Source organism: Pinus tabuliformis, chromosome Q, assembly GCF_031772625.1.
Source record: "Pinus tabuliformis cultivar Carrire ecotype Pingquan chromosome Q, CPIR1, whole genome shotgun sequence".
NCBI lineage: Eukaryota > Viridiplantae > Streptophyta > Pinopsida > Pinales > Pinaceae > Pinus > Pinus tabuliformis.
Window position 1 is genome coordinate 217,726,825 of NC_142296.1, and position 288,358 is coordinate 218,015,182.

A 288,358-nucleotide genomic window follows, 5' to 3' on the forward strand; every position below is an offset into this window, starting at 1 on the left:
GTATCATTCATTAATCTCATGAATATAGATGGTGCATTGCATAAAACAAATGGCATGACTAACCACTTATATAAACCTCATCTCATTTTGAAGGTGGTTTTCTAGGTATATTCTTCTTTTACTTGAACCTAATGATAAGTTGACCTTAAGTCCAACTTGGTGAAGTATTTTTCTTGTTACAACTAGTCAACATATCATTTATCATTGCCAGGGGGTACCTATTCTTGAGCATAATTTTTTTAATGCCCTATAATCAATTCACATTCATAAGTCCTATCCTTATTTGACACAATTACAATGGGTGAACCACATGTTAAGGTACTTAGTCCAACAACAACCTACTCCAACAGTTGTTGTGATTGCTTCTTCACTTCATTGTACAACCTAATGTTTGATAATGGAGAGTCCAACTACAGTGGGTGTAACATATCCCCTATTATCCCTAGCCCCTACCAAGGGTAGACGGAGGCGGTTACTCTAATTACCCGACCTCCAAACTCTTGTTATGGAAATGGGGTCTAAATTTTTTGACCTTTTCGACTCTATCAAAACTCATAACCGATGACATCGTCGTGTTCATCTCATCAATACATTTCCACCAATTTAAAATTTTCTCCAATTTGACTCTCAAATCAAAAGATATGGCTATTCAAATATTGGCCTATCAAATAGTGCCACTCATCTAACCTACCACGTGGCACTCACGTGGTCCCCACATGGTTGTTCAAGTCATGCCCCATGTCACACTAGATGGCAACTGTCGACCCGCTCATACTAGGTTAGGAATTAATCCCATTTCTATTTTCCACATGGACTATATTATACACGTAAATTGGACAAGGTGTGTGGGTGCATCCTACCTGCCCACGTCACCCCACTGAATAAAATCCTGATAGGTTTCAATGTTGTTCCCCACTAAAACTGATGGGAACAACCTTTTAGGCTATGTGGCGATCCACACCTCGCTGCTCAAACTTAGCCTCCCCTGGCCTGCAAATGAATACATTTGTGCCACATGACACTTGTACCCATGTCTAAATGGACCCCACATGTCAAATCATCCGAGGCTTAAATCCAAAGTGTTTAAATATGTTCTCCATCCAAATTATATGGGGTCTAAGGTCCAAGGTGACATCACAGGTCCTAAATGTCGTGACGACATCATCCCTTGTCACATCCTCCACATCGTGTGCCACATAACTGTGGATCCCACTGTAGAGGTTTCCCATATTAATTAACTAGGGGTCTTCCTTCATCATTTTGCATTGGCCATTCAACCGACCCCATTGTGCGACATCATCCCAGGGGTTTGATCCTAGGAGTTTCCCTTAATGATCCCCTTGAGACTTCTCGGGATGAAGTGTTGGGGTCATCTGATGACCATAAACTCTTTCCATCAACGGATCAACTCTCTCCTTGATTAAGTGCTTGTTCATCGCACTTGGTCATAGGGTCGAAGAGGGTTAACGCCATTTCACTGACTTAAGTGCTCCGAACTTGAGGATTTGTAGCCTCGTGCTTAATAATTATTAATGTATGTATAAGGGCCTTCGTCCAAGCCTCCAACACATACTACTTAAACATGCAATGGTCTATGTGGGCCCATCGAGCTACTCCTCCTGAGCTTTCCCAAAGCTTAGCCGTGGCTATTAGACCATTAAACACATATTCTCATATATTTATATTTATATAACATTACACCATCTCTTCTGAGCTTGCAAGAACTCGACCCAGCCAATGAGTGTATAATTATTTACACACACATATATGTATATGCACAAGTTGTGGTATCTCGAACAGGGCTCATCCCAATCCATTCAACAAATATATTTATATATATCACTCATATAAGTAACATTGTCCTGCTTGAACTTATAAACAAACATTGGCCAGATATATAGGTCAATTATGCAGATCGTTAAAACATAGAGAGCATTCTAACAACAAGCATTTGCCCATCCTTCATGCTCAAATAATTAGATTAAATTTGATCTCATAATAAACATGAGAATGGAACATTCCTTCAACAATGCAACATGACCATTTTTTTAGAAAGATCTACCCATCTCCCAACAATCAGAAAACTTAAGAAATATCCCATACTCAAGAAATAAAAAAATTCTCATATGCATACACACCATTAAACTAGAATTTATGCTTAGAATAACACAACAAATCTTACTATTCCAAACCATGCAAGAACTCAACATTTCCCATCATTATCAAGACATTGTTAACTAGCGCATAATAAAGCAGTAAGCACCATACATTCACACACGAATCAACATTCTTCAACACTATTGTAGGCATTGAACGAACACATCAGACATGAGCATAATATCTAAAGTGAATTTAAAATTTACCATAAGTATTTAGCGTGTAAGAGAATGTCCCTCCAAAATAATGTGTGCCTCTTTTTTCTTTTTCTTTTTTTCTCAACCACAATGGTTATCCACCTTCGTGATTGGTCTGCAAGGTCCAACCACCCTTATTAGTGCAACCCATACTTTGCATTAAACATCTACCCTTTTCTTACTTGTAGCATTTTCCCAACAGGAACATGGGCATGTCATTTTTTTGCAGCGAAGTTAATACATAGTCAGCTTATTAAAATCCACTCAATCAACCCATGATTGATATTTAAAATAACCGACTTCCTCAAGCAATCTCCCTTCTTAAGAAATGGAATCTTTGTCCCTCTCTCAACCATTTTTTATTTTTATTTTATGGTTACATAATTACAAAGGAATTATTTACAATGGTTACAAAGGGAATTAACCCAAAAGGGATGTCACAGTGGGATCTTGTGCTCCACTTCCCTCTTGGGTGGATCCCCTTTTGTACCCTGGAACTCTCCCCTATATGCATGTAGTAATTCATCCAGTTGTCTCCGTTTCTTAGTGCACCCCTCCACGGATGCCTTTGATCTCATTGAATCTTCTACAAAATTAGTTTCTCTTAAAAATAGTAAAGCATTCTTCTTGTTGGAATTGATTAGTTTCTTGGCTTGGTTGGTACTTTCTAGAGAAATTTTTAGACTTTCCCTTGTGCATGTTGATGGTGAATGATTTTTCATCCTCAATGAGGTGGTACTACTTGGCTCTTCACATGAAGGTTGATTTTTGCATGTACATATAGGGACTCCCAAACACTACTCTACATACATCAAGTGGAACCACATTTGATTCTACTTCATTAATAAAATCAAAACTAATAACAAATTTCATTTTACATTATTTTGTTACCTTGATTTTTGCATCTTTATTTACCATCCCAATAGATATGGTCTTGCATGAATTTCAACCTCCAATTCTAGTTTGTTGACCAGCTTTACTGCAGTGAGATTCACATATGATCTTGAGTCAAACAAAGCATTGGTTTTTGTCTTATTGACTTGTATCTTTATATGGAATAGTTCGGTCATCTCCTTCTCTTATAGAATACTTGGATTCACCCCCTTCTATAATAATATGTATAAAATATTCTCATCCACATTCTAGTTGATTTCCACTTGATTGCTCGAATATATGGGCATGGGATTGTTCTTCCGATACTCCTTTATGTTCTTTGAGTTGAGTTATGGATGTAATTTCAAACACTTCTCTTTTATGTGACCATTAATGTTACAATGGTTGTAGTGGTTGTTGGGACCTTTGCACTGGTGTGTTGTTGTTGTTTTCTTGTCCTTACCCCTTCCATTTCTTCTTCCCTTCTTTAGAAGCTCCCTAATGTTCCTTTTGCTTTGAACCACTGGATTTCCCTTTTTTTTGCATATGCTTTTGAAGTAACGTGCTTGTACACAACCCCCCTTCACTATAATGGGTTTGAATGATCCAAATTTGTGCAGGAACAAAATGAAATACAAATTTAAACAGAAACACAAAGCTACAATGAAAAATGTACTTCAGTTCATTGATAACAAAAAACTGAAGCAAAATGAAAATAAGTTAGCTCGGGCGATGGTAGCTCATCTTTTAGAAGGATATGGTGGCTACATGTCTTTGAACTATGTTAAAATTAGGTTCTAAGGCTTATTTATTATTGAAAAACAATGGAAAACCCTAAACATCCAAAACCTAACCTTAGGAGATGAAGCGTCAAAAGTCTGTGGGCCTCGTCGGGGTAAATTGGTACATCAACTTCCCAGGGTCGTAACTTTGGAATACGATCTCAGTTTTATGTGTATGATACCTCATTAGAAATATCTATCAGAGGACTACAACTTTCAATTGTAAACCCTTATTGTAGGAAATTTCTTTGCCTCTTTTCCCAAAAAAACGTCGTTTAGGGCCTCAAAACGGCTCCGAAAGTTCATGACCCGGAAAACTGTCAAAAATAGTAACTTGTGCGATAATTAAGAAAACTGAAAGAAAAAATAGTGGGGGTCCAATTAGAACAGGTAGGTGCCCACCATATCCACTTCGATCAGTACTCCCTCCTTAGGAATCAATGATCCCCATTGTGTTGAGTGCCTCCTTGAGATGAGGAAACTTCTATTGAACTTGGTCCCTAGTGAGCCACCTGCTCTGGTGAAAGAGTTGGCCAACTTTGACAACTCAATACAGTTGGATCCTCTATTTGTGAGTTCTCATGATATGTGTGTCCATGATCCGGTCAATGGTGGCATGTTCAATGCAGTCTGAGTTAAACTCTGTCGGTGTCAACTTCTCAACAATGTTTGATGTGTCCAACAATGGTGGAAAGTGTGGTTGAAGGCGGTCCACATTGAATACGAGGTGCAAACCAAGGAATGGGGGGATACTAAGCTTGAAAACATTGCCTCCCACAACCTTGGTGATGGTGCAAGGCCCATATTAGAGTGTTCGAAGTTTACGATAGGCTCTAGTGAGGCGCTCTTTCTACAAATGTAACCAAACTTTGTCGCCCACCTGAAACTTATGGGGTGCTTGATGTTGATCATGTCGTTGTTTGTATTTGGCATTGCCTTTCTCCAAGATGTCATGAAACTACTGGAAGATGTACTGAATGCACTCAATAAAATTGGTGGTTTTATCAACTTCGCACTGAACATGGGTAGATTCCTCTTGTGTAGTTACAAAAGGTAGCGCAATATCAAGGGGACATAATGGTTGAAATCCTAGGCTCACTTCAAAGGGGTTGTGGTCATTCGAGCTATGGAGAGATCTGTTATAACTATGTTGTACATAAGGAAGACTATCATCCCATGTATGCATATGCGTAGAGTTGTACATGCGTAGTATGTGCATAATCATCATGTTGATGACCTCTGTCTGGCCATCAGTCTAAGGGTGGAATGCAGTCGACTTGGTGAGATTGGTATCCAACAATGATCAAAGGATCGACCAAAACACGCTTAGGAACCTGCTATATCGATCCGATATAATGGTTTGTGGTACCCTAAAATGTACCCATGCTCGTTCAAAGAAGAGTCTGACTGTGGACTCTGCTGTGATACTCTTCTTGTAGATAGCCAATATGCCCATCTTAGAAAATATATCGATGACCATGAATACAAAGTAGTTTCCATGCTTGGTAGAAGGAAGGATAGACATATAGTCCATGGAGATGGATTCTTGGGGCTAGATAAGAGTAGGCAAAGGAGTATACAAACCTTGCTTCTTAACAGTTAGCTTGGCGATGACACATGCAGTGCAGGGTTTGATGTATTTTCCAACATCCTGTCGGAGATTTGGCCAATAAATAATTCCGTGGTACGACCATAGTTTTCTCGCACCAAAGTGTCCTGCGACCCGACTGTAGTGCGCCTCCCAGATCAACTTGGCACATTCGCTTGAAGGAACAGAAAGTTGGCATAGGTAGCATAATAATGCATCTTGGAGGTTGAAATATGGAACTTGCTTGCCATCCACTAGCATTTGGTGTGTGGTGGTGAACTCGATCATTTTTATATAATTGCAATCATCCAGAGCTCTTGTGGCCACAAGAGTTGGGAGAAATGGTCAGTGCTGCAACTGGTGGATGACTGAGGCAATCTGCAACATGATTGGTGTTTCCCTTCTTGTATTTGATATTCAAATGGAATTGTTGCAAATATGTGGACCACTTTTGATGGCGATCATTTTGCAACTTCCCTTGGGTCTGTATAAACTACAGGGGTCAGTGATATGTGTGGATGATTGTCTCCTTCCCCAAAATGTAATGTTTCCATTTTCGGCAAGCCTGCATGATGGAATACATCTCCTTATCGTAGGTGGGGTATTTCTGAATTGTGTCAGAAAGTGTCTCACTGTGATAGGCCACCGGATGCCCTTGCTAGGTGAGAACTGCACTAATAGCATAGTCAGAGGTGTCTGTTTCAATTTCAAACGGTTGTTGCAATTCTGCCAATGTAAGTACATGTGCAGAGTAGAGGCAATGCTTCAAATCAACAAACTCCTTCTGTTGGGACTCAAACCAAAAAAACTTTGCTTTTACTCTTCCCTTGGTAACTTAACTAAAAGGCCAAGTGATATGAGAGAATCCCAACACGAACCTCCAATATATAACCACGAACGAGTTGGTAAAGGGCCGCAAGATGTCATCCATCAACCTCATAAAAATTGCAGGGGCATTTGTCAACCCAAAAGGCATGACCAACCACTCAAAAAGGCTCTCCTTAGATTTGAAGGCAGTCTTCCATACATCCGTGGGTTCTATTGGAACCTGGTGATAACCATACTTTAAATTGATCTTGTTGAAATACTTGGCCCCTTTGATCTGGTCAAGAAGGTCATCAATCTGTGGGATTGGATACCTATTCCTGACAGTGATTTTATTTAGTGCCCGATAATCAATGCAAAGCCTCCAGGTCCCATCCTTCTTCTGTACAAGTACAATTGGGCTCCCACAAGGTGAGGAACTTGGTCGGATGTGCCCTTTTTGCAGCAACTCCTGGATATGCCACTTGATTTCTTCATTTTCCATAATAGAGCAGTGGTATATCATCCCATTAAGTAGAGGTGCCATGGGATTCAAATAGATCAAATGCTTGACCTGACAGTGTGAAAGTACCCTTGTGGGCGAGGAGAATATGTCCTTGTATTCTTCCATGACCTTATCCACATGCTTCTACTGCGTGTGGAAACCTTCACGGGGGCCATGGATGTGGCCACGATCTTCCCCCTTACGTTGAGAACAAATAAAAAAGAAAACAAATTTCCCGGTTTGGGAGATGACCTTACTGCATTACTTAGTAGAGATCAAAGAGATGGTGGTAGACAGGGCTACCTCTGGTATTCTGTATAAGTATTTCCCAAAGTAATAATAACAATGTCAGGCCTCGAATCATATACAACGTGACACTTCTATAAGTATGGTTCGCCTAATAATACATCACAAACTCTGAGAGGAGCATTGTCACACAATACGTCATCCGTGAAGGGTTTGATGTTGTAAGAAAGACGACACTATTGGTTGACGCAAATATCTCATCCTTGGTGGACCCACGCGATGGTGTATGGATGCAGATGTGGTGTGGTCAGTAGGTCCAGCCCCTTAATGACCCCTACTGAGATGAGGTTCTTTTGGCTCCCGTTGTCGATAATGAACTACAACAGAGGCCCCTTCACCCACATCTGCGAGTGGAAGAGACACTGCGCTTCTTATGGATCTTTGGGCTCAACCTTCTGGATCTTGGTGGTGACAACGATGGTGATAGGCTCCGCATCAATAATATGCTTCCATTTGTCATTCCTCTTGTTGGGTTTTAGAATTAGAGTTAGAACATGACTCTGACTCTTAAGCCTTCAACTCAGCCACCAGTGACTGCTTGGATTGACACTCACTTGTGTTGTGAGTGGGGATTTTATGGAAATCACACCACTTTCTCGTGTCCTTTTTTTATCTTCATATGTTTTTATTTGCTTGCGGATTCGACGGGTCGTCCTGGGTCACCCCGCTTTGGCTTTGTTCTTTGTTCTGCAATTTGGGGTGCCTTTCTCGTGCTTCAGATTCGCAAATCCAAAGTCTCATTTTTCCTGTTTAAATTTATGCTTGATATTGAAGAAACTAACATCCAAAAACCTAACCCTAGGAGATGAAGTGTCAAAAGTATGTGGGCCCCATTGGGGTAAATTGGTACATCTATTTCCTAGGGTCGTAACTTTGGCATACAATCTTCGTTTGAGGTATATGATACCTTGTTAGAAATATTTATACGAGGACTACAACTTTGATTTCAAACTCATGCCATAGGCTTCAAGTTTTCCCTTTTTCCAAAAAATCTCATTTAGGGTCTCAAAATGGCTCCAGAAGTTCACGACCCAAAAATATACAAAAACTAGTATATTGTGCTATAATTAAGGAAACTGAAAAAAACAATAGTGGAGGTCCAAGTGGAATAGGAGGGTGGCCACCAATATCCATCTTGATCATTGAATAACATCAATTGCTTTTGTAAATGGTTGTGGAGACCCTTTAGATACTTAAGGAATACGTTTGGGTTCTTGGGAGAGACTGTAATGTCCCCTAATAATAATAAAATAATAAAAAGTAAATAAACTAATATAATATTAAAATATAAGTAAATAAATAATAAATAATAAAGAAAAGATAATAATGATAAATAAATAGTAAAAATAAATAAAGAAAAGATAATAATGGTAAATAAATAATAAATAATAAAGAAAATATAATAATAGTAAATAAATAATAAATAATGAGGCAAATATTATAATAATAAATAAATAAAATAGTAAATATAAAAATAAATTATTAAAATAGTAAAACTAAGTAAAGTTTACAAAAAAGTAAAAATAAATAATATAAGAAAGAATTAAATTAAGAGAAATATTAAATTAAGTAAAACTTAAAATAAAGAAATAAAAATTGCATGTTGACACATGGAATGTGTGCATGTAGTCTCCTTCCCATTTTTTGGTCTATTTAATGGACGATGAGGAAGATGAAATTCATCATTTGTTCATCCATTCTCTTGGGAGAAAAGTGTTGTGAGACAAAGGATTCCCTAATGGTAGTACATTGATTGAGGGCTCGGGGGTGGCTAGTTTTAGAAAGATTATGTGCAACTAGCCTACGGTTGGGTGGAGAGTCGTCCCCAAAAACTTTGTTGCGAATAGCGGAATTCAAAGAGCATTCAACTCTAAAGGCACAAGTAAGAAATAACGTCAGTACATGTAAGTTGTCTCTACTCGTGTTTTAAAAATTCTATGCTAAATAGTTGAATAGTTGTGCGTTGATAAATAATTACATAAATTGATGTAATTACTTGTATATTTTAAATCATGGTTGTTACATATGGTATCAGAGCCAGGTTCAACTCTACGTGACCTCATGGTAAAAGTTTGAAAAAAATACTTAATTAAATTCATCAATAATTTTGCTTAAGATGACAGGGAGAAATTTAATGAAAATAAGTTCGAGAAATAAATACATTTATTTATTTATTTTTTCTCTACAATAATCATTATGAAAATTACTAAATAAATATAATTATTTTTACAATAATTATTATGAAAATTATTAAATAAATATCATTGCTTTTATGAAAGTAGATTTTTTTTTTTTTATAAATAATCTTTGGACGTATATACATACTCTACAATATAGTAACATGAATACTCTAAATACATTATTATAATTTTTTTTTTTTGTTAAGCTTGGCAAGTCCATTCCATTTTCTATTATATAGTAAACAAGTTTACACCACACAGATTAACCAGGTGGCCTCAACTTGCCCTGAGGGGAAACCAAGTCTATTGACCACCAGTCAGCGTTATAAGCCAACCAAAAACAAAATTGTTTTGGTCTTTCTAGCCAAGCTAGATATGTCTCTATCTCATGTCCAGATATTACATAACTATAAAAACTAACATATGCAGCATGAAAATTAAAAGCTAACCGCATTAACCAAAATTATGCATGGGGGAGTCTAGTCCTTTTGTTCCTCAGACACAGATGCGACGAGAGTAGGGTCTTCAGCAGTAGTCCCTGACATGCCATACAACTCCAAAATGCAAGGGATGTAGCTATCAATCCTGTCCATCCTGATGTCCTATTTGTGTAGCTGGAAAAGAATTTTCTCCATATCTTTCTTGTAATTCGGCAGTCCCTGGACTGTCACCGCCATCCCCACAGAAATTTTCTCCATTGCCTTACCAATTAGACTCTTCATTAGGTAGTACAGGTAGAGTGTTCATTTAAGCTGTGTGATTCTCCCTCTAGTATTCCCTGGATCTAGAACAAGTGTTCTCTAATTGTCCAGCTTTTCCTTAGTCTCGATTTCTTGCTTTACCTCCTCTTCCCAATCTTCTAGAAATTTGTGAATTCCCACATCTGTCCCATCGCGGTATGCCGTTGCTGCCTCAGCGAGGAGGTTATTTATAGATTTACGACCCCTGTGAGATTTCGATGTACTCGGCCCCTTATCTGTCTAGGGGAACGAGCCTCTCTTACCGCGTTCGCATCCTCTCGCTGCTTGGGTCATGACCTGTTTAATAGAGACCTGATGACAGCCATAATAAGTTAGATTCGTCAAACTTTTCTTAATAGAACATCTTATCCAAACATGAATTTCCTCTCCTCTATACTTGTCTGTGTGTGTGTAGGGGAATCTCAGAGCTCGTAAATACTAGGGGGGGGTCTCGAACTCTTACCCCGGGGCCCGTCATTATACCCATCCCCCTTACTATGGTTTATATGTCGGTCATCCTGCTGTGTCTCAAGCTGAACCTGCAGGCCCTTACTGAATCTGGAAGGATGCTTGCATTGATTCTATCTTCTTATCCCCTCGGCCCACAGGGAGAAGTCATGGCCTCGCTTGTCCCTCTAGTAAGTTTGCCACACAGGGTTTCTGGCATTGCTTGCAGTGCCATACGAGTTCCTGCTCTCTTAGTGGTTTCTCTGTGAGCCACTGCTACGGTTATAGTCCCATCCCCCTGCCCTCAACTCTTCTTCGCCTCTCTCTACGACTCACAACCCCCCTAGAATTCAAATTCCTCTATCCCGTGTCCCCTTGGCCTTAAAAACTAAGCTTTGACCCACATATCCCTGCAACCCGCTTTCCCCCCCCCCCCCCCGCAGCCATGGTTCTGGTCCAATTAGGAGAGAATATATATGCAAAACCAGTCCATGGCCTGCAATTGCCACTCCCATTGCCACCCATAACATTCAATTCCCCATTGCGTCGGATGCTTGCCCCAGCAAAACCCCAACCAGAACATAGATTCAATACTGAGGCAGGGCCAAATTACATACCCGGATTCACACATTTGTCCGCGACCAAGGTTCCGCTCTTGTCGTCGACCTTCCCCGTCTCTATATTGCCACCCTTCTCCACATCCTTTCTCACCTACCCTGCACGTCGAATAACCTTGCGTACTCCACCACCCTACCTTAATCCCTTCCCCGCCACCTTGCCCACTTACCAACCATGCATTCATTCTAAAGGACACTGCACCCCCTGCCTTGAGCATGTGGGGGGTGGCAGTGATTATGGCCCGAGTCCTACACATCTACACCGAACTTGGCTTGACTAACATGACCCGCATCCCGATTGGGGGAATTTTTTTTAATTTACAAAAAAAAAAAAACCATATTAATAATATATATGCATATGTTATTAATCTCAAATTATAATTTTTGCATATTAAATATAAAAGTGAATTACCTGTCTTTTGAACTAAAATTTTACTTTGAATTTTTTATTTATTTAAATTAAAAATTATTTTAAGGTAATTGTTTATATAATTTTTTTTCCAAGGAAAAAGGTGAAATTATAATCTTCACGTGTCTGTCAGCGACCAAGGTTCCGCTCTTTTCATCGACCTTCCCTGTCTCTGTATCGCCACCCTTCTCCACAACCTTTCTCACCTGCCCTGCACGTTGAATAACCTTGCCTACTCCACCACCCTACCTTAATCCCTTCCCTGCCACCTTGCCCACTTACCAACCATGCATTCATTATGAAGGACACCACACCCCCTGCCTTGAGCATGTGGGGGGTGGCGGTGATTATGGCCCGAGTACTACACATCTACACCCAACATGGCTTGACTAACATGACCCGTATCCCGATCGAGGGAATTTTTTTTAATTTAAAAATAAAATAAAAAAGCATAATTAATAATATATATGCATATGTTATTAATCTCAAATTATAATTTTGGCATATTAAATATAAAAGTGAATTACTTGTCTTTTGAACTAAAATTTTATTTTGAATTTTTTATTTATTTAAATTAAAAATTATTTTAAGGTAATTGTTTATATAATTTTTTTTTTCCAAGTAAAAAGGTGCAATTATAATCTTCAACATGTATGAGATGCATTTACTTGTGAAACAGAACAATTAGTGTTCAAAACTATATATACAGATTACAACATAGTTGTAGAAAGTAAAATTAACAACAGTGATAACTTAAACCAAATCATTGTCCAAAAACCGATAATGACAAAAAGAAAAATACCATCGAACGATTAGGGTGATCATTTCAAGAGATTTCCATTCATCTTGATGAATGGACGATGGAAAAACTGAAAGAAAGCACCATCTCTGAATTCCTGAATTAACCATTGACCCCTGCTCAGCTGTGTGGCCTGTTTGGATAAATGATCAGCGATTTCATTCGTTTCCCTGTATATATGAGAGCATACAATAAAATCAAATTGTGATTTTAGAGATATGGCATCATCCAGTGAGTCTCTGAGTGTGTGCAAGTGACAATGGTATACATTGTTTATCCAATTTATAACAATCTGTGAATCCCCAAAGATCTGAATCTTTTGAAAATTTTGTTCCCTCGCAAAAAGGAGAAGGTGTTTTAAGCTGTGAAGCTCAACAAGGTTATTTATTCCCCTGCCAAGACCCATTTTGATTCTGAATAACATGTGCTCATTAATGTGTAGGACATCTCCCCCCCACAACCCTCGGCTTGGGCAGAGCCATCAAAATAACCCCACGGAAACAGTTCAGGAATGATGACTCGAGGAGGTTTGTTGTCAGGGATGTTTGGAATCAGATTGAAAATGCCAACAGTGTTGGTACTAGTGGCTAACCAGTTGATCGGAGCCTCCTAGAAGATCAATGGGTTCCTATTTAACCAAATGCCGCAACATGCAATCAGGAGAAGATTCCTAGCCTTTTGGGAAGGAGCCTCAGTCCACCAACGAAACCATGCATCCTCTATTTTTTGTCCAAACCAATTGTTCTTTATGTTGATGGAAGAAATGATAGAGGACCAAAATTGTACTGTGACCGGGCATAGGAAAAAGAGATGGTTTGAGTCTTCAGCATAGGATTTGCAGAAGCAGCATGAGGAGGGACCGTGAAAGGCGCGTTTCATGTGATTTGTTTTAGTTGGGGCTATGTTTGTGAGAATACACCACATGAACAACTTCAATTTCTTGGGCGGGGGGGTTTACGTTTCTAAAGGTGTCACCACCACCAACTGTTTATGCCATTTCCTTGGCTTGTCATAAGAGCCGCATAGCCTACTTTTGGGGAGTATCGCCCGTGAGAGACAGTAGCCCAAATGAGATCGTCCTATTTCTATGTTAACCTGATATTGGATTCCTCAAGTGCCCCATTGAAATGAATCCAGACCCTGCTCCATCAATCTGGGATGTTCAAAGCCCTGTGATCTAGCCATCGCTGTGGCACCCAAAGATCGATACCCACAACAACTATTTGGCTGATTTTTGAGATACTAGCCCCTGAGAGATACTGTCAAATATCCATCGGCAGGATGTGGCCATTGCCGCAACTAGTCCAGGCATCTGTGCCTAAACGCACCTGCGCACCGTTCCCAATTTTCCATGCAAGCCCATTCTTGATAACACTGAAGGATTGAGAAATAGCCTTCCATATGATGGAGGCACCAACAAAGGATATATTGAGTTTGCGTATCCAATTCATAATTGTGAGGGGGTGGATGTATTTATAATACATTACCTCTTTCCATAGACATTCTGATTTGATTAAATGCCAACCCATCTTTGTTGCGAGTGCCATTGCAAAGGACTCTAGGTCTTTTAATCCCTAGCCTCCTAGTTTTTTTGGCTTCCCAATCATGTCCCAATGGACACAGGAAAATGTCCTCCCCACATTCTAACCCCTCCAAAGGAATCTACAATAGATTTGTTGTATCTTGTTGAGAATTCCTTTTGGGATCCAAGCTAGAGTCATCTAGTAAACCATAATGGCCTCAAGCACCGCTTTTATTAAAGTGAGTCTACCAGCCCTGGAGAGCAAACGTTGTTGCCAGATGTTTATTCTGCTTTCAATTTTTGCAATAAGCCAGGTCCAATCGGTAATGCGATATCCATTTGGTTTCAGTCTGAACCCCAGGTATTTTAGACCATCATCCAGCTCTTATCTGACAAAAGAAAATTGCTGGGGCGTGTATCTTTTCTCGTTTTGGAGACAGGTCACACAAATGATTATGGATTTTCCATAGTTTGGTTCCATACCTGTTGCTTTGCAAAAGAGAGATAGTATGTTCTTGAAAACGTACGAGTCACGAAAGGAACCATTTAGAAATATAAGTACATCATCAACAAAGAAAAGACGTGAGAGAATAGTCATATCTGATATCCAAACTCCCCCAAATCACTAGCCTCACGAACATATTTTATCAATTTTCTTAGACCTTCCATGATTAGAAGAAAAAGGAGGGGAGAGAGAGGGCATCCCTGTCTCAGACCTCTCTCAACATGAAAAAAACAAGAGGCCGCCACATTGATAGGGATACTAAAGGAGGCAGAAGAGAAACAACACTTAGTCCAGGAGATAAAGGAGTGTGGGAAGTCGATATGAGTGAGGATGAGCTGCAAGTATGACCAACTAGCCCGATAAAAGGCTTTAGAGAGATCATCTGTAGAATGTTGAACTTTTTGTTCGATTTTTTGATCGAGTGGAGGCCTTCCTGGGCAGTCCCTATAGCTTCGTGAATCTGTCGATGAATGAGGAAAGCAAACTATTTCTTGGAGATCATCCTGGAGAGAATAGGTTTAACACGAAGGGCAGTGGTTTTGAAGATGATTTTGTAGATGTTGTAGTAGAGGGAGATTGGTCGATAATCATCAAAAGTGAGGGGTTTATTAATTTTTGGGATGAGTGCCAGGAAAGTCGCGTTAAAACCCTCATACATTCTACCCGTGGTTTTGCATTCCTCAACTGCCAAGAGGAGATCTGGCCCAATAAGTTCAATGAAGGAACTGTAGAATTCCACCGGCCACCCATCCGACCCCAGAATTTTATCTTTTTTGAAACATTTCAACACTACTTCAAGTTCCCCCCGCGATACCGATGCTATTAAGGCCTCCTCATCTTCTGGCACGACAAATCTAGGGAGAGCCTCAACAATGTGAATAATGTCTGGGAGGGTGACACCCCGATGGGCCTTATATGTATTTGAAAAGTGACGAACACCCATATCGGCCAGCTGATTGAATGTGTTAGCCTCCCTGCCTTCTTGATCATGTAGCTTCCAAATGGTGTTGATATATTTTCTCCGGCAAGCATATTGTTGAAAAAACTTGGAGGTTTCATCTCCAGCTTTTGGCCATAACGCTCTGATCTTTAAATGCCATGACTCCTCTTTCATTCTCAAGAGTCTAATCTTCTCCGATTCGATATGAATTAAATGTTCCTTTGTTTCTATCAAGGCAAAACTAGTAAGCTTAGAGGCTTCCAATACTTTAAGGTCTTCTTCAATCCTTTGAAGATCGGCCTCATGTTTTCATTGTTTTTTCTGTGCCCTATCAATGGTTTTTGTTTTTAGGCGGGCCAAATTATTTGCAATTACCTCGGCCAGGGAGGATCGGTCGCCCGACCTACAATGAATCCGAGAGTCACTGACTAATTTGTGGAATTCAGCTTCAGAGAGCCATGTCGAGTTGAATTTGAACGGCACCTGGGGTTTGTGATTATCATCTCGGATCTCCAAAAAAATTGAAGAATGATCTGATAGCCCACCCAAACCCACCCACTGGCGAAAACGATACAATATGGAAAGTAGAGGGGCCTTTATTAGAAAACAGTCAAACCGTCTAGCCAAAGCATCCTCCCCCGTCCTTTTGTTTCTCTAGGTTGGCATGAGCTTAGCCGAATAAATGTTCAGAAGGTCATGGGAATCCATCAAGATTTCAAAAAAGGCCGAAAGAGGATCACTTTGTGCTCTGTTGCCCCAAGATTCTGCCAGCCCAAGGGAGAAATTTAGATCTCCCCCGATGATCAAGTTTTCTGATTGCATAAAATCGGCCTCGAGTAGTCTACCCCAAAAAAATTCCCTTTTATGACAGGGCCTGTAGATGTTGACTAATGTGAGAGGTTGATTGAAATCCGAGGAGGTGATATCAGCACCTAGGAAACCCTCAGCCCCCCATACATTGTGCAATTTTATTGATCTTTTATTAAAGGCCATGGTGTAGCCACCCGAGTGTCCTCGAACATCCAAGAGGTGGAAAACCCAGTCTGGGAGGAAATTCATGAGCATATTTTTTACCAGGTTCCCTTCCCCCAGAGTTTCTTGCAAAAAAATGGCATCTAATCTCTTTGAATTACATAACCTCTTTAGAGCTATTTTTTTGTCTAGTCTGGCTAAGCCCCTGTAGTTGAAGGAGAGACACTTCACGGGGAAACTTTTTGAGGGTTGCCCTATGCTCTAAGGACCCAGTCAATGGGGGTTTGTATGCCCGAAGCCACTTCGATGCCAGCCCTCTTAATGGCTTTAGATAGATGGGATTGTTTGCCTTTGGGGGGTTTCAAGGGGATGGAAGGGAGGGGATCCTCATCCAGTCCGAAGGCCGGGGTCTGTGAGGCAATGAGGGAGCAGAGGAAATAGCGGTGAGAACCACTAGAGGTCGGGCTACCTCTAGGTGTTGGAGAGGGTGGAATCAGAATAATAGAGGGGTTTGTACTAAGGCAAGGGGGAGGAACTGTTAACACAGGGAAAATAGGGGAACACAACTTGCTAACCCCAGTAACCGAACCAAACAATAACACAGACACAGAAGAAATATCAGATATTAGACATTCATTAGAAAACAAAGGAGGAGGAGTGGGAGTACTCGAGAAAGTTGATTCTCTAGCCTGAGCTTTCATGAGAGGTGTCGTTGAGGTCACAAAGTCTGACCGCTAATATGGCACCCCAAAATCGTGCTGTGTCGACCCCAAAACCTCAGGAGGATCTGCCTGCAGGGGAAAATCCTCCTCCATCGTTTGTGTACTTGCTGAAACCAGTGACCTCGGAGGTTCCTACTGCTTCTGTGATAGCATAGGGTAATGTTTGTACATATGTCCTACCTCATGACACCACCTACAATGAAACGAGATGCCCTTGTAATCGAGAATCTATCTCCTAGTGATCTCGCCCATTTGAAGAAGATAACTCTCCACCAAGACCTCTCTGGTGTCAAGGTAAACTAGGATTCTAGCTAAGGCCATGCATTCGGTATCCTGGTATGCCCTGTCTTGATCTAGATACACCCATAACATCACCAATACACGGGAATATGTCCTGACCAAAACTGGAGTGGAAGGTCGGGAAGGCGAACCCAAATCGGACCAACTCCCATGTTTTCCTTCTCCGGATCAAAGAGCGGTGACCACCGCTTTAGAAGAACATGAGTCATTTCAATATGTTAGTACCTCGTTAAGACCCAATCCACCAGTTTCGGCTTTGAGAATATGAGCACGAACTGACCCCTAGATAGAGTGATGACTCCAGGGAGTTGCACCATTAGGTTCCCCCAAACTTTCGTGGTCCATTTTCTCAGGCGAGCAAGGGTGTAGTTTCTGCCATGAACTCGACCAACTAGGACAGTGCTCTCTATTAGAGCCGCTTGTGCCATAGTAATACCAACCCCAAACACTAGTCGACGATATCTTTCCCGAACTTTGGAGTGCTTTGATTTTTTCCTTTTCCCTGATGCTTTTTGCTGGTCTGAGGGGGCTCCTTCAACTTGTGGGTTCTCGTCTGAATCCAAGGAGCGGTTTTCTTCTAGAACTCTATCCTGTCTGTAGATACCATCAAAGAAGCCTGAGGGAAGAGCTGCAGTAGTGCCCAGGAGGGAGGATCCTTCCGGCACAGAACCGTGAATACTGATGTGGGGAGGCGAAGAGCCCGACTCTACAAGGATCGAACCACTAACAACCACCGTAGAAGCGCCGACACCACCTTTAGAAAAGGCAAAACTTGACTGAGCCTGTGACCAGGATTGAAGTTCTGATGGAGACGAGATGGAAAGGAATGGTGAGTCGGAGCCCTCACCTAGACAAAACAACCCATCAGAAACAACGGTAGCTAGTCGTGAATTACCCAAAACCTGGAGAGAGACCTCGATATCATCCATTAGAGAGGTGAGGTCTGCAACCTGCTGGCCTAGTAGACTGGTGTTCTCTAGTTCTTCCCCAGCTTTTGACGTGTGTTTGTCTTCAACCCAAATTTCTGCTGGGGTCAAGGAGTCAGAGGAATAGTCTAGCAGGTACTCTTTCATTCAATAATCAAAGTCGTTGGTAGCAAAAACCGTTCCAAGGAAATCGGGCAAACCCCTGCCTGTCCGTTGACCTTGTTTGAAACCTCCCAAGTACCCGGAGACCGGATGGTAAAAACCTTTTCACCGCAACTATAACACCCTCGAAACCGTCATGGTAAGTAACCTCAGGCAAAATCAATGCCGTTCCCACCTCTGACAGCGAGCCTAAGTGAAAACCCATGGAAACAATATTTGGATATAGAAAATAAAATTTGTCAAGCTTAAGACAAGCTATGAACGCTGGGCCTTGAAACTGTGAGCAGGATAATGCAAGTAGGCATCGAATGATGGGTCAAAAACTTTGTGATGGGTAGCAATGACCCTGGAGACTGTGTCTCTGCAAACCCTAGCCCTACCATCGAAACCTCGAAGTGTTACCGCCATCGCCTTCTCCTAAGCAACAAGCATTCTTTCAGCAGATGTTTTATTTTGAGCAAGATCAATTGTTTATATAACTGTTATTATAAACTTTGCGATTTACTTGTGAAGTAAAAAGTTATTTAAAAAAATAAAAAATTGTTATATTTCAAATTGAAAACTAGTTATTGATAATTAAAAGTTATATTTCAAACTGAAAACTAGTTATTAACTAAAATTATTTTAAATTTTATTATTATTATTTATTTAAATTAAAAGTTATCTTAAGTTAGCTATATATAACTGGTCATAAATAACTAAAGGTTATTTAATTGTTATCTTAAACTTTATGATTTATTTTTAAATTAAAAATTATTTTGGAAATAGCTAAAATAAAAGATAACTATAAATAATTAAAATTTATATTCTAAATTGTAAATTAATTATAGATAATTAAACTTATATCTCAAACTAGAAACCAAAACCCAAAACTTAAAGAGAAGTTCTAGTTAATTTGTTATGACATACTTTATTAATAATATAAAAGTTATAAAGTTATGTATTTGTAAAAATAGAATAATGATAATATAATAACGTTCTAAGAGAGGGTTATATTATGGTCAAGTTTATATCTATAATGAGATAAATATATGTGTTAAAAAAAGAGTTTAAATAAGGTTAGGGATAATAAAGCTTTGTGCCTAAAATTTTGTTTTTGAAGAAGTTTGTTATTTAGAAAGGTAAATCTAGTTATATAATAAATAAAAAAGAATTAGTTTAAATATTAATAATGAGTGTTATGTAGAATATATATTAATATATAGTATAAAAATGAATAGAAGTTTTAAAGATTGAGAATAAATTTATATGATGTGGTTTCATCTGTTTAATAAATTGGATGAAAGAGCTTGAATTTGTTTAATTATTATTAAAGTACTATGTTGAAATAGGTAATGAAGGTTGAATTTTTTTAGTTAATATTAAAATATTATCTTAGGATTGATAAGTTATTATTATATTTTATTATTTATTAGAAGTATGTTGTAATATTTCATTGTATGAAGGTTTATAAAATTATTATTTATAATATTTATGGTGTGGTATTTGAATTAACAAGAAATTTGAGTGTAAATTAATAATTGGAAAAGAATTTATTTGAATATTAAATAAATAAATAAATAAATAAAAGATGAAATAAAAGAAGAAAAGATGCAAGAATTGAGATCATATTTGATTACTTACATTGGAGGAGAAGTGAATAAACAAAAACCTAGTAATAATGATGTGGATTAGTTGGTTAAATAAAATGGAGTGATTGAAAGCTTGGATTCATGGTGAATAATGATAGTTTGTTGGTTGACTTTTATCTAAGGATGTAGCCTCTTGAAGAAGGAAAAAATGGTAATGAAATCCTAACTATGAACATTAAGAAGAGGCCATACAATATGAAGTAACATTCGAGACTAATAATAGGCTAAATTTTCCAAGTTACATGTGCAAACTAGGCATGGAAAATCATATTTGAGTGAATTAAGGTGGATTATGTACAAATTGACTATTTTTAAATTAATGCAAGTCATGTGTATCTTAAAGAGGTTGTATTAAAAAATAACTATAGGAATTGCATTGTCACTATGATATTTATGTTTGTACTTCTTAAGAGGCACACCTTTTAGAGTGATGCATTGTGGAAACTTAATGAAATATTGGAACGCTGAAGTGTTTTAAGTTTTTTTGTTTTTATATCCCAATGAGATGAGGACCAATCCACAACAAAATTTTCAAACTTATTTATGATGAAACTATGGGGTATATGTGGTGCTTAATGATATGTGGTATATGAGGTTAATGATGTATATGTGGTGCTTATTTATTTATTTGTTATGATAATGATGTTGAATGCTCATGATGGATATGATATGTATAGAGATCATGAATTTATGATATGATGTATATTGACATGTGGTTCATTTATTATGTGATGTCATAATATATCCTTGATGCAAATATGTTGATGTTATAACTTATGAGGATATTTTATGATGTGAAGCATGTGGTAATCACATGCAAAGTTTAAGACATGCAAGAGCATGTAGTTATTTACTATTTAGAATGTTGTGATAACAATGATGTTATGTTATCAGGATGACATGCAAGAATGGGCATATGGATTATTTTCTTTGATACTATGATTATAACTAATGCATTGGTTGCATGTTGAGGTGTGGTGACTGATAGGAACTCCACAAATGGGTCGAGAGGGCTGGTTTATTTGATGATCTCGTGGGAGCCCATACTTGTGAGGGAGAATATGTAACACCATATGGGTTGGGGACGTACTCAATCAACGCTACATATGCTAATGGTTCCTTTGTCTTGTATAGCTCTTGATGGATAACTCTTGAGGGGCTGTGGGACCATCTTGAGGAGGCCAAGTGCCTAATATTGTAAGCCAAGTGCCTGATATTGGATTGGGATGCTGAAGTCTAGTGGGGGTGTAAGGACTTCGATGCCTAGGGCTATGCACTCTAGTGAGTGTGGAGAGAGTGGGCCAACTTTGCAAGATGCCCAGAGTCATTGAGTTCTGGGATTGGATGTCTGCCTTTGGGCAAATGAGGTCTGAGCCGGGCGCGAGCCTTGGGGCCAGTCTTGGGCTATGGTACAGACCGACGAGGCTTATGCCTGGTTACGAAAGTGGGAAAAGGATAAATATTCCTTGGGATTCTCGGGCGATATGGATACTTTCGATGCCTGATGCTTATACTAGTTTAACAAAGGGTGTAGGGCAAATGTGAAGTAATAAATAACTAAATAAATAAACTGTTAAATGATTCAACTTAACTTCGGGACGAAGTTCCTTAAAGAGGGGGGAGTATGTAATGTCCCCTAATAATAAAAATAATAAAAAGTAAATAAAATAATATAATATTAAAATATAAGTAAATAAATAATAAATAATAAATAAAATATAATAATGATAAATAAATAGTAAAAATAAGTAAAGTTAACAAAAAGTAAAAATGAATAATATAAGAAAGAGAAATTAAGTAAAATTTAAAATAAAGAAATAAAAGTTGTATTTTGACACATGGCATGTGTGTATGCAATCCCCTTTCCATTTTTTGGTCTATTTAATGGACGACGATGAAGATGAGATTCATCATTCCTTCATCCATTCTCTTAGGAGAAAAGTGTTGTGAGGCAAAGGATTCCGTGACAATAGTACGTTGATTGAGGGCTCAGGGGTGTCTAGTTGTAGAAATATTATGTGCAACTGAGCCTACGGTTGGGTGGAGAGTCGTTCCCAAAAACTTTGTTGTGGATAGCGGAATTCAAAGAGCATTCAACTCTAAAGGCACAAGTAAAGAATATCGTCAGTATAAGTAAGTTGTCTCTATTCGTGTTTTAGAAATTCTATGTTAGATACATAACTTTTCTTTATTCTTTATTCTTTATTTACTTATATTTTAATATTATATTATTTTGTTTACTTTTTATTATTTTCATTATTAACAAGGGACATTACAGAGACGCTTAGCATTATATCCATCTATTATTTGGTGTGCTCTTATACACATTATCCCTATCTGTTGGAACTTTATGAGACTTTCAAAATCCTTCCACTTAGTAATTGGAGGATCCCCTCTAGCCTCAAGGTTTTTGTTTGGCTTTCCCACTAGGTTAGGCCATGGCCCTCTAGTTTCAAATAAGCAAATGAAGTTTTTTGTTCCTCCTCTATATGGTGAACACTAAAATAAACTTCTAATTGTTGTAATCATTGATTTAATTTCAAAGTGTCAATCTCACCTTGATACAAATTGATGTCGAACTTTTAATTCATCTTAAACAAGGATTATGAATGGTTCAGTTGATGGTAAAAAATGACCTCATCAACATGTAAGGGAGACCACCTGGTCAAAGCCCTAATTAAGCTCTTATCCATTTGATTTAGTGGTTCCAACTGGTTCAATTGGGCCCAGTTACCCTCTGTGTCTCTTCTAGCTTATAGTATGTCTATTACTTTCCAATAGAAAGAGAGAAATCATATATGACCTCTTGTAGAGCTCATGCAAGAAAGTGATCCTTAAGCTTACTCTATGGTTCAACCAAGCCACAACTAAGTTTTGTCTCTGTGTAAGGGGGCTTCTAGAAATGCAAAATTAAATCTAAATACAAATTTACTCTAATATGCAAATAAAACTAATCCTATCTCGAATTGGGAAATGATAGCCTTCTCTCAATTTGAAAGTAGATGGACTAACTAACTAAGAGAAAATGATTGTTTATATGATCAAATTCATTATATAATTTTCATTAATTAAAGTAGTTCATTCAATTAATGAAAGAGAAAACAAAATAGAAATGTATTTAAAAATAAACAATTATTGCTCAATACATTCCTATCTCAATGAATTCATATTAATTCTAATTTTGTTTTGTTCTTCAAAAATAGCTCTTACAAAACCTCAATAGCATAAAACAATCAATATGACAGTGATGATCAATATGAGAATGCAATACACTATTTAGAACATAAATTAAAATCAACTAAAGAAATTATGACAATGACATAGTTAACTTACAATCCAAACAATAGTGCATTAGAATGGAATTTTATTAAACTCATACCATAACTTCACTACAAAAATCTGCAGCCAATGAGCAGCTTCAACTCCTTGGAGAATTTTTTTTTTTCTCTGCAAATACTAAATTCTATTAACTGAAAAGGAGAATATTTTTACATAGAGTTGAGGCCTCAGAGATCAGAGCTCGAGGGCACTCAACATAGCAGAACTGCCCCCTGACAAAAAGAAGCTGGGGAGACCAGTTACATATAACAAAAAACCAGATATAAAACCCAGAGGATGACATGTTTAGCTGAGAAAGATACATATGCAGTAGAAGCATAAAATCATTGTAAACTAGCCTGTACGTGAATCGCCATTTCCCCAACGGGATGCCAAAACAACAAGCCATAAGTGCTGAACCTTGACTGTGAGCGAAGATGCCTGTAGGTGGTCATCTGAGCAGTAGCAAAAACAAAAAGGAAAAAAAGCGGTCCCAGGTGGCGCTAGACTTCCTTAACCTTACCAGGAGTCTTCTCCTCAACCAGACATGCACTGCCAGTCCTCAGACTCTCATTGCCATCCGTTTCGCTGATAGGGATCGCCATGGAGTGACTTGTGGTGCCAAGAGTCCCTTCCTCAACAACTGGGCTTACGTCTTCAAGGGGCAGAATACTTTTAGGAATTTCCTCCTGACCAGACTTATCACTTTTCCAATTCTCCGGGCTATCTTTATCCATGGAATGCTCACTACTTTGGGAAGGATCAGGAGCGATGCATGCTAGAGGGGAGACTTGATTTTCTTCTTCCGACAGGATGATGGTGATGTGAGCAGTAATCAGAGGCCTGTTTAAATTGCTTTGAAATTTAAAATGCGTGGTTTGGAAAGCACTGTTAGGAATTGGCTTGCGCCCAGAGCTCAAAGGTGGCACAACCTCATGAGAGGGGGGAAGATTGATGGGCGCCTGCTGAGGTTCCACAGAGTGACCGACAGTTGAGTGTAAGCCACTGTCACGACGCCCCTCGGAGCGACGTCTTTTACCCTGTCGAACCATTATGAATGACGAAGGGTAGGGCGCAGAGAGACAAGAGAGACCAGAGACTAGAGAGACCAGACACAGATACCGAATTGAATGCACAGAGAACGCCCAAGACGGAGGCACAATACAACTAATGCTGAAGTCAAGAACTGAGGAGAGCTTACCCCTGAAAGAGTCAGCCTGAAGCTTGCTTCTGTGTGCAAGAATCAGCCCGTCACCATCGATCACAGCTAACCAGGTTCCGTCGCCGTAAGACTGAGCGCAAGGTGTGAGGAAAACATACAGGGTCGACATGATTATAACAGAGATTATGTTGCGTTGAACAGCGCAATTCATTAATGCAAATATCCCACCAAATCCAGCCTTAATAACTCCCTCCTGCTTGCGCAAGGTGAAGTCCTGGGAAGCCACGCTGCTCTGCAGCTGGCAGTACCAGGCTTTATTGTTCTGCATGATGAGCATTTAAAGCCAAAGTGCCACCCGCATCCGGGGAACTCCTTGGAGAAATTGCCAACAATAGTGCAAATGCATAGCAAGAAAAATCACAGAGTTTCCCCAAGCCTCAGATCTCAAGTTTTCCCCTCACCTATAGCTATAATCTCCTAATACAATAGTGCTTTCAGAGCCTCTAGTTGCAGAGAAGAGGAACCCCTTCCTCATTCTCAAGGCCGCTATTTAATAATTACAATAATCTCTAAAATGGAGAACTGCTGAGAGTAGTTTTCCAGATCCACAATTAGAGTTGTAAATTCTCCCTTCTTCTCTTTGTTGGTCTCTTTCATTGCTCCAAAATGCCTCAGATATGAAATTCTTTAACTGATCTCCTGTTAGAAACGAGTCAAAACAAAAAATTAAATTAAATTAAATTTCAAATTAGAAATGAGAAAAGCAAACTCTCTTGAAATTGCTAAATTAAAATAAATAAAATCCAAACAAATTATATGATGTGATTGCTTCTAATGGATCTGATTAGTCTTTGAATCAATACTGGAGAATGAATTAGTGACAACAATTTTCCCAAGCCAATGAAATTTGCCCAAATCAAATTTGAAAAACCAATTGTTGTTGCAAATTCGTCACTTTGTCTTCTACTAAATTTTTGGGTGATTAAATGATTAAATATGTTAAAATTAACATTCTCAAATTATTTCCCTTAGTCTTAACTTTTCAACGAGCTATTATGAGCTACCTTTAGTCAATTAAATCTTGAGATATACCTCTCCAAAGATGAAGTGTTATTAGAATTATGAAAAAATGTCACCTTGGCCAAAATTAAGAAATTTTAAATAAAAATTTTAGTCTAAATTAATAATTGTTAGCTAACTAAATGTTGGCTTATTGGGGCCTGACCCAGGTTCAAAAGTGATTTAGCCAAACAAATCCCGAACTACTGGCCCTTTTGGCAACAGTCCGCGGAGCGCGGACTGAGGTCTCACCCGAGGTAGTATGGGAAGGTGCTGGAACTAGGTTTCTACACCCTAGGGATGTTTTAATGAGGTCTAGGAAGTTCGCGACTCGATCCTGCGTGCTCGTGCTGCCTCGTGCAGTTGTCTGACCTTCACGTAGTTTTGGTACAGAGCGCGAAGAGGTGCTGTCTAGATCCTTTACCCTTATTGTGTTATTATTATAGATTTGACTTAATTTTGTGGGCCCAATAGTCTTAACAATCATTCACATTCATAACAAGTGCGCGCAATCATAGAATGTAAAGAGATGCATAAAAATATAATAGAAGCATAAACATATAGATCTACAAGTAGATGCACAATATTTCAGAATCAACTTAGCTTTTATTAAACTTTTGTTTTGTTACAATCCCAACTCTGCCCTGCGCACTCAGCTGCAGGGGTCCGTGCACACAGCTGCGGACTCTACCAAGCCTCTGCGCACTCAGCTGCAGAGCCTCTCTCTACTACTACGACCCAAGACTCGGACTTACAGACTCAGAGCGAATATCGCATTCAAAAACCCATATCACTTAAGATCAATCCTAAAACTTCCCTCTACCCTTAGAGCCTCGCTCTTTTTATACATTCCCATGGTCTGCGGACCATGGGTAGGCCAACACATTCTATATTAAATTACAATATTTTTAGGGCAGACTACCCTAGACTCTTGCGCTCCGCGCCCGCATTTTGCGGGGTCTTTACATTACATTGACCCAAAACTGGGCTTTAAGCCCCAAAAATCCACTATGGGGGGATCCGCTGCCCAACACTAAATAATGAAAATTAATTAATTACAATTTTTTCATTAATTAAATATACAACTTAATTATAATTATAAAATTAATTAATTATATACAAATTAATAAAAAATTAAATTAATTACAAATTAGTTAAATTACTGATTAATTAAAAATTAAATTATTTAAAAGAAATATTAATAAAATATTCAAAAATATGAGTGAGTGGCTTTTTGGTTCCAATTGAATGGACCGTAGTGGCTTTTGGGATCTCTTTAAGAGTCTCGAAATTAAACATGAGGAGGAAGGGTTTCATAGTTGTAATTTCGGAATATTTACAATTAAATATTAATACAAAATCAATATTTACAATTAATTTGCAAAAAATAAAATAATATATATTTTGTACATTTTTTGGCCAAGGCGGTAAAAATGATCGAACTTCAAATAAACACCATTTACAAATTTTGAGTCCAAATGAAATGAAACGAGAATTGATGAAAATTTAGTGAAAAATCGAACACAATGAAGCAATCAAAATAGAAATATGAAGAAAACAAAAATCTTGTAAATTGTGAGACACTTAGCCAAAATAAAATATTAAAAGGCATTTTGGCCAAAATTTACGAATATGGTCCCCATTATTATTATGAAATAATAATTTAAAAATGGGGGTGTTGTGATTTCACCACAACAATGACAACACACGTGGAATGACTAATTATCTCTGGTTAAAAGATGATGAAATTCAGTTTACCCAAAGGTTAAGAGTGAGAAATTCGATTAAACCGCCGAACAGTAAAATATTTCACATGGGTCCCACATTAGCGAGTCAAGCATTATAAGTTCAAAAAGATAAGTATTCAAAGTAGACTGAGTCTTAAGTCATGAATCCAAATTTTCGGGAATATCTAACATTTAATATTACCTTTTATGAGAAATAGAAGAAGGTATAAATAAGAGTTTTTTGATAAAGCATATATCCATCGATATGAATGGTCTCTGAAATTGCTTTGCTACTAGTGATCCTGGTCAATACCCCAACGAATTTGTTCTTAATGTCATACAAGCATGGTCTCGCTGCCAACGAGCGTCCATAGCCCCGACGAGTTTACTTGTATTTCCCATGCTTCCCCTTTTGATCACCCATTTGATAAGCACATTTGCGAGCTATGTTTGTGATGTAGCTGAGTGAAAGGAGTAGGATGGTAATAGATACTTAAGCAAACACATATAATACTTCCATAATGTCGACTCCATAATCTTTCCTCGTGACTAACATTCAGAGGTTTTTGTAAAGTGGAGGGATTGGAGGGATCCATTGAGTTAAACTAGAGGTTAGTCCTTTCATTGAAAAGATGAACTATATTACTTAGAAATGATGCATGTTCCTCCATGAAAAATATTTAAAGTAAGAAGGATTTATGATTCCATAAAAATATCCCTTTAAGGTAAAAGGAACTCATTGAAATTGACAGAGTACAAATTTTCCATCTCTGCCAACCAATGTTGGGTGAGAAGAATTTATTCTACATAAATCCTGGCGGAATAACCAAAATAAAACCATAACCAATAGCAAAAAGGAAAAGAAATCCAAACTAAAGTGAAAGAAGAAATCAACAAACTCCAAAAATGTCAAAATGAGGAAATGAAAAGCTGAAAGAAAAACCCAAATTTAAAAGACAAACCCCAACAAGACTAATTATAAAATGTCTCAATAAAAGGGTAAAATAAAACAAGCATGTGTGCGTTTGTCTCATGTTAAATTTTTTAATAAATTTTATCTTGCAGAGTTATAAGCAAGTAGGCTCTCAAACTGTAAGGGAAATATCAATGATGAGGTAAAATGAAGCCAAATGAGAAGTTTATGCCCTTTGCAAATTTTTGGGTTTCATAAGAACATCTTAACAATTTTCTAATAAAAGCAATGCTTATAAAACAAATTGAAGGTTCAGGGACCCCCCAATTTAGCTGACTTGATAAACATCATTATTGTTTCTCCCAAAAAATCAAAAGCAAACAAAACAAAGGAGAATGAGTGCCAAATCTGAGTTGCGTGGGGTATAAAACAATTCTTGAAGTCCTGCAAAACATAGTTTTATATCAACAGAAACTAAAATAAAGTTGAAACAAAATGCAAAGAAATAGAAAAGGATGAAAATGGGCATATGAAACTTACCATTTGAGGAATCTTATTAAAATTTTATCTGAAAGATGCTAATTTTCTCCAACAAAAGATAAGTTCTTCTTTAAATTGGAATTAAAAGCATAAAGTAGTTATATTCTATGAATTTTCATTGGCCCAAAATCACAATTTATTAAATCTAAATTAAAGCTAGGAAATACAATGATTCATGTTCAAGAAATTTGAAGTAAATAAAGTCTATCAGATATGAAAATGAAGATGTGCTTCTCAATTAATTGCAACAACAATTGTTCTCTTTGTCTTTTAGATTTCATATCAACTCCAAGATTTTCATAAATTCTCAAAAATCAAGACCAAGTCCCAACCTATGTAGCACTTATGTGTATATGGAGAGGTCTTGAATATTTGCATGATAAATATGGAGTGATATATCAAAAATAAGAAAACTACAAGATAATTCAACATAAATTTACCATGATCCACATGCACCCCCTGTTCATCAATAATGTATCCCAAATACTGAACCTGGGTCATGCCAAAAGTGCATTTCTCCAAATTGGCACATAGCTTGTGTTGCCGCAGTGTTTGGAGAACCTGTCGGATGTGGTGGAGGTGCTCTTCCCAACACTGGCTGAAGATCGGAATGTCATCCAAGTATACCACTACAAATGAGTTGGTGAATGGCCGCAAGATGTCATCCATTAGCCTCATGAAGGTTGCAGGAGCATTCGTCAATCCGAAAGGCATAACCAACCATTCGAAAAGGCCCTCCTTCGCTTTGAAGGCAGTCTTCCACACATCAGAGGATTCGATTGGTACTTGGTGATATCCTGACTTCATATCGATCTTGCTGAAATATTTTTCCCCCTTTAGTTGGTCCAGGAGGTCATCAATCTGCGGGATCGGGTACCTATTACGGACAGTGATCTTGTTTGGCACCCGATAGTCAATACAGAGTCTCCAAGTCCCATCCTTCTTCTGTACCAACACGATCGGGCTCCCACAAGGCGATGAACTCGGACGGATGTGACCTTTCTGCAGCAGCTCCTGAATCTGCCTCTTGATTTCATCATTCTCCAGAACGGAGTGCCAATAAATTGGTCCATTGGGTAGCGCCGCACCTGGGGTCAGATCGATGGAGTGCTTGACCTGACAGTGCAGAGGAACCCCTGCAGGGGGGGTGAAGATGTCCTTGTACTCCTCCACGACCTTGTCCATCTGTAGTTGTCATGCGGAGGGGCCATGTCTGGAGGCCGTGGCCACCGTCTTCTTCTTCCCTTGAGGGCGTATCATCAGGAAAACAAATTTCCCGGTTTTGGAAATGAGCTTATTGCATTGTTTTGCAGTAATCAAAGAGATGGCGATAGGCGGTGCTACCTCTAGTATCTTGTACAACTTATTTCCCAATGTAATAATAACAGCATGGGGCCTTGATTCATACACAACATGTCGCTTCCACAAGTATGGTTGTCCTAATAATACATCACAAACTTCAAGGGGAGCAATGTCACACAATACCTCATCTGTGAAGGGCTTGATGTTGTATGGAAGGCGACACTGCTGGCTCACGCGAAGATCCCGTCCTTGGTGAAGCCACCCGATGGTGTACGGTTGTGGATGTGTTGTGGTCAGTAAGCCTAACCACTTCACGACCTCTACCGAAATGAGGTTATTTTGGCTCCCGCTATCGACAATGAACTATAGTGGGGAGCCCTTTACCCACATCTAGGAGTGGAAGAGACGCTCCTCCTCCTCTAGATCTTCGGGTTCCTTTTTTTGGATCTTGGCGGTAGCAACAGTGGTGTTGGGATCCACATCAATGATCTGCTTCCCTTTGTCATTCCCCTTGTCGAGTTCTGACTCAGAGTTGGAACACGCATCTGATTCTGAAACCTTTAGCTCAGCCACCAGTGACTACTTGGCCTGAGACTCACTTGTGTTGTGCGTGGAGCTCTTATGGAACTCACACCATTTTCCCGTGTCCTTTTTCGGCTTCGCGGTGTTGTTCTTTGCTTGCAGCATTGGTGGGTTGTCTTGGGTTGCCCCGCCTTGGCTTTGTCCTTTATTTTGTGGTTTAAGGGCACCTTTCCCCTACTTCGGATTTGCAGATCCAAAGTCTCACTACTTTCGTTTAAACTTCTGCTCGACCTTGACGGCATATCGGTATGCTATGCCGAGTGAGGAGATGTTCAGGAATTCTATTTCTTCCTGGATGTACTTATGCAGGCAGCCGCGGTATTTGAGTATCAAATGTTGCTCTGAATCCTTGATACCCAACTTTGTGCGAAGGGTATGGAAAATATTGGTGAACTCCGGCACGTCTTGGTCCCTTCCCTGCCACAGCATGGTCCACTTTATGTATTCATCCTCATAGCTTCCGACAGGGTAGTACTGCTCCTTGATGGCATCCCGGAATGAATTCCAGGTGGGTGCAGCTGAAAATAGTGAGCCGGTATTTTCATCCTTCTGCTCACAGTAGGTTTCCCACCAGTCCTTGATGTGGGGGGCTGCTTTGAGAAGAGCGAAAACAATCTTTTCCCGACTCGAAAATTCATGAACAGAAAAATAACCCTCTAACAGATTTAACCATTTATCTATGGCATTTGCATCTATTTGACCCTCAAAGATGGGGATTTCAAAATTAACTTGTACCTTAAATGGTGTGGCATTTCCAGAGTAGCTGTTGGAAGTCGATGCGTTGCCTTTGGGTAGCCACAGAAGGATCTGCGCAAAGCTATCCATCATCGTGTTCCTTTGTCGCTCGAGGGCTTCTTCGAGCAATATTTTGATTGGATCTCCTGCTCCCTCGTCTTTATTTTCATCTGCCATGGGAGGCCGTCGGGTTTTGCGAGGCTGGTCTTGCAAAGGTTCGACCAGTTCAAGCCCTAACTCCTTATATCCTGACCTCGTCGGGGACATGCAAAGAAAAACAGAGAAAAAGCAGACCGCTCTGATACCACTGATCCAGATTTAAACAAGAACGAAACAAAATACAGAGATAACCATATACACAAAGATGCAGCGGAAATAATACTTCATTTCAATAATGGAAAATACTAAAATATGTTTACAACTAGAAATGGAAATAAACCAGCTAGGGCGATGGTAGCTTATCTCTGAGAAGAGATGTGGCGGCTACATGCCTCTGAACTGTGTTACAATGAGGCTCAAAGACCTATTTGTTGTTGAGAAACAATGGAAAACCCTTAACATCCCAAAACCTAACCCTAGAAGATGAAACGCCAAATTGTCGGCCCCATTTGGGTAAATTGGTACATCAATTTCCCGAGGTCGTAACTTTGGCATACAATCTTCGTTTGACACGTACAATAGCTCGTTAGAAGAACTATCTGAGAACTACCACTTTGGGAAGGGCAACATCGGCACATGGACCCATGTTGCCCCCAGATTTCCCAAAAAACGTCGTTTAGGGCCTCAAAACAGCTTCGGAAGTTCAGGACCCGAAAAACTGCTAAAAATAGTAAACTGTGCTACAATTTAGGAAACTGAAAAAACTGAAAGAGACAGTTGTGGAGGTACAAATGGGATAGGTGGGTGGCCACCAACATCCACCCAGATCAACCTCCCAACCTCCATTATTTTTATGCCTATTTCTGAGATTTGAACATGCAAAGAAGTACCGTAAATCCATGTTTTATTTCTTTGGATTAATGAACCAATATATTTCCTATGTACATATGTATCTATAGATCATAAGTGTTGTCTCCACTATCATGTAAATCATTTGAGACACACCATTTTAGATGTGCCCAGGCACTGGTCTTGAAGCAATCCAAAGTTGTCTCTGGGAGATACAACAACATGGCTATTCTTGTCCTGTGGTTCCATTAGTTGATGGTTGCAACACTGAAGTATCGCCTATCAACTAAAAAACAAAATCAAGGGAATCCTCTTGAAAAACAATGAGGTTCATGGGTGGAACTTGGCCTTGGAACCTTGACTCTAGCACACTGGGCGTCAACATAATGGTTGTTATTTGATGGCATTTTATTGTCATTATGTCTTGTTAACTAATGAAAGTGCCACCATAACTCAAGGAAAACATGAATTTGGAGTGTTACAGTGTTTTCCTCGATATTATATGAACTCCAAACTCATAACCTTTACAAAGTAATTTGGCTACTAATGGATAGACTCCATGTGAAACCTTTGATTTAACCTCACCATGTCAATAACTAGATTGTATGGAAGAATGCTACCAAAAGGCTTTAACCCGAGGTTGGAATTTTGTTCCTGAATCAAGACTAGTTAATACAGTCATAGCAATATTTCTCCTCCATGTATTGAAGATATCTGATTTGGCTTGATTGCTCGTCGCAACAATGGTTATTCAAGAAATAGAGCATTACACAAAACATAAGAACACATTCGATCACTTCCGAGAATAATACACACAAGCTCTGGTATTTTATCAAACCGTTTAACTAAAGGATAGATGAATATAGAAATTACATAAAAATGTCATCCTCTTGGCCTTCTCTGATCTCTTCACACACTCTTTCTCACTATCGCACTCACTTTCTCTCTCTCTCTCTCTTATCTCCCCACCTTGTTACATAGCTTGCACTGCAATTATATACAATATGAGGATTTGTTCGAGATCTTCTTATCTCCCCACCTTGTTACATAACTTGCACCACAATTATATACAATATGAAGATTTGGTTGAGATCCCAATGAAGATAAATCGAAATCATATATTTGTGGAGAATATCAAATCTAAACCTAGAATCTCTAAGTCCTTTACCAAATCACTTGAAATGGCATCTTATACATCGATGGGGAAATAAATCCCTTATTTCTATAACAATCCCTATTAGATTAACTATTACATTTTTCTTTTGAAAACAAACCCCTTCATTATAAAACTAATCCTATCTTCATAAATTAAATTAAGGTAACCCACTCCCTTTAGTAAAATTGCTAGACAACCTAGAGATCTTGTTGAATTTGAAGAGATGCTCATGCATTAATTAGTTAACTACCCCTCTATCATCCATGTGTTAAAATATATTGATAATCTAAATTCCCTATGTGGATTTTCTACCTTCCAAGTTGATTCATTTTTTCTTTCAGTGTGGATGATCTTCATATTCGTGTTTCTTGTAGGGTTTAGAAGAGATAAAGAAGAGGGTCAAGGAGATGAGAGAAAAAGTAGTCACCCTCAAATATATGCAAGGCAAGGTAGAAAAAGAAATGGGCATTGAAGGTTAAGAATTTTATCTTCATTGATCCCATTCAAATTTACCTTGGATTAAATGAAACCCCAAACCGTGTGATATTATTGTGCCTTATGATGATAATTTCGAAAGAAATTGTTGATTTTAGTAAAATATCCCATTTGGATTACTCAATATATGCTTTTCCCTAATCAAAATCTCATGGGGGAATTCAAGTGATAATTCTCCACGATTATGGGTAACATCCATAGTAAACTCATTGGCATAGAACAGTGCACCTAATCCAGATTGGAACATTATATTATTTTTCATCCATACTTATGCTTTCAAGGTGGAAAAATCGTAGACATCAACTTATAGGAGTAGTTTTAGTGGAGGGATCCAGTTTAGAAAATTAGGGTTAGAAACCTTCCAAGATATTTTGAGGCCTTTTGTAGAAGAACATTACCACATAAGTGTTATACCCCCTAGAACTACTCTACACATGAACACATTTCAAACAGTGCAAGAATCACGTGAATCAGAAAACTTATGCCTCCTAAAAGTTGACATATCGTGTTTGACGACCATAATTTGAGAGGATGCCACATCATCCCCCATTACTCTTGGAAAAGGAGCTAACCATGCAAGGATGATGAAGTTTACTCTAGAAGGTTCGAGCTGTAACTAAGTTGAGGGTTGAATGGGTTAAATTTAACCCCTAGTTGGCTATCAAGTTGTGTCATAATCAGGCTACTAAGAGGAAAAGGGGGCCCATTCTATTAAAGTGCATTTTGTTCCATGGTAGAGTATAGTAGTTGAGAGTGTATAGAGAGAGGGTGAATAGAGAGGGTTTGTGTTTTGTGGTATCTCACAGACCACATGTTTCACTCCTTTGTGTTTGCATCATTTCCATTTAGAGAAAGAACTAGTAGAGTAGCCTCACCTTCTAGCTTGGTTTTCTCTCAAAAGAGTTTTCCAAGTCATATATGTTCTTCATTGTGATTAGTGTGTGATTTTTTTTATGTTCTCTATTTTCCACATTTTCATATATTGCATGCATAAGCAAAAAATAATAACTCAATAGAACCAAATATAAGGAAAATTTAACCCTCATGGTATAGGTTTCAGATTTTAGTATATTTTTATTAGACTTGTTGTGACAATCTGTCAAGTGGAATATCTAAGACAATTTATGGATCATATTGATGTCAGAGAAGGTGTCTTTGGCTATTTTTTGGGAAGTTAGAAGGTATCCATATTGACTTAAGAAGAAAGTCATAAAACCCCAACCATGGCCAACAAATCTATTTTAAAAAAACCCTCGAGATCTAGCAGAGGAGAGATTTCCAAGGTTAGAAGAGAAGGTTGTAGACATTAGTCGTAATATGAACATCCTTATGCCGATTCTGGCAAATAAGTTTGGAATTGGAGAAGCCAAGGGTCCTATCAAAGGTAAAATTGAAAGCTTGGGAAGAACCAAAGGATTCGAAGAAACTCAAAATAAGAACAACCAAATTCAAGTGCCATGAACCTGTTGTGGTGAAATCACAACATCCCTATTTTTAACTTATTATTTCATAATAGTAATGGGGACCCTTTTCGTAAATTTTCGCTAAATCGCCTTTGATATTTTATTTTGGCTAAGTGTCCAACAATTTTGCAAAATTTTTGTTTTCTTTGGATTTCTATTCTGATCGCTTCATTGCATTCAATTTTTCACTAGCTTTCCATCGGTTCTCGTTTCATCTCCTTTGGACCCACGGTTTGTAAATGGTGTTTATCTGAAGTTCGGTGATTTTTATTGCCTGAGCTAAAAAATGTACAAAATGTATATTATTTTAATTTTTGCAAATTAATTGTAAATATTGATTTTGTAATAATATTTAATTAATTTTTATTTTTGATAACGATCCTATAAAATCACCGTAGCCAAAATTGTAGAACAATTAAAATTATATGTTTTCGAATTTTGAAATTCTATTTTAAATCTCAATTTCAAATATTAAAATGAAATCCCGAAACTGAAATGGTTGTAACTTTTTATAACATCCAAATTTTTAATCGTAAGTAGTTGGAGTTGTTTTTGGTATGTAAATATTATAACATAGTGATTGTAATTTTATGAAAAGATCCCACTCCACGTAATCCTTATACCTCTTTTGATTTCAGAAAATGTATTTCGTAACTCATTTTAAAAAAGCCCCCCAAATGAAGTTTCTGATCCCCAATAACTTCTTATCCCACCTCACTCTTATCTCCTCACACCTCATTTCAGAGTATTTATTTTTAAATTAGCTCCGAAAATCTTACTCTCTAAAACCTCATTATATCTCCTTTCACCTTAGTCCCTCACTTTCAGACCTCGGCACTTATTATTTCGTAACTTCATTTTAAAAAAACTCCGAAATTTATCACTTCTGAAATCCCTTATATCCCCTTCCTCCCTCACTTCGGAACATCGAAAACTCTATTTCAAAACTCCCTTTTAATCATCCTTCCAAAATTGCAACTTTGAAACCCTATGCCTTATGCCTCCCATTCAACATATATAATAAAGCCTTCGTCCCCATGTTTAATTTCGGAACTCTTAAAGAGCTCCCAAAAGCCACTGTAGTCCTTTCAATTGGAACCAAAAAGCCATTCACTTATTTTTTAATATTTTATTAATATTTTTTTTAAATAATATAATTTTTAATTAATTTATAATTAAAATGGTTAATTAATTGGTATATAATTAATTAATTTTGTAATTGTAATTAAATTGTATTTTTAATTAATGAGAGAATTGTAATTAATTAATTTTCATTATTTAGTTAGTTAACAATTATTAATTTAGATTAGAATTTTTAATTAAAATTTCTTAATTTTGGTCGAGGCAGTTATTTTTCCAGAGTTCTTATAATTTTAATACTTCATCTTTGGAGAGGCATACCTCAAGATTTACTTGACCAAATGTATATCACAATAACTCGTTGGAAAGCTAAGACTTAAGATAATAATTTGTGAATGCTAATTTTAGCATATTTAATCATTTCATCACCCAAAAATTCAGTAGAAGATAAAGTGATGAATTTGCAACAACAGATAATTTTTCAAATTTGATTTGGGAAATTTCATTGGCTTGGGAAAATTGTTGTCACTAATTTATTCTTCAGTATTGATTCAAAGACTAATCAAATCCATTAAAAGCAATTGCATCTTAGAATTTGTTTGAATTTTATTTATTTTAATTTAGCAATTTCATGAGAGTTGTTGTTTTTTTTTTGCAATTTAATTAATTAATTTATTTGGTTTGTAACAGAATATCAATGGGAGAAGTTCAGATCTGAGGCATTTTGGAGCAATGAAAAGAGACTAGCAAAGAGAAGAAGGGAAAATTTACAGCTCTAATTGTGGATGTCGAAAACTACTCTCAACAGTTCTCCATTTTAGAGATTCTTGTAATTATTAAATCGCAGTCTTGGAAATGAGGAAGGGGTTCCTCTTCTCTGCAACTCAAGGCTCTGGAAGCACTATTGTATTAGGGGGTTATAATTGTAGGTGAGGGGAAAACTTCAGATCTAAGGTTTGGAGAAAACTCTATGATTTTTCTTGTTGTGCATTTGCACTATTGTAATGTATTGTGAGTTGAATTAGGGGAGAAAAAAGTATTTTTAGTTCTAAAAGAGAATGTTGTTTTGCACTATTATTGGTAATTTCTCCAAGGAGCTAAAGCTACTCATTAACTGCAAATTTTTGTAATGAAGTTCTAATATGAGTTTAATAAATTTTCATTTCAATGCACTATTGTTTGGATTATAAGTAAATTATGACATTCTCAAAATTTCTTAAGTTAATCATGGCATTGTCAGAATTTTTCTAGTTGATTTTAATTTATGTTCTAAATAGTGTATTGCATTCTGATATTGAGAATTACTGTCATATCAATTGTTTTATGCTATTGAGGTTTTGTAAGAGTTATCTCTTAGGAACAGAACAAAATTAGAATTAATATGAATTCATTGAGATAGGAATGTATTGAGCAATAACTATTTATTGTTTAAATATATTTCCATTTTGTTTTCTCTTTCTTTAATTGAATGAACTACTTTTTTAATTAATGAAAATTATATAATGAATTCGATCATATAAATAGTCATTTTCTCCTGGTTAGTTAGTCCATCTGCTCTCAAATTGAGATAAGGCTATCATTTCCCAATTCGAGATAGGATTAGTTTTATTTGCATCTTAGAGTAAATTTGCATTTAGATTTAATTTTGCATTTCTAGAAGTTCCCTTGCATAGGGTCAGAACTTAGTTGTGGTTTGGCTGAGCCGTAGAGCTAGCTTAAGGATCACTTTCTTCCATGAGCTCTGCAAGAGGGCAAATCTGATTTCTCTCTTTCTATTGGCAAGTAATAGACATACTATAAGCTAGGAGAGAGAGAGAGAGAGGGTAATTGCACCCAATTGAACCAGTTGGAACCACTAAATCAAATGGATAAGAGCTTAATTGATCCGGATTTAAACAGGAACGCAATAAAATACAGAGATAACCATAAAGACAGATATGCAGCGGAAATAATACTTCATTTCATTACTGTAAAATACTGAAATATGCTTACAAATAGAAATAGAAATAACCCAGCTAGGGCGATGGTAGCTTATCTCTGAGAAGAGATGTGTTGGCTACATGCCTCTGAACTATCTTACAATGAGGCTTGAAGGCCTATTTATTGTTGAGAAACAATGGAAAACCCTTAACATTCCAAAACCTAACCCTAGAAGATGAAACGCCAAACTATGGGCCCTGTTTGGGTAAATTGGTACATCAACTTCCCGGGGTCGTAACTTTGGCATACGATCTCCGTTTTACGCGCATGATAGCCCGTTGGAAAGATCTCTATGAGGACTACAACAGAAAGGGCCTAAAAACAGCTCCGGAAGTTTAGGACCCGAAAAACTGCTAAAAATAGTAAATTGCGCTATAATTAAGGAAACTGAAAATGTTGAGAGGAACAATGGTGGGGGTCCAAGTGGACTTGGCAGATATCCACCTGGATCATTCCTCCCCCCTTAGGAAGCAATGGTCCCCATTGCGTTGAGTTCCTCCATGAGATGGGGAAACTTTTGCTGAACTTGGTCCCTAGTGAGCCACTTGCCATTGTGAAGGAGTTGGCCTGCTTTGACAACTCGATACAGTTGAATATTCTGTTGGCGAGTATTCTTGATCTGTGTGTCCATGATTCGATCAGTTGCAGCTTGTTCCATGCAATCTGGATTTAATTCTGTGGGTGTGAGCTGTTCTGCAATGTCGGATGTATCTAGCAATGGTGGAAAGTATGGCCGCAGGCGGTCCACATTGAACACTGGGTGCAGGCCAAGGAATGGGGGAATGCTGAGTTCAAATGCATTGTCTCCCACAGCCTTAGTAATGGTGTAGGGACCATATCAGAGTGGTCTCAGTTTCCGATAGGCTCCAGTAAGGCGTTCCTTTTGCAAATGCAACCAGACTTTGTCGCCCACCTGAAACTTATGTGGCACCCGATGTTGATCATGTCGTTGCTTGTACTTGGCATTTGATTTCTCCAGAATGTCATGGACCTGCTGGCGAATATGTTGGATGTGTTAAATGAAGCTGGTTGCCTTGTCTGTTTCAGACTAGACATGAGTTGAATCTGTGTGAGTAGCTGCAAGTGGCATGGCCACATCAATGGGGCATAGTGGCTGGAATCCCAAGCCCACCTGAAAAGGGCTGTGGCCAGTCGAGCTATGAAGAACTCGGTTGTAGCTGTGCTGAACATAGGGGAGGCTCTCGTCCCATGTGCGTGGATGCTTTGAGTTGTACATGCGCAGAATGTGTACAATCATCCTATTGACAACCTCTGTCTGGCCATCAGTTTGAGGATGGAAAGCTGTGGATTTAGTGAGTTTGGTGTCTAGCATTGACCAGAGGCTTGACCAAAATGTACTGAGGAACCGACTATCCCGATCTGAGATGATAGACTGTGGGATCCCAAAGTGCACCCACACTCGTTCGAAGAAGAGTTTAGCAGTGGCTTCTGCTGTGATATTCTTCTTGCAGGCTGCCATAATGGCCATCTTCGAGAACCTGTCGACGACCACAAAAACACAGTCATTTCCATGCTTAGTGGAAGGAAGGCCTGACATGTAATCCATGGAGATGGATTCCCAAGGTCGACTAGGGGTAGGCAGCGGGTTATAGAGGCCTTGCTTCTTAATGGTCGGTTTGGCAATGGCACAGGCAGTACATGATCTGATATACTTCCCGACATCTTGTCGAAGATTCGGCCAATAGAAATACGTTTGCAGTACTGCCACCGTTTTCTCGACCCCGAAATGCCCAGCAGTTCGACTATAGTGTGCTTCCCAAATCATCTTGGCACGCTCGCTTGAAGGAACACAAAGGTGACCCAGGTGGCATAACAGGGCATCCTGGAGGTGAAAATCTGGAACATGCCGACCCTCCAAGAGTGTCTGGTATGTGTGGCCAAATTCTGGGTCGCTTTTGTAGAGAAGTGGCCAATCAGAAGTCTCGTGCCCACAAGAGTTGAGCACAGTGGTTAACGCCATGATTGGTGGTCGACTGAGGCAATCTGCAACATTATTGGTGCTACCCTTCTTATATTTGATATTCAAATGGAACTGCTGCAGGTATGTAGACCACTTCTGATGGCGATCATTCTGTAATTTCCCTTGGGTCTGTATGAACTGGAGGGGTCGGTGGTCTGTGTGGATGACCGTTTCCTTCCCCAAAATGTAATGCTTCCATTGTCGGCAGGCCTGCACAATGGAATACATCTCTTTATCATAAGTGGGATACTTCCGGACTGTGTCTGAAAGTGTTTCACTGTGATATGCCACTGGATGCCCATGTTGAGTAAGGACTGCCCCAATAGCATAGTCAGAGGCATCTGTCTCGACCTCAAATGGTTGTTGTAAATCTGGTAATGCAAGCACTGGTGTCGTGCAGAGGCGATCTTTCAACTCTATGAATGCCTTCTGTTGAGATTCAGACCAAAAGAACTTTGCTTTCGCTCCTCCCTTGGTGACTTGACTCAAGGGCCAAGTGATATGAGAGAACCCCAACACGAATCTGCGGTAGAAGTTGGCAAGACCTAGAAAGTTGCGGAGCTCTGTCAGAGTGGTTGGAGATGGCCAATCCTGAATGACTTGGATCTTGGCTAGATCCACATGCACGCCATGTTCATCAATAATGTATCCCAGATACTGAACCTGGGTCATGCCAAAAGTGCATTTGTCCAAATTGGCACATAGCTTGTGTTGCCGCAGTGTTTGGAGAACCTGTCGGATGTGGTGGAGGTGCTCTTCCCAACTCTGGCTGAAGATCAGAATGTCATCCAATTATACCACTACAAATGAGTTGGTGAATGGCCGCAAGATGTCATCCATTAGCCTCATGAAGGTTGTAGGAGCATTCGTCAATCCAAAAGGCATAACCAACCATTCGAAAAGGCCCTCCTTAGCTTTGAAGGCAGTCTTCCACACATCAGAGGGTTCGATTGGTACCTGGTGATATCCTGACTTTAGATCGATCTTGCTAAAATATTTTGCCCCCTTTAGTTGGTCCAAGAGGTCATCAATCCGTGGGATCGGGTACCTATTACGGACAGTGATCTTGTTCAGCGCCTGATAGTCAATACAGAGTCTCCAAGTCCCATCCTTCTTCTGTACCAACACGATCGGGCTCCCACAAGGCGATGAACTCGGACGGATGTGACCTTTCTGCAGCAGCTCCTGAATCTGCCTCTTGATTTCATCGTTCTCCAGAACGGAGCGCCGATAAATTGGTCCATTGGGTAGCGGCGCACCTGGGGTCAGATCGATGGAGTGCTTGACCTGACAGTGCAGAGGGACCCCTGCGGGGGAGGTGAAGATGTCCTCGTATTCCTCCACGACCTTGTCCATCTGTAGTTGTCGTGCAGAAGGGCCCTGCCTGGAGGCTGTGGCCACCGTCTTCTTCTTTCCTTGAGGGCGTATCATCAGGAAAACAAATTTCCTGGTTTTGGAAATGAGCTTACTGCATTGTTTTGCAGTAATCAAAGAGATGGCGGTAGATGGTGCTACCTCTGGTATCCTGTACAACTTGTTTCCCAATGTAATAATAACAGCACGGGGCCTTGATTCATACACAACATGTCGCTTCCACAAGTATGGTTGCCCTAATAATACATCACAAACTTCAAGGGGAGCAATGTCACACAATACCTCATCCGTGAAGGGCTTGATGTTGTATGGAAGGCGACACTGCTGGCTCACACGAAGATCCCGTCCTTGGTGAAGCCACCCGATGGTGTATGGTTGTGGTTGGTAAGCCCAACCGCTTCACGACCTCTACCGAAATGAGGTTCTTTTGGCTCCCGCTATCGATAATGAACTGTAGTGGGGAGCCCTTTACCCACATCTGGGAGTGGAAGAGACGCTCCTCCTCCTCTGGATCTTCGGGTTCATTTTTCTGGACCTTGGCGGTAGCAACAGTGGCGTTGGGATCTGCATCAATGATCTGCTTCCCTTTGTCATTCCCCTTGTCAGGTTCTGACTCAGAGTCGGAACATGCATCTGATTCTGAAACCTTTAGCTCAGCCACCAGTGACTGCTTGGCCCGACACTCACTTGTGTTGTGAGTGGAGCTCTCATGGAACTCACACCATTTTCCCGTGTCCTTTTTCGGCTTCGCGGCACTGTTCTTTGCTTACAGCTTTGGCGGGTTGTCTTGGGCTGCCCCGCCTTGGCTTTGTCCTTTGTTCTGTGGTTTAGGGGCACCTTTCCCTTGCTTCTGATTCGCAGATCCAAAGTCTCGCTTCCTTTGTTTAAACTTCTGCTCGATCTTGACGGCATATCGATATGTTGTGCCAAGCGAGGAGATGTTCAGGAATTCTATTTCTTCCTGGATGTACTTATGCAGGCAGCCGCGATATTTGAGTATCAAATGTTGCTCCGTATCCTTGATTCCCAACTTTGTGCGAAGGGTATGGAAAAGATTGGTGAACTCCGGCACGTCTTGGTCCCTTCCCTGCCGCAGCGTGGTCCACTTTATGTATTCATCCTCATAGCTTCCGACAGGGTAGTACTGCTCCTTGATGGCATCTCGGAATGAATTCCAGGTGGGTGCGGCTGAAAATAGTGAGCCGGTATTTTCATCCTTCTGTTCGCAGTAGGTTTCCCACCAGTCTTTGACGTGGGGGGCTGCTTTGAGAAGGGCAAAAACAATCTTTTCCCGACTCGAAAATTCATGAATAGAAAAATAACCCTCTAGCAGATTTAACCATTTATCTACGGCATCCGCGTCTATCTGACCCTCGAATATGGGGATTTCAAAATTAACTTGTACCTTAAAGGGCGTGGCGTTTCCAGAGTAGCTGCTGGAAGCCGATGCGTCGCCTCTAGGTAGCCGCTGAAGGATCTGGACAAAACTATCCATCATCGCGTTCCGTTGTCGCTCGAGGGCTTCTTCCAGCAAGATTTTGATAGGATCTCCTACCCCCTCGTCTTTCTTCTCATCCGCCATGGGAGGTCGTCGGGATTTGCGAGGCTAGTCTCGCAAAGGTTCGACCAGTTCAAGCCCTAACTCCTTATATCCCGACCTCGTTGGGGACACGCAAAGAAAAAACAGAGAAAAAACAGACCGCTCTGATACCACTGGTCCGGATTTAAACAGGAACGCAATAAAATACAGAGATAACCATAAAGACAGATATGCAGCAGAAATAATACTTCATTTCATTACTGTAAAATACTGAAATATGCTTACAAATAGAAATAGAAATAACCCAGCTAGGGCGATGGTAGCTTATCTCTGAGAAGAGATGTGTCGGCTACATGCCTCTGAACTGTCTTACAATGAGGCTTGAAGGCCTATTTATTGTTGAGAAATAATGGAAAACCCTTAACATTCCAAAACCTAACCCTAGAAGATGAAACGCCAAACTATGGGCCCCATTTGGGTAAATTGGTACATCAACTTCCCGGGGTCGTAACTTTGGCATACGATCTCCGTTTTACGCGCATGATAGCCCGTTGGAAAGATCTCTATGAGGACTACAACAAAAAAGACGATTTTTTACCTAAAAAATTATGGAAGCAAGATTTCCCAAAAAACGTCGTTTAGGGCCTCAAAACGGCTCCGGAAGTTTAGGACCCGAAAAACTGCTAAAAATAGTAAACTGCGCTATAATTAAGGAAACTGAAAATGTTGAGAGGAACAATGGTGGGGGTCCAGGTGGACTTGGCAGGTGGCCACCAATATCCACCTGGATCATTAATTAGGGATATGACCAGGTGGTCTCCCTTACATGTTGATGATGCCATTTTTGACCATCAACCATTTTTGCGCTATGAGGGCCACAGTAAATTCTTTTTTTGAAGATTTTGTGCTTTAAGATTTTATTTTATTATTTTGGCTCCACTTAAAATACCTCATTGGAGTTTCTTTAATGGACCTCACCCAAATAATACTCCGATAAAGGAAGTTCAAACCCTGTCTAAGGTAAAGTATAATGGTACATCATCTGCTTCTAATCATCTACTTCAATCTATTTTAAGTTGCAACAATTTCAATATTGATGAAGATATTATTTGCAGGTTATTCACACTTACTTATAAGTAAAGCCAAAGACTAGTGCTTATCTCTTCCAATTGCCTCCATACATAGTTGGGATGAATTTTTGAAGATTTTTCTTCACTCATTTCAGAAATATGATTATGAAAAGGTGTGTGATCAGTTAGAAGAATTGCCTATGATGAAAGGTGAAACTTTGGATCATTTTTACATTAGATTTAAATTAACTTTAATGCAATTTCGGTCCAAATATTTGCCGCCTCAATTCTAATTAATTGGATGGTTATGACATTTAGTGCCTTCGTCCTGTGATAATTATGAAGAACCAAAAAGCATATCCATTGTTGATAAATAATTAATTACTCAAAATGACAACGTTGATACTTCACAAAATGAAATTGCAAATATTGTTAATCAACAATGGATATGCTCAAATAAATTGTTGTTGCTCAAATAAATTATGCTTATGCCAGAATTGCTCCAAATTTACATAATGTTGATGAAATAGAAATTCGACAAGATGTATAGTTCATTAGTAGTAATCAACATCAAATAAATCAGCAGTAATTAAATCATCCAGAGAATCTCAGCAACGCACAGTCTGTTGCAATTAATTTACAATCTTCTTTTCCTAACAATAAATTGCAAGCTATGGAGCAGCTTAGCAATAATTTTGTGATCGATCAACTGCACAAAAAATCTTATTTTTATGAAGAATTGATCAGCAATCTGAAGTTTGCAATGATTAAAATGTAGAAGAATCTAAATTATACATTTTAGAAAATGAGTAATCCTCTACAAAGAGAGAAACTTTCAGGTATTTATCTTCAACCTCTTATTTCTGTCTTTATCCTGATCTTTTCAGTAATGATGATTTAATTGTTGTTGAAATGGCAACAAGAATATTCCAATTTAATTTGTCCTTGAATTAAATTGTGAATTAAAATCGAATTTAGTCTTAACAGCTACTTGGAAATAATTAATTAATTTATTTTAAATTAATTAGTTGGAGAAATTCAAGTTATAAGTCTTTCTGAAGTCATGCAAGAGTTATCCCTTAAATTAAGGAGATAAGATTGAGATATATTTGAGTTGTAATTAGATAACTCAATTTACTGAGTTAAGTCCAGTTAAATTAGTTCCAAACTATTTGGGAACTAATAGAGAGTTAACAGTCAGTTGATGCATGCATGCACTCAACTAGTGCTACTCCAGTTAACTGAAGATTCCCTCATCAGAAACTCATGCATGTCAAGGATTTAATTCTTGAGGATTGCGCAGTTTTGAAGGAGATCATCCACTTGGTTGAAGGAGAATCATCCACAAGGAACAACGCAAGGAAATAGGAGCTTGGAGGGAAAAGAGGAAGGCTGGAGAGAAGCCAAGATTTCCTGTGAGCATCTGTGGGATTGTACTGAGAGCTGGCTAGCTGTGACAGCTAAGGCTTTGTATAATTCCTATGTATCTCCACCATGTATGATAATACAATAGTGTGGGGTTTTTAGCTGAGGCTCTCCCCAAAGTATTTTCATGTGTATTGTGTCATTGATTCTTCTTCTTCTGGTTATATTGTTCAGCTCGATCTTTAAGCTTCCGCAAATTGATAGTAGAAGTAGGTTATAGTATTCTGCTTTGATTTATATTGCATCATCGGGTTAACCTACCATCAAATTTTCTACATGGTATCAAAGCTAGATTTGTAGAAATCTCTTCATGGTATCAAAGCTGGATTTTGAAGAAAATTTCTACATGGTATCAAAGCTAGAATTGTAAAAATTTCTACATGGTATCAGAGCCAGGTTTTGTAGAAATTTTCTACATGGTATCGAAGTTGTGAACAATATACTGAGAAGAGAGTTCGAAGTTTGAAGTTCGAGGTTGTAGGTGCAAATCGAATTCATATCATACTTCAAGGTTGGCCAATGGCGTTCTATGGCTTGAGACTCGAGTATGCCTTCGAAGGTAGCTCGAATTACATAGCATGGAAAGATAAAATGGATGCTATATTAGAAGACAATGGCTTAAAGGAATTCATTGATCAAGAAATCCCAAAGCCAGCTTCAACTAATGCACAAGAGTTGGCTGAGTGGAAGAAGTGTGTGGCGAAGGCGAGACAGATCATCCTTGAGGGAGTTTGAGACCATATTGTCTCGAGTCTCCATGGAAAGGATACTCCATTTTCAATGTGGAAGACATTGAAGGACCTCTACCAGAACAGTAGTGACCAGAGGAAATTGGCGCTCAGGGATAAGCTTCGAAGAATCAAGATGGAGAAGGGCGAATCATGCAAAGGTTGTACCTTGGCAAAGTACACCAAGTCTTCCTTTCATGATTGAGACAGTCGAGTAGAGGCTATCTTAGAGCAAGTTCATACTGATTTGTGTGGACCATTCTCAACGGCATCCACAACAAAGCAAAGGTATTATGTGATTTCCATTTATGACTATTCTCATAAATGTTGGATTCATTTCATGCAGAAGAAGGACCAAACCTTCACAAAGTTTTATGAGTTTGAAGCTTTGGTCGAGAAAGAGTTTGGGAAGAATATCAAGGCCTTGAGAAGCAACAATGGTGGAAAATATGTCTCTCAAGAGTTTAAGGACTTCAGTGCAGCGGAAGGAATTAAACGAGAGTTGACGAAACCTCATAACCCACAACAGAATGGGGTAGCTGAGAGGAAGAACAAAACTATTGTAGGGGCAGCACGGGCAATGTTGCATGACCAAGGCCTACCACTTCACTTGTGGGCTGAGGCATGCAACACAGATGTCTATTTGCAGAATAGAAGCCTACATCGCATACTTGGGATGAAGACACCAGAGGAAGCTTTCTCTGGTAAGAGACCAGATGTGGGTCACTTCAGGATTTTTGGCTCATCGGTATATTGCCATGTGAAAAAGGGTGCACGGAAGAAGCTTGAGCCAACAACAGAGTTGGGGATACTTGTGGGATACACTGATACACCTCACAACTATCGGGTGTACTTGCCTACCATTCATAGGACACTGGTTCGCAGAGATCTCAAGTTTGATGAGCAAAAGGCCATGTGAGTTTCCCTTGAGAGGAAGCTCGAACTACAGGTTGTGGAGGAACTGTTGGTTCCTAAGGAGGAGGAGCCTCTGTCTGATCTGGAGCAGCAACATGCATAGGTTCCAGGAGTGGAGACATCCACTCAAGCAGAGTCTTTCAGAGATGGACGGAAGCGCACAAGAGAAGCTGACAGATTGTTGGAGGATGCAAGAGAAAATGTGGGAGCACCAGCTTCTCAGTGCAGACAGAGGAGGTCACCTGAGAGGTACACTAGATATATGGCCCTTGCTGGGGAATGTGTTGAGACCAAGCCATCTTCCTTTGAGGAAGTAATGCAGTAGTCGATTTGGGTTGATGTTATAGTGGAGGAGTATGACTCTGTAGTTCGTAACAGTGTTTGGGACATGGTTCTGAGACCGGAGAACAAGTTATTTGTGAGTTCTCGTTGGCTTTACAAGGTAAAGCAAGCTGTTGATGGTAGTGTGGAGAAGCATAAGGCAAGATTTGTTGCTCGTGGCTTTTCACAGGTCGAGGAGGATCATGTTGCTACAGTATATATTTCGATAGAGGAGCAAGATGCTGAAATTTTGACAAAGGCACTGTCAAAGTGTAAATTCAAGTTCCATAGAGACAGGATCGGGGTGGCAGATAATCTCTTTCTTGTTGAGAGGGAGTATTGAAATATAGCAACAAGAATATTCCAATTTAATTTGTTCTTGAATTAATTAAAATCGAATTTAGTCTTAACAGCTACTTGGAAATAATTAATTAATTTATTTTAAATTAATTAGTTGGATAAATTCAAGTTAGAAGTCTTTCTGAAGACTTGCAAGAGTTATCCCTTAAATTAAGGAGATAAGATTGAGTTATATTTGAGTTGTAATTATTTAACTCAATTTACTGAGTTAAATCCAATTAAATTAGTTCCAAACTGTTTGAGGAACTAATAGAGAGTTAACAATCAGTTGATGCATGCATGCACTCAACTAGTGCTACTCCAGATAACTGAAGATTCCCTCATCAGAAACTCATGCATGTCTATTCTGAGAAAGACCCATTTGAGATTAAAGTCAAAGATAGTGTACTATCAGTTGCATGTGTTTTCTCAAAGAGAAAACTCATGCATGCAGTAAAGGATTGTGTAGTTTTGAAGGAGATCATCCACTTGGTTGAAGGAGAATCATCCACAAGGAACAGTGCAAGGAAATAGGAGCTTGGAGGGTAGAGAGGAAGGCTGGAGAGAAGCCAAGATTGTATGTGACCATCTGTGAGGATTGTATTGAGAGCTTGCTAGCTATGAGAGCTAAGGCTTTGTATAATTCTTATGTATTTCCACCATGTATGATAATACAATAGTGTGGGGTTTTTAGCTGAGGCTTTCCCCAAAGCATTTTCATGTGTATTGTGTCATTTATTCTTCTTCTTCTGGTTATATTGTTCAACTCGATCTTTAAGCTTCCGCAAATTGATAGTAGAAGTAGGTTATATTATTCTGCTTTGATTTATATTGCATTATCGAGTTAACCTACCATCAGATTTTCTACATGGTATCAGAGCTAAATTTGTAAAAATCTCTACAATTGTTAATCAATTAACAGTCTCCCTAGACACAAATTTAATTTTAAAAAACAAAGGAGTTGTTACTAATTTATTTAATGTTGAATCATAGTCTAATTCTGATTTTGATAGAGAAAATTGAATTAATAATATTTACAATGATCCTAGAGATTCTTCTTATCTTGCATGTGATCTTCTACTTGGTTTTGATTTATTCCATTTAAATGAACAAATCACTAATGAATTCATTTATAATGAAGACTTAAATACTGAAAATGTTGATCCTCTTTTCTCTTTAGAAATGGTTTTGTCTAACTCTCATATTCCCAATTCCTTAAGCAAATCTATTTTTTGAAGATGAAAAGAACACTAATCAAGAAATTATTTCAATTCATTCTTAATCATTCAATCATCAAAGTGATTTTAGTAGTCATGAATCCATTCCAATTTATGATTCATACAACGATGAAATAGCCTTTTTAAACCATAATCTTGAAATTTTCTCATCCCCACAAGTGAATACAAACAATGATTTTAACTTCATAATTTATGTTCACACTTGTGGGAAGGAAAAATTTTCAAATGAATCCCAACCATATTGTACCATTATTTGTAATATTAATGTAAATTTTAATATGCTTTGTTTTCATTTTTCTCGGTTTTAATTTATGTTTCTTTCAAATTTCATTTTTAAATTTTTGAGCACATTGCACTAGCACTTTGAGCATTCAAACTCTCAGTGCTCATTAGGTGCATTAATAAGAATATATGAGAATCAATTCCAGAATTTCAAGCATGAACATTGGCTACTTCTTATTTTGAAATTTTATTTGTTCATGTTTGGTCAATTCATGCATTATTTTCTAATAAGTTCATCACAAATTTTGTTACATTTTGGCCAGCAATGTAACACTTCTAGAAATATTCTAAATGTCCATTCACATTTTATTGATTCATGTGGAAAATATCTGGAAGTTCTAGTTCTGGAGAAGATTTCTGACATTGCAGTTTTTAGCAAGCTTCAATATTTGAAAATATATCATTCAAGTATGGCCTCATGTTTCTTCTTCCTTTTAACATCTTCTAATCATTCACTGAAATACATCCTGATTTTACGATCCGGTAGGTAGAGTTTTGGAAGAATTTCAAGGTAAGAATTTTGTAAATAAATTTATTTTGTTGAACTTGTTAAATCTACATAGTAGGATGAATTTTTATTTTGATAATCTCACATAAATTTTATATATGCTTCTAATTTTTGACATTTTTATAAGTGCAAAAATAAAACTGAGAGAATGGCTTCATTGGATGTATGAGTATACTTAGTCATATGATTTCTCAATCATTTAGATTAGGAAAAGAATTAGTTTGGTTATATTTCTCTCTCTTGTTTTCATTTATTTCAATATTGTTGATTTTTAATAAACAGGTAATGAAGTCCAAACATTTACCTTAATATTCACTTGATTTTTGGTAAAGAGTGGTTTAGAGCATATTTACCATATAGTATTTTCAGATCATATTCATGCTTATGGTGCACTTGTTTATCTTGCTTCATTACAGTTAGGCACTTTTGAAATAATAATTTCTCAAGTAGTGTTAAGTGATCTTTTTCACCATTGTTGCTCTTCCACCACTCTTATTCTTCAATATGAAGTGGATATAAATTGATAGCTCATTACTTAATAGTTAATTTAGATTACATAAGTAGATGATGTTTGAACATATGTAAAATTGAAAATAATACAATGGGGAATGTCGAGATCTATAAGGTAAAGTTACAATCAATCTCTTCCAGGTATGCATAGACATGTTCATCTTCATCTGTTGCTAATTTCACTTTTCATAGTTTATTTATTATTCTGTTTTTCTTATTTTGCAGATCTTCATTGGCTTGATTTGGAGCCTTACTTTTTATTATCCAATTTAATTAGTTTTATAAATAAGCAAGCAGTCAGCCCTTTGCAGACACTAACATGTTTAGGGAATAATTTGTGTATTATGCATTAGTGCTTCTCTTCATTTTTCCTTTCTTTGTAAATTTGCGAGATCAGTAAATAATCATATTCTGTCTCTCGTTGATGCAACCGAAATAAAATGCTTGGATCCTTTTTGCTCAGATTTTTTGTGGGTCTACAACTTCTCGCATTCTAAATGTTAAATTAAAGAAGGTCCATAAACAAAGGAAAATCACACAAAAATCTTGCAGTAGGTTATAAAATTCTCCTATCCAGGATTTTACCTCTATCTATTTCAAATCTTGCATCAGCCAAATTCATTTCAGCCTCTGCATTATACATGTTCATCATATATCTACTTCATTCACATTGCCTTCTTCTGATATGACTCAGAGCTTCTAACCTATAAGTCTTTGAATCACAGGCCTCTCCTTTTTCCCTATCTCATTCATAAAAACTCCTGAGATCTTTCCTCAAAATTTCGAACCTTCTAGCTTATCGGACCCTTGGGTTTATGTTATATCGAAAGAATTTTAAAAAACATTTTGAAATTAGCTTCCCCAAGAACCACGTGGCCTATTTAATTTCTCCACCTGAATTCCTTGGTCTTGAAATCTCGTAAAGTTATATTAAATTGTTATTATATCTGAGTATGATATTATGTTTCTATTCAATAGTAATCTTAGGTTTCCTTTTTATCGTATCTCTTATTTAAAAACTTTACGAGAAATATTTTTTGAAGCCTCCTCTTATCTCAGAACCTCGGGATATTGGGTTGTTATGTATTCTTGTAGGCCTCTTGTTAATTCATTCACTACTAGATAGTTTGCCCTGTCATTATGTTCACATGAAGTCCTCTTTGATTATCTTTGTATATTTATGTTGATTTTCATGTTATCATTGTGTTCGAGAGCTTGGATGTATTTTCAATTACAATTTCATCAAACTCTCAAACATTCATTCTTCAAGATGACTAATTGACTTTTAGGATATCCATTATACATGGTGTGTGCACACGGATTGCTATGGTTGGACATGCATTCCATCAGCCTGGAGTTATGATTGTTCTTTAAATGTATTTCTCTTTAATCCCTGAATCTTCTTGCCATCTCAGAGTCTCAGAATCTTGGAACATTTTTACAACCCCCATTTTAAGTATTATCTGAGATGTGAGAATCCTAATCTCATGTCACTCGCTTAATTGATATATCCCATACACTCTCTCTTTATTGTAAATTCCTCATGTGGCTATATTATCTTGAAATCTTGTGAGTATGATTTAAATCTAATTCTGAAGTCCTTCCGAGAACCAAACCTCCAAGTGATGACATTTTAACCTTATATATATATGGTATTTCAGCTCCATTTATTCATTTTCGCTCTGATGTATGCATGCTTGGATGATGTTAATGTTTTCACTGATTCACATTGCTTGTCGATTTTAACTGGGTAATTGTCATTTCAAAACATTCATTATGTTAACACGACTAATTGATAGGGAAATTTGAAACACACAAAAGTGAGAAAAGGCTAGGACGGAATTGGATCAATATGAAGAAGCGATAGCTGCATTTCTTGACTGGCAAGATACTGATCAGGGACAAGTGGCGAATTTACCAAGAATTTTAGAGTCACACAAAGATATATTATTTACAGAATGGCAGTCCCAATTGATGAAAGCAGAGAGGGCAGTTTCAAGATGCAAATCAACTACAAGCAATTTGGTTGAATTAGTTAATAACACTCTCTACTTGTCAAATATGATTTCCCAATGCACGCCAGGAAAATTGACAGCAATGAAAACATTGGAGCAGTCATGTTATCCAGATCTAGAGGAAAAGGGGAGATTAATTGCTGGAATTAACAGTTTAACATGGACACCTATTGGTTCTTCTTGGTAAAACCACACACTCAAAGAGTCGACCTCAAGTGCCTTACAGATGCAATCGGATATATTATCCCCGATATTCAGGATGCCACCTATGCCGCCCAGCTTAGCTCTCGCCTCAACAGACCGCTCGAAGTGGAACTGATTCTTGCGATAAGTCAGCTTAGATTTAAAGGAAAACAACCTACTTGATGATTCATGCTGCCGATTGCCAGGTTGCTGAGGAAAATATGATCGAAATCAATTGATACCAATTAAGTAGGATTTCAGTTTCGTAGATAGTTAGATTAATTAAGTATTTATAGACCCTTTCATTGTTTTGGAAAGGGTCGTAAAGTTTTGTACTTGACTTAAAGACTGAAGTCGCACTATTGTGCCTCAGCCATATTCTTTTATAAAACTGGACCAGTTATTCTAATTTTGACAAGGAAGCTTTTATGCAAATGTGCACTACTGTCTTTGTTTGAAAGTGTTTTTGCGTTGGAAGAAGAATCTCAAATAGCGATTGATATTGGGAGTGTCTAGCAGCTCATATGGTACTATTATCTATGTCTAAATTCATTCTTTTCGTATGAATTGTTATCTGATTGCCCTTGCTATTATCGAATATATGTATGTGTTTTAACAACATTTCTTTTTTCCCTCCACTATTGGATGCTTGTGGGATGCTTTTCCTTTGATCATATATGTATCGATGATTTATAAAGTGTAGCAACATTGCGCTGATCCCTTTGTTTAATGATTTAAGCAGAGTAATTCTTGAATGAATAAAAGTCCATGTTTATTGAATAGAGTCATCTACATGCCTGTTTATAAACATAGATCATCAAGCGCTACACTTTAAAAGTACAATAGTTCCCGGGATTAGTAGTAGTTCTTTTATTTCGCCGATAGATTAAGTTATTCGCCTATCATTAGATTAGTTAACCAATCATTCATTCATCCCGGTTATCCATTTCTGGGAAACTGGTCCCATTATCCCCAGTCGGAGCCACCATTCCAAACGGAAAAGGAGTTGTACTAAGGTCCGGACCGGGTGGTTATCCCCCAATGTTGATACAATGATTTTCGGGGCATCAACAGGGTCCCAACTCCTCAAAAGGTGAGAGATGTCAGAAGTTTCCTAGGCTTAGCTAGGTATTACAGGAGATTCATTAAAGATTTCAACAAGCTAGCCTCTCCTTTGTTTGGCCTCTTAGGCAAAGATGTCGAGTTCATATGGTTGGAAAATTATCAAGAAGCCCTAGATACCTTGAAAAGCAAGCTTGTGACTGCCCCAATTCTGAGAGGCCCAAACTGGGCCCTACTTTTCCACATTCAAACAGATGCCTGGAATAAGGAAATAGGAGTAGCCTTAGGACAAATTGATGAAAAGCTACCTTATGCCATATACTTTATAAGAAAAAAACTTGTCAAAGGTAGAGTTAAACTATACAGTGACTAAGAAGGAACCCCTAGCTGTCGTGCATTCCTTAAACAAATTCAGACATTATATCACAGGCTATCAAACCTTTGTGCACACTGATCATGTTGAGATTAGATATTTAATGAACAAACCAGATGTAAATGCTCACATTATTAGATGGTTGCTCTTACTGCAGCAAGTTGATTTGACCATTATTGATAAGCCTGGTAAAGAAAATGTTGTTGCTGACTTTTTGTCTAGAGTAAATTTGCCTGCAGGTGAAGAAGGAATGGTGGATGACCAAATGCCAGATGAACACCTGTTTGCTATCTCAGTACTCTCCCCATGGTTTGCTGATATAGCAAATTACTTGGTTTCGGCACAGTTCCCACCACACCTGTCCTCAAAAGAGAAGAGCAAGATAGTCAGGAAAAGCGCTCCTTTCACTTGGATTGGGAGAAATCTTTTCAAACTTGGCCCAAATCAGATCTTGAGAAGATGTGTCAGGGAGGAGGAAGTCTTTGACATCCTCCTGACCTATCATGACAGGCCTTGTGGAGGTCACTTTGCAGCAAAAAGAATTGCCTTCAAGATATTGCAAGCAGGCTACTACTCGCTCACTCTTCATCAGGATGTGATGAGATATACTAGCCAGTGTGATTGGTGTCAGAGGATGGGGAAACCTACTCCAAAGGATGAGATGCCCATGCAACCTCAAGTGACCTTTGAGCCATTTGAGAAGTGGGGCATGGACTTTGTGGGTCCTATCAGCCCTTCTTCAAAGCAGAAACAATAGATCATTGCGTGCACCGATTACTTGACAAAATGGGCAGAGACAAAAGCAATCAAAGTAGCGACAGAGGAAAAAGTAGCTGAGTATTTGATAGAGAACATATTCTACAAGTTCAGGTATCCAAGAGAGTTGGTCACAGATCAAGGTAGTCAGTTCACTTCCAATTTGATTGAAGACCTGCTCACACATCATAGAATCAAGCACAGGACTTCGACCCCTTACCATCCACAAGCCAATGGGCAGGTGGAGGTCACTAATAGAGCATTGCAAGGGATCCTAATAAAGGTAGTGAGCAGCAACAGAAAAAACTGGGTGGACAGATTAGTTGAGTCCACTTGGGCCTACAACACAACATGGAAGACCACTACAGGGTTCACACCCTATGAGTTGGTCTATGGGAAGAAGGTTTTGTTGTCAATAGAATTTGAATTCAATACCCTGAGGATGGCGCTTAGCTGGACCCAGACCTCAGCCATGCATAGAAAGAAAGATTACTTCAACTTAATGGATTGGATGAACACAGAATGCAGGCCCTTCTCCATACAGAGGTAGTTCAGCTTCAGAGAAAGATATGGCATGAAAAAAATATCAAGGAGAAGCAATTCCAAGAGGGAGATTGGGCACTACTCTATGATTCAAGATACAAATATTTCAAGGGCAAGCTAAGGACAAGATGGTTGGGACCCTACACTGTGGAGAAATGCAATGACAATGGTTCAGTTCTGATCAGAACCATTGATGATGAAGCCATCCCCATGCTTGTTAATGGACACCGGTTGAAAGTCTACAAGAAACCCCTCTCCAAGTGAGAGTTCATTGAAGATTTGAATAAGACAGTGATGGTAGTGGAGCATGTCTTAGCCTCCACTTCACCCACTCATTGAAGAAAAGAAAAAATAAAAAATAAGGACTCAAGTGAAAACCTCCATGAGGCGCTTGAGTCCCATCATTGGGTTGAAAACCTCTTCTGAGGTGGCCCAGTGATGTCGAAAAAGAGAGAAAAATAAGATCCCTGGGTGAAAAACTCCCTTGGAGGTTCCCAGGGCAAGAAATTAGGGTGAAAACCTCCTTGAGGTGCCCTAGTTGTTTTCAACCAAAAAAAAGAGGAAAAAAAAGAGAAAAAGAAAAATGAATTTTCATTTGCATTGCAGGTTTGCAGGAGGACTACAGGAAGCAGAAGAAGGTGCCAAGGGAATCCTGACATCCACAACAGCACCTATCCTACCTTCCCACACATTTCTCCATCATTCTCGGCATTTCTTTCACCTCGCTGTGCTTCTTTTTCAAGAACTGTGTTTTCTACAGGAGGCTCTGTGTTTTCTACAGGAGGCTCCTGTAGGAATTACAGAGAGCCAGAAATGGGTATAAAAGGCAGTTTGAGGGACAGGGAAGCTTCATAAAGAACCTATAAACCCTCCTATAGTCTTCAAACCTCCTTTCCATCATTTCTGAGCTTGCATCACACCCCAAGCATCATTCTTCTTCCTGTCCAAGAAAAACACAGAAAAATAGTTTTTCAGGAAAAGAAAAAAACAAAAAATAAGAAAGGAAACAACACCATCCACCTCACTTGAAGCCTACCTATTACCTCTCCATCTCTATCTACATCTCTGGCATCATCCTCACAGCTCCAAGCACAGAAAGAAGCTGAAGTTTCAAGGGGAGAAGTAGCTACAGGAGCTCCTGTAGGAATTCCTGTAGCAACTGATCCCATTAAAATCCAGCATCAACAACAAGAGAGTGCAAACATGAAGGTTGAAGAAGACACCTGAAGCTCAGATCCAGCCAGAGAAGAACCTGCACAAGACATAGCCACACATCAGCAAGCAGACAACATGCATCAAAAGAAACAAAGGCATGCAACAGAGAGAGAGAGCCACAACACCTCATAGCAAATACATTCGGATCTCAAGTAAGTAACTAACTCTATCCTCTGTTTGCATTTGTGTAATTAGAAGGCATGAAAAATAAATGAGATGGTTGAGGTTGAATGAGGGAAAGGTGGCCAATTAACTTGGCCACCTTCATCTAGTTGACTCCACTCATCCAAAGATGTCACCCACATGTGCGCACAGTCAACTCAAGAAAGATGTCAAGGACAGGTAGTGGAGGAAGTGTGAACTTTGATGTAATCATGAGGGATGATTACGAGGAGGGGCCATGATGACAAGGCAGGTGGGGACCAACAGTCCGAATATGGCCAACGTATACTTTGCCAACTCACCTTCCATCACCAGAAATATCCATAAATGGTAATAAGTACTCCTCCCCGAGCACTCTCACCACCTTTTCCTTCATTCTCTCCTCGTAACTCAGCTACAACAATCTCCTTGTTCCCCCACAGCCTCGTAACGATCATCCTCCATCGATCTCTCCCATATTCCTGCTTCGGCGTTCTCTACAGGAGCACTTATAGGTTCTACAAGAGCACCTATAGGAATTCTACAAGAGGGACAACAGGCTTCTATAGGAGGGGCAGTGAGTTGTTTCGAAGGGAGAAAACACAGGTTTTAGCACGACTTTCGGTCTGAGAAGGTAGGTTCCCTGCATTCCCCCATTGAATATCAATATATGCAAGTAGTGGTTTCAATTTGAGGAGGGAATAAAGCCTTTAGGAGGAGGAAATACATAAAAAATTTCTGCTTATTTTTTTTTTAAAGAAAAAACACAGTCTCCTCTGTTTCTTTGTTTTTCTCGAAAATTGTTGTCTCCATCTCCACATTTGGTTTCCCAAAAGAGCATAAACAAAATGACAGGAGGATTTATGGGAAAGGATCCCACCAACTCCACCAGGCTCCATGCACATCCACAAGTGGTGGACATCTTCACAAGGGCAAATTAGATGAACTTTTTTGAGAAATTCTGAGGGTTTGATGAGGAGATTGCCCAAGAATTTGCCCACTCTTTGGTCTCTCACTCAAGAAAACATGCCACTGTCACCTTTAGAGGTCTTTCCATGGAGATAACCCCTGAATTTATCAGCAGAGTCACTACCCTTCCTTTTGGGCTGCCTTGGAGTAAGGATGAGAAACCAATTGGCCAGGATGCTAAGAAAAACTTTTTCCAAAACAATGAAACCCATGTAGAGGATAAAAATGGCATTAGAAGGGCTAGCATACCATATCCTTGGGATAAGGTTAGCTACCAAATAATCAAATATACTTCCTGTGAGGGGAGGTACAACATTGTCTATGGTTACCACTTTAGAATCCTTCATGAATTAAGGTATGGCATGGACACTCTAGCCCCTCAGAAGCTCAGCATCCCCTACTTCCTCCTGCAATCCCTCATTAACTCCAACACTAAGGTTCAAGCAGGAAATTCAAAGCATCTAGCTCACCATGGGTTAATCAAAATCCTAGTGGAGGAAGCTCTCCATACATTTACACTTCCTATAGCATGGGAAGTTTTCCGAAACATGACAGCTGAGGATGACATAAAGGCCCTAACCTATGATGTCAGTCCTACTGGTAGTGAGGAGGAAGAGCAGCAAGGGGGAGAAGGTGAAGCCACTGGTGACTTAGCAGAACAAGGAAGGAAGGAGGAAGGAATTGAAATAGAGGAGGAGAAAGCTGAAGAAACAGAGCAAGAAGAAACAGAGCAAAAAGAGACAGAAAAAGAGACAGAAGGAGGAGAAAAAGAGGCAGAAAAGGCATAACAAGGAGAAGGGTCCCATGAGACTCTAGAAAGGGAGGGAGCAGTTGCCCTCACTGCCCTCAGTACACTAATCAAGCCAAAGCAAAAGAGAAAAAGACAGGCCTCCAAGTATTTTAGGGCTAGGAAGAGCACAAGAATCAAAACAGGCAAACCTCAGCCCTCTTCAAAAATTCCAATTACAATTGAAGATTCACCCTCTGCCAAGGGGAAAGAATCCCCTTCCAAGACACCTATCACATATGAAAGGGGGACTCCTAGATCTTCCACATGGAAGGAAAAGGTAGTACTACAGGACCCAAAAATAGTCCTACGGGAGGCTCAGACAGTTCTATAGGAGACACTGTCAAAACTACAGGAGACCCAAAAGCTTGAGAAAAGGATGGAAGGACAACCACAGGTGAGGGAGGCATTGAAAAGAGTGCCAATGTACAAGCACTCCATGCAAGGGCTGAAGGTCAACTGGATTGGCCTCAGACTGAGTCCTCCATTGCTGTTAGGCATGCTGGAAGGCAGAAGAGAAGAAGAAGAGGAGGAGAAGTGGAAGGAAACAGACAGGAAGGCAAGATTCTATGGCAAAGAAGAGCATACCACATCAGAAGCTTGGGATGCTAGGGATTCCACCAGAGCCATAAAAGATGAGGAGATTGACTAAGTTGCTCAGAGGATGAGCAACACTTTCAGTAGGGGGTGATGATGAGCCTCATAAATGGGTAATTATATGGGCTCATTTTACCTCCTAACCTAGTTAAATCAACCATTCTCTTAGCTTATTATATGATTTTATGATTATATTTATGCTTATGGAGTGAGTTCAGTTAGTTATGGTGGTCTAACATGTGTTTAATGCAGATTATTGATGAATTTCGAGGTCAAAGTGTTATGAAACCAGCTCACAAAAATATAGAAAAGAGAGATCAACGCCTTAGAATTCAGCCTCTTCGAGGGGGCAACCTCCTTTACATTACACAAATGAACAATTCTTGGATGATTCAAATGAATAAACCGCCTTTCTATATATAGGAGTCTAAGGGGTCACAATATAACCCAGCCGACCTAACAATAATGATATAAAGCCACAAAAATAACAATAGAGGGATTCTATGGGGCACAGTAATAACAATATGGGTACAATAGGGGCACAACAATATTAATAAGGGATACAAATACAATAGTAATGGGGTAATCACTAGTATTATAGGGACCCAACATGCCCCTTCCTTCAAAAAAGTGTTGTCCTCAACGCTTGAGTAGTTCTGGATGCTTCTGTATAAAATTCTCATCCTCCCATGTGGAATCTTCAGCAGATAAGTTCTTCCACTTGATAAGATACTCCGAAATTGATCGATTTCGTAACTGTCGAGTTCTTGTTTCTATGACTACTTCTGGTTCCAATATAATTTTTCCTTCGTCGTCAAGTTCTGGCAATATTGTTTGAACTGGGAGCTTGTCACCTATAACCTTCTTTAAACATGAAACATGGAAAATTGGGTGCAATCGAGAAGCTGCAGGAAGCTCCAATTTGTATGCCATAATACCAATCTTTTGCAACACCTTGTATGGACCATAATACTTTGGTGATAATTTATTATCCTTCTTAGCTTGCTTGAGGGACATTTGCTTATATGGTTGTAGCCATAGGAATACCCAATCACCTACATCAAAACTTCTTTCGCTACGATGTTGATCTGCCTATTGTTTCATTCTATTCTGTGCCAACACGAGGTTATCCTTTAAGAGTTGGAAAAGTTGTTGTTGATGTTCGATGTGATGTTCCATTGCTTGAACCTTAGAATTTTCTCTTAAATATGATGTGATGGATGGTGGCTGATATCCATAAAGTGCCATAAATGGGGTCATTTTTGTTACTGTATGGAAGGAAGTGTTATACCACCATTCAACGAGAGGCAACCATTTGACCCATTGTGTCTATTTATCAGATACAAAGCAACGAAGATATCCTTCCAAACATTTGTTTACTATCTCAGTTTGCCCATCAGATTGAGGATGATAAGATGAGCTATGAGCTAACTGAGTACCAAGACAAGAAAATTATTCTGTCCAAAAATTTCCAGTGAAAATGGGATCTCTGTCACTTACAATAATCTTTGGGTTTCCATGTAGCTTTTGAATTGTTTCCATAAATGCAGTAGAAACTGTACTGGCTTTAAATGGATGTGATAATGCACAAAAGTGTGCATACTTGGTAAGTCTGTCAACTACCACCATGATGACACTCTTTCCCTTAGACTTGGGTAAACCTGTGATAAAATCCATTGAAACCTCCTCCCAACGTTGGCTTGGAATGGATAAAGGTTGTAATAGACCCGGTGTCTTAATTGTTTCAACTTTATTTTGTTGGCAAACTAAACATTCTGCCACAAACTTTTGAATATCTGATTTAAGGCCCTCCCAAAAAAATTCCTTCTTAACCCTGTGGTAAGTTTTTAAAAATCCCGAGTTCACTCCTAAGGGAGAAGTGTGCAATTCCATAAGAATCTTTTATTTTAGCTGGGAATTCTTACAGAGGTATAAGCGATCTTTGTACCATAACGAATCATTTTGCCAGCTAAATGTATCAAACGTACTGGAGTCTTGTTGTAACTTTCGAATAAGTGCCGACACTTCTTCGTCGTTCTTCCATTCCTCCCTTGCTTCGTTTATCCAATCTGGTTCGATAATAGAAATGGCGCACAACAATGCTTCCACATCCTCATCCTTTCTTGAGAGTGCATCTGCCACCACATTTCGCTTCGCTTTTTTGCAGATGATTTCAAAGTCATAACCCAACATCTTTGTGACCCACTTTTGTTACTCTTCAGAGGATAATCTTTGTTCTAAAAAGTATTTAAGGCTATCATGATCTGTTTTTACCTTGAAGTGTCAATTCTTCCATAAAAATTGCCCAAGTGATAATTTGTTTACAAGAGCAAAGCCATTGATACCATACAAACTGATTTGGTTCCAAATATAAAGTTGCAATACGTACCTTTTGTGTGTTTTGCACATTATTGAGATTGAAAAATTGCTTCATCTGTAATATCCATGTTGCGGGATCCTTGCCATCAAACTTCCTCATATTGATTTTTGGAATATGGTGGGTCTTCGATCCAACATTAGAGTCTATGAAATCATGATTAACATTTCTTTTGTTCTCATCATGAGTTTCCTTTACTACCCTTTCACCATTAGTGACCATTTCTTGTAGCAACTTATTCATATTTATCTTCAATTCTTCCATCTTATCATCCATGCCATCAATTTTAGCATCCATGCCATTCATCTTAGCTTCCATGCCATTCATCTTAGCTTCTACGCCTTTCTTTAAACAATCCATCTTAGCTTCTACACCTTTCTTTAAACCATCCATCTTAGCTTCTACATCTTTCCTTAAACCATCCATCTTAGATTCTGTTGCTTTTTGTGCAAGTGACACTTGTTGCACTTGGTCTCGTAATTTTGATATATCATGTTGCATTTCTTCCTCTTATTCACGAGTCATGCTAGAGCTTTTAGGTTTCTTAATAGGTGTTTGCATTTTCTTTCCTTGGGGCATCAATTACCGATTCAAACTAATTTTTCAAACCAAGCTTATACAAAAATAAAAAAAAAACTACGCACCTTTTTTCACTTTGTAGAAGCTTGATATTGAATCTGATGTATCTCTGCAATTTCGGATCATCCAGTTTTGAAATTGAGATGTGTAGTAGCCCTCTGTGTTCTTTTTCCAATGCCACCAGTCTGATCCAAATTGGATTCTCCAAGGAAGAGTTATGCACAATCTCCCAAGATTACCTGATTATAGACTAGTTCAGTAGAGTGAAATTGTACGACGTTCCACGAGTCACTGTTTTGACCTTTGGCTCTAAAAAATATCTAAAAGAAACTACAGTCCGTCCTCTTTCTGTACCTTCTTATGAAATTTCAATCCGATTCTCAGAGAGAAATTTATGACGATTTTCCCCAGGTCACCTGTTTGGAATGTAATTCAGGAGTCTGCAAAAAGGCCAACTTCCTCAGATCATATCTCCGCAAATATAGCACGAAAAGCTCTGAAATTTGGACCCAAGATTCAACACAATTTCTTCTCAAATGGGTTTTTTTTTTAGCATCTGAAACGTTGCAGAAAAAAATTTATAGCGAAAATGCCACGATGACCTGTTTGGAGCAGTGAAACCCTAGAATCCAAAGCTCTGATTCCAAATGTTATGAAACCAGCTCACAAAAAGATAGAAAAGAGAGATGAACGCCTTAGAATTTAGCCTCTTCAAGGGGGAAACCTCCTTTACATTACACAAATGAACAATTCTTGGATGATTCAAATGACAAAACCTCCTTTCTATATATAGGAGTCTAAGGAGTCACAATATAACCTAGCCGACCTAACAATAATGATATAAAGCCACAAAAATAACAATAGAAGGATTCTATGGGGCACAATAATAACAATATGGGGACAATAGGGGCACAACAATATTAATAAGGGATACAACTACAATATTAATGGGGTAATCACTAGTATTATAGGGACCCAACACAAAGTCAAGGATCCAGTGGACAAATAGCAGCAATAACTCGAAGTGGACAAAGGAGAGGACTTATAGGAGGGAATTCCCCTAATTTATTACTCCTCACTTTTAATTCCTCTTCGTTCATATCAGAGTACAAGTAGCCAAATCATGCACTAGAAGGCAACCAAGCAAGTGGAGGATGACTGATGATTATCTCGAGTTTTGGGAGCCAAGCCTCCCTAATTTTAAGGAAGTTGTTGGTAGCTTCATTTGTATAAGTAGAGAGGTCTAGGGCCTCACTAGGGCGGATTTTTGTTGAATTTTTGCTTATGTAAACTCTGCTCCAACTTCGAGCTCATTATTTTGAGATAGTTTCATGTAATCTTGTTATTGTTATGATAATAAAGATGGAACCCTTTTTGAGCTAGCACTGAGTTACCTTAGATGGCTGAAGCTCTTGGGTTAGGGCCGAATCCAAGCAGCCAAACTCCTATTTACTTGTATTTGTATGTTTTATTTCAGTTTGTAGATTAGGTTGTTGTTAAATGTATTTCTTTGATGGTTAAGAATAGGTTGCTTTCGATGAGTCAGTAGTTTGCTTCCATTTGTGCTTTCTATAGCAAGTTAGGCAGTGATAAAGAGAAGATTCAAAAGGCTAGAAATAGTGCCTTGGCCTCTCTTCCTCCCTTTGGGACCATGATTTGAGGCAAAGACCCTCTTGCTTCCCCAAAAACACAGATTTTCCTCATTCATAGGACTTCTAGTGTTTGCAGCTTTTTAGTGGTTAATAGTCTAGTTTTGCTTTGCTTCAGAACTTCTTCATCATGTTCACTTCTTTATTTTCAATAGTCTTCTTTCATGCTTTCCTTTCTTGCAACATTCCTCAGCATTTCCTTTCATAGATCATAGTTTAGACTAGTTTGATGCAAAATTCAGTTTTTCTAGATGCACTCATTTCATTGCTTGTTTAATCTTATTGGTTGACTGTCAGTTCCTTTGCAGCAGATCTCTTCTAGCAGCAGGTCAACCTATCAGCCATCCCATCCTCCATCTGATCCATGCCATACAGGTTGCCTAAGTCTCAACGCAATTCTGCCTTAGTTTCCTGCATTTTCCGTAGAACTTCTTCTCTCCTTGAGAAAATCGAATCATCTTTCTCTCTCCTGGTGGTTCATGGTAGATCATAGGCACCCTAACACCTCATTCCAACCTTCATCCACCTCTTTCACCCACTCTCACACCCTCAAAACAGTGAAAACTGCTCTCGGCCTCCTCCTGTAGGCCTCCTATAGAACACTGTTATTCCTCTTGTAGATTTCCTATGTTCTCCTGTAGCTTTTCCTGTAGGATTTCTATTGAAGGCTGAGTGTGGGAAAAGCCTCTAGAAGGCCACCTGAGACCTCCTAGGACCCATCCACACCATCCTACATCCTCTCAAGTCCCAAAACCGCCCTTCAACACCACCTATTCGCTGCCACATTCACACAATAAATTACATGCATGTCAAATTCACATAAAAATACATAAAAATACAAAAAGATGTTTTTTGCTCATTTACTTCTAGAAATAGCTTAGTTAGATGTTTTTTACTTCCTTGAGTAGATAATGGCATTTATTTCATGGTTTTCATAGCGCTTTCTGCAAAAGTAGAATTAGTTGGTTAATTAGGGTTCACTAGATTTGCTTTACATTTCAATCTTTCTCCTTTTTGCAGTTAGAGTAGCATCTATAGAGTAGTCTTTCTCTCCTTTCATCACATATAGAGCTTCTTTTGGAATCCATAGAAGTTGGCTTGAGATCCTAGTGATCTTGCGCTGGCTGACCAAGTGACAACCTGTAGTAAGAACTAGTACTTGTGCATACAGCACCATCGCTTCCAAGTTTGTTACGAACTACCAGGTTGACAAGAGTAAAGTAGACAGCCTAGGAGTTGCAACATATTGCTGCAATACTGCTGCTCACTAATAGGTATTCTCTACGATGATCCATTTACCCCTTTTTTGTTCATCCGAGCAACCTAAATTTTAGGAAAATCTTCAAAGGTTGATATCATAGATGGTAGAATTAAAGGCTTATGACTATTTCAGAATGAGATTCTAGTCTCCCATTAATAACTCATTGATGACACCATGTTAATGGGGGTTTTCTATAGTAAATAGTCTCTATCTTTCTCCTAGGTATTGGATGATTTTATGGAGGCCTTAGGTACCTCCCTTAACCATTATAAATCTGTTGACGGTGCTGGACCCACCAACATCAGGGGATCTCCCCGGTATGAAGTCACAACTAGACCTCACACCGTTTGGCGTAGGAGTCCCATCCGGTATGATGGATCGGTTGCCATTATCTTAAATATTTTCCTCAACTCTTACTTGTCAGCACATGAGAGTGGTTTCTTTGTCTTCCGAGAAGTGAAGTTCGCATGCCTAGTGAGTGTAAGTGTCACCTGTGTCAATGGTTCTTTCACAGAGAGGGAGATGGTGGGAGTGAGTCCCAAGTCAGTTGGGAGAAGTACCAACTCTATTAGGAACACGCAACACAACAGGACATGTGCAACTTCTGGCATAATAGTCCACACGGATGTGGCAGTGACAACACACAAGGGAAGATAACACATATAACACTCAGCAGATGAGTTCGTGTGAGTACAACGGTTGTTATAGCAAGTTCCATGTGAAAGGTTTGTCTGATGTCTGGGAGAGTAGTCTACATGGATGAGACAACATTAGCATCATATACAACACATTTTCATTAACATATGTGTATTACAAAAAGTGAATTAGTTTAAGTGTTAAACACAGGTTCAAGAAACATGCATTACAAGTGTTAAAGATTAGTCTTACAATAGATACAATGCATATTTGAAAACGTGTTGGCTTGTTATCAAGCTTCTGAATTAAACGAAAGTTCCGAGACACATCATTACACCATACATCACTAACCCCGTGTGAGGGGCGTTGGAGCCACTGCTTACTCCTCAAAGAAAAGATAACAGACTCTCTTGGCTATGTGGGAGGAGTTGAGGTGAAAAGTCCTTTGCATGTACAAATGAGGGGGTATTTATAGCCAAGGGTGAAACTGACCCTTGTGGCTATTCGACTACCCTCATGACTATTTGACTTCCATGACTTTTCGACTTTACATGACTCTTTGTTCAACAAGTGGGTCTCTTGGACTTCCACATTACATTACATTGATTTGACAACATGGCCCACAGTGGAGATGTGGACAACATGACTCATGACATGACTCGACATGACAGTGCTGGTACATTCGTGCTGCTGTTGGAGTGCATGTCAAGCTGTAGTGCTACTAGGTGATGGATGTCTTCATGGTGTGTCATAGCTTCACCTCCGCATGACAAAGTGCACGGAGTATTCGATGGTCGTTGGTTTGCTTGATGTTGCTTTGGCACATTTCTCCTTGCTTGTATGTTGGAAGACTTTACAGGCTCATTTGTTTGCGAAAGGTGCATGTTTGTCCATTCGTCCGTCCATGAGTACATCTTGCATGTTTGCTCATCCGTCCGTCTGCGAACACATCTTTGCATGATCATTCATTCACGAGCACATATCTTCACATGCATCGTTCGCTCGTCCGTTGGTGAACCTGTCCTTCTGCATGTGCTCCCTCTGTTCATACCATTCATCGTCATGCCATGTTTGTTGGTGTAATTGTACTTGCAGTCACTCATGATGAGATGACATCAAATCCAAAAACCTCCTAGTCTACCATGACACATGATCATTTCGGATGCAGGTGACCGGGAAAGGTAGTAAGGTTGGGAGGCGGGGTGATCACTCTGGGCACTGCGGATGAAAACTTTGCAAGAGTCACTAGGTGATGAAGATGAGAAATCCAAGTTGATAGTGACTGTCTATGAGGTCTCGCTCAGTTGGAAGGAAAAATTGCACAAATTTTGGTAAGGACAGTCTAGGCTGCAGGAAGGCAAGGCAGACAGAATCTGTGCATTTTCCGGATGAGCAGGCAGCAAGGCTTGACAACAAAATTTGTGCAATTTTCTGGAGGAACAGGTCGAGGTGCATGAAGGATCAGCAGGAAAAAATTGCGCAGTTTTGTGGAGGAACTGGCCAAGAGCCTGGCAACCAAAACTACATAATGCCTGGAGGGAACTGGCGGCTGGCTGCTGGGTAACTAGCAACAAAAACTACACAATTCCCAAGGTGAACAGGAAGTTAGCTGTCGGGAGCTTGGCAGCAGAAACTGTGTAATTCCTAGAGGGAACTAGCAGTTTGCTCCTGGGAGCTGTTGGCGAGGGAAACTGCATTGAGGTTGGGAGGTCAACCTATTAGTAAATTATATATTACAGAGCAATGGAACACATTAAATATATTGCAGAAATATAAACAAAGAAAACACTTAAAACAAGAGAGACACAGACATACGTGGTTCACCCAATTTGGGCTACGTCCATAGAGAAACAACCAGTCCTTCCTTTTATATTATCCAACAAAATGAAGAGATACGACCTACAAAAAATCTATTGTAATTCCCTCTTCTCTCTCACACAATCTCCTCTCTCTTTCTCGCTCAGCATACATATCTACATAGACCCAATACAATTCCCTCATATATAGCGAGGGGTTTCCTTCTAGGGCAAAAAACCCTAAATTAAACATAACTTCTACCGTCAGATCTCTGCCTAATGAACTGCCCAAATTGACTACGAAATTACAACATTTTACAAGGCAATTCTACATCTATTTTTAGCTTTGGGGGCGCTACCCCCGATCCCTCGCCAAGGGGGGGCTCCAAATAATCTTCATCACCCCCCCTAGACCCCCCTAGTGGCATCCATTTTCAGGTGGCATTGCCACCACATTACGAACTGGGGTCCAATGTGGCGATACCTTTAAATAAAGAAGATAATTAGGCTCCACACCCAACAATCTCCCACTTGGAGACTAATTATAGCAACTCCATTGCTGATTCATTTCTTGGACAATGACTCCACTTTGGACCTGGTTGTTTCTCATCTTCTTCATCATACTTGAAGGCCAACTAAAACTGAGCAGAATCTTAGTTTCTCCCTGGTTACAACTTTTGTTAACATATCTGCAGGATTCTGGCTAGTTTGTATCTTTTCCAGATTCAACTGTCCATCTTCCAACACTGACTGTATGAAATGGTACTTGAGTTGTATATGTTTAGTCTTGGAATGAAATGCAGAGTTCTTTGCAAGATGTATGGCACTTTGGCTGTCACTGTATAACCTGCCCAACTCCTGCTTCTTACCCAATTCATCTAGAAACCTTTGTAACCAGATCATTTCTTTACTAGCCTCTGTAGCAGCAACATACTCTGCTTTCGTTGTTGAGAGTGCAACAACACTTTGCAATTTTGAAACCCAAATGACAACTATTCCACCTACAGTAAACACATACCCTATTGAGCTCCTCTTGTTATCTCTATCTCTCGCCATATCTGCATCAACATATCCTTGTAGATCAATGTTTGAACCACCAAAGCATAATTCTTGTTTTGTGGTACCTCTCAAATACATGAGAATCCACTTCACCGCCATCTAATTCTCTTTTCTTGGATTGTTCATGTAATTTCTTAGAACTCCCACTGCATGTGAAATATCAGGACTTGTTTAGACCATTGCATACATTAAGCTTCCAACTGCTGATGCATATGGAACTTTAGACATATAAGCCAGTTCTTTCTGAGTCTTGGGACACACCTCCTTACTTAGTTTGAAATGGCTAGCCAAAGGTATACTAACTCGTTTTTCATTTTTCATATTAAATATTTTCAACAACTTTTCTATGTACTCACTCTGAGACAATGTTAATTTGCGATTCTTTCTGTCTCTAGTTATTCTCATACCAAGGAGTTGATTACGAGAGATAACATCTGATAAGTATGATTCCACATAGAGATAGTCTTTGAGATGATCAACTTCACTATCCCATGATTAGATGAGGGACAGACGATCCCAACCTGAATTGATGTAAGAGAGGTGCATGAAGACGTACATGTTGTAATGGACTCATGGATTCAATCATTAGCGAAAATATGAAATTTTGAAATATCATACCCCGAATAGTAAATATTCTTTACACGGGGATCCACGTCGAGTGCAACCATGCAGATAGATGGATTGTGCATGAGAAACAAGATCTGATTTGGTTTGACAGGCTTACCAGAGTCGCGAGGTCCTGACATAACCATCAACGGATGTTGAAGTGCCTCGACTCCCTGGCACGTCCCGGAAATTTCTAGAATTGAAAAATTGCATTTTGGGATGTGAACCAGATCATGCATGGCTTGAGGGCGGTTGTTGTTACTGATTTCAAAAGTTCTCTTAGGATGAAAACCATCTCTATCACAGGCTTCATCAAAATCTTCAACAAACTATATTGACGAGTTGTATTCATGCAACACACAAGATGATGACGAGTGGGATGTTGGGTTGTGTTATTCTTTCCATGACTAACCCACGTAGTGAATTGGGGGGTTAGAGGGGGGGGTGGATCCCCCCCTTTGTTGTGCCAATTATGTAGTGGGGGGGTTTGAGGGGGGTGGGTAGCCCCCCTCTACGGGGTCCTGGGTAGTGCCCCCGAATTTTTTTTTTTGGACCTTATTTTAGGTTGGGCAGACCTACCTATGGTTTTGTGCATGATTTTCGCACATGGTTTTGGATGCGATGGTTTTCGGTGCATGGTTTTGGACGCGATGGTTTTCGGTCCATGGTATTGGATGCTTCAACATGTATAAATATGTATTGTAACATTGAAAGGAACATAATGAAAAATCAAGCTGGTAGTCCCGATTTTGGGATCCAGGGGAAAATCTATGTGTATATGTGTTTTATGTGTTATGCTCTCGCATTGTTTATTTTCTGTGGTTTAGAATTCATATGCAGGTAATTTATGTACGGGGTTAAAACCTACATTGGTATTAGAGCTATTTTGGCTTCAAGGGGACGCCTTTGTTGTTGAGGGGTTTCGCTCGGGCCTATGGTAGACCCCGTTCAGTGGGATCGATTCTGGTGGTGAAAGAAGATGGCAAGCAGTGGAAAGATAGAGATCGAGAAATTTAATGGTTAGAGTTTTGAGTTGTGGAAAATCAAGATGGAGGATCTGTTAGTGGATAAAGATCAGTGGATCGTGGTAGATCCGGGTACTAAACAAATGGGAGTATCTGATGAAGAATGGAAGAAGTTGGATCGAAAGGCAAAGAGCACAATACGATTGTGTGTCTCAGAATCAATATTGCTGAATGTATTAGGGGAAGCTACGGTGAAGGCTTTGGGGATAAGTTAGGGACTTTGTACCAATCTAAGTCTCTGGTGAATAAACTGTTCCTACGAAAAAAGATGTATAACTTGAGGATGAAAGATGGAGACTCGGTGACAGAGCATCTGAATGCGTTTAATACTGTGGTAAGTCAGTTATTGTCTGTTGATATCAAAATTTCAGATGAAGATAAGTGCATTAGTTTGTTGTGTTCTCTACCAGATTTGTGGGATAGTCTGGTTATTGCAGTAGGTAGCAATGTAATTGCCTTGCAGTTTGATGAAATAGTCTCATCCTTGCTGACGGAGGATATGAGACGAAAAAATATGGAGAGCCAAAATGGTGATGCCTTGTCTGTATGAGGACGGTCCCATAATAGAAACAAAAATAAGTCATCGAGTGGGAGATCTAAATCTAGAGGGAGGTCTAAATCTCCAGGAAAACTTGTAAAGGTGGTGTGCTAGAAATGCGGAAAGGAAGGGCACTACAAAAGGGACTGTAAATCTAAAGCTCCTGAAAAAGGAAAGGGATCTGATGATGCTCCTTTTGCAGAGGTGAAAACCACCTCAGATGAAGGTGGGGATGTGTACTTGGCTTCTTCAAGTACACATGTAGATCATGAGGCATGGTTGATTGACTCAGGTGCATCCTTTCACTTCATTCCCCATAGAGAGTGATTCTGCGAGTATGAGAAATACGATGGTGGTGATTTCTTCTTAGGGGATGATAGGAAGGCTAGAATTGTTGGTTACAGAAAAGTAAAGTTGAAGTTGCAAGGTGGAAGGGTTAGAACACTTCCGGGTGTTCTACATATTCCTGCATTGGCCAGAAATTTGACTTCTGTAAGCAAGCTGGATGATGCAGGTGTAAAAATAGTGTTTGAGAAGGATACCTGCAAGATGGTTCGGGGAGCACTAGTATTGATGCGGGGAGTTCAGATTGGAACTCTATACAAGCTAAAAGGTAGCACTGTTGTTGATGGGTGCAACAGTTCTGTGGTTCCTGAAAGTGGAGCAGAAAATCTAGTGGTCTCTAGAGAGAAGACCATGCTATGGCATCAAAGGATTAGACATATTGGAGAGAAGGGCCTTCGAATACTTCAAGGTAAAGGTATGGTAGAAGGTATGAGTAATAGCTCTCTGGATTTGATTTCTGTGAAAATTGTGTATATGGGAAGCAGAATCGGGTGAGTTTCCCCTCTGGTGGTAAGAGGGTGAAACATATATTAGAGCTTATGCACAGTGATGTGTTTGGACCTGTGAAGGTTCCATCATTGGGTAAGTCTGTGCGTTATGTATCCTTTATAGATGACTTCTGAAGGAATACATGGATATATTTCCTTAAGAAGAAATCTGAAGTCTTTGAAAGGTTTAAAGAATTTAAGGGTCTGGTGGAAAACCAGACAGAGGAGAAGATAAAGGTGCCAAGGATAGATAACAGTGGAGAGTTTTGCAGTAAGGAATTTGAAGAATTCTGTAAGAATTGTGGTATAGCATGGAAAAATACTACTCCATATACACCTCAGCAAAATGGAGTTGCAGAAAGAATGAACAAGTCGTTGATGGAAAGGGCAAGAAGCATGCTCAGTGGTGCCGGGTTAGGACAGGGATTCTGGGCAGAGGCGGTGGAGACAACATGTTACCTAGTGAACAGATCACCTTCATCAGCGTTAGAGGATAAGACTCCACAAGAGGTATGGACTGGTAATAAACCCTCTCTTTCACATCTGAGGGTATTTGGATGTGATGCATATGTACATGTTCCAAAGGAGAAATGAACCAAGTTGGATAGTAAATCTGAAAAGTGCATCTTTATTGGGTATAAGGATGGTTTAAAGGGTTATAAGTTTTGGAACCCAGTAACAAGGAAGGTTGTGTACAACCGAGATGTGGTGTTCAGAGAGGTGAAAGATGCTATTAAACCTGAAGTCCAACCAAAGGAACCTGAGAATATAGAGTTTGAGCTAAAGGAGGAAGAATCAGACTCTACAGCAGAGGAGGAATCAGAAGATGAAGATCCACAAACTGCAGGTGTGAGAAGATCAGTTCGAGAAAGAAGGTAGCTAGAAAGGTATAGTCCATCTGCTTTCTGTTCAAATTTTGCTTTATCTGTTACTGATGATGATCCCAGAACTTTGAAGGAAGCAGTAGATTCAGAGGATGGAAAACTCTGGAAAGAGGCCATGGTTGATGCACTGACATCTTTGCACAAAAATGAGGCTTGGGATCTGGTGGAGTTGCCGGTTGGAAGGAAACCCATTAGCAAAAATGGGTGTTCAAGAAGAAGACAAATGCAAAAGGCAAGGTGGAGAAATACAAAGCTCGGTTGGTAGCAAAAGGTTATTCCCAGGTGCCAGGAATTAATTTTGGTGATATTTTTTCTCCTGTTGCCAAGGTAACTTCTATTAGATTACTTTTATCTGTTGTTGTTGCTTTTGATTTTGAGGTAGAACAGATGGATGTGGAGACATCATTTCTTCATGGGGATTTGGAAGAGGAGATCTACATGAAGCAATCTAAAGGTTTTGCGGTGAAGGGTAAGAAAGAAATGGTATGCAAGTTAAAAAAGTCTCTGTATGGGTTAAAATAGTCACCAAGGATGTGGTATAAAAAATTTGATACATTTATACGGGGACTTGGCTTCACCAGAAGCAAAGCAGATCATAGTGTGTATTTTAAATTAATTGGTGACCATGTTATTTATCTGGTCTTGTATTTGGATGATATGTTGCTGGTTGGAAATGACAAAGAAATTATCTAGAATTTGAAGACCCATTTGTCCTACAAATTCGACATGAAATATCTTGGTGCTACAAACTATATTTTTGGCATGGGAAGCTCTAGTTAAACCAGAGGAAGTATGTCAAGACAATATTGCAGAGGTTTAATATGTAGGATAGTAAACTGGTGAAGGTTCCTATTCCTGTAGGTGTAAAGTTATCTGCTGAACAGTGTCCCAAGACACAAGAAGAGGAAGAGGATATGTCCTGTGTTCCATATGCAAGTGCAGTCAGTAGCCTAATGTATGCGATGGTCTATACTAGACTAGACATTGCACATGTAGTGGGAGTATTGAGCAGGTTTATGTCAAAACCAGGGAAGGAGCATTGGACAACAATGACGCGGGTTTTCAGGTATTTGCGTGGCACTAGTGATTATGGTTTGTGCTACTAAGGAAGACCAGGATTGGAAAAAGTTTTGGATATCCATGGCTTTGTTGATGCAGACTAGGTTGGAGATCTAGATCAAAGAAGATCTACAAGTGGGTATGTGTTTAACCTATTTGGAGGTGCAGTTAGTTGGATGAGTAAGAAACAATCTGTAGTGGCACTATCAACTAGAGAGGCATAATACATGGCAGCCACTCATGCAAGCAAGGAAGCAGTTTGGTTGTAGAGATTGTGTTCAAGTATGGGGTTAGTATAGGGAGCTATAAGGATAGGCTGTGATAGCCAAAGTGAAATTTTCTTGGCAAAGAACCCTACTCACCATTCAAAGACAAAGCACATTGATGTTTAGTATCACTTTGTGAGGGATATGGTAGAAGACAAAAAGGTGTTGCTGGTAAAGGTGGACACTTTGAAGAATATTACAGATGCATTGACAAAATATGTGAGCTCTTAGAAGTTCTCTTGGTGTAGAGAAACAATGGGTGTTGTAGGGCTGGATAAATGACTAAGCTCTCTTATGGCCCCCTGTGGAAAGAAAACAACAAGTGGGAGAATGTTGGGTTGTGTTATTCTTTCCACGACTAGCCCACGTAGTGAACCAGGGGGTTAGAGGGGGGAGCGAAGCCCCCCCTTCGTTGTGCTGATTGCACAGTGGGGGCGAGGGGGGGGGGGGGGGGGGGAGTAGCCCCCCTCTACAGGGTTTGGGGCAGCACCCCATGAATTTTTTTTTAGGTTGGGTGGACCTACCTATGGTTTTGTGCATGATTTTCGCACATGGTTTTGGATGCAATGGTTTTCGGTCCATGGTATTGGATGCTTCGACATGTATAAATATGTATTGTAACATTGAAAGGAACATAACGAAAAATCAAGCTGGTAGTCCCAATTTTGGGATCCAGGGGAAAATATATGTGTATATGTGTTTTATGTGTTATGTGTTATGCTCTCGCATTGTTTATTTTCTGTGGTTTAGAATTCGTACGCAGGTAATTTCTGTACGGGGTTAAAACCTACATGGTAAGAGTCCTATTTGTTGAGACTATTTTCATCATGGATAACCTCATTGCCTTGTGTCGATCGAGGAGATAACTCAGAAGATGAAGAAGCAAGGGAATGCGCAGTGTCTTTGACGCATGTTGATGCGTTGTGAATGACAGGACACACAGGCAAGTGAGGCGCAGAGGAAGCTTCGATATGGATGTATGATCTGACTGGTGCACATTCCATATCTAAGTTAGAGTGTACATGAGATGAGAATAGATCATATGATGTGTTTGGGCATTCATCGCAACATACGGAAGCGTGGGAGTGATAACAACCAAAGACTGGAGGTTGATCGAAAGAATTGATTGTGCATGATGTTTCACCAATATTCGCAGTTTGAGGATCGATCAAGAATGGAAGTTCAATGTTTTTTGAGGAATTGATTGTGTCTTCACTGTCCTGCTCCTCCACTTGTATGATGAGACTGCCTTTCTCATGAATGCAACTTCAGCGAGTAGCTCGAGAATCAAGAGAGTGTGTGCAACTAGCTTGTGAAGTAGAATGCTCATGCGAGTCATGCTGCAAGGAGTCATGGCTTGTAGATGATGGAGGATGGTAGAGATGGAGATTAGACTCAAGACTTGGGTCAAGAATGATGATGTCCTCTTGCGGAATGGAGAGATGAGTTTTTGCCATAGGCTTTCCTAACCATTCTGGAATTTCTTATGTTGGGGTGGGAGACAGCTGAGTAGATGGATTGGGAACATGCTGCACAGATTTATCAGCTTTGCAACCGCTAAGAGGGGGGACCCGCTGCAAAGATTTGTTAGTTTGGCAGTCTCTGGGAGGGGGCACCCTCTTTGAGATATTAGGTGTCTCGTGATCTATGAGAGTTGAGGAAGAAGGGAAATCAAGAAGTTCACCATTTCAGGAGACATGAACCAATCATTTCATATCTTGGCTCATGAAGTCAAGGTCCACAAACTGCTCAAGAATTTCGTGACATTGGTGAAGGAAGCGGGTAGCACAGTCCTCAACTGATTCGCCAGGCTTCATTCTTAAACGAGATATTCTTTCATAGACATCTTGATGGTCACACTCATCGACGACTTGATGGAGATCCTTGAGGAGAGTTAGAAGGGAATGGACGGAAGCAGGTGGCAGGGTATGACACCACCGATTAGCACGACCTTCAAGGGCGATGAAGAAGAGTACACAAACAACATCATCACTATCGATTTCATGAGATTCACAGAAATGAAGAAAATCATAAATTTTCTCGGTTTCAGACGTTCTGTCCTCACTGTTGAACTTTAACAAGGACAAGTGATCGAGAATCTCATCAAAGATTGATAACTGATTAAGGGAGAAATGAGAGAAACACCCTGGGAGCACGAATCATGTTTATTCATTGGGTAAGAGATTCAACCCAGATGTACGGGCTCAACTTGTCATCTGGCCCTCCTTCTAGCACCAAAATGTTGACGGTGCTGGACCTGCCAACATCAAGGGATCTCCTCGATATGAAGTCCCAACTAGACACATCGTTTTGTGTAGGAGTCCTATTTGGTATGATGGCCCGATTGCCATTATCTTAAAGATTTTCCTCAACTCTTACTTGTCAGCATAGGAGAGTGGTTTTCTTTGTCTTCTAAGAAGTGAGGTTTGTGTGCCTGGTGAGTGTAAGTATCACTTATGTCAATGGTTCTTTCACCGTAGAGGGAGAGGGTGGGAGTGAGTCCCAAGTCGGTTGGGAGAAGTCCCAACTCTATTAGGAAGACACACCACAACAAGACATGCACATCTTCCGGAGGAACAATCCACATAGATGCGGCAGTCACAACACATAAGGGAAGATAACACATATAACACTCAGTGGATTAGTCCACGCAAGTACAATGGTTGTTATAGCAAGTTCCATGTGACAGGTATGTCTAATGTCTGGGAGAGTAGTCTACACAGGCGAGACAACATTAGCAAAATATACAACACATTTTGATTAACATATGTGTATTACAACAAGTGAATTAACACATGTTCAAGAAACATGCATTACAAGTGTTAAAGATTAGTCTTACAACAGATATAATACATGTGTGAAAACTTGCTGGTCTGTTAGCAGCCTTTTGACTTAAGCAAAAGTTCCAAGACACATCGTTACACCATACATCACTAGCCCCGTGTTAGGGGCGTTGGATCCACTGCTTACTCCTCAAAGAAAAGATAATTGACTCTCTTGGCTATGTGGGAAGAGCTGAGGTGAAATGTCATTTGCATGTACAAATGAGGGGGTATTTATAGCCAAGGGTGAAACTAATCCTTGTGGTTGTTCAACTACCCTCATGACTGTTTTACTTCCATGACTTTTCAAATTTACATGACTCTTTCTTTATCAAGTGGGTCTCTTGGACTTCCATGTTACATTACATTGATTTGAGAACATGGCCCACAATGGAGATGTGGACAACATGACTCATGACATGATTTGACATGACAGTGCTAGTACATTCATGCTACTGCTGGAGTGCATGTCGAGATGCAGTGCTTCTGTGGGATGGATGTGTTCATGGTGTGTCACAGCTTCACCTCCGCAAAAGTGCACGGAGTATTTGATGGTCGTTGGTTCGCTTGATGTTTCTTTGCCACGTTCCTCCTACTTGTATGTTGGAAGGCTTGACAAGCTCATCTGTTCTCGAAAGGTGCATGTTTGTTCGTTCGTCCATCCGTGAGAAGATCTTGCATGTTTACTTGTTCGTCTGTCTATGAAAAAATCTTTGCATGAACATTCGTTTGCGAGCACATATCTTCACATGCATCATTCATTCATCTGTTGGTGAACCTGTCCTTCTGCATGTGCTCCCTTCGTTCATCCCATTCATCGTCGCGCCATGTTTGTTGGTGTACCTGTACCTGTAGTCACTCATGACGAGATGACATCAAATCCAAAAACCTCCTAGTCTACCATGACACATGATCATTTCGGATGCAGGTGACTGGGAGAGGTAGTAAGGTTGGGAGGTGGGATGATGGCTCTGGGCATTGCTGATGAAAACTATGCAAGAGTCATTGTGTGATGAAGATGAGCAATCCAAGTAGATAGTGACTATCCGCGAGGTCTGGCTCAGCTAGAAGGAAAAAATGTGCAAATTTGGGGAGGGATAACTCGGGGTACGGGAAGGAAAGGTAGACATAATTTTCACATTTTCTGGAACGAACGGGTAGCAAGCGCTTGACAACAAAATTTACACAATTTTCTAGAGGAACAGGTCAGGTTGCATAAGGATCAACAGGCAGAAATTGCACAGTTTTTTGGAGGAACTGGCCGGGAGCCTAGCAGCCAAAACTATGCAATTCTTGGAGGGAACTGGCAGCTTAGTGCCGGGTCACTGGTAGCAGAAACTACGCAATTCCCAAGGGGAATAGGCAGCTAGTTGCCGGGAGCCTGGCAGCAGAAATTGTGCAATTCCTGGAGGGAACTAGCAGTCTCTTATTGGGAGTTGCTGGTGAGGGAAACTGCACTGAGGCTGGGAGGCTGGCCTGCTGATCATCTTTGTACAATTTCTAAGCTGAGCAGATTGTTGTGCGGTAGAAGGCATGCTCATGAAAACTATGCAATTTTCTAGATGAGTAGTCGGTTGACTGTCGGGAGGACTAGCTGGAAAAACTGCACAATTTTCTGAGGGCGACAGGGATGGGTACTAGGTGTCTGTCTAGCCTATCTGCGCAATTTTTCCAGCCCACGAATCGGGTAGTATTTGTAGCCTTTGTGCAATTTTCGAGGGAAATGAGTCTCGGGGTGGCTACAGGGTCAAATCTTCTATTTGACCAGCTAGAATCTAATTGATTTCTTACGGGCAACGCAACTTGAAATTACTTGCTTGGTGCTTCTGCACTGTTCTGGGTGACAGTCAATCAAGTCGATGGTGAGGTGATGGTCTGGCTATCAGAGGGGAGTTCGGTTGTTGAAACTTCAACAAAATGACTAAGTGTGTGAATGAGTGAAAGATGCACATGTGATCTTAAAAACACACACCAACATGACTTGATGACGAAACGACCCAAGCCATCCAGACACACATGTTCAACATGACTGAACGATGGTGCGAGCAACAAGCATGACACTCGTGATTAATTGTTGATTGATTGTGATGATGCTTGTGCTACAGTGTATGTGAATCCATGTCTGAGTGCGACAGATGATTTCATAGCGAACGTAACATGTACACACGAAGCAAAAAACTCAATCATGACCAGAACATGGTCGCAAGCAAGACATTGACATCAACATGCAGAAGCTTGGCTAGAATGAACAAGCAAGGTGAGGGTGAAGGCTCACACGAGCTCATGGAGTGAACCTGAGTGTATGCAACCATCAAGTGAAACTCTCAAGGGAGGCTCTAAATTTTGGTGCAAGCCAAAATTTTGGAGAGTGTTTGTAGCCACTACAACAAAATCCTAGATATTTTTCCTCAACATCCTTCCTTCCATCACAAGGCCATATCTTTAGGTTAATATGATTTCAATGTTTCTCCTTCCAAATAAATAGTCAGGATCTCCTCTAATTGATAACTCCCTTAATTCCAAGTATTGGTCTCCTTTGGTGAAAAAGACGTCCAACAAACTGGATAGATTGACATTTCATTCTCTTAACATTACAGGCCATATGGTGCTTCTTAAAGATGTTCTACAATTTCTTCCCATCTATCTTTTCTCCACCTTATCTACTCCCAAGAATATCCTTAAATATATATGCATCTTATGGTGTTCCCTTTTTTTGTGAGGGGGGAGGGGAGAGGGTGGGAGAGCCTACTAAGGAAAAAAAATGGTCCCTAGTTGATTGGTACAAGATTTTCCTTCCAAAGCTCAAAGATGGCATTGGACTGTAGGATCTAGAAATATTAAGCAAATTTGTGGAAGCCAAACTATGGTGGTGATGGCTGCAAAAATTTGGGTATATATGGTGTTAGATATGGAACAAAAAAATGGAAAAAACAACCCCCTTCAACAACATTTAAGGGATCACCAAGCAATATAGGGATATTTAATATGGAATCTTACTAATAATAACATACACATAGTCCAACAACATAGCTTCTAGTAAGTTCAGAATGGACACAATGCACTCTCTAGGATAATTCCTAGAACCAACTTCCAAAACTCAATTCATAAGCACTACTCCTAACTCTTAGAATGAATACGCTTTCTAAGGATCATCACATGATAGTATATTATTCGAAAGAAAGAAAACAAAACTCGGAAAAACATGAATGGCTCTCTCAATAAGAGCGGCTTCCCCTTACAGCTTTAGTGGGCTAGCAAAATTCTGGACAATACTATAGTAAATACATATATCAATTTCACAAGAGCATGATAAAATTCAATGGGGGTGTCAGACTAACTTTGAAACCTGAATTAGGACATAATACTCATATCAATACAGGTGTTTGTAAACTTAGAAACACACTATAGCAAAATTTCTGGACAATACTACAGTAAATACATATATCGATTTCACAAGAGCTTGATAAAATCCAATGGGGTGGTCAGACTAACTTGGAAACCTAAATTAGGACATAATACTCATATCAATACAGGTGTTTGTAAACTTAGAAACACACTATAATATGTTAATGAGTTAAATTAGATTAGTTGTCACTTCTAGGTTGGAGTAAAATTGAAATTCAAAACTAAAGATTAAGTCAAGAAGCATGAAACAAAACTCTATTCTAATCACACTGGCTTGAAATGTAAAACACACCTACTTGATTTATGAACACTTTGGACTGGGCATTCACTAAGACTTCTCACACAAGTCAAAGTCCTATACACAATCATGTTCAAGATATCAAGTTCACACTTAAATGCTTGGAAATGAATATGGTCAAGGGGGTTTTAATCCAAGGGATTGATTAATGCACTAGGGCCTTTCTTGCCAGTTAAAGAAAGTTGACACTTTGGTAGTATTTTAGTCAATCGAATAGATTTTGACCCAATACTATTGAGAAGTTGAGAATGCACTACGTCCTTTCCCATTTGTTAGAGCGATGGGTAGGCACTCATAATATTATAATCATCCTCTTAAACAGTATGTTCCCAAACCATTAATCTAATCTAAGGAAATTAGGAGATGAAATTAGTAAATTATGGTGTTTTTTAGCCCAAGGATAAGTGGAAAGATTTTCAAGATAGTTGGGGCCTTCTTCACCGAGAAAAATGGTGAATGGCACTCCCAGTGCCTTGGTCAACTTTTCCAATTAGATTGTTTTTTCAAACAACAATTATTCTATGATAAATAAGACTCATAAAGATACCTTAATCTACAAAAATATATTATAATGATGCAATGTTGAATGAAATGATAATATATTAATGAATGTGGCTACTATGATATACTAATGCAATATAGTTATAATATCTAGTGATATGTAGCTTATGATTTCTAGTGAGCTCACACTAAAAGTCAGCTGATGTAACTAAATAAAAACAACATTGAAAACACTAACAAGTAAATGATATAACCAAAAACGAATGCGTATAAACAATTTATTTAAAACTAGTTTGTCAACATAACTACATAGCAACTAGGAAACTAGTTTCAGGATATAAAAAATATAATATAAGCATATAAACAAGTGGAATATGAAAATAAACAACATTAAAAAGCAAATATATACCAGACTTATGCACAATAATGAAATAGTACACCAACTTGAGTGGTGGGAAGGCTTCCATGGCTCAACAGGCACACTTAGCCTTTATCAGTTATTGAACCACAAAGGCACTCCATGAATTTATTAAAATAGATTTAAAACATGTTTGTAAATAATTTTGACATCTCAAGACGAAATCCAAAGTCTCAACAACAATAACATGTATTGGCAAGCAAGATTTGCTTGCCTTTATAGGAAAAAAATTAACAAAATGCCCAAAAATCCTTCTAACTATTAATTGCAACCTATTCTAGAGATGAAATATGATTAATTCAACCTTCTTGGGTGCTCAAATCATAGATTGGATCTCAAAAGGTCAGATCTAAGTTGACTTTCTAATTCATGTTGCATTTTTCCTGTTAGAGTACCCATGTTGAATATGCATAAATCAGATACTTCAAAGATGTTTCAGGTCAGGAAAATAGGAATCTCACCATCTTGGGACATCCATGAACAAAACCCATGTATTTAAATTTACACATACCTCCTGCAAGTATCATAACGAAGGATGTTTCATGAATTATACTGAAATCTATAAATTTATTTTACAATGCAATTATTTACATGATAATTAAAAATTAAAAATACCAATAAAATACCTTTGGAAAGTGATTATATTGGAAAAATATCAGAAATTTTTCCATGAATGACTAAGGGAGGTGTTCCTAAAGCCAAATAAGACATAAAACCATGACAAACTTCTATCAAAAGAGAGGAGTAATAGGGGGTACCTCCCTCGTGGAATCTTCTTTGTTAATAAGCATAGTCATTAAGTGAATCAGTATAATAAATTCCACTAACAAGACATGTGGAAGAAAATATGGGGACAAAGGCTATGGTCAAAGGATTCTCAATTCATGTGGCTTTTGTGCATATGAAAACTCTAACATGGGATAGAATAGTGAAGCAAGGTTTTAAGGGTCCATCAATATGTCTTCTCTATCGATCACATGAGGAGGAGACATGGCACTTATGTAATGCCTATCTATTTTCCAAGTGTTTATGGAATCAAGCAACTTCCCTTTCAAGCAATCATATCAAATCCAAGATAACTTATGTAGCACTATAAAGAACTACAAAGAATTGAATTTTCATAACTTGATATTGAACCATGTCTAGAGCTTCTTACCAGGATTCCATCTATCCATATTTGGAAAGAGTGCAACAAGAGAATATTTCATGAAAATAAATCATGCCCAATCCTATATTGGTCTAGATTTTGTAGTGTATAAAAGAGACAATTTACATTCAGCCTTTCTCCAATGAGGATTAGAAAATTTTCTGGAAGAAATAAGAAATTATGAAGGGAATTCAACTTGTCTCTGCTCCATCTCATTGTACTCTCCTATTACTACTCTTAATCCATTTTTATACTTATGGTCCCCTCCACCCCATGGTTTGTTAAGCATAACTTCAGTGGAGTCTCAAAAGGAAACTAGGGGTTGGCTGATTTCGGGGATGTATTTATGGATGCGCAAGGCAATATATTGTTTCTATATTACGCATAATTGGGGTTCAATACCAATAACATAGCTAAGTTACAAATGTTAGAACATGGTTTATAACATGTGAGGAGAAAAAATTATATAATGATTTTCATATATGGGGGATCTAAACTAGTGATTTCTTCTGTAACACCCTCCTCCCACATCCACCCAAGTAACCAACCAACCAAGGTAAAGATGCGACAAGAGGCTACTATGATCAGATTCAACCTCCTATGTGACCTTAAGGAAATGGAATCAATAGAAACACAACATACAGACCTTCCACATCAGTTGTAGGACCCTTGAGAACCATCCCAACACTTCAGGAAGCTATCCAGTGGGTCCCACTGAAGTTTTTGACCACTTAACCTCTGGATGCTCTCATGCTATAGGCTTGCTAGCGTCCAGGAGGTTTTGGATGCTCTCATGCTATAGGCATGCTATCGTCCAGGGACTACTGTTTCCAGTTTTTTGCCAGCGTCCCCGAGATTTAAGCCAATTTTTCAGGCCCAATGATCCATAAACTTCCATGGATATTCCACTAGATAGTTTGTCACAAGAGATCTGATAATATTATATTAAAAATATGAGATTATACACTATTACAATCTTATTTAATTTATAGATCTGTAAAATTAACTGTAATTAGTGCATTCATGTAAAATTAAATCAAGAAAAAAATTAGAGAAAGAAAAAATAAGTTCACACACAAGTAGTACACAAGATATACTCTCTCGGAAACCTTTCCGAGAGAAAACCCAGCTGGAAGGTGAGGTTGCTTCGCTCTCTTTCTATGTCTGGAAATATGGTTGCATATAGAAAGAAGTAATGTATGTGGCTCGTGGGATGCTATAGTGCACAAATCCTCTCTGTGTACTCTACTTCCTATCTCTCCTGGCTATCTTTGCTCAACTATGGAACAAAATCCTCTCGAAAGAATGGAATGCCTAGACCTCCTAGTGGCTCGGTTATAACACAGCCTAATAGCCTACTAGTGGCTAATTTTGACTACATCAACTCTTAACTAGATTTACAAAATAGAATCTTCTAGTCTTTTACATCACAAACACGTAACCCATTTTCCTTGAATAATGGGGCTGGCACGACATCCTCTCGATCTATAGGTGTGAAAATGGGAAGGTCAACTTCTGAGTGGCATAACGTTTGCATACGGAGTCCGATTGATGTGATTCTTGCATCGTTGGAAATCTCTCTGTGTGTAGAATAGCATGAAAAGATGTGGTGCTTGAGTGCCGTAATTTTACCCCTAAAAATCATTGTTTGATGCCTCAAAATGCTCCCAGAAGGTTTCAGACCTTGTTTTGCCAAACTGGGTCCTGTAGGTAAAAAGGGTCCCGTGAGCATATTCCTCCACTTTTTCCACTCTAAATTCACAAGATGGATGAAAAACAATATAATGATCAAATTCAGATCATACCTCCCCATTTTTGGAGGCTTTGGGTCCCCAAATTATTTTACTGAATGAGGTGAGGAAATTTTTCCTCCACCTTCTCTCTTGTGTACCATTTAGCTTTGCCTAGAAGTTGTCCCTAACACCAAATATTCCAAAGGTCTTGTTTCCGTTTTCTTGTAGTTATGGATCTCTCCTGAAAAATTGTATCTTCTGTCAACTTTTCCTGAGCGTCTGGTGCCAAATCCTCCATAGAAGGTAGGACCTGTTCCTCTTCTTGATCTAGCATGGAAGGCTCATAGAGTTTCAAATTCTCTACATTTACAACTGAGTAAATGTGCATATATGGTGGTAAACTGAGTCAATAGGCATTATCACCCACCTTTTCCAGTATCTCAAAGGGACCATACCTTAGAACCTTGGTTTTCTTACCAAGCCCCTTGCATCCTCTCTTTGTTCAACTGTAGCCATACTTTGTCTCTCACCTTGAATGATTTCTCTGTTTTGTGCTGATCATGCCTAGCCTTATACATCACCTATGAATTCTATGGTGTTTCTTTTACGTGTAGATGGATCTGCCTGATCTTGTCTATAATTTTTTTAGCCCTCAAAGCATCTCCTGTAATGTCTTCCTTCGCTCCTCCTTGCTACCCATATGTAATATCCCAAGGTGAAGGTGGAAAATATCCAAAACACGTTTCAAATGGGGAATTTCTTGTAGAGGTGTGGATCACTCTATTATAAGAATGTTGTATATATACCATATTTTCATCCCAGGTCTTTGAATGCTTCTGGTTGTAACCCCTCAGAAGATGCACCAAAGTCCCATTGACTACTTCTGTCTACCCATCTGTCTGTGGATGGAATGTTGTAGATCTCTTCAACTTCATGTTCATATTCTCCCACAATGTAGTCCAGAATGCACTGAGAAATCTTGTATCCCTGTCTAAAATGATGCTCCTAGGTATCCGAAAGTGTACCCAGACATGTCCAAAGAACAAGTTTGTTGCTTCTTGTCTACTAATGGTCTTTTTACATGGCATCAAAACACACATATTGCTGAACCTGTCAACTATCACAAATCGGTAGTCATGTCCCTTCCTGGTTTTCGGTAAACCTACCACAAAGTCCATGGAAATGCTTTCCCAAGGATGAGTAGCTATGGGTAAGGGATGATACAGACCCTGTTTCTTGTTGCTAGGATTTCTGGTGCAAAAAATCATGTATCCTATTATGAACCTAGCTACTTGTTCTTACATCCTGGACCAATACACATACCTCTGCAAGTTAGCCACGGTCTTCCCTACACCAAAGTGCCTGGCAACCTTGCAGGTGTGAGCCTCTCTAATCAGCTGCAAACACTCACCTTTAGGAACACATAGCTTATCCATCTTGTAGAGTAACCCATCCTGGAGATGGTATTCAAAGGTGTTGTTGCGATTGTGCACATGACTCTGACTCTGCAACCGTTGATACACCTCCTTGAAGTCCTCATATTCTGAACATGCCTCTCTATGTGCATCATGGGCGAATGTCTCCATATGCATAAGAGTCCCCAGAGCTGTAATATTTGATGTGGGTGCCCTTGAAATCATATCGTCCAACTTGTTTGTGTTTCCCTTCTTATACTTGATCACCAAATGAAACTATTGTAAAACCCCCATCCACTTTTGTTATGAAACCAGCTCACAAAAAGATAGAAAAGATAGTTGAACGCCTTAGAATTCAGCCTCTTCGAGGGGGCAACCTCCTTTACATTACACAAAGGAACAATTCTTGGATGATTCAAATGACAAAACTTCCTTTCTATATATAGGACTCTAAGGAGTCACAATATAACCTAGCCGGCCTAACAATAATAATATAAAGCCACAAAAATAACAATAGAGGGATTCTATGGGGCACAGTAATAACAATATGGGGACAATAGTGGCACAACAATATTAATAAGGGATACAACTACAATAGTAATGGGGTAATCACTAGTATTATAGGGACCTAACATGCCCCTCTCCTTCAAAAAAGTGTTGTCCTCAACGCTTGAGTAGTTCTGGATGCTTCTGTATAAAATTCTCATCCTCCCATGTGGAATCTTCAGCGGATAAGTTCTTCCACTTGATGAGATACTCCGAAATTGATCGATTGCGTAGATGTCAAGTTCTTGTTTTTGTGACTGCTTCCGGTTCCAATATAATTTTTCCTTCCTCGTTAAGTTCTGGCAATATTGTTTAAATTGGGAGCTTGTCACCTATAACCTTCTTTAAACATGAAACATGGAAAACTGGGTGCACTCGAGAAGCTGCAGGAAGCTCTAATTTGTATGCCATCATACCAATCTTTTGCAACACCTTGTATGGACCATAATACTTTGGTGATAATTTATTATCCTTCTTAGCTTGCTTGAGGGACATTTGTTTATATGGTTGTAGCCGTAGGAATACCCAATCACCTACATCAAAACTTCTTTCCCTCCGATGTTGATCTGCCTATTGTTTCATTCTATTATGTGCCAACACGAGGTTATCATTTAAGAGTTGGAGGAGTTGTTGTTGATGTTCGATGTGATGTTCCACTGCTTGAACCTTAGAATTTTCTCTTAAATATGATGTGATGGATGGTGGCTGATATCCATAAAGTGCCATAAATGGGGTCATTTTTGTTGTTGTATGGAAGGAAGTGTTATACCACCATTCAGCCAGAGGCAACCATTTGACCCATTGTGTCTGTTTATCAAATACAAAGCAACGAAGATATCCTTCGAAACATTTGTTTGCTATCTTAGTTTTCCCATCAGATTGAGGATGATAAGATGAGCTATGAGCTAACTGAGTACCAAGACAAGAAAATAATTCTGCGCAAAAATTTCCAGTGAAAATGGCATCTCTGTCACTTACAATAATCTTTGGATTTCCATGTATCTTTTGAATTGTTTCCATAAATGCAGTAGAAACTGTACTGGCTTTAAATGGATGTGATAATGCACAAAAGTGTGCATACTTGGTAAGTCTGTCAACTACCACCATGATGACACTCTTTCCCTCAGACTTGGGTAAACCTGTGATAAAATCCATTGAAACGTCCTCCCAATGTTGGCTTGGAATGGATAAAGGTTGTAATAGACCCGAGGTCTTAATTGTTTCCACTTTATTTTGTTGGTAAACCAGACATTCCGCCACAAACTTTTGAATATCCGATTTAAGGCTATCCCAAAAAAATTCCTTCTTAACCCTGTGGTAAGTTTTTAAAAATCCTGAGTGCCCTCCTAAGAGAGAAGTGTGCAATTCCATAAGAATCTTTTGTTTGAGTTGGGAATTCTTACAGAGGTATGAGTGATCTTTGTACCATAACGAATCATTTTTCCAGCTAAATGTATCAAATGTACTGAATCTTGTTGTAACTTTTGAATAAGTGCCCACACTTCTTCATCATTCTTCCATTCCTCCCTTGCTTCGTTTATCCAATATGGTTGGATAATAGAAATGGCACACAACAATGCTTCCACATCCTCATCCTTTCTTGAGAGTGCATCTGCCACCACATTTTGCTTCCCTTTTTTGTAGATGATTTCAAAGTCATAACCCAACATCTTTGTGACCCACTTTTGTTGCTCTTCAGAGGATAATCTTTGTTCCAAAAGGTATGTAAGGCTATCATGATCCGTTTTTACCTTGAAGTGTCTTCCCATTAGGTAGGGTCGCCATTTCTTAAGTGCATGTAGTATTGCCAACATTTCCTTCTTAAATAGCTTTGTGTAAAATCTTTCCCTTGATTGGACAACTTTCAAAAGCAATGGGTCTTTCATCTTGCATTAAAACAACACCAATTCCATTTCTTGAAGCATCACATTCCACAATAAAGGTTTTTGTGAAGTTTGGTGTAGCTAAGACTGGTGCTTGGCACATTGCCTCTTTAAGATGTTCAAAGACCTTTGTTGCTTCTGGAGTCCATGAAAATGCATCTTTCTTCAATAATGTTGTTAGAGGTGCTGCTATTCTCCCATAATTCTTAACAAACTTACAATAATACCCTGTCAACCCGAGAAATCCTCGCAGATGCTTTATGTATGTGGGGATTTTCCATTCCTTAATGGCTTTAATTTTGCTAGGGTCTACCTTAACTCCTTCATGAGATACAATATGACCCAGATATTCCACCTCTTGTACTCCAAAGAAACATTTGGATCTTTTTGCATATAATTGTTTCTCATCTAATAGTTGTAGCACCTTGTCAACATGTTCAACATGATCCTTCCAAGACTTGCTGTAGATTAGTATATCATCAAAAAATACTAACACAAATTTTCTAAGGAAGGGTTTGAAAATGGAATTCATCAAACATTGAAATGCAGAAGGTGCATTGGTAAGGCAAAAATGCATGAGCAAAAATTCATAATGACCCTCATGAGTTCTAAATGTTGTTTTCGGAATGTCTTCAGTCTTCATTCTAATTTGATGATATCCTGAACGAAGATCCAACTTGGTGAAGTAAATTGATCCATGCAATTTATCCAGTAATTCATCAATGACAGGAATGGGAAAATTATATTTAATAGTGAGCTTGTTGAGCTCCCTATAATCTGGACACATGCGCCATGATCCATCCTTCTTGTGCACCAATACTATTGAAGCAGAGAAAGAACTTTGACTAGGTTGAATTATACCAGCTTCTAGCATTTCTGCAACCATACGTTCAATTTCACTCTTTTGGGCATAGGGATATCTGTACGGCCTGATTTTTGGAGGAACACTTCCTAGAATCAGATGAATAGCATGATCATGATCACGAATAGGTGGGATACCTTTGGTAGTCTCAAATACCTTGGAATGATTGTCCAAGACTTTTTGGAGATCTGGAGAAATAGATGATTCCGATGTGGAAACATCTAGCGAACATGATTGTGCAATTACACCTCTTTGTTGCTTTTTTAGAAGCTTTGTCATACCATTAGAGTTGATTATCTTTCCCGGTTTCCCTGCAAGACCCCTTAATTCAATTTCCTTTCCTTCTGTAGAAAATTTCATGTAAAGTTCTTGAAAATTAAAAGCTATTGTACCCAAGGATTGTAGCCATTGGACTCCCAGTACAACATTAGCACCTCCCATTGGAATGGAAAGCATTGGGCTAGTCAATACATATTCTCCCATGGATAGCTTGATATTATGGCACTTTCCAGAGCAATTTATCGTTCCTCCGTTTGCAATCATCACTTGACACTCTGGTGCTAGATATAGGAAGCGATTCAATTCTTTTGCTATCTTACAATGAATAAAATTGTGGGTACTTCCTGAATCAATCAACACTATTACCTTTTTCTTCTTGATTTGTCCTTCTATCTTGATGGTTTGAGGAGTGGTAATTCCAGCCAATGCATTACAAGATATGGTTGGATTCTTTTCTTCTTTATCTAGGCTTTGTTCCTAGAGTATATCCTCTTCTTTTGACCTTTCTTGCTCCTTTTCTTCTTCCTCTTCACAATTTATGTAGAATAATTTCTTCTCAGCACACTTATGACCTTTAGTGTATTTGCTATCACAACTATAACAAAGCCCTTTTGCTCTTTTTTCTTCCAATTGTTGGGGTGTCAGCCTTATAGGTTGTGGAAGACTAGGGGCAACTACACTTCCATCTTTATAGTTGTGAGTGGTATGCTTCCTGGTTGCCATAATTTTGCTTTCCATTTTTCTTGCTAACTTGAATGCCTTCTCTAATGAATCAGGTTCCCAAAGACGAACTTCATGTTGGATATTATCCTTTAAAGTCCCTATGAACACATCAATCCTATGCTCCTCTGGAATATTTTTAACCCTTATGTTCAATTTTTCGAACTCCTAAATGTGCTCCATTATTGAAACCTTTTGTTTGAGACTTATCAATTGGCTAAAAAAAGTGTTGCTTTTTGTATCCTCATAATGTGCTGTCAATTATTTCGTAAAAATTTCCCAAGTGATAATTTGTTTACGAGAGCAAAGCCATTGATACCATACAAACTAATTTGGTTCCAAATATAAAGTTGCAATACGTACCTTTTGTGTGTTTTGCACATTATTGAGATCGAAAAATTGCTCCATCTGTAATATCCATGTTGCGGGATCCTTGCCATCAAACTTCCTCATATCGATTTTTGGAATATGGTGGGTCTTCGATCCAACATTAGAGTCTATGAAATCATGATTAACATTTATTTTGTTCTCATCATGAGTTTCATTTACTACCCTTTCACCATTAGTAAGAATTTCTTGTAGAAACTTTGTTAAATCTGTCTTCAAATCTTCCATGCCTGTCTTCAAATATTCCATGTCTGTCTTCAAATCTATCTTCAAATCGTCCATCTTAGCTTCCACGTCATTCATCTTAGCTTCTACGCCTTTCTTTAAACAATCCATCTTAGCTTCTACGCCTTTCTTTAAATCATCCATCTTAGCTTCTACATCTTTCTTTAAACCATCCATCTTAGATTCTGTTCCTTTTTGTGCAAGTGACACTTATTGCACTTGGTCTCATAATTTTGATATATCATGTTGCATTTCTTCCTCTTCTTCATGAGTCATGCTAGAGCTTTTAGGTTTCTTACTAGGTGTTTGCATTTTCTTTGCTCGAGTTATCAATTATTGATAATAATGATTTGCTATGCCCTTTGAATTCCTTCAAACTAATTTTTCAAACCAAGCTTATGCAAAAATTAAAAACAAAACTACACACATTTTTTAACTTTTTAGGAGCTTGATATTGAATCTAATGTATCTTTGTAATTTCAGATCATCCAGTTCTAAAATTGCGACCTGCGGTAGCCCTCTGCGTCCTCTTTCCAATGCCACTAGTCTGATCCAAATTGGATTCTCCATGGAAGAGTTATGCAAAATCTCCTACAGTAACCTTATTATAGACTACTTCAGTAGAGCGAACTTGTACGACGTGCCACGAGTCACTGTTTTGACCTTTGGCTCTGAAAAATATATACAAGAAACTACAGTCCGTCCTCTTTCTGTACCTTCTTACGAAATTTCAATCTGATGCCCAGAGAGAAAGTTATGACGATTTTCCCCAGGTCACCTGTTTGGAATGTAATTTAGGAGTCTGCAAAAAGACCAACTTCCTCAGATCATATCTCTGCAAATATATTGCGGAAAGCTCTGAAATTTAGATCCGAGGTTCAGTGTGATTTCGTCTCAAATGGGTTTTTTTTTTAGCTTCTAAAACATCGCAGAAAGAAAGTTATATCGAAAATTCCACAATGACTTATTTGGAGCAGCGAAACCCTAGAATCCAATGCTCTGATACCAAATGTTATGAAACCAGCTCACAAAAAGATAGAAAAGATAGTTGAACGCCTTAGAATTCAACCTCTTCGAGGGGGAAACCTCCTTTACATTACACAAAGGAACAATTCTTGGATGATTCAAATGACAAAACCTCCTTTCTATATATAGGAGTCTAAGGAGTCACAATATAACCCAACTGACCTAACAATAATAATATAAAGCCACAAAAATAAAAATAGAGGGATTCTATGGGGCACAGTAATAACAATATGAGGGCTATAGGGGCACAACAATATTAATAAGGGATACAACTACAATAGTAATGGGGTAATCACTAGTATTATAGGGACCTAACAACTTGTAATGCCTAGTTTGTTGTAGCTTATTCTGTGCCTACAAGTACTCTAACGACTGGTGATCCGTGTGGATTATTGTCTCCTTTCCCATCAGATAGTGTGTCCACTTCTTCACAGCTTGCACCATGGCATACAACTCCTTATCGTAGGTAGGGTAGTTAAGAAATTCCCCATGAAATAATTTAGAATGTTAGACAACAAACCTTCCTCCTTGCATCAATAAAACTCACATAACATACCCACTCACATATGTCTCCACTTCAAAGGGTCGTTGCAAGTTTGGTAATGCAAGAACCAATGCTTCACTGATCTTCTTCTTTAACTCATCGAAAGCCTTCTGCTGCCCTTTTCCCCACTGGAAACTCTTGCCACTTGTTGTTATGGCATGGAACGATGCTCCTACCACTGAAAATGAGGCTATGGATTTCCTCAAGTACTGTGCTGCTCCAATGAAACTCCTAACCTCAGTAACATTAGTAGGGACTCACCATTTCATGATGGCCTCCATCGTGGAAGGATTTATCTTCAATTATCCTCCACCGATCACATATCCCAAATACACCAAGGGTTGATTCACAAACTCTCACTTCTTGATATTTTCTAGCAGTTGGTGCTTCTTCAATGTTTCCAGCACCTGCGTCAAATGTGAAATATGCTCCTCCCAGGTAGCACTATATACCAGTATATCATCCAAATAGACAATAACAAATGAATCTATAAAAGGGTATAGTACATCATTCATTAATCTCATAAATGTAGTTGGTGCATTACATAGGCCAAATGGCATAACTAACCACTCATACAAACCTTGCCTAGTTTTGAAGGCGATCTTCCATGTATCTTCTTCTTTAACTCGAACCTGATGATATTCAGATTTCAAGTCCAGCTTGGTGAAATAATTTTCTTGTTGCAACTGATCTAGCAGATCGTCTATCCTGGGAAGGGGGTATCTATTCTTGAGCATGATTTTATTCAATACCCTGTAATCTATACACATCTGCCAAGTCTCATCCTTCTTTGGCACAATGATGATGGGTGACCCACATGATGATCTACTCGGTCGAATGAAACCATTTTCGAGTAGCTTCTGCAATTGTTTCTTCACCTCACTTGCTTCTATAACAGACTGCATGTATAACCCAATCTTTGGAAATGGGCAGTCTAGTAATATCTAGATCTCATGCTCCACTTTTCTCTTAGGGGGTAGCCCTTTAGGCTCTCAGAACACGTCCTTGTATACTTGTAACAAATCCTTCAATTGTTGTTTTTGTTTCTTAGTACACCCCTCTATGGATTCCTTGCCTCTTATTGAATCCTCTACAGATTTATTTTCTCTTAAAAACAATAAAACATACTTCTTGTTGGAACTGGTTAATTTCTTGGCTTGGTTGGCACTTACCAGTGAATTTTTCAACTTTGCTTTGTGTGTGTTGATGATGAATTATTTTCCATCCTTGATGAGATGGTACTGGTTATCTCTCCTCATGAATATTTCATCACGCATGTACATGTATGGACTCCCAAACATGAATCCACATGCATCAAGGGGAACCACATCCAAATCTACTTCATCAATAAAATCAACATTGATATCAAATCTAATTTTACACTGTTTTGTTACCTTCAGCTCTGCATCCTTATGTACCCATCCCAGTGGATATGGGTTTGGATGATCACAAACTTCTAGCCCCAACTTATTGACCATATCTATTGCAATGAGATTTTCCTGCGATCCTGAGTTAAACAGAGCATCAATCTTCGTCTTCTTGACCTGTATCTTTACATGGAAGAGTTTAGTAATTTCTTTCTCTTCTTGTTGTTGAAGGCTACTCAGATTCACCTCCTTCTACACTGATGTACAAATGATATTCTCATCCACGTCTAAGCTACTTTCAACTTGGTTTCTCGAATCAGTGGCCATGAGATTCTTCTTCTTATTATCTTTCTTCTTGTTCTTTGGGTTTAGCTCTGGAAGCAACTTCCAACACTTCTTCTTTGTATGGTCATCAATGTTGCAGTGGTTTCTAGGATATTTACACTGGTTTGCTATGATGTCATCCTTTTATCTATTCCCCCCTTTTTCTTCTCCTTCCCATCCTTAGAAGCGTCTTGTTGCTCCTTTTGCTTCAATCCACTTGATTGCGCTCTTTTCAGGCCTATGTTCTCCAGGTATTGTGCCTGTACACAAGCCTTGTCCACCGTTTTGGGCTTGAACAATATCACTTGCTCACGCAAATGGCGGTGCAAACCCCCCAAATACTTGAGGAGTACATCTGGGTTCTTTGGAGAGATACCCAACATTATATCCAACTTTCTAAATTCTATGGTGTACTCCTGCACACTTTAACCCAACTTTTTCCTGGAGTAATGCCACCAGATCCACTAGTCTTACACGTACCCAATGGGATAAAAATGTGACTTAATGAGGGCTTTGAAATCCTCCCACTTAGTCACTAGAGGTTCTGCCTCCAACCTTAGGGTTTCTGTTTGGCTCTCCCACCAAGTCAGTGAATGGTCCTCTAATTTTAATTGCACAAATGAGATCTTCTGCCCTTCCTCGATCTGATGGACACTAACATAAACTTCCAGTTGCTACAACCAGTGGTTCATCTTTAGAGCATCGATCTTATCATGGTATGTCTTGATATCGACTTTTGATTCCACTTGAAGTAGGAATTGGTTCACGAAACTCTAACTGGGTTTATCTTTTTTGGGTTCTTTCTTCGGTTGGTTATCTGCATCTTCTTGATCTCCTGATCCCCCTTTTGATTTCTCATCTACATTCGAACCCCCTTCTTCTCCAAATATCCCCAGTTTATTTCTTAGGGCCACCATGAGGAGGTTGACATTGCGGTTAATATCTGTGACTTGTTCTTTGAGCTGCAAAAACATCACCTCTGCAGGATCACGAGGTTCGTTTAGAGATTCATCGCCCATGATTAGGGTTTTACAATTTGTGGCCTCGTCGATCTAGATCCATGCAATAGCCACAAAATACCCAAATAAACTTGCTCTGATACCAAATGATCCGTAAAATTTTGTAGATATTCCACTGGACAATTTGTTATAACATATATGATAATATTATATTAAAAATATGATATTCTACACTATTACAGTCTTATTTAATTTCTAGATCTGTAAAATCAACTGTAATTAGTGCATGCATGTAAAAGTAAATCTAGTAGAAAAGTAGAGAACGAAAAAATAAGCTCACACACACATAATACACAAGATATTCTCTCTGGGAAACCCTTTCGGGAGAAAACCCAACTAGAAGGTGAGGTTGCTTCGCACTCTTTCTTTGTCTGGAAATATGGCTGCATATACAAAGAAATAATCTATGTGGCCCATGGGCTGCTACAGTGCACATATCCTCTATGTGTGCTCTACTTCCTATCTCTCTTGGCTATCTTTTCTCAACTATGGAATAAAATTCTCTCGAAAGAATGGAATGCTTCTACCTCCTAGTGGCCCAATTATAACACAACCTGATAGCCCACTAGTGGTTAATTTTGACTACAACAACTCTTAACTAGAGTTACAAAATAAACTCTTCTAGAGTCTTTTACATCACAAAAACGTGGCTAGCCCCTTTTCCATGAATAATGGCTAGCCCTCAAAAAATGTCGTTTGATGCCTTAAAACACTCTCGGAAGGTTTCAGACCCAGTTTGCCAAACTGGGCCCCGCCGGTAAAAACGGTCCTGTGAGTTGATTCCTCTACTTTTTCAACTCAAAATACATTGAGATGGATGAAAAACAATATAATGATGCAATTCGGATCACCCAGATCCCAGGTCACTGCCCATAATTTAATGACATCTTTAGAAAGTAAAATAACATGGAAAAAATGATGCAAAAGCAAATAGTTGACTAAGCCCTTAACCAGACCCCTACTAGCCATGAAAGGCATTTCGTCAAACATATCACAATTATGTAATCTACAGGTGTAAACAACATATTTAAGCATAGGGAATCCATACATATATGAGAATCGCTAAGAACCATTGTTCCCTCATAGCATTTGCTGCATTATCATCTATTAGGTCATAGATACATTGTCCATTCATTTATAAGTAAAAACATGATGAGATCCATACTTAGCCACTTTCATAAAACACATATAACCAGCATAATAGCAGTAGAAATACCAATGAAATCACAACCATATGATCCACATGCACATCAATATAATAATCATAGAAATAGAAGGAGAAATAACCTTTCATTAATGATCCAAAATCCAAACCTGAGATGGGACTACCATGTTCCACCTGACCATATAATGACTCAACCAAATATCTCTTCAACCATTCACCCCCATGCCATATTCCAAACATGAATGTGGGACTCAATCAAAAAGAACCAACCAAGGCATATCAAGGCTAAACCACCTCACCCTCATCAATAGAAACCAGGTTTTACCGTAATCCACCTCAAATCACTAGGCCAACACAATAAACATGTCATATTAGGCTTTACCATGATCACCACTTGATCACTAGGCCAAACAAGCATGGATGCCACCGGATTTCTCCACCTACACCGTGAGGAATTTTCTTATCTCCTAGTCTATCATGCTTTACCGCAATCCAAACATAGATCACTAGGCCCTAAACTGAGACCCACTCTCCAGGATTTACCGTATAGCCCAAACCTAGGATTACTAGGCCCAACGGAGAGAAAACCACCTTTTGGCTTTACTGTATATCCTGCCATTCACCAGCAATGATTCCTAGGCCCACCAAGGCAACAAAATCTTGGCTTTACCACAATCCACAGTCTGGATCAGGGGTCACTAGGCTAGTGCATTTACCATGATCCACAGTTCGTTTCAGGGACCATTAGGCCATGTGATCTATCATTCGTAGATCCACCTCACACAACTTTGAATCCATCCAACAATCTAGTTCAATCAAAACATGATAACCCCATCACACCATGGCTACTCGAAAATGGCAAGGCTAAGATGAAAACATTATTACACCTGGAAAAACCCATGCCATAACAACAAAAGAACCACATGCAATACCATGCATGCCAAATCTAGCAAGGAAAATACACATGTAAATAGATACATATAAAGAATCTGGTTGTAGCTACTTGATCCTTCTTTTCCCTGCTTGATTTTTGCTTCCTCTTTCCTTCTTTGCCTTTCTTGATCCAATGCCAAAATGCTCCAAGAAAGTCCAGAGAGAGAGAGAGAGAGAGAGAGAGAGAGAGAGAGAGAGAGAATAATTAGAGAGCTCCAAAACTGAACTAAAAAAGGTTATCAACTGATCCTCAAAATAATTTTTATTAATGAGGCCTCTATTTTCTTCATTTTCCATTATTTTCCTTTATTTTCCTCCTCACATTCAACCTCTGACCTTTCACCTCCCTTTTCTCCTAATTTTCATTATTTTCATAAATAAATGTGCCAAAAATTCCATTTTTCCTTTCCAAAGCCTTAGCCATTTCCTTTGCCAATTTCCTTAGCCATAATAAACCAATGAACACCCACACTAAGATGTCTTGCCCAACATTCAGCTTGGAATAAGTGTCCCATCAATCGTGGTTATTGTTTTTGCCTTATTAAATTTTATTACATGGAATTTTCACCAGGGTTGTCACAGAACCCTCCCCCTTAGGGGACACTGTCCTCAGTGTTCAACCACATATATATCTCAGAAAAACTGCTAAAAAACAAACATAATTCCCATGGAGGTTTATAACATAGCTTGATGCAGTATTTATAATGATCACCCTGCTAAAAAGAAAACCAACATGACAACATAACAAGCATAAAATCATAATGACATGACACCCATACCGCTTATCGGAGATTTTATAACATAGATCATGGAGGTATTTACATCCATATACATATGTACATACCAAAACATCACCAAGCATATACCAAAATATTTATCGAGACATATACCAAAACACCATACCAAAACTGTTTTGCCTCAACCAACAAACAATGAAGGATTCATATCCCGCATCTGATCTACCATCTCCAATGTAGCTTCATCGGGCCTAAAGTGCTTCCACTGCACTTTAACTTGCTCGATTTCTCGGTTCCGCAGCATGAGCACCTTTTTCTACAATATACATTGAGGCTCTGGCTTTAATTCTCCATCTAGTTCCACCTGCAATACAGACCAGTCAATCACATGATCAACATCTTTAACATAATTCTTAAGCAATGAAACATGGAAAACATCATGGAATTTCACTGTCAGAGGCAGTGCAACTCGATAGGATACTAGCCCAATCCTCCTGATGATAATGAAGGGTCCACAAAATTGTGGTGCCAGCTTGGCACATGATCCAATCCGTAAGGAGCTATTATTTGGTTTGATGCGCAAGTAGACATGTTCCACAATTTGGAACTCCTTGAGAAACCTGTTATGATCTACATAGCTCTTCTGCCTATCCTGTGCTACCTTTAGATTCTTCTTGATTACCTGCATTTTATGTTCCATGTCTACCAACATATAAGGTCCAATCAACATCCTGTTAACTGGATCATTCCAACTGATGGGAGTATTGCAACTCCGCCCATATAATGCCTCAAACGAACTCATCCTCAAAGATTATTGATACCTATTGTTGTAATAGAACTCTACCAGTGGAAGTTACTCTTCCCAATTTTGTTGTTGGTGCATCACATACATCCTCAACATGTCCTCCAATATCTTGTTGACCCTCTCTGTCTGTCCATCTGTCTGTGAATGATAAGTTGTACTGAAGGAAAAATCTATGCCCAAACCTGCAAATAACTCCTTCCAAAACATGGAAGTGAAATTTTCATCCCTGTCTGAAAAAATCTTCTTTGGAACACCATGCAATTTGAACACATCTCTGATGAATACCTATGCTACATCTCTAGCTGAGAATCTAGACTTCACTGGAATGAAGTGTGCAACCTTTATCAACCTGTCCGCAAAAACCATGATGGAATCATGTTGTCTCACTATCCTCAGAAATCCTGTGATGAAGTCCATGGAAATGAAATCCCATTTTCACTCTGGAATTGCAATTAGTTGTAGTAGTCCACTTGGGTGCTAACACTCTGCTTTCACACGCTGAAAATCGAAACACCTAGCCACAAACTCTGCTACATCCTTCTTCAGATACAACCAATAGTAAAATTGCTTCACTAATGTCAATGTCTTCTGATACCCTAGGTGACCCGAATATGGTTTTGCATGAAACACCCTGAAGATCACCTTCTTGAGCTCACTTTTATCTGGCACATATATCTTGTCTCTGAATCTGACTGATCCATCCATTGTAAGACAATAATCCACATCTCGTGCATCTACACCTGTGCCTGTACCTGTACTTGTACTACCACATGTGCCTATACTTGTACCTATACTTGTACTAGTACATGTACCTATACTTGTACCAGTACTGTGCTGCAACCTGTGCACAATCTCCATATACCTAACATCTTGTTGACCTGCCTGCAAGACCGTGTCATGTAATTCTATCCCATAGGAGCTCATAGCTACTAAGTGATTTACTGATACCTGCCTTCTAAGATTATCTATGAATCTGTTCTCCTTTCTTTTGATGTACCTGATCTCAAATTCAAACTAAGTGATCATTGCCAACCATCTAGCCTGTTGGGCATTCAAATTTGGCTGGTTAAACAAATACCACAACCCAATGTGATCACTCATCAGTACAAACCTCCTACCCAGAAGATAGTTCCTCCACATCTTCAATGCATGTATGATCATTGCTTACTCCAAATCATGTGTTGGGTAGTTCTCCTCATGCTCATTTAGTTTTCATGATTCATAGCATACCACCTGTCCATCCTGCATAAGGACTCCACCAAGTCCTCTCTTACAAGCATATGTGCACACTAGAAACTCTTTGTGTGGTTCTGCAATATTTAACACTGGTGCATGTGTCAACAACTACTTGAGCTACTCAAAACTAGCCGCACACTCCTCTCTCCATTCAAACTTTTTACCTTTTCTCTTAAATGATGTGATAGGATAAGAAATATGTGAGAAGTTATTGATGAACCTCTTGTAATAGTGTGTCAATCCCATGAAATATCTCACCTCATCCACATTCCTGGGAGCTACCCACTCCATGATGACCCTTATCTTTTCTGGATCTACTACAATGCCCTCCTTGGAGACAACATGTCCCAAGTAATGTACTTCAGTCTAAAAGAAACCACAATTGTTGAGCTTAGCATACAACTAATGCTCTCTCAATAACCTCAACATTGTTTCTAAATTATCGAAATGTTGTTCCTCATTTTTAGAATATACCAATATGTCATCAATGAACACCATAACAAATGTATCCATATATGAACGCAACACACAATTCATCAAGCACATAAATGTAGTTGGAGCATTAGTCAAATTGAATGGAACTACAACAAACTCATAATTCCCATACCTAGTCTGGAAAGTTGTCTTGTAAATCCCCTCTTATTCGATGTGTACCTGATGATATCATGACCTCAAATCGAGCTTAGAGAACACTACTGCTCCCTTTAGCTGATCAAACAAGTCATCAATCCACGGTAATGGGTACCTATTCTTGATGGTCACTTTGTTCAACTGCATGTAATCAATGCATAATTTGAGAGTACCATCTTTCTTCTTAACAAAGAATACCAGTGCGCCCCAAGGTGATACACTTGGTCTAATGTATCCTTTGTCCAACATTTCCTCTAACTACAACTTCAACTCAACGAACTCAAGTGTGCTCAGCCTGTAAGGTTCTTTTGAAGATGGATCTGACCCTAGCGCTAACTCAATAAAAAATTCTACTTCCCTGTGAGGTGGCAACTCTGTAATGTCCTCAGCAAATACATCTTGGAACTTCTTTAGAACAGGGTAACTTCTCAAAACATATGCATCCTTAATTTCCTTACCCTTGTCACTAGAAATGTGCATTGCAAATAACATACACCTTTCCTATGACTATGCTTTGCCTGCATAGCTGTCACCATCCTAACTGATGTGGCTTTCTTCTTTCCCTGTAAGATTCTTGATTCCCCATTGTCATCAACACACTCATTGGCTTTGTCATAACAATCTACCTTGGTTATAAGAGTATACAATCAATCCATTCCCAAAAACATATTGTATGATCCCAATGGTAATACATTCAAATGTGTTGCAATAGGCATACCATTCAAATCAAATTCACAAGATCTTACCCAATGTTGAACTCGCTTCTGTAGATTTTTCTATATATTCAACAACTCATGTGATATACTAAAACATAAGACAAGAATATACTCTACTCTTTATAGCAGAAACCAATAATGACTGATGAAAACAATAATAAGAAAGAGGAATAATATCAATCGCACATAACACAATATTTATCTGGGGAAAGCAACTGCTCAAAACCCCGATTATCTATATTGCATTAACCAGAAGATCTGAGAAGAAAATACAATGCTTGTTCTCATTAGAACAATCCTTGCACAACTATGATCAACTCTTTGCTCACAAGCTAGCTCAAGCCAACACTTAGCCTATTTTGTTGCCTTCCAAGCCCCTACTTCCTTGCGCAATTCCTAGAGGAATTAGCCTCTATTTAATGAGGAAATCCTCCTTCCATAACTGTGCAATCCAAGCTTAGGTACTCAACTGATTGCATGCACAATTTATACAACTCGAACAATTATACAACTGATAATACATTGTCCCTGCACTCTAATCTCAACTGGGTCTTCCTCTGAACTGACATGCATGAATTATTTGTGAGTGAATCTTCAGTCAACTGGTGTGGCACTAAGGATGCACTGGTGCACTAACTCACTATTGAACCTCTGATAGTTCCTCCAACAAATAGAACTATTTTAACTGACTATAACTCAGTTCGAATGAGTTATCTAATTACAACTCCAATAAACTCAAACTAGACCCCTAAAACTTAGGGATACACTTACATGACTCCAGATAGACTTCCAACTTGGAATTCTTAATTCAATTAAGTAAATTAAACTAATTAAGTATTTACAGGTTGCTATGAGAATAGAATTCGATTTTAAGTCACAATTTAATTCAAGGACACATTAAATTGGAATTTCTTGTTGTTATTTTTAACATTTCTTGTTGCAATTTTCAACACTTCCTCTCAACAAGAAAGGAATTCAAATCTATCCCAATCTGGTACCTTTGGAATGTTCTGCATGCAACAATTTTCTCTAGTGTTGGTGTTGTGCAACTTCTGAAATTGAAAAAGCATCCAAACTAAATTAGTATGACGCATCTATCTCCAGAGTCTCTAACTGCTACTAGCTACTACACTATCTACTGAAAACTCTGTGCTTTTGCTGACTCTACCTCTGTGCCATCTGCATTGTTGTAAACTTTATTTTGCACTCTCCAGTATCTGGCTGCTGCTATCCTCTGCCTCTATCACTTTGATATTTGAATACATCAACCGCCCTTGATCCATCCTGCTACTGTGTAATGTGGGCCTCCATAGCAAGGTAATGATCCATGAGACAAAACATCTCAATGGACCCTGCCCAAATTTCTTTACTCTTAGGACTAATACTTCACATCGACCCACCTCTCACGTGGAGGTATGGTTGCATGTTCTCCCTCTTCCCACTTGGCTCGGAATTCCCCCCTATTTTAGGTCTCTTCTTGAGTGGATGTCTCCACTCAGTCTCCTCTACGCTTCTCTAATTGTGGTTGCTCCACAACTTGTTGAGGCTGCTTCTGAGTCTTCTTCTAAGGTTGCATGTCGAGAGGTAATTTATGCTCCCTCTCAACCACCAAGTCTTTATCCTTTTCCTCGCTCCTCAAGGCTTTGCATGCATCTTGTACCTCAAGTGCATTCAGGTTCTTGACTTGCACACTGATCTGTTTCATTTGTCCCGTCGTCACAAAATGTTTTGAAAAAAGAGTTGATTTTAAATCGGTTATATCTGCCTCATTCAAACTCCGATTCAGATGATTTTTTTTTTTTTTAATTTGGTTATTTTTCGTAAGGAATCTAGACATGTTATTTTTTTTTGGAAATTTTTTCCCAAAAAAAAATCATGCCTGCTCCACGAAATTTGCGCCCAAAAAATTCCTCCTCTGATACCATGTAGATTTTTCTGTAGATTCAATAGCTCATGTCATATACTAAAACATAAGACAAGAATCTACTCTACTATTTACAACATAAACCAATAATGATCGATGAAAACAATAACTAGAAAGAAGAAGAATATCAATCGCACATAACACAATATTTATTTGGGGAAATAACCTGCTCAAAACCCCAACTATCTATATTTCATTAACCAGGAGATCTGAGAAGAAAATATAATGCTTGTTCTCACTAGAAAAATACCTGCACAAGTATGATCAACTCTCTGCTCACAAGCTAGATCAAGCCAATACTTATCTTATTCTGCTACCTTCCAATCCCCTACTTCCTTGTGCAATTCCTAGAGGAATTAGCCTCTATTTAATGAGGAAATCCTTCTTCCATAACTATGCAATCCAAACTTAGGTCCTCAACTGATTGCATGCACCATTTGTACAACTCGGAAAATTATACAACTGATAGTACATTGTCCCTGCACTCTAATCTCAACTAGGTCTTCCTCTGAACTGACATGCATGAATTATTTGTGAATGAATCTTCAGTTAAATGGTGTGGCACTGAGGATGCACTAGTGCACTAACTCACTACTAAACCTCTACTAGTTCCTCCAACAGTTAGAACCAGTTTAACTGACTATAACTCAGTTGAACTGAGTTATCTAACTACAACTCCAATAAACTCAATCTGGACCCGTAAAACTTAGGGATCAAATTACATGACTTCGGATTGACTTCCAACTCGAAATTCCTAAGTCAATTTAACTTAATTAACTATTTACAAGTTGCTATGAGAATAGAATTTGATTTTAATTCACAATTCAATTCAAGGAAAAATTAAATTGGAATTTCTTATTGCTATTTTTAACATTTCTTGTTGTCATTTTCAACAACATTTTTATACATGTGGCCAACTTCAGTAACCAATATTCTGCATGAAATTCCTTACTCAAACCACAGTTATCCACCAAGTCAGGATAACATCTATAATTAGATCCAGGCTCAATCAAAATAGAAATAACTTGATCATAAAGCTTACCATCCATCTCAATGATAGATGCCTAATAATCTGCATGTTTGTTATCTAATGTTGCATAAATACGAGGAATGCTCTGACCAATGTCCCCAACTATTTATGCCTCTTGCTCACTATATATATGAGGCCTACCACCTTGATTATGTGGAGAATCTCTGTTAAGATTGTTGGGCAGTGAATCCTTTATGTGGATAGAAACGATCCCTCTAGTCTTATGGGAGGATCTAGCAACTACAAAAGACAACTACATGTAGTCTTTCCTAATTCATACTAGAAAATGCGAAGGAGGATAGATCTCCTACCTCTCTCTGATGCTAATACCCTTGTTATTGACCTTGACTCTTTGGCTTCCAAGCTCACGATCTCCTCTTCGTTGGTGTAGATGAGTGCCTGGAAGAAATATCAAGTGGAGACAACAAAACTATGAAAAGAATAACATTTCCTAATACAAATTATGTAACATTGCAAGGAACATTACAATAAATGGACAATAATTGACACATTTATGGAAAGAAAACATATATTGTATTATTAATAAATGAAAAAGGGAGCATTACAACCAATAAATCCTTGATGTTGGAAGCCTTCTTCTGTTGGGTTGTGTTATATTCTTTCCATGGCTAGCCCACGTAGTTAACCGGGGGTTAGTCCGCCCCCCCTTCGTTGACTGCGTAGCAGGGTGTTTGAGGGGTGAAGGTAACCCCCCTCTATGGGGTCCGGGGTAGCGCCCCGGAAAATTTTGTTTTTTAGACCCTATATTAGGTTGGGTGGACCTACCTATGGTTTTGTGCATGATTTTCACAAATGGTTTTGGACACGATGGTTTTCGGTCCATGGTTTTGGACACGATGGTTTTCAGTCCATGGTATTGGATGCTTCGGCATGTATAAATATGTATTGTAACATTGAAAGGAATATAATGAAAAATCAAGCTGGTAGTCTTGGTTTTGGGATCCAGGGGAAAATATTTGTGTATATGTGTTTTATGTGTTATGCTCTCGCATTGTTTATTTTTTGTGTTTTAGAATTCGTTTTCAGGTAATTTTTGTATAGGGTTAAAACCTACATTTGGTATCAGAGCTGTTTTGGCTTCAAGGGGATGCCTTTGTTGCTGAGGGGTTTCGCTCGGGCCTGTGGTAGACCTTGTTCAGTGGGAGATCTGTGAGATTGATTCTCGTGGTGAAAGAAGATGGTGAGCAGTGGAAAGATAGAGATCGAGAAATTTAATGGTCAGAGTTTTGAGTTGTGGAAACTCAAGATGGAGGATCTGTTGGTGGATAAGGATCAGTGGATTGCAGTAGATCCGGGTACTAAACCAATGAGAGTGTCCGATGAAGAATGGAAGAAGTTAGATTGGAAGGCAAAGAGAACAATACGATTGTGTGTCTTAGATTCAGTATTGCTGAATGTATCAGGGGAAGCTACGACTAAGGCTTTGTGGGACAAGTTAGGGGCTTTGTACCAATCTAAGTCTCTGGTGAATAAACTATTCCTGCGGAAAAAACTGTATAATTTGAGGATGAAAGATGGAGACTCGGTGGCAGAGCATCTGAACGCATTTAATATTGTGGTAAGTCAATTATTATCTGTTATTAAAATTTCATATGAAGATAAGTGCATCAGTTTGTTGTGTTCTTTACTAGATTCATGGGATAGTCTAGTTATTGCAATAGGTAGCAATACAATTTCCTTGCAGTTTGATGAAATAGTCTCATCCTTGCTAATGGAGGAGATGAGATGGAAAAATATGGAGAGCCAGAATGGTGATGCCTTGTCTGTACGAGGACGGTCCCAGAACATAAACAAAAATAATTCATCGAGTGGGACATCTAAATCTAGAGGGAGATATAAATCTCCAGGAAAACCTGTAAAGGTGGTGTGCCGGAAATGCAGAAATGAAGGGCACTACAAAAGGGACTATAAAGCTAAAGATCCTGATAAAGGAAATGGATCTAATGATGCTCCTTCTGAAGAGGTGAAAACCACCTTAGATGAAGGTGGGGATGTGTACTTGGCTTCTTCAAGTACACATGTAGATCAGAAGGCATGGTTGATTGACTCAGGTGCATCCTTTCACTTCATACCCCATTAGAGTGGTTCTGCGAGTATGAGAAATATGATGGTGGTGATGTCATCTTGGGGGATGACAGGAAGCTAGAATCATTGGTCATGGAAAAGTAAAGTTGAAGTTGCAAGGTGGAAGGGTTAGAACACTTCTGGGTGTTATGCATATTCTTGCATTAGCCATAAATCTGATTTGTGTAAGCAAGCTTGATGATGCAGGTGTAAAAATAGTGTTCGAGAAGGATACCTGCAAGATGGTTCGGGGGGCACTGGTATTGATGTGGGGAGTTCGAATTGGAATCTGTACAAGCTGCAAGGTAGCACTATTGTTGATGGGTGCTATAGTTCCGTGGTTCTTGAAAGTGGAGCAAAAAATCTAGTGGTCTTTGGAGAGAAGACCATGTTGTGGCATCAAAGGCTTAGACATATTGGAGAGAAGGGCCTTCAAATACTTCATGGTAAAGGTACGAGCAATAGCTCTCTGGACTTTGATTTTTGTGAAAATTGTGTATATTGGAAGCAGAATCGGGTGAGTTACCCTCTGGTGGTAAGAGGGCGAAACAGATATTAGAGCTTGTGCACAGTGATGTGTTTGGACCTGTGAAGGTTCCATCACTGGGTAAGTCTGTGTACTATGTATCATTTATAGATGACTTCTCAAGGAATACATGGATATATTTCCTTAAGAAGAAATCTGAAGTCTTTGACAGGTTTAAAGAATTTAAGGCTCTGGTGGAAAACCAGATAGAGAAGAAGATAAAGGTGTTGAGGACAAATAATAGTGGAGAGTTTTGCAGTAAGGAATTTGAAGAATTCTGTAAGAAGTGTGGTATAGCACGACAGAAGACTACTCCATATACACTTCAAAAAAATGGAGTTGTAGAAAGAGTGAACAATATGTTGATGGAAAGGGCAAGAAGCATGCTTAGTGGTGTCCGGTTAGGCCAGGAATTCTAGGCAGAGGCGGTGGAGACAACATGTTACCTGGTCAACAAATCACCTTCATCAACGTTGGAGGATAAGACTCCACAAGAGGTATGGACTGGTAAGAAACCCTCTCTTTCACATCTGAAGGTATTTGGATGTGATGCATATGTACATGTTCCAAAGGAGAAAAGAACCAAGTTGGATAGTAAATCTGAAAAGTGCATCTTTATTGGGTATAAGGATGGTTTAAAGGGTTATAAGCTTTGGAACCTAGTAACAAGGAAGGTTGTGTACAACTGAAATGTGGTGTTCAGAGAGGTGAAAGATGTTATTAAACATGAAGTCTAACCAAAGGAGCCTGAGATATAGAGTTTGAGCTTAAGGAGGAAGAATCAGACTCTACAGCAGAAGAGGAATGAGAAGATGAAGAGCCACAAACTCCGGGTGTGAGAAGATCAGTTCGAGAAAGAAGGCAGTTGGAAAGGTATAGTCTATCTGCTTTCTGTTCAAATTTTGCTTTATCTGTTACTGATGATGATCCCAGAACTGTGAAGGAAGCAGAAGATTCAGAGGATGGAAAACTCTGGAAAGAGGCCATGGTTGATGAAATGGAATCTTTGCACAAAAATGAGGCTTGGGATTTGGTGGAGTTGCCGGCTGGAAGGAAACCCATTGGCAGCAAATGGGTGTTTAATAAGAAGACAAATGCAGAAGGAAAGGTGGAGAAATACAAAGTTCGGTTGGTAGAAAAAGGCTATTCCCAGGTGCCAGGAATTGATTTTGGTGATATTTTTTCTCCTGTTACCAAGGTAGCTTCTATTAGATTACTTTTATCTGTTGCTGTTGCTTTTGATTTTGAGGTAGAACATATGGATGTGAAGACAACATTTCTTCACGGGGATCTGGAAGAGGAGATCTACATGAAGGAACCTGAAGGTTTTTCAGTTAAGGGTAAGAAAGAAATGGTATGCAATTTAAAGAAGTCTCTGTATGGGTTAAAACAATCACCAAGGATGTGGTATCAGAAATTTGATATATTTATACGGGGACTTGGCTTCACCAGAAGCAAAGTATGTCACTGTGTGTATTTTAAATTAATTGGTGATCGTGTTATTTATCTGGTCTTGTATATGGATGATATGTTGCTGCTTGGAAATGACAAAGAAATTATCCAGGATTTGAAGACCCAATTGTCCTCCAAATTTGACATGAAAGATCTTGGTGCTGCAAACTATATTTTGGGCATGGAAATTAAAAAAGACCAGGAAAATAAGAAGCTCTAGTTAAACTAGAGGAAGTATGTCGAGACAATACTGCAAAGGTTTAATATGCAGGATAGTAAACCGGTGAAGGTTCCTATTCCTGTAGGTATGAGGGTATCTGCTAAACAATGTCCCAAGACACAAGAAGAGGAAGAGGACATGTCCTATGTTCCATATGTAAGTGCAGTCGGTAGCCTGATGTATGCAGTGGTCTGTACTAGACCAGACTTTGCACATGCAGTGGGAGTATTGAGTAGGTTTATGTCAAAAACAGGGAAGGAGCACTGGACAACAGTGAAGCAGGTTTTTAGGTATTTGCATGGCACTAGTGATTATGGTTTGTGCTACCAATGAAGACCAGGATTGGACAAAGTGTTGGATATTCATGGCTTTGTTGATGCAGACTGCGCTGGAGATCTGGATCAGAGAAGATCTACAAGTGGGTATGTGTTTAACCTATTTGGAGGTGTAGTCAGTTGGATGAGTAAGAAACAATCTGTAGTGGCACTATCAACTAGAGAGGCAGAATACATGGCAGCCACTTATGCAAGCAAGGAAGTAGTTTGGTTGCAGAGATTGTGTTCAAGTGTGGGGTTAGTACAGGGAGCTATGAGGATAGACTCTGACAGCCAAAGTGCAATTTTCTTGGCAAGAACCCTGCATATCATTCAAAGACAAAGCACATTGATGTTCAGTGTCACTTTGTGAGGGATATGATAGAAGACAAAAAGCTATTGCTAGTAAAGGTGGACACTTCGAAGAATACTGCAGATGCATTGACAAAATCTGTGAGCTCTGAGAAGTTCTCTTGGTGTAGAGAAACAATGGACGTTGTAGGGTTAGATAAATGACTAAGCTCTCTTGTGGCCCCCTGTGGAGAGAAAACAACAAGTGGGAGAATGTTGGGTTGTGTTATATTATTTCCACGACTAGCCTACATAGTTAATCGGGGGGTTAGAGGGGGGGCAGAGCCCCCCCTTCATTGCACTGATTGCATAGTGGTGGGGTCACAGGGGGTTTGAGGGGTGCAGGTAACCCCCCTCTATGGGGTCCGGGGTAGCAGCCCAGAAAATTTTGTTTTTTGGACCCTATATTAGGTTGGGCAAACCTACCTATGGTTTTGTGCATGATTTTCGCACATGGTTTTGGACCCGATGGTTTTCGGTCCATGGTATTGGATGCTTCGACATGTATAAATATGTATTGTAACATTGAAAGGAATATAATGAAAAATCAAGCTGGTAGTCCTGGTTTTGGGATCCAGGGGAAAATCTCTGTGTATATGTGCTTTATGTGTTATTCTCTTGCATTGTTTATTTTTTGTGTTTTAGAATTTGTATGCAAGTAATTTTTGTACAGGGTTAAAACCTACACCTTCAAGTTAGATTCCAAGTCCAAGCCATAGCCTTCAAACATATTTTCTCCTTTGCAAATGGGCAACATTTGGGCACAACTCAGCACTAGTATGGCAACCAACCAACCAACGGCCAACCATTAGTGGATGGTGGGCAATTCATTTATAGGGAAGGAGAGGGAGTTCAGGATCCATGAAAAGAGAGAGGAGTTCCACATCTCAAGGGAAAGATCCATGGAAAAAGGATCAAGGTCTAGGAATGGGAGGTCTCGTTCCAATATTCATTCACCTGAAACCACATCGTCGTTCTTGAGCCTTTTAGTAAGAGAAGCTTCTCCTCCATTTTCGGAAACACTGCCTGAAGAGGACCAACATGGATTTTCTTGATAAAAGTCACGCTAGAAGCGCTAGACATCTATAATGCAAGAGGTTACCAACACGGATTCTCCTGATAAAAGTAGCATTGGGCTTTCAAAATAAGGTTTTCAACAAGCTCTTCAGAATGATTTTAGGGCAAGTTTTCTTCCTTTTCTTCAGGGATGTTCCAAACATGTTTCATAGTGAATACATTGTTTGCGACAACTTTCATCACTTTGTGAAACTTGTGACATTGACAACACAAAGTGTAACGCTTCAGGATAGAAGATTGGGTGTGCGGCAAAATATTTTATAACAGATGCCCCCTAAAGCATGAAATCAGAACGGGAAGTGATGGCTGAAATGCTTTACAAGAAAATGCAAGGACTTAGAGAACCACCGTCAGGAGACCTGCAAATCACACCTAATACAATAAATGTAATATTCCTAATGAGAGATTTGCAATGATAACAAAGGCAATTAATAACATTCACAATAAAATTTTATTTCAGTAAGGAACATATGAACACAAATTTCTCATCAACACCCAAATCAACTCATTTTTCATTGATAAATAAACTAGAGTACAATAAAAATTAGATGAGGTGCACCTGGGCTTGCACAAGGCAAAATAAAAGCCTCAGGTGATCAATACAAAGTGCCCAGTTGCTTTGAATTTGTTGCTCCCAGAAAGCTATGTTGTCCCTTCAAAACTGCATTATTAGTTGACTTAAAGCTCTAATTTACCCCCCCAAAACAACCCAGAAATTTATGCAACTTTGGGGATGTGCTCCTCTCCAAAAACTCGGAACTACCTAGAAAGGGTTTTCCCTGGTTTTGACCTGCCAAATTTGACCCCTTGGGGATTGGCCCAGTTTTTCTACACGACTCGCTGACTTGGACCCTTGATTTGGCCCCTTAGAACTTTCTATAACATTCTTTAAATTGAGGGCTTTGATCCTTGTCAAAAACCCAAAAAAACCCACAAAGGGTTTGCTCTGGTTTTGACCCTCCAAATTCGACCCCTTAGGGATTGGCCCTCCTCCAATACTGTAACTCACTGCCTGTAGCTGAAACTGCTATAAATATCTACCAAAAAGTTAGGAAACCTCCCCAAATCGAACTCCCAACAATTTCCCCACAACCCATCTCCCTAATCCTCCTGTTACGCCTCCTTCCAGGTGACCCCAACTAGTGACTGTGTAGTCCTGAGTGAGGATGATGCAGGCCCTTTGACCAGCAGCTCGACCTATGTATTTGACTCGCCTTCCTACTGTAATATCTCCTATCCTCTATGGTAACTCGATGTGAATACCTCCAGCAACCTTCCCAACTAAATTCCCTGACTCCCCTGCTCAACCAAACACGCAGTCTCTACCACTGCGTCCCCAACTGCTCCCAAACTACATTCTTGTCGGCCAAGGTAGCGTACTCCACTATTGGGTGATCTTCTCTTTGTCTCCAATGGGAAATAATTCCCTCCTAGGGTGGCACTCGAAGTCCACTGAGGAGAGGGATGAGCTTCACTCCTTGGGAAGCTCCTATGCTGAACAACACTTGTAGCTTAGCTAAATAGCCAAACAAACAATGAAATTCTCAAATCATCAAAAGGCCCCAAATTCTTCTCACTTCCTTCTATTTAATCTTGCTTCCTTGGGCCCCATGTGGGTCCCATCAAATATTTTGATCCCCCACTTAGGAAAATCGCGCTGCCTCCAAGGGGTGTGTATTTTGGTTTGGTGAGTGGCCCCCACAATCCACTAAGAGGCACATCAACCCCCTTTCTCCTAAGTTCTTCCATCAAAATTGCATTAAGCCAAAGATAAAAAAATTGCAAAAAATGTTTTCTCCTCACCTTGGAAAAACAATTAGGAAGGGACATTAGATTGCTCCCCTCCCGGATGTTGCTTGTACCCAAGCAACCGCAAAACTGGGTGCTGCAAGATTTTCTCACTCTCCCATGTGGCATCCTAGGACTGAACTAGACCACTCTCTTCCATGAATCCACTCATCATGAGAAAAAGTGATCTATCAACCAACTAAATCCCCAGATCCCATATCCATACCTACTGTGACATAGCTCTAATGGCTATTGGAATCCATTCGTGCCTTGTTTCTAGTCCCCGTATGTAATCAATATATATGCTCCATATATCATGAACTAATCTGATGCATGTTAAACTTCCTTGTGCCTACCACTGCATAGTATTGATGACCATTGTAAACCACATGTGCCAAATAGCTATCCCCTGAATGCAGCAAATAGATGGGTTTCTGATACTCATAATCGACTCAGTGTATGTGGATCCATCTTGCTCCTGCCAACCATCACCACTAAGTCTACCATCCACCCTCTCGATAATGTGCCAATACAATGTCTGGAGCCTGAACACCCACTAGAAAGTTTCTTCAATCATACATGGTGTCCTATGTTCATGCAGGATCCTAACATGCCCTGTGTAAAGAGTGGCACATGTATCGCCCATGACCAGATCCCCAGGTGTAGGCTCAGTGATGAGCGATATTGCACCCCTGCAAAAGGTCACCTCATCTCCCAACATGTGGCTATAAACTGGCAAATTGACCCTACTCCTCCACTATAGAATATCTATCGTGCCCCTGAGGCATTGAATCTCATAGAATCGTCTCAAGAAAATTCCCCAAGTCCTGTTATCCACACTATGGGTTTGGATAAAACACAACAAGCCTCCCCTCAACTGCCTGTGGTGCCAACGAGTGGAAGATGCACGGGTTCCAATGGGTATGATCAAGAACATGTGTGGACGATCTCAAGTCGTCCCATGATCTATTCGCTCTCCCAAGCTGGGTATCTCGACCCCAAGGACATGCCTGAAATCCTCATTAAGGAAAATCCCTGCTAGTAGCACTCCCCCTGTCCATAGTGCAACCCCGCACACTACTGCATATGACCATATATCCTCATGTATCCTGGCATACAACTGCACCCAATCACACACACACCATACACCTCTATGCATTGTCGAACCCTACTACATGATGTTGCATCATCCCAGATCGACTGGTACCCCTCCTGTATCGATGTTTTCTTCATTCTATGAGGGAATGCACTAAGATGTGAACCACTCCTCCTACACCATGATGCAACCATCCACACCACTGTGCACCTTCATGCTCCTCCACATACTGTTGTGCACCGCTGCATACCCACATACACCCCTGGATATCAAGGTCTAAGACTGAGTCCATAGGCATCATCTTGCATCCTGTCAAGGTCTCCATCTCTACTACCATTCTATTGGTAAACACTCCACGATGTGAGATATATCTCCTCATCTGCCTAGATAGACTTAAGCAGCTTAACTCCTCACATGATAATGTCAATAACACTATTGAGCCTATCCTCAGTAGCTCTGGTGTCTAATATCCCAGTGAGAGAGCACCATCTCCATACAATACCCTGTCTAGTGGTATACTGAAGACACCTCTTCCTACCAACTCCTGCCAGAGTATGCTAATCATCCTACAATCCCATGTACACCTAACATGCCATGAAAACTCATGAAATTTTCCTACGCCCCTACAACCCAACATATCACTGGTGTTATCCACAACTTTAATGGGAATATGAAAATGGGTGTGAATCCAATCACCAGATCCACCATGACTAACCCAATCCATGGATTAATGGGGAGTCCCACTTGGATCCCAACGATGATCTAAACCTCTAGCCCCTCTGGAAAACCATGGTCCATGTTGAACTGTACCCCCAACCATGGATGTATCCAAAAACCTAGTTAGCCCTATTAGGTACCAACTCAATACCTCTTTCCACCCAACCCCATGAGAGGGATCAAATGAAAGAGTCCCCGAGTATGTAGCAAATCCATCATGCGAGTGTTACTCCCTACGCAACTCATTTCGCCTCCTCGCACTGGCTCAGACAACATATACAATTTGTCTAGCTAACTTAGGCACTCTCTCTCCAATGTGAAGAGGTGACCTAATAGTACTACATGCCCCATCTACATAAGCCTGAAGAAAGCTACTGAATGTAAGTAATACAACTCTGTTGGCTGCCTACGCATCTATCTGCTCCCCGTTGATGGTAGACCCAAAAGATGACTTCCCATCCTCCTCCATCATGGGCTCAACCATGTACCTTCTCAAGAAAAACATCCTCATCTAGATCATGCTTCTCATGGTGCTCTCCATGTTGTTGGATGTAGCTATCGTCTAGGAACTCTCTCACAGCTCTGGGTACCTCTGTGCCTATTGGCACCTCGTCAATGGATGGTCCTATGGTTGTGTGCCCAACTTTCTCCATCAATGTGTCAATCGAGTCTACCAAAGAAAACTCCCATAAGGGTGGCTCCTATGTCACAATGTGTGCATTTACATGCTCCTCTTAACCCTGCATGCCCTCAACCTCATGTTCGACCTCCTCATATGTCTCATGATGTCTAAATCTAGGTCTCCACCAGCAAAAATCGCCTTAGGGTCTCATCCTCTAACTTCCCACCTCTACATGATGGTCCAACCCTTGAACTATACTTCTCCTTCTCCTGTTCATCCAAAGAATGAGGCATGGTAGGATGGTAACACTGACCATACATGTGGGTGTTGTACTATTGGGATGCGCATGTATGTACTTGGCTTCTGTGTTGGTTATGTATCAGTCGCTGCATCCCCTCTAGAATTTGTTGGTTCTGCCTCACCAATTGCTGGCTCTACCTCAACAACTTCTCAATGATCTTGCTAGCCTCCCCAGAGTGGGCCAAGATCATGCACTGATAGCACTGTAATATTCCTAATGCGAGATTTGCAGTGATAACAAAGGAAAGTAATAACATTCACAATAAAATTTTATTTCAGTAAGGAACATATGAACACAAATTTCTCATCAAAACCCAACTCAGCTCATTTTTCATTAATAAATAAACTAGAGTACAATAAAAATTAGATGAGGTGCACATGGGTTTGCACAAGGCAAGATACAAGCCTCAGGTGATCAACACAAAGTGCCCACCTGTGAATTTGTTGCTCCCAGAAAACTGTGTTGTCCATTCAAAATTGCATTGTTGGCTGACTTCAAGCTCTAATTTACCCCCCCAAAACAACCCAGAAATTTATGCAACTTTGGGGATGTGCTCCTCACCAAAAACTCGGAAAAACCCAGAAAGGGTTTTCCCTAGTTTTGACTTGCCAAATTTGATCCCTTGGGGATTGGCCCAGTTTTTCTACACTTCTCGCTGACTTGGCCCCTCAAAACTGCTAAGAACATTCTATAAATTTAGGGCTGTGATCCTTTTCAAAAACCCAGAAAGGGTTTGCTCTGGTTTTAACCCTCCAAATTCAACCCCTTGGGGATTGGCCCTCCTCCAATATTGTAACTCACTACTTGTAACTTAAATTTTTGTAACTCGCTGCCACAAAGTCAAGAAACCTCCCCAAATAGGACTCCCAACAATTTCCCCACAACCCATCTCCCCAATCCTCCTGTTAAGCCTCCTTCCAAGTGACTCCAACTAGTGATTGCGCAGTCCTAAGTGAGGATGATGCAGGCCCTTTGACTAGCAGCTTGACCTGGGTATTTGACTGGCCTTCCTATTGTAATCTCTCATATCCTACATGGAAACTCAATGTGAATACCTCCAACAACCTTCCCAACTAAATTCCCTGACTCCCACACTCCACCAAACACGCAGGCTCTCCCACTACATCCCCAGCTGCTACCAAAATGTGTCCTTGCTGGCCAAGGTAGCGTACCTCACTGTTGGTTGATCTTCTTTCTGTCTCCAATGGGAAAGAAATCCCTCCTAGGGTGGCACTCGAAGTCCACCAAAAAGAGGGATGAGATTCACTCTTTGGGAATCTCCTGTGTTGAACAACACTTGTAGCTTAGCTAAGTAGCCAAAGCAACAATGAAATTCTCAAATCATCAAAAGGACCCAAATTCTGCTCACTTCCTTCTATTTATTCTTGCTCCCTTGGGCCCCACGTGGGTCCCATCAAATATTTTGATCCCCCACTTAGGAAAATCGAGCTGCCTCCAAGGGGTGTGTATTTTGGGTGGGTGAGTGGCCCCCACAATCCACTAAAAGGCACATCGACCCCCTTTCTCCTAAGTTCTTCCATCAAAATTGCATTAAGCCAAAAATAACAAAATTGCCAAAAATGGTTTCTCCTCACCTTGGGAAAACAATTAGGAAGGGACATTACAATATATCTTACATCTCTGATGTAATTATGCTTAAAGTGTAAGCATCTAACAATACATGGCTCTACGGTAGGGATCCAGCCATCCATATTGAAAGGATCATGTTTACAATCATGAATACTTAATAGCTCCAAACAGCTTGGATTTATCAAATGAAGCCCAAGGTCTTCATCTTTGTCTTGATCCAACCAAAGTACGAATCTCACCATGTGAATAAATGGGTTGTAGTCAAACATGGTAGAAACCACCTAATTACCGACTAATGATGTAAACCGTTAACATGGACGAGAGAAACCACCAATGATGACGATGGCTCTCAAGGTACAAAAACACAATACACGAGTGTGAACAATGAATATGAAGTCGAACACTCGCATAATAATTTGATTGAAGGCCAGTGATGTGAACCTATCGTTGAATGCAAAGAACTTGTCATTGAGGCATGCAAGCTCCAAGGTACTAAAAGGGAGTTCCTAGATCATCTTCCTAGATAATGAGTTGGAGTTGACGGGAAGTGATCTATTGAAGGAGGGCCATAATGTTTGCCACATCATCAGCACGAAACATAGGATTTTGCAAAGTTGGCAAGAGTGATTAAGGATTGTTGAGAAAAAGTCAAACAAGGTATAAGTGGTTTGAATTTTCATATGGGACTTCTCTTGAACATATCAACAACACGACTCCAGAATTTGGAAACATTTGACTCAAAAAAGGATCAAAGGCCATGGTGATAATAGGATATAATCAAATGAGAGGCAAATGGATTTCCCAAAACGTTAAGGCAAGTGAAGAAGTGAGGATGCCCTAAACCCGACACGAGATACACATAAGTGTCATGTTCAAGTGCGACATATTACCTTTCATACAAAATACAAGATACATGTTTCTTTCCATTTCCCCCCACTATTTCTAGCAAGTACCTCTTTATTTTTAATCTCAAGCTTGAAGAGGATACCATATCCTTGTCGTATAGGTTCATCCTTTGGATGAATCCATCCCAGTATTTATAACGATCCCTAGGAATGAGTAGCTCGGCCTTGTCATGGTGATTCCTTCGTCATTTTAGTTTTACGAGTCCGACGGAGGGGTAACTCGACATCTTTTTCATGTTTAGAGAGTTCAAAAAAGAGGTGAAAAGAAAACTCCATATGTCCCTTTTTGTAGATATTCTCTTAAATCCGAAAAGGTAGAAAATAATACTCAAGAAAACCTCTGAGCCATGTTTAACTAAGGTATTCCTTTTTCGTAGCTAGTCTATCTCAGTCCAGAAAAGGGTTAAACTTATGCTATGTAAACAATCTTTTCATATTTTGGGAGTTTGAAAAGAGCTAAAAGATGACTCCTTCTGGAGGAATGAGTGGTATCAAAGGTAGAAACTAGTTCCGATGAGGATGGAATTGCTCCAAAACATGTAAAGGTCAAGAGGTTGGCTAATAATACCACTCATCGCAAATGTTCCCCAGGAAAGGATAAAAAAACCAAGTGAAAGTGTATGATCGGCCAAACAGATGGTGATGATGGAATGAAAAAAAACAAGGTGCATATTGCAAAAACAGGTTGATAAAAATGGAAATCACGAGAGGTAAAGTGGGAATGGTTTCATTTTTACACAAGCTTGAAACATGGGAAACTATGCTTGAGAATACTTGAAGATGGTTTGGTTTCATTTTTACAAAAGCATAGAACATGAGAAATAATAATGCTTGGATTTGGTTTCATTTTTACACAAGCTTGAAATGGAGACAAACTATGCTTGAGATTAGTTTCATTTTTACACAAGCTTGAAACAAAGAAAAACTATGTTTGAGATAAGTTTGCATGCCTAGGGGTATAATGACTCAATTCAAGGTATATGCCCCCCAAGCTTGATTTCATTCACCTAAGTAGACTACTAATTACTAACAGGTGGATGGAATGAAGGTTCATTTACGAGATCAAGTGAAAGACTTGACTGGGAATTTACGAGATCTAATCAAAGACTCGAATTGGAAGGGGATATGTTTCATTTTCTAACAAGCTTGACACATGAAAAAAACCATGCTCATGACACCTTGTTTCATTTTTTAACGAGATTGACACAAGTAAAGGAACTCTACTCTGGGAACCTTGATTCATTTTTTAAGAAGCTTGACACAAGACAAAGAACTATGCTCCGACACCTTGTTTCATTTTTTAAGGAGCTTAACACATGACAAGGAACTCTGCTTCGACACCTTGTGTCATTTTTTAATGAGCTTGACACAAGACAAGGAGCTTTGCTTCGACACCTTGTTTCATTTTTTAAGGAGCTTGACATAAGACAAGGAACTCTGCTCCGACACCTTGTTTCATTTTTTAAGGAGCTTGGGATAAGACAAGGAACTCTACTCTGCAAACCTTGATTCATTTTTAAGAGGCTTGACACAAGAGAAATAACTTTGCTCCGACAACTTATTTCATTTTTTAAGGAGTTTGACACAAGACAAGGAAATCTGTTGCTACACCTTGTTTCATTTTTTAAAGAGCTTGATACAAGACAAGGAACTCTGCTCTAGGAACCTTGATTCATTTTTTAAGGAGCTTGACACAAGACAAATAAATCTAATCCCATACCTTATTTTATGGACCATAAGAGGCCATGGCTTCCAAGTGGTTCTCATTAGATGGGAGAACAACACTCCAGAAGGGATACATATCAAGGGATCTAATGGAAAGATCAGGATCCAATGCCCCCAGTACATGATTCACTATATCACTGACTAGATCATTAGTAGACGCAGGCATGGAATAGGTTGCCACATAATTAACTTGTGGTGGGGTGATACCACTTGCATATAAGGACAATTTAGGGAAGATGGTTGATTGGGAATCAAATTAGGATCAACGAACAAAAATTGATCAATGGTCACAATTCTTCCTTCATTCAAGAAACATATCACATGAAAGAGAGAAGAGACAAGAGATCCCATGGCATAAACATAGTCATCTCCAAGAATTAAATTAAAATCCAAAGGGTCTTGGACAACCATCACATTGATATAGATTTTTTTTCCTCCCAAAGTAATAGGCAACTTTGGAAGGATCCCTAACGGTTAACTGGTTCCTCTGTTAAAATTCAATAGATTCTGGATACTGGGAACAAGTTGTGGAGAACATAAATATTTCCAACTAGTGGAGGACATAATACTAATCAATGCACCTTCATCTATGATGGTTCCAGGTACAGGTATATTATAAGCTTGTACTATGATCTAAAAGGTTACGTAAGAAGGAAGACGATATCCTTCTAGTCAACTCCAATCAAAGGGTGTGACCATACTACTTGGAGGGGGTGCCATGGAAATGGAAGAACTTCCCCTTTCCGTTATGAGAACGGGAGGATTACCCCCCTGTACTGTGGGAACAAGAGGATTTCCCCCCAATTCATTGGAATATGAGGAAACAAGAAGAACCTGAGTGGTATGAAGTTCACTCTCTACGGGAAAGGTACAATAAACTAAAGGTGGAAATGAATCAACCATTTTCTCAACCAATAGTTGGTCAGGAATGGGCTCATGGGATTCACTTTCAGAGAGAGTGGGATTGACTAGAGATGAATTTTGATCAATCACTTAATCAACTAGTGAATGATCAGGGGAAAGCTTTCGATAAGCAGTGGGAAGACGAGGCTGAGAAGTTGTAAGGTTGTCCAAAACTTTGAGGCTTCATCCATATAAGGATAAAGGTGAATAGGATAATTCCCTTCACATAACCTACAGTAAAATTTGAATTTACCCTTTTTCCCATGGACCTTACTATCACTAGTTGAGGGTTTATCACCAGCATTCACCAGCATGATCTCGAGAGGCTGATGACAAAGGCTGATGTGAGCTTGTGGACCATACTTCTAAAACCTTGGGAATACCAGGACAATCTCTAAGAAGGTGGTCACCCTCACATAACCTACAAGGGAACTTAACTTTATGGGGCTCATTGGAAGGTTTCTCAACATCAATTTCATCGGTAGCAATGGACACTTGGTTTTCCCCTTGCTTATTTTGCTTCTTTTTCTTCGTCCTCATATTCTTCTTCTTAGCTTCCTGGTTACTAGAATCAATACTTTCATTAGGCGGATAGGGAGAAATGGGTGAAGAAACAATATGTGAAGAAGGCAAGGGGTCAACTTTAGGATCAACATGAGGTTGATGTTGTTCTAGTGTAGGATAACTTGGTTGAGAAGAAATTTGGATATTAGGAACCATAGGGGTTGAAAATAACCAAACTCACAAACCAATGGTAAATTCAAAAAGGGACAACATTTCCATATAGTGAGAACCAATATTTCTGAAAGAAGGAAAATGACCAAGATTCCTGTCATAGGGGTTTCCTTGATTGGTAGACTCAGGAACTGTTGCTATTAGTCTCAACCTAAGATCCACTAAGGAGCCATTCCATGGGGAGAATGTTGTTTCGCGGTCAATTAATTAATTTTAGAAATTAACCAAAAATAAATAAATAAAAAAGGAGTAACTAGGCATAAAGGTTTACCAACCAACCGTGAACTGCAATATACACATTGGCAAACCAAGGACGTAATGTACGACAACCAATCTCCTTGAATGTTATGTTTAGTGTATCACGGTATACAAGGTAGCAAACTCAGTTACCTATGGATGGATAACAACCTATAGGAGACTCCCAAAATATACTTGATGGTATGTGGGAGTGCAGTCCGTAGTAGTGTTGTCTAATGCATAATTGTTCGATGAGAGAGACCCCATATACTTTTCATGCATGGATCACCGTCTGATATACCAGAGGATACATGGAGAACGATCCTATAAACTTTTGTACGTGGAATAATATTTCCCCCCGGGATGCAACGCTGGAAAACAACGACAACTCATACGTTTAACGACGTCGAAACACGTCTCTAGCCTAGAACTATAGATGTTTTTGTTAATGCTCCAAATGTTCCTTAGGTTAATCTAGATAGATTTTAAAGTTTATCTTGAATTATGTTTCAAGGCTTAAAAATCGATGTCACCTAAACACACCTATGATGCAACTAAAAAAAAAAAACATTTTCAATGAAATTTATCTAGTGTAGGTAAGAAGTGCAAACATTGATGCAACAATCAAATATGCAACCAACAAGAGCTTCTTAACTAGATATTTCAACTTCACGACTCCAATGCAACAAACAAAAAGTAAATGAATTTTAATTCACTAAAGTTCACCTACATGGATTTTTTTTTTCTTTTCAAATGAATGAAGATGCACTTATCAACTTTCAATACCAGGTAATGTAATCTATGCTCAATGACAATATCAAAAACACCTTTCTAATACAATGTAACCTAATGCAATTTCCAGAAGTAATGGTCAATTTTGAGATGAAGGCTTAGCAAATGCAAATGCAATTTATTTATGGTTTCCAAAAGAACTAAAAATGCTTATCAGACAACAAATCAATAACATGTGCAAGCAACAAAAAGTAAATTTGATTACCCAAAGAAGTAAAGGTTCAACTAAAGTTCGTTTTCACTACTTAAACATGGAACAAACTTTTGCAAACCATAAAGAATATAGAAACAATAAATCAAAATTCTATGCACACAGAGCAGGAGAAAGACTTTAGAGATCAAGACCTTCCAGATCTTCTGTCAAAAACCCTAAAAAATCTCATTTTTTGGACCAGTGTGACTGTAATGGTAAAAATACGCACTGAAAAGGACTTCAGAGTGACTGTAATCAGAAAAATCCTTGCCATAAGTGCTCTATTTAAAAAAAAAATGATTTGGGTGAGAAAAGCTTAGGAAAAAAATAATAATTGAACAGAGGTCAAGATTTGACACTCTAAACAACACACCACTCAGAATGTGGATCCACAATCAATCAAAGTTGCAGATCACTAAGAGGTTGGCCAAACTTATCAAAAGAGACCAAAAACAAAAGGAGGTTTGAAGGTTTATGTACTCCCCAGTAGAGTTTCCATTTTGTTGTGTAGGCAATCCTTTCTGTGGATAGAAACGATCCCTCTAGTCCTATGGGAGGATCTAGCAACTACAGAAGAAAACTACATGCAATCTTTCCTAATTCATACTAGAAAATGCAAAGGAGGATAGATCTCCTACCTCTCTTTGATGCTAATAACCTTGTTGTCGACCTTGACTCTTTGGCTTCCAAGCTCATGATCTCCTCTTCGCTGGTGTAGATGAGTGCCTGCAAGAAAGATCAAGTGGAGACAATAAAACTATGCAAAGCATAACATTTCCTAATACAAATTATGTAATAGATCAAGGAGCATTACAATAAATGGACAATAATTGACACATTTATAGAAATAAAACATATATTGTATTATTAATAGATGAAAAAGGGAGCATTAAAACCAATGAAGCCTTGATGTTGGAAGCCTCCTTCAAGAGATATTAAAAGTCCAAGCCTTAGCCTTCAAACACCTTTTCTCCTTTGCAAATGGGTAGCATTTGGGAACAATTCAACACTAGGATGGCAACCAACCAACCAATAGCCAACCATTAGTGGATGGTGGGAAATTCATTTATAGGGAAGGAGAGGGAGTTAAGGATCCATGAAAAGAGGGAGGAGTTCCACATCTCAAGGGAAAGATCCATGGAAAAAGGATCAAGGGCCAGGAATGGAGGTCTCATTCCAATCTTTATTCACTTGAAAATACATTGTTGTTCTCAAGCCTTCTAGTAATAGAAGCTTCTCCTCCATTTTGGGAAAAACTTCCTGAAGATGACCAGCGCGGATTTTCCTGATAAAAGTCGCGTTGGAAGCGCTAGACATGTGTAATGCCAGAGGTTACCAGCGTGGATTTTCCTGATAAAATTAGCATTGGGCTTCCAAAATGAGGTTTTTGACAATCTCTTCAGAACACTTTCAAGGAAAGTTTTATTCCTTTTCTTCAGGGATGTTCCAAACATGTTTGATGGTGAATACATTTTTTGCGACATATTTCATCACTTTGCAACACTTACGACATTGAAGACACAAAGTGTGATACTTCAGGATACGAGATCGGGAGTGCGAAAAAGTATTGTATAACAAATATGCTCCTTTCCACATGTCCAACTCTCTAACCGACCAATACCCTCACCTCTATGTTGATGTTGATTTTGTGACCCATGTCCCTATCTAGCTGCATTGTACCTCTTTTGTGGTGCCATATTTTCTTTCTCATAGCATTATAAGGTTTTGTTCTTTTCGGATACCATTTACCTTTACCTTTGTCGTTTCCCGTCCATCTTTACTGAGATTCATTCTTATGCTTTGACTGTTCATAACAATGCTTCAATTTCCCAATAACTTCCTCAAGTGACCGAGCCTCATCATACTCAATCCAATCTATAAATGCTAATGGAAATTTGCTGACAAATCACTGAAATTTTTCCTTCTTATCTTTAAGATATGGTACAATAGCTCCAAAAACTTGGTCGTTTACTCTTCATCTGTCATTGATCCCATCTTTAGCTCATAAAACTCTTTTTCCTTATTGTTGTAGTACCTTTCTGACAAGTATTTCTTCCTGAAAAGCATCTTGAACTCATGCCAACTCAAGTCATTTGTCCTGATGTCTCTAACCCGCTTCACATCTTCCCACCAAATGTTTTCTTTACCTTTCAAGCTAACGATCGTTACTCCAACCTTAATGTTATCTGTGTAATTATGCAACTCAAAGAATTTGTTCATCCAATGTATCCAAGCCTCTGCATCTTCCAGCTTCTTCACATCTCCATAAAAAGTAGGTGGCTTTGTTTTCTTAAACTCTATTGGAAAGTATCCCTTATCACTCCTCCTATAAGGATGATAATGATGACGATCATGATGTCTATACAAACCATAACTAGAATAGTACTTGTATCCACCACCTCTCCTATCCTGAGTATCCAAAAACCTTCCATCTCTAATAGTGTCATCTCTATCTGAAATTTGACCACCATGAGACCTCCTACCATATGCCCCATTAGTTTTGTCCCCGTGTCCATAGTTGATCCAAAGTGGCCCTTGTCACTGCAATTCTGACAAACTCTGAAGAAGTGTAGCATTTACCTCTACTTATTTCTCTTGTTCCAGTATGATTTTTTCACTGTCTTCCTTACAACAACTTATCTCTTCCTTCAAGCTTCTCAATGTGTCTTCCAATTCAGAAGAGTGCCCAACAGCACGCTGCTCATCTAACTCATAGGGACAGTCTTTGTAGTCTACCATCTTGCTAGCCATTTGATCTCTTCCTGCAAGGCATACTATGTCATCTAAACCAAATCACAATAAATCAACGTACCATAGGATAATTTGGGGAGGATACCTCATTTGCAAGATCAACAAATCAGCATGATACATGTATAACATAATCATAACATCATATAGACATATAAAAATAAGTGCATTAACACATAAGCATCATTCTAGTTAGAGTCCAGTCATCAATTCATGACCATATCAATTACACATACCATGACTTCATGCATGACAACAACCATTACGCCATTGTACACATGGCCACATGCAAACATCAACTACAGACTACTAGGCTTCTGTGCACTCAGTTGCAGAGCCTTCTCCTACTCTACGACCCAAAGACACACTTTACACTTCGACTCAATCTCTTAGACTCATCAAACTTCTTTTCTTTATTAGCTATATCCTATCTTCTACACTTCGAGCCTCGCTCTTTTTATACAATCCCATGGTCCACGGACCATGGGTAGGTCTATCAAGCTGAAATTACATTACAAAAATGAGGGCGGGAAACCCTGTGACTTTATTATGAATTCACGGAGCTTTTACAAAGGACTTGGTCAAAACTTGGGCTTTAAGCCCCAAATCATCCCTTGGGGGATTCCATGCCCAACAGGCCCCCATCACAAACATCGTGACTTGCCCTCGAGTAACTTTGTTGGCGCGGAGATCTTCGCGCGAAGTCCCTCCAACTCTGCTCGAACTACTGCAAGGTTGGCAGCGCACTGAGCGACTGCCTATTGGATCTCCTGTACGCGCTGTTTCGATATCGCGGTATCAAAACTGCTTCCTTGCATCTGGGCCTGCCTCCCCTACATTTTTGTTAGCTTGACTTCAATTGCTGCTGTGATGGTAAAGGCCTCGTCGATCCAAGGTTGAAAGCGTGCTTTCAGGACTGCTTCCTTGTGCCATGATACGTCCACATGTTCTTTCAGCGCTTTGGCCTATTTCATCCGCGCAAGACTCTGAGTGAGGGCCACCGTTTGTGCAGTTCCATTGACGATGTCATATTTTTGCTGGACTTCACACACCTCTGTCTCTAAGAGCTAGATGTTGGGGTCCTCTTACAGGTTCGTGAGGACCTCAAATGACTCCTCCAACATTTGGGTGCAGTCCTTTACTACCCTACCGATCTCGTCTAGTCCTGCTGTAATAGCACTAGCGCGTTATTCTCTTACTTTTGGAGGTGTGGACGACTACGCCTTCAACCGCAGCTCTGCGATTTGAAGGTTCAACTCCAGCTAAAACTTAGTCATTTCTTCTCATGCCTTACACACTCCTACTGCTAGCCTGTGGATGCACACCTCTACTGGTGTGTCTGCTGGGATGGCCAGCTCAGGGATGCTTTGACAAGCTTCGTCCAGTACCTGTACCAGCTGCCGATTCTGCGACACCACTTCGTCGCACTGCAAGCTCAACTATTCCATGTTGATTTTCTGCTCGCTTAGTACTTGTAGCACGCGGCTCTCCCTAGCCCGCAGTTCTGCAGTAATCCCATCCTATAGAACGTATAATGTCTCCCGTGGGAGTGCAGCCATGTTGATCCCGATACCCTTCAGTGCACTAATCATAGGCCTGTCGGCCTCATTTGTTGTCACCAATGCTTCTTCCAGTGGCACTATTGTATTTGTCACCCGAGCACGCAACACATGCCCTACTACAGTTGTCCTTACTACGAGGCTGGTCGAAAGGGTACCAGCTTGAGGAGTGTGCACTTGCAACTCCTGTAGCTATGCTATGAGGGCCCCCAACACAATCTGGTTCTCCTGCACAAAATTATGGAGGGCTTCGGAGGTGACATTGTGCACTGTCCCGCCGATGTTGTGCCGATCACCCTTGATAAGGGTGATCAGATCAATAGACAACTTTGATGCCTTGAACTTCTTGCGCGGCCTCGTTTGCTCACTCGGGCGCTGGTGCTTCAATTGTGTTAACGTGGTTTGTGGGTCCGTGCCTCCCTCCTCTTCCTATGCTCCCTGCCCATGCAAAGGCGACTTTTGGCCCTCGGGCACCTTCTCAACTACCTCCTGTGATGCTGTTGCTACTACGGCCTTTTTCTATTCAACTGTTGTCTTTGTAGTGTCCCATGCCTCATGTGCTTCTACTTTCGCTACCTCCTTCCTTCTCTTCTTTGCTAACTGCGCCATGCGCATTTGGCCTCCTCTTTTTTCCTTTGTGCCGCAAACTTCTCCATTGTCGCGATGTCTAGAGTGCGCCACTCCAGCGGCCATGTCTCCAGTACATCAAAGATTGCATCGTCTGTGGCTACAAAGAGTAGCTCTCTCCATTGCTTGGTCGGGCCCTTGCGCGCTCTGATGTATATGTTGTGGAGGTCCGCTTTAAACTCTGCAAAACTTTGCAAGTTGTTGTAGACAGTGGGTGATAACCCCAACTTGTGGTTAATCCCCATCCTGAGGTTCATTTCCATGAGCACCCAGAATATCTTGCTGTCACGGATTCTGTTTGCATCCTTCATGGCCCAGAGTGAAGCGTACTTCATGGCCTCTGGCAGATCCCTATCAATTGTGGGGAACTGACTATCCTCCAACAATTCCCCTGCCACGAGCACTATGGACAGTAGAAGCCATGCATAGTAGAACATTTTTCCTTGTTCTTAAGCCTTGCAGCAATTCTCCAAGAATTCCTTACAGAGGAACTCGGACCAGTTAAACTAGAGCCCCTCCGCGCACTGCTCAGTAAGTGCTACCACTGGAACGGGTACCTCGTTTGTGCGACACTTGTGCATAACCTTACTTGCTAGTATTTGGGTCACTACTCTTACTACTTTGTCATTGATGCTGGATATGGCATAGCCCCTCTTCTTCTCTTCCAGTTTATACTTCTTCTTCATGGCCTCTGCGATGGCCAGGTCACTGCTTTTCCCCTCCGAGATAGCTGCGGGGTCCTCTCCATTACATGGAAGCCGAGTAATGCAATGAATCAAGTGGTCCGTGATGGGAATGGACTCCTCCAGCCACAAACACCCACCATGCACTAGGCAGAGCAACTACATGATGATGAAAGTTGTTATTAGGGCATGGTGGAAAGCGGCACCTAGAGTAGGTTAAGTATCCCTGCCTTTTCCACTCCATGTAACCACTTTTGCAGCTCTAATTCGGTAACCCCTGCCACGGTGTTCTGCTTAGGCTTCATGTACTGTGCGGTTTGTAGGTGAGGAAACTTCTCGTGGTCAGCAAGATCCCAATCTTCAAATTTCAAGCTAGGCACCCATCCCAGGTACGTGCCCTAAAAAATGATGTCATCTGGAAGGAGCGGGGTATGGAGAGAGCTCTTGCTCTCGTCAAGATCCTTGGGCACTTTAGCCTTCCCCTTCTGCAAGGGGATGTAGGCGGCAACTTTGTTGGAGGGTGCGCAGGCTCAGTTTCCTCCTTCATGCCTTCATCCTCGTCTTCTTCGATGATAAGGTCCCCTGGGTCTTCCTCCTCCTCGTCAGTTTCTACGTTAACAACTTTCCCTTCTCCTCCATTGTCAGCTTGGTGCGCATCGGGTTTCGTGGGGATATACGTACGGGAACCATCGACTATTTGTCTTTCTTTGGCCTTGGTGTGCGCGGTGATTCTGGGATTTCTGCCACAATCCCGGTACCTTCAAGGACATCTCCCATAGTCAGGGCCTGCGAGGCCTCTTCGGTAGTCATCTCTGTAATTTCCATAACTTCCTCAGATGCTGCCATCGTGTCCGACCAGAATTCTATCCCTCGCGTACTCAGGGGCTCAATCAACGTTCTGCATCGGTCAAACAGGGCTCTACTCAGGCTACACGAGGTATACAATAGCTCAATTTGAAAATGACCAAGTGTTGTTTGCTGGGCAACCCTTTGTAATTTATAACACCTTTTGAATTTGAATTCGACTGTTCCCCCCAAATCTGGTTCATTAATGCTCACTTGGTAGCAGATTTTCCCAAATCATGCCCTTAAATAGCGTCTTAAATGCTTGCCACCCACTCCATTTGGTCTCAAGTCAAGCATCATATTGTCAATAGTGACTTCAATGGTCACTTTCTGGCCAATCCGCGTGGCAGTGCAACCCCCCTTGCGTGGTCGCGAACCTTGTGACTCTTTGCTTCTACACGCAGCTCCAACATCGCACAGCTCCCAAGCATAATAGTTTATATTCCCATGCCTCCTTTCAACTATCAGGAGAGCTAAGACTGTACTTTCCTCGGCTAGTTAGGTGGCCGCGCCACCTGTATATGATTTCCTCCGGTTATCCATCACTCTTCCTGGAAAATGCCCACCTTTTATCGTTATTGGTGGCATCACACACTTTATCATCTGCAGCCCGCTATCCTAGTTGATTCACTTAATAATGTGCAGTCCAAGCCAAGGCATCAGATTGATCAATTCACCGCGATAGTCCCCAAACTTTTCAGCATGATCATGCGCACCCTGTTTTATCACCCTGGTCTTCTTATCGGGAAAATCTTCCTTTATCTCATCCTCCATCTTCTTGACTTCTGCTTCCACCAGAGCACTTTTCTTCCTTAATCGCACCCATTCTTTCTCAAGTTGTTGGAGCCTAAAATTGCCCTGTTGGATTTCTTCCTTAGGTCCCAAGCGTTCTGCTTCACTCGGTTGTGCAATCCCTTCTTCCAAGGTTCCGCGAACTGTTGTATCTACCGGTGCTGCCATGCGTGGACTAGGAATTTTATGTTCCATGGGGATTACATTGTTCGCGCCATACTCCAACCTCAGAGGTGCATGCGTCGTCAGTTTCTTGCACGCAGTCCGCTAAGCCCATAGAACCGTTGGTATGTGTAGGTCCCAATCAATCCTTTGCGCATTGTGGACCTTTTTCAATGCTTCGCATACTTCGTTAAACCCTTCGGCATGGATAACCTTCTGCGCACTTGGTCTTTCCATACTCCGTGATTCCAATCGGAGGGGTTGTTTGCGCCATTGCATCGCCCGTACTTGCTTACTGACCATGTCTCCCAATGCGAAGACTGAGTGCATCTGCACAGGTTTCATACCATATGCCTGCATCTATCTGGATAGGTGGGCGTGCGGACCGTTTCGTCTGGCAATCTTGTTCTTTAACTACATCTGAGGCTTCCCAAACCATATGCGCATCATCCCCCTGCACTTGCGTCAGTCCTCAAAACTTCTTTGGTGCTTATCCCACCACCTCGCGGGCGTAGCGCACATTTGCCATTTTAGAGCTTTGAACCGTTGCTATTTCGGCACTTCTTTTTCAAATCTATTCAGGAAATCATCCACCTCACTTAACTCATCATACGTAGGCATATCCCTTACCTCCATTGATATGCAAAGCAATGATCTTGTCATTATGTTACAGTTTAGCGTGGTTACCTCGTGTAACCGGTTTTGCCATCGTTCTATCTCTTCGTCAGAATCTGATGTGCAGGAGCTTTCATGCTCCCATGAGATTTGTCCATCCACAGTTGGATTCACCTAGTCTTGTTTTCACGCAGTTATCTTGTAGATGAAATCCAAATCATCATCGCTATTGTAGTCATGCACTGGCTCTGTGTAGCACAATCCTTCTGCAGGGTCCAAAGGTATAACTACGCATAGAGGCTTCTTTTCAAAAATCATCTTGCGCTTCTTTAGATTTATCACCCCATTCATGTTAGTGGCCGATCTATTCCTAATAGCGCGGGGTAGGGATTGTTGTCATCAACAATCTCTATCACTTCGAAATCTTCTAGCGCGCTTGCTCATTCAATATCCACTATGATTCCCTTCAATCTCCCCATAGGTAGGATCTTTTGCTGGTTCGCCATTTGCAGTTGGATAGGAGACCATTACAGCGTAGGCCTTCCCATGCGCTCCCATGTCTGCTTTGGCAGGACATTCGCATTCGATCCTTGATCCAGAATCACTTGGTCCATCTCATATTCCCCAATATGAGCAGTCAATCTCATCTCCCTTCCCGTTCGCGTCGTGTGCTTTCCGAGCTTCCGAACTACACCTGGTTCTCCTTGCGTGGTCCCAACACATCTATTTATGAGTTCCTACAGCCCCTTTATAGTCTTGTTGTCGCGTAGTAGCTTCATGCATGTTTCATGGAACGTTGTGAGCATTGACGGGTCCATTTCTGGCTCCAGTTTGTCTTTACTTCCTGAAGTGGAGGCATCAGCGAAGCTCTTCTTGGCTTCCATGAAGGTTTCCTTAGCGCGCTCCAAATCAAACTCTGGTTCCTTCGTTGGAGCCTTGCGAACCCAAGTACTTTCTTTGGGCTGCTTGCCTTTGTTATCCCCTGTTGTAATTCCACTTTGGAGCACAATTTTCACATTAGGGTCTTCCTCGCGCAGCTTAGACCTCATCATTTGCAGGTTCTGAGTTGGGGGAGGTTGGAGTGCTCCTTTATCGCGCAACCTCACTATCAAGGTGGGACAATCCTCCGTCTCATGATCAAACAATGTACAATACAAGAATGATGGCCGCATTGGATTTGTACAATCGTGGGCATAATGTCTTGGCCCTCCGCAATTGTAACATATCGGCTATCTGCGACCTCTTCCTGGTCCTCCCCCACCTCGGCCTCGTCCACACCCCTGAAATCCGGTTCACGCCATTCCTGCGTTCTAGTCAAGGGGCCACGTTTCGGCCTGAACTCTGTAGGTAGGAGTTCGATCCATCATCAGTTTGTAACTTCTATAGGTGCGCTCATCATGGCCTACTGATCCACAAAAATTACAGAACAACTGTTGTGAATTCTATGTGTACTTCTGTAATAAGTGGCAGTTGTCTGTATCATGATTTCCTCCTATCTGAAAAATCACGCACCATAGTGCAAGCGCCGTGCTCGGTCCTGCTTGTGCCTCCGGTCTCAATGACATTGGTACTCCTCCTGCGAGGTAATTCGCGAACACCGGGAAATTATCCTTGTCATGTCCCTAACCCTTGCACTTTATGCACCATACCTCATCGCACACTTCTGGGTGAGTTGTCCTGTCTTGTTTCAAACTCTGCATCTCAAGGCACAAGTTTTTCAACTGCGTGTGAATCTGCTGAACTCTCAGGTTGGGATCCTATATCGGAGTCTCGTGCAATCTCATCACGACCTCCAAGGCCTTGGCCTGAGCTGTTAGCCTCTGTTGTGACATCGTGTTCCCTAGATGTGGCGTTAACAATGCTACAAACCATTCGCGGTGTTGTCCATCCGTCAACGTCATGTTATCTTTGCAAATTGTGCACTTTAGTCTCTGATTTAGCTCCCAAGGGGTCTCGCCTGGTAGCATTGTGACTTCCTTAAACCAAATGATTGACTGTGCCTCTCACTTCGGTCTGCTAAATTCTTTGTTTAGTGTAGCTTGGATATCTGTGATCCCCGCATTCAAATTGTCATTGGAATGCTTAATGTACCAGATCAACGCGCGATCCTGCAGAACACTGACCAATGTTGCCTTCTTTATATTGTCATCCATGACTCCCTGCGCTTCCCATACAGCTTTTATCATGAACCTTAACTGGTCCGGATCATCATTCCCTACTCCTTTGAACACTGGCAATTTTATCGTGCTTGCCCTATTGATTTGCAGTGGTGGCAGAGGTGGTATGGGCGAAGATGGTGAAACTGGCGGCGGTGTGGGTGCGGGTAGTATGCGCGTAATTCTCCACCTTATCAAATTGGTCACACTCCTTGGTGAGACCTTCGTGAGCTCGTCCTCATCCCCTCACGGAGGTGAAATCAAGGGGCTAGTTTCTAGTTCTGTACTACCTTCCTTTCTATAGATTCTCCCACTTCGCATAGCCCCAAACATCAATTTATTCGCATAACCTGTTTTTCACACAATAGCATTTTAATCCAAGTATTCAAAGATTTAACGTACTTACCTGATGGCCCTTTGAGGAAGCGTCGTTCTGCCTTGCTATAGCTGATTGAAGTATCTACTACGAACTCAGTGATGAATCTTCTTATCCAACCAATCTTCAATTCCTTTCTTTGTTGGATTCCAGTGATACGACATCAGATATCTCTATGCAGATCCTAGTCCCGAAAATGGAACCATTTGTTGGCTTGTTGGGACCTGACCCAGGTTCAGAGTTAATTAGCCAAATATATCCCTGTTCTACTGGCCATTTCGGCAACAGTCCGTGGAGCGCGGACTGAGGTCTTACCTGAAGTAGTATGTGGGGGTGCTGGAACCAGGTTTTTGCACCCTTGAGATTTCTGAGGGTTTGGTTCGGTCAAACTGCTCGTCCCTGCACGCAGGGTGCTTTGCGCATTTCCCTGGCCTTTTCACCCTGATATACTTTCCTTCACGCAGCCCTACCCAGGGGCTGTGGGGCTTCTGCGCTACTAGAGCAGCGCTCTGCACTATTTCCCTAAGTCACACTTGAGATCTTACCTATCTTCCCTCCCCAGTTAGTTATCTTCGCATAAATAGAAGCCTTGTGTTATATTTATTTATACACACATATTAGTTCACGCAGCAAATAAACAATACACTTGAAATTTATACCCAATAATACAGTTAAATAGGAAAAGATACACAGAAATATGGTAAACTTCTCTTTATTAATTCTTCCAATGGTTACAGACTTGACCTACCCTGTGCACTCAGCTGTAGGGGTCCGTGCACTCAGCTACAGACTACTAGGCCTCTGCGCACTCAGCTGCAGAGCCTTCTCCTACTCTACGACCCAAAGACACACTTTACACTTCGGCTCAATCTCTTAGACTCATCATTCTTCTTTTATTTATTAGCTATATCCTATCTTCTACACTTAGAGCCTCACTCTTTTTATACAATCCCATGGTTCACGGACCATGGGTAGGTCTATCAAGCCGACATTACATTACAAAAATGAGGGTGGAAAACCTTGTGACTTTATTATGACTTTGCACTCCGTGCCCACAATTCACTGAGATTTTACAAAGGACTTGGTCAAAACTTGGGCTTTAAGCCCCAAAACATGCCTTGGGGGGATTCCATGCCCAACAACTAACATGCATGCATGACCATCACACACAACCCATCGAGTTTGAGGGGTGAACCATGCTCTGATAACACTCTATAACACCCTCCTCCCACATCTACCCAAGTAATTGGACAAATGGGTTAAACATGCGACGAGAGGCTACTATGATCAGATTCAACCTCCTAGTTGACCTTAAGGAAATGGAATCAATAGAAACACAACATACAAACCTTCCACATCAGCTACAGAACCCATGTTGAGTCCCAATTTTTCTCATTTTTAATGATAATTATGATGCCTTAACCCCTTTATTTTGAACCCTTCTTATCTTTAAAAACCCTCTTTTATTATATTTTGTGTGTTTTGACCAAGAGAGTGCTGTGAACTTGAAAGTATGCAAATTATTTCAAATTGTATCATTTTACTCTAATTCCTAAGTATTTTCTAAGTTAAACGTTATCTAATTGAATCACCTACAATGTCAAAGGAGCTGACCAAATCTTTCGTAGATCAACCATTTTCTGAAGCGGTTCCAAGATTCTTGCAGTTACTCCACAATTTCCTGCAAGTTCGTCTATTTCCTGTAGATGCGGATATTTCCTGTAACCGTCTTGATTTCCTGCAATGATATTCATGGTTGAGTATGTTCCGATCAGCCTCAAAGAGAACGAAGACATGGTTTTTGTGGAGAAAGTCACTAATATTGATTATGTCCTATTGGTCGCCACAAAACTTCCATTGAAACTGCCCAGACCTTCATTCCTTTTTCAGATGGTCGTAATGAGAGGCATTTCCAATAGCTTCATGAAATTTGTTCGATCCATGCTTTCAATCATGGATCGAACTCATCATGCCTATTACTGTTATATTTATCAGCTATTGTTAGTCAGCAGTTGAAGGGTGTTAGATTTTATAATTCGAGGCAAGTTATGCCCATGTATTTGTATAAAATAACTTTATGTTTATTTGGATGGGGAGAAAAAAGGAGGAAGATAGATAGAGGAGAGATAGGACAAATTGAACACATCAGCTCCTGTATTATTGAATATTTTCCAGGCTAATACAATACTTTATGTTCTGTTGTGCCGAATCTCATTGAGTAACTCCTTTCTTAGTTGAAGGGGTTGTGAGTAAGGGAGGGCCCCCTTTACTCACAAGTCCTATAGCTGCAGATTTGTTTTATTTTATTTATTTATGTTATGCATTAATAGAATCAACACACAGTCTACATTTCACTTTTCTAAATCGTAACAACTTGTGAATAATGGTTAAATGTGAGTTTGTTTGATTAATGGTTTGGAGTTGTTGAATAGGATTTCATTTTATGCAATGAGTGAATTGAGTTAATCGTTGTTCATTGGTCTAAGTATCTTTTTTCTAATCAACATCAATAATACTAGGTGTTGTAGAGGGATTATTAAGTCCACTCCATAGCCTTTGTTGCCAAGTGTTGAGGAGGAAAAGAGTTCTTGAAGCTGTGTGTGCATCATTTTATCTAAAAAACCATTTACAATATTATCCTACATACATTTTGAGCAGTATCTCACAAGCTTGCCTACCCTTGGTCAATAATTTATGTCTGTCAAATTATAAGTCTATAATTTGCCCAAACATTTGGTGTCATTGCCGGGGAGGTGCTAAGGGATGATATTGGAAGTGTTTTAGTATGATTTCTTTTCTTTAAGTTTTTCAGGACTGGGGGAGTCAAAGTGGTAAGATGTGGAGTAAGGCCTACGCACCTGCGGAGATCATAATTCGCCAAAGCCATGTCCTAATTATTTTGTAAGTAGCAGTTTTTAAATTTTGTGCATAATATATGAACAGGGCCCAATATTTTCAAATATTTTTGGTGGTGGTGTGAGCACCACTTTGTTCACTAATAAATTGGTAAGGAAGAGGAAGTTCGTTAAATAACAAGGAAAAGGAGACAGAGGAATCCAACAAGAGGTTACAACTTTGAGCAAGGTTTGATATTTGATCCTAAGCAAACTGATACTTCCACAACAACTTCTTTTGCCAGAAAATCCTCTATTGCTGCCCATTTAGAATTTGCAACGGTACCTCAAAGGCCATGGAAAACATGTCCTGCAGGTATGTTACAACAACATTTTCAATTTCCTTACGCCCAAAATTGGATGTGGAACATTCCAATGCTTTGGCAGCCCTGGCCTCGGTAGGGGAATTCCCCTTACCCTATTGCACCAAATTATTCCCCTCAAAAATTTTATTTACAACAAATGGTACAACAACAATTTCCCATCCAGCCAGTATCCAATCTCAATAATAAATCCATCCAATCTACTCATAATATTGGAATGGCCATTTATCCCACTTATCCTACCTATTACATTGCACCTCAGCCTCTGCAGGAAATTTATGTACCTTTGCTGCAAGGAGTTTCCTACGTCTCTGCAGGAAATTAAATGAAGGTTAGGAAAAGTGGTGACCCAACTAGAAAAGATTAAAGAGATTATAGAGGAAGAAACCCCTGATACACCTAAAATAGAAAATGTACAAGAAATAGTAGAACAAAACATTCTAAGATCACAATAACCTTCCTCATATCAAATTGTCCAGCTTCCTTTTCTTGAGAGATTGGGGTGGAAGAAATGACAAAACAACCTGAATTTCATCTAGTATCCATGTTAAGAAATTTATGCATCAAGATTCCTTTACTGCAAGCGATTAGGGATATCCCAATATATGCTAAAATAGTTAGGGAACTATGTATCAAAAAGCTGGGGAGACAAAAGAAAGAACCCTCTACAATTCAAGTAGGTGGGAAAATTGCAAGCCTTATGTCTACCGGATTTGCCACTGAAAAATATGCAGACCCTGGAATTCTTGTGGTTACCACCTTCATCAATGGATATCCAATAATAAATAATTTAATTGATTTAGGTGCAGCCATTAATATAATGACAATGGAAACACTGTCCCATATAGGATCCTTTGATTTTCCTCCTACCCCTATTGTGTTAGAATTAGAAGATAGATCTAAGGTCAAGCCAGAGGGTGTTTTGGAAGACATTGTCATTTCATTAGATTCCTAGGAATATCCTGTAGATTTTTATGTTCTTCAGCCTAAGACTAATTTAGGGAGGCACCCTTTAATCTTGAGGAGACCTTGGTTGGCCACAACGGATGCCTTCATTAGGTGTAGGTCAGGGAACATGACCATCACTCATGAGGCTGAAATTAAGCACATCAATCTATATCCCCCTGCTAAACCCCTCTTGAAATCAGAAAAGATTCATTGGGCTGAGGAAGAACTTAATTCATAAATTATTCAACCAATTTTGACAATAGCCCAAGCTATGGGCCTTAAAGAAAACACTGGGGATAATTTAATTAATTGCTCTATTTCAAACCCTGATTTTTCCCAACACTTAGAGGGGCAGTCAAGTCATGAGATAGATGTCATTGTTGAGCATAACTTCCAAGACCATAGTACAATAGTTGAATTAGATTCATCCCTCCTATCTATATTTCCTACAGAATCAACGACTAAATATGGAAGCAAGGTAATTGAGATATTTCTGAGAAAAACTTTAATTATTAATCATGCCCTAACTTATGAACAGGAAAATCGATTAACTCAGATATTAAAAGATTTTTTAGACACATTTGCTTGGGAATATGCAGATATGGATATGATACTTGGTATCTTCTCTGATCTTTTATATGATTTCATAGAGGTTTATATGGATAATTTTACGGTGGTGGGTGATACTTTTGAAGAGTATTTTCTTAATCTTAGGAAGGTTTTGCAAAGATGTAGAGAGACTAAAATTTCATTAAGCACTGAAAAATGTTTTATAATCATGACTGAAGGCATTGTCTTGGATCATCATGATTTTGCTGCAGGAATTAAAGTTGACCCGGAAAAAATCAAAGTGATTTTGAAGAAGAAAGAGCTCGAAATGGTGGGAAAGGGGGTCATTCCTTTCACTACCTCTTCTTGAATTCTACTGCAATAAACTAAGATTACTTTGTTCCTTCTTGTGCCCATTAAACCATGAGAGGAACATTTATTGGGTACATATTTATTCCTTTTTTCGGGGCCAATGGAATAATTACAGAAAATGATCCCCCTTGGAGTCTTTTTTTTTTTTAGAATTTCAGACTCTCTAAAATTGAAATCTGGCGAGAATGCACTGTCCTGGGCTCGTTAAAATAATAGGTCAGTATGTCCTTCGGGATCCTTAAAATAAATTTCGTTTTTCAAGAAATTTTTTTGTTTTCTTGTGTTGGACTGATGTGGGATTTCTTAAGGCCCTCGTTCCAACGATCTTGACCCATCAGCATCAGAAAATTATCTGGGTTTCAAGATTAGAGATTGGTGATGCCTTGAAGCTTGTATACCTTAACGACATACTATCTCGCCAGCAATAATGGGGATTCATTATGGCTCCTTGACTGCTGAATCCTACAAGGGGATTGATAATAGCTCATACATTCACACCTGAAAGGATGCACATATGTACCTTGGTCCTCGCTCTCATCATTGGTGATGGGCCTCACGTTGGTTAACAGTTGACCTTAACGGCTGGTAATCCAACAAGTCCACTATACATTTGACCTCAACAAATTTATTCATGTGTAGTGAATTGTACAAGAAGGGGAGAATATGGATTCCTATAGATGGACTTCCTGCAGAATATTCAAGCAACAACATTTCCGCAGCAAAAACAATTATTTCCTGAAGAATGAATTTCAAGCAGAGCATATTTTGCAAAATCTCGAAAGTATCGATCATCATCATTATTATTTGAGTCCATGTAGATATATGATCTTTCATCTAATATGATTTCAAAGTGGTTCATAATTTCAAAGTAAGTACAGGCATCATCAAAGGTATTGACCATTATAAGGTAAGATCGAAGGTACATTTTGACTTCAAAATACTTAAAGTAAGAAAAGTAATGGTACTAAATTTTTTAAATTTGCATGAATTTAAGTCATGGCTACCTACGCACAAAAGACGGTCATGAGCCGTTGGTATCTTACACAAATTCCCATTCCTGCCTACTATTTGATTTGCACGATGTTATCTTCCCAATGCTTATCTGGCAGAATTGGTCATGATGACAATCATGATCGCATTCCCCCATAACTCAAAATTGCCCATTACTCTCGAGTCTTTCTTACTTAAACCTTCTTGGTTTCATTAGGTTCAAATTATTTATGCATAGTTTTAGTAACAGGGGAAACTGTTGGGTGAAACCCGAAGCCGAAAGGGCACCCTCGTGCCTGCTAAATGCTTTACGAGGATCCAGGCCGCAAAGATGGTGATTAAAGAACCTGCAGAGGAAAGGGCACATCCCGTCAAGACTGAGGAACCAAGTTTGTCGCAATCCCCCTAGGGACAATGCGATGATGAGGGGAACTCTAAGGAATTAATGAGCTCACCGTGTTTGAATGGGTGCTCTGGACAAAAAAATTAAAAAATTAAATGAGAATAGCTTGCAATTGTAGAAAGAGGTGGAAGAATGGAAAGCAAAAACATCATAAGGTCTGTCATTTTATGAAGAAACATCAAGTTCGGATTGGTCATTTGCAGAAGAAGAATGAAGAGTATCAGAATAGGGTACTCAAAGCAGAATCTAGCAGGGCACACCTAGACCATCTTGTTGCAGTAGCTGCGGCCCAAAACAAGGACTGACTTTTCTTCCTGGAGTAACATTTTTTCTTGCATAAGGGACATGCAAGGAGATTGGTATGGGGGAGATGCTGAATCCCAATCTTTCTCATTTTTTATAATATTTATGAGGCCTTAACCCCCTTATTCTGAACCCTTCTTATCTTTAAAATCGCTCTTTTATTATCTTTTGTGTGTTTTGACCAAGAGGGTGTTGTGAACTTGAAAGAATGCAAATTATTTCAAAATATATCATTTTACTCTAATTTCTAAGTATTTTCGAAGTTAAACGTTATTTAATCGAATCACCTATAATGTCAAAGGAGATAACCAAATCTTGCGCAGATCAACCATTTTCTGAAGTGGTTCCGAGATTCCTGCAGTTACTCCGCAATTTCCTACAAGTTCACCAATTTCCTGTAGATGCAAATATTTCCTGTAACTGCTCTGATTTTGTGCAGCGATATTCATGGTTAAGTATGTTCGGGTCAGCCTCAAAGAGAACAAAGACATGGGTTTTGTGGAGAAATTCACCAATATTGATGTTGTCCTATTGGTCGCCTCAGAACTGCCATTGAAACTGCCCAGACCTTCATTCCTTTTTCAGATGGTCGTATTGAGAGGCAGTTCTAGCAGCTTCACGAAATTTGTTCGATCAATGCTTTCAGTCATGGATCGAACTCATCATGCTTATTTTTGTTATCTTTATCAACTATTGTTAGTTAGAAGTTGTAGGGTGTTAGATTTTCTAATTCGGGGCGAGTTATCCCCATGTATTTGTGTACAAGAACTTTATGTTTATTTGGATGGGGAGAAAAAAGGAGGAAGATAGATAGAAGAGAGACAGGACATATTGAACATATTAGTTCCTGTATTATTGAATATTTTACAAATTAATGCAATAATTTATGTTCTGTTGAATCTCATTGAGTAACTCCTTTCTTAGTTGAAGGGGTTGTGAGTAAGGGAGGGCCCCTTTACTCACAAACCCTGTAGCTGCATATTTTTTATTTTTATTTTTATTTAATTTTGTTATAAATTAATAGAATTAGCACACAGTCTACATTTCTATTTTCTAAATCATAACAACTTGTGAATAATCGTTAAATGTTAGCTTGTTTGATGAATGGTTTGGAGTTGTTGAATAGGCTTTAATTTTATGCAATGAGTGAATTGAGTTAATTTTTGTTCATTGGTCTAAGTAACTTTTTCTGATCAACATCAACAATAGTAGGTGTTGTAGAGGGATGATTAAATCCACTCCATAGCCTTTGTTGTCAAGCGTTGAGGAGGAAAAGAGTTCTTGAAGCTGTGTGTGTGTAATTTTATCTAAAACTACACTTACAATATTATCCTGCATATATTTTGCACAACATCTCACAAGCTTACCTACCCTTGGTCGATAATTTAAGTCTGTCAAATTATAAGTCTATAATTTTCCCAAACAACCCTAAGAACCATCCTAGCACTTCAGGAAACTAGCCCCTGGGTTCCACTGAAATTTTTGACCACTTGACCTCTGGATGTTCTCATGTTATAGGCCTGCCAGTGTCCAGGAGGCTCTGGACGCTCTCGTGCTATAGGCATGTCAACGTCAAGGGACTATTTTGTCCATTTTTGTGTCAGTGTCCCTGGGATTCAAGCCACTTATTCAGGCACAGAGCCCAGGTCATTGCCCAGAATTGAATGACATCTTCATAATAGTAAAATAACAGGGAAACAATGATGCAAAAGCAAATAGTTGAACATGCTCTTAACGAGACCCCTACTAGCCATGATAGGAATTTTGTCAAACATATCACAAATATGTAACCTACAGGTGTAAACAATAGATTTAAGCATAGGGATCTCACACTTATATGAGAATCTCTAAGAACAATTGTTCCCTCATACCATTTGCTGCATTATCATCTATTAAGTGATATATACATCGTCCATTCATTTACAAGTGAAAATATGATGAGATCCATACTTAGTCACTGCCATAAAACATATATATAACCAACATAATAGCAACAAATTTACCAATGAAATCATGCCATATGGTCCACATATAAATCACTATAATACTCATAGAAATACAAGGAGAAATAACCTTTAATTAACAATGCAAAATCCAAACCCGGGATGGGACTACCATGTTAGACTCGACCATAGAATGGATGGGCAGAGCCTCTCTTCAACCATTCACCCCCATGTCATGTTCTAAGCATGAATGTGGGACTCAAACCAAAAGGACCAACCAGGGCATCCCGAGGCTAAACCACCTCACCCTCATCAATAGAAACCAGACTTTACCATAATCCATCCTGGATCAATAGGCTAACACAATAAACATGTCATAACAAGATTTACCGTGATCTCCACCCGATCTCTAGGCCAAACAAGCATGGATGCCACCGGATTTCTCCACCTACACTGTGAGGAATTTTCCTATCTCCTAGTCTCTCGGGCTTTACTGCAATCCAAACCCAAATCACTAGGCCCCAAACCGAGACCCACTCTCCAGGCTTTACTACATATCCCAAACCTGAGATTACTAGGCCCAATGGAGAGAAAACCACCTCTTGGATTTATCATATATCCTTCCATTCACCGAAAAGGATTCTTAGGCCCACCGAGGCAACACATTACTGGCTTTACTGCAAACCATAATTTGTTCCAAGGGTCACTAGGCTAGTAGCTTTACCATGATCCATAGTCTGGTTAAGGGACCACTAGTTCATGTGTTGTATCATTCGTAGATCCACCTCACTCAACTTCGAATCCATTTGACAATCTAGATCAACCAAAACATGAGAACCCCATCACACCATCATTATTTGGAAATGACAAGGCTAGGCTGAAAATATTGTTACACCTGGAAAAACCCATGCTATAACAACAAAAGAACCACGTGCAATACCATGCATGCCAAATCTAGCAAGGAAAATAACATGAAAATTGATACTTGTAAAGAATCCGGTTGTAGCTACTTGACCTTGCCTTTCACTGCTTGATCTTTGCTTCCTCTTGCCTTCTTTGCCTTTCTTGATCCAATACCAAAATTCCCCAAGGAAACTCTAAGTGTCCAAGAGTGAGAGAGAGAGTTAATAATGAGAGCACTCCAAAACTAAACTAACAAAAGGTTACCAACTGATCCTTAGAAGTATTTTTATTAATGAGGCCTCTATTTTCTTCATTTTCCATTATTTTCCTTCATTTTCCTCCTCACATGCAACCTGTGACCTTTCACCTCCCTTTTCTCCTAATTTCCATTATTTTCATAGATAAATGTGTTAAAAATGCCATTTTTCCTTTCCAAAGCCTTATTCATTGCTTTTGCTAATTTCCTTAGCCATAATAAACCAATGAACACCCACACTAGGATGTCATGCCCAACATTCAACTTGGAATAAATGTCCCATCAACTATGGTTATTATTTTTTTCCTTTATTAACTTTTATTACATGAAATTTTCACCGGGGCTGGTATATCTTCTATTAGGAATATTATTCAGGGATTAGATCCATGCAAATTATCACATAGTTAGCATCTAGAAAACTACCTTGTTATTATCTCAAAGATCATCTCCACTATTTAGGCAATCATAACTTCACATGTTAGGCAAAAAGGAAACAAGTTAATCAATCTTCTAGCTAACACAAGATGTTCATATTCATCCATTGCTCTTAACATTTTATGGAATGATATTCTATCCTCTAAAGTAAAGGATGAATGTCAAGATTTGGCCACAAAAGATTTATCTTCCTCATATGGGTTGAGGAGGGATGTGTTTCATCTAATAATTAGTAAGGAATACATCACCTCACTCAATGAGAAAGACTTGATGTGCCTCTAATCTAGCCATTATGTAGTGACGTGGAGAACAATCCATTTCACAATTAATGAGTGTAGGGTAGTGAAGCTTAATTCCACATTTTTTCCATATCCTCAACTTGATCCTCACATGTTGCAATTCGTCTTTGGTTGCAAGCTAGGTCTTATTCATATCACACGAGCTTCACTTAATGAACCTGTTAAAATTGGAAACCAGGGCAAAACTTCATGTGGGTCATCTTATTCATGGCTAATAATATTTTTATTAGATTCCTCTTGTTGAGAGGTGTAGGATTGATATAAAGATCATCCAATTCCGATAAGTATTCATGAAGATATGAATTTATTTTGATTATGGAATTATTATCAAGCCGACCTACAACTCATGTAGGCTCAGAAGCCCAACAGTCGCATCTATTCACCCACCAACGTTGTGTATAAATATAAGAGGACTTTTCCTCATTTGGACTCACTCATCTCATCACATCTCTCTCTCTCTACTGCGCAGATATGAGTCTCTTCTCTACTGCGCTGAAATGGGTCTCTCTCTCTCACACATGTGAAGCCAGAAGCTGTTGAATTTGAAGCTGCAACTGCAGAAGTAAAGATTGAATTGCGTGGCCTAGAAGATCTCCTCTTTGGAACTACGCTGTAGGTTCATCTGAACCTCCTTTGAAAGCCGCAACTTTTGGTGGTGGAATGAAGTCAATCCGACGAACAGTTTGCAAGATATCGACTGCCCTAGTTTGAAGCTGGAAACTGCTGAAACTGAAGCTGCAACTGTAGAAGTAAAGATTGACTTGCGTGGCCTAGAATATCTCCTCTTTGGAACTGCGTTGTAGGTTCATCTGAATCTCCTTTGAAAGCTGCAACTTTTGCTGGTGGAATGAAGTCAATCTGACGAACGATTTGCAAGATATCGACTACCCTAGTTTGAAGTCGGAAACTGCTGAAATTGAAGCTGCAACTGCAGAAGTAAAGATTGACTTGCGTGGCCTAGAAGATCTCCTCATCTGAACTGCGCTGTAGGTTCATCTGAACCTCCTCTGGAAGTCGAAACTTTTGGTGGTGGAATGAAGTCAATCCGATTGTCGGTTTGTGAGATATGGTCTGCCCTAGTTTGATAATGAAGCCGCTAATGCTGATGCTACTGATCAAGGGTTTGCTACTGCTGATATGAATCAGATTTATTGTACTATTTCTCTCTGCTGAATTATTGAAGATAAAAGAAGATTTGATCAAAGGGTTTCCCCTCACATTGTGGGGTTTGTCCCTGGCTAGTCGCCACATCTTGTGTCTCTTGTCTTGGCTTGTTTTCTGTCGATCGTTTAATGTTCTATCTGCACTTTACTTTATGTACATGTGATTGCTAATCGGTGGAATATAATAAGAAAAAGAAGTAAATTGTTATAAGCATAGAACATACCATAACTTAACATGGTATCAGAGCTGAGGTGAAGACAAAGCCCGAGCAAGAGCAAGAGCAATCATTGAAGAGAAGATTGGCAAGGCTATCCTAAAAGAACTATGGGGTCCTCAACACTCTTTCCTGCCGAAGACAAGCTCCGTGAGAAAGCTGACTATCACGGATGGAAGATGTCTATCGATCTAACCCTTGAAGATCAAGGAGTGCTGGACCATGTAAGAGGCAATATTGTTGAGCCTTCATCAAATGCATCTGCTGCTGCCTGGAACAAATGGAAAAATGGAGAAGTCAAAACTAAGAAGATCATCCGGGACTCTATCGACAAGCGCTTGGTGGCCTACATCTCTGATCTAGACACCTCCAAGGAAATCTACGACAGACTGGTGAGTTTATTTAAAGTTAATGATGCAAATCAAGTTTTGTTTCTTAGAAATAAGTTGAGGGAAATCAAGAAGGGTAAAGATGAAAATATGCAAGCATACTTCTTAAGAATCACCGAGATCAAGAACGATCTCATATCTATTGGGGAAACCATTACTGACAGAGAAATGGAACTCACAACTCTCGGAGGATTACCATCTGAATGGTATGTGTTCGGGACTACTCTTCTGAACAATAATGTAATTCCTAGTTTCGAGGAATTAATGGCTAGATGCATTCAAGAACAAACAAGGGTAGAAGAGCAGGAAATGCCTTTGCCTAAAGGTCCTCCTGCTGCTTTTTCTTCTCATGCTAAGAAAAGAAATAATTCTGGGTCTAAATCGAAAAGAAAGGCTGGATTTAAGGGTGGAGGAAAAGGACGATGTTTCATTTGCAATAAAGCAGGTCACTATGTAAGGGAATGCCCTGATAGAAAGGACTCTCACCGTGACGATGATCAAAATCCCTCTCATGGTAATCGAAGGAATGGAAAATTCAACAACAAAGGAAAAAGGAATGCGGGAAATCAAGGAAGAGGGCAACCATTCAAGAAGGCTAGAAATTCCAGGTATGAATCTAACACTGTTGACGATAAGCAAGCTGAATATTATCTACCAGCTGCTCTATCTACCTCCACTCCTTCGGACTCAATGGGAATTTGGCTCATTGATAGTGGTGCTTCAAGACACTTCACTGGTTACAAAGAAGTACTCTATAATATGGTAGAGAAAGAAACTAACCCGGAAATTGTCCTTGGAGATGACATGAAATACTTAGTGAAAGGTGTAGGCAATGTTTCTCTTAAACTGAATCAAGGTAATACGATTCACTTACAAGATGTATTATATGTACCTGATCTCAAAAAGAACCTTGTATCCATCTCAGCAATGGAAGACAAAGGCTATAAGGTAACCTTCAGCGATGGTAAGGTACGCATATGGAAAAATAATGTTAAAGCTGCTTTCACTCTTGGGTTTCGAGTTGATTCTTTATATCAAGTCGGTGGAAGTCCGCTAGGTGTCATGTCTTGTGACACAACGCTTCAGTCCGAACTTTGGCATCGGAGGTTTGCCCACCTTCATTACAAAGCTCTACCCGATGTAAGACAGATGGTAATAGGGATGCTTGAATTCCAAATAGAGAAAGAAGTTGTATGTTCGGGATGTGCCGAAGGAAAGCTCAAAAGGGGACCATTCCCTTCAAGTCAAAGCAAGACCTCCGATATATTACAACTAGTTCACTCAGACATATCAGGTATGATGCCTGTGAACTCCTTGGGAGGATACTCATATTATCTCACTTTTACAGATGACCATTCTCGAAAGACCTGGATATACTTCTTGAAAAAGAAGGATGAAGTGTTCCCTTGGTTCCGACACTTCAAAGCCCTAATCGAGAATCAAACCGAAAAGAAGATCAAGATCTTAAGAACTGACAATGGGACTGAATATGAATCTAATGAGTTCCATGATTTTTGTAAAGAGGCTGGCATCAAGAGGGAGACTACTACACCATATACTCCTGAACAAAATGGTGTGGCAGAAAGGAAGAACCGCACAATTATGGAAGTTGTCCAGGCCATGCTACATGATCAAAGTCTTCCTAAGTTTCTATGGGCTGAAGCTGCAAACACTGCCGTATATGTACAAAATCGATGCCCTCATCAAGCATTGGGTTCCAAGACTCCTGAAGAAAAATTCACCGATAAGAAACCTGATGTTTCTCATTTTAAAATTTTTGGAAGCCCTGTATACTTTCATGTGTCGAAAGAGAAAAGAAATAAATTGGGAGCATCTGGAAAGAAGGGAATTTTCGTGGGCTATGGTGAAAATACTAAAGGCTATAGAATCTATGTAGCCGGTCAAAGGGAAGTCATAATTAGTCATGATGTCACCTTTGACGAAGATATGGCTCTCAGCAAGGTGATCAATCTTCCGACTTTGAGGAGCTCTCAAGAAGCCGACACCAGGGAACCGAAAGAAAAGGATGATGAATCAATGCCTGATGTAGAAGAACCCATGGATCCAATTGATCCTCCTCCATATGAGCCTTCCTCTTCTAGGAAGAGGCCTTCATGGCTTAAGGGGTTACTTGATGATGCTGAAGGACATGCTGCACCTCGAGGAACCTTTCGTGAAAGTAAGAAACCTAATAGGTATCAAGGATACCTGACCATCATGAGCACGATCATACAAAATGAGCCTTCGTCATTCTCAGATGCCGTCAAGCATCAAGTATGGAAGGATGCTATGACCGAAGAATATGAGTCTATCATAAAGAATGATGTTTGGGAAGTAGTTCCCAGACCCCAGGACAAGACTGTTGTTACTTCCAAATGGCTTTACAAGATAAAGCATGCAGAAGATGGAAGCATAGAAAAGTATAAGGCTCGTTTTGTTGCTCGAGGTTTCTCCCAAAAGGAAGGTATAGACTATGATGAGATATTTGCACCTGTTGCCAGATATACGACCATCCGCTCGATCATAGCCCTTGCCGCTTCACAAGGATGGAACCTACATCAGATGGATGTCAAGACTGCGTTCTTGCATGGCTCGATCAAAGAAGAGGTCTACATGGAGCAACACGAAGGATTTGAGATTTATGATCGAAAATCTCATGTATGCAGGTTGAAGAAAGCTCTCTATGGGCTGAAGCAAGCACCCCGAGCATGGTATGAGAGGATCGATAGCTACTTGATGAAGCTGGGATTCACTAGGAGTGAAGCCGATCCTAACCTTTACTTTAAGGTTGAAGATGACAAGCCTCTCATACTGGTGTTGTATGTGGATGACCTCTTTCTAACAGGTGCAGACCCTCTCATTCACAAATGTAAGAGGGAGCTGGCCTCTGAATTTGAAATGAAAGACCTAGGACTGATGCACTACTTCCTAGGACTTGAAGTGTGGCAAAAGCCAGGAGAAATTTTCCTATCTCAAGGAAAATATGTGGTGAAGATATTGGAAAGATTCGGAATGGTGGACTACAAGCCTGTAACTACTCCGATGGAGCTTGACTTCAAGAAGTTAAGCGGTAGTGCTGCTGGACCTATTTTACGAAATGCTACTGAGTATCGGCAACTCGTCGAAGCATTAATGTTCTTAGTGAACTCCCGTCCAGATATATGCTTTGCAGTCAACACGTTGAGCCAGCATATGGTTGAACCCCACCACATACACTGGATTGGTGCCAAGAATCTGCTGAGATATCTTCGTGGCACTATCACTTATGGGTTAAGATACATTGCCAGAGATGTGAGACTATTTGGATACACAGATGTTGACTGGGCAGGCAATGTGGAGGACCGTAAGAGCACTTCCGGGTGTTGTTTCTCCTTGGGATCTGCTTCGATATCCTGGATGAGCAGGAAACAAAAGTCGGTGGCTTTGAGCACCGCCGAAGTAGAGTATATTGCTGCTAGCATGGCTTCTTGTGAGGCAGTTTGGTTGCGAAAGCTCTTCAGTGAGTTGTTTGGATTCACATTGGATACCACTGTGATCCTTTGTGACAACCAAAGTGGTATTCATTTGTCAGAGAATCCCGTATTCCATGATCGCTCCAAGCATATTGATATCAGATACCATTATATTCGATATATGGTGCAATGGGGAGCTATAAGGCTCCATCATATCGGTACAGATGAACAGGTCGCCGACATTCTGACAAAACCCCTTGGGAAAGTAAAATTTCTAACTTTCCGTGAACAACTTGGAGTTGTTCAAAGACCCTCCATTGAGGGTCATGTATGATGCATTGAGCTCTGAGAGCTCCAGGGGGTGCGGGGTGCTTCTTGGAGCAGCATATGACCACAGGATTATTCACTATCCCCTGGTGGTATACATGTACACCCCGTGGCGACATTGTAGCAGGATTGATGTGTTCTCCTGTGAGGCCTGGATTGATGTGTTCTCCATGGAAATTGTAGCAGGATTGATGTGTTCTCCTGTGAGGCCAGGATTGATTAGTTCTCCTGTCGAGGCATCCTACCCATGCAGTCTGGGACTCATGGGAAGTACCTCTCATTTGATCAATGAGCAGGGAAATGAAGTTAGGGACCATAGTAGTACCGATGGACGCATCGTTGTAACTACCGTACTCCCTACGCTAGGATGACCTCCATTGATCTGGGATCAATGATACTGGTCTGGGACCAGTGGTAGGAGTTGTACCATTCTATGACGCTCACTTCGGGTCGGTTGAGATTGGTCTGGGATCAGTGGTACATACTCTGAGACTGACTTTGAGTCAGTGGAGGATGATATTGGTCTGGGACCATTGGAGTTGTACTCACTATGACGCTGACTTTGGGTTGGTTGAGACTGGTCTGGGACCAGTGGTACATACTCTGAGACTGACTTTGAGTCAGTATGATACATCCTCGATCATTTCTTCTTCTTCATAATTCAGACAAAAGCAGAGTAGAACAGAACAATGCAAGAGCAGAGCAGAACAGAACAAGACAGTACAGATCAGTGCAGGGAAGAACAAGACAAAGCAGAACATGCAAAATAGAGCAGAGCAGGGCAAGGGTCAGGCTATACAAGGCAGTGCATTTGATGGATGAATAGTAACGACCGACAGACAGATTGCAGATGAAGTTCTCCATGGTTGAGAGGGAGTGTTAAAATTGGCAACCAGGGCAAAACTTCATGTGGGTCATCTTATTCATGGCTAATAATATTTCTATTAGATTCCTCTCGTCGAGAGGTGTAGGATTGATATAAAGATCATCCAATTCCGATAAGTATTCATGAAGATATGAATTTATTTTGATTATGGAATTATTATAAAGCCGACCTACAACTCATGTAGGCTCAGAAGCCCAACAGTCGCATCTATTCACCCACCAACGTTGTGTATAAATATAAGAGGACTTTTCCTCATTTCGACTCACTCATCTCATCACATCTCTCTCTCTCTACTGCGCAGATATGAGTCTCTTCTCTACTGCGCTGAAATGGGTCTCTCTCTCTCACACATGTGAAGCCGGAAGCTGTTGAATTTGAAGCTGCAACTGCAGAAGTAAAGATTGACTTGCGTGGCCTAGAAGATCTCCTCTTTGGAACTGCGTTGTAGGTTCATCTGAACCTCCTTTGAAAGCCGCAACTTTTGGTGGTGGAATGAAGTCAATCCGACGAACGGTTTGCAAGATATCGACTGCCCTAGTTTGAAGCCGGAAACTGCTGAAACTGAAGCTGCAACTGCAGAAGTAAAGATTGACATGCGTGGCCTAGAAGATCTCCTCTTTGGAACTGCGCTGTAGGTTCATCTGAACCTCCTTTGAAAGCCGCAACTTTTGGTGGTGGAATGAAGTCAATCCGACGAATGGTTTGCAAGATATCGACTGCCTTAGTTTGAAGTCGGAAACTGCTGAAACTGAAGCTGCAATTGCAGAAGTAAAGATTAACTTGCGTGGCCTAGAATATCTCCTCATCTGAACTGTGCTATAGGTTCATCTGAACCTCCTCTGGAAGCTGAAACTTTTGGTGGTGGAATGAAGTCAATCCGACTAGCGGTTTGTGAGATATGGTCTGCCCTAGTTTGATAATGAAGCCACTAATGCTGATGCTACTGATCTAGGGTTTGCTACTGCTGATATGAATCAGATTTATTGTACTATTTCTCTCTGCTGAATTATTGAAGATAAAAGAAGATCTGATCAAAGGGTTTCCCCTCACATTGTGGGGTTTGTCCTTGGCTAGCTGCCACATCTTGTGTCTCTTGTCTTGGCTTGTTTTCTATCGATCGTTTAATGTTCTATCTGCACTTTACTTTATGTACATGTGATTGCTAATCGGTGGAATATAATAAGAAAAAGAAGTAAATTGTTATAATCATAGAACATACCATAACTTAACAGAACCTTTGACATATCACATGCGTTCATGGCATACTAAGAAATACCCTTAATTTGACTACATATTGGAAAATACCTTTAAAAATTACGTTATTTAACCCCCTACTAATATGAACCCAATAGACCTTCCCAATTTAAAAAGCCTCTATTTTCACTAGATATTGTAGGTATCCATTTTTCATTAACATTATTTATACCTCTTTATATTATTTCGTTAAATTTGAGCTCCATCTTTTATACCTACCAATATAAAAACCATTTACCCCTTATTATATGCTCAATATATTATGTCATTTTTTCCTCGATATATATCCCCCAATATGAATGCATGTTGTACTGTATTTCTCCCCCGGTGAAGCCCCTGTGATTCATATTTGTTTCATGGAATATTTTTCTGATGGATTTTAATGCATATTCCTTTGCCCAAGCTCAGCATAGTTGGAAATATCTTTAATCATAACCTTTCTTGTCCCTTCATTTCCTGAGTTTAATATTCCATGGGATTTTCATTAGTTGTGGAAGTTTTTCTTAGTGGGAGAGCCTAACCTGCTTGTGCTTGTCGGCTTAGAGCAGGTGCCTGAGTAAACCATTCCTTCCACAAGAGTTGTGTTCATTGAGTTCTCATCTAATAGCGCTAATGATAAGCCAAAGAACTCGCTTCCAATAAGGGATAGGAGAAAGGGGTTCATCATGGGCCTGTTGAGAAAGGATGCAAGCAAAGACCCCAAAAAGACTTTTTTTGTGAGAAACTCCCACTTGAAGTCAAAGATTAATTATAGGAGTTGGAAGAGGGCGTAGTTGGGGAATGTCAATGTTTATCGAACTCAAAGGTGATATCATTTTTGGGTTAGGTTCTCCTAGATAGGAATTATGCTAAGTACAATTTACTACTGGTCCTCGACAATGTAGTGCTTCAGATGAAGGAAATGAACACAAGGATTAAGAGAATTGAGACTAATGTGGCTCCTAGAGCTGGTGCAAGTGACCTCAATTCGGCAAATCATATCCATGTAGAGGTGGATACCTCCACCTCATCCTAGTTATTTTGGTGTATTTTTGTCTTTTGGCTTCTTCTAGGCTTGTTAAGGATGGTTTAAAGGGTCTAGTTAGTGCCAATGTGGCACTAAGATATTGGTAGTCATATTAGATAATTTTTGTAGCTTTTTTGACACTTTGTTTAAAATTATCATGCCTCTAGTGGCTATGTGTAATGTTGTTAATATTATGGATGTTTGGTATTTTTGGATAGATAGTCTCTAATTTTGTTAGTCAAACGATTTCCCAAGTGATAGGCCACTAACAAGCAGGAGCTACAAACTTATGTACTTCTCCTTATGTAATCAAAATTTATCTTAAAAAAAATGCTAGTATAATGAATGGAATTAATATTATTTGGATCTATTTGGTCTAGAAAGTATTGAGCTCATAGTGAGTTTCAGTAGGTCTATTTGTATCCTCATTTTTTTTCTTGTAGATGTTTACACTTTATGATTTAATACTCCTTGAATTTATTCAAGTTTTTCTTGTTTGAAGTATTTGAACCTATTTCAAATAATCTTTGGGTCCCCAAAAGTTGGTGAGCGAAGATCACCCTCAAGGCAGAAGATAGCATAAATCTCCTGCAGGTGATTTGGAGCCTTCATTATCAAAAACTCTTGATATATTACTAGGAGTTGTAAAATATCAAGTGTGTATTGAGAAACCATGAAGAGTCCATGTCGGCTAACATAACCTCAATTTTTATAACCACAACAAAATGCACGAGAATCGATGTAAAGATACCACCCAAGTAACAACAATCACAGACACATTTGTTCCATAAAAATATCACATATTTATTTTAGAGATGAAATGCAATATGTTGAGAAACATGGACATTAATCTAAACAAAAAAGACTACTTTGAAGCCTCAAATCAAGTGCAACTAATAAATTCCAACTATAAAAAATTAGAAGAAAAATAAATAATACATCGATTAACCAAAAACATGGAAATTATAAAACCATATACATACCTAATCAATACAATAATAAAAAATAGACAATCAACACACATTTTACTAAATTATATACTAAACATAGAATTATAAAACCATATAAATACCTAATCAATACAATAATAAAAAAATAGACCATCAACACACATTTTACTAAATTATATGTTTTATAAAGTCATTATAATTCTAAATTTATTTTTCTAAAATCTTTAGCACATAAAATTATATGTTTAAAAATATTTAAACTCTGTCATAAACTAATAAAATATGATTTTCTATTTTGATACAAATACTCTTAAATAATTTTGTATTTAATTTATTTAAAGATTTTGATGCGTTTTTTTTACCATATAAAATTTTTCATTATAATTTAAAACATAAAACAAAATATTACAAAATATCTCTCAACTAAATCTATTATATTAATTCTCAATTTCTTATTTCCAAATATAATAAACATTTTACATGATTACATTTGATTTTCTTTGATTTACTAAATCATGAACAGCAAACATTGCATCAACCTTATACATTCATTAATGCACCAACTTTATCGTCAAAATGAAGGTTAGGATCTTAAAGGAAAGAAAAATTCACCATTTTTATTATTTATTGCTTAATCGATGGCGATGGTCCTATAGGTTAGTGAAAAAATTTAAAAATTTAAATGATATTTATAATTAAATAATTTTAATTAAGAAGAAGATTTTAATTTTGAAAATTAAAATTATTATTTGTTTTAATTAGTGTTAAGAAGAAATGAAGATCGGTAGATTAGATAGATTAGAATTAATTATGGCATGAGTTTTATAGTGAAATTGGGCATTACTTAATTCCCAAAATATCATGGCATACAAGAGTTTGTCACATTTGCGATTCTAGGAAGGTTGAAGAGTTTGTGTTACACTGACATTTGATCTAATTTTTAAATATTTCACACTACCAACCTTATTAACTTTTTAACTCAGTGAAATTATGGCGATCTAGGAATGCTTCTCTCACTTCTTTTTTAGCATAGAAATAAAATGTTAAATAATTCTAATTAGTCTCTTACCTTCTTAATGTTTGATTCTTCGTCGGTGTCATCGTCATCGAGATTAGTTGGTTTGTGCAGATTTTAGTCTTTATCGAGTCACTGGTTCAAATCTTATAGAGAAGGGTTCATGGAGGAAACCATCTTTGAGGGTTAAAATTGTATCTAAGTTCAATTGAGCCTCACACAATCCTAGTGACATTTCAATCGAACTTCATCTAATATTAATAGTAGCATTCCATAAATAGAACACGGCATTCTTCTATCCACTATTAAAATTAACCCTTTCAATACTTATAAATAAAAAACAAAAACCAATTCCAAATATTAAAAACTATCACATTCATTTTACAATTTATTCTTCCATCCAAAATGTATATATAATTAATAATAATTATATATATATATATATATATATATAGATATATATAGATATATGAGGAGTTGCCCGAAAAGTTATAGAAATTTCGGTCATATTTGGAGAAAATCCGGCAAGGATTTTTGTAAATCCAAGTTATAGTTGTTAAACTTCAAAATTTTAGGTGTACTAGACGTTTTTGATGGTGCTTAATCCTTTTCCACCATCAAAACACGATTCAAACACTGCCTCTACAAGATTTTTTGAAAATTTTGTACTCAGATTCCAACCACTTTTGGTCGTCTGCTGAATCCATTTCCACCATCAAAACACGATTCAAAAACTGTCTCTACAAGATTTTTTGAATTTTTTTTACTCAGATTCCAACCACTTTTGGCCCTCTCACAATTCCTCCACCTGGTGCTGAATCCATTTCCACCATCAAAACACGATTCAAACACTGCCTCTACAAGTTTTTTTTAATTTTTTTTACTCAGATTCCAACCACTTTTAACCATCTGACAATTCCTCTGCCTGGTTAAACGACTCCAATATATAATCAATTAACATTATTAAAAACTACAACTTATAATTTACATTATTAAAAACTACAACTTATAATTTAATAAAATTACCGACCAACTTAACGAAAGCTTGCACGAGACTCTTACGGCTCGTAGTTGTTTCGTGTAACGATGTTATGGAAACGCTTTTTCCGACCACAATGCAAAAATATCTATCTATTGTCAAACTCAGCGCAAATTTGAAAAATAGGCCCTTTTGTTTTCTTTTTTAACTTTCAACATCGTCTTCTTTTCATGAGAAAAGAATTGCGGTATGCTACCCACCCAATATCCTCTATGTGCGCGTGGGACCCACTCTATATGTGCATTGAATCCACCCGCTAAACGCTGGTTGCGGTATGTGACCCACCAAATACCCTCCATGTGCGCGTGGGACCCACTCTGCATGTGCGTTGAATCCACCGGCTAAACGCTGGTTAATAGGGTAAGGGTTGTTTCAATTATTAAATTACGATTCAATTCATAATATTTTTTTTCCCGTCAACATATTCTATTAAATTGGAAAATATTTACAAAGAAGATTATCATTATCAGTCGATTTTGAGTTTCATTTCGATTTATTTAGTCAAGAGGTTTGCGGATGATCCAAATCTCATTTGAAAGCAAGGCAGGGTCTTGAAATGAGCCTTCGGCCAGCCCCATCACCCCACCTTCCAACCTAACATCCCTCAGCCCTCCAACCTTTATCTTTTCTAAGATGAAGAATTCAGCACATCCACATCGGACAACACATGAGCCTTCGGCCTTCACCTGATTGGTAACCATCACTTGGGTTGTTGTACAACCTCTTGGGTTGTTGAATCGGAGGCTTCTATGACTTCATTTTGATTTATTTAGCCATGGGAGGATTACAAAATTAACAAAAAAGACATCACAAAGATGGACGTTGATATATCTAGAGATCCAAAAGTCGCCAAAAAACATATAAAATGTATACGAAACCAAACATGAGAACTGAGACTAAGGGGTCTGGTCTTGACGCTGCTTTGGATGGGCTGGTGGATGAACTGGTGGGTGCTGACCACCATGGACATGGAATTCCAAATGCTCCATCCTACTTTCGATGACCTCCAACCTTTCAAATATTCGCCTTTGATTTCTCCTCACTAACGACAGCCTGTCCAAAATATATCAATGTTGCTACATAACATCGTTGAAGGAACCAATTACTTCCAAGCGATCCTCTTGCTGAAGACGAACTAGCTCCGCTAACTGAGACGAATCTCTTGAAGTTGCCCCACAACAGACGAGAACGAGGGAGGATCTATCTCTTGGCCCGAAGCTAGGCGAATTTCATGGTCCAACTCGCCCACGTCGAGCCCACTTGGCCACCACCACCCGCACCAACATGCCCTCCCATGGCAAGGCCTCCCCGACGTGCATGACCCCACTGGCGGAGCATGGAGACCAACACCCTAGACCACAGAGGATAACGCAACCCCACTACAACAAGACACCACCTCCAGCACAACCCGATACTTACCCCAACACAAAAATCCTTCTTGTTGGACACCTTTCGACCCTTGAAGACGGGAATAGAGTCAACACCAACACAAAGATGGCACCACATAGACCAACCAAATCTCGTATAGGAATCCAGACCCTTACCACCTATCTAGAAAAGAATGACATCCAACCAAGCTTCGTTAACCGGCTCTCCCCCACCCCCAAGATGACACTTCCTGGCACAATGGCCTTGCACCAAACACCCCACAACAAGACCCCTCAACTCCTCGAAATAAGCAACAAGAACCACATGGGAGCCTAGCAACCCAGGTTGCAGGCCCCCATGCTCAATGTTAATCCATCATAACAGAAGGTGACAACTTGTCAGAAATGCAATACAATTGGCAATACCACCACCCCATTAGCTACTTCATCGATACCCAAGGAACCTAGAGAAACCAAGCAATCTAAAGTATAAACATTGCATAAACACCTTACCAGATAGTCGGGTGACCACCTCTCTCCACAGTGAACACGAGAGGCAGCCGAGGACCAAAACACATAGCTCCTTCAACCCAGAGTTTCTTCTCTCTTTGCAGTTTGAGGATCCCAAACATGGAGAGTGCCCAACCACAAACCAGCGGACACCCACACCACCCCAATGCGTGGAGGCTCCATTGACACGAATAAACAGACTCGCGGGCTCCCAAAGAGAACCAGCGCAAACTGAACGATGACCTCCCCAACTCCAGGTACTCCAATTCCCAGATGAACTATAAACAATCTCCAAAACTGACGACTCTTAATAAACTTTGCGTGCCTTACGGAAATAACCCTAGATCTAAAAGGACCCTTTGACATCGACCAAATGTTTGGTTCCTTAACAGTGTCTGGTCGAACATCAAGGTGGTTAGTTAACCTTTGTCTCATCAAATCATTGCACATTGGAACCGCCACCCCCATCGGGGTAACTCAATACATAATAATTTATTATCATTAATTACAACAAATTTAATCCATCATAAATTTTGAACTTGCTCTGATAATAATAATATTATTATTATATATTTTTTTAAATTTTTTATTAATGATAAACTAATTATTATCACAACATGAAATAATAACTTATTTGTACTTTTTTTTATTCCTTTTTTTAACATACAACTCTATATTCTACATGATGGGTACAACATTATATTCTACATTATGAATATGTGTATATTGTTGATATTGACTTGTGCGAAATGAATTTGGGTGGAGAGGATTTCATACTTGTCCTAGGCTATATGTTAGACTTTTTGGAGGGTTTTCTAACAACTTTTCCAATCAAAATTGCCCATAATCCAATAGGGATTTGTTGGAATCACTAGTTTGAGTTATGAACTCTTCACAATCCAAGTGCCCCATGGGTTTTTCAGGGTGTTAAATTCATATATGTAGTCAAAATCTCAGTTTAAACAACAAAAATGAAGATTTGACAAAAGAAATCGTCGTATTCTGACCAAAATCTCAAAAAAGTCTAATAGTTAGACAACACATCTCATTCCTTCCTCCGAAATACCCAAAATAAGCCTAGTTAACATATTTGTACTTTATAAATTCAATAATAAACTAATAATTATCATAACCTAAAGTAATACTTTATTTGTACTTTATAAATTTAGTAATGAAATAATAATTTATTTAAAATTTATATATTTAATAAATATTTAAACCATAATAATAATATTTCTCAAATGTTTGTATATTTTATTGGTTTGGGTCTGGAGTATGTCCTAACACTATTTTTGTTTGGTTAAGAGCTTGTTTTCCTAGAATGTAAGGAAATAGGTTAATGGCCCAAGACCTAGAGGCATCTAGCAAGAGCGAAGGTTTGCCCCTTCCTTAAATAACAATGATAAATTAGTCTACATTTACGAATAGTAACCGATAATGATTGTCTCCACTGATAATTTTATCCTTGAATTATAATAATGTTTTCCATTGTATATATATAATAATTTCCTTTCATAAATAAGTGTTCTTTTTCAAAAAAAAAATAATTTTTTTTTTTTTATTAATAAAATGATATATAAAAATTCTATTAAAAATTATTATAATCCTCGATTGGTTTTAAAAATATATAATAAATTTAAATCAACGAAAGTTTATTATATATTAAATAAATGATAAACGATACAAATTTAGAAGTTGGTTTTCAGAGTTAAAAAATTAAGATGATGAATTAGATATATACCTTGCAGTGATTTATATGTCCGCGTGCAGTGAATTTTTATGTAAATTTTTGTTAATATAAATCTTATAAGAATATTTTCTTTTTTTTTTTTCATTTTTTTTTCTTTTTCCTCAGTACGAAAAAATCTTGATTGTATTTGATAAAAGATATAAAAAAGCAAATTACATTTTGATATAGACAGATAAAGATATATAACCCACTCTGTACAAAACTGTAGAGGGAAGAAAAAAAAGTCCTGATATGGCGTGTGTCCAAAAATCCCCCACAATAGGTGAAGAGACAGGAAGATATGTGCTTCAAACGAAAAGCAATCATCTTGAAGGGAAAAATAAAAACATGAGGACAGATGGCAAAATATGGAATCTAGGAAAACTAGAAACTCCTGAAGGGGACACTTCTTCCACCAGTGAGAGGAATGCAAACTACAACAAAAACAGTGTCCTAGAAAAACATACCTGGGAAATCTGCGATAACAAAAAGAGGTTATGTGCCTGGGAGAGAGAATTCCTAAATGGAATAGGATTCACCTTCAATTTTTATATCCATATTCTAGAAGCTCATTTGAGAAAAGACTCCTTTCTTTGATAATATATCAGCTTGTGAATTTTGTGCTCTGTTGATATGCTGAATAGTATAGTCATCCTTCCTCCCCCAGAGAGAAATGATTCTGTTCAACCATCTAGATAGATGCTGCATTTTAATATGATTCTTCCCTGTGACATGATCAATAATGATTTTGGAATCTCCGAAAATCTGCAGAGACTGAATATTTAGAAAAAAGTTGAAAGTAAGAAGTCTTGATAGCGCCATTGCCTCTGCTTTGTTATTGGTACCCTTCCCCCTATTCCAGAAGATTTGGAATTGCTGATCTTTTTCCATAACAATAAGGACCCCACATCTACATATGCCATCTTGTGCTACCCCATCAAAATATGCTCTTGGGAAAACCATATGATCTGATGATATCTTATAAGAATCTTTCCTTGAATTAATTTTATTTATGAGAAATAGTTTTATAAGCTATGAATATTTGAGGTTTCATGAACATTTATTTGGTTAAGATATGCTCAATAGTTTACAACATTATATATGTGCAAGAACTCTGCGGTGATATATTTGACTGCTCATAATATAGGTACATCAGTTCTTTTTATTTTATTTTTATTTATATATTTTTTAATTATAAACATTTTATCATATATGTTAAAACCTCACTCTCATGGGGAGGTTAAGCAAATTTGTCTTAGAAATTATTTAGGATTATATTGATTTATTAGGAAAAAGAGAAAAGAAAGACAAGTGGAATATAAAATAGAATTAGCTACAATACTTGACGATAAATTCAAATTGTTGGAAAATAAAATGTTAGGGTTTGAAAATCAACTACAAAAAAGGAAGAGAGACTATAAAGAATAGAAAATTAGAAGCAATCAATGGTTAAAGAAATTTGCGCCTTGAGAGATGAGATTAAAAAGTTAACGAAAAACTAAGTAAGAATTTGGCCCTAAATAGTACGAAAAATAAATTAAATATCAAACACATAAAAAAAGAAATGAACAAGCAAATTGAGTTGGATCATGAGCATGATAAAATGGCCTTGGATCTTATAATTGCTAGTATAATATAGCCAAAAGATGAGGACACACTAGTAATAGTAAAAGAAGGACTAAAAGATAACTCATAAATTAAAACAACTTATCTCATATCAACAAGAAGGTTGGGAAAGACATTTGAGCACAAAGATAAAGTAATTTGTGTTATGGTAAGTTGTAGTGACCATAAAATTAACATGCTCAGTAAATATCCAAGCTTAAAATGGATAAGAATTTTTAACAATGAGGACCTCATTCCAACAAACCAAATTGAGTACTTAAGTAAGGAGGTTCAAATGGTAAAGGAAGCTATAAAGGAAGACAAATGGGAAATCATTAGAGATAGGAAACTACTATTAGGGATGTAGACCAAAATAAGAGTCGTAAATAGGAATTTGGAACACTACAGATCCTTTTTTGGAACTGTCATGGATTTCCATGGCATAAATGTCCTATGTTAAGTAGGATCACAAGTGAAATTCAGATTAATTTTTTAGTTGAAACTTAGGAGCATGATGAGTCTAAGGCCCCGCATATAGATGGATTCATTTTCTGGTCAACATGGAACAAGATAGCCGCTCACAGAGGGATTGGAGGAATAATATGTTCTATAAAAAAGAATGTTTATCCTCACACTTGGTTTCATAAGATAGACCCGCTCAATCAAACATTTGGATCAAAATTTCTAACATTAAATTTAAGAGGATTTACATCGCAATTTGTTATTTCGCACCTATCAACTCTACCTTTGATAAGGAAAACAATCTATATAAAAATTACCCTTATAATACCTTGGAACAAGATATTAACAATCTCATGAATGAAGGTAATATCATCTTGTTAGGAGACTTTGATGTTAGAAATACACCCAAGCTATTATTCTATGTGATGATTCCAACCATAATCCTCTTTGGCTAGATAAGGACCTTGCTTTATCTAGTAGATACAATATAAATTTGGAAGGCCTAACCAAGAATCTATTTGGTACTGAGTTAGTGAAGCTTTGTAGTTCTCAAGGCCTTATAATTTGCAATGGTGTAATCAAGTGTCCAAAATCCAACCAGATAACTTGTATTCATGTGCTTGGCGGTGGTTTCATGGATTATATGATATCTGATATTCATGTTTCCAACCAAATTGTAAATTTTGACCTCTTAAATGACCAAGAGCCTGACTTTGATCGTAGATCTTTAACTTTAATTCTAAACTTTAACATGAACAAGAGCCATGTGTAAGAGAATTGTGAGAATCAAAAGCACCTAATTTTCGACAAAAGTAAAATGGATCTCATCTTAAAGGATTTAAATAGGGATTTACACCTCTTAACTTATAAGGATAACATTGAAAACCTCAATCATGATTTTACTATGACTCTATCCACTTCCATTAGCAAGTTCTCTATCAAGGTGTCTTATAAAAAGAATAATAGAACTGTTAACCCTTGGTACGATAATGATTGTAAAATTGCTAGAAAAGTGATTAGGGATGATCATGGTATCAGAGTATACTTCTTTGGGTATTTGGTAGGGATCAGAGTAGGTTTCTTTGGATATTTGGTAGGGATGAGAGTAGGTTTATTTGGGTATTTGGTGGGGAGTTACACGAGATCCTTATCGGTTAAGCTTAAGGTCATAAAACCCCAACCATGGTCTACAAATCTATTAATAACCATCAATATTCTACAAAGGAGAGGTTTGCACAATTGGAAGCACAATTTGCAAATATAAATTGTAATGTTAGCATCTTCACGGTAGCCCTACCGAAGAAGCTCAGGCTTTTCAAAGAAAATGGAGGTTCTTATGTAGAGTTCAATTGTCTATCCAACATGGGATGTTCGAATTCATCCAACGTTCTTAGTGGTTTATGGAATGATCTTCCATCCTCTATAATAAAGGATGGATGTCAAATTCTAGCTACAAAGGATTTATCTTCCCCATATGGGGTAAGGAGGGATATATCTCATCCAACAAGTGGCAAGGATGACGTCACCTCACTCAAAGAGTAAGGCCAATGTGCCTCCATTCAAGCCATTATATCATGACCTAGAGAACATGTTATCTTGTGGTTAATGAGTGTAGGGTGGTGGAGGTTAATTTCTTAGCTTGGATATATCCTTGTCTTAATCCTCAAATTTTGCAGTTAGTCTTTGACTGCAAGTTAGTTCCTAATCATATTTGTTGCATATTGTTTTACACACGCTCGATGTATTAGGAAATCTCTATAGTCTCAACCTTTTGTAGCCCTTCCTTTCTTAATTTCGAGATTCCACAAGATTTACATTAATTGTGGAAAAATCAATGGGACAGACTAGTCGACTTGTGCCTTTCAGCTTAGGGGAGCTACTTGGGTAAGTCATTCCCTCCATAGGAGATGTGTTCATTGAGTTTTCATCTTCCAGTGGCGCAAATTGTAAGGCAGAGAACTCGCTGCCAAAGGGAAAGAGGGGGAAGAGGTTTGTCATGGGGTTCTTGAGTAAGGATGCAAGTAGAGACCCTTGCAATACTTTTTTGTGAGCAACTCCCACTTGAATTCAAAGATGAATTATAGGAGAAAGAAGATGATGTAGTTGGGGAGTTTCAATTCCTGTCAAACAATGCCAAGGATGAGATATTGCTGGTCCTCAACAATATAGTGCTTCGGCTGAAGGAAATGAACAAAAGGATTAAGAGAAGTGACACCAATGTGGCCCCTAGAGCTGGTCCAAGTGGCCTCAACCCAACAAACCGTGTCCACATAGAGGTGGATGCCTCCACCTCATCCTAGTTATTTTGATGTATATTTTCTTTCAGTGTTTATGGTTTTTGGCTTATTCTAGTCTTGTTAAGGATGGTTTAAATTGTATAGTTAGTGTCTATGTAGCAACAAGGTATTGGAAGTTGTCTCATATAAAATTTTATAGCTTTTTTGGACACTCTTTTTAAAATTTTCATCCTTGTAGTAGCTATGTTTCATGTTGTTAATCCTATGGATACTTTGTCTTTTTGAATAGATAGTCTCTTGTTTTTTCAGTCAAATGGTTTCCTAAGTAGCAGATGACGGATAAGCGGGAGCTACATACTTCTGTAATTCTCCTCAAATAAACAAAATTTAGCTTGCTAAAGAAAAGAAAAAACATTGCTAGTATAATGAATGGAATTTATTTTCTTTGGATATCCTGGGCCTAGAAAGTGTTGAGCTCACAATGAGTTTTAGGCTTTTGTTTTGGAAATTATGTTTGTAACCTCATTTTTTCTTCTAGTAGATGTTTGCTCTTTATGTTTGAATACTCCTTGAATTTATTTAAGTTTTCCTTTTTAAGGGTATTTGAGCCTAGTTCAAATCATCTTTGGGTTTCCAAAAGTTGGAAAGTGAAGATTATCCTTAAGGAAAAGGATAGCATAAAGCTCCTATAGGTGATTTGGACCTTCACTATCACAAACTCTTGAGGGATTATCATGAGTTATAAGATATCAAGCATGTGTTGAGAAACCATGAAGAGTCCATATAAGCTAACATAACCTCAATTTTTATAGCCATAACAAAATGCATGAGAATGAACATAAAGCTACCACCCAAGTAGCAACAACCATGGGTGCACTTGTTCAATATAAATGTCAAATAGTTGTTTTAGAAGTGAAATGCAATATGTTCAAGAACATGGGCATTAATATGAGCAAAGGAGATTAATATGGAGCCTTAAATCAAGTGCAACGATTAAATTCCAACTATGGAAGCTTAAAGGAAGAAATGATAGTGAACCAGCTAGCCAAAAACATGGAAAATTTATAAAACTAAACTCAAATCTAGTCAATACAATAATAAAAAAGCAGTGAGCGACACACTTTTGCTAAATTATATGCTTCATAAAATCATTAAAATTCTAAATTTATTTTGTAAAATCTATATTATACAAAAACACTAAAAGTTTTGTTTTAGTAAATAATTAAACTCTATTATAAAATAATAATCGATATATAAATCCTTTTAAATAAATTTAAATTTATTTTATTTACAAATTTTGTAATTAATATAAAATATTGTTATTTAAAATATAAAATAAAACATTACAAAATGTCTTACACGTGCATCTATTATATTAATTTTCAATTTCTTATTTATAATGTAACAAACATTTTACATGATTACATAAATTTTCAATTTCTTATTTATAAATGTAACAAACATTTTACATGATTACATATAATTTTCTTTGGTGCGTTTAATAATGAACAAGTAGCATTTCATAAACCATATATATTTATAAATACATTAATTTTATTGTGACTTATGAGGTGTAGATTAATTGCTTTTTGTAGGGTTTGGTTTCTAGTAAGTCACAAATTCAAATTTTATGGGGAAGGGATTGAGGAGGGGAGCTTCACAAAATCTTGGTGTTAACATCCTACTGATTATAGATTATTCTTCCATCCAACATTGAAGCTAGTCCCAACCTAAATTCAACTTAATTTGAAAAAACAAAAAAAAACAAGAAAGAAAAAAAAATCATGAAAAAAAAATCAATATTTTTAATATAGAATAAAAAATTATTACTTAATCAAATAATCCTATAAAAAAATTATCCACACTTAAAATTTTCAATTTCTTTGAAAATATATTTGTGAATATATTTATGGGCACAACTACAATGTGGTCTAATAAGATATGTTTAATAAGTTAAATAGTTGTGGTGTAATAAGATATGTTTAATAAGTTAAATAATATTATTTTCAGCATAACCTCTATAAATATCATTTAATCTCTCTTTTAATATAAACAATAAACCTTTACTTTATAAAATTGATTTATTTTAATAAATGTTATAGGATATAAAATCAATGTATTTTTATAAATATTAAATATTATGTTAAGAATTTGTATTTTAGCTAAGTTATAGGATAGAGTAAAGGTATTTTACTTTGTTATATAAAGAGTAAATGTATTTTATTTTGTTATGGTTTTTTTATTTATATAAAATTTGTGATAAATTTTATTTTGTTTATTTATAAGGTGTAGATTAGTTGACTTGTGTGAGGATTAGTTTCCATCAAATTAATTTTAAATTTTATAAAAAGAGATTTAGAGAGGGTGATACGTGTAAGGGTTAAAATTGTTCCATGAGACTGACTCAATTAAACCTTGTACAATGTCAGTGGTGATATTCTATAAGCAAGACACATTATTCTTTCGTCCAATAGCCACTATTAAAAGTGACTTGCTTAAATTCAATTTAACTTGAATATATATATATATATATATATATATATATATATATATATATATATAGATATATATATATATATATTATTTAATAAAAATCAAAATATTATACATATTATATATTTAATACTTTTATATCCTTAACTCTACACACACACACACACACACACACACACATATATATATATTTGTGAAGGTTATAAATTTAAATAGGCATGTATGAGGATACGAAATAACTCAAAAGATTAATAACTAATTGTAGAATTTTTTTTAGATTCAAACTATTTAGGTAATTTACTAAAACAAAGACTTGAATCTACTCTACTCATCAATGAAAACAATTAAACGGTGGAGAAATCACAACATAAACATGAGACAAGATTCAATCACGTATGCTTAGAGATTTATCTAAGGGAAAGCAACTGCTCAAAACCCCTTCTTATATGTATTGCATTAATCAGAAAATAGAGAAGAAATAATGCATTAATCAGAAAATAGAGAAGAAATAATGCTTGCTCAAGTGCGAGCAATCTCTGCATTAGTATAATATATCTCACTGCTTCAGAGAGTGAACATGGTCAATACTTAGCCAATTTTCTACCTGCCCAAGCTCAATTATCCCCCTATTATTTAGGGAAATTGCTCATTGGGAATTGTGCAATTCCTTTAGGCATTTCTCTGACTACATGCACCACATGTACAACCCACAAAATTATACAACTAATAGTACACTTCTCTTGAACTCCAATCTCAACTGGGTAGAGTTATCTGCATGCATCAATTATTCTGGGTTGATTGATGAGTTCACTGAAAGATCAACTGAAGTTACACCCCACTATTGGACCCTCCACTAGTTCTTAATCAGTTAGAACTAGTTAAAATCATAATAACTCAAATTAACTGAGCCTGGTTGCTAGAAATTAGCAATCAATAATAACTAAACATAAGTCAAGTGTCTCCAATTCAATTAACTGAGTGGCAAGACCATGTTACCCCAATTAACTACCTCCAAATATTTTTATGAAATTAGAATTCAAATTTCTCCTAATTAATTTTAAACAAAATTAAATTAAAAATTTATTGCCACATTTTCAACACTAACCGCATTTCATATATATATATATATATATATATATATATATATATATATATATAGCTAATCAGATAATAAGCTAAATTTATCAAAAACAAATACATTATAATTTCATAATAAAATTATTGACCAAGTTAACAAAAGATCCATGAAGACTCGTCAGAATCGTAGTTGTTTTAAATGGAGTTGTCTTTAGTGTGACTTTTTGGAGTTTCTTGGTGAAATCTTGATTTGTGTTATTTAAACTAGTTTTTTGACTGTATATATGGATTCAGCGCCCTGAAAAATCAATAAAGCACTTCTATTGTGCAGACATTAGCATCAAATTTGTGATTCCAATGAATTTCTGCTAAATTTTAGAGCAATTAGACAGGAAAAATCCACCAAAAATACTTTCAAAAAATCGCAATAAAAACAACTCTGTTTTAAATATAATGATTTTCTAGAAAAGCTTTCTCTCCCACACTTAAATGGCAACGTCATTGTAAAAATATCTGACACCGCAAATTTAGGAATGGGATATTTTTGGAACTTTCGGCATCGTTTTCTTCCTGCAATAAAAATTGCGGTATTTGGGAATGGTATATTTTTGGAACTTTCGGCATCCTTTTTTCTTCTTTTTTTCAGTAGGAAAAATCAGAATATATTATATTGAGAAAATATAAGGGTCTTGGTTACATGAAGACACATAGTCTTAATCTGAATATCAGAATGGAAGGCGCATGGCCACAGCCAGAATCCGAACTGGGGAAGTATCATGATGATTATATGGTGAGCCGAAAGGGCGCATATGACTGCGCAGAAAATACAGTAACATGGTGACCAAATAGAGAGCCAAACGAGCGCTTATGACTGCGCAATATAGAGTGAGAAAACATAATAAGAGATGTAAACCGGAACGCATATTAACACAGCTAGTGAATCAGAAGAGCATAGTTCGGTGCCATATGTGAAGAAACAAGCCCCGTAGCTGAATGAGATGCATGATACAAAAATGAACAGGGCTCGGTTAGAGAAACATATTGAGCCAATTAAATCTGAGAGGGCATTGACCCCATTATGGAAGGCAAAATGGAAACCAGCGGCAGGCAGGAGGCCTGGAAGATGCACCTGTTCCTCCACGTCCAGATATTCCAGCATGTGAGACAGAACAGAGCCTGCCTTGTGGAACTTTGATCGCCCCACCAAGAAAACGCATCCAGGACAGAGGGGAAAACACAGTGAGGAAAACCAAAAAGCACAGAGAGATCATACCAGATTGCTTGGGAGGCGGGACATTGGAAAAACATGTGGGAATTGGATTCATTCGCCTGAAGGCAAAGATGACATCTTCCAGGACCGTGCCAACCTTTTCTCTGTAAAACATCCCAGGAGAGGTTCTTATCATTGAAGAGAAGCCAAGAGAATAGGATGGTTTTGAGGGGGCAAAGGGCCTTCCAGAACTTAAACGGAAAAACAGCGGGATAGGGAGGGAGATCAGCGATTAAGACAGAGTAAATTTTCCGGATAGAGATGGGATGGATGGTGGAGTCAGTGGACCAAATGAGAGAGTCTTTTGTGCCTAGTTGTAGGATCCCGAGGTGGGAGAAGCGTGCAGAGAAGGAAAGCCATAGGGGACGGAGAAGGGGAGGGATGGCCAGCTGAAGGTCGGTTTTCCATATTGGTTGAAGAGAGGACCAGGAGTCTATGAGAGAGTTCCATGTGAAGAAGCCTTTAGAATGAAAGAAAGAGAGTAGAGAGTGGGGAATCATGGATTCCAGATTGTATAGAGTTGGATCTATACCAATAAGGACACTGGAGCCCGAGAAAAGAGTCCACTTGAGGTACTTCCTGAAGAAAGGTTGGATCTTTTTGAAGCTGTTCCAAATGGGAGATCCATTCTGGATTCCAAGCGAAGATCTGTAGAACCAGTAAACCAAGGGGCGGCCCTTAAGATACTTTTGTCTAATCAAGAAGCTCCACGGACCGTTCCCAAAAAGGCCCCTGTGAAGAGATTTGCAAATGAGCGCCTTGCCAAAAAGGCATCCTTTTTTCTTCATGCAAAAAAAAATTGCGGTTGGACCTCCCATATACCCACCGGTTAAACGCTGGTTAACATGGCAAGGTTTGTTTCAATTAACTCAATTAATAATAGTTCATTATAATTAACTCTGATTTCATTCTCAATCCATTATAAGTTCTGAACTCTTTCATGTTATGTTATTATTGTTTTTTTTCCATAGTAAAATTTATTAAATATAATGGTTGATTAATAATAAATAATTATTATAATTTTGAAATAATAATTTATTTGTACTTTATAAATTTAAGAATAAACTAGTCATTATCTTAATCTAAAATAATAATTTATTTTAACTTTATAAATTTAATAAATCTTTAAACTGTAATAATATTTTTATTCTTGTGTGAACAACCAAAAGATATTTTTATATACTATGGGTTTTTTCATCTGTAAATGTTACTTACAGCTTAGATTTATCTTAATTTGGATAGGTCTAGTTTAATTTATAGATTAAATGACATTTTTTTAGAGTTTTTTTTGTTAATTTTAATCAAAATTAAGTAGAGATTTATAAAAACTTTAATCTGTAAAATTTGATTGCCCCGAAAGTTTTTCTATGCTGAATCCATTTATGCATTCAAAATCTATTTTAAATAACAAAAAATCATAATCTTGCTTGAGATTGTATCATCACATTAAGATGAAAAGGTCATTTCATCTATAAGTTAGACTACACACAGCGGAGAGGGATCAAATCTTTCTCTTGAGGTGCAAACCTCTTTTACAGTGAAAAGAGATTTGATCTCTCTCAGCTCTTGGTAGATCCGGAATTAAGATAGATCTAAACTAGTTTAATTATTAGTATTTAAATAAGCCACATTAAAAAAATAGCATGGAAAAAAACCACAAGTTAAAAATACCATGGTAGGAGAATTTTAGGGCTTTTTATTTTATTTTAACTAAGTAAAAACGTAAAATATTACAACTTTTCTCAAACTAAATTGGAGAACATCTCTCCACATAATTAAAAATTTAATTAAATTAAAAATTTAATTAATAAGTTTTAATTGATTTTTTTTTATATAAGTGATATAAAAAAATTATTAGAAATATTATGATCATTGGTTTGTTTATAAAAAAAATTATAAATATAAATTTTTTTTATAAGTAATATTAATATTATTTCTTATTTTAAGTATATATTTGAATTAATTTTATTTGGGGTGAATATTTATATAAAAAAAATTGGGCATATATCATGTTGTGTGTGAATTTTTTCACAGATTTTTGTTTGTGAGAATTAATTTTATTTATGATGGTTATATGAGATAATATGAATATTTATCTAGTAACATATATACTCCACCATTTATAATAATATATAGGAAAAACTCTACAACAACAAATATACAAGAATGTTGTGGCAATATATTTAGTCATCCATAATCGTAATCGAGGTGCATAAGATTCTTTTGTTTATTTTTATTTTTTTATAGTTTTTTAAAATGAGTATTTCACCATATATGCCAAAGTCTCAACCTTATGAGGGAGGTTGAGTAAAGTCATTTTAGAGAGTTTTCATGGTCATATTGATTTATTAGAAAAAGGGAAAAAATAAAGAGAAGTAGAACATAAAATAAAAATAGCTACACTGCCTAGTAACAAATTCAAATTAATATAGAATAAAATATTAGGGTTTGAAACTCAACCAAAAATAGAAGATAGCTTACAAGAAATGAAAAATTATAAAATTGTGCATCGATATATGATATTAAACAACTAAAAGAAAAACTAAACAATAATTTGGCTCTAAATAGTAGGAAAAATAAATTAGATATCAAACCTATTAAAAAAGAAATGAACAAGTTAGTTGAGTTGGATCATGAGTGCAATAAGAGAGCCTTGAACCTTATAAGTGTTGGTATAAAAGGGTACAAAAGATGAGGACATGCTAGCAATAGTAAAAGAAGAACTATAAGATAAGTCACATATTGAAACAACTTATCGCATAAAAGCAAGAAGGTTGGGAAAGATACTTGGGCATAAAGATATAGTGATTTGTGTTAGCGTACGCTAGAGTGACCATATATTTGGTAAATCTCCAAGCTTAAAAGGGACACAAATATTTATAAATGAGGACCTCATTCTAGCAAACCAAACTGAACACTTAACGAAGGATGTTCAAAAGGTAAAGGAAGTAAGAAAGGAAGGAAAATGAGCAATCATTGGAAATAGGAAACTATTATTATGGATAGAGATCAAAAGAAGAGTAATAAATAGGAATTTAGAACACTCCAGATCCTTTTTTGGAACTGTCATGGCTTTCCACGGTGTAAATATTATATGTTAAGTTGGATCTTAAGTGAAATTAATATTAATTTTTTAGTCAAAAATTGGGAGCATGATGAGTCTAAGCTCCCTCACATAGATGGATTCATTTTATGATCGGCGTGGAACAAGATATCCTCTCTTAGAGGGATTGGAGGAATAACATGTTACATAGGAAAGGATGTTCCTCCTCACACTTGGCTTCATAAGATAGATCCTCTCAATCAATACATTTGGATCAAAATCTTTGACTAACGCTAAGAGGATTTATATCACAATTTATTATTTCACACCTAATAATTCTACCTTTTATAAGAAAAAATTATCTAGATAAAAATTTCCCTTTTAATACCCGTGAACAAGATATTAACAGTCTAATGAATGAAGGTAGTATCCTCTTGTTAGGATATTTTAATACTAGAAACAAATCTAACAAATCTATTCGTTTATGCAATGATTCCAAGCCTAATCCTTTTTGGTTAGACAAGGACCTTATTTTAGCTAGTAGATACAAAAGAAATTCTGAAGACCTGACCGAGTGTCTATTTTTGACCAAGTTAGTCAAGCTTTATAATTTTTAAGACCTTATAATTTGTAATGGTGTAACCAAGTGGCCCAACCAAATGATTTGTATGCATGTGCTTGGCAATAGTGTCATGGATGATGTGATATGTGATATTCATTTTTCCAACCAAATTGTAATTGTTTACCTCTTAAGTGGCCATGAGCCTAACTCTAACCATAGACCTTTAACCTTAATTCTAAATTGTGTCATGCACAAGAACCACATGTACGAGAATTGTGAGAATCAAAAGTACATGCTTTTTGACAAAAATAAAATGGGTCTCTTCTTAAAGGATTTAAATAGGGATTTACGCCTCTTAACTATCATAATGCTACAACCATCTTCGCTTCCATTAGCAAGTTCTCTATCCAGGTGTCATATAAAAAGAATAATCAAATTGCCAATCCTTGGTATGATAACAATTTTAAAAGTGCTAGAAAAGTGATTAAGGATGCTCATAATGCATCTTTAAAGTTTCATAAGATAAATACATACAAAGCTCTTATTAAAAAGAAGAAAAGGTATTATATAAATAAAAAACAAGAATAACTATTGCACCTATCTAAATCTAATCCTAAAAAGTTTTGGAGGAAAATTCTAATACATAAAACCAAAAAAAAAATTGACTCCCTTGAAGAACTAGAATTCTTATCTTAAAAACATTTATGAAACACCTAACACCATATACACCATTTTGAATGCCCCTGTAGAGGATGATATATTTTCTTTATAAGAAGTTGATTTTGGCATTAAGAAAGTCGTTAATGGGAAACTTAAGAATATTGAAGGCTACCAAGATGAATTTTTGAAATAAAGGGCCTATCCTCATCCCTCACATATGCAAGCTCTTCAATTTGGTAGTGAAGCAAGGATCTCATGAAACTTGGATGCAGACTCATTGTGCCTATCTATAAAAGTGGGGATAAAAGCATTCCCTCTATTTATAGGACCATTATTATTAGCTACATTTTAGCCAAGTTTAATAGTATTATTTTGGAAAAGAAGATTAGGTTATGGCTAGAAAGCCACGGTAAAAGAGCTAAAGGCCAAGATGGGTTTACGAGATGTCATTCAACTGTTGGCTACCTTGTTATTCTCAAGTTAATTGATGAGGAATGTCACAATAATAAATTCAATCTCTTTTATTGTTTCATTGACTTTTAAAAAGTTTTTGACACCTTTCCGAGGACAAAATTGTGGACAAGACTAGAAGAGATAATGGTTCCTCACAAGTTGACGGTTCTTGTGACAAGGATATATGAGAATGTTGTTTTCAAGTTTAGGACCACTAAGGGTTGGATGAAAAAAAGTAAATGCAATATCATATTTAAGCAAGGTTGACACTTATCCCCTGCCCTTTTTGGCATATGCATTGATAAGCTAGAAGATCGTTTGGAAGATGCAAGTTATGTTGGCCTCGTGCTAATTGATATAGTAATAACTATTCTCCTTTATGCTGATGATATTGTTCTTTTGGCATGGAGCCATTACAATCTTGGCAAGCAACTAAGAATCCTCTAATATGAGTATGATTGTTAACACTAACAAAACAAAAGTCATGATAATTAAATCCAAAAATATCACATATGATATTTTCATGTATGATGACAACTACTAGGAGAAAGTTCCTTCATACAAATATCTTGGAATCAATATTTTTCACAAGCTCAATTGGAATTATAACACTGATAAATGGATTATCAAAAGCCTATTATGGGCTTAAAAACAATTGTAAGTCAACAAATATTTGGATATGGGATAAAAATATCCTCTTTGAGACTCTTGTCACTCTTGTTATTCTATATGGATGTGAGGTTTGGGATTGTATTATCTCTAGAGAGTCATGGAGGAAGATATGACAAATCCAAAAACAATTTATAACATATAATCTCAAGATTAAAGGAAATACTCCCTAACCTATACTCTTGATTGAAGCAAGCCTTCCCCCATTGAAAACATGGCTATAAGTAGGTATCTTATGTATAAGATGAAGCTAAACAACATGGACACCAAGAGGTTTCAAAAAATTACTCCCAACTCTATATGAAACTCACACCTTTGACTCAAGTGGAGATGGCATACCATTGGCGAACAAATGAGGAGATCATTTTGTAGAGTAAGGATAGTATTAAAAATATTATCTTCAAAATTTAGGGAAAAATTGTGAGTGATAAAAACAAAGTAAACTATCAAACACGAACTATACCGAGTCCCTGATTTTTTGAGGTAGCGAAATATCATCCGATTTTGAAAAGTGTTGATTTAGAATACACATTTTTTTGGAGTATATTTTTGACACTTTAAATTTTCTTATGTATCAAGTATGAACATTTTTTTAAATGTTAGTAATTTTCATGTTGATTTTGAAAAGCGTTGATGCAACACCAACCCATTTTTTAGAGGGCTTATCTTTGACACTTTAAATTTTTTAATGTATTAAGTGTGGATATTTTTTTTTAAATGTTCGTGATTTTCATGCGGAATTTGAAAAGCATCAACATTTTTTTTGGTATATTTTTTACACTTCAAACTTTCTTATGTTATTAGTATGCACAATTTTTTTAAATGTTGATTATTTGACCATTTTTCAAATTGTCTTATTCCTATTCTTGTTTTTCGTCCTAAGATGTTTATTTTTTAAGGGTTTTCCAAACATGAGTTTTTTTTTCTTTGCAATATTTTTTTATAATGAATTTTTTTTTTTTAATTTTTTTTGTAAAGTTTAAAAAAATAATAACATTAGTATTTTGATGTTAGGATTTTTTATATTTATATATCTATAATTAATACTTCAATACACATAAAATAATTATCACTAAAAATAATAATGTTAAACATTTGACAAAAAATACATACTATGCATATAGATATAATTAAAAAAATACATATTTAACGACTTTTTTCGCTAAAAATGACATTTTAAATAAAATATTTTGATGAAAAATGGAATAAAAAAACTTGGAAAAATAACAGAAAATTATGGAATTTTTATTAATTATATCCAAAGATAATGACATTTGAAGTTTTTTCCCCCAAAAAACAATTCATAAAAATTGTAAGTAAAAATAACCAAAAAAAAAAATGTAAAAATAAAATAAAACATACAATTAAAAAAAACAATAAAATTGAAAAAAAACAAAATCCCTAAAACTAAAAATTAAAAACATAAAAAATACAATTAAATAAAAAATTAAAAACATTAAAAAATTAAAAAACCATAAAATAATAAAAAGAATTTAGAAATTAAAAAACATTAAAACAAATTTTTTAATTAAAAAAAATAGTAAAAAACATTGACAAAAAATAAAATAAAAATAAAAAATATTAAAAAATATAACATAAAAAACAATTAAAAAAATAAAAAATAAAATTCGCAGCCCCAAGTGCCCTTGCCTAGGACCAATGGGGTAGCCGGCCACGCAGCTCACCCCGCCCAGAGCCCGTGGGGCCGTCGGCCTGGGTTGGGGGAAGTTACACGCATCTTCCCCCCGCCTAGGCCCGTGGGGCCATGGTTTTTAATTTTTAATTTTAATTCTTTTTTAAATTATATATATATATATATATATATATATATATATATATATATATATATATATATATATATATATATTTATTTATTTATTTATTTTTATATTTATATATATATATATATATATTTTATTTTTTAATTTATCTATATATATATTTTATTTTTTAATATATATATATATATATATATATATATATATATATATATATATATATATATATCTTATTTATTTATTTTATTGTGTTTTTATTTGGTTTTTTTATTATCCTACTTATTTGTTATTTATTATTATTTTGTTTTCTATTTTTCTTAAATTATGTTTTTTCAAATATTTTTTGTTTTTTATATTTATTATTATTTTTCTGGTTATTTTATATATATATATATTTATTTGTTTTTATTTTTATCTTGGGTGATGTTTTTTTAATTTTAATTTTATGTTTTAATATATATTTTTATTTACTCGTTATTACTTTTTAAAACTTTTTTTGTTTCTGTTTTTATTTTTTTTCAAAGTTTTAAATTTTGGTGTTTTTTTTTTTAATGTTTTAATATACATTGTTATTTACTTGTTATTAGTTTTTAAAAATTTTTTATGGTTTTTTGTTTTTCAATTTTATTTATTTATTTTTATATATTTTTATTATATTGTTTATTTTATTTTTTTCTATACAGTCCTTGTCGATCCTCGACCAACAACCTGATCCCATTATGTGTCAATTTGATAGTTGATTTTAAAATTTTTGTTATAATGGATCGAGTCGCCCCCACAATGTGTCAAATTCATGGTTGTTCTTTAACTTTTCATTACAAAAGTCGAGTTCGCCTACAGTGTGTGTCAATTTGATGGTTGATTTTTAAATTTTTGTTGCAATGTGTCAAGTTTATACTTTTAGAATTTAAAAAAGAAATTACTGTTGGTTTCATTCAGATGTTCATTTTTAAAGTTTTTTTAGCTATGATCTTTGATTTAATTCCATGGTTGAAAATTTGTTAAAAATTTAAGGTTTTTTTGAGTCATGATATTTTATCTTTAATATTATGGTTGAAAATAGTTATAAGTATTTTATCTTTAACACCATGGTTGAAAATTGTTGGAATTTTAAGGTTTTTCAAAGACGTGATATTTTATATTTAATGTCATGAATGAAAATAATTGGAATTTTAAGGTTTTTCGGATACATGATATTTTATCCTTAACACCATTGCTAAAAAATGTTGAAAATTTACATCGAAAAAAAGGGACGTTATTCCAAAATCAACACTTTTCGTTTTCTAAGTGTTTTTTGCACAAAAGAAATTGGCTTTTACTGTTATTTTTAAAAAATGTTGAAATTTTACCCCGAAAAAACAAGTGTTATTCCAGCATCAACACTTTTTCGTTTTCAGACTGTTTTTCATGGTTTTGGGTGGATTCGATAATAATTCGAAGTCCGATAAAAAGGATTTTGACGTGTTTTTCACATATTTCCCGTGTATTTGGGATTTTTCCCAATATGCTTCCGCGACGCGATATAACGCCTAATGGCGGACCCAATAGGGATTTTAGAGGCGATTGAAGGGAATTTCATGTTCGAGAATTGTGCCCGATAGTGTATTTTCCAGGAAACCCTTTATGTAATGGATTTTGTCTATTTTCAGCTTATTGCCTGGAAAATGTCCCTTATCCCTTGTAACAACTCCTAATCATCATTCCATGCTACAAGCGAATGTTTTTGGCAGACGATGAGGCGTTTGAAAGCGACAGAGCCACAGAGCCAGATGACCAGTCGAACAGACAACGTAGAGAAGCCATAGAGCCGCAAGGGAATGATTGAATGTAGGGAAATGGCTGGGGAAGTCGAAAAGCTGGGAAAATGCCTTAAAGGAGCCCAGAGAGCTCAATTGAGAGGAATAAGCAGAAGGCAGAATCAGGAGAGCAAAAAGCTACTACGCAGAGCAGCTGAGGGAGTCTTTGGGGTCACTTGGAGATCAAGTGAAAAGCCAGAGAGCTGAAGGTTATAGAAAGCCAAAGCCAGAGCCAAGGAAGCCAGAGCCGAAGAGCCAGAGCAAGAGTGAGAGCCAAGAGCCACAGCCACGAGCCAAAGCCAAGAGCTAGAGCCAGAACCAGAGCCAGAGCCAGAAAGTTGAGAGCTTCAGAGCCACGGAGAAGATGGTGTTCTAAGCCCACTGAGTTCTGTGAAAACCAGTGGAGTTGAGCATGGAGCTTGTAAAAGGAATAGACCATAATCCCAGAGAGCCTAGTTGAGTTGGTTAGAGCTCAAGGAGATGTAGCCCAAGAGTTTTCGGTGAACTCCATATTAAATTGCTGTCTTATGTGTTTGTTATTTGTTGCACTGTTGCACTGTCACATGTATTTACATATCAGCACAAACAACAAATTTTAAAGCACATAAACAGTTAAAATAAACATAAGCATACACCTTCTTTTCAAGCACATATTTAATTCCACATTGGTTAATCATAAAGACTTGGGAATATTCAAGCTTTGGAAGTGGGAGAGGGTCTTGTAAGTTAGACAAGAAGCCTAAGTGCCCCATTTTCAGATCAATATTTAATGTCATGAATGAAAATCATTGGAATTTTAAGGTTTTTCGGATACATGATATTTTATCCTTAACACCATTGCTAAAAAATGTTGAAAATTTACCTTGAAAAAAAAGAGACGTTATTCCAACATCAACACTTTTAGTTTTCTGAGTGTTTTTTGCACAAAAGAAATTGGCTTTTATTGGTTTTTACTGTTATTTTTAAAAATTGTTGAAATTTTACCCCCCCAAAAAACGAATGTTATTCTAGCATAAACACTTTTTCGTTTTCAGACTGTTTTTCATGGTTTTTAGGGGTTTTTTGGCTAGAGTTCTCATTTTGGGTTTACAGTTCCTATTTGATAGTTTACATTGTTTAAAGAGTTAGAGGAAAAATGAAACTATGATATTATAAGGAGGTGATCAACCCCAATCTCGAAAATAAAAAATATTTCGGTCTTGACTAATGTTAAGAAGAAAATGAACATTGCTCAAATAAGAACAAATTCTCATTAGCTTCATAGTAAAACTAAGCATTTGTTAATTTCCAAAACACCATGGTATGAAAAATCCTATCACCATTGTTACACTAAGAGGGTTGAATACGAAAAGCACTTTATCTTAGATTGTTCATCTTATATTCACATTCAATCTAATTTTCAAAATACTTTTCACACTACCAACCTTTCTAACATTTTAAGTGAACAAAACTATGGTGATCTTGGAACACATATGTACATATGGGTGGAAAACCCAGTGTCATACTCTGACAGTTTGGTCGTGTTGTCGGACTTTACTTGCATTTTTCATATATATTTTTCTAAAAAGCCCCAACTTTTGTCGAATATCTGATGACAATTGAATTTTCATCGGCGAGTAAAAACCACATAAGAAATCCACTTTCAACTTGTAGGGTGGAACATATTTCAATCATTTATGGAGAATATTATACATGTCTACCATTCTACCATTATGGTCTACCATTATCATCCCTCACTAGAAGGATTTATTCCTCTCATTTCTCTATTTCTTCAATCTTGCACTTGGTATTATTGTCCAATTTATTAGCGTGGGGGCCTTGACCCTTTATTCCATCTTGCTCTGCTTCACCAATCGTTATATCTCTAGGTGCAACACTTTCTTAGTCATCTAGGGTTTTTAAAAGAAAGGGTAGATTTTCATCTAAATTATTCAGAGGGTTTAGAAAAGAAGGGGAGTGTTTCATCGCAATCATCTTCTTTGGTGGCTTCAAAAAGACATTGAGGATTTCATCTCAATCATTTTTTTTCCCGTTTCTGGATTTTTTCAATAGGTTACATATTGGAGTTGGTGTTTTGGTATTAGTTTGTTTGGTTTAAAACATGTTTGATGTTTGATTTTTCATGACCAATTCTCTAGACATTTCAGTAGACCGTCTCATAAGGAACGATAAGCATTTGAGTGGCAAAAGAGACAGAGGAGGAGGTAGAGGCAGGGGAAAAGGAGGAAGAAGAGGAGTTGATGGTGTTGGTTGCGACCACTAAGGTCAACAACTTAGGGTCGATTCCAATACCCATTTTTATAATATTAAAAAATCTTGGGTATTAAATAGTTTGGTTCTTTTCATTATATAGGAAAAAAAGAAACAAATAAATAGCAATGGTGAGCTCAAGAATAGGATATTCTAGGGAGAAATTGTATCCTATGTTGCAAGTGAGAATCCATTAGATTATAATATGTGACCATTGTATTTTTTGGAAACTCCTTGCCAAAATCCTAGGTTTTTTTTTTTTTCAAAACCCTACTGGAAACCCTGGAATATTTGTGAAGTAACAAAGGTTTAGGTTTATGAGACTTACTAATGGTGTCTTGGTTCACTGGTGGGGTTGTGGGAGTATTAATTTATTTATTATGGTTTATCTCCCTATGATTTTTGTAAACTAAGTGACATCTTTGTGAAAGGGATGAGAACTGGTGCGAGTTATGGGTAATTTTGTTGGACTAGTTACCCTAGATATGGGACCTAAGTTGAAAGAAGTTTGTGGTATGTGTTGCAATGATCTAAACCTTGAGGTGTTTTTTCTAGGAAAAATTTAAAAGTTTATGAATTTACAACTTTAATAGGATGGAAGTAAAATATAAAAGAATGTGGTATTTTGATCCGATTTGGTACAAATAATTGGTAATAGAAACCACATAGCCTTTCAATAATAAAACCTTGCCTTGAACTGTGGAATCACTTTGCGGTTTTGATACATAGGGGGGTTGAGTTGATTAGTATGGATGATGCAGGAGAACGTAAAATCATGGTAATTATGCTTTAGAATGCTAGTTACTTGGTGAGTACCACCCCTTCTCACCCATCAAACCAAACCCACATTGGAAACCTTCAAAATAACCTCATTTAGACCTTTTCCTTCATCCAAGGTTCAAGTTTTAGAGTGTATGGACGAAAAAATTGGTTCTCTGATTTGTCTCCAGTAAATGTGCCACGGGCTTGGATTGTTTCTTTGTTGAAAATTTTAGCAAGGAAGTCTCAATTTCATTTTGCCTTGGTAAAATTGAGAAAATTAAAATTTCCACATTAGCAAACAACTTGGAGGCAGTTAACTTGTGTGACATGGATCTTATCACTCAATGTTGGGAGCGGGATCCCCTAAGGGCAGTTTTGGGGCTAAAATCCCAGGTTTAAGTCAATTTTTTTTTTAATATTATTATAAATACTCCGCAATTTGTGGTCGCAAAGCGCGAAGGTGTTATGTGTCATAAAGAGTAGTCCACCCTTAGTTTTGTAAAAGTAAAGTCAGTTGTACGAGAACTACCCATGGTCCATGGACCATGGGATTGTATAAAAAGAGCTAAGCTCGAAGTAGTTTAAAAGGAGACAAACAATGATGGATGATGTAATAGAATCATAGCTTTAGAGCAAGAAGTCTAAGTCTTGGGTTGTAGCGTAGGTAAAGGTTCTGCAGCTGAGTGCGCAGAGGCCTAGGGTAGAAGTCTACAATTGAGTGCGCAGGGCGGACAGAGTTTGTAACCACTTGGGAGATATTAATAAAGAGAGATATTTTGCAATTTTAGTGTCTTTGTTCTGTTGATGCATTGTGATATGTTATGTATGAATTTTCTTTATTATGCTTATATGGTGTGTGAATGAATGCAATTACATTGAATAACTAAATGCATATACAAATATCTGTTTACGCGGGATAATTATAATTATTTGATAAGATAAGCAAGGCACTTAGATTAATTGGGGAATTTGTACGACACGTTGCCATAGCAGCGTGAAAGTACCTGAGCAGCAGGCTCGGGCTACACGAAGGATGGTCCTATCCTTTCGCGGAGGTATTGAAGAACAAAACACAAGGTTTGTCTTAAAAGCCCTAGAGCGAAGCAACATGCGTGAAGGTAGGGATAGAGGGAATTAAACAACATCACGACCATCTCAGGGTGTGGAAACTTGGTTCCAGCATCCCCCCATACTGCTTCAGGTGAGACTTCAGTCCGCGCTCCGCGCGCTGATGCCGAAAGGGCCAATAGTGTAAGGATTTGTTTGGCTAATTAACGCTGAACCTAGGTCAGGCCCCATCAAGCCAACAAATGGTTCTGCTGTCACGACTGGAATCTACATGAGATATGTGTGATGTCGTATCATTGGAATCCAACTAAGAAGGATATTGGAGATTGGTTGGATAGAAAGATCCATGAATTCACGGTGCAAGAGAACATAAATCCGTGACTGATAAAGGAACAATGGTTGGACATATACCTATATACAAATATCCACAATATATTTTTATGCTCCTTCCCTATTGATCTATACGAGTGGATCACGAAGCCAGCAAATAGCCAATGAAGGTGGAAACTTGACGGTCCTATTGTGTGGACTACGGAGCTAGTGCGAAGGTTGGAAGCATCGGAGGATAAGATCACCCGTGCTATCGATCATTGGCTTGATCGCATCATAGGATGATTTGTGACTAAATTCACGGTCGACACCTCGTCAGCTACAACGAGGTGGAGCGACGCTTTTTCAAAGGACCGCGAGGTAAGTACGTGAAATCCTTGAATACTTGGATTAAAATGTTATTATGAAAAAAACGGGTCATGCAGCTACCTTGATGTTCGGAACTATGCGAAGCGAAAAACTTACAAGAACGAAGGACAAAAGGGTCCAGAGTATAGTCCATTGATTTCAACTCCCTGAGGTGATGAGGAAGGGATAATGAAGGTTTATGCACGAAGTGTTATTCAGGTAATGAGACAAGGGTTCCCGCGAATGCCACCTCCGCCCACACCACCTCCAACTTCATCACCATCACCTCTGACTTCACCCGTACCACCTCCACCTCTACCGCAGTTTAGTATGGCAAACGCAGTAAATCTGCCTTTGTTCAAAGGCTTGGGAAATGAGGATCCAGACCAATTCTGGTTAGTTGTGAAAGCTGTATGGGAAGCACAAGGTGTTACATATGATCATATAAAGAAGGAAACATTGGTTAGTGCCCTGCAAGATCATGCGCTAACCCGGTATATCAAGTACTCGAATGATAACCCGAATGCTGGAGTGGCAGACATCCATAAAACACTAAAAGGGAATTTAATAGGCCTAAATCGGAGGTGCAGTCGATTGTGGGATTCAAAGAGATCGCGATGCAACCAAGTGAGACACCTTGGGAACTAGATTAGAGGCTAAAATGTACAATCCGCGAAGCCAACATGAATTTGACAGATGGATAGCATCACGAGTGGTTTGTGGCCTTGCTACTACCACACTTAAGGAGTGCGTTGTCGCAACAGAAGATAACAACTTAGGCCGAGGCCTTGGAGATTGCCATGAGACTACATGAAACTCTGATGCAAGATCCTAATCTAGGAGTTTAGCAGATCCATGCGCAGCTGAAGAATCTATGCCTTAAGATGCAAAGTCTGAAGCAGGATAGGACGAGTCGACCAAAGGTACGCGAGGAAGTATGGTGCCTAAAATGCAAGAGTCAGGGTCATGACAAAGACCATTGCCCAGTCTTTGTGAACTATATTGCAGGAGGAGGACCGATGCCTTTAAGGCCAACAACTCAAGCAGGACCTAGAGTGAGGCCTGCGTTATGGTATGCTATCTGTTAGGTAGGAGGAAAAAATACCACGGATAACTGTCATATGCTGTAGAAGTATGTACAAACACCGCAACAACTATTCTACAACTTTTGTAGATCGGTAGGGCATGATGAGAATAATTACAGGAGTTATGAACTGATGATGGATAGAACTCCCACTTATAGGGTTCAGGAAGAAACACGACCCCCTGACCAGAGCATAGGGATGGCGCGGACAGGATTTGAGGGGCGTAGATGAGGCCGAGGTGGAGGAGGACTTGCAGAGGTTGAGGACAGTTGATCTGCTACAATTGTGGGGGAGCAGGACACTACGCCCGCGGTTGCACTAACCTAACACGTCCGTCGTGTAAGTATTGCACGTTGTTTGATCATGAAACAGAAGACTGTCCTACGCTGATAGATAGGATACGTGACAAAGGGCACTACCACCTCCATCGACTCAAAACTTGCAGATGATGAGGTCTGAGCCGCGTGAAAAAGATCCAAACATAAATATAGTGCTCAGAAGTGGAATTGCAACGGGAGATGACAAAGGGAAACAACCAGAAGAAAGTGCGTGGGTCTGCAAAGCTTCGGCGAAGGAGGCTGAGTTCGATTTGGAGCACGCACGTGAAACCTTCATGGAAACTAAGAAGAGCTTCGCTGAGGCCTCCACCTTAGGAATCAAGGATAAGCTTGAGCAGGAGATAGACCTCTCTATGCTCACAACTTTCCTAGAAACCTGTATGAAGTTGTTGCATGACAGTAAGGTCGTGAAAGGATTACAGGAACTCATCAATAGATGCGTTGGAACTGTGCCAGGTGAGCCGCATGTAGTACGAAAGATTGGCAAGCATAAAACAAGGACAGGACGGGAGATGAGACTGACTGCACAGATAGGAGAGTATGAAATGGATCAAGTCATTTTGGACCTCAGGTCAGATGCGAATGTCCTACCAAAACAGACTTGGGAACAGATGGGGAGACCTGCGCTGCAATGGTCTCCGATTCAGCTAAGGATGGCGAATCAACAGAAGATCATCCCCATGGGGCGGCTGCAGGGGGTGACCATGGATATTGAGGGAGCGAGCGCACTGGCTGACTTTGAAGTAATAGAGATAGTGGATGACAACAATCCCTATCCTGCACTCCTGGGAATTGACTGGGATACTGATATGAACAGGGTAATCAATCTGAAGAAGCGAAAGATGATCTTTGAGAAGAAATAGTTGTGCATAATAGTACCACTTGTTGTGGAGGTAAATCCTCTCTGCGGACAGAGATGATCCCTACTAGCCCAGACCGGGTCTAGCAACAATCACACAATGCTATCATGCAAGTCCCTAATTGCAAATACAAAGTAGATGGTGAGAACCTACTTGGATTCCAACGCTAGTGTTCGTAGAAGAGATGTCGCCCTCGTTCCTTTGCTTTGGCCGGTCACGATCCCCACGATCTCCATGATTGGACACCTGCACATGCAAAGAACAACACGAAAACAAGCATAAAATCTAGTAGATGCAATTATATATCGGTCACAAAAGATATAACTCAACATCAAGCATAGGACAATGAGAGTGGAACCATAATGATAGTCATCTATTATTAATAAGTAACAAAGAAGAATACAACCATTGTTCTGACGTCAAATCCTCCTTTGGCTGGGTAGTCAGCTACACAAGTCTTGCAAAGCTTGTTGGGATGAGGAACAAGCCTCTCTCTCTTTGGGTGACAAGAATCTCCTTACTTAGATTTGGCCTTATGGGTGCAAAGAAGGCTCTTGCAGCTTCAAACTCTCTATCACTATGCTAGAACTGGAGCTATTATAACTATGACTAGCTTGCTCAAGGCATAGAGGCAATCTTTTATAGATAGAGAAGAAAGAGATAGGATCAACCACATCATTCATGGGATTGGCTTTATCACTTGGAAACTCCCATGAAAGGTGGTAAACCACTTTCCCTTCTATGGAGATTCAAAGCCAAACCATCCTAGCTCAACATAGATTCAGTTGGTGAATGGGTTGAAGAGAACCTTCGGGAGCTTTGTTGGTTAAAAACTTTACTCAATTCGGTTGGCGCAAGTGCGACTCTGAGACAGAGCGCCAATAGCGCGCCCTTTTTAGAGGATTTCCCTCATTGGCGCTGGCAGTGAACTGCGGACCCGCGCTAATGCAAAAAGATCTGTTTTCATAGAGATTTTGCAGGAGATGTCTTCAGGGAAAATGAAGCTCATACTTAGAGGAATATGATGCAAGTGGTTTCAGGTCATGTCACTTCTCACAGGTCCCGGAATGAGTCCTCTAGTGTGCGGGTGAGGGGTAAAAGGGACGGTGACAAACGGTGAAAAATTGCTGTGTAACACCCCTCGATCCTGTTGAAGGATCGCGCTACACTGAACCTGTCCACGATTATGAGAGTGATGACAACCTGGATTGTATCTATAAGATAACAGCGCGAGACCAAGATTGGGTGAATCCCACCACGGATGGATGGATTACATGGGATCGTGAGAGTTCCTGCACTTCGGACTCTGATGAAGAAATAGAATGCTGGCATAATCGGTTACATGAAGTAACTATGCTGAATTGCAACATGATGACCCGGTCGCTATGTTTTGTGTCATAATAGGTAAGAAATCTACCTACTTATGATGGTCTGAATGAGGTAGATATCTTTTTGGATGCATTTGAAAGGGAGGTACCAGAAAAGCAGCGCTTCTAGGCCTTGGACTGGGCACTACGTGCTATGCCCACAAGATGGTGGGGTATGCACAAGGGAAGCTTTAACGATTGGCGTGAATGTAGGAGGATGATGAGAACATGATTTGGGAAGCCTAAGCTGTGACTAACAGACAAGTATGATGGGCAGAATGATCTGCGTGCACATCTGGCCAAATGGACCCAGGCTTATGGAGAAAAGCCCCAACCTGAGTGGGTGCACCTGTTCTGTCATACCCTGGATGCTATCCCAATGAATTGGTATATAGAAACAGAGCTCCGCCATGGGACAGGTGAATGGGATGTCCTACGCGAAGGATTCATGATGATCTTCAGTTTTGAGGATGGGTTTGACAGTATTGATGAAGCGCTACAAGAGGTGAAAGCAGCTATCTTTAGGATACCACATGATCCTTTAGACCTGGCTCAGTCTAAATGGGCTACTGAGCTAAGCCGTGCACTAGAATGCTATAATATAACTACTAAAGAAGAGGACGAGGATCCGTGGAGGATTAACACTCTAGAAACAGAAGGTCACCGTGAGGTTCAAGGACCGCAGATTGAGAATCCTGATATAACCATGTCGCTGAAAATGAAACAAGTAAACATTGGTACGGAGTCAGAACCCAAATTCACGAAGATTGGAGACTATTGGGATGATGCGATAGTAGATAAGGTCGCTGAATTTCTCCGTGAATACCATGAATTATTCCCTACCAAGTTTATGGATCTAAAAGGAATAATCGGGGACCTAGGAATGATGAAGATCATGTTAAAGCCCGACGTGAAGCCAGTTAAACAAACGACTTACTGTCTCAATCCGAAATATAAGGAGAAGGTTCACTTAGAGCTAGACAAGATTCTCGCAGCAAGCATCATTGAGCTTGTGGAAGAATTTGCTTGGGTAAGCCCAATGGTGGTGCAAGAGAAGAAGCAGAAGGATGAGATAAGGATATGCGTGGATCTCATAAAATTGAATGACGCTTGTGTGCATGATCCTTTCCCGACTCCATTCACGGATGAAGTGTTGGACAATGTAGGCAGCCAGGAAGCATATTCCTTCACTAACGAGTTATTTGGGTACCACCAAATCAAAATCGTGCTGGAGGATAGGAGCAAGACAACCTTTGCAACTGAGTGGGGTTGTTTTCAATACATTGTAATGCCATTTGGATTGAAGAATGCGCCTGAAATCTTTTTGTGCGTGGTTGTTGCAACATTCAAGGAATTTATTCATAAGTTCCTGGAGGTATATTTTGATGACTGGACTGTATTTGGGTTGGTTAAGCACCATGTAGCAAGATTGTGCTTGATGTTGGATACCTGTCGAAGATACCAAATCGCGCTCAATCTCAAAAAGTGTTTGTTTTGCATTCCTTTTGGAAACCTGTTGGGGCATGTGGTTTGTAGACAAGGAATGATGGTCGACCCCATGAAGATCATGGTGATACTGAACTTGGAAGCACCGAGGAGTGTGAAATAGCTGCGCGCTACTCTGGGACATACGGGATATTATAGAAAGTTTATCAAAAGCCATGCTCAGATCACCATGCCTATGGAGAAATTATTGAAGAAGGATGTCATGTTCTGCTGGAACGATGATTGTAAGAATAGCTTGGACATATTGAAAGAAAATATGGTTACCGCACCGATTCTAGTCTTCCCGGACTGGAAGAAAGAGTTTCATGTACATGTCGATGCGTCATGTATATTACCGGGAGCAGTACCAACATAGGTTGGTGGAGAAGGCTTGGACCATCCTATAGCGTTTGCAAGCCATAGGTTATCCAAAGCAGAGAAGAACTATTCCACCACTAAGCGCGAAGGGCTGGCTATGGTGTATGCGCTCTAGAAGTATCGACACTACTTGCTAGGAGGCCATTTTAAGATGTTTACAGATCACTATGCACTGAAGTACCTGGTCAATAAGCCTATGTTGGGGGGGGAGAATTTGGAGATGGCTCTTATTGTTCAAGGAGTATATGTTGTCGTGAATCCTAGATGATTGAATGTGGGACCCAATCATCTATCGCACATCGAAACGGGGGAGGAACCTACTAACTTGGAAGAAGGATTGCTTGATGTGCAGCTATTTGTAGTGCGTGTTGCGGATGGCCACTTCGAGGATATAATACACTTCCTAACAACAGGAACTGCACCGGAAGGATACATTGTCTAACAAAAGAAGGAATTAGTGGTGCGCGCAACAGATTTCTTTGTCATTGCTGGGCATCTGTACAAAATGGGGACTGATGAGATATTGTGATGGTGTGTACCTAAATTCGAAAGAAGCAGCATCCTCACGGACGCTCATGGGGGTGCCGCAGGAGGACATTATGTAGGGGGAGAAATCACGCAGAAGATTCTACGCGCAGGGTTGTGGTGGCCAACCCTTCATGAGGATTCTAAAGCATATTGTGAGGCGTGTTATGTATGTCAAAGAATGGGCAGGCCATTGCGGAGGGATGAAATGCCTTTGAATCCAAAAATGACAGTGCAACCCTTCGAGAAGTGGGCGATCGATTTTGTAGGACCCATTCAGCTACAAGGAAAGACAGGAGAAAGATACATTATCACTGCGATAGAGTATTTGACTCGTTGGGCAGAAGCATAACCGGTGAAGGATTACACAGGCGTGACTGTTGCGAAATTCCTATTTGAGCATCTACTGGTGCGATTTGGATGCCCGAAGATCTTTATGAGTGATCATGGTACGCGCTTCCTCAATGAGATGATTAGCACGCTGATGGAGGAATTTCAGGTATATCACCAGAAGAGCACATCTTATCACCCACAAGCTAATGGAACAATGGAGGTGTTCAACAAAGTGCTCGAAAATGCACTGACCAAGGTTTGCAATGCTCAGCGAAGTGATTGGGACCTACGCATACCTGCAGTATTGTGGGCTTATCGAATGACATGCAAGAAGTTGACTGGAAAAACCCCTTTTAGGATTGTCTATGGTGTGGAAGTGGTAATTCCTATGGAATACATCATACCTAGTCTGCGCATAGCAACGCTCATAGGTATGATGTATTGTGGAGCCCTGGAGGAGAGGCTCGCGCAGCTGTATGAGCTCAAAGAAGAAATATTTTTGGCTGGATTTCATCAGCAGGTCCAAAAGCAACACAAAAAGGCCTGGCATGATCGACACATCAAGTTGCACACATTTAAGGTAAATGACCTGGTTTTGTTATACGATAGTAAGTTTGATAAATTTCCAGGGAAAGTCAGGATGCACTGGTTAGGGCCTTATGTTATTAAGGAGATTAACGATGGAGGAGCAGTACAGTTGGTCAAATTAAATGGAGAACCCTTTCTAGGAAAGGTGAATGGCAATCACTTGAAGCCATACACCGGTGGTCCAACCATGTGACTAAATGAAAGAAGTGTAGTCTTAGCGCTCTAGGTAGCTAAAAATAGGCACAAAACTATAAACTACACTGCCCAGGCTGGGGAGCTGTGCGATTGGACGATGGCGCGAAGCAAGGATGTGCCACTGGGTTCGTGGTAGCGAGGAGGGAGCTGCACTACCCAGGGAGAAATCACACAGGTCGACTGGAAAGTGACCGTTAAAGTCACTGTTCATGAAAAAACGACAGAAGTGAGGCCAAATAGAGTGGGCGGCGGAATTTAAGATGAAATTTATGGCTTAGATCCTTGAAAATCTATCGCCAATCCAACATTAATGAACCGATTTTTGGGGGAACGGTCGGATTTGAATTCAAAATGCCCTATAAATTACAAGTGGCTATCCAACAAAAAACACTTGGCATTTTGAGAATTGAGTTGTTGCGCTCTCAGGTGCACATGAACTGTGAATTATTTCAAGATCTAGTAGCAACTCTGGTGTTTGAATAATTGTCAAAGGAGACACAAGCACTAGCGAATAGCATCATGTCGACATGTGCAGGAGCTATGGACACCGAACGAGTGGTCGTCGAGAAGAATGTGCAAGAGATTGATATGGGGGCCAAAGTAGCTGCCTCAGAAATGGCTGAAGTACTGGCGGAGGTCCCTAAATCTTCGAGAATGCCGAGACCGAAGCCAACCCCAACCAAGGAGACTATGAAAGACAAGAAGGGCAAGCAGCTAGCCATACCGGTGTGCTCGTCACCAAGATGAAACCCACCAAAGCTCATTGCCCAGGAGATAGGAAAAGCTATAAACCTAGAAGTAGAGGAGGAGGGTATCGAAGACATCCCCATGGATGACGAGGATGTGGGAGTGGAAACAGAGGAGGTTGAAGCCCAGGGCGCGGACCCTATTACACGGCTGTCTGAGTATGTCCCTCCGCGCAAGCCTAATTCCAAGGTCCCAAAGGACACTGATGAAAGTAAAACTCCCCTGAAAACCCCTCTGCTATTGGATGAAATCACTTTTAACAATACGCGTTTGGCACGGGTGCCCATATTGAAGCTTGAACACTGGGACTTGGTGAACCATGAGAAGTTCCCACACTTGGAAACCGAATAGTTGATGCACTGCATCATAGACACAAATACAGGGATGACTACATTGGAGCCATAGAAGTGGCTCAGAGGAGTAGAGAAGGTAGGATTACTCAACCTGCTCTGGGTGCCACACTATAACTGCACCCCCGTGACAGCGTTGGTCATCAAGCAGCTGTTGTGCTTGGTGCATGATGGGTGTTTGTGGCTAGAGGAGCTGATATCCATCACTGATATGTTAATTTATCGCATAACGTGTCTGTCTATACAGGCGAAAATCCCGCTATGATCTTTGGTGGCAAGGGTGGTGAGCGGGTGCTTGCAGAATCAATGAAAGAGAAGTTCAAACTGGTAAAGACGCCATGAGGGTATGCTATCTCCAGCGTCTGCAACCCCGTTGTGAAGGTGGCAATGTAGATCCTTGCAGGGAAGGTGATGTGGAAGTGTCGCGCTGATGAGGTTTCAGCACTTGTCGTCGCACTCACACAACAGTGCACGGAAGGAGTCCAGTTTAACTGGTCAGAATACCTTCACGGAGAGTTCCTGGCAAATTGTCGCAAAGCACGAGAGCAGAGTAAGACCTTCCACTACACATGGCTCTTGCTATCAATCGTGCTCGTAGTGTGGGAGTTACCAGAAGAGAGCCAATTCCCCTCAGTCATGCCAGACCTTCTTGAAGCAGCGAAGTACGCTTCGCTGTGGGCGACCAAGGATGCGGAGCGCATTCGGGATAATAAGATCTTATGGATCTTTATGGAAATGAATATCAGGATGGTCATCAATTGCAAGCCGTGATTTTCAACCATGGTATATGCCAACTTGCAGAGCTATGCCAAATTTAAAGCTGATTTCCATCGAATATCAATCAAGGCATGGAAGGAACCTACGCAGAAGTGGTATGATTTGTCGTACTTAGCCACAAATGATGCCATCAATGCAGCGTTGGATAAATGGCCAGCGGAGTGGTGCACCACCACAGACTTGGCAGTAGGTGGAAGTAAGTCTGCCACACAGAAGAAGAAGGAAGAGGCCAAGCTGAAGATGGTACAATTGGTCGAAAAGAGGAAAAATGAGGCTACTTTGAAGACCTAGGCAGAAGAGGTAGGAAAGGAGGTAGGAAAACCGACAGGTGGCACAGAGCAGGACTTTGACAAAGACGCACGATCGCCTCCACCTGAGACCGAAGAAGAGGACATAGAGCAGCATGGCGCGGACCCTCAGGAGACGTCCACCCACATTAAATGCCTAAGAGAGCTGGAAAAGGGAGGGTCCAGAAAGAAATCCAAGGCAACCAAGACCTTGTTGGACCCTATCACACTAATGGAGGGTGACTTATATGACATCGGTGACACAGTCAGAGATTTCACTGCAGAGGCCCTGTAGCAATTCAAGAAGCAACAACAGATCATCCTAGGGGCCATCCAGACTGGGCTGTAGGAGTTGCAGACCCGTGTGACACAAGCTAGTCTGTTGTCCACCAGCTTGGCTATCAGCACGTCAGAGGCTATCGATATGTTGCGCATGAAGGCTTCCAGTGTGATAGTGCTGCCAGATGGAGCACTAACCATGGAAAATGAGGCTGACAGGCCCATTGTTAGCACTTTGAAGGGAGTGGGACTGAACCTGGTAGCGCTTCCGTGTGAAGCACTCCACCTCTTGCAGGATGGAGTAATTGCAGAGTTGAGGGCCAGTGAGCATCATGCCCTCCAGGTGATTAGTGAATAGAGGATAAACAATGAGCAGATGGCCCTACAGAGGAATGCTGCCATCGCTATTGAGGCTGAGGTGACTAGCTAGAGCAAGAGGATCATACAGGTCATGGAGGAGGCATGCAGAATGGTCCCAGATCAGCCATTCCAAAGGAGGAGCCAATTGAGGTCCGCATCCACAAATTGGCCACAGGGGTGCACGACACTCGGATAGAGATGGCACAGGTTCAGTTGGAGCTGAACCTGCAAATTACAGAGCTCCAGTTGAGGGCCCAGCCTTCAACACCGCCAGAGGTAAAGGAACAACGGGCAGCCGCTGTCACTGAAGTAGTTGCGGTAGTGGAGAATGCAGTAGCGAACTGCACACAGTTGTTTGAATAATCATTTGAGGTCCTGACCAGCTTGCAAGAGGACCCAAACATCCAGAGGCTAGAAATGGAAGTGCACAAACTCTAACGGTGCTATGATGAAGTTAAGGGCACAACGTGAACAGTCGCGCTGACACAGAGGTTAGCCAAGCTATAGGAAGCCAAGCAGCTGAAGGAATAGGTGGACACAGCGTTGCATAAGGAATCAGTGACGAAGGCGCGACTCAAGCCTTGGTTGGAGGAATATTACGAAGTCATAAGAAACATTGAAGGCAAGCTTACGACTCTGCAAGCGACGCAACAACAACTTCAGACTGACAGCGTAGGGGCAATAATTGAGAAAACAGTCAAAGATGTGAAGCAGGCAGCAGCTTAGTGCACAGCCAAAGTTGGAGTCATCAGGGTCGAGCTGGACAGGCTTCGCGCAAGGATCTCCGTGCCTATCAAGTGACTCAAGGGCAAGTCACGATGTTTGTGTTGCGGGCCTATTGGGAGTGGGATCCCCCAAGGGTAGTTTTGGGGCTAAAAGCCTAGGTTTAAGTCAATTTTTGTAATATTATTGTAAAGACTCCGCAATTTGTAGTCACGGAGCGTGAAGGTGTTATGTGTCATAAAGGGTAGTCCATCCTTAGTTTTGTAAAAGTAAAGTCGACTATAAGAGAACTACCCATGGTCAGCGGACCATGGGATTGTATAAAAAGAGCTAAGCTCTAAGTAGTTTAAAAGGAGACAGCCAATGATGGATGATGTAATAGAATCATAACTTTAGAGCAAGAAGTCTAAGTCTTAGGTTGTAGCATAGGTAAAGGATTTGCAGCTGAGTGCGTAGAGGCCTAGGGTAGAAGTCTGCAGCTGAGTGCACGGACCCCTGCAACTGTGTACGCAGGGCGAACAGAGTTTGTAACCACTTGGGAGATATTAATAAAGAGAGTTATTTTGTAATTTCTGTGTATTTGTTCTGTTGATGCATCGTGATATGTTATGTATGAATTTTCTTTATTATTCTTATATGGTGCGTGAATGAATGCAATTACATTTTATAACTAAGCGCATATATGAATCTCTGTTTACGCGGGGATAACTATAATTATTTGATAAGATAAGCAAGGAACTTAGATTAATTAGGGAACTTGTATGACACGCTACCATAACAACGTGAAAGTACCTGAGCAGCAAGCTCGGGCTACGCGAAGGACGATCCTATCCTTTTGTGGAGGTATTGAAGAACAGAACACAGGGTTTGTCTTGCAAGCCCTAGAGTGAAGCAACCTGCGTGAAGGTAGGGATAGAGGGAATTAAACAACATCACAACCATCTCAGGGTGTGGAAACTTGGTTCCAGCATCCCCCCATACTGCTTCAGGTGAGACTTTAGTCTGCGCTCCGCGAGCTGATGCCTAAAGGGCCAGTAGTGTAGGGATTTGTTTGGCTAATTAATGTTGAACCTGGGTCAGGCCCTATCAAGACAACAAATGGTTCCGTTGCCGGGACCGGAATATGCATGAGAGATGTGTGATTTCGTATCATTGGAATTCTACTAAGAAGGAGATGGGATACTGGTTGGATAGAAAGATCCATGAATTCGCGGTGCATGAGAACAGAAATATGCAGTTGATAAAGGAACAGTGGTTGGACTTTGATCCTATCCTTTCGTGGAGGTATTGAAGAACGGAACATAAGGTTTGTCTTTCAAGCCCTAGAGTGAAGAAACCTATGTGAAGGCAAGGATAAAGGGAATTAAACTACATCACGACCATCTCAGGGTGTGGAAACTTGGTTCCAGCATCCCCCCATACTGCTTCGGGTGAGATTTATGTCCGCACTTCGCAGGTTGATGCCAAAAGGGATAGTAGTGTAGGGATTTGTTTGGCTAATTAATGTTGAACCTGGGTCAGGCCCTATCAAGCCAACACTTAGTTAGCTTAGTAAATTCGATTTAGAGGGCTTGGAGTTTAGTTAAGCATGTGTGGTTGCTAATTTGTAGTAATCAAGGTCAGTTATTTCCAGTTGTATTCAATTAAACTAGTTCTAACTGTTGATAGAACTAGTGGAAGGTTAGTTATGCAGTGGGACAATAGTCTAACTCAGTGATCATCCAGTTAACTAATCGGTTAGCTCAAAATAGATAATGCATGCAAGGAATTTAAGTTCCTCAGTTGTGGTGGATATTCCAAGGTAGTGTAACATTAGTTGTAGACTAGTCTTGAGTGTACAAGTGTTGCATGCAATTAATGATCAACTAATATAGGAATTTCCCAATTAATTGGAGAAAAATTCCTATATAATAGGGCGTAATTTCCTCAGGATTTGCGCAAGGAAATAGGGGATCAACCAAAGGCAAAATTTGAATAATTCTGGGTCAAAGCTTTTCATTGAGCAAAGAAATAGGTTATTCACTTGCAGGTTGAGCTCAGAGTAAGCAAGAAAATGTAGTACATTCTTTATTCATATGATTAATGCAAAGAGGCTTGAGGGGCTTCTCCCAGTTGGGTTCCCCTAGAAAAACATTGTGCATGTGTTGTTTTTATTATTGGATTTTTGCAAATGTTGTTCGAAATTGTGAATTAAATTTTGTAGATCAGCAGAGTAGAGTTGTGTCTCTTGATTTTAGGTCAAACTTATTGATTATCACCATATTTCTACATGGTATCAGAGGTGGATTCACATTAGAATAGAAATTTCAAAGTTGTTCCTCAAGAGGTTCGAATTTGCAGCTTTAGTGTAGTAGGATCTCTTCAAAGTTTGGAATATGACCTTCAACGGGTTGAGATTAGAGTATGCCTTGAAAGACAACTTGAATTTCATTGCATGGAAGGATCACATGGAGGCGGTGCTTGATGAAAATGGATTGTTAGAATATGTCAAGACAGACATTGCAAAACCAGGATTAATTGATGCACAAAACCTAGCCCAATGGAAGAAAGATGTAGCCAAGGTGAGGAGAATTATCTTGGAGGGAGTGTGAGACCACATTGTCTCAAATATCCATGGGAAAGAAACTCCTTTCGCAATGTGGAAGGCACTGACAAAGCTATTTGAGAATAGCAGTGACCATAGAAAACTGGCCCTCAAAGACAAACTTTGAAATATCAAGATGCAGAAGAATGACACTATTCTATAGTATCTCACCAGATTTACACAAGTTTAGGATGAGCTTGGAGGGGTTGGTGTGATTGTTGTAGAAGATGAAATGGTGAGCCTAGCTATTCTATGCCTTCCTAAAAGTTGGCATAGCTACCAGGACTCCGTGAATGGAAGGGAAAATTTACAGAAGTGGGAAAGGTTTTGGTCCAATTTGGTTCAAGAAGAGTTCAGGAGAAATAACCAGGATGGAAATTCATCCAAAGTAGAGGATGAAGAAAATTGTGCATTGGTTGGAAATGGAAAGAAGGGAAAAGAGAAAAAGTCTCAAACCAAACAATAATCCAGCCAAGGGGAAAAGAAGAAAGACTTTTCCAAAATAAAATGCTTCAATTGTCATGAATTTAGGCACTATGCTACAAAGTGTCCACACAAAAAATAAGGGAAGAAGAACTCAAGAGAAGCATTAGGTGAAGCTTTGGCTTCACAGTTCGACCTAGACTTCACCCTTATCGCATGCATGGCCAACACTGTGAAGGAGAGTGTGTGGTACTTGGACTCAAGTGCCTCATTCAACATGACAGGGTGTAGAGAGTTTTTAAGTGACCTAGAGGAGAAATATCTCCATATGCATATTGATCTTGGGGACAATGAAAGGTACGGTACTACTGGGATTGGTATCGTAACCTTTAAGAGGGAGTCTGGATCCCCTCTTCACCTCAAAGATGTCATGTTTGTTCCAGGCCTAAAGAAGAATCTCATCTATGTAGCAGTTTTGAAAGATCATGGTTATGATGCAATATTTAGCAATGGTAAAGCCTTTCTTAGACACATAGCCACTAGACAGGTGAATCAGGTCGAGGTTTGTGTGAAGAACCTGTACAAGCTAGATGTTGAAGATTGTGCTGCAATAAGAAGTAAGGTATATAAATTGTAGAGTCATGACGCCGGTGATCTCTGGCACAGGAGAACAAGCCATTTACATCATGGTGCCTTAAATATTATGCAGGAAATAAACACTAGCCTCCCTAAAGGAGCACTTGAGTAGCAAGTTGTATGCAAAGTTGTACCTTGGGGAAGCATGTGAAATCCACATTCCATGACTGAGACAACAAAACACATTTAGTCTTGGAGAGAGTCCGCTCTGATGTCTGTGGACCCTTCTCAATAACCTCCATTTCCAGACATAAGTATTTTGTTATTTTTGTTGATAATTTTTCAAGAAAGTGGATCTTCTTCATGCGGAAGAAGGATGAGACATTATCAAAGTTTGTAGAATTCAAGGAACTAGTTGAGAAAGAAATTGGTAAGAAGGTGAAGGCTCTTAGGAATGAAAATGGAGGTGTGTATGTTTTAAATGACTTCAAGAATTTTTGTGCGAAAGAAGGCATTCAAAGAGAGTTAACAACACCCCACAACCCAAAACAGAATCGAGTAGTTGAGAGAAAGACCCATATCATTGTGGGAGTTACGAGAGTTATGCTACATGACCAAGGTATGCCATTGCATTTGTGGGAAGAGGCATGTAACACAACAATCTACTTGCAAAACTGAATTCCTCATCAGATTCTTGGCATGATTACACATGAGTAGGATTTATCGGGGAGAAAGTCGGATGTGTCTCACTTCAGAATTTTTGGAGCCTCTGTTTACTACCATGTCTGCAAATATTCAAGGAAGAAACTTGAGCCGAAAGCAAAGTTGGGAGTTTTTGTGGGTTACATTGAAACTATACACAATTATTATGTGTACTTACCGTCCCTCAAAATGACAGTTGTGCGAAGGGAAGTAAAGTTTGATGAGAAGAAAGTGATGTGTTTCTCTCTTGAGAGGGAGTTTTAGATCCCACCAGAAGAGGAGCTTTTAGCTCCAAAGCGGGAGCCTCAGGAAGTTGTGGAGTAGCCACAATTGGAGGAGAAGAGAGGCCGAGTGGAGACATCCACTCAATCATAACCGTCCAGAGAAGGTAGAAAAATAACCATGGAAGTTGATAGATTGGTGCAGGATGCTAGGTAGAATGTGGGATCTCCTTCCAATTTGCACAGAAAATGGAGGTCACTTGAGAGGTACATTGGATACATGGCTCTAATGAATGAGCTTGTAGATACTGATCCATCCTCTTTTGAGGAAGCAATAGAGAAACTATTTTGGGTTGATGCCATGGTGGAATAATACCAATCCATCATGAAGAAAAATATTTGGGAAGTGATCCCAATACTAGCAGATAAATGAATTATGGGTTCAAGATGGATCTTCAAAGTTAAGCATGAAGTAGATGGAAGAATAGAGAAGTATAAGGCCAGATTTGTGGTCAAGGGATTCTCTCAAGTTGAGGGAATTGACTATGAGAAAATCTTTGCTCCCATGGTAAGGTATTCATCCATTATATAAATTCTTGCAATAGATGCATAGATGGGGTGGAAGATCCACCAAATGGATGTAAAAATAGAATTTCTCAATGGTGTTATGTAGGAGGAATCATACATCAAGAAACTAGAAGGTTTTGAGACATTTTATCGGGAGTCTCATGTGTGTAGACTCGAGCGAGCATTGTATGGTCTCAAACAAGCACCCCGAGTTTAGTATGCTAGGATCGACAATTATCTCACTGGATTGGGATTCACCAAAAGTGAAGCAGATGTGAACCTCTATCATATTTTGGTATAAGGTAAATTGCTTATCATTTTTTTATATGTTGATGATTCAATATTAACAGGTGATGAGAATTTAATCAAATCTTGCAAGGAGGACCTTGCAAGGGAATTTGAGATGAAAGACATGGGTCTCATGCACTACTTCCTCGGGTTATAAGTATGGAAATGTGATGGGGAAATGTTTGTGTCTCAAGGAAAGTATGCCACTGAGATACTACATATTTTTTGCATGGAGACACCTCTAGTGACCAACTAAAGGAAAGAGAATGTACTTCAGGTGAAGAGGTTGATGCTACCATTTATCGGCAGCTAGTGGGTTCATTGATGTATCTTATGAACAAACGACCAAATATGTGCCATGCATTTAACTAGCTGAGTCAAGCTATGATTAGGTTGACCAAATTGTATTGGAAGGCAGCAAAGCATGTTTTACAGTACCTTGGAGGCACTACCTAGTATGAATTATGGTACAGTTGAATAGAGGGAGTGAATTTGTGTAGGTTCACATATGCATATTGGGTAGGGATTCCATATGACCGAAAGAGTACACCAGGTGGAATTTTCAGTGTTCGATCCACAGTTTGTTTCCTAGTACAATAGGAATTAAAGATTTGTGGTGCTCAGGTCGACAAAAGCATAATATATGGTTGCAATTCAAGTAGTATGTGAGGCGATCTAGATGAGAATGATATTTGTGGGACTATTTAGTCAGATGATGGATCCAACTATGATCTATTGTGATAATCACAGTTGCATTAAGCTCTCTAAGAATCTAGTATTTTGTGGTCGATCCAAGCATATAGATAATTGGTATCATCATTTACGGGACTATGTGCAGGGGCGGATAATGTTGCTATAATACTTTCGACAGAGGAACAAGATGTTGACATATTGATAAAGGAATTGTTAAGAGGAAAGTTCAAATTCCACAAGTGCAGGAGAGGGATGGTTGATAATCCCTTTCTTGCTAAGAGGAAGTGTTAAGAAGTGTATCAAGAAAGTATCAATTTGATTTTTCCTTGGTCAAATTGAGAAAATTCGAATTTCCACATTAGCAAACAACTTGGAGGTAGTTAACTTGTGTGACATGGATCTTTTCACTTAGTTAGCTTAGTAAAATTGATTTAGAGGGCTTGGAGTTCAATTAAGCATGTGTGATTGCTAATGTGTAGCAATCAAGGTCAGTTATTTCCATTTGTATTAAGTTAAACTAGTTCTAATGTTGATAGAACTAGTGGAAGGTTAGTTGTGTAGTGGGACAACAATCTAACTCAGTTATCATCCATTTAACTGATCAATCAACTCAAAATAGCTAGTGCATGCAAGGAATTCGAGTTCCTCAGTTATGGTGGAGATTCCAATGCATTGTAACATCAATTGTAGACTAGTATTGAGTGTACAAGTGTTGCATGCAATCAATGATCCAACCTTGGGAATTGCGTAATCAATTGTAGGAAAATTCCTATAGAATAGGGCATAATTTCCTCAGGATTTGCGCAAGGAAATAGGGACTCAAGCAGAAGCATAAATTGACTAAATTTGGGTCAAAGCTTCTCATTGAACACACAAATAGGTTATTCACTTGCAATTTGAGCTTAGAGCGAGCAAGAAATTGTAATACATTGTATATTCATATGATTAATGTAAAGAGGCTTGAGGGTTTTTTCCCAGTTGTGTTCCCCTAGAAAAATATTGTGCATGTGTGTTTTTTCTTATTGCATGTTTGTGAATGTTGTTATAAATTGTGAATTAAATTTCGCATATCAGTGGAGTAGAATTGTTTGTCTTGATTTTATATCAAACTTCTTGAGCATTTGCAATTTCTATCACCACATTCTACATTTCTTTCTTCGTAATTGAGCAATTCAGTTGATGTCACAATTTGTTAGGAGTTCGAGTAGTAGAATCTTTTGATGAAGGGCATGTATGGTTGACACTTTCACTCTATCACACGTCCTAGAAGGAGGTATTTGTAACTGCAATTTTGGGATGCGTAAGCATGGGTGCCACTATCAATATTTTCAACTTTACAGAATTTCATTAGATATTTTTTGCATTATTTTTTATCCTAAAGTAGAGTTCTACAATTATTTTTTCATTGCATTTATTAGAGTATATTTATGTGTATGCATCATGCTCTTTAGTTATTGAGTATGATTTGTTTGCACAATTTGATTTTGTACACCATTACTACAATTACACATTGCATTTCTCCTTGAATAAAAATCCACCTAAGCATTATACTATGTGGTTGTACATTATTTATTTGTTATAATTTAGAATTATTCCCATTCAATTTATTCATTTTTATTTAATGGAATTTTGTCTAGGCCTCTCTTTACTTTTTTTATTGTCTTACACTAAGTTTTGTCTATGCATTTCATGATTGAAATCCTTTTGCCCCAACTTTTAACACTTTTTTCTTTGTGGGACAACTTGTTATTTGTGGGTTCTCAAAACAATCATTCAATCGTGCCAAGGGTGTATTATGGTAGAATGATATGTTTGAGGATAGCATGGCGGCTATAGGCATGTTTGTAAGACTTGAGACTGGCACCAAATAGTACGTTTCAAATTTTGATTTTGGAGTATCCAATCAAGACATAACAGTTTGTTTGGAATTATGTTTTATTGTCTTTTTAACTTAATGAAGTTTTAAAACTTTTTCTTACATCATAGTTGTGTTTCCATTATAGTGTACATTTTTGTAATGGATATCTTAGTTGAATGAACTTTGATGATGTCTTTTGTTCTAGTGATTTTTTAGTATCATTTCTACATGCTTTCAATTCATGACAATGCGTTATTTTAAAGGGATCAATTTATATTGTACAATGTTTTGTAAAAAACATCTAGGGGCCTTGATTTTCATTTTATTTTGTCATTCTCCAATCTCTAATGTGTCAAAAGTAGTAGGCATTGGGAGGATTTGATCTTCAAGTGTTTCTATTATAGATGCAAAAAATATGAAGTGGTTAATAATGTTTTTTTCCCAGGAGCATTTTTTAGAATTTGGTGATCTCAAGAGTTGTGCTCTTAATTATGATAGAAGTGGTCGATCAAATGTATCCATTTGTTTTTACTGTTTATATTATTAAATCTAGTTGATAACATGCTCATCCGTTAATATAATATTGCATTTTATTTCAATGCAATATTATACATTGCATGTGTTTTGAATTCATGTAGTATGTAGTGTCCCAAGAAAATTTTTTCCCTTAGGATTACAAGGTCACAAGATAATTTATGTTGATTTTAACATAAACAGAGATGATATACAATATAAAACAATCTAGCCAAGCGGTGGTTTTCACAATACAACAATACTTCACATCACTATTATTGGCTTACATGGGCCTGACCCAGCTTTGGAAGAATTATTTAACCAAACAAATCTCGCAGCTACCGACCCTTTCGACAATAGCTTGTGGAGCATGGGCTGAGGTCTCACTCGAGGTAGCAGGGGAGGGTGCTGGAAATAGGTTTCCGCACCCTTGGGATGTCTAGATGTGATCTGGAGGTTTCACGTGCCATTCTGTAGTCTTGCGCTGCTCTGCTTCCGTGCAGATCCAGACCCGGACTACTTCTTAAGATTAATTACTTAATGATGTATTATGAATCAGATCTACTTAGAAGTGTCCTTAAGCAAACATTTATCAGAATTAACCAGTTCGCGCACTTGGAATAGACACAGATTCACATATATTCATAACATAAGCATATGCTCACAGATTCAAACAGTTATATTAACCATACAATAGCCAGATCCGCGATAATACAGATTTAACATAGAATTTCAGAAGCAACTTATCTTTATTCACTTTCTTCACCACTACATCTAGATCCGCCTTGCACACTCAGCTGCAGGGGTCCATGCACACAGCTGCGGACCCTTCCAGGTCTCTGCGCACACAGCTGCAGAACCTATAGCTCCTACCCAATCCCTTGACTTGGACTTATAGATGCTTCAAGACTTTTTTCCCCAAAAACCCTTTACATTTCAGATCCAAAATCATACCACAAAATAGCTACCTCTACCCATAGAGCCTCGCTCTATTTATACCTTTCCATGGACTATGATCCATGGACAAGCCGACTCACTTACATTTGTTTACATTATTTTTGGGCGGACTACCCTTTGACTCAACTTATTACAACCCATGCTCCACGCATCCCGTGGAGTCTTTACCCTATATTTACCCAAAATTTCGGGCTTTGTGCCCTATGACCATTATGTGGGGCTTCTGCTACCCAACAATTCCCCAACACAATCATCGTGACTCATCTTGAGTCACTCAGCTGGTGTGGAAATCTTTGCGTGGAGGTTGGTTAGCAGCCTCTGTGCTTCGCTTGTATTGGCAGCAAACTCTTCCGTCATTCGCTGTATCTGTTCCACACATGTCACCGACACATCAGTCTCTGTCTCTGCTGGCTCCATGGTGGCATATTCTGTCTGCATGTGTGCTACCTTGCACTCTATGGTGGTCGAGACCGCAAATGCCTCATCCAGCCACGGCTGGAGACGGGCTTTAATCACCGCTTCCTTCTGTCTGGTGGCGTCAGCTTGGATTTTCAGGTCTTGGGCCTCCCTTATCTTAGCCAAGCGCTGCATAATAGCCATGGCCCACACGGTTCCTTTGATCGCATCGTAGGCTTGCTTGAGCTCCCTGGCCTCAGTTTCTAGTCGTTTAAGTGTTGGATCCTCCTAGAGGGAGGTGAGCGTAACAACCAACTAGGTTAACAAATCAGTACATTCCTTCATTGGATGTGTGAGCATCTCGCGCCCAAAGGTAATGATGTTTCTGTGCTGCTTGGTGATCTCTGGGGACATCGATGGTGGAACCTATAGTTTTAAGTCATCGATTTGCAAACTGAGCTCCAGCTGAATCTGCACGACCTCCTCTTTTGCTTGACAGAACCGGGTAGTGAATTTGCGTATTTGTGTCTCAATAGGTAGCTCAACCCCAATCTCTAGCTCAGGAGCACTAGAGCAGGCTTCCGCTACTAACTGCTCCACCTGTTGCTTCTATGTGACTGCTTCATCCCATTGGAGGCGCAGTTGTTCTATATTAGTTTTCTGTTCCCAGAGTACCTGTTTGACATTGGCGTCTCTGGCGCAGAGCTCCATTGTGGCATTGTCCTGGAGCTGTTGTAAAATTTCTCGTGGTAGGGCAGCCACGTTTAGTCCCATCCCTGTAAGTCGTCCTAACATAACTCGGTACTCCGCATTTATGGTGATCAATGCTCCTGCTGGAATCGCGATGGTATGAGCCATTTGGGCCTTTAGCAACAGTTCAGTGGCTGGCATACTGGGAACCCCCTGAGTAGTGCCTGTGCCCATTGGTGTGATCCTTATCCCAAGTTCCTGTAGCTACGTACGGAGTTCCCCCAACACAATCTACTGCTCTGACATGGCCTCGTCGATTGCATCCCAAGTGGCATCTCGAACAGTGTTTTCTATGTCATTTAGGTCACCCTCGGTTAAGGTGGTCACTTCGCTGTTCACTTTAAATGCCTTCACCTTCTTTAGTGGCTTCGGCCATTCTAGTTGTGCTGGCCGCTTCAAAGGCGCACCCGTGGAAATTGATGGTGGTTCTTCCGTGGCTGTCTTAGTGGGTGCCTTCTAACCGCTTTTTTCCATTGTCGACATAGCCCCTCCTGGTGGTGTCTTTCTTGCTACCGCCTGTGCCGCCTCCCGGGCTGCCCGAACCTCTGCGGCATGTTGTTCATTCCACTTTTGCTGTGTGGTGCACTTAGCTTCCTCCTTTTGCTTCTGGATCGTGGCCTCATTGCGCCCTACTGCCTCTGGTCCACGCCATGCCGGTGGCCAGGTATCCAAAACCGTGTCAATAGCTTCATCAATGGCAACAAAAGGGAGTGAGGTCCATGTGTGGTTAGGGTCCTTGCGCACCCTAATGTAGACAAAGTGCATGTCTGCTTTAAACTCGGCGTGCTTCATGCTTTCATAGATTTCGCTGGATAGGCGGGGTTGCACATTAACCCAACACTCACGCCCATCAGTATCCAAAAGATCTTGATGCTCTGGATTCGTCCAACATCCCTTGTCGCCCAAAGGGACGCGTATCTGGCAGCTTCTGGCCATTCCTGGTCCAAGACAGGAAATTGGCTCTCTTCGAGTAAGTCAGTGGTAACCAACATAATGGATAGAAGCAGCCACACATAATGGAAGGTCTTTCCCTCCTCTTGGACCTCTCGGCAGTTAGTCAAGAACTCTTCACAAAGGAACCGTGACCAATTGAACCGTTCTCCAGTGGTGCATTCCTCAACAAGCGCAATGACCACTGCTGGAACCTCAGTGCCACGGCATTTCCACATCACTTTCCCTACCAGCAATTGGGTGGTGACGCGGACTGCGTTATTTGAAATGCTATCAATGACATATCCTCGCTGCCTCTTCTCAATCTTATACTTCTTTTTCAGGTTGTTTATCATCGTTTCATTGCCACTTCTATCAACAATTTCCTGGGGGTCTCTTCCCTCATAGGGAAGCTGGGAGATCCGATGAACAAGTTCGGCTGTGATGCGGACGGGTTTGCTGATCCATAGTATGTCCTCATGGACCAAACAGAGCAACTGCCTTATGACCAACATTGTGATAGGCGGCCAGAGAAAGTGGGGAATGGACAATAGACAGAGCAACCCGGCTTTTTCCACCTTTTGCAACCACTCCTTTGGCTGCAGTGTTGTAACTATCCCTTCTGCACTCTGCTCCATCAGTGCGCCAGTCGCCAAATGGGGAAATTTTGTTGTATCGGCCAGGTCCCAGTCATCGAATTTCATTGTTGCAATATGGCCAAATGTCAAGCTTTCCACTGGGACTACTTTTGGAAGAGACGGGGTGATGAGAATAGTGTCGACTTCATCTAGATTGGTAGGTACCTTCGCCTTCCCCTTGTTTGGAGACACATACTTGGGTCGTCGTACTGGCTGGATGGGATCCTCTTCAGGGTTTACTTCTTCGACATATGTGGGAAAACCCTCTTCCTCCTCATTGCTTTCAATTGCGACATTTTTACCCTTTTCCTCCATTGTGAACTTGCTAAAGTGCAGGTGTCATGGCGATCTCCTTATTGGACTCTGAGGGTCCTTCCTGGTCCGCAGCGTCCGAGGTGATTTAGGGAGCTCGACTGTTTGTGGCATGGCTTTCTGCGGACTATCTGTAGTAGGGTTTGTCGCCTTGAGGATTGCTTCCCGATAATGTTTTGGCAATGCCTGAAACCACAGACTTTCTTCTAGTTGCTTGTCATTCATCTTGCACTTGGCTTGGACCCAGGGTGTCTTTTTTGTGGAACGGTAAAGCGGGGTTGTGTGACCCTTACTCTATTTATATATGATTTCAAATTTAAAATCGGTCGTTCGCCCTTGTTGTGGCTCATAAATGCGATTTTGGTGGCTACTCTTCTACCTTAATTGCCCGCCGCCTGCTCCAACATGCCTTAAATGGGCCATCATATCATGAACAGTATCTACAACGGTCACTTTCCATCCTTTCCCCATGGCAGCGGATCCCCAAGTACGCAGGTGCATTTTCCGTATGTGCGCTGCGGTCATGTCGCGCAGCTTCTTGGTAGCCTGTTTTATAGTCTCACACCCTCTTTCAACTGCATGGGGTGCTGGGACTGGGCCTCCTATGGATAGTCAGGTGGCCGCACCCATCGTGCGGGTCTTCTGTTTCCCAACTAGCCCGGGCTGCGGGCACCCTTCACTTTCCCTTGATTCTAATAGTGGCTTGCGGTTTATGCGTTCTGGTACTCCAGGGTGCAATCGCAACCATGCTAGCAGGGTCGCAGCTTGGCATAGTAGTGTAGGAGAGCCAGCCATGTTCGATCCCTTCATTAGTTCCTTCACGTAGCCCGTGTGGGTGACTTTTAATTGTAGCTTATCAATTTCTTCATCCAGCCTCACACTTTGTTCTCGGAGTCTGGCCCCCGTTTCTTCTAACTTACAAAGTTGTGTTTTGCCATGCCAAATGGCTGCCCAGAGCTGTTGAATCCTTTCGCGGATGTTGTTATGGACTGTAGAGGTACTGGTCGTGGAGAGAGTGCCCTGCCCAGCCCTGCGAGCCCCCGTTCCGTGCAGCTTCAGTTGGGTTGATGGTCACATGATGTGCACCTGTACCCTTTGTTGTTGATGGATGACCGCTCTGTATCAACGAGGCTACCACCCACATCCTCCAATCCATACCTAGAACCACCTCCTGCATCTCAGCATTTGCACCCTCTATTTAGTTGTGTGTGGTGCATCTGCCGAAGCCCCAGGTTGCTCCTGTGCTATGATTAAGGTGCCAAGCTGGACGAGTTGCCCCTCATTCGTTGCGCCATTCTCCATTGGCCATTGTCTTTCTTCTGTGGTCACGCGGCGCAATGATCGAATCATCATATTACAGTTAAGTGTCGTAACTTCCTGCAATCGGTTCTGCCATCGCTCAGTCTCCTCATCTGAATCCATTGTGCAGGTGCTCTCGCGCTCCCATGAGATTCTTCCATCGTCTGTGGGATGCATCCGATCTTGGTCTTGCATTGTTATCTGATAGATGCAATCCAGTTCATCGTTACTCTCCTCGTTGCGCACTAGTTCGGTGTAGCGCTCTCCTTCCACTGGGTCCAACGGAACTACTACCTGCAGTGACTTCTTTTCGAACATCATTTTCCGTCTCTTTAAATTAATGATCCCATTCATGTCCATGGCCCAATCAATCCCTAGCAAGGCAGGGTAAGGATTACTGTCATCAACAATTTCTATTACCTCGAAATCGGTCTGCATACTTACGCCTTCGATGTCCACGGTCACCCCTTGCAGTCGGCCCATCGGTAAGATCTTTTGCTGGTTGGCCATCCTTAGTTGAATCGGGGACCATTGCAGTGCGGGCTTGCCCATGCGTTCCCATGTTTGCTTAGGCAACACGTTCACATCCGAGCCTAAGTCCAGGATGACTTGATCCATCTCGTATTCGCCGATTTGTGCTGTCATTCTCATCTCTCGGCCAGTACGCAGAGCATGTCTTCCTATGTTCCGGACTACACGTGGCTCTCCCGATCTGTCGCACCTAATGATCAACTCTTGTAGTCCTTTAACGGCTTTACTATTGTGTAGTAGCTTCATGCAAGTTTCAAGAAAGGTAGTAATCATGGAGGGGTCCAATCCTGGCTCCGTCTGGTCCCTCCTACCTGGAGTAGAGACTTTCGTGAAGCTCTTCTGAGCTTCCTTAGGTGTCTGCATCCCTTGTTCCGGCTCAGAGTCAGGTTCCTCTGTAGGTGTGTCGCGCCTTTTCCCGTCTTCTGCAAGCTCTTTCCACGTATCACCTCCTGTGCTACTCCTCAATACCATATTTATACTAGGGTCCACTTCGCGTGGTTCCGATCGCATCATCTGGACATTTTGAGTTGGTGTAGGTTGTAACACCCCCTTCTTGTGCATCTGGGCAATTAACGTTGGAAAATCGACCATTTCATGATCAAACTGCTCACAATAGGGGCAAGATATCCTAGTCAGGTTAGTGTAGTCGCGAGTGTAGTGTCCTGGCCCTCCACAGTTGTAGCAGATCAGCTGTCCGCGGCCTCGCCCGGGCCCCATTCCCCTTCCTCGTCCGCATCCTTGAAATCCTCCTCGTGCTTCAGTCTGTACTTGGTAAGCTGGGGTTCTTTCCATCATTAGGTCATAACTTCGACACGTCCACTCATCGTGACCCATTGATCGACAAAAGTTACAATACAGTTGCTACGAGGTTTGGGTATACTTCTGCAATAGGTGACAGTTATCTGTTGTGTGTTTTCCACCCACTTGACAAATTGCACACCAAAGCACAAGTGCAGCACTCAGTCCTGCTTGTACCTCCACTTTTAACAACATCGCCCCCCCCCCTTGCCAGATAGTTCACGAAGACGGGGCAGTGGTCCTTATCATGCCCTTGACTCTTGCATTTAATACAGCCTACCTCCGCATGTGCCTCCGGTTGGGGCACCCTTTCTTGCTTCAAGCTTTACATTTCTAAACTCAGATTTTGTAGTTGCACATGGATTTGCTGAACTCCCAACCCTGGATTCGGTATTGGGGTTTTTTGTAGTTACGCATGGATTTGCTGAACTCCCAACCCTAGATTCGGTATTGGGGTTTTGTGCAACCTCATTGCTATCTCCAACGCTTTAGCTTGGGTTGAGATCTTTTTTTGTGACAGAGCCATCTTTAGATGTGGTGTCAATGATGCCACAAACCATGCGTAGTGCTACGCATCCGTCAATGTCATGTTAGCCTCGCGAATAGTGCTTTTTAACCTCTAGTCCAGATCCCACGGGGTTTCACCAGGCAACATTGCGATCTCCTTGAACCCAATAACCAACTGTGTTTCTAATTTTGGTCGGAAAAACTCTTTGTTTAGCGCCTCCTGGATTGCTGCTATCTCCTCATTTGGATGATTGGTTGAGTATTTTATGTACAATGTCAACATGCGGTCCTACAGTGCACTAACTAGGGTAGCTTTTTTAATATTTTTGTCTGTATGCCTTGAGCGTCCCACACAGAATTTATCACAAACTAGAACTGGCTTGATTCCTCATTTCCTACACCCTTAAATATCGACAGCTTCACTGCGCTTGCCATCCCAACTTTTGGTGGTGGTGGGGTTAGAGATGGGTTTGGTGTTGGTGATGTGGGTGGTGGCATGGACGAATTTGATGTGGGTGAAGTGGGTGGTGGCGTGGACGAAGGTGGTATCAGTGGGAAGCGCTCCTTGATCAACCGGACCGCACTTCTTGGTGAGAACCTCACGAGCTCCTCCTTGCTTTCCCGTGAAATAGAAATCAGAGGATTGTTCTATGCCCCTCCCATTCCGTGGTAACAGCTTCCGCTCCGCGTTACTCCAAACATCAATAAACGCGCATAATCTGTTTTTCACACAACAACATCTTAATCTAAGTATTCAATGATTTGATATACTTACCTCGCGGTCCTTGGAGAAATCGACTTTCCGCTTCACTATAACTCACATTTGTATCTATCGCGAACTCAGTGATAAATCCTCCTATTACCCAATCTAGCCAATGATCTACAGCGAGTGCGATTTTATCTTCGGTAGCTTCTAGCCTACACACCTGTTTTGGAGTCCACACAATAGGCTGATCTAATCTGCACCTTCCACGCTATCAGCTAACCTCGCTATCCACTTGTATAGCTCTACTGGAAATGTCGCAAAGAAGACCTCGTGAATATCTGTGTATATATAGCGTTCCACCCAATCTTCCTCTGATATCCGTGACTTTCTATTTTCCTGAACTATGAACTTGTGGAGCTTCAGATCCCACCACTCTTCAATCTCTCTCTTTGTAGGGTTCCAGTGTTCCAACATCAGATACCCCTTAGGCAGATCCTCGTCTTGGCAACGGAACCATTTGTTGGCTTATATGGGACTGACCTAGGTTTGGAAGAATTATTTAGCCAAACAAATCCCATAGCTACTAGCCCTTTCGGTAATAACCTGTGGAGCGCGGACTGAGGTCTCACTCAAGGTAGCAGGGGAGGGTGTTGGAACCAGGTTTCTGCACCCTTGGGATGTCTAGATGTGGTCTGGAGGTTTCACGCACCGTTCTGCAGTCTTGCGCTGCTCTGCTTCCACGCAGATCCGGACCCAGACTACTTCTTAAGATTAATTACTTAATGATGTATTATGAATCAGATCTACTTAGAAGGGTCTTTAAGCAAACATTTATCAGAATTAACCAGTTCGCGCACTTGGAATAGACGCAGATTCACATATATTCATAACATAAGCATATGCGCACAGATTCAAACAGTTATATTAACCATACAATAGCCAGATCCGCGATAATACAGATTTAACACAGAATTTCAGAAGCAACTTATCTTTATTCACTTTCTTCACCACTACATCCAAATCCGCCCTGCGCACTCAGCTGCAGGGGTCCGCGCACATAGTTGCGGACTCTTCCAGGCCTCTGCGCACACAGCTGTAGAGCCTCTATCTACTACCCAATCCCTCGACTCAGACTTACAGACGCTTCAAGACTTTTCTCCTCAAAAACCCATTACATTTCAGATCCAAAATCATACCACAAACTAGCTACCTCTACCCATAGAGCCTCGCTCTATTTATACCTTTCCATGGACCGCGATCCATGGGCGGGCCGACTCACTTACATTTCTTTACATTATTTTTGGGCAGACTACCCTTTGACTCAACTTATTACAACCCGCGCTCCGTGCATCCCGCGGAGTCTTTACCCTATCTTTACCCAAAATTTCAGGGTTTGTGCCCTATGACCGTTGCACGGGACTTCTGCTACCCAAAAACTATCAATTTTAACAACTACTCTTAGGGTTATTGCAATTGGTGTAGCATCCATTGTCATTTTAATTTTATTTTCAGTTTTATTGCAAAAAAAAAAAAATAAAAAAAAAAAATCAAATATTATGTTCTAACGGAATTAAAAGAAAAATTGGAAATCTGAAACAAATGATTTATTTTATATTATTGATGGCTTTTGAATGTGAGGAACCCAGGAGAAGATTTGAGCCATCCGATTGACAGGAAACAGATCTAACTGTAATCATGTGGTTAACAAGGACAAGGTTTACTCCAAAATCAGACGCGAGAAGTTATAAAACTGAGTTAAAACCTCAGTTAATTAGGGTCATCCTCTTGAAGAATTCATATCCGACGGTAATCACGTGGTTAACAAGGACGAGGTTTAATCTTGAAAATGGACGTAATGGCTTATGGAATGTGATTTAATCTGTTGAAGTCTGGATCAATCACAACCGCTCATCAGGACGGGACAAGATCCGACAGTAATCGCATCAAAAAGTGCATGGGTTTTATTATAAATTTCGGACCCGAGAAGTCTTTGAACTGCAGTTCTATTTCTTTTCAATTCCATGGGGAAGGAAAAGGTTTGTGGCAAAGGCGGATGTGATAAGATTATGAACCAGAGTCTTGTTTCCTTTCGGTTTCGTGGTAACTGAAGGTTTGCCATATTCCACGTAAATCAACCATTTTTGTTGTTTTAGCAGAATAACTAAAAGGCGGATGACCGAAACTCCAAAGGAACGGTGATTGGTTGAGTTTCTTTGTGTTTCCACCAATCAGAACACTTTTGATATATATGTGGGCCATAATGGTTTATTTTTGTTTCCACCAATCAGAACATTTTCGATATATAGGTGGGCCCATAACCCACAGGTCCACACATGGAATTTTGTAAAGATGCAACTTTGTTGTGTTAACACAGTTTAGCTATCATCAGGACATCTACAGGATTATAGCTTGCAGATACTCAAGCCACAGATTCGAACAACGAGCAACCATCACTAGCCATATTCTAATTTCTGTTACTTCTTGTTATTTTGTTTTCTTGAGAAGAATGAGGTGTCTTTTACCCTCCAATGTAATATTTTGTAATGAATTTTACTTTAAATAGTTAGGAGATCGTTAAGCATTTTGACAGTTTTGGTGATTACCAACTGTCCCATGATGTATTAAAAGAGGCAAAATTATAGAAAAAGGGTTCGAATTTTAAAGAACCTAGAGACTAGGCTATTATATTCTTGATAAAACTGATGATTAATGAAAGAATCAAGAGTTTTCCACACATTGTTGGGTATGATTTGTAATTTCTCTATTATTTATCATCATGTATCTTCCTTTCTTTAAGTATGGTAATGAACCTGTAGGTCTTTGTTTACTTATGTGAATGAAGTTAAAATTCCTTAAAAGAGCGCTCCTGTACATAAAGTTCCTACTTCTACATTTCTTCTAAGTTACAGATAATAGTTTCTGTGAAAAAAAACATATTGTCTCTAACTTCTCAAAGCATTCTTCACTCAACATTTATATTTAGCAATCATATGGCATTATGAAACTTTCATATCACCTAAGTATTAAGGGTTAAAAGTCAGGTCCTTCACGCCCTTCACTTGAGGATACATCAAACAAATAAGTGACAAGAATAATAAACATTAATGTCTTAAGCACAATTTCTACACAACCAAGAAATTGGTTTCTTAAGGGACAACATGTTGAAAATGCAACAAGATGATGGAGCTTAGTGGAAAGGAGTCGCCTTCACTAAGTGGGCCCGTAGGCTATTTTTGGCGCAAAGTCTATTTTTAGACTATGCCTATTTTTAGACATATGGATCATGGTCTATGAGTTGTAGGATGCTATTTGTGGATGATTGGTCATGTTGGTAAAAATAGGTGGACTTCTATTTTTAGACATATGGGCAGTTTCTATTTTTAGACTGCCAGGCTAAAAATAGAACAGTCGAATATTATTAGCTCATAATAATATTTGGACTATAAACATTATCTTATCCTCTTGGAGCACTTCAGTTTGAGCTACAGATGTGGCACATGCAGCTGTCAGAAGGAAATACGCTTTTCTTATGAGTCAGTTGAGCTATTGCATGGTGGACTTCAGTTAGAACTCAAGTGATTGAGTTTGGTGGAGTTGATTGAGGAGTTGATGGAGTTGTGCTCAGTTTGACTTGGTTGAGCTAGTTGTATTTAGTCTAACTGCAGAATACACTAGTGATGAGTGATGTGAATTAGTTATTAATTAATTCACTAACTATTAACTCATAAAGCAACTAAAGAATACATCAGTTAACTCAGTGCATGGACAGTTCAGGGGAGACAGGTGTTAGAGGTTGAGATTGCTATCAGTTATGACTATAGTTGTGCATGAGATTTGCACAATCAATGGATTGAGTATTTCCAATGAGTATTTCATTGTTCAGCCAAGAAAAATACAAGTTTGGATCAGCCATTCTCATCTATTCTCATGCAGGATTGCGCAGTGGAGGCAGGCAAGCAGCAGAGGAGATTTGAACTTGTGATTGATTCAGATCTGAGCTAGTTTGTGTGTAACAGGTGGAGATAGTACTGAGTACTTGCGAGGAGTATTGTAATATGTATTGTTACATGTTCTCAATCAATATAATATATAGATAGTTGGGGGTTTTCAGCTGTATGCTTTCCCCGTGATATACTGTGTTGATATATGTGATTGATGCTTCAATGTGCGCATGCGATTGTTTCTTAATACTGCAAAATTGATGATCAACGTAGAGGAGGTTATGTATTATGCATGCATTCCACAAATAGTGTATAATCAGGATAATCTCTGTGAATAAGTGTCATATTATTCAAAATTTCTACATGGTATCAGAGCAGAGTTGATCATCAGATCTATTATTCAGAAAGTGTTTACATTTTATTTCTTCAAGCAGAGTCTGTAATCGGGCCAGGTAACCTCTGGATTCATCCTTCCTTTGGAAGGTGAGATATCCGGTAAAAGCCCATACAGTCCATCTCTGTACGAGAAATACTTTTTTCTCACAAATTTTAGATCAGAAGCGGTTGAGTTTTGAGCTGGTGAAATTCGAATTTGCAGCAGTGTTTTCTTGGTGTCGAAGTTGAAATGTCTTTCAACGAATTGCGATTGGAGTATGATCTTGAAGGCAGCTCGAACTATATTGCATGGAAAGACAGGATGAGGCTGTTAGAGCCTAAATCTGCCTTAGGCTGAAGGAAGCCAAAATTCAGGGTAACCATAAACCACGCTCAGTCTGGTAGCTAGCACTACCAGAACATGAGAGGGCTCTCTCCGGGTCACGCTCGGTGAAGAATAAACAAATAAGGTCTGAGAATGACTTAAAATGGATACTGATTTTAGGCTAGTAAATAGATATGAAAAAGGCAATTTTTTGAATGACTGAATTTTCTGGGCTGTGTGGGACAAGAGGACCACATGAGCTGGGAAATTAAATCGAAGACACAGAATAGTTCGTGAGGCAAGATAGGCAGGAAGTTTAGCAATCAGATTTAAATAATATGGAGTGGAAAGACTGCTGAGAAAGCTGAGAAGGGCATACGCATGAATCCTTTTCAGACAGAAGAAAAAACATAGAGGATGAATGTTTTCCAAGGCAGAGCAATAAATTTGGATTCTACCTTTCATACTTAAAAAAACATTCAACTGGAAATGAATATGAATGAACTGCAAAATATTACAAGTTACATATGAAACAGAGAAGAAACATATTGCTAAAACACACGCCACAGGAATCTCATAAATCAGAGCTGCACCATTTTTCATTAATCTCCTGGCCAAGCTGTAAAGTGAATAGCTGAGTTTTTTCCCCACACTATTCCCAGAAATTCCAACCCTTTACAAATGATTTTTCAATACAATAAATGACCTGAGAAGTGGGGAAGAAAATCACTGAAGATAGGGAGTGATTTAATCATCAATAGTGAACTGAAGTTGAAGAGCCAACCGTTTGCGAGAGTTGCATTTTCCACCCAAACGACCGATGGAGAGGTTTGGGGACTCAAAACTTGCCCAAATTTCTTGGCCAAGCACCATCAGTCATGATTTTTCATTCCAAATCCAAAACTATAAATTTTTTGCAATTTAGAGCTCCCTAGCATAAGCGCGCCCACGTGCGCGGCGCATAGAGAAGTGGCACGGCGCACTGGGCTTGAGGCGCGGCGCATAGAGCCTGTGCGTAGCGATTTTTGCAGGAGACTTTTGGAGGCTTTCCCGGTGTCCAAATTGGGCGCATGATAGCTCGTTGGAAATTTATTTGAGTCTAATTTCCAACCCAACTATAATTTTTCAATTTTGAGTTCATTTTCCCTATCAAAAATCAAATCTCCCAAGACTGCTCAAAATGTGCCAAATGAGGCTGCCTCAAGGCAGAGTGTTGTTGCAGTCAACGTTTGAAGGTGTTCCTCAACTCCAAATTGAGCTCATGATAGCTCATTGGAAAGATCTTGGTGTCTAGTTATCATTTTACTCATCAAGAAAGTCATTTGGCTAACCAAGCTAGGAGAAAGCTTGTTTTTCCCAAGGTCACTTTAGAGGTACATCAATTCTCCAGAGGCAATTGTATTTTTGACATTTCTCTAAAACCATGACACCTGTGTAAAAAGTGAAGGAGGTTTTTCTTCCTTGGCCTATTGTGGACAAAAACCTCTCTCAGTTTTCCAAAATTCATCTTCTCTTGCTCAGAAACATCATTTGAGTGAATTATTGAGCCTTCCTCTGGCCTGCAAGTATTATTGAAGCACTTTGAGAACAACAATTTGCAAACCTTAGACCTAATGACCAAGTTGACTCTTTGCTTTATCAAGCGATAAAAACAAGACTGTAAATGATTTCAAGATAGTCTTAATGAACTTTAATAAGCAGAGCTGAGCCAACAGGATATGGCATAAGGGATAAATAAGTGACCAGGTCCTTCCGTCAGAATATGACATGCTCCTAAATGGAATGCAGGTGATCAAGCAGAATGGGACACCTAAAAACGAAATTCAAAAAGATTTTTGATCTCTGAGGAGGACTGACAAGACCGACTCTAAAATTGGCTCCAATGGGGGATGGTAGCTCCCTGGAGGTGCTAAGAACTGCAGATCTTTGGGAGAGTAGACAGTGCCTTCATCCATTGGGCTATGGAGTCCATTATTCCGACAAACCAACATGACTCAATTTATTGACTGAAACTTGACTCAAACTGACTCAATGCAAACTGAAATGACTGAAAAACTTGACTCTAACAAACTAACTCAAAATACCAAGACCTGAACTTAAAACTTAAAGCTTGGTGGTAGTACATGACCACCTGTGTTTCTTACAAGACAATATACCATCAAACTATATCAAAATGCCAATGTAACCAATCAAGCAGATGCCTTGCCGACTGATTCTCCTGATCAGATCTCCTGGTCAACAACAGATACTGGTAACTGGGCATCCAAAAACACAGTTGACCATGATCTCCTTCATCACTGAATACTGCAATAATCACCTTCACTGCTGACTGCAACAGATTTGCCATTGGATCATGAAAAACATGAAGATTTACCTCTTGCTGAGGAAACAAGATGTCTTTTTCTTTTGATTCTGATCTTCCTTCATAATGTACTTCAGAAAAAGTATGGTCCTGGTCCTCAAAAATTTATGAACAAGTGGATGAGCAGATTTCCTCTTTAAAGAACATTTCAAAACATGAAACATAGGAAGAAGAAAGGGAATCCCGAATGGTCTGGTCTGCTGAAGTTTGAATATATTGTAGGTCATCTTCATATGATATGATAGCCAGATTGTCTTTGCATCCATCAATCATGAGAAAGGAAACTTCAAATGATTCTTGAAACCCAACACTAACATTTATATCATCTACCACAGATTCATCCAGAGAAACCTTTTTACTTACTTGAACAAAATTCTCATCTTGTTGTTCATGAACAGACTGGATTACCTCTTTATGAAGGCTTCGTTCTGATGACATGAGAACGTTTGGATTCATAACTCTGTCTTCTTTATTCCAGATGATTTCAGCAGCGGGGTTCTCCTTCATGAGATTCGGCACACTGTATTCTTGGTCATTAAAATATGACTCTGTATCTGAAATAGCTATCTTGACATTATCACATTCTGGAATTAGAACTGGACTTCCTTGCATGCTGTTTTCTTCTATGGACAGATCTGAAACGACACTTTTTCTTTCATCACTTTCAGCCATATGGACATCTTCAACCTACTGATCTATAAAGCTGTTTACAGGACTGTCATCCTTTTCAGCAGAGGAAGAAGTTCCACCATCACCTTCTTGACCATGTGCACACTGCAGAACTGTGTTGACTTGAGCTGTAACATGACCATGCAAGAGTTGATCTATCTCATCTTCAGACCGAGGAGATAATACTTTTTGTTGTCTTCTGCTCAAACAGTGGTTTTCTTCATTAATTTCAAGTGAAGGTGTATACAAATTTTCCTTATACAGTTGATCCATTTCATGTAATTTCTGCTAACTGTCAAGATGCAAAACTCCTTCATCTTCCACCATACTAAGATCTTGATCCTACTGCAAATTTTCATGATCGTCTTTATGCTGCTGAAATGGATTTTCATACAATGCTTCCATGATTTCTCCGTCCATCAAGTCATCACGCCCATAAAAATTCTCAAGATCTTCAATAAAACTATGAACATGGCTACAACAGTCCTGAACTAAAGCCAAGGATGGATATGATTCTTTATACCTTTCAAAGAATATTGCATGAAACTCTTTTAAACAATGAATAGAAGCAGGTGGAAAACTTTCATACCAAGATCGGGCTTCGTTTTCCAGAGTAGCCATAAACATTTTCATCAAACAGTCTTCAGTAAAATTGATTTTTAGTTTATTCACATGAATGTGAAATTTCACCAGATGAAGAGCAGCGTCATTACCTTCCACATTTCTGAACATAGGCAAATTCTGAAGCCAATCCACCTTGGGCATTTTATTTGGAAAACCTGGGATGTGATCTCGGCTCATGGGAGTGTATCTTCTTGCAACCCCTTCCATCTTGAAAATCTCAAAGCTACTGATCTCTCTGCAGTGGAGTCACCATGAAGGACTGATTGCTAGATTCTTCAGTGAATGGAGTCGCGAGGTGAATGATTTTAGCCATCTTCTATCTGATCATTGTCCACCATCAACCATCATATCTAAACTTAATACATGTACTGGGGCAAGATAATCTTCAAGCAAACTGTTTTTGTCCCTAGTGGAGTCGCCACTATGTTAGAGCCTAAATCTGGCTTAGGCTAAAGGAAGGCAAAATTCAGGGTAACCACAAACCACGCTCAGTCTGGTAGCTAGCCCTACCAGAACAGGAGAGTGCTCTCTCTGGGTCACGCTCGGTGAAGAATAAATAAATAGGGTATGAGAATGACTTAAAATGGATACTGATTTTAGGCTAGTAAATAGATATGAAAAAAGGCAATTTTTTGAATGACTGAATTTTCTGGGCTGTGTGGGACAAGAGGACCGCATGAGCTGGGAAATTAAATCGAAGACACAAAATAGTTCGTGAGGCAAGATAGGCAGGAAGTTTAGCAATCAGATTTAAATAATATGGAGTGGAAAGACTGCTGAGAAAGCTGAGAAGGGAATACGCATGAATCCTTTTCAGACAGAAGAAAAAAACATAGAGGATGAATGTTTTCCAAGGTAGAGAAATAAATTTGGATTCTACCTTTCCTACTTAAAAAAACATTCAACTGGAAATGAATATGAATGAACTGAAAAACATTACAAGTTACATATGAAACAGAGAAGAAACATATTGCTAAAACTCACGCCACAGGAATCTCATAAATCAGAGCTGCATCATTTTTCATTAATCTCTTGGCCAAGCTGTACAGTGAATAGCTGAGTTTTTTCCCCACGCTATTCCCAGAAATTCCAACCCTTTACAAATGATTTTTCAATACAATAAATAACCTCAGAAGTGGGAAAGCAAATCGCTGAAGATAGGGAGTCGTTTAATCATCATTAGTGAACTGAAGCTGAAGAGCCAACCGTTTTCTAGCGTTGCATTTTCCACCCAAACGACCGATTGAGAGGTTAGGGGACTCAAAACTTGCCCAAATTTCTTGGCCAAGCACCATCAATCATGATTTTTCATGCCAAATCCAAAAATTTATTTTTTTTGCAATTTAGAGCTCCCTAGCATAAGCGCAAGCCACGTGCGCGGCGCATAGAGAAGTGGCGTGGCGCACTGGGTTTGAGGCGCGACGCATAGAGCCTGTGCATAGCAGCTTTTTCAGGAGACTTTTGGAGGCCTTTCTGGTGTCCAAATTGGGCACAGGATACCTCGTTGGAAAGGTCTTTGAGTCTACTTTCCAACCCGACCAGAATTTTTCAATTTGGAGTTCATTTTCCTTGTCAAAGATCAAATCTCCGAAGACTGGTCAAAATGTGCCAAATGAGGCTACCTCAAGATAGAGTGCTGTTGCAGTCAACTTTTGAATGTGTTCCTCAACTCCAAATTGAGCTCATGATATCTCATTGGAAATATCTTTGTGTCTAGTTATCATTTTACTCATCAAGTAAATCATTTGGCTAACCAAACTATGAGAAAGCTTGATTTTCCCAAGGTCAGTTTAGAGGTGCATCAATTCTCCAAGAAGCAATTGTATTTTTGACATTTCTCTAAAACCATGACACCTGTGTAAAAAGTGAAGGAGGTTTTTCTTCCTTGGCCTATTTTGAACAAAAACCTCTCACGAGGTTCCAAAATTCATCTTCTCTTGCTCATAAACATCATTTGAGTGAATTATTGAGCCTTCCTCTGGCCTGCAAGTATTATTGAAGCACTTTGAGAACAACAATTTGCAAACCTTAGACCTAATGACCAAGTTGAATATTTGATTTATTAAGCAATAAAAACAAGACTGTAAATGATTTCAAGACAGTCTTAATGAACTTTAATAAATAGTTTTGAGCCAGCAGGATATGGCATAAGGGATAAATGAGTGACCAGGTCCTTCCGTCAGAATATGGCATGCTCCTAAATGGAATGTAGGTGATCAAGCAGAATGGGACACCTAAAAATGAAATACAAAAAGAGTTTTGATCTCTGAGGAGGAATGACAAGACCGACTCTAACAGAGGCGGTGTTAGATGACAGTGGGTTGAAGGAGTTCATAGAGGCTGAGGTCCCAAAGCCTACTGATGCTGCTCACTTTGATTCTTGGAAAAAGAAGACAGAAAAATGTTGAAGGATTCTATTGGAGCGCGTGAAGGATCACATTATATCCAGCCTGCATGGAAAGGCTTCTCCATACTTGATGTGGAAAGTGTTGATAGATTTATTCCAAAGCAAGAGTGACCAGAGGAAGTTGGCGCTCAAGGATAAACTCAGAAACATTAAGTGTGAGAATGGAGACAGTATGCCCAAGTATCTCACGAAGTTCACCTAATGCCGGGATGAGCTGGGAAGTGTGGGGGTGACTGTTGATGATGAGGACTTGGTGAGCTTGGCTCTCCTTGGTCTTCCGAAGAGTTGGCATTCCTATCAGGACTCTGTTAATGGTCGGGAGAAATTGCCAGGATGGGAGAGACTTTGGTCGGATCTTGTGCAAGAGGAGATCAGGCGGAATACCAGGGACGGATCTTCATCAAAGGCATATGATGAAGAAAATTGCGCTTTGGCTGCCAAAGCAAAGAAGGTGAAGGAGAAGGTTTCTCGTTCTGAATCCAGTTCTTCCAATGATGGGAAGAAGGTTGACAAATCGAAAGTGAGATGCTTTCGTTGTCATGAGGTGGGCCATTATGCTTCAAATTGTCCACAGAGGAAATCCAAGAAGGGATCCGGGGAAGGATCTGAAGATGAGGCACTTGCTTCACAGTTTGAGTTGGATTTCACACTCTTTGCATGCATGGTTTCATCCATGGTGGGAAGTGGTTGGTTTCTTGACAGTGGAGCTTCTTTCCACATGATCGGTGACAAGAGTTTGTTCAGTACTTTGGAGGGGAAAGATCTCTAGATACTCATAGCGATGGGTAATGATGAGAAGTATAGTGTCTCAGGTGTAGGCACGCTTATTTTTCAGAGGGAGCATGGAGCTCGCCTTACCTTGACCGATGTCAAGTATGTACCAGGACTGAAGAGAAACTTGGTTTCGATCATGATGCTGGAAGGCAAAGGCTATGATGTGGTCTTCAGTAAGGGAAAGGTTTTCCTTAGACACATCATCACTAGACAGGTGAAGCAGATTGGTTCATAGGTCAAGAACCTGTATGCTCTTGAGGTTCAAGATGCATGCAAAGCCTTGAGCAACGAGGCAACTGATGGAGACTTGGTGGTTGAGAGGGAGCGTATATTACCTCTCAACATGCATAGTCAGAGGAAGTCTCAAACGATTGTGGAGGAACCACGATTGGTGCAACAGCTTCAGGAGGTTGTGGAGCAGCCACAACAAGGGAAGCTGAGAGGAGATCGAGTAGAGACATCTACTCATGCAGAGACCTCCAGTAGGGGGAAACTTCAAGCCAGGTGGGCTGAAGGATCACATGTAGCCATACCTCCAGGTAGGAGGTGGGGCGATATAGAGTGATTGTCCCAAGGAGGAGGGGCAGGATCCTTGAGGTACCCAACCTCTTGGATGAGACCTTGCTATGGGAGCCCCGATGTGGAGTAGTAGGAACTGACTGATTGGGTAGAGACAGATGCGGATGGAGCGGCAGAGAGAGTGATAGTGCAGGGAATCCCAGGACAACGTATAGCTAGCAGGCTGTAGCAATGCGAAAGGCACAAGTGTTTTGCACAGTGCTAGGTGGCACAGAGAGGTGTGCAATGGTGCGAGATGCATGGAGATGTTGCAGTAGCGCAGATGTCAGAGAGGGAGCACTTGTCAGCAACAGGTAGAGCTTCAGCATCAGAGTATATTCCTAGCCCAACAGAGTGGTCAGTTGGGAGTGTTTTTTGTTCCAAGTGTTGTTGGAGCAAGTGGACCGGGAAAATGTGTTGCATGCAGAACATTCCAGAGTTGCAGGATAGGGGTTACAGATAATCCATATCTTGTTGAGAGGGAGTGTTGAAAATGCAACAAGATGATGGAGCTTAGTGGAAAGGAGTCGCCTTCACTAAGTGGGCCCGCAGGCTATTTTTGGCGCAAAGTCTATTTTTAGACATATGGATCATGGTCTATGAGTTGCAGGATGCTATTTGTGGATGACTGGTCATGTTGGTAAAAATAGATGGACTTCTATTTTTAGACATATGGGCGGTTTCTATTTTTAGACTGCCAGGCTAAAAATAGAACAGTCGAATATTATTAGCTCATAATAATATTTGGACTATAAACGTTATCTTATCCTCTTGGATCACTTCAGTTTGAGCTACAGATGTGGCACGTGCAGCTGTCAGAAGGAAATACGCTTTTCTTATGAGTCAGTTGAGCTATTGCATGGTGGACTTCAGTTAGAACTCAAGTGATTGAGTTTGGTGGAGTTGATTGAGGAGTTGATGGAGTTGTGTTCAGTTTGACTTGGTTGAACTAGTTGTATTTAGTCTAACTGCAGAATACACTAGTGATGAGTGATGTGAATTAATTATTAATTAATTCACTAATTATTAACTCATAAAGCAACTAAAGAATACATCAGTTAACTCAGTGCATGGACAGTTCAGTGGAGACAGGTGTTAGAGGTTGAGATTGCTTTCAGTTGTGACTATAGTTGTGCATGAGATTTACACAATAAATGGATTGAGTATTGCCAATGAGGATTGCGTGGTTCATCCAAGAAAAATAAGAGTTTGTATCAGCCATTCTCATCTATTCTCATGCAGGATTGTGCAGTGGAGGCAGGCAAGCAGCGGAGGAGATTTGAACTTGTGATTGATTTAGATCTGAGCTAGTTTGTGTGTAACAGGTGGAGATAGTACTGAGTACTTGCGAGGAGTATTGTACTATGTATTGTTACATGTTCTCAATCAATGTAATATACATATAGTTGGGGGTTTTCAGCTGTATGCTTTCCCCGTGATATACTGTGTTGATATATGTGATTGATGCTTCAATGTGCGCATGCGATTGTTTCTGAGTACTGCAAAATTGATGGTCAACATAGAGGAGGTTATGTATTATGCATGCATTCCAAAAATAGTGTATAATCGGGATAATCTCTGTGAATAAGTGTCATATTATTCAAAATTTCTACACAACATTAGTTGGCGCCGCTGCCGGGGAACGAAGTCAAGAACACTTTTCCCTAGGTTTTTAATATTTTACTCTAATTGTTCAGTGAGGAGGAAATATTTGGCTATATTGAACATAAAACAATAACTCTAGCTTCAAAGAGGCCTCATACAAGGTCAGATACCTCACAACAAAAAGTTCAATCCCTTTCAAACCCTGAGAGACTAGTTTCCAAGAGGGTTGGAAGGCCAGAAACTCCAATTACACCAAGTCCTACACTATCTACACCTGGCAGCAGTTCAACACATCTTTCATCCAAACATTCACCTTTGTTTGACCAAGAGATACCTTTTACATCCACTTCATTTCAAGAACCCAACTGTCAAGAACAATCTTTAGAGTATGTTTCTTTCTCAGTATCTAATATAGTTATTCAGCCTAAACCTATAACTACATTGCCACCTTTTCAAACTTCATTTACTCCTCTGTCAAGTTCTACATCTACTGGTACTCAAGGTTCAGTAAGTTTAAGAGCAAACATGGTAGCACCTACATTCTTATTGACGCAGGGTTACCCCTGCTTTACCCACAGTATGCATATATACCTATGCATAAACCATTTTCTGCCCAGGAATTTATATGACCATCTGGTCAAAGATTCATTATAGCTGAACAATGGGTTAAGGCCCCCTTAATTAATACTTGGTGAAATGATTTATCAAACAAAATAACCACAATTTGTCCCTTGATCCATCCTTTGCATTAACCCTCGTTAATCCTTAGGCCTGCATATATAAGCCAATCCCCTAAACCATTATTAAACTTTGGGTCACACATAGGCTTAACCCACAAATTGCTAACGACGCTTTAATACTATTATAAACCCTTTATAATAGATATCACATAAAACCACATAAATCATACCTTTTTCCACCTTTCGTAAGCCTTTGCACAATTCCCAAGACTTGCCTTTATCGCAATCGCTCATTGCAGTCCTCCGCACTCATATGACTCCTATCACCCCTTCCGCATCCGATATGCGACTATTGGAATCGTTTAACACCACTTTTACATTAAAAGACTGGGACCCCACTTTAACCGTAATACATAGAATTACTTTGAAATTCCGCTCCGAAACACATAAGCGGATCTCAAATATTATACATCCACATTCATATATCATCGGTTCCGCCCTTCCATATCAAACCTTTTGCTGCGCTGCTCCTCCTCCGATCTCCGATCGTCGATGCCTCCAAACTATTGCTATCGGCTATCGCTTGATCCTTGCACTTGACTCTTCCACTTTAAAACTTTGATCCGACATGAATTTTGGACCCGATTGGGTTCTAGGTTACATTCAATGAGGTTTTGGGTCTGGATATGCATTGCATGTCGTAATCACACTTTGCTTCCTCCCTTTGAAAGATTGTTATGCGATAACGATTTTTCCACTCTTGTGATTTAATCCTGGCCGTTGATCTATGAGATCTAACAGTTGTTGTGCATTGACACTTTAATCCTTCGTTACTATGTTTACTTATGTTTCTACGTTATTCCTTCAGCGTTCCACTATGTTCGGGTTTCTTCAAGATTTTGTTCCCTCGGTTGTCCACTGCACACTTCCTCTTGAGCTTTGACTTTGATCCCTCTAATGGATTCAATGATCCATTATGATCCTCCTCTTCATGTATTTCTCTGTGTAATTGCCGAACTTCGCCTGCAACTCTCTGTTACACAAAATATGCTAATTCATTCATTCAATATTCGATAACACACTTATACAAATTGGAATTTGAATATATATATATATATATATATATATATATATATATATATATATATATATATATATATATATATATATATATATATATATATATATATATATATATATATATATATATATATATATATATATATATATATATATATATGTATATATATATATATCTATATATATATATATGTATATATCAACAAACAATTACATAATGAGACTCTCTGTCTCTCCTTGGCCTGATCTTCTAATTTAATGGCCTCTGTTCATTATCTGCCCGTAGGCTTACAAACACCTCTATCTATCTAATTATTTAACTCTCTCTCTTTGTCTCTGTCTACCCCTGTTTATGCATTTTTGGCTTACATTTATACAAAAGGGATTCTAAAACCAATTCCTGGTTTAGATCCATAAGCTTCTCAACAAAATCCTAAAATCTCTTTCTCATCCCTAAGGATTCTCTCAAATCCACAAAATCATGAACTAATTCCTAATCTAGATTTTACAATCAATTCTCAAATCCCTTAGTTCTCTCAACTATCATAAATCTCTCATATTCTCCTACATTCGAGAATATTTACAAATATGCCTCACTATATTCAATTAAATCCTATTCTAGCTTCTCTCATTAAACTCACTCAAAACTCCTAATAATTACATTAATTCAACACTTAGGAAACCAACTTCCTTGAAACACAAGACCCCCTATGTCTACTAGAATAAAATAATGATGTTGAGCTGAATGCTCCTGCATCAGACTCCCCATGTAAGAAAATTTATGACCTCCTGGTCATAAGTATGGATAATTGATTCCTCCTAGATCCTAGACCATATTTTGTAGCTTGTCTTTACTTGTCCATTGTTTTATTGCTGCTATTGTTTGTTGTTGTTCTCTAGGTCCATATCTTATGCTACAATACTCCACTTGCCTTGCTTTCATAGTCTGCTACTGTCTTCCTTTTGTTGTCACTCCTTTCCTTTCTTGTTGTTGTCTTCTTTTGAGACACTTTCATCATTAACCTTCTTATCAGTTCAATTTCTCTGTCCAGTATATCCTTAGTTTGTTGACTGCTTTCATCTCTTGATTGATGAACTCTCCTTTTTTCTTGTTCTTCACTTATCCTGATCACCTCCTTTTCATCCTTACCCTCTTCTTTACTGTTATCTTGCACCTTTTCAGCTGCTGCTATATTGGCTTTCAGAACAATTTCCTGCTTCTGTTTTCTGCACCTGTCAACTTCTTCTTGATTATTATTTATGACAACTTCTTTGTCATCCTTCTTCAACAATTTATCCTGAACATTTATCCTCTGCTCTTCTAACTTCCTCCTTTGAAAGTCTAATTCCCTATATAACTCAATGATTTTACTTGGAGTGAACTTTGGAAATTTTACACAATCTCCCATTTCTTCATTTGTTATTGATCCATCATCACATGGTCCTTCTTCCTCTACTAAATCTTTCTTAACATTCTTCAGTAGATTTTCTTCCTCTTCTTCAATCATTTGGCTGTCCACTTGTGCCAAACTTGTTCCAGTTTCTACAACAAAATCTTCAATTATAAGACATTCATCATAATAAAAAATATAAGGCCTTTGTATCTCTTCTTCCTTTGGCAACACTGAGGTATGTTGCTCGGATCTCTCTTCTTCTATCAGCATATCAGTATGCTGATTCAAACTAAAAGAACTCTTGAGACTGTCGGCTAGTCTCTCCTTCTCATCATTTGTTTCAATGATGTCTTTCAACACTTGTCTAGTGTAGCGAATTGATTCTTTTCCAGTCTCCTTGTCATATTTTTCTCCAAAAATTTCATCTTCTGGAAGGTATTCTTTCATGTTTTTGACAGCTTTAAAGGCTGCCTATCTTGTTCCAAACCTGTAATCATACACAAATCATTAATTTTAAAAATACAAGACATTTCGGCCTCATTTGATGCTTAAGTCATCAAGTCTTCTGGCTGCTCTGAATCTTTCATATGATTCAACTCCTCTGGCTCTTCATCACTTTCAAAAAGTAATGATCCACGTTCTGGTTCACATATCGAAAATTCAACATCTTCTTCAACATCTCCCTTTTTCTGTAGCTCAACTCTTTCAAGCTTCCCTATCTTCAATTTGACATCTATAATCTGTTCAAGTTCCCTTAGCTCCTTTATTAACTGCATATTCACCTATTGTTCCCTCTTCTCCTATAGCCTCTGCCACTTCACTTTCTTTCTCATGACATAACCATATTTCTGGTCCATCTCATTTCTTTACAACATTTCCATTAATACTTCAAGCTGAACTGCTATCTCAGCCTTCTCCCTCTCATATTCTTCTTTACTTAACTATCTATGTATGCCATTTGCCTTGGCATCTCCTTTCTTCTGTCCTTGGCTATGGTTTCCTTCAGAACCTCTGTTATGACTGTCACTAGTCATCATCCTCTTTATCTCTATGAGTTCCTCACTCACTCACTATGAGTTGCACTAAAGCCTCTACAACAGCAAGTCTTCCCTACTGCCACTTACCTCACCAAGCTCTCCTCTGTACTTGGTCTTTTGGCAAGCAATTGGTTCTCTATCTCTGGAACCTCCTTTGAGCACTCTTCGGTGCTCCTTCCAGGCTTCAACTCATCTGTACTTTCCAAGAACACAATTGTCCTCTTTATCCAATCTCTGTTGGAATTCCTCAAGGTTCTACCACATTTCTACTTTCACTTAGAAACTCTTACTAGCTTCCTTGATCTCTTAGTAATTCTACCCACATCCATTGTGGAATTGCCCTTGGGAGTTGCAACAATACTTTTGCATCAATGCAAACACTACAACTTTCCAATCTTCAAATCCATTTAAAATAAAGCCATATCATCTTACCTTCAATATCTCTGTCTGATCTTGTCCTCCCATTCACCTGCTCTTTTGAATGGACTATTCTTTCCACTAGCCTTCAATTGTATCTTCAAACTCTATTACTTCAAGAGCTTACAAAGTCCTTCTTACAGTTTAACTACTGTAATCCTGCTCTAAATATCATTCATTCAATATCTGCTAATCATTAGACAAATTTGCATACCTTCACCTACCTTCAGGATCTCATTCAGCAGATCTTTATGCTTCCACTGCACAAATTCTCAATATTCAGCTACTGTCAATCAGATTTAGAATTTGATTCTTTCTTCCAATCTTCTGGCTTTAATCTAGTTGCTTAACTATCAGATTAGAATCTGATCTCCCTTGCCTGCATACACATCTTTCCACATATCTCTGTTCTAAATTCTTCCAAAGAAACTTTCACACATAATTTATTTGTTCGGCTCCCATACCAAATGACACAGGGTTACCCCTGCTTTACCCACAGTATGCATATAGACCTATGCATAAACCATTTTTTGCCCAGGAATTTATATGACCATCCGGTCAAAGATTCATTATAGCTGAACAATGGGTTAAGGCCCCCTTAATTAATACTTGGTGAAATGATTTATCAAACAAACTAACCACAGTTTTTCCCTTGATCCATCCTTTGCATTAACTCGTGTTAATCCTTAGGCCTGCATATATAAGCCAATCCCCTAAACCATTATTAAACTATGGGTCATACATAGGCTTAACCCGCAAATCGCTTTCAGCGCTTTAATACTATTATAAACCCTTTATAATAGATATCACATAAAACCACATAAATCATACCTTTTTCCGCCTTTCATAAGCCTTTGCACAGTTCCCAAGACTTGTCTTTATTGCAATCGCTCATCACAGTTCTCCGCGCTCATATGACTCCTATCACCCCTTCCGCATCCGATATGCCACTATTGGAATCATTTAACACCACTTTTACATTAAAAGACTGGGACCCCACTTTAACCATAATACATAGAATTACATTGAAATTCCACTCCGAAACACATAAGCAGATCTCAAATATTATACATCCACATTCATATATCGTCAGTTCCGCCCTTCCATATCAAACCTTCAGCTGCGCTGCTCCTCCTCCGATCTTCGATTGTCGATTCCTTCGGTCTATCCCTATCGGCTATCGCTTGATCCTTGCACTTGACTCTTCCACTTTAAAACTCTGATTCAACATGTATTTTGGACCCGATGGGGTTCTAGGTTACATTCAATAAGGTTTCGGGTCCGGCTATGCATCGCATGTCGCAATCGCACTTCACTTCCTCCCTTTGAAAGATTGTGATGAGATCCCGATTTTTCCACTCTTGCAATTTAATCCTGGCCATTGATCTATGAGATCTAACAGCTGCTATGCATTGACACTTTACTCCTCCGCTACTCTATCTAGTTATGTTTTTACGCTATTCCTTCAGTGTTCCACTATGGGTTCGGGTTTCTTCAAGATTTTGGTCCCTCGGTTGTTCCACTGCGCACTTCCTCCTAAGATTTGACTTTGATCCCTCTAATGGATTCAAAATCCATTATGATCCTCCTCTTCATGTATTTCTCTGTGTAATTACTAAACTTCACCTGCAACTCCCTGTTACACAAAATATGCTAATTCATTCATTCAATATTCGATAACACACTTATACAAATTGGAATTTGAATCTTTGTGCATATATATATATCAACAAAAGATTACATAATGAGACTCTTTGTCTCTCCTTGGCCTGATTTTCTAATTTAATGGCCTCTGTTCATTATCTACCCGTAGGCTTACAAACACCTCTATCTATCTAATTATTTAACTCTCTCTCTTTGTCTCTGTCTATCCCTGTCTATGCATTTTTGGCTTACATTTATACAAAATGGATTCTAAAACCAATTCCTGGTTTAGATCCATAAGCTTCTCAACCAAATCCTACAATCTCTTTTTCATCCCTAAGGATTCTCTCAAATCCACAAAATCATGAACTAATTCCTAATCTAGATTTTACACTCAATTCTCAAATCCCTTAGTTCTCTCAACTATCCTAAATCTCTCATATTCTCCTACATTCAAGAATATTCACATATATGCCTCACTATATTCAATTAAATCCTATTCTAGCTTCTCTCATTAAAATCACTCAAAACTCCTAATAATTACATTAATTCAATACTTAGGAAACCAACTTCCTTGAAACACAAGACCCCCTATGTCTACTAGAATACAATAATGATGTTGAGATGAATGCTCCTACATCACTTGTTGAATAGGTATGCACCTATTCAGTTGCCACAACAGTTGAATCAAATGCCTCAATAATACTTGAAAATTCTTCCTCGTTTCTCAGGGGAGGATGAACAAACAACAAAGAAGCATATAGCAGTGTTTTGTAATTTTGCAGAAAATCTCAATGTTGAACACTTGGATGTTGTTTTAATAATTTTTGTGCAATCCTTGGATGGAGAAGAAAGAAAATGGTTTAAAGGGATTCCTAATAACTCTATTCCTACATGGGAAGAGATGGAGCACCTGTTCACGCAAAGATGGGGATAGAAAAGAGACCATGGGTATTCACTCACAGAGTTTAATGCTATTAAGAAGAAATCTGATGAAAGTGTTGTAGAATTCATCAGAAGGTTCAATAAAATTTACAATAGTCTTCCAGTGGAGATCAAGCCCCCTCCTGCTGGTGCAAAAATAACTTTTGCAAGGGCATTTGAATCAGATTTTGGGTTCACATTGAGGGAGAGAAGATCCACAACCCTTGATCAGATCCAAACTGATGCCTTAGAAATAGAAGCAAATCTGGTGGCTGCAGGAAAAGCACCAGAGACACAGCCTACTCAAGATAAGGGAAAGGCTAAAGTGGAATCCTCTCAAAGTCAAACATTAGAGGATATGAATAATGTAATTAAAAATTTGTCTAATAAATTGATTAAATTAGAATTGGAGAGTAATAATTCTCAGAGGCAAGCACAACAGAATAGAAACTTTAATCCTCAATATAGAAGACAACCTCTGCAAATTTTGTAGAAGGAGAGAAAAGACCAAGATCAGGTTCAAGCACCACTTTACTTAGAGGTAGATCCTGATGAAGTACCAGAGCATTCCAGGGATCATGATGATCATATTTCCACATTGTATGCAGTAGATGAAGATGAACTAGGTGTTGAGGGAGAAGAATATACTGAAACAGATGCCATTTATGATGAGAATGAAATTGATGAATATTGGAAGTAGTTTACTGATTTTATGCAGGCAGAATTACATAAGAAATATGACTTGAGATCAAGGAAAATATCTAGAATTCAAGAAATTGAAGGTGAGAAGCAAGTTCCAGCTCCCTTACAAAAGGCGACTCCACAAGAACCACAGCCTGCAAAACAATTAAACAAAGGAAAGCAATAGCAGAATACAAATAGCAAGACTCAAATACTTCAAGGTGAGTCTTCTCAACATAAAAGTGACAAAATTCCTTTAGAAAGAAATTTTTCCATTCCACAAGAGATTTCAGTGATGAAGAAAAGTGAGGATGGGAATGAAAATAACACTAAACAAGTTCATGTATTTAGTCTCACTAAAGAAATAGAAAAAATCAGAATTCAATTTCCCCTCACAGAGTTGGTCAAAACACCAATTTATCAAAGAGAGATTGTTGAGTTTATCAATCTATCTCAGAATGTGAATATAAATGACACTGTGAATCTACAAGAAGATAAACCAGTGGTGGTTTTTGGTCCACATGTGGAGGATGTAGATTCTTCAACACATCCTTTCTACATTTCTTTATGATTCATGATTTCCTTTTTCATAATTGCATGTTTGATTCAGGAGCTTCACATAACCTTATGCCACTATCAGTGATGAAGCAACTAAACCTACAAGTTACTAAACCTTACAGAGACCTATATACTTTTGATTCAAATAAAGTCAAGTGTCTGGGGGTCATTAAAGATATGGTCGTGTCACTAGCCCAGATCCCAGCTAGAAGCTTGGTGATGGATGTAGTGGTAGCAGATATCCCTGCTAGGTTTGGAATGTTGCTATCTAGGTCATGGGGCCCAAATTGGGTGGTGTTTTGAAACAGGATTTTACTTATGCTATCATACCAATTTTTGGTGGAGAAGAAAGGAGGTTGTACAAAGAAACAAGATTTGTAAAAACAATCACAAAGAACGAAGCAAGTAATTGACCTATATAGCCAAGAAAAAGATGAATTTTCTTGCTTCATGCTGCATGATAATGCAGAATTTGCTGAAGATAACCAGAGTCAGCTTACTTCAGCCAGTGTAAATACAGAGCTGCAAATAGAAGGGATGTGGAAGTGCTTCTTTGATGGAGCCTATTCTAAAGAAGGAACAGGTGCTGGTTTCCTTTTCATTACACCTGGAGGTAATATGATCCCATTTTATTTCAAATTGGAATTCAAAGCAACTAACAATGTGGCAGAATATGAATCCTTGATCATTGCTCTGCAAATAGCAAAAAAAATGGGAGTCCAGTCAATTTCTGTTTTTGGAGACTCGGAGCTGATTATTAAGCAAATTAAGTACCATTGTCAAGCAAAACACCCTAGGCTTAGGGCATACAGAAATGAAGTGTGGGATTTGGTTGAGAACTTCTTTGAGGATTTCAACATACAGTTCATTCCAAGATATGGAAACAGATTAGAAAACTTTTTGGTTGTGGTTGCTAGTACTTTTAGGCCTCCTCTAAATCCAAAGCTAAGATATGAGGTTGAAATGAGGCACAGGCCTTCTGTTCTGGATAATATAAAACACTGGCAGATTTTTGAGGATGATCAATAGATTAAGAAATTCTTGACTATGATTGAAGATTAAAGGGCACCGAGATTGATTAAGATGAAGATGAAGCAACAGAAGGTGCAGAAGTAAGTGGTTTTAAAAATTCCATAGTTAATCAAAAAATTATTCAATTGAAGGATAATATTCTGCCAAGGGGGCTTGTCCCTCTTGAAAGAATTTTTAACTCCAATGATGTAGCTGTTAGTTCAGAGAAAATTCCACAGGATGAGCAGATTCAAGATCACAATATTGGAACCCAAAAGGAGCCCAGGTTAGTCAAATTATTTAATGGAGTTCCACTTAATTATAAGGAGAGATATATTAAGCTTTTCAGGGACTATATTGATGTTTTTGCTTGGTCCTATGAGGATCTCAAAACATATGATGTAAGTATTATTTAGCACAAGATTCCCTTGAAAGAAGGGATTAAACCATTTAAGCAGAAACTCAGGAAGATAAACCCTCTACTTTTACCATTGATTGAGAAAGAAGTCAAAAAGTTGCTTGATGGCAAGATAGTAGTTCCACTCAGGTACTCTGATTAAGAAAGAAAAATGGAGAAATAAGGCTATGTGTGGACTTTAGAAACCTAAATAGGGCTTCCTTAAAAGATAACTATCCATTACCTAAAATGGATCATGTGCTGCAAAAGGTAACAAGATCATTCAAAATTTCAATGCTGGATGGATTCTCTGGGTATAACCAGGTGGTTGTTGATAAAGAAGATCAGAAAAAGACTGCATTCACAATTCCTTGGGGAACCTTTATGTATGCTCGAATGCCTTTTGGGTTGATGAATGCAAGTGTAACATTTCAGAGGGCAATGGACATTGCATTTGTAGGTGATAAGTTTGTAGTGATATACTTGGATGACATCATTGTTTTCTCTAAGTCTGATGAGGATCATCTGGACCATCTTAAAAATACTTTTGAGAAATGTAGAAAATTTGGGCTTTCTTTGAATCCTAAGAAGTCTATATTTTCTATAGAAGAAGGAAAAATGTTGGGACACATTGTTTCTAGAGATGGAGCAAAGATAAATCCAGCAAGGGTGCAAGTTGTACATAAAATACCCCTTCCCAAGAGTAAGAAAGACATTCAAAAATTTATGGGAAAAACAAATTTTCTAAGGAGGTTTGTGTCAAATTATGTTGAATTGTAAAAGAAATTACCAACATGTCGAAGAAGGAAAATGAGGTGCATTGGACCAAGGAAGCCAGAGAGCCATTCTCCAGGATTAAAGAAGCATTACAAGAAGCTCCAGTTTTAATTAGCCCTAATTATCAAAATCCTTTTCAAATTTCTTCATTTGCATCACCTAATTCAATAGCTGTTGTTTTATTACAGAAAAATGATGAAGAAAAGGAGAAGCCAGTTGCTTTCTTTAGCAAGATTCTCAGAGATGTTGAACTAAAGTACAATATTCTTGAAAAACAGGTATATGGTTTGGTAAAATCCCTAAAGGCCTTTAGGGCTTATGTGCTACAGTCACAAATCATTGCTTATGTGCCAAATGCTGCAGTAAAGGATGTCTTAGTCCATAGTGATGTGGAAGGAAAAAGAGGAAAATGGATAGCCAAGATTCAAGAGTATGACCTGGACATAAAACCCACAAAGCTGGTGAAAGGGCAAGGATTGGAAAAGATGTTGACAGAGACAAATTTTCAGGCACTGGGAATCAACTTGCTAACACCTGTGAATGAGGAAATAATTGAAGAAGGTGAAGAAAAATCAAACCCAGGTATGAAGATCTGATATAAATTTTTATGTTCAGAATGGTACAAGCACATAGTCCATTATTTATGTTTTCTCTCTTGTCCTCAATCTTTGGATAGAACAAAATATAGAGCATTAAAAATCAAAGCACAACCATATGTGATTGTTGAGGGCATATTGTATTGGAAGGATCTTGTGGGAATTTTATTGTTATGTTTAACAGAGGATGAATTTACAGAGACCATTAAAGATTATCATGAGAAGTTATGTGGTGGAAATTATAGTTGGAAAGCTACTGCACATAAAATCCTCCAGGAAGGATTTTATTGGTCCACCCTATTTGGTGAATATATATATATATATATATATATATATATATATATATATATATATAAGTTTGTTAGAAGCTATCAGAAGTGTCATATTTTTGCTAAGAAGAAGAGGTTTGCTCCCTTGCCTTTGATGCCAATCTTCATAGAAGAACCATTCAGACAATGGGGACTAGATTTTGTTGCAGAAATTAACCCACCTTCAAGTGGATAACACAAGTGGGTTCTTACAGCTACTGAATATTTCACCAAGTGGGTAGAAGCTATACCTACTAAAAGGGAAAATGACCAGGTGGTGATGAAGTTTTTGGAGGAAAATATTTTTAGCAGATTTGGATGCCTTCTCAAAATCATAACAGAAAATGCTCAAGTGTTTAGTTCAAGTAAGTTTGTTGCTTTTTATCAAAAGTATAATGTTATTTTATCTCATTCAACAGCTTATCATCCAAAGGGAAATGGATTGGCTGAATCCACTAACAAAACATTGATGAGAATTCTTAAGAAAACTATTGCAGAGAATCAGAAAGTCTGGGATTTGAAGTTAAAGTTTTCTCTATGGGTTTTCTGAGTGACTATAAGAAGGTCTACAAGCAAATCACCTTTTGATTTAGTGTATGGAACTCAAGCTCTGTTCCCTAGTTAGCTTGTGAAGCATGTGATTACAATGATTCAGGAGGCAAAAGAAGAGCCCAATGATTTGATAAGAAGGATGCGTAAGGTAGTGGAGTTGAATAAAAGCAAGGATAACGTAAGACATAATTTGATTATGTATCAATCAAAGATGAAGGGTATTTTTGATAGAAAGGCCAAGGAAATTGATTTTAAAGTTGGAGACCTGGTATTAAGGTGGGATACTAGAAGAGAAGATAAGGGCAAACATGGGAATTTCAATCCTCTCTGGTATGGCCCATTCATGATCATAGAAGCAAGGGAAAATAATACATTATTCTTGGAGAATCTTGATGGTGAAACTTTACAGTTTCCTGTCAGTGGGTAGTACCTCAAACATTATTTCCAGTTCTGAAGTACAAGCATCCTGTCATTGTAGATACCAGAGTGAATTCATTGTACAAATTCCATAGAATTTAAATTGGCTAAGCAATATGTGACTCCATGTCTGATGTGAAGGCACTGATCTGTAGTTCTTAGTGCTTCTGTGGAAAAAGCACTATCCCCAAGTGGAGCCAGATGTTATAGCATCCATTGTCATTTTAATTTTATTTTCAGTTTTATCGCAAAAAAATTTAAAAAATAAAATAAAATATTATGTTCTAACAGAATTAAAAGAAAATGTGGAAATCCGAAAGAAATGATATATTTTATATTATTGATGGATTTTAAACGTGAGAAACCCAGGAGAAGATTTGAGCCATCTGATCGACAGGAAATAGATCTAACGGTAATCGCATGGTTAACAAGGACGAGGTTTACTCCAAAATCGGACGCGAGAAGTTATAAAACCGAGTTAAAACCTTAGTTAATCAGGGTCGTCCGCTTGAAGAATTCAGATCCGACGGTAATCACATGGTTAACAAGGATGAGGTTTAATCCAGAAAACGGGCATGATGGTTTATGGAATTTGATTTAATCTATTGAAGTTTGGATCAATCACAGCCGCTCATCAGGAAGGGACGAGATCCGACGGATATCGAGTCAAAAAGTGCACGGGTTTTATTATAAATTTCGGACCTGAGAAGTCTTTGAACTGCAGTTTTGTTTCTTTTAGGTTTAGTGGGAAAGGAAAAGGTTTGTGGAAATGGCAGATGCGATAATATTATGAATCAGAATCTTGTTTCCTTTTGGTTCCATGGTAACTGAAGGTTTGCCATATTCTGCGTAAATCAACCAATTTCATTGTTTTATATTAATAACTAAAAGGTGGATGACCAAAACTCCAAAGGAATGGTGATTGGTCGGGTTTCTTTGTGTTTCCGCCAATCAGAACACTTTCAATATATACATGGGCCATAAGGGTTTCTTTGTGTTTCCACCAATCAGAACATTTTTGATATATACGTGGGCCCATAACCCACAGGTCCACGCACAAAATTTTGTAAAGATGCAGCTTTGTTGTGTTAAAGCAGTTTAGCTGTCATCAGGACATCTATAGGATTACAACTTGCAGATACTCAAGCCACATATTCGAACAACGAGCAACCATCACTAATCATATTCTAATTTATATTACTTCTTGTTATTTTGTTTTCTTGAGAAGAATGAGGTGTCTTTTACCCTCCAATGTAATATTCTGTAATGACTTTTACTTTAGACAGTTAGGAGATAGTTAAGCAGTTTGACAGTTTTGGTGATTACCAACTGTCCCATGATGTATAAAAAGAGGCAAAATTATAGAAAAAGGGTTCGAATTTTGAAGAACCTGGAGACTAGGCTATTGTATTCTTGATAAAACTGATGATTAATGAAAGAATCAGGAGTTTTCCACACATTGTTGGGTATGATTTGTAATTTCTCTGTTATGTGTCATCATGTATCTTCCTTTCTTTAAGTATGGTAATGAAGCTGCAGGTATTTGTTTACTTATGTGAATGGAGTTAAAATTCCTTAAAGGAGCGCTCCCGTACTTAAAGTTCTTACTTCTACATTTCTTCTAAGTTATAGATAATAGTTTCTGTTAAAAACAACATATTGTCTCTAACTTCTCAAAGCATTCTTCACTTAGCATTTATATTCAACAATCATATGGCATTCTAAAACTTTCATATCACCTAAGTATTAAGGGTTAAAAGTCAGGTCCTTCAGGCCCTTCACTGGAGGATACATCAAACAAATAAGTGACAATAATAATAAACATTAATGTCTTAAGCACAATTTCTACAGAGCCAAGAAATTGGTTTCTTAAGGGACAACAACACCAATAGTCTAGGTTTCATAACATGCATAACAATAATAGTATTGAAAGCACAACCAGTATAATATCCACCAAGATTTCATACAAAGGAACCAATTTACAAGTCCAATATATCTTATAGCCCTAAATTATTTATCTAATACTATTGTATTGGGAAATATTTGCTACCCTATAATACTAATTTGACCTATTAGTCTATTATGATCTTGGGGATTGTTTGATGCTACCTTTCTTCACGACTACAACTACTTTTGCAATCACTCAGGACCAACAGGTGCATCCACTAGCATTATTGTGCAACCAATGGTATTCTACGACCATTATAAGACCTCTGAGATACTACACTAACTCCTTAGAATGTTTTGCTACCATCTATTGCCTCACTATTATAGAGAATATATTTGTGGACGAATTGCTTCTTCAGGAAGGGTTATGTTGCCCAGATGATTAGGTTGTCACATAGAGATGATCCTAATTGTAATTTTTTTACAGTAGGGCTCCACTGACTATTAGTACTTTGCTGAAAATATCCTCCAAGGTGGTAGTTTCCCCCTCGGGAATACCATTGCCTTGAACACCTTTAATTTTCCACAAAAACCCTTGAAAAGAGACTAATCCCTCAATTGAGACCTCAAAAGGTGTCATTACCTAGATTTATCTTTAACTAGCCCATTACCTAGGTAATTCCCTTTGGAAATTAGCCATAAGATTAATATTAATGTTGTATTTCTAAAGGTAGGCTCCCATTATTCCTGACTAGAACTTCACTAAATTGATCCCTAGAAATATGGATCTTTATGTAATTCATGGATGTATCATTGGGTCTTCTAAATATGCGAATTCCAAATTTCCAAATCTTAGAAACCTTTGTCAGTTTAGTGTCCAACTTCCTGATCGACTTCTAAGTTTTATCTAGGCAGAGGAGGATGTTTTGTTGTTCATCAGAACTTTCCATGAGTACCTTTCCCATGATTATTTTCAAATTCCAGTAGATATCAACTTTATGCATATGTCTAGTGTTTCTAGTTTTATAGTTGATCCAAATTTATGGAGGAATGAAATGAAATACAAATTTAAATAGATACACAGAGCCACATCGAAACTGAACTTCAATTCATTAATAAATAATATTGAAAATTGTTTACATACTGAATGGAAATAAACTAGCTTGGGCGATGGTAGTTACCTCTAAGAAGTGATGTGACAACTACATGTCTTCTGAACTATGTTACAATGAGGCTCGAAGGCATTATTTTATTATTGAGAAATAAGGGGAAACCCTAAACATCCAAAAACCTAACCCTAGGAGATGGAGCGCCAAACATTTGTGGGCCCTGTTGGGGTAAGTTTGACCACCAACTTCTTGGAGTCGTAACTTTAGCATACAATCTTCATTTGGCTATCATAATACCACTTTTCAAATATATCCATGACAAGGAAAAAATATAATGTTTGAAACATATTGTAGCACTGTTTTGGTCTCTTTGTTTTCCTAGAAAATGTCTTTTTGGACCTCAAAACAAATTTTGAAGTTTATGACTTGAAAAACTACAAAAAATAGTAATTGTGCTAGAAATTAGGAAATTGAAAGGAAATAGTGATCGGGGTCCGGGTGGAATAGGCGAGTGGTTGCCAATATCCACCTGGATCAGTAGTGCTTGTATTCAAGATCTAGTGCCCCACTTGCTCCAAAAACTCTTTATTGGATAAAAATATTCTCTCTAATCTTGCTTCTTATTCTACTTGTTCAATTTATTATTGAATGGAGTGTGGAGTGAAATTGTAGTAGAGTCTAGTTGAATTCACTATTGCTAATTAGGTTCTAGAAGAAGGACATCTCGCATTTGAGCGATTACCCATTTTGTTTTTGCCTCCTCTACATCTAGGCATGGAGAAATTTTGACCCAAATTGATGGGATAATAGGGATACACTAGAATCAGAGTGCAAGTGGTCCACTTCTTACCTAGGAAATAAATAAAAAAAATAGATTGCTCAGTTCCCCAAGCTAACACATGAAATGAATGGAAATAATTTAAGTTGATGAAAGCTCGATTAGAGACATGAACCAATGGGATGGAAGAGAGGCAGTAAGTAAAATACCGTCAAGGTTAGGACACAAAAAATAAAAAAATGTTTTCCTAATCTTCTCTAGGACCTTTTTATGGATGTAAGCCATGGAATTCCAAAAAACAAGGATAGCCTCCAAGACATTTTTAACCAAAGTCAATCTTTGGCCTGTAGAAAGCCAACTACTTCACCATATATTAACCTAATGAGTTATCCAAAATATATTTTTCCATATCCATTTGGCTTGAGTATGAACCCTAAATATTTGAAATCACTCTAAAAATATAATTTCCCAAAGGGAAATATACTAGAAAACCTAGCTTCAGATTCATTCTTCAGTGATAGAAACATATTATTGACTTTTGTGTGTAATTCCATCCTTATGGCTATGCCATAAGTTTCTAAGATATCCAATGAAAAATGAGAATCATTCTAGTGATAAATAAAATCACATTGTCACTGAATAAAAAATGAGTTAGATCAATTGACCTCTCTATCCGGATACCTGAAATATGTCCTCTCCTTTTGGCATCCATGATGGCCTTACTCAAATCTTACACTACCAAGAAGAAGAGAAAGGGGATAATGGATGTCCCTATGTAAGGCCTCTAGAAGGTTTGGAAAAAATGAAGGTTGAACCATTTTTAAAAATAGCAAAAGAAACTAAAGAAGTGCAACTCCTAATCCATGAAATAACCGGATAGGTAAAGCCCATATGCAGATACATCAACCTCAAATACAACTAACTCAACTTGTCATAAACCTTGAACAAATCTAGTTTCAGAACCATGGCTAGCAATTTCTTGGTATGAATGGAGTGTATCCCTTCTTGGATTTCTTTAATATCATCAAATATTTGTCTGTCAGTTATAAAACCAAATTTCTCTAGTGAAAAACTACATTAAAGATTTATTTAATATTGATTGTTATGATGTTTGTTATGATCATATACACACTATTACACAAGAAAATGGGTCTAAACTCATCAAATGATATTGTTATAATTTTTTTTAAGTGAGAGATGTAGAATTAAACGAACCCAAATCCTCTCAAGTACCCTTGTCTTCATCAATAACTCTCAACAAATCTTCTTTCACCTTCAAGAAAACTTGTTTTCTCATGTTACTAGGACAATCCTTGCATATCTAGATTAATATGGTTGGCTAGTATTTTAGAGCTAGGACTGTATATCATGTATTAATCACTCTAATTGGTTGCTAATATCCTATTATATATATTTTATTCCCTTTATATATAATCTTGAATCTTGATTGATCATGCATCCACCTGCTGGCCCATTTTCTCCACCTCCAATTTTTCTTGGAATACCCTTAGAATATAATGACCAAATCAATGATCCAAAGGCTTGTATAAGAGTCATGAGGATGCACGTGTATGTTGGGGTCTTTTTCCCTCAACCAAATCTTGTAAAGTCTTAAAGTGATCATTTTTATTTCAAGATCAAAGCATGAAATTCTTCTCAAATTTGGGGACTTTAATAGGCATAACCTACATGATAAGTTCTTTGGCCTCACCTCGATTGACAACACAATCTTATAAATTAAATATTATTTGGAAGCGGGTCTAAGAACATTTTTAATTATTTTATTTACATGTATGAAGTCCGCCATGATATTTGAACTCCGTGATTTTTTCAAATGCTTACTTTCATTCTAAGTACTAAAAACACATTAATTAAGCAGTGTAATTGTCCTCTTCGCCATAGTTAGTTTTGGCTCCCTTAGATCTATATTCTTCAAATGTTCTAAATTGGCATTCCAAGGTTCCAACTTGATTTTTCTTTAAAGATTATACTATGTACTATGAACTTCCACTTTCTTCTTAGCTTTGTTGAGTTGGACACATAGATTTTTATGATTATCTTTATAGCCTTGAGTAATCATTTTCCCTGATCTTCTGAACTGTGTGTGGTCATTCAGGCTTCGATTGATTATAGATAGGCTTCCTCCAACCCAAGTTTCAAATTCAAATTTATCCATTTAAGAACTAAGCCATATTAGTATGATTTCCCTATATTCAAATAAAGCCCCAGGAACCTATGGTTCCATTTCACTTGTTAGAGTGTTCAAATTAAGGAAGGCCATCCCTTCCATCAATTGTAGCTTGTGAATTTCTTAAATTAGAATCCCATACCTAGGTGTCTAAAGAGTTGTATTTAGGTAAAGGCAAATCCTTAACCGTTCCTTAACTTGCAGGATGTTAAATATTGTAGCTCGGACAGTTCTTCTAGCCTTGATAGGTTTCAATGAGTCTAGGAACATAAGAAGTTATTTAACTCCAATCCCATGTAATTTTTCTTAAGTTTCACCTAGGGAAGATATCTTAATAAAGTCAAATAGTAATGTTTAAATATTTCTTAAGTATAAACTTAGGGAAAGTGGATAATTAACTGAAATTAGTTGAGATAAGATCGATTTTCCTCTAAAAGTTTATTGCTTGTTTATTTCTTCTTGTCCCTAATGATGAGTGAAGTGTTCACCTGAAATGTTGGAAGTTTCACCTCTTCATCACACAGTTCTCTCCAGAAATCACTTCTACGCCAAGCTTATAGAATGTTTCTAAGTTTATCTTAGCCATCGATTGGATTAAGTAAACTTCTAATCATGGCCATTCATTTGTGAATGAGAGATTATAAAGGGAATTAATGGGTAGCATTAGAGATCATTTGAGTGTGTTATTTTCAAAGACACCAGGAGGGTTTCAACAACAATGATTGAGAAGAGATATTTATAGGGTTATTATTCAATAGAGAGACTTCTAATTTCTAAGTTCCCAAGGGATTTGTTTATTGGGGTTGAATTATTTTTGCAAAAGAAGGCTAAGTTTTCTAGTTTACTAGTGCAAGTTCCCAAAGGTCTAGATCGAGTTTCCAGTTGCCACCACGAGTAGCTAGAGGTAGTGCGTGTGGCATGTGCAAGTTTCTAGAGGAAATACAACTTGCTAGATCAAATTCCTAGAGGTACTCATAATTTCCAATAGGTCAGATCGAGTTTTCCAAGAGGGAGATCGAGTTTCTAGAGGGTAGTTTGTGTTTGTTGGAGATAGTGTGAATTTCCAGAAGACTAGTACAAGTTGTCAAGTTGATAGTGCAGGTTTCTCGTGGCAGTGTGAATTTTAGAAGATAAAGTTGTGGGGTTTCTTTAGGCTGATATGATTATGTTGTACCATAAATATCTCTCCAGGTTATGTTGTGGAGTTTCTTCAAGTTTCTGAAATCTACTCTAACAAACTGAAACGTAAAGACATACAATGTAAGTGCATGAAAAGAAAAATGACAAAATAAAATCCTAACTAAGAGTGTAGGGTTAGAGATACAATACAAAGGATGCCTCATGGCATTAGATGTCATCCATGTATTACAGTTTGAGCATCTACCCATTTGCTAGCATCTTGACCAGGAGCTCAAGTCTGAGCTAGGGAAATGCTCAAATTTGAAAGTGCTCAGATTGGGTTGGAACCTAAACGACTGGATAGGTCTCGTATTCCTGATTCTGGCACCATGAATGGTTCGAAAAATGGACTCTGTATGGAGAAGTTATTCTGATTTAAAAATCTCCTAATGACCTTCATGTTTGAATTTTGAAAAAAATAAAAAATAAAAATTCCGAGGAATATTCCCTAGAATATTCTCTGGAATATTCCATTTGGTTGGTTTGGAAATTTTTTTTTTAACTATGCGGATTCGAACCTTGGTCTCTCCGCTACAAGCCCACGGGCCCGACCAGCCCACCTGCACGGTGAATCTTAACATTAATGGGTCACGTTTTATATTTAAATCTTAATGAAGTTTCGGTTGGGCAGAAAAGGGGCCAGCCCCTAACCATGTGACCATGCGCATGGAACCGGGACCCAAAAGCTTGGTGGTTAAACAAACTCCGACGGTTACGGTGCCACCGGTCACATGCAGAAATCCCACCAGCGGTTGTGGTCCATTTGGCGGGTAGTTTGGCGAAATCTGCCATTTCGGCATCGTGGCTAGATTTAGTGGAGTTAACTGGCAGTTAGCCAGTTTTAGTGGAGTTTTTCTAGGGGTAACTGGACAAAACTTCAGTTAGCCATAACTTTGGCTAGGAGAGGCCTTTTGATGTGATTTTTTTTTTTTTTTTGGGTCTCTTCGACCTTCTAGACTCAATGGAGCAGGTTTGAAGTCTAACAGAGGTCATCTTCAGAGGTTTAAGCTATGAAGAAGATGAAGGAGCCATGAGGGCCTTGAAGGAGAAGGTTGTGTATTGGACTGTGTTTCTCTGTTTAAGGTAAATGAACAGGCATTCTTAGCTCTTTCATACCTTTTGAATCTGTTTATATGGTTTGCAGAGACTGTTAAGAACATTAGAAAGCTAAAAAGCTTCATTACATTCTAGAGGCCATTTTTGTCGATTTTGCCAGCAGTAGTGCAGGGACTAGCCAGGGAAGCTAGAGGACATTTGCAGCGAACCAATGGTCATTATTGATTGAAAGCATCATTTTGAATCCATTTACAAAGGTTTCAGCAAGTATTAAAGACTTTTAGAGGTCGAAAAATCAGCAGAGAAGTTTTCCTTGACCCGAGTGCCAAGGGGTGCCAACAGTGTGTGTAGGCGAAACTGGAGCAGCCGGAGGCCGTTTCTGATGAAACAAAACTCTATCTTGACTATTTCAGTAAATTTGGAACCAATGGAAGTGGTTTTAGATCATTTTGAGTACTTCTACATCTTGAGAAGTTGATGTGAAGTCGTGGGCAACCCTGGGCAAACCGTGGAGGAGAGCCATTTTTGGGGATGTTGTGCTTGATGTAAGCAATTATTCAGTTGGTATTTGGTGTCTGATCATTACTGGATATAGAAGTAGTGGTTTCAGTGATGGAAATAGGAATATAATGGATTTTGTGCCATTTAGAAGCTCAGAGAAGCTTAGTGCACCGACAGAAGGATGTGTATCCATGAAAGCCTTAAGCTGTTTGCAGGAATTGGACAGCCATTAAAGGGATTTAAAATGGTATTCTCAGCCCTTTGAATCATTTTTGGATTCATTTTGGTTAAGTGTGGAGCTTGTAAAAGAATTTAATTACCTTAATCCCAAAGAGTCTAGTCATGTTGACGAAGCTCAAAGGAGATGTAGCCCAAGAGTTGGGGTGAACTCCTATATTATATTGCTGTTGTGTTTTGATATTCTATGGCTGAATTATGTTGCTGATATATATGTTAAGTTTCATAAGAAACAAATAAACTTAAAACACATAAACAGAAGAAAAGACATACACCTCTTTCAAGCTAAAATTCCGCATAACGTCAAGTTCAAGCAAGGTTTTTAAAATTAAATTTGAGTGTTTACTTCTATTATTTCTTTAGGCAGAGTCTGTAGAGGGCCAAGTAGATTTTGGATCTCATCCTCTCTTTAGAGGTGACATATCCAGTAAATGCCCCTACAGTTTATCTCTATATTAGTAATAAGAAGTTCTCACATTTTCAGATTTAAACTTGGAGAATTTTTTGCACTCATTTACATAAATGAAAATGGATACCTTGCACCCTTTTTCAAGTACCTCCCATTTTCAGATCACATCTCCATAGGATCACCCTCCAAAGTGTTCAAATAGAAAGAATTGTTTCCAACGATCCCTCTAATAATATAAGGCCCAATCCATAGACTATCTAACTTTCCATGATTGTCGAGTTTCTTATTTCTGTGATCACATAATAACACCATATCAAAAACCTATAGTGACATGTCTCGAGATGACTTGTCAAACTTCTCCTTCATCCTGCCATGGCCTTGACTACCAAAATTATTCCTATAAGCCTCCTCAAGCTCCATAATCTTATAAACTATTCTTTGTACTGCATCTTTGTCATGTGTAAAATGTTGAAGAAGCTGATAAGCTAGAATCTTGAGATGAATAAGTAAATTTACTTCCAGACCATAAACAAGCTCAAAAGGAATTTTTCGGGTAGCCCTCTTTTTTTGTATCCTGTCTACCCATAATGCATACTTGATCTTACTATCCCATGACTACTTTTTATCACATCAAACATTGTTGACGTGATTTATCTTAAAGCTAGCTGCAAAAAATCACTTAAGTTTTTCAGAGAGATCATGAAAGGTATTCCAAAAGTTAGTATAGTTAATGATGACATGTGTAGAGGGTGCATATTTGGAAGTTTGCAAAGGTAGAATTTCCAAGGAGTGATAGTAGAGCCAAGGGTGTTCTAGACTTGATACATCTTGATATCTATTGTCCATCTTTTAATAAGTATCTCAGAGGTTACGAGTATTTTGTGACCCTCATTGATGGTTTCTCTAGGAAGACCAGGATTTACTTCTTAATGACTAGAGATGAGGCCTTCAGTCTCTTCCAAGAGTTTAAGGCTCTTGTGGATAACTCGACAGGAGAGAAGATAAAGGTTTTTCAAATAGATAATGGGGTTGAGTACCTCAAGAAAGCCTTCAAGGATTTTTGTGTTAAGGATGGGATTGAGAGAGTGTGTTCATCCACTACTTTTTCAGTCACTAGATGCTTCAAAATCCAAATAGCATTTATGTTTGATGCCAAATTCTGAGCCAAAGAAGTTATTAGAGCTCGAGGGTACCCTCTCCATTATGTAGTTCTCAGAATAAGATTTTCGGTGGTATATAGAAGTCAACAAAAGGGTTCCTAGATCAAAAGTTAGACCCTATTGAATAATTCCTTTGAAAAACTCAGAAAATAAGGAAAATTGCTAAGTATGGAGAAAAATCACAATCGAGACCCAGAAGGCTCATCACATATCGCATATCTGTGTTTATACTGGTATGGAATGTTATCACTCAGGTTATCCTTAAGCTCCGGAAAGGATACGGCCGAGGTAACCACAAACCAACTTTGGACTGCAGGTTCTAGCCCACCTGCAGTCAGAGAGGGCTCTCTCTTTGGGATTTTAGCTTTGTTGAAAATGATCTTAGGCTAGCTATTGGGTTCAGGGGTTTTTTGTTCTGTTTTGGTGGGAAAATTGATGTTTCAAGTAGAGAGGCAGAGCATAGTCTAAGGGTTTCAAACCATTGGGCGTGGAGTCGAGGAGGAGGACTGTTGGTGCATTTCCTTGGTCACAATAAGGGAAGGTGGAGCAAGACAGTTGCGCATGAAACAATGTTTCAGGTTTAAATGATGGAATGAATGCTAAGTAATGAGAGGTAGTTAAGAATCTCTCAATCAGCTTAATAGATGGAGGTAACAAAGCTCTACCTAGGGGCATTTAAGAATCCCTAGATAATTGGCAAACACAGGTGAATCGGGGTAAATATGAGCCAGGAGGAATTCATACTCATAACCAATTCATTCAGAGGAAAGCATAAGGAAATAGCAGAAACTGAGCATAGAGTGTATTTAAACAAATTCTAAGCTATTCTTTCTTTATGCTATTTAGATAGTGGTGAACAATAAAACAGAGGTAAGATGCACTTATTGTTTCAGGCTGCAGCACAAGAATTCCATCTTCATATCTTCAAAACATTCATTAACAACAGGGAGTTTGCTCTCCAAGCTTTCAACAATGTTTGGTTATAGAAAAACTCAGGTATACAATGCGAGTCTCTAGTGAAGATTCTCAATTGACCAACCCTTGTAACAATGTACAGGGCGGTATATATAGGGAAAAACTCTCTACAACTGCTTTTATTACAACTTGACCTAATCAGGTCCTAAAGAATAATTAATTGACCTAACTCTATCAGAAATAAATGCATGAAAATATCTCGGGCTGCACTGAGGGCAGCCGTATTAAAACTGAATAAATTATGTTGTCCTTGGTGGCTTGGTGCAGTGCTTTCTGAAATAAATGTGTATGGGTTTCTGCTTCTTTGTTGTCTGTCTGCATTTAAAGCTTTAACTGTGATTTGAGGTCAAGGATGGGCTTACGCCTCTTGATTTGACTTTCTGGGGGGCTCATCAATGTACAGGTGCTTCGAGCCCCTAAAAAATCTTGACTAATACTCTTTGGCTCTTCTTCTTCCTCTGAATCATACTCTTTGACAATAAATAGGGATGTCGTTCTGATGTGTTATGCGTTAAATTAGCATTTAATGGCCGCTGTTCGGCTCTGTCTTCCTTAAAACTGTCTTCGGCTCCTTCCTGAATGCTTCGCGGAGAAAAACGGATCATTCGGCGCCTTTCTAGCTTGCTGGGGGCTGCATAATGAAAAGATTCCCTAAATATTCCCCACTTCGGCCTATTTTATCCAGCAATGAGCGAGCGATTTGCGCCTAGCGCAAATCACTCATCAAAAACTGCCTCAGAAACTGATTCCGGGGCTCCGGAGTGTGATTTTCGCCCTTCGTGCCAAAAACTGATGATGACGTCAGCATTATGTCAGCAGGTGGGACCTCGTACGGCGGATGACGTTGACGATGACGTCAGCATGATGACGTGGTGGGATGATGTCAGCATGATGACGTCATCACGTACGAAGGTGACGTGGCAGTACAGCAGGGTGACTCGGCGGTACAGTGGCAGGAGGCGGCAGGAAGATGACATGTCATGGTGACTGGGTAGGGGGGTGACGCAAGCAAGTGACGTCACTGGGCAGGAGGCAGTTTCCGGTTTTGGGGCACACCGCCTTTGGGCATGAATGGTTTTGTCAGAGGGGGCTCCGCCACAGCCCAGGAGGTGATGCGTGGCGGGAGTACGACGGCAATACTGCCCATCTCCCGGACGCTAACCTTCGGGCGCGTCGGGGGACAGGAAGGCCCGCCCACCGTAGATCTGTGGGGAGGGCGATCTAACGATTGGCGGTTGGGATGAGGCAACGGAGGGATAAGGGGCAGGAATATTTAGGGAATATTCCAATTTTAATATGGCGCGGCGGTGGGTTTAGAACTTAGGGAAATGGTGGGGTTTGTGGGTTATGTGGATTAATGCGCGCGGATTAATATTTTCAGGGGCGAAACTTTGGAATAAGGGGAAAATATGGTTTTTTTTTTAGGTTTGTGTGGGCGGGAGAGGTTGTTAGCATGACCAGGTGTCATCTAACTCCTGTTGTGACACGGATGGGCTAAAAACAGCCCCTGATGGACTGTTCTTTCCCTGACTTAGGAGAAATATGGCTATATTGCCAGGGAGGGGATATTTACATAGGGGAGTTTTATATACATAGTTTTTAGTGGGGGAAGGGGAAAACTGATAGGGAGTTATATACTAGATTTAGTAGTTAATATGGAAATGATAAGCAAACACTAAGGTAAGGGACCTTAGGCTAATTTTGGGGAAAATAATTTGTAAAGAAATGAAATCCTTGAGCGAAGCAGATCTCCATTAAGGCAAATGACATGGAAAATGATGAACTAAGAGGAACCAAGCAGATCTTGACCTCTTTGGGAAATTAGTAAGTGACTTGCGAAATGAGAAGAAGGGGAAGTTAGTTATGTCTAGCTCGAGCTCCTCCAGATGAAAAATTGTCTGCAACTGTGATCTGAAGAGATAAAACACTTTGTAACATAGAATTGATCATAAATCATCATTCTGCAACCTCACAACTACCTACCCAGCCTACTCACCTAACATTTTTTCTTCTTTTGATTTGGGTGCACTTAGACTTGCAGACCCAACTTTACAATTTTTCTTTTGAATGTTTCCTATCTAAATCTACACTTATTTCTGCCAGGTCCCAGATTAAGTAGTTGGGTCCCTTTGATTCTCTACCTATCTACAGATCTGCCAAGATTAAACTGTTTGGTCAGATGCATTCTCTACATTCTAAAACAGGAAATTGAAACCTAGGGAGACCAAGGTTAGACTGTTTGGACCTCCCTTAAAAAACTCTTCAAAACTGGAACAACTCATCAAAATTGGAATATAGCAGTGGCATTTGGACTAAGCACACTTCATGGTATCCTGTGGAAATATGGAACACTGCAGCCTGCCAAGTATGACATATTTGGCATGTAAAAATGTCAATCATGAAAGCTGAAACCCTGTTGCAACAGGAGGCTAACAGTGGCTCCACTTGGGGATGGCTTTTCCTTGTGAAAAGTCAAGAACAGTAGGTCAGACTGCCTTGATCTTCTATGGTTGCTGTAGACTGGAAACATTTGTTCTGGCTGCTAAAAATGTAAAACTTTGAAATCTGAACCATTCTCTCCTCCACTGAGTTACTGTGAACTGTATGGCATCGCCTGCTTTCTTCTGCGTGCTTGATGATTATGTACAATGCTTTGACTGTAAACATTTCTTTTTCTACCATGAATTGCTTGTAATGTGACAGTTTTTCCTCTTAATACTTTGCTGAAAACTGGTGTAGAAACATAGCTTTAAAAACTGGAATACTTGCATCGGTTGTATCTTTACAAAGTTTACTGCTGTTTCTTAAACAATCGGCCTGCTTATAAAAATGAAAACAAAGTGCTGATATATACAAATAAGACTGTACAAAGATATATACAATACTGCATTGTGTCCCTTAAAAGGGGTCATGGTAATGCTTCAGCATACGGCCATTGACAGGGCCTTCTTCAGCAGAACTATCCTCTACAGATTTGAGAAAGTATGTGTTATTTCCTTGAACAGCAGAAACAACAAATGGACCTTTCCATAAAAAATCAAACTTTGCATGTTTGCCCTTGTCTTCTCTTCTTGAGTCCCATCTTAGAACTTTGTCACCAACATTGAAATCCTCAGCCTTAGCTCTCTTATCAAACATCTTTTTGAGCTTTTCTAGCAAAATTTGAGCTCTGTCATAAACTTGTTCTCTGGTTTACTGAAGGTGAATTGTCTGATTGATTCTTCTTTGAATGTCATTTGGTTCAGCCTAAATTTCTTGTAACAATTTGATAGTAGGAATCCCCAGGGATGAAGGAAATCTTGCCTCCATGCCATATACTAGCTCATAAGGGCTCATCCCAATGGATCTTTTGCTTGAGAGTCTGTCTGCCCATAGGGCATTTACCAGCTTTTTGTGCCAGTTCTTCTTGTTCTCTTCCAACAGTTTCTTTATGATGTTGATGAGGCTTTTGTTAGATGATTCGGCCAAGCCATTACCTTGAGGGTAATAGGCTGTAGAGTGGCCCAAGGTAATATGAAATCTGTGGCAGAAATTGATTATCTTTTTGGATTTAAAGGCAGCGGCATTGTCAGTGATGATTTTCTCAGGGCAGCCAAATCTAGAAAGGATATTGCACTCAAGGAATTGGATAATGGTGGTGTCATTGGCTTGTCTTCAGGGAATGGCTTCAACACACTTGGTGAAATAGTCAGTGGCTGTTAGGATCCATTTGTGCTGGCTTGAGGAAGAGGGATGGATTTCTCCAATGAAGTCAAGACCCCATTGTTGAAAAGGTTGTTCGGTTGAGATGGGTTTCAGGGATAGGGGTAACAACTTTCGCTTGCCCTCAAAGTTTTGGCATTTGTGACATGACATGGCAAACCTCTTTACATCTGCAAAAAGAGAGGGCCAATAGAAACCAGCCCTTAGAATTTTATCAGCAATGGACTTCCAGTATAGATGTCCTCCACAGTCACCTGCATGGAATTCTTTCATGACATTGTTAGTTTCATTCATGGTTAAACAATTAAGCAATATACCTTCATGATTTCTCCAAAATAATGCACCATCTATAACACAAAACTTCAAAGCCTTCATTTTCAAAAATCTTTTCTTGGTCCTGGACAATCCTGGGGGAGCACACAGGTTTAACAATACAAAGCAAATATCTGTGTACCAAGGGCATTGCAGAAATATTTCACTGATCTGTGGAGTCGCCAGCTCTGGTTCATTGTCCAGCTGGTTTATGTCTAGGGCTTGAAAATTTGTTTCGGACATCAGTTTAGCTAAACCTTGTCCCTTTATCAGCTTGGTTGGTTTTATTTCTATGTCATATTCAAGGATGTTTGCAATCCACTTGCCTCTTTTGCCTTCTAATCCCTCTTGGGTCAATATGTCTTTTACAGCAGCATGTGGGACATAGGCAATCACATGTGAATACAAAATATAGACTCTGAAATCCTTGATGGCCTTAACCAGTGCATAGGCCTGCTTTTCCATGATTGGGTATTTCAAAGGGGCGTCTCTTAAGGCTCGGCTGAAAAAAGCAATTGGTTTTTCAGCTCCATGTTCGTCCTTTTGCAAAAGGATAGCGGCTATTGTGTGATCAGATGCAAATGAAAATATGATAAAATCTTTGTCAAACTGCGGACTGGTGAGGACAGGGGTTTGTGTCAATGCAGTTTTGATACTTTCAAATGCTTGCTTGGTTTCCAGGGACCATCTTACCTTGGCATCCTTTTTTAACATGTTGCTTAACAGTCTTATTAATTCAGTTAGATTTGGGATAAATCTTCTCAAGAAGTTGATTTTCCAAAGGAATGCTTGCAGCTCTTTTATGTTTCTTGGATATGGGATTTGGAGGATGGCTTGGATTCTTTCAGGGTCAATTCTGATCCCATCTTTTGATATGATGTGGCCAAGTAACTTGCCTTCTTCTAGGCCAAATAGGGACTTCTTGGGATTCAAGGAAATGCCATATTTCCTACATGTCATGAATATTTTTCTAAGGTGCTTGAGGTGTTCTTCATCAGATTTGGAAAATGGGGTCAAGTCATCAAGGTAGACAACTAGGAAATCGTGTATTTCTTTGGCAAAAGCAATATCTATTGCTCGTTGAAAAGTGGCACTAGCGTTTTTAAGACCGAATGGCATCTTTACATACTTAAATGTTCCCCACGGTGTGGTAAAAGCAGTTTTGTCCTAGTCATCCGGGTAAACAAGTATTTGGTTGAAACCTGAAAAACCATCTAGCAAAGAGATTCTAGATGACCCCACTACTCTCTGCAAGATGTGGTCCATGTTAGGCAAAGGGTAATGGTCTTTTAGGGAGACTTGGTTTAAATTTCTGAGATCTACACAAAGTCTGATTTCACCTGTCTTTTTTCTTGTAGGAACAAGATTAGATACCCATTCAGAAACTCTGATGGGTGCTATGATGCCTGCTTCAAACATCCTCTTTACTTCCTTCTCAATTGGGGGAAGAAGCATAGGGTTGATTCTTCTAAGTTTCTTCTTGAAGGGTTTCTGGTTCGATTTTAAGGGGAGTGTGTGTTGAATCACCGAGGTGTCATAGGATTTCAAATCCTCATAGCTCCAAGAAAATACATCTTGGAACTCTTTGAACAAGTCAATGTATTTGGGCTTTTGATCGGGTGGCAAGTTTTTAGATAGTTGGATCATTTTAGGGTTTTCTGTCGTCCCAATATTGTGTTCTTCCATATCAGTGTTAATGGGTTGCAATTTTGGCTTTCTAGGAACGTCATTGGCATCAAACATGTCTTATAATGGGGTTAGGCCAGCAGGCAGAAAGTTATCCTTCAAGTCAATGATCTCTGCCTCTTCTTTGGCAATGTCTTCCAAATGCTTTTGTTTCAGCTGTTCTATGTTTTCTTTGTCAAAAACAGTTGGGTTCAAGATTTTCTTGGCTGTTGCAGCTATTATAGCTTGCTGACCTTCATTTGTTTGTTGTTCTGAATCTGTCATAGCATCCAAGTCAATGTTGATATTTGAAAATTCATGCTCAAGGGTAAGGAAATTATTGATATGGACGTCATTTTCGAACACTTGCCAATCTATGATGTTATTTGGGACAGCGGGCCTATGTTTTATTTCAGCTGTGAAGTGATGGTTTGGGTCAAAAGGAAGCTTGCATGTACTAGCAAAGGTGGCTAGGCTGTGTGCATGAATGTTATGTTCTCTTGAAATTTTGTCAAGCTTGAATTCAGTGAATGCATTGAGTATATTAGTGGCAGCAGTCCTATAGGCTCTCATTCTATTGTCGTTGGTAACAAAATTACCTTTCATCTGTTGTATGATTAAATCAGAGTCTCCTAAAATAGACACTTTAGCAGCTCCCAGTGCTTTGAGCAGTTTAAGGACTAACAGCAGAGCCTCATACTCTGCCATGTTATTTGTGTATTTAAAATTCAGCCTGTAGGCATGACCTTCTGCATGGTTGTTATATGTATTGTGAATCCAGACACCTGCCCCTGCTCCTAACTTGTTAACAGAGCCATCAAACTCTAAATACCAAGTGATTTCTTGCTTGTGGTTTGTACTAAGAGTTTCAGCTAATTTAGGATTGGACAGATTTAAAATTTCTATTTGGGGATGTTCTTCTACCATGCTGGTTGTGTTAACTGTTGTGACAGTTTCACTAGTGTGTGCAACTGATTCTTCATTGATGTGTGCTTGTTGTTCTAGAGCCAAGGGCTCATTATCGATTGGAGAATTTGTATCATCATTAAATAAAATAAAGGAATCCATATCAGAATGGATTGAATAAATGGGAAAATTTTCAGGCTTGCTCTCACTACTCACCACATATTTCATCAGCGTTTCTCTATACAGTCTCTTTGGTTGCCCAAAGGCTGAAATGGTGACTTAGGAAAGGTCTAATTGAAGGGATCCTTGAAGCTTTGCTCCCCATGATCTTGATAGGAGCATACCGTATTTTGGTGGAATGTCAGCAACCACTACATCCATGAGGATGGTCTTATTTGGATATTGAACTAAGGAAACACAAGTCTTTGATAAGGCCTAGACATTTCACTTGACTTGAGTCAAATGAGTACAAGTCTTTGTAAGGTCTTGTAACGTCAAGGTTCAATTTTTCCATAACTGCTTTGGGCATTAGATTGTGCGATGCCCCTGAGTCAAACATAGCATTGTGCAAAACTTTGTCATGTATATTCAAACTGACATAAAAGGGTGGGACAGGTCCATGTGTTGACTTTCCATTGACTTCTGGGCCAAACAGCAGTTCAGGGGAATCATCCAAAACATTTACATCGTCTTTGTTTTCTGGAATTTGAAGTGACCTTTGAATTTGTTGCCTATATACATCGTGTTTGGCAAGTTCTGAGAGGGGGATGGATATTTTCAACTTGGCTATTTCTGCCTCTAAATTAAATGGTTTTTCCAATGGAGTCTTGTTGTTGATAAAGGCAGTTTTTTCCTTTTCATTTAAATTATCTGCGACTTGCTCTTGTTTATCAGCGTTATGAGGACTGATAGCTTGCGGTTTTTTAATTTCAGGAAAGTTTTTTGGAACACTGTTCGAGCTTTCTTTCGAGGGAGAAGGTGGCAAAGGTTGATCTTTGGAAGGCTATATTTCTGTTATGTCTTCTACAGTCACTTGATGCGGGTTTGGAACATTTGTGTCAGCTGTTTCTGTTATGACAGCCTTGCCTTTGGTCTTGTTGGGCTGTTTGCCATCCTTTGTTTTACTAGGTTCCGAAATGTCAATGGTCCTAGTTCTCAGCTTATATTGTTTGTGTACTTCATACACAGCAGTATCATATCCTTGTTTAAAATCAAAAGACTCACTAGATTTAGTTTGAAACTGATTGTAATCGAGTTCATTTTGGTCTTCTTGGGACAGGACAGTTTGGTGCTCACCCTTTAGATCCATCAGGTTCATGTGAGTGTCCTCTATGGGTTCACTAGAAGTAGATCCTTCAACATAGTTATCCTTAAAAGGGGGTCTTATGTCATGGTCTTGGTTAGACCTACCAACATTTGTGTTCTGCGTTTTTCTAAAATTTGGATTCCTTATGGTATCAGACTGTTGTCCTTCCCATGATGCTTTTCTCTCAACATTTTCTACTCTTTCTCCTAGCCTTTGTAGGCCATTGATAATAGCATCAAGCTTTTGATCAAAGGCTGAGGGTTCTTCCTTAAAGGTGGTTCTTCTTTCCATTCTAGCTCTATTTCTCTTGGCAATTAAGTTAGCCTCAACACTGACAACAACGTTTTGCATGTCTGCAAGGGTCTGAGGAGCTCTTTCTTTTAACTGGTATGCCATATCAGGGTAAAAACCATCCGGAAATTTGTACAAGGCCAGATCAGGGGGAGGGCTTAGGTTCTGAGGTATTGTGTTATATACATTATTGAATCTTGCACAATACTCCAAAACAGTCTCTTGAGGACCTCGTTTAATCGTATCATATTCAGCTAGTATGTGCAAGGGGTCTTTCTTTTTCTCCCATCTGTTGGTAAAGGATTGGTAAAGCTCATCTGGGGTGGTTATGGAATTTGCAGCAAGTGATCTGAACCAGGTTCTTACATCACCTGTTAAGCTCTGAACAAAAATTCTCATTCTCACGCTATCATCATCTATTTCGTAGTTTTCAAAATAGTCTTGCATCTTTTTGGTATGCTGAATGGCAGTAAAAGGGCCAGTACTATCAAAATATGTGATTTTAGATTGGTACTCTTGAGGTAAAGCCCCAACATTAGCAGGTAATTGCAGGGGTGCATATCTATTAGCCATATTGGCAGGGATAAGTGGGACAACGGGGATAAATGGAACAACTGGAGTAACGGGGATCACAGGAGTAACTGGAACGCTGGAAACAACAGTAGTGGTAGTATGTGCAGTGAATGAAGGTGTGGAAGGAGGAGTTCGAGGTGTGGATGATGAACTAGGGGAAACAGGGGCCGAACGAAACAAAACCTTGACAGGAGTCGGAATACAGCTAGGGTAAGCTGTTTCAGGGCTCAAGTCAGCAAAATTTTCCTGTCTTTCTTGCTTCCTAAGGATTTTCGGGATTATGTTAGGGTTTTCAAAAACAGCTGGAGGGTTGGGATCTGGATTTGACCTTGTATGTCGTGGATTCTTCTTGGGAGCCAGCTTCCAAATTGTTTTTTGGGTATTTTTAAGGGAATTTTTTTGTAATTGACAAGGGACAGATCAGATTTTGGAATGGTTGTGTATATCTTAAAACTAGCATGAAGATTGACTGAAGCAACTTTTATTTACTTCTGCTAATGTAAAATAGAAACAGTTTCAAAGGCTTCCTGGCTGACATTCAGGCTTAAACTGTAGTTTTAAGAAATAAACAGAAATTGGAAAGTTTGATCTATGGTTTCAACGGAGCTTTCCTACCTTCTTTGTGAAATTAACTGAGGAGTCCCCAGTGGAGTCGCCATTATGTTATCACTCAGGTTGTCCTTAAGCTCCGAAAAGGATATTGCCGAGGTAACCACAAACTAACTTTGGACTGTAGGTTCTAGCCCACCTGCAGTCAGAGAGGGCTCTCTCTTTTGGATTTTAGCTTTGTTGAAAATGATCTTAGGCTAGCTGTTGGGTTCAGGGGTTTTTTGTTCTGTTTTGGTGGGAAAATTGATGTTTCAGGTAGAGAGGCAGAGCATAGTCTGAGGGTTTCAAACCATTGGGCGTGGAGTCGAGGAGGAGGACTGCTGGTGCATTTCCTTGGTCACAATAAGGGAAGGTGGAGCAAGATAGCTGCGCATGAAACAACGTTTCAGGTTTAAATGATGGAATGAATGCTAAGTAATGAGAGGCAGTTAAGAATCTCTCAATCAACTTAACAGATGGAGGTAACAGAGCTCTACCTAGGGGCATTTAAGAATCCCTAGATAATTGGCAAACACAGGTGAATCGGGGTAAATATGAGCCAGGAGGAATTCATATTCATAACCAATTCATTCAGAGGAAAACATAAGGAAATAGCAGAAACTGAGCATAGAGTGTATTTAAACAAATTCTAAGCTATTCTTTCTTTCTGCTATTTAGATAGTGGTGAACAATAAAACAGAGGTAAGATGCACTTATTGTTTCAGGCTGCAGCACAAGAATTCCATCTTCATATCTTCAAAACATTCATTAACAACAGGCAGTTTGCTCTCCAAGCTTTCAGCAATGTTTGGTTATAGAAAAACTCAGGTATACAATGCGAGTCTCTAGTGAAGATTCTCAATTGATCAACCCTTGTAACAATGTAGAGGGCGGTATATATAGGGAAAAACTCTCTACAACTGCTTTTATTACAACTTGACCTAATCAGGTCCTAAAGAATAATTAATTGACCTAACTATATCAGAAATAAATGCATGAAAATATCTCGGGCTGCGCTGAGGGCGGTCGTATTAAAACTGAATAAATTGTGTTGTCCTCGGTGGCTTGGTGCAGTGCTTTCTGAAATAAATGTGTATGGGTTTCTGCTTCTTTTTTGTCCATCTGCATTTAAAGCTTTAACTGTGATTTGAGGGCAAGGATGGGCTTACGCCTCTTGATTTTACTTTCTGGGGGGCTCATTAATGTACAGGTGCTTCGAGCCCCTAAAAAATCTTGACTGATACTCTTTGGCTCTTCTTCTTCCTCTGATACTCTTTGACAATAAATAGGGATGCTGTTCTGATGTGCTATGCGTTAAATCAGCATTTAATGGCCATTGTTCGGCTTTGTCTTCCTTAAAACTATCTTCGGCTCCTTCCTGAATGCTTCGCGGAGAAAAACGGATCATTTGGCGCCTTTCTGGCTTGCTGGGGGCTGCATGATGAAAAGATTCCCTAAATATTCCCCACTTCGGCCTATTTTATCTAGCTAGGCGCAAATCGCTCATCAAAAACTGCCTCAGAAACTGTTTCCGGGGCTCCGGAGTGCGATTTTCGCCCTTCGCACCAAAAACTGATGATGACGTCAACATGACGTTAGCAGGTGGGACCTCGTACGGCGGATGATGTCAGCGATGACGTCAGCATGATGACGTGGCAGGATGATGTCAGCATGATGACGTCATCACGTACAGAGGTGACGTGGCAGTACGGTAGGGTGACTCGGCGGTACAGTGGTAGGAGGCGACAGGCAGATGACATGTCATGGTGAGTGGGCAGGGGGTGACGCAAGTGGGTGACGTCACTGGGTAGGAGGCGGTTTCCGGTTTTGGGGCGCACCACCTTTGGCCATGAATGGTTTTGTCAGAGGGGGCTCCGCTACAGCCCAGGAGGTGACGTGTGGCGGGAGTACGGCGACAATACCGCCCATCTCCCGGACGCTAACCTTCGGGCGCGTCGGGGAACAGGAAGGCCCGCCCACCGTAGATCTGTGGGGCGGGCGATCTAACGGTTGGCAGCTGGGACGAGGCAACGGAGGGATAAGGGGCAGGAATATTTAGGGAATATTCCAATTTTAATATGGCGCGGCGGTGGGTTTAGAACTTAGGGAAATGGCGGGGTTTGTGGGTTATGTGGATTAATGCGCGCGGATTAATATTTTCAGGGGTGAAACTTTGGAATAAGGGGAAATATGGTTTTTTTTGGAGGTTTGTGTGGGCGGGAGAGGTTGTTAGCATGACCAGGTGTCATCTAACTCCTGTTGTGACACGGATGGGCTAAAAACAGCCCCTGATGGACTGTTCTTTCCCTGACTTAGGAGAAATATGGCTATATTGCCAGGGAGGGGATATTTACATAGGGGAGTTTTATATACATAGTTTTTAGTGGGGGAAGGGGAAAACTGATAGGGAGTTATATACTAGAGTTAGTAGTTAATATGGAAATGATAAGCAAGCGCTAAGGTAAGGGACCTTAGGCTAATTTTGGGGAAAATAATTTGTAAAGAAATGAAATCCTTGAGCGAAGTAGATCTCCATTAAGGCAAATGACATGGAAAATGATGAACTAAGAGGAACCAAGCAAATCTTGACCTCTTTGGGAAATTAGTAAGTGACTTGGGAAATGAGAAGAATGGGAAGTTAGTTATGTCTAGCTCGAGCTCCTCCAGATGAAAAATTGTCTGCAACTGTGATCTGAAGAGATAAAACACTTTGTAACACAGAATTGATCATAAATCATCATTCTGCAACCTCACAGCTACCTACCCAGCCTACTCACCTAACGTTTTTTCTTCTTTTGATTTGGGTGCACTTAGACTTGCAGACCCAGCTTTACAATTTTTCTTTTGAATGTTTCCTATCTAAATCTACACTTATTTCTGCCAGGGCCCAGATTAAGCAGTTGGGTCCCTTTGATTCTCTACCTATCTACAGATTTGCCAAGATTAAATTGTTTGGTCAGATGCATTCTCTACATTCTAAAACAGGAAATTGAAACCTAGGGAGACCAAGGTTAGACTGTTTGGACCTCCCTTAAAAAACTCTTCAAAACTGGAACAACTCATCAAAATTGGAATATAGCAGTGGCATTTGGACTAAGCACACTTCATGGTATCCTGTGGAAATATGGAACACTGCAACCTGCCAAGTATGACATATTTGGCATGTAAAAATGTCAATCATGAAAGATGAAACCCTGTTGCAACAGGAGGCTAACATGGAACACAAGAGGAATGAAAATAATCGATCCGTCGATCGCCGATATCACATATCGGCAGTTGGTAGGTTCGGGCACAACATATATCGCAAATCGTCTATCGACGGAGTCTCGAGTCTCAAACTTAAGGATTATCGGTGGTTCTTGACGTCGAAGGCCGATATCGCAGTACCATAGTCCCACGATATCAGTGATCGGCGGATCATCACAATTCACAGTTCAAAATACTCGCAAACCTCTGATCATGCGATAAAGTGGTGCGTCTCTAGAGGGCCGAGAAAATCAAATACAAAGGAAATGGCTGACAAAATAAGGGTCAGGCCTCCCCTTTCTCTCTCCTCCACGTGGTGGGTTCTCGCATCTCGGAAACCCCGCATCCCTCAAGATATTCATATCGGTGGAGTTCCAAACATGATAAACCATGCGAGGGCCAAAACTTTTAACACAGGAAAGGCTTACAAAATAGGGCCAGGCAGGCCCTTTTCTATCTCCTCCAGGGGGCCATGTGGCAACCTCTGATTGGTCCTCTGATTTGACAGGGTAGTTGACGACATCAATGACATGGCAGTATTATTGATTACGTGGTAGAGGACACGTGTCACCCGGTTTCAGTGTTTTCAAGGGTGACATGGGGCCATTTCTGGGTGCCACGTGTCGCCACTCATAGGGTGACATGTGGCAGTGATGACGTCACCCTATGGACCAGTGATCGCACTGTCTAAGGGGAAAAATCTTAATACATTGGTGTTGAGTGATTGTGATATGCGAGACTTCCCTTCTAGGCATGATAAAGTATTATGGCAGGGTCTATAAGGACCTGGCGTCCAGACTTTCAGCTCACTCCAAAGAAAATGGTAAGGGGCTTTTTCCTCAAGCAGATGATTGCGATATGCAGGCACTCCCCCCCAGATGCAATAGAGTATTACGCTGTGGTCTATATGGACCTTGCATCCAGACCATCGGCCCACCCCAAGGAAAAGGGTAAAGCAAGGTTTAAAGCGTTGATATGCGAGATTTGTGATAACAAAGGAAAAGTGCCCAGATGTGATATTTCATAAGCCACATTCATAAAGTTTTCGCGTCCAGGAGATCAGCCGATGTGGTGTAAGAGGCAAATAGAGGCAAATTCTAATTATAAAGGAAAAGGCCCCCCACATGGCTGATCACAATATTAAACCCTTGGTCGCAGCCCCTGGTTATATTGAGGAATGTCACACAAGGGGCCATGATAAAGGGGGCAAAAGAGGAAATTAAAAACACCCACCTGTTCATCTGTTTTTAATGTTAAAGGCACGCGACCGTGTTGTGCAGAGAGAATTTTCATGGAGATTTAAATGGGAGGATGGGCCAGCAGCTAAGGACTTTAATGGAGTGTGGCGTAGCTACAGAGCAGTGTGGGGGGAACTCAGGAAGACTTAATGGCATGACATGGTGCTCCATTCCCTCTACATAGAAAAGGACGCTTGGACACACGCCTTTCTCACTCTGTTACCTATTCCACCGAACAGGTCACTCAGGCAATTAAGGCAGAATTGTTAGAAACCGACCAAGCAGCAGTGAACCACCTCAAGTAGTTGACAAGAAGCTTGATGACAACAGGGACGTGGCTCTATCTAAGGCCTCCACTGGAAAAACAAGGGGACACCTCCTCCTTCATCTCTCCATCTTCTTTCTCCATGCTTTTATTTCTATTTATTTCCAAGAAAGGGATTGGATCTCAATTGTAATCTTTTTGGGGCAACATAGCCTAACACTGACCGAGACAGCTAGTCTAACATGAAAGTTGGGGGCTCAGGCTCAGATATTTTGTAGACTATAATTCTAGCTCCCCCTCCTCTTATAAATAGGGGGAAGCAGTATTATACAAGGGTCCCAAAATTTCTCACCCACGAGGGCTCGACTCTGTGATACCATTTTTGGCTCATAAAACTATAAGTGCATGACTTGTATTTCAGACCGTGTTACTTCACACAGGTAGATTTTTCAGAAATATCAAATAAATTGTGGTGATTCCCCCTTATAAGTATTGTAATATGTTTTTCCTTCTGTTAATTCCATTATGTTCACATTCTTCTCTGCATGTGTGCTACAATAGCTGCTAGAAATTATTTCATGCTTCCTTATCGATCCATGTGTGTTGATTTATTAATGCATAATTCCTGTATGAAGGGCTGAAGTATATCTTTAAACTGCTCTATAAGAATCATAGCACCCATCCTCTCTTAAGTCCATTATTTCTGGTTGTAACTCAAACAAGTGTAGAATTTCCCATTGCTTGTAGCTCTATGTTTTCAACATAGAATTATGGATGTTTTGGGCTCTATATGATGAGTTATGCTTTCCCCTAATCCTCTTCATTTACTCAAAAAATCATATTAAGTTGTAATCCCCTTTGAAGTAATCAGCCTCCGTTGTTCTATGTGATACTGCTAGTCACTCTGTGTGTGAGGGAGTACCTGAAATCCATAACTCATACCTTTGGAGGAATGAACCAAGCCCCTTCATTATCTTTCATTACGTGAAAATTGGAGTGCTGAAAACCCCTCACATATAACCTTACAAGCACTCCTTTATTTAATATTTCCTAGGCACTCGCCTATAATCAACCCAGAGGTTGTCTCTTGGGAGCTTTCCTTACCTCCTGTTGCACTTGTGATGCAGGTGCAAGATTTATCCACAACATCTTTCTGGTGTCGTTGTTGGGGAATGGATTAGAATATTTCTCCCTGGGTATGACAAATTTTTACATTTCCCCTGTTAGGTGAGCAAGGGAAGTGTGGGTTGAAGATCTATCACCTTGGTGACTCCACTGTCAATTCTATGATAAACATCCTGGAGACTCCACTGCCCATATCTATATTTGATCATCTTGGATTTCAAGCAGCCCCATACTCACTTAGATGCTACAATAGCCAAAGATTTCCCTAATTTTAAAACTGAAATCACTCTTATAGGGAGGTTTTCAAGATGGACCTTCCCACATTTTTGGGCAACCGATTTGCCCCACTAGATTTTTATTCTATTGTTGGTTTTCCCAATCATGTCCCTGCATATCATGAGTGGAATACCTATTTCCCTAGATTTAGTGGGGACTTAGAGAAAATACCTGACCAACACCTCAAAGACTTTCGTGAGTGCATGAAGCAACAAGGTATTCTTCTTGAAGATGTACAAATGAAGTTTTTCAAATTGTCTTTAGAGGGGAATGCTAGAGTCTAGTATGGAATGATACCTCGTGGTAATATATCTTCCTTAAGAAGTTTTCATATAGAATTCTATCAATATTTCAAAAGATTTTATCCATCGAATTCTTTATTTGAATATTGTTGCATGCCTCTTAATGGTGAAGACATTCCTGAGGTTGAAGACCTTGCTAAAGATGTTTGCGGAGCTCCACTCTGAGAAAACATCTACTTGCATTAGGAAGCATCAACCAATGAGCAAGAAAGTGAAGAAGGAGATATCATTGAGTTGCCAACAAACCCTCAGGGGTTTGATTTGGTTGAACTAGATGTTTCTCCTTCCTCTGATGAATACGACTCTGTTGGAGAGTCAAGTGATGCAGAGCCACAATGCTTCCAGTTAGAGGAAGCTATGCAAGAAGTGGAAACCCATCAGGAGGTCAGCGAAGAGCCTCCAGTTTACAATGATCATCTTTCGCCTGGAGAATAAGACCAAGACCCTCCTCCCATTTGTGATTCAAATTATTTAGAGGAGGAAGAGATGATCAAGAAAGTTCAGAAGGAGTTGTTTGCCAACAAGTGGGGAAACAACTCCCAACAACAAGCTTCTCTTGGAGAATCTAAGGTTGAGGAGCTAAAATATTTTTGTGGCTGCCTTAGCCAAGAGGACATTGGTCAGAAGACTGTCTGTGAAATAGAGATAGTTGCAAACATTCCTTTTATATTTCACGACAAAATGGCTGAATACATAAACCTACTCATAAGCCAGCAACAGAGGTCATTTCAAGAGCATGTGATGCAGGAGAATTCAGCTCAGCAAATTCATTACATCCTAGTTAACTTAGGGGGTCTTGTGTTTTCAAGGAATTTGGATTCCTATGTATGTAATTATTAATGTTTTGAGTGATTAGAATAGGAATTAATTATATAGTTTGAGGATATTTGTAAATGCTCTCAAATGTAGGAGAACATGAGTGATGATGAGTGATGACGAGAGAGTTGGAAATCAATTGTAAGTCTTAGACTAGGAAGTGGTGTCATGATTTGTGGAACTAGAGAGGATTCTTAGGGATTACTAGAGTTAAAAGTGAACTTAGAGGATATTTAGGATTTAGTTTAGTAGATTAAGGATTTGAACCAGAATTGGTTAACAGAACCTTTTGTATAAACGCAAGCCAAAGAGGTAGAGAGTAAGTCAGTCAGTCAGGAGTCATAGGGTCAGTCATTTAGGCCTATGGGTAGGAAAGGAAGGCCACTAATATTGAAAATCAGGGCGAGGAAGAAATTCTTGTGTAATGGTTGTTTATTAATATAGATAACTCGATTCTCAGTTTTTGTGATGTGTATTTGAATTATAAGTTGTGTGTGAACTTGAGTAATTCTGTGTAACATAGGTTGCAGGTGTGCAGAATCAGAGAAGAAGTGCAGAGAAGAGTGTTATGGTTTTACACACAGACAGTATTGGAGAAAGACTTTAATGTTACAGCAAAGGTGAAGGAATCATAAAGGCGCGAGCAGAGATCAAGATTAGAGCAAGTGAAAATCGTAAGGCGAGAAAAAATACACAGGCGGAAAAGCCAAATGGGTGATTACACAGTAAGAGTTAAAAGAAGGTATTAACACACATGAACCATTAGATCAGTCGGATCAACGAATGAGAGCAAGGGAGATATACGACTAAGATTAAACCACGCAAATGAAGTCAAGAATATGAATGGTGGAGATTAAGCAATAACCCTTTATTAATCGAGTTTCTTTAAGTTTCATATTGAGCACGTGGATGGTATTCACAAGGGGTAAGCAGTTTCTCTGTTATGAAACCAGCTCAAGAAAAGATAGAAAAGATAGATCAATGCCTTAGAATTCAGCCTCTTCGAGGGGGCAACCTCCTTTACATTACATAAATGAACAGTTCTTGGATGATACAAATGAAAAGACCTCCTTTCTATATATAGGAGTCTAAGGGGTCATAACATAATTAGAGCCGACATAACAATAATAATGTAAGGGCACAATAATAACAATAGTGGGCTTCTATGGGGCACAATAGTAACAATATGGGCACTACATGGGTACATCAATATAATAAGTGAGTTGTACTAATAACAATAAGGGTTTACACTAGTAGTATAGGGGCCTAACATGCCCCTCTCCTTCAAAAAGCGTTGTCCTCAATGCTTGAGTAGTTCTTGATGCTTCTGTATAAAATTCTTATCCTCCCATGTGGAATCTTCAACGGGTAAATTCTTCCACTTGATGAGATACTCTGAAATTGATCGATTTCGTAGCTGTCGGGTTCTTGTTTTTGTGACTGCTCCAGGTTCCAATATGATTTTTCCTTCCTCTTCAACTTCTGGCAATATTGTTTGAATTGGGATCTTTTGCAACTTTTGAATAAGTGGCCATACTTCTTCGTCCTTCCTCCATTCATCCCTTGCTTTGTTTATCCAGTCTGGTTGGATAATAGAAATAGCACAAAACAATGCTTCCACATCCTCATCCTTGAAGAGTCTTCCCATTCGGTAAGGTCGCCATTTTTTAAGTGCATGTAGTATTGCCAACATTTCCTTCTCATAAATAGCTTGCTTGAGATGTAGCAGTAAAAATACCCAATCGCCTACATAAAATTTTTTTCACTATGATGTTGATCTACCTGTTGTTTCATTTGATTTTGCACCGAAGTGGCATTATCCTTTAAAATTTGGAGAACTTGTTGTTGATGCTCGATGTGATCTTTCACTGCTTGAACCTTTTTCTTCTTTATATGTCCTTTTAGCTCTAGAGTTTGAGGAGTGGTAATTTCTTCCAATCCTTTACAAGATATGGTCGGATTCATTTCTTGATGCTTGATGTGATCTTTCACTTCTTGAACATTTTTCTTCTTGATATGTCCTTCTATCTTGATAGTTTAAGGAGTGGTAATTTCGACCAATGAATTACAAGATATGGTTGGATTCATTTCTTCTTTCTCTGGGGTGGGGTCCTGGCGTATATCTTCTTCTTTTGATGTTTCTTGATCCTTTTCTTCCTCCTCTTCATATTCTATGTAAAATAATTTCTTCTCAGCACACTTATGACCTTTAGTGCATTTGCTATCACAATTGTAACAAAGCCCCTTTTCTCTTTTTTCTTCCAATTGTTGTGGTGTAACCCTTGTAGGTTGTGGAAGGCTAGGAGAAACAACACTTCCATATTTATAGTTGTGAGGGGTATGCTTCCTGGTTTCCATAATTTTTCTTTCCAATATGTCACAAAGCCCTTTTACTCTTTCCAATTGTTGTGGTGTTGCTCTAAAGAAGGTGTTGCTCTTTGTATCCTCATAATGTGCTATCATTTCCTCCGTGAAAATTGACCACGTAACAAGTTTTTTACAAGAACAAAGCCCTTCATACCATAGAAATTGATCTGGTTCTAAATATGAAGATGAAATACATACCTTTTGTAACAGTGATACACCATGTAGATCAAAATATTGCTCCATCTGAAGTATCCAATTTACCGGATCCTTGCCATCAAACTTCCTCATCTTGTTTTTTTCTTGATTTTAGGAGCTTGATCTTGAAATGACTCTAACTCTATACTTTCAGATCTTTAAGTTCTGAAATTGTCACCTGTAGTAGCCCTCTGTGTCCTCTTTCCCATGCCACAAGTCTGACCCAAATTGGATTCTCCAAGGAAGAGTTATGCGAAATCTCCCACAGTGACCTGATTATAGACTAGTTCAGTAGAGCGAACTTGTACGACGTGCTACGAGTCACTGTTTCAACCTTTGGATCTGAAAAATGTATACAAGAAACTACAGTCCGTCCTCTTTCTGTACCTTCTTATGAAATTTCAATCCGATCCTTAGAGAGAAAGTTATGACGATTTTCCCCAGGTCACCTGTTTGGAATGTAATTCAAGAGTTTGCAAAAAGACCAAATTCCTCAGGTCATATCTCCCCAAATATAGTGCGAAAAGCTTTGAAATTTGGACCCGAGGTTCAGCGTGATTTCTTCTCAAATGGGTTTTTTTTTTGCAACTTCTGAAACGTCGCAGAAAAAAGTTATAGCGAAAATGCCACGAAGACCTATTTGGAGCAACGAAACCCTAGAATCCAAAGCTTTGATACCAAATGTTATGAAACCAGCTCAAGAAAAGATAGAAAAGATAGATCAACGCCTTAGAATTCAGCCTCTTCGAGGGGGCAACCTCCTTTACATTACATAAATGAACAATTCTTGGATGATACAAATGAAAATACCTCCTTTCTATATATAGGAGTCTAAGGGGTCATAACATAATCAGAGCCGACATAACAATAATAATGTAAGGGCACAATAATAACAATAGTGGGCTTCTATGGGGCACAATAGTAACAATATGGGCACTACATGGGTACATAGATATAATAAGTGGGTTGTACTAATAACAATAAGGGTTTACACTAGTAGTATAGGTGCCTAACATTCTCGCACACCCTAAAGGTGGTAAGCAGTCTTTCTAAAATTCACGCGATTAAGCTTAGAGGCTGACACGTAGCAAACGGTGGAGAGAGAAAACTACTTTTCTCACGTGCTTTCAATCGGATATCGCTCGTGCAAATATTTGCGCGATATTACGCGATAACCATTGGATCAAGTGGGATTGATCAATGGTGGAGATCAACCAAGCTTGTTGGCGATCGGGTGACGCAACAACCATTGGATCGGACGGAGTAGATAAACAGTGGATATCGTCCGGGATAGTTAATAATCAGGTGATGCGACAACCATCAGATCGAGGGATGAGATCGATGGCGGAGATTTAATGAGCTAAGGAGAGCATCGAAATATGTGAAAAAGGTTGAAGAATGGCGGAAAGGTAAGGTTTAAGTGTGTTTATGAAATATTTCTATTATACGGGAATTATAATAGAAATAAGCGGGATTAGTGTATTTCAGGTTAAGTTAAGAATTAACCAAAGGTTATGAAGGGTCGTATAAGGATTAAGAGATAACCGAATATATTTCCGCTTAAAGACTTAAACTTTGAGAAAGTGGGTTTTTATCAGATGTTGTATTTCTGCATAGAGTTTAATTAAGGAGCTTTAACCTTGATTAAGTGAGGTTTTACTAACTATGCAATTTTGAGAATTTCTGGGACACACATAGTGTGACATGCAATTTATTTGCATACTGTGGGTATATGCATCTTAAGTTTCATCATTATGGTAAATGCGGCTTAGGCTGGCATCAGCATGTATCGGGTTCCATATTTGCATATTTTTCATGTTGCACGCATGTTTTAATTTTTCTTTTTCAGCAGTATGAAGGCATGTGGTCTAGTAATCTTATGTTGGCCTAATTCTATTGGAAAAATGAACATACTTAGCTGACTTAAGTACTGTGCATAAGTAGGATTGTACATAAGTAAGCCCACCAGCTAAGCATTTACTTTTCAGTTGTTAGATTTTTTATTTCTACATTCTAGATTGAGGAGGAAAGTCCCATGGAGATTTTCTTGATTACAAAGATGCATTTATTATTGAATCCATGCCCAATGGTGAAGGATATTGGTCTTCAGGTTCTCAGCACCTTGCCAGCAAGGCACTGCCCCTAATAGGAGCAAATGTTGTTTCCCACTACTTTTTCAATCACTAGGTGCTTCAAAATCCAAATAGCAGTTATGATTGATGCAAAATTCTAAGCCAAAGAAGCTATTAGAGCTTGAGGGTACCCTCTCCATTGCATTATACTCAGAATAAGATTTTTGGTGGTATATAGAAGTCCAAAAAAGGGTTCCTGGATCAAAAGTTAGACCTTATTGAATAATTCCTTTGAAAAACTTAGAAAACAAGGAAAATTGCTAAGTATGGAGAAAAATAACAATCAGGGCGGAGGAGGCTCATCGCATATCACATATCGGCATTCATATGGGTATGGAACACAGGTGGAATGAAAAACAGCGATCCGTCAATCGTCGATATCGCATATCGGCAGTCGGCGGGTTCGAGCACAGCATATATTGTAGATCAGCTATCGGCGGAGTCTCGAGGCTCACACTTAAGGATTATCGGCGGTTCTCGACATCGAAGGCCAATATCGCAATCATGCAGTCCCACAATATCAGTGATTAGCGGATCAGCATGGTTCACAGTTCAAAAGACTCGCAATCCGTTGATCATGCGATAAAGTGGTGCATTGCTGGGAGGCCGAGAAAAACAAATACAAAGGAATGGCCAACAAAACAAGTGTTTGTCCTCCCCTTTCTCTCTCCTCCATGTGGCGGGTTCCCGCATCCCATAAGATAGTCATATCGGTGGAGTTCCAAACTTGATAGACCATGTGAGGGCTAATATTGCAATATAGTGTTGTATCATCGGGAGAGGGTCAAAATGTTTAACACAGGAAAGGCTTACAAAATAGGGTCGGGCAGGACCTTTTCTCTCTCCTCCAGGAGGCCACGTGGCAGCCTGTGATTGGTCCTTTGAGCTGATAAGGAAGTTGATGTCATCAGTGACGTGGTAGTACAGTTGATGACGTGGTAGAGGACACGTGTCACCTAGTTTCAGTGTTTTCAGGGGTGACATGGGCCATTTTCGAGTGCCACGTGCCACCACTCGCAGGGTGACACGTGGTAGTGATGATGTCACCCTACGGACCGACGATCGTAATGGCTAAGGGGAAAAAGCTTAATACATTGGTGCTGAGCGATTGTGATATGCGGGACTTCCCTTCCAAATGCGATAAAGTATTATTGCAAGGTCTATAAGTACCTCACATCGGGACTATTGGCCCACTCCAAAGAAAAGGGTAAGGGGCCTTCTCCTCCAGCAGGCGATTGCGATATATGAGCACTCCCCCCAGATGCAATAAGGTATTACGACGTGGTGTATATGGACCTCGCGTCCGGACTGTTAACCCGCCCTAAGGAAAAGGGGAAAGTAAGGTTTAAAGCGCCGCTATGCGGGGTTTAAAGCCAAATTTCATAAAGTTTTCATGTCCGGGAGATGGGTCGATGTTGTGTAAGAGGAAAACAAAGGTAAATTTGAATTATAAAGGAAAAGGCCCCCCGCACGGCTGCTCAAATCCTTGGCACTCAAAAGACTAAACCCTTTGTGCCATCCTCTAGTTATATTGAGGAATGTCACACCAGGGGATATGACAAAGGGGGCCAAAGGGGAAATTAAAAATTCCCACATGTTCATCTATTTTTAATGTTAAAAGCATGTGACCGTGTTGCACAGAGAGCGTTGTCACAAATATTTAAATGGGCAGATGGGCCGGAAGTAAGGAATTTAATGGAGCATGGCACAACTATAGAGCAGTATGGGAGGAACTCACGAAGAATTAATGGCATGGCATGGTACTCCATTCCCTCTACATAGAAAAGGACCGCTTGGACACATGCATTTCCCACTCTGCTCCATATTCCACCAAATAGGTCACTTAGGCAGTTAAGGAATAATTGACAGAAATCGATCGAACAGCAATGAACTGCCTCAAGCTACCGAAAAGAAGCTTGATGACAGTAGGGACGTGGCTCTATCCAAGGTCTCCACTGGAATATCAAGGGGACACCTCCTCCTTCATCTCTCCATCTTCTTTGTCTATGATTTTATTTTTGTTTATTTCCAAGAAAAGGATTGGATCTCAATTGTAATCTTTTTGGGGCAACAGAGCCTAACATTGATCGAGACAGCTAGTCTAGCATGACAGTTGGGTCTCAAGCTCAGATATTTTGTATATTCTAATTCTAGGTCCCCCTCCTCTTATAAATATGGGGAAGCAATATTATACAAGGGTTCCGGAATTTCTCACGAGCAATGGCTAGACCTTCTGATACCATTTTTGGCTCATAAATTTATAAGTGCATGACTTGTATTTCAGATCGTGTTGCTTCACACATGAATATTTTTCAGATATAGCAAAGAAATGGTTGTGATTCCCCCTTTTAATTATTTCAATATGTTTTTCAAACTGTTAATTCCGTTATGTTGACATTCTTCTATGCATGTGTGCTACAATAACTGCTAGAAATTATTTCATGCTTCCTTACAGATCCATGTGTGTTGGTTTATTAATGCATCATGCCTATATGAAGGGCTGAAGTATATCTTTAAAACACTCTATAATAATCATATCACCCATCCTCTCTTCAGTCCATTATTTCTGCTTGTAACTCAAACAAGTGTAGAATTTCCCATTGCTTGCGGCTCTATGTTTTCAACATAGAATTCTGGGCGTTTTGGGCTCTATATGATGAGTTATGCTTTCCCATAATCCTCTTTCATTTACTCAACAAATCCTATTAATATGTAATCCCCTTTGAAGTAAATAGCCTTCGTTGTTCTATGTGATACTACTAGGAACTGTGTGTGTGAGGGAGTGCCTGAAATCCATAACTCATACCTTTGGAGGAATGAACCAAGCCCCCTCATTATCTTTCATTACGTGACAATTGGAGTGTTTCAAACCCCTCACATATAAACTTACAATAACTCCTATATTTAAGATGTCCTAGGCACTGGTCTATAATCAATCCAGAGCTTGACTTTAGGGAGCTTTCCTTGCCTCCTCCTGCACTTGTGCTGCAAGTGCAATATTTAGCCACAACATAGTGAGTGGCTAACGTTGTACAGCCCACAATAGAATGGGCTTATAGAAAGAAAGAACAGAACAATAGTCAGATCTGTGAGGCCCATGCTATATCGCCAAGACATGCCTCAATATAGTTGGGAAGATGCATGTAGAAAAATTGTTTACATTAAGAATAGGGTATATGCAAGGTGTCGGGAAAAATGACACATGAGGAAGAATTTTCTGGAGAAGAAGCCAAAATTTGGGAATTTCAAGATTTTTGGCAGTATCACTTATTGTCACATTATGTATGAGAAGCATGCCAAGCTATATTCATTTGCAGAGAAGGGTATTGAATTAGTTACAAGAAAGCATCCAAGGCGTACAAGATCTACATTCCATGGTTGAGGAAGATCATTGTGAGACAAGATATTAAGTCTCAAAAGGATAATTCCTTTAGGAGATATCATGAGTTTCCAACAATTGCTCAGCGTTATCAATCACAAGCTCTAAGGGTTGAATAAGAATCTCAGGCTCAAGGCACTAGTACAAGTAAAATGACTAGTACGGTCACAGGCACAAGTGGTTAGGAGAGTTCACAGCATGTGGAACAACAATAGAATGAGGAGCTTGAATCTCCACCCACCACAAGTGGGAGAAGGAATATCCAAGTGCTTCAAACCCTGAGAGGTGCAAAAGTGTTTGTGGGAGCTCCCAAATTGAGCACAAGGGACAAGAGTCCACCGGAGAGATATTCAGGTTACAAGACATTGATGAGTGATCTCATTGATAGAGAGCCTTCCAACTATGATGAGGTTGCATAAAATCAGGTGTGGCATGATGCTATGGTAGAGGATTAAAATTCAATCATGTTGAAAAATGTATGGGAATTGGTGCCTAGACCATTGGATAAAGAAATGGTCGATTCTCGCTGGATCTACAAGATCAAGCATGCTGCAAATGGCAATGTAGAAAATTTCAAGGCAAGGTTCATGGCCAGGGAGTTATCTCAAAAGGATGGAATAGACTATGAGGATACATTTTATCCCATGGCTATGTATAGTTCCATTAGAGTTGTGATCTCACTTGCAGTATAGATGGGATGGTAGAGACATCAGATGGACGAGACGTCTTTCCTGAATGGAGTCATAAAGGAGGAGGTGTACATTGAAAATACAAAGGGTTTTGAGATGCATGGGAGGGACAGTAAGGTATGTAGATTTAAGAGAGAGTTACACAGACTCAATCAATCTCCCAAGGTGTGGTAGGGTTAGATTGATAGCTAGTTGTAGCGTATGGGCTTTGTAAAGAGTGAGGAATATTTGAACCTCTACTATCTCATGGTTGGAGGTGAGCCACTCATTCTCGTATTGTATGTGGATGATATATTTTTTATTAGGTCTCCAAGGCTTATAAAGGAATGCAAGAGGGACTTAGAAGTAGATTTCAATATGAAGGACTTGGGGTTGATGCACTATTCTCTATGACTTGAGTTGTGGTAGACAAATGGGGAGATCTTCTTTGGTCAAGGGAGATATACTATGGATATATTGAAGAAATTCAAGATGTTGGACTGTAGATCCATGTATACACATATGATACTAATTGGAAGAAGATTGATGTGTTGAAGTAGGAGGTAGCAGACCCCACCTTATATGAATAGCTTATTGGCTCTCTTATGTATCTAGTCAACACAAGGCCAAACATTTGATTTGCAATCAACACTCTCATTTAATTCATGGTGCAACCTGTTATCTCAAAATCAGACCTTGATAGGCTGCTGGTCAGGTTGACTCTAAGTAACTATTTCAGACCTACTTTAGGCTGAGGCTTAGCCTCCTCAACCTGAGAGGGCTCTCTCTGGATGTATTAATGATTTTGATTAAAAATAAGATGGCTAACTCTTGTAGAACAACTGTGACAAATATGAATGCTGGAAAAACATTAAGCATCTATCCATTGGGCTTATGGAGTCAACAACACCTCAATATAACAGTGAACTCAACCTTACATAGAAGTCAGGGCACTCAGCATTTAGATATTCAGAACATAACTCATATAGGACCACAGTTTATAAATGCATACAGGAAATCAGAGCACATTCAGTGAGTTCTGAGTGATTATACATCTATACCACTGTAAAAATTATGGAAATAACAAGATCACATATTCTGAACAATAGAAATCCCTCATGAATCCTGAGAAGTAAAGTCAAAATTATATTACTGAAATGAGTCTTTACATAAGCCAAATACAAGCTGTATCATAAAATTTTCCAACCTTGATTACATTGCTGTTTCAGCTATATATAGAGTTTTTATTCTAACTGATCGAGATTCCTCCTCCAGCATGAGGGGAATTCGAAAACTACTTCTAATGACACCTATCAATCATTTAACTAACTAATAAATACAACAAAGTGCTGACTGAAGTTTTTTTTAGAGTTCTAAATCCACTATGACTCTAACTCCATATTACATGCATGATGGCTTCGCCTCGTTCTTTGACACCTGGTCCTCTTTCAGTTTGGCTGAGCTGGATGTTTAATGCTCCATGTTGACCTTGAATGCTGAATCTTTTTAACTGCTCAGAAATATTAGGAGACTACCCTAGCTTCTCGGCTTCAGTTTTCCCCATTATATTCGAATGCACAGAAGCATGTCCTTTAGCCTTTAATTACCCAAAATGTGGAAGACTGCCACGTTCTTGATGCGTGGTAAGATTTGTCCATGAACATGTGCGCAAGCCAGAGTTTCTTGCAGGCAACCCATTTGATATATCTTGAACGGTGATAAAGGGGCTTTACACCAAAAATTTAAAATTGGATTTGAATATTCAACCTTTTCAAGCATCCACCTGTCTTGACCTGATTGACTGTTGACAGCTCCAGATGATGTCTTGCATACCCTTTAGACGTTTTCCTTTCAAAATTCCCGCTTATGATTCAAACTGATTGAATTGCGTAAAAATCATCACCTACAGCAGTTTCGTAGCGCGCTACGAAACTGTTGAATTATTTAAAACAGCTTGCTTTTAACCCGAGAACTTTATTAGCCGAGTAATTGCCAAAAACTCCTTTATTCTTTCCACATGTTGAGTAGGAATTTATATTTCCTCAGAAAGATAAAATCAAGCAAATTTGTCAAAACTTAAAAGCAAAATCTTACTTGAAATGAAAACTTATTTAGCAGATAGCTGATTTAACTGTGCCTTCAGATCTTCAATTTGTTTCCTCATAGCCTTATTCCCAGCTCTCAATTGCATATTGATCCTTCTTATGTATTTGGCTTCTTTGATTGCTGGTACTGTCCATGTGTTAAATTGTGAATGGCCATCAACCACTGAATTCAACTGAGATTCTACAGCAGCATTTCCTTCCCATAAAGTTTTATAATACTTTGCATGGATAGCTGCATGTTTTCTAGCGGCTTTCTTTAATTTGGCAATTTCATATTTAGCTAATTCCAATTGTCTCTGTATGGCTGCTATATTATCTTCTTGAGATGCAATGACTGTTTTGCCCATGTCTTTTTGTGTCTCTTCCCTTGTTTCCTCTGTTCTTGGCAGTGCCTCCTGTACTTGCTGGAACCTCCTTGTCATAGGTCTTCTAGGTTTGAAAACGAACTCTTCAGCTCGCACATCAAATCTAAGCCTTTTTGAGGCCTTGGATTTCTTGGTGCTTTCCTGTTCTGACTGCATCAATTCGATTTGAACTGGTAGAGACTGCTCAATTTCAATAGCCTGCAATAAATCATTTAAACTTGCCTTGGACATTGGAATTTCTTCAACTGCTATAGCTTTACCTTTTTCCTTATTTATTTGACTTCTTGTTCTTACCCTTGAAACTGCTTCAGATGTGCTTGTTTCAGGTACAGTCTTTTTACCCTGAGCCTTTTCCTTAGTTGATTGCTGAGGTTGATCTTGGATGATAAAGGGCTTCACCTGTTTTCTTACTTGTGACTTTGGAACTCTTTTAGCCCTTGCCTCTGTTTGGAGCTCAGCTATTGTAAAATCCCTGGCAGGTTGGGGAGTGAGGCCAGTCTGGCTTTTGAAGCCAGCCATAAAAATAAATGAATTCCAATCTCTGTCTACCTTTTGGAGCCCATCTAAAACCAGTAATTTGATCAAACCATGATGAAACAAAGAGGTTTCAGAATCCTCTTTCCTCAGCTGTACCTTATCACACATCTTACTCAAACTACGAAACAGATAAAACGGTAAGTCTATGGAGACCTGTTGTTGGGAAAAGTATCCAATACGGAATGACCCTACCCCACTCTAAGGGTGATAGTACCTCAGCAACAACCGAATGCAAAGCTATTCAAGATTACTTCTTTATGAGATGTAAGAGAGGGGAGAAAGAGATCCACTAACCGTTGTCTTCCGCTAATGATTGATCCAATCTTCTCTCTTTGCTGCCTGCTCCCAGCTCCTTACTCTTTCACTGGCCCAGCTACACAAAGATCCTGCAAAAGGGCAAGAGAAGGAAACTACAAGAAGCATATATTCATAATTGATTCAAGGATTAGAATAAATCAAATACACAAGTATAACAATTCACCATTGAGACACATGCATATAGAAGAACCTCAAATGCTTTATTAATGGAAGAAGTAAAGTTCTGAGAGTGTTACAACCATAAGAGGCCCAATCCAACAACACCTCCCAGTAGAAAGAAATCTCCTCTTCACCTCCTTCAAGCAAATCACCCAATAGTTCTATACTCAAACCAACAGCACTTCCTTACATTCACAAGATTCCAGCCTCCCTAGAACTCATGAGAGAGCTCTATATATAGGAGTTTTGGAGAAAGGATGAGTCAGCTTGAGGCTGGCATGAAGCTGACTAGTGTCCTCTCCCACTTCAGTTATTCTTCAGTTCTTGAGTCCACTTGGAGGTTCTTGCTTCCACTTGGAGATCTAGATCCTCTTACTCATCACAAGGCGAATTCCCTGATCCAAGTGTCATTTTAGAAGCTTCCTGGGCATTGACACATTGAGGAATGACTGTGCCACTTGGCCAATCTCGCCCAGCGTAGGTAGCCTTCATTGGAGTTAACATTCAGCACAGGTACAGAGTGGAGCAGTTGACATTCAGCGCAGATGCTCAGTGGAGCAGTTGACATGATCTAGAATTAGCTTGTTTTTGAGTGTTTTCAGGTGGAGAACTGATATTTAGTGCTGTGGTTTGCTGACCTTGTTCCTCTAGGGGTAGGAACAACATGTTTAGGGACTTTGGATCCCTTGGATTATTGACATTTCATGCTTCATGCTGTAAGGCACAAAAATGTCTATAACAGTTGCCCCCTAAAGTATGAGGTCGTTTATCGGGTGAAATGCTTTATCAGGAGGATCTGAAGTTCATTCAATCGCTGAGAGGTGACCTGTAATAAATACAATACAATACATTATTTTTCATTCTGCTTTCATGATCTAGCTGAGGCGGGCATTCCCATGCTCAGCTTTATAAATTCATTTTGGTACATATAACAGACGACCGTCTGATGGTAGACTGATAATTCTCTGCTGAAATTATCATCCTTTGAATAGGATGATCATCTGCTGTAATAATGTACATATCAAATGTCTTTATATTTCCTGAATATATATCACAGCCCGGATGGATGAAACTAGATCCGGGGTCTTCAAACTCGTTCGATCTTCACTCTAAGTACAAGTCGATCCATGTGAGAATTGCGCTGAAGTCGAACATGGAAAGACATCGCTTGATTACCGGTCAATAATGTAAACCGTTAACAAGCGCGAGAGGAATCACCGATAATGATAATGACCCTCAAGGTACTGCAGTACAATTCACGTGGTGTGAATAAAGGAATTGGCGTCGAACACCACGCAAAATCTTCTGGTCGAAGGTCATTGATGTATACCTGTCGCCGGAAGTGAGAAACTTGCCATTGAGGCATGCAAGCTTCAAAGTACTGAGGGGGGTGTTCCTAGATCAACTTCTTGGATAATGAGCTGAAGTCGACAAGAAGCGATCTGTCAAAGGAGTGCCTTAATGAATCCCACATCAGTGACACGGAACGGAGCTAATGATTTTAGTGGAGGTGGAAACAATCTGTGAAATATGATTCAGGGTGGCGATCATGGGTGGATGAAGGATAATGTATCGCAGTGGATGGGACACGGTTGACTCTTTCTGAACAACATCTCTTGAACACATAACGACACTGATGCGATGGATCGGTAGCATTACCCCAAATGTGGATGGTTTGGCGAAGACCATGGTGATGAGACCGGTGCATGAAACAACCCAACCCGATGTGATACGGAGGAAAAGTGTCATGTTCAAGAGCGACTTGCTACCATTAAATCTTTGAGGTTCTCCCAATTTATCCCCAGTCATTTCTGACCAGTACCTCTTTATTTTTGTCAAGCTTGAGGAGGATAACATATGCTTGTTCTATAACCTGCCCTTCGGGCAAGCCCATCGCTATGTTTTAACGAGCCTAGCGATAGGGAAACTCGTTCTCGTCTAAAGACAAGTTTGTCGCTATTTAATCATTTTAACGAGTCTAACGACAAAGAAAACTCGGTCCTTTTCATTTTTAGAGAGTCTGAAAAGGTACAGAAAGTTAACTCCAAAATTCCTTTTTCGTCATCTAATCCCTTAAGTTCGAAAAAGTATAAAACAATACAGAAGGGATGAGTTTTCGATGACTTTAACGAGCCGAATAAAACAAGCGCTCGACCTTTTTGCGTAATAATCCCTCAGGTCCAAAAAGATTAAAATCTAGAGGAGGGATAGCTCTTCCGGTCACTTTAACGAGCTGGAAGGCCAAAACTCGGCAAACTTTTCATATTTTACGAGTCAGGAGAAAAGAGCTCAAAGAAGACTCGTCTTTTGAGGAACGAGTGATAAACAGGGATAGCAGCAGATTCCAGGTACAGATTGGAATTTTCCAATCACGGCAGTGTCACAAGGATGGCTAAGTGGAATCACTCTTCGCAGCTGTTCCTCAAAATGGGTAAACAATCATATGGGGGTGAACGATCGGCCACATGGAATGGAGGTGGCAGGTGCAAACACGACCAAGGCTTTTTATGGCTAATAAATTTACGATCACAATGGTTATTTACCGAAATAGGTTCATTTTTTAATGAGCTTAAACTCTGGAGGAAACTCTTGCTCAATCTTATGTTTATTTTTTAACGAGCATGAACTATGTTCTAAAACTGCTCGGATCTTCGCTTTTCTATTTTTTAACGAGCATAAATTCCGCAGTAAAACTGCTCGATTATATGGTCAAATTTTGATTTTTTACCATTACTAGCTTTTCTCTTTTCAAGTATAGTACTGCATTTTCAATTGCTGCAACAAACTTTGTTAGAAATGAATAATATTTGCATGAAAATGAGATTATAACCCTAATATTTCACTTTAAACTGCATAAAAATCCATTAAAAGGTGTTTTTACCTCTCATTTACCATTTCATTTGCATTTGGTTTGTTGGAGCTCTGGAGGTGCCTCTTCCCCCTTGATTTTCACCAGCTGATTTCGGGAGATTCTGCGGACGATTTTCGGCGCCGTCTGGACCAGGTAGGAGCTAAACCCTAGCTCTTTCTTTTCATGGTTTTCTTTTCCAGTTTCATGCCTGTTTTCCAGTCTTTCAGAGCCCCTGGGGTTTTGCCAGGGCGCCCTAGTTTCAGCGCAGGTTCCCCTTTCGAAACCTGCGCTGAAGGTCAAGCTGCCTTAAGGCAGCCTGACCCTCAGCGCAGGTGGGAGACTCTCTGCCTGCGCTGGGCTCAGAAAAATGGGTTTTCAGGTCATTTTTTGATGAATTTTCGCCAGTTTTTCATCGAAATCAGGAACTTACTCCTTCTCTTGCTTGCTTTGCAGGGAACTTTGAACAAAATGTCCCTTACGTGGCGAGAACGAGAACATGAAGAGGAGGACATGATTACTCTCCATGACCCGGTCACGGTGAACGCGCTGCGGAACTGTGGCCTGCTGAAGTTCTTTCGTATCTCTAGCATGAGAGCACAGATTTCTTTACTGCAGTATATGCTTGATGCTTGGGATCCTGTTAACCAAGTATTCCAGATTAGGGGAAAGTCCATCCCCTTGACCATGGAGGACATGTACTTCTTGACTGGGTTGTCAAGACGAGGTGCCCCCATTTCCTTGTCAGGTACGGCTCGGGGGACTGATTCCACCAGAGATTATGTCCGCCAGTATTGCAGGGAAGGTTCTCAGCCGAGCAGAGACGGCAAGATTGTTATCCGTGAGATTACTGATCGGGCTCTCAGGTCCATTCTGTACACTATTGGTAGGACGGCCGGTAGCGCAGCTCTACATGTTGCCAACAGATCTTATATGCAGCATGCCTTGGAGTGTCTCCAACCGAAAGTATTCAACTGGTGTGATGCAGTACTTGTTCAAATGAAAAGTCAACTGACCAAGGTAAAGGACGGGAAGCTGAAGAACTTTGGATTTGGTTCTATTCTGACAGCCTTCGCCTTGGAGAAAATCCCACTGATGCAGCCTCAGTACATCATACTCGATTTGCCTTCTCCGACCGAGCCACGCATGCAGAGGTGGGTTGATCACATGTCTAGGCATGCTGGTCAACCTCAGATTACTTTTACTGAGGCCTTCTTCAGGTGGTTCGAGCGCCAGGAGATGGCGTTTTCCGAGTATCCATATGTGGGTATGGATTTCCGAGGTGATCCGGATTTGGTGCTACCGGATGGTGAACAGTGGGGTGCCATTGGTAAACTCCTTGACCATATTACTGTTTAATGTTCTTATTTATAATGTTCCTGTGCTTTATTCTATCAAGACTTTTAATTGTACTCTTGGGTGCATGCAGATATTGGTCCTGTTCGTCCAGCAGTTCGTCCGAGACCGCCAGTTGCTGCTCCAGCAGTGGAGCCTGCTAGGAGAGCTGTTATTCGCGACCTTGATGATACTGAGACCCTTACAGCTGTGCAAGAGCAGGTTGAGAGCCTTACTCTCAGCATTCCCGATGTGAGGATTGATGAGTTACCTTTACAGCTGCAGCGACACACTACTGGTGTACCTAGACGATGGACTCGTCTCTTGCGCATGATTGCACAGGCCATGACGTGCTATCATGAGCACCACTAGGCTAGGGTGCCCCCTAGCATCTTTTTGAGTTTTAGGTCATATGACCAATTTTGTCTTGGTTACAGAACATTATGTATGAACTTATATAAACAGCTTATATATTTTGATTTTCGAGTTTTATTCTGTTTGAGTTATATGATCCATACGTACAATCTTTGATGATGTGTCCTTTTTATAAATGTTGCAAATGTCTATCTAACACATAGTTTGCTAATGAGTCAGTTAATGTGTTTAAGTTTCTCGAAATATGTTGATATTGAATTGAATCAAATCGTCTTTCCAAGATCTTAACCCTTAGGAACATGCGATAAATAGTTGGATTGCGAACAGAATATATACCATTGAGTTGTAGTATTACGAGCTGTGAGTCTAGCCTGACAATTAGTCGGCGTATGCCATGTGTGATGGCATCAGAGAGTAGTTCTATCAACGCGCTATACTCAGCGATGTTATTCGTTGATTGCCCAATACATACATCTCTGAAACTTACTAACTCGCCGCTTGGATCAAAAATGGCCCAGGCTGCGGAGGATAGGTTCCGCGAACAACGACTCGCTCCGTCGGCATATCCAACACATGTCTCCAGAAGGTTCGACATCTGCAACAAATGGAAAAGGTGGATCACTCGACCAGAACAAATACTTTAGCGAAAACAAAATACAACAAAAGCATGCAGGTTACTATTTAAGCATAGTAACGCTTGAGGTACAACCCGTTGCAGGGTTGCGCCAGTGGAATTCCATCGTAATCCATTAACTCGTAGGCTCCTTTTGCTAACACCCTTTTAACAATGTAGGGGCCCATCCATAAGGACTTGAATTTACCTGCTCCCAATTTATCGGATTCTTGGTCATAAAGTAAGACCAAATCACCTTCTGAGAAGACACGGGGTTTGACATTTTTGTCGAACTGAGCCTTGACTCGTTTCTTATGGGCCTCGTTGGCCAAAGCGGCATCGCGACGGGTTTCATCCAACTGGATTAATTCCAAGAAACGAGCCTCTTCTTCTGAAGTTCCGGGGAGAAGATCGATTGCGAGTTTAAGCGATGAAATTTCGCACTGGATTGGCAAGACTGCTTCCAGGCCATACACCAGTTGAAAAGGTGTGAACCCGGTTGCGTTCTTTACCGAGGTTCGGTAAGCCCACAAAGCTGAGTACAGGATTAGGTGCCATCTTCTTTTATGAACCCCGATCATCCTTTGCAACATACGCTTCAGGACCTTGTTGATTGCCTTAACTTGTCCGTTGGCTTGCGGATAATATGGGGTAGAGCTGTCGTGAGATAGCCCTAGCTTGGCAGCTAATTCGACCATCATGTGATTGCAAAAATGCGACCCATGATCTGTAACTATAGCCTGTGGTACGCCGAACCTGGAGACTACATGATTGAAAAAGAAAAGGGCAGCTGTTTCACCAGTGTTATCCAATGTAGGCATCGCCTCGGCCCATTTGGTAAAATAGTCAACAGCGACTATAATATACCCATGCCCCCCGGTCGAGGTGGGGTTACATTGCATGAAATCGATGCCCCACTTGGCGAAGGGCCCAACAGCAACTATCGGCTGTAAAGGTGCGGGTGGTCGTCTGGTTTTGCTATCAAAAATTTGACAAGCATGGCAACTTCTGACTGCGGTTATGCAATCTTTGAACATGGTTGGCCAGAAGTATCGTGCTCGTAAGATTTTTTGTGCTGTTGCATATCCAGACTGATGCCCCCCACACGCGCCTGAATGACACTCATTCAGGACTTTTTCGGCCTCCTCATGGGTAAGGCACCTCCTCAGAATTGTATCGACACCACGACGGTAAAGTGTATCACCGACGATCATGTAGTCTTTTGCTTGGTATCGTATACGTTTTTGTTCGGAGTGGGAGGTGTTAGGCCTGAATTTTTGGGTTTGGAGATAAAATATGATATCCCCATACCACTCATCGCTTACAGATATCAGAAACAAACTTTCGTCCACAATTGACTCTTCCGATGTTTCATCGTTGGACGACGATGGGAGATCACACAATAATTCTGCGAAAACTAGAGCTTTCTTTGATTTGGATTTCACAAATTCCAGATCAAACTCTTGAAGGATCGCTATCCATTTTGAATATTTGCCCCCCAGCAACTGTCGCGACAGTATATAAGTCATGGGGTTGCAATCTGACAAGATGGTAGTTTTCCGAAAGAGGACATAATGTCGAAACCTTTGAATCGCTTGAACAGCTGCAAGCGCTAGTTTTTCAACATAAGAATATTTACTTTCTGTATCATTTAAGTTTTTACTTAAATAATAGATAGGATGTTCAATTCCATCGACTTCTTGAACTAAAACCATTGCAATGGTTGTATCCGCTGCAGCCACATACAGGTTAAAATCTCTTTGATAGTCCGGGGCGTACATTAATGATGCTTTTACTAGACAATCTTTCAGAGCATCAAAGGAAGCTTGCGCCACCTAGTCCCAGAAAAAAGGTACATCCTTTTTCAAAAGACGAGTATAACCCTTAGCAAGTTCTGCGTAATTTGGAATGAACCTCCTCAGAAAGTTTGCTTTCCCTTGGAGTTTCTGAATCTGAAGCAAATTTGAAGGTGGAGGCAAATTAATGATTGCCTGAACCTTACAGGGGTCGAGACGAATCCCATCCTTAGAGACTACAAAGCCAAGTAAGCGACCAGAACCGACGCAAAACACACATTTGTGTGGATTGAGTCTTATCTTGTAGTGTCGGCAACGTAGAAATATCGCTCTTAAATGCTGCGGATGATCAGTCCGCTTTCGCGAATGAGCCGGAAGATCATCGAGATAGGGTTGAACAATGTTCTTGATGTCATGGAAGGCATAATTCATTGCCCTCTGAAACGTCGCCCTTGCGTTCTTTAAACCAAAGGGTAATTTTCGATAAGCGAATGTGCCCCACGGACAAATAAATGCAGTCTTTGACTGGTCCTGTGGGCGGATATTTATTTGATTATACCCGGAAAATCCATCCATAAATGAAAAGATTTCACATTCGGCGCATTCATCAATTATCTGGTCGATGAAGGGTGTAGGGTAGTTGTCCTTCGGACAAGCTTGGTTTACATCCCTATAATCGACACACACTCTGATCGTCCCTTGTTTCTTCATAACAGGGACAATATTCGATACCCAATCGGTTAGAGGAACCGGGTAGATGAATCCAGCATGGAGGAGTTTTTCAACTTCCACCTTAATGGCAGCGGCTTTCTTGGGGTGTACCTGTCGAAGCCGTTGTCTTACTGGTTTGACATCAGGATACATTTTAATTTCATGTTCAACGATACTCGAGTCAATGCCTGGCATTTCATCATATGACCAAGCAAAGACATCTCTAAATTCGCGAAAAAGAGCGTTATATATTTCCAGTTCTGAAGGGGAACAACCTTTGTCGACATAAATATTCTCTACAATATCTGTTTTAGTCGAGATATTTATGGCTATAGTCTCTTCAATATTGGATAGGTTTCGCTCGGAATCCACCGTGTTTACAGGGCGATAAAGGTCACTTTGAGTATCTTCTTCATATTCCGGAAGAAGGGAACGACGGTGGTGATCATTCCATGGTGCCCCCTCAATCATCATTGATTGTAAGATTCCTTCGTCAGTCCCATGTACTTTCGACCAAGGATCTAATGGGGTTCCATATTCTCTAGACCTATCTACCCAAACGCTTGAAGAGCGTTGATTTGGGTTCGCCTCCCATGCTTGAAACATTGATTGCTACAATATTTCTAAAGGGCTTGGGGGCAAAACCATCGAATGATCCATGTTGACCTTCGTGGAAGATATCATGTTGCAGGTTGCTACAAACGGTATATTTCCCATATTAATAGGAGGTGGTAGCGCGAAAGTTCCCATCAATGTGGGGTCTTTCAATAATCCTACTCCGATATCTTGAATTGAATGGTTGCTTTCATGGATCATGGGAATGCTTCCGGTAACTTGTGAACCATTAGGGAGGAAGTTCTGTTGGTCGACGACCGTAATCCCTCCTTCAAACGGGAATGCGATCTTCCTAAAATAAGTCGACACGACAGCTGCCATGGCGTAAATCCATGGTCTACCCAGTAGGATGTTATAGTCAAGATTTCCATCAATGACCTCAACATCAATTTCTACTGTTTTTCCTCCTAGTTCAACTTTTAAGTTATTAAGGATACCGTAAGGGGTATAAGTCCTTCCGTCGAAAGCTTTTAATGTCGTCGATGATCGCGACAAGGTTGGAGATCCTAAAGTTTTCCAGCAACTCATCGACATAATACATGTCGATGCTCCCTCATCAATTATTGTTCTGTGAACAGTTTTGTTGAGGGCTTTCACTTGAATAAGGAAAGCTAGCTGAGCTGGTAACTGAGGATCATATCCCTTGTGGTCAAAGGATACAAGATTGGAATCCTTAGGATCAACCCCACCAATTGCTGATAACAAGGCCTGCCTTTGGGTTGGACAATTTTGTAATACTTCAAGAGTCGACATAGCGGATGGCGATTGTGCCAAATCTTCCACTATGTTATAATGTTGCGCCGCTCTGGCGCGAGGATTAAATGTCGACTTGTGTACTACACCCTTTGGCGGTTTTATTGTTAATTCAGGGATGATGGGTGGTACAACTTCTGTCGAAGTTGTTGTCGAACTACTTGGTTGATCTTTACCTTTTTCGTTCGACAGCTGAGGATTCCCATAATCTTTGTTCCTTGTCGAAATCAAAGCATCATTCTGCTGTTTTGAAACCGACAACATAAGGACTTGCGACGGGGAAGCATTTCCGCTATCAACCAGATTTTGACTTGGGTTGGGAAATGGATCAGTTAACACAACTGAGGTTTGGGAACTTTTAAAGAACCTCTTTAACTCAGCTTTGAATGGGCAATTCTTTGTGTAATGATCCTCATCATCACATATTTGACATGGATAATTTTGTTTCCCTTTCCCAGGAGGGTTTGAAGAATTTTTCCCAGGGGATGACTCACCCTGTTTTTTCTTCTTCCCTTTGTTTTGCTTTTTCTTGCTTCCTAGTTGATTGGTTTCTTTGCCCTTATCTTCTGATACGGCATTTACTTCCGAAGCAAGAATTTCTTCTTTTGCATTTTGATCCGAATTCTTACGGGCTTTCTTTGACGAAGCCTTTATCGATTTCGTGTTTGCCGTGCCAATCACGCCGTCACCGGCATGAGAGTCACTATTTGATTTAGGAGGAGGAGGAATTGAAAACTCTGGTCTAGGGGCGTCAGGTATTTTGTCGTAGAGTGTGCCGGACTGAGTATAAACTAAGTCCAAATACTGTGCACGAGCAATTACTTGCTCCTCTGTTACGACTCCCCCCTTGGCCACATCTTCCGTAATAGCCGGAAGTAACGACTTTATAAACCATTCAGCTAATAGCTGATCGGGAACATATGTTTTCACCATCCTACGACGACGACGCCACTCATGTATATGATCAGATATATGGGTGGCAGTTGTCTGTTTGAAGTTGGTTAATATTTCTGTCCCCGTTTCATACCTTATTGGTAATTGAAAATGGGTTAAGAAAGTCGTGGCTAGGGAACTAAAATTGTCGAAAGAGGCTCTTGGCAATTCAATATACCATTTAGCCGCTGGACCTGTCAATGTCCTCTGAAAAAGGCGAAGTCTTATCAAATCGTCGTTTAGGGTGTTCGATGAACACCACAGATGAAAAGTCATCACGTGATTCGACGGGTCTTCACCTGGATTTCCATTGAATTTAGGAATGTCAGACGGAAGTTTGTGAGGAATCGTTGGCAACCAAGGGGCATAAGCAATCGGATCGTTTGTTAAACGGTGTAAATCGGGTAACTCTAAAGTCGCCACGAATGGTAACTGTTGATTCAGGTTAGGCGAAGCGTAACCAGGGTACGATGGAATCATTTGAGCAGTGGGCCTTTGCATACCAGCATAATGTAATTGATGTTGGTATGACTGATACGGATGGTGGACTTGACCCCTGTAAAGTGGTTGGTTTTGACCGTTTTGGATATACGGTTGTCCACTATTCGCAAAGATCTTCTGCTCAGAACCTTGGTACACCTGCTGGAATTGCGGTTGTTGGTATTGCACAAGCCATGGTTGTGACGCCATGTTCTGTTGTGCCATGCTAACCATTGGATCGAGGTGTGGGGTAATTGTACCCGTTTGTACTTGTGTCGCCCCACCAGTTGGTGATTGTGGTTGTGACCCATGGTCAAGTGGCTGTTGCATTACAACCTGAGAAATCTGAGGTTGACATGCAACAGGTATCGCTTGAACTTGTGACACTGTTACAATAGCCGGTGTGGTTGGGATGTTCGTCATAGGTACACACTGTTGCATAGAATATACAACCCTTGGTTGTTGAGGTAGCATAGGTACCCAACTACTTGATGCAATTCCAGTATAACCTGAATACTGTTGTGAACTCACGTATGGGCACCCTCCCGGAGGGGGTAATGAAAGGGCATATTGCCCCCCATACGGTATCAATCCCGAACTCAAGGGGATTGATTGCCCAGATTGACCTCCAAAGGGATCAATTTGGCGAGTTTGAACATAAGAATTGCCGGGTATTACTCCGGATGAACAAACTGGAACAGACCATACTGTCGAAATAGTCCCTTGGTGGACTCCTTCTAGCTGTGGTGAGCTAGTTGGGACAGCTGGTATGCCGGCAAACATCGTCGGAGTGACGGCAGGGACTTCTGCTGTCGCTGTGTCATTTGACACAGTCCTAGATGATGACGGTTGTTCAGACATCTTAAGTCTATCCAATAGATTGCCTAGCGATTCTACAGGGACTTCCACTTGTGGTGGATTAACTTCTGATGAAGGAAATAGAGTGACCCCGACTCCAAAATGAGTTGGAGTACTTGCTTGCGGATCCTCTGCAATTTCCTCTATCGCAATCAAACCCGGTGGAAGAGGAAGACCGTCAGGTCCGTAAAATATTTCTGGTGCCGAAGAAGTGGTCGTTTCGACAGCGACAGTTGTTTGAGGAACAAAACTCTCTGGACCGGTTAGAGATGGAACAGGTTCAGTTATACAAGTATTTGCCCCCAGACTAGGATCAGTATTACTGTCCTTTTGTGGCTGTTGAACTTCTTCTATAGAGGCAGGGTTTCCAGAAATGCTAGGAGTAACCGGAACCTCAGATGCAGTTGGAACACTTGTTCTAACTTTTATAGGAGATTTTGAACCGGTTAAACGAGTTCGCTTTGTCCGTACTGTTTTCGATTCCGGAGACAAAGACGGTTGACTCGTAAGCCTCCGCGAACGACGGGGTTTCAATTGACTTTCTTCCATGATTGCGGATTACTCGATCAACCAAAATATTAAAAGGGGAAATTTGTGTTTCCGAATTGAATGAATTTTATTAGACGCTTTTAGACACAACTTGCTTTTTCACTTTTTAAGAGTCGAGAAAAAGCTAAAGATGACTCTAGTCTCCTTCGATGTTTTAACGAGCCCGAAGTGACAAATGCTCGGATGAACTTTTTCAGTTATAGAGTTTGAAAAAGGCCAAAAGAAACTGCTCAGGAGTTCTAGGCAGAGGGTGTGCCAAACTTTTCGCAAAACCACAGAATACGTTTTACGGTACGAGTGTCGATCTTCGTGAATGCTGTGTTCACTGCATTGCGATCAGTAGGGCGGCCGACACGGTTTCCTATGGATAAAAGATATATGCCTATAGGGGTCTCCCAATATATACGCGACGGTACGTGGGAGCACAAGTCCGTATTAGTGCCACCGACTCTCAGGAGGAATCACCCACCTTCGTCGAGATTGACAGTCACTACGTTTAACGACGTCGGAACACGTCTCTAGCTTAGACCTCTATGTGTTTGCGTTATGTTTCAAAGCATTGTTAGGTTCATTCAATATATTTTAAGTTGATCTTTTTAAAGTTTGCCTTTCAAGGTTCACCACGAGATGTTTTTGATACAAATTCCTAAATGCAGTCTAAGATGAGAAGCAAGCTTTTTCAATCTTTTCGACTTATGAAAATCTTAACTACTGAGGGAAAAGAAAGACAACATCTTTTCACACAGATCAAAGAGCATACACTAATGCACTTTTTCCCTAAATCAACATACAAACTTATATGCAAAATGCAAAATGCAGGTATTTCTTTTCTCCTTCTTAATGTTGGTGCAATACAAAAAGAAAGCTGTTGTATAACTTTGAATTCAATTTCAAGCGAGAGCAAACAAGCTTGTCCAAAATCAAAAGACACCTTAAGATTCACTTGTTTCAACACTAGAAATATATAAATTCAAACCATATGACGAAAGCAAAAGCTCAATCAGCTATGAACAGCAAATAAACTAACTCTTAAGATCAAAACGACACTCAATCACAGGTCTAGATCTAAGAGGCCACAGCAAGACTAGTTCACTTTCGGTATGGGAAACTGCAAATGATACAAGAAATACACAAAGAACAAACACAGTTTCTTTATACAACCGAGGCGGAATAGTGGCAAGGAAAGTTGGTTTCAGATAGGTACATTGACTGGTAACAGGCTGCAAAAACAAGGGTGAAAACAGGGCAATGAACAACAGGGAACCCCAGTAGCACTAGGCAAAATAGGTCCAGCGCAGGTAGTACACTGGCAGTTTGACCTTCAGCGCAGGTAGCCCCTTCGGGAACTACGCTGAAATGCAGACAGCCTTCACACAGCCTGCACTGAAGAACGAAACTTTCGTTTCTCTTGGTTTCCGGGTCACTGATTGCTCAAAAATTCACAGTTTTTGGCCAAATCAGAAGCTATCAGTCAAGTACACACTAAGGGATGAAAAGGAGGATGAAAATCTATCACTAAGAGCTATTTAGAGTCCTTGTGGATCAGCTCTTCAAATCATAAACTTGCCCAGAAACTAAGCTAGAGTAGCTGCCCTCTACTTTGCATTTGAAAGATCCAAATGCAGTTCGATTCGGTACTCCCTTTGTTTATGAAATGAATAGCAAAAAACACAAACAACCAACAAGATACGATCCCCAGCGGAGTCGCCAATTTGTTGTTGGGAAAAGTATCCAATACGGAATGACCCTATCCCACTCTAAGGGTGATAGTACCTCAGCAACAACCGAATGCAAAGCTATTCAAGATTACTTCTTTATGAGATGTAAGAGAGGGGAGAAAGAGATCCACTAACCGTTGTCTTCCGCTAATGATTGATCCAATCTTCTTTCTTTGCTGCCTGCTCCCAGCTCCTTACTCTTTCACTGGCCCAGCTACACAAAGATCCTACAAAAGGGCAAGAGAAGGAAACTACAAGAAGCATACATTCATAATTGATTCAAGGATTAGAATAAATCAAATACACAAGTATACCAATTCACCATTGAGACACATGCATATAGAAGAACCTCAAATGCTTTAT